We start from the raw sequence: 288,358 nt of genomic DNA on the forward strand, positions 1-288,358 counted from the left end.
ACAATTGACGGAGCTCGAGAAAGCTGCGGTGATGTTTGGGTTAACAGAGTAAGACTGGCTAGTGACTGTGCTAGCACTGACTGCTGGCGACGGTCGTGCCCAGTTTCCTGTTGCAACAGTGGTGTGAACCCCAGAAAACGCTCCGAACACTCGAGCATGCTCCCACTGCGACTGTACCCCCCCGGCCCCCGGGCTCACATCTCCCCATCAAAACGTCAGATGGCAAAATAGAAAGGCAGCTGTTTGCTCCCATCATCTAAAAGTGCATCTCCACTCTTGTCCAGCAAAGTCCGTCAGCCCACTGCTATCTCTGCCAGAGCTGTGGGAGTGGGCTACAGAGACCAGTGCTTGGATCAGCAAACATGTGGGTTTCAATTACTTCTTTTTTTTTACTACTTTGTATGATTGGTTGCATTTTTAAACTTTTTTTTTTTTTTAAATCTCACTAGACACAACATTTCCCCTCAGCTTTTAGAGAAGCCAGAGGAATGCTAATTCACGGGGCTGGCCTCAAGAAGGCCCATGACAGGTTGTTGGTAGTGATGCCTTCCTCCTGATTCTCTTCGGTGTCATGCTGATTCCTAAACACCTACAGCTGCCCCCGTGTCTCACTGGCGCCATTTTCTGTTTTCAAGGCCGGCGTTGCAACTGTACTGGTTGCCATGGTTTCACTGCAATATGAAACGATTTTGTTTGGATTTAATTGGCTGCGCGTCACTTTTCAGACAGAGATTGTTGCGCACACACACAGGACACACAAGAGTAAAAAGGGCAGAGTCATTTGAAGAAATACATTCATTCATGTGCTCCTTGTTCATTTTTGTTGAAGAGTAAAAGTATCTAGGGACATGAACTTACCTGAGAAACAGCATCATCATGTCAGGAAATGGACAAATATAATTGCAAGGCCAATATTCAACAGCATTACCATAGCAACAAGGATCGAGTTAGGACCCTGCAAAAAATAACATTATGACAAAGATCAGATATCACATAACAATCAACATCAAATGTTCTTCCTATGGTTATTACAACTATTTAAATTAAAGAAGTAAGCAGCACTGAAAAACACCTTTTCCTACCCTGACATTGACACTTACTGTATCTTCCGTGCTATCTGCAATCTCCATACTGGCTTTCTTTGTATCTGCGAGGCTCTTTGGCTTTAGGGAATCCTGCTTCCTGAGTTTCGGGTCGCTCTTGCTCTCCCGTAAGGAGGGTGGCTTAGGAGTGGGGGTACCGAACGACTTGGGCGGTTGTGGGGGCATACGTGCTAACTCCAGAACACTAGGCTCTTCCTCTGGATCTACCTCAGGGTCTGGGGGTGGAGGGGCTCTTGTAGGGGCCTTGACGTAGTAGCTGTGGTATTCAGTGTGGAGCTGGCCATTGACTGGAATTGCAGGAGGCTGAGGAGGAGTTGCAGACTGCTGAGCTTTAGCGGGTTTAGGTGGAGCCTCAATGTGCATTTGAGAACCTTTGGGCCCATCAGTGAAGGACAGCTTCTCCTCTTTACTCAGCTTCCTGCTAGACCTTTCTTCCTTGCTAGATTTATGACTTGACTTCTCTTCTTTGCTTATCTTGCGGGAAGGTTTTTCTTCTTTGCTGGTTTTGCGGCTGGTGCTGTTGGCAAGATGACCTTTCTTCTTGCTGGAGTGAGGCGAGGGGGGAGGTGAAGCTCCATGACTGGTCACAGGGGAGTGGGGAGGAGTGGTACCTTTGCGGTAAAAGTGGGGAGAATCTCTCGGGGATCTGTCCTTCTTTTCAACTGGGACCTCTTTAATCTCTACAGGCTCCTTTAATTGTTGTTTTAGGTAGTCAGGTCCTGCAGAGGTGAGAGAGGTGACACATTAACATTATAGACAATCCACAGATACACACACACACACCTGTACACCTGCCTCTCCCCAGTTTGTACCTCTCAAGTATAGTCATTACATAGATATTAGATAGATATTTCATTCCTTTTTTCTTGTTTGGTTTTGTTGCAGCTTAGGAAAAGGTTTAAATGATAATGATGATGATAATTTATGTACAGGTGAGTCTTTCACAATAAAAAACAGCCATATGTGTTTTCTAAAATAAATCAACAACTACTGTATTGGATGAATTGCCATGAAATTTGGTACTGAACTTAAGTGGTCCACAGAGAATGAGGCTGTTCTGAATTTGGTCATCCCCTGACCTTTCCTCTAGCACCACCATGAAGTTGACATTTTAGTTTTTTAGCAAAACAATACAAAAATCCTCTACAGAAAAAGAAAACAAAAAAAGTTGTCTTTTGTGATTTTAAATTGTCCAGTACTTTAGTTTATGACCAAATACCTGCGGAAATAATAACATATTCCCATCAGTCTCAGCTGTACTTTGTGTTTAGTGCTAATTAGCAAATGTTAGCATGCTAATATGCTAAAATAAAAAGGTGAACATGGACAACATTATACCTGCTAAACATCAGAATGTTACCTATGTCATTGTGAGCATGTTAGTATTATGATGTTACCATTTAACTCAAAGCACTGCTGGGCCTAACTAGAGTGTGTAAATGTATCCACTATAGCGCCCTCAATGTTATAGAAATACCGCAAAAAATAACTGTTATGTGACACTACAGCTGTCAGTATCTGTGCAAAATGGCTCAATCTCAGTTTCAGTAAACTACTGAATGTCTATCATATAGGGAGTAGTAAACGAGTGAATGAGTGAGTGATTTCGGGCACAGCCTTAGTCTTGTTCAAAAACACCAGGGATTTACCCTTCAGAAGAACCAGTTCTTAACTCTGCAACAAATGTAACATCATTAGAGCCGCAAACTGGGTCTAACACCTTCCTCGCTCACATACTGAGAGTATTACACACAGGCCCAACAACATTTAAATACCCCATTATCTGAGGTTCAGACATAGTTCAATGATGACTCAAGAGATTACCAACTCCAGTTCTATTCTGAAATTTCAGATCCAGTCACTGTCCAAGAACCCAGATTAAGAGAACAAAGCACTCTTATCTATCTACTCCTGCCTCATCAGAGAGCTTCACTGCGAGCTAGATTTAAACCAGAGCTGCCCCTAAGCACAGTTAAACTTTCAAATCAAATATTCATGAATCAACATTATATATGCAATCATTCTGAGGCAGAGAGAGAGACAGAGAGAAATAGACTCATTAATGCAGGGTCACAAACGCCATTTCACAAAGGAAGCCTCCTCTGCAGACTCATCTTTATCATCAGTCATTCTCTTTTATCAGCATGTTGTTTTCCTGGAAAGGCCCTTGTCACATTAATTCTCATCTAATCCAACCAACACGGCTGTATAGATAAAGAGACTCGACCCTAAGGTGCAATGATGCCTCTTTTTTCCATTTTGTGCTTTGATCCGCACAACAATTTGTGATACTGCAATCTACTTCCTTTCTCTGCACCAGGAGTTTATGGACTGAGGTCCTGGGTTAGTGGTAGCAGTACAATGACACTACTCTTTACCGCATTGAGACCGAGTGCGCACTCCTCTTTTGACTATATATGTGTTTTGGATTTTCATTACGGACATTATGTCCTTAAATGTGTGGACAATAAAACCTGAATCTGAATGTAAATGCCTTTTTGCACGTGGGAAAATTCACACTTTATCGGTCTCTTTTGTTCCGTACTGAATTAATATTTATTAGAGACATCAGGCTCTTTGTTTGCCTGTTTTTTTCTCTGTTTCGCCTAAATTAGACTGTGTCAGGGTGACTAAGACAGGGACAATGCTGCTTTGTTTGAAGAACATCAGATGGTATGAGCAGAAAAGGATCCTCCGCATCCCATATAGCCAATTTGATATAGCCAATACCAATTTGAAATGGAAAAAAAGAGATCTAGAAATAAGAGGTTTAATATATTATAGGTATATAGGAGGAATAATTATGAAGACAGCTTACTGAGCTTTAACCCTGAACTGTTTTGGTTGTTTTTGTTCAACCCTACCAGATCACTTGCTCATACTAAGACATTAAACCATAATTTATACTCAGAGAGTGTAAGGTGATCTGTTTCTAATGTGTTTCTTGATGGTGCATTCAGTATTGAGTCGTTAGGATGGAACAATTATGCTAACATCAAATCCAGAAGGAATCCCATATCAGCATAAATGGTCTTATTGTGGAATCTTTTAGGTCTCAGTACTCATAAGCCCAAAGTATTTTTCAGCTGCATGGCATTCCTAATTTGTTTCATAACTGCCACAACCAATAAGACCCACTACAAAGAGCCGGGGCACATTTGAACATCTGTAGGGCTTAATATATCTGCCGAGCTTAATTTCACACCATAACTCAATAAGAGTTAGGGCTTCGTGGGCGGGCCTGAGCAGTTTCTCGCTGTGTGGGGACAGATTCCTCTGAAGGGGGTTCCAGGCATTTTTTGAGTGGTTCTCGGCACTAAAATGACCCCAGCCTCACGCTTACTAGAAGTGCAGCACCTGCAGTCAGTAAAAACGACTTCCACTACACTTCTATAGCCATTTTAAATTTCACAAACCCCCAGAATTCATGAAGTCAATTAAGTCTTTGAGCATTTCAGCATGTTCTGCCATATTAGTTGATTTATCATGTGGTTAATTTGTGGATATTTTAGCATGTGTTGATCCTCTCTTGTGACGAGTGAGTGAAGATTTATTAGAAGTGCTCCACCAAGGAATCCTGCCAGGCCAGCAGAAACATGGGACTCAATTACCCAAATGGCTGTGGTGTTTCTTTCATCTGCAGATTGATCAACTGGACTGAGTCTGCAGCCTTCCAAAGAGGGTCATTAAAATAGGCCATGATATTACTCATGACCAATAAAAAAAAGTCAACAAAACTCAACCCCCCAACTGTAATACGTACAGTGTATTTTCTTTCTAACTTCATCATTGTCTCTTTGACGTTATTAGAATACAAGCTTTTGTTTAAGCTGTGGTTGCCAGTTCTGTTCATGTTAATCCACGGCACATTTTCTGCTCCAGTGCACTCTTGGCAAAACACACGCGCTGACACACACGCACACAATCGTTTACTCGCACAAAACACAACGGATCGGCTGCGTAAGACCCAGCCTAACCCCTGCTGACCTTAATATGAGATGAACAGCAGTAATGAGAGGAAGCCTCAGTGAGGCCTGGGTATGTGTATGTGCATGCATGGATTTATGTAGGCGTGTATAGGGGCGGAAAGGAGTACAGTACTGCATGTGTGGTTATGATTGGTTCAGCAGAAGATTCATAGGGGACAGTAGTTTATAATCTAGTGTTATAAACCAGAGAGTTGAAAGGGCATCCACCATTTCTGGCTGACAAGCAAAGACTGACTCAAGGCTGTTGCTGCAATATGAATTATGATAAGTCTTGCCTGCTTTTACATCCTCGTCAGATGCACAGAGCTGTCAACAAAGACGGAAATAAATATTTCCTAAGGCAACCTGTTTGCTTAAGTGGTTCATTGTGTGTATATGTCAAATATAATAACACGTCTTTCACCTGGTAGTGAAAGGCATTTTCCTTGTTTGTTTTCTTTGTTGTTGATGCATTTGGTTAGCTTTTGTTACTGAAATTACATTTTAACATTCTAATATTGATATACTGTATTATATATGTATTAGTCTGTTCTGTGGGCTGTGGTCTCAGCATGTTCTCTTCACTGTTATATTTAAGATTCATGACTCAATTTGTAGCTTTTTAGATTTTCTCTTTCTTCCTCCTACGCAACACTGGCAGATGGGCAGGGGGAGCTGTCATTGTGAGGCCAGATTACATCCACTACTGTTACATACACACACACACACACACACACACACACACACACACACACATATATTCATGCATGCACACATATACATTTGCTCCCACATGCAAATAAACAATTCTTCTTTGTCTGAGCTTCCTGGTTTTTGCTGTGCTTTGTTTGTAAGTGGCCACATGCAAAGGAGAACCTGGAAGAGCTCATGTTTATATGCACTGACATGTGATTGATGGAGAAGAGTGGACTTGAGTTACTTCTATCTTGAATATCAGTGATATATCATCACAATTATATAATGCTCTATCTACCTTTACTTACTCTTAAAAACATAAAAAATACTGCTATTTCCATGATGAGAAATGTTTTTGAAAATTCACCAAAGTTGCTTGAAAAAGGACTTTATATAGTTTATATGGTGTATCTTTGAAAGTCATAAGAAGTTGCAGAATAACTATAAACTTCAGTGGAACTACTGTCCTGAAACTTTCTCCAACTGCTGCTATGAATATAAAGCAGCACCTGCTCATGTCTAGTTTTCGGTCCTGACAGATCCAGGCTTTTATGGTTCCACCTGGTCTGAGTGTACCTTGACTGGGTCAAACAGGGCGGAGCGGGATCCCTGCTGGGCCCCCCAACCCCCATCAGTGACCATCTGAAGGAAGGGACAGCTGCTCTGCGTCAGCCCCGGAGTGGGGTGAGTGCGGGGCCGAGGTCCTCTCAGTGGATAAGGATTTCAGCTATGTCTCCATTAGACCCCAGTGAGCACACATCGGCGACAAATATAGCCCAATTAACGTCATGCCACGGGCCACGCCCAGCTAACCCTCGCTGCTCCCCTCCAGGGTGCTGTGTGTGAACCAATCATAAAGGTCAGGGTCCTGTTCCCTGTGACCCTCTCTTCCCTTTTGAAGTGCACACTCCCAATCTGGGTGATAATCTGCTATGAGTCTGAAATGCCAATTACAAACAACAAGGGGTTTAGACCCCTAGTTGTTACCCTAGAGGACGTATTAGAAGCTGAGAGATAAGGGTAAGTGAGAATATTTCCACTGTAAAGGTAGACATTGAGGAAGCAAAGCAGATTAGTTTGGGAAAGTCAAACAAGTTCCTTTTAATGCAGCAGACATTGCCTCATTTTTAAAAGCGTTGCCCTACTGTAACATTAGGAAGGAAAATGTCATCATGAAAGGAAATATGAATTCTACACTGACTTAGTACATTTGTCAACAGGACATAGCTTATTTTTTCTTTAAGGTTAACTCCAGTGTTGTTCATTTTGCCAGGAAGCTGTGAATGGGGGAGCTCGTTTACACTCAAACACGATATAACCTGCCAAAGGACAAACCGCGAACCAACAACAAACAAACCAGGCCATTCTTGATTCCTGAAACTACTCTGCTCTTGGAGAATGTGACTTATATAATACAAGACTAAGACTTTCATAAACGAATAATAAAACTAATATATGGAAAAAATGAGGTTTGGCTTTTTGCAGGTGCCTGTCTGGCTTTTGGCTGGACTTACCACACATGCTTACGTAACTGAATGTTTAAACGCTGCAGCTCAGATGTCGCTCTGCACTGCACATTATTATGACATCAGCCACTCTCTCATTCATGATCTGACTTATAAGGCAAGGACACTCTCAGCACAGACTTGTGAACCCGGAGATCATCCGGCCTGCCAAGCATGACCACCGGTTTCCACAACACAAACAAGCCGAAGGATGGCTCTGGCCCGAGTGGACCGTTTCTGTGGCTTAGTGAAGGGACATACTTGAATAGGTCCCATTGTCAATCTATTTGTCACCCACTATTTTGTGGTAGCTTCTGGCAAAGGCCCAAGGTCGGCTTGCTCATAGGCATAAAAATATTACACACAGTGGATGAGGCCAGCCTCGCTCTTATATGTTGTAAATAAAAATAAACACATGTAAATGGCTTTAATGCTTTTCAATATTCAAGCATTTTCAGGCAATATTAATAGAACCTGTGCATCCAAATGAGTTTGCTTTCTTACAAAATCTGCAATCTTATTTCTTCAAATGTTAAATGTAAAAAGTAAGTAAGCAAAGATGAAACAATGGTCTAAACCCATTCATCTAAAAAAAATACCAGAACTAACCCAGAATGGAAAAATAAGGCAATGCATAATTAAAAAATACTTTTAATAGATCCTTGTCTGATGTTGCCCTCTCTGTGGCCTTGTGTTCCACCTCTGACTCCACCTGAAGTACAAGCTCTTTGACAAAAAAGGATCTCTACCCCTCACTATTATTATATGTCCGGCGTTGCCTTGTAAAACTCAGCTTACCTTGTAAATGAACTAAACAGAGTTGAGTCGACACCCAACGCTGTGTGCTACTGTATAGTATGGCAGTATGCCTGTTAAACCACCTGGCAGAGGAAAGATGAGAACAGCTTGGTATTAACAGCAGGAGCCCTTTTTGTTTTCTTGACCAGCAGTCATATACCTGTAAGCCATCTCTACCCTCCGCTAAAGTATTAGTGTGATATTATCTGACAGGACACCATTAAAAGAACAGATCACATTCTGCTTTTCGCACTTTTTTTTTGGCAGAGTTTATGGCTGCAAATTTTAGCACGTATTTCCGAGCTGTTACAACAGGCCTTTGAGAGCAAAGACAAGGCTTCCATCCAGAATACAGTACCCTGCTTCTAGCTGGCTCTGCTTTGTCTAAGCACTCACACAGTCCTCCATTGTGGTGTTAGAAATCATCCTCAATACCTCTAGTCTTCGATTACAGTCCTGGAACACCGAACCCTACACTTTTGTGCGCCCAGAACAAGCTCATTACTGACTCAGACACAGCCTGTGTAAACAGCTCTAAAACTGTGCAAACACTATTATTCATACAAAGTACCCAACCTCTCACCAGTTACCCAATTCCCAAAGACACAGGAGGAATGGACAAATTTGTTTCTTGAGTATGGTGCTGAGGGGGGCTAGAATAGCTTGGCCGGGTGAACCACTCATGTGTTAAAGCCCCCTGTCAGACCCCTGCAAAAGTCTTAGAAAGGACTGCAACTCCATCATTAAGTAAGTCTTGTCTGAAATTTCTGAAAACCTTGTCTAAAAGCATGCTTACATGCATAGCTAGGAGCACATTCATGTAAATTTTGCCACTTGAAATAGTCCAAGTATTGTATTTCAGGTGGAATGAACACATCGGACCTCCTCAACCGTTCAGTGCACTTGTAGTCTTTCTCTTTCTCATACAGACAGTAGGAATGGATCTAGAGAGACTTGCATAGAGGGACACCAATCCCTGCTAAGGCTGTGTGATACCCACACTTCGCCACTAGGGCCATGCTTTACACATGTGTTGTGTATGGAAGTTTGCTCTTAAAAGTTACCTGGTTGGTAGAAGTTGGGGGAGAGCTCCCTGGCAACCGCCCTGGCAATTTCAGAGTCGTGCACAGCAGAGATGGCAGCTTGGTCTGCAGCCTCACTTTTTGTCCTGGCATGAGCCGTTCTGGAGAAACAAAGAGAAACATTAGTTTTGCACTGTAACTCAGATGTAAAGACATACAGTAAAGCATACAGCTGAAGGGTGGTTGATGCTTGTTGCTCCACACGTGTACAGTAGTGTAACTACATAGAAACACAAACACACATTTTACATTTTCATATTATAAATCAAAATCATTGGTCTGTGTCCATAACACTCCTCCTCACCATCAGGACTGACCCAACAGCTTCCCTATACTATCTTTTTCTCTATCTTGCATCTTGCTCCTCCTCGATGCCCATCCATCCCTCTGCTTCTTTCCTCATCTTTGAGCTGTATCACTCGGCTTGTCCCTCTTGGGGATAACATAACACCTCCCCTTGTGCTTCTATATCTCAAATCCAAATCCTGATTCTCCAAATGGAACTCAGCCACATCCAAGCAAGACCTTAATCCAGTCTGGAGCACTGCGCTGCCGCTGGACCACATGGGAGTGCTGCCCAAAGCGTCCCCCACTCACACACACACACACACACAAGTACATATGATATAATACATACTATATCATTTTCACAAAATTTCAAGCCTGTCTAAACCAAAATGTATGCATTCATGGTAGGTCTCACTTTTTAATTCTCCTCTATGAATGACCATCTACAGAGAGAATCAAAAAAAAAAGAAGAGAGAAAAATGCAGCCAAACAGCAGCAAAGTCTAAAGCTAAAACCATCACCTATTCCAGAGCATGCAAACATGAAGCATGCATCCACCTCTACTGTAGTGATGCTCAAAAACCAAAAGGCAGAAGAGTAATACGTTTCGGGATCAATGTGAGCTTAGCATTAGCACTCAGAGGTATTATGGGAGCGTACCATGGTGAGACAGACAGAGGCTGGGGGGTGACCTGCTTAACAAATCCCTTGAAAACTCGACTGAGAGAGTACACAAGAACAACACACGAATACTCAGAGCCATGACTGATGGAGAACATGTATGTATGCTCTGGGTAGAGAGGTCGTATCCCTCTGCTACCACTAGATTCCCTATAAAAAAAGACCTAATTATGCAACAACATGCAATGCATCAGTTAAAGCCGATGGATTAGTGACTTACTATATGAACAGATACTATATGAGTGGAACCCTCACAGTAAATGCTCACACAATACATGACAGTGCAATATGGAATGCGAGGATGCAGATGGGCTGTCCAAGTATCACTGTAAGTATTGACAGCTGTGCCTGCTGCCCTGCTTAACCCTACTCATCCATCTTCCTCTCCCTCTTTCTTTCACCATTCCATCTCTCTTTCAATCAATGCTCCTGCTTTTTTCGATCCTCCTTCATTCGTCTATTGATGCTGCATCCTGTCAACCCCCCGCATCCCTCCCTCCCTCCCTCTTCCCTCCCTCCCTGTCTTTCTGTCAGAGTGACCCCAACGGACAGATGTCTCTATTTCAGACTTCTTTTCTGTCCTTGGACTCTGGGCTGTCCTGTTTTTGACGGGCTAGGACAGTGAGATATTAAAATGCATGAGGAGCCATATGCTGGTGGGAGAGACGGTCCGTTTCCTCTCCAGAAATAAGTCCACGCATCACCCAGAGACAAAGGACACAGTGAGGGCTGTGTTTACGGACAGCACAGCCTCTGGAAACTATCCGCTGCAGCTGCAGATCGAAATATAAGAATTTCACAGCATCTCAGTCACACACAGTAGTATAACACGCAGTGATTTGCCTCTTGCTTCGAGTACAAACATGTAGGAATTGCACTGGTGTGGCTAAAAGCAGGTATCCTGTAGCTTCATGATCTTACTCAAGAGCACTTCACTGTTAAAAACTGACATTAAAGCATTCCGGTTACATCACACCACTGTCATGTATACTGTAGACATTCACTTGCCACAGATGCAACCGCAAGGACATGCACGCGTCTATTTCTGAAATGTGTGAAATGTGCAGTCAAGTGAAAGGAGGCATGAATGTGTCATGGATGTATACAGCACGCCCATGACATATCCTAAGGATCTTAACAGTTCCCTTTAGGTAGAGTGGGCATAAAGTCACGGGCAGACACAGGAAGCGATGCAGACTGTTCCCAGACAGGATGTCTGGTAGTGGGAGGTGACAGGCAGAGAATGATGGGAGTAGAGGTGTGATAGAGCAGTGGGACAAGAGGAGAGTGAAACGGAAGGCGAGAAAACATGGGCATGTGGAGCAGAGAGATGAAAAGGTGTTGGTTAGGATCTTATAGACATTTTTAATCTAATTAATGAACAACACCAACACCTTTCACAGTGCATGGACTGTTACACCTGCTCTCATTTATTTTTTTGTCCACCTGGGGGCAGTGAAACAAGCTGTAAACACAACACTGACATACTACCTCCTTTGATATGGTGAACACAGACACAGACCAACATTAGCATTCATTTGGAATCAGACAGAGTGTGTGTACACCTGATGAATGCAAGTCCAATATTCACTCTCCCTTAAATTCTGTCTTTGTTTTCACCGACTCCTCAGGGAAATATCTGGATCTTTAGCTGCTAAATGTTCCACTCTGTTCACCAGCTAGTTGCCAACTTTGTCTGTCTGCTGTTTGGTGCAGGACAGGTAGGGTACTGGGGGATTATCAGAGATGCTGATGAGGCTAATAAAGGCAATGAGACAGAACCAAAACAGTTAAGTTGGGCCCATAAAACCAAAACAATTAGTTGAAAAATGATAAAATGCTTCATAGAGCTATAAGAGAAAAAGCAGTTTTATAGGTTTGTCACAATGAACAACTCCTATGATGTATGACAAGCTGTTTGATTAATTGTCAATATAAAAATATTGGTTACAGCAGTTTTAAGTGTGATTGACCCCAGAATTTATCTTCCAAACACATTTTTTTTAGGACAAAGGCATTGTCTTTTTGAGCAAGGCAAAATGTCTGGGTAAACAACAGCATGCGTGCTCACAATTGACCTTTGGAAAAGTTTTAAGTTCTATAACTTGTCAGACAGTCTGCAGCCGCCCTACTTGAGGCCAATCTGCTTCTGAATATAAAGCAACACCTGTTCACGTCTAGTTTTGGGCTCTGCAGGCGCCACTGACTGCTTGTGCACCGGGGACGGGTCCAAGCAAATCAAGGTATTTGAATCCAACGTGCACCCAGGCATACACCATAAACAGTCATACTGCACACCTGCTGGCACAAATGCAAATATCACACAAACACATACACAGCAGTTTGTAGAAATGTGGACAAAGAGTATATGGAAGCAAAACTCTGAAGCAGCTCCTTTCAGACTGAAACACCATTTGAGAGATTTTATTGATGAAGGTCTGGCAAGAGCAATGGCTGTTTTATTACTGTGACAAATGAATTGTGTGAAAAGTGTTGAGTCAGTGTTGGCAGCTGCTGTGGTGGATGCTCTTTCTCTCTGTGTAATGTGTGTCTGTGAGCAAGTGTGTGTGTTTGAGATACAGAGAGGATGAGGGTGATAAAAAAAAAAAAAAAACAGAGAAAAGGAAAAGATATAGAAATGAAAAAAAAAATAGAGAAAGACAGTATCAGGGGAGTAAGAGAGTGAGACAGGGAGAGCGTGAGACAACACGACAGATATACAGATTGCCCCTCTAAAGACTTCTGGGAATTTAGAACTGCTGAGGTATGCATCTCAGCTTCTCTAATTTTACTGTAGGGTTAAGTTTCAGACCCGAGCTCCCATGCGGCACGGTACATCCTCCTTTAAGGTTTTACATACCTCAGTCTCCCACAGAATATGGTATGTGTGTATCTCTTATGCTTGTTCCTGTGGCCCCTGTATGTGTGAATGTATGCGTGATTGTGTGCACGTTCCCCTGAGTGAAGCTTCAGTCCATCACTCCCCAGGCTATGGCCTATTTGAGGAATCTATCTCACATATGCTGACACAGTTCTACCCCATCCCCTCTCGGCCCCCTCCACCCCCTTTTGCTTCTTTCTCTTTTCCTCATCTTCCTTCTCTCCATCACAGTCCCCCTCCCCACCCCGTTCCAAGCATGGTAACTGGAATGCTGACTGGTACAGTATATAATAAGATAGAGGATGAGTCTTGACCTTGCCCGTGGTAAACATCAGCACTCAAAAGTCTATCTTTAAACTCCATCACTCTCTTTCATCGCCAATGACTAAGAGAAAGCTACTACTATACAGCATGGGTCACATTTCAGGAGCCCTTTGGGAAGGGTAAACTCCTGCTTGGAGTTTACAAATGTGCTTATGAAAGGATATTGTACATCAAAAGAAAATATCTTGCCCAAACAGTCCCTAGGTCCAAAGCGGCGGCACATAACATAACAGAAAGTCTGAACAAATTAGCACTTTGCTTGCCCTGCACATATCTCTTACATCCGTGCAGTCCTGCTATTGAATTCCCGGCTGGTGCTAATTCAGGATTACTAAAGCATGACTAAGACCATTAGTGGTTAGCTAAAACCGACTGAAATTATTCAGGAATTATTCCTGGGCTGAGGTCTGGGCTCACATTACCAGGGGCTGCAGCGGTGGGGACAATGGCTATAGTAAATGAGGCTTTAAATGGGAGACGGAGTGGCTGTTATTATGAGATAAGCCAACTTTATCCTGAAGAGAGAGCTGTGGTGCTGTATAATGAGAATATTTGGGTGTGATCATGTCTACCAGATACCATGTACTGTACTTGAAGCATTTTAGATGTCAGGGCATCCTAATAGTTTGGCAGGCCGGGGCTTTGTGCTCATTTTCTCTCTTTCTCCTTTCTTTTCCGTTATTATTTTCAGTAGAAGTAGAGATATACTGTACATGCTCAAAACACAGCATTACTTTCTAAGATCAGCTAATCTAATATGCTCTCTGAATGCAGAAACTGAATGTTCTTTTCCTCATATTTCTCCTAAACATGCAAGATTTGAATGTATAAAAAAACTCAGCATAGCATAGTATGCAAATAAGAATACACAGGACACCGCAGGACAAGCAGCAGCATAAAATCACAATTCAATTCAATACAATACAATTCAAGTACAGGCCCTTGAATAAATGGAACATGGTGTGACAATATTAAAAAAACACTTGCAACAGTGAAAACATAAGGCAGGGAGCAGGGAGGTTGGACAATAAGGAGGGAAAAAAACACGACTATGTCTCATAATGAATAGAGCTGTCAGATAGAAGAAAAGAATACAATAGAAAGGATGGAGACAAACTGGTCATTAAGCCTATCTGTACAGAATCCTTGGGGAAAAACAAGCAGCTAACTAAATGTATGGCACTATGTATGGGAAATATATTTATATGCTTTCTTGCCAAGGGTAGGATGAGATGATTGATCAATCTTTGAGTCTCTTGGCAAGAATGTTCAATTATTTCTTTAAGAAATGCAGCGAACATAGTTATCAGGGTTATGTTATGTCCCTGAACAATCATAAAATTCTGTGCCCTCAAATAATGCATTTATCATGTTTAGGGCGGTAGAGACAGATTGAAAATCAGTTTCTACACACAGACTTCATTTCTGGGAAGAAGAATGAGTAGAATCACTTTTGATTAAACATGAAAAAAAAAAAAAAAAAATCCCCAAACGCTACTGACATTTTGGGCTGTGGATTAGAAACAGACCTAATCTCTCACTGGTGCTCTCTACTCTAGGAGCTCTGTGCTGAACCTTCCACTGAGACCTCACTTGGCCTTCATCCAAAAACACATGGTTACAGGTATGAGTTTGTGTGGATGTCTCGGCATCAGGATTTTAGCGTGTGATTCTGTTCTCACGAAGTACTGAACACATACTGAATTACTGTATTATGGTAAATACTGTGCGTCTACAGTAGGGTCCAAAAGTATGAGACTTCCCATTCTGGGAAAGTGGTCTATAGACTGGTCTATGCGTGCATGTGTTTGTGTGGTACATGCTCTGATACGCTCTCCTCTAAGTGCTGATATGAGTCTTCAAGGGTGTGTTGAGAGAGTGACACAGAATCCCTTGCTGAGATGATCTCTCTGGTTTTGGTGAAGGGCAATAGCAGGGATTCAGACCTCAGTTCTGTGCTTGTTGTGTCAACACTGCTAGTGAAACATGGCCACAGCTGATACAGTTAATGACATAGAGGGGGGAGGGGGTGGTGGTGGTAAACTATATACCGCAGAAAAAATTTGGATGTAACTTTTGGAGGTTGAATGTGATTTTAGTGTCACCCCAGTTTTTGTCAGTCAGTGTAGGCCAGGACAGATGAAGAAACAGCCATAAAACCATTAAAGCTGACACACCAGTCATACCAACAATACTAACAATTGTCATTATCAATTTTTTTTCTGATTTATCAAATAATATAAATATAAAATCTTGGGATGTCCCTACCGAGCCACCAGATCAGTGCTGATACTGACCTCATTACGCAGACTGTTGGATGTGACCAATCTACCTAAATGCAGTTTCTTTGTGAATGTAACTGCTTCAGTTTTTCAGTTACATTCATTCAGTCATGAAAAGCCGCTGACTCACTTTTTAGTGCAACATCATTTGCTGACCTTATGTTATCTCACCTTACAGAGTTATAGAGATTTTAAACTTGGGAAAAAGAGAGCACTGGTATTAGATTGGGCTTTGGTATTTGCAGACACCCTGAGTTGAGGTATTAATATTGGGAGAAAAAAAGTCTGATCGGTGCATCCCCATAAAATTTCCATCTTTTTACCAGAACCCAAAAGTTTTCAAATTTAAACCTAATATTTTTCATTTTTGCTGGGCGATTAAAAGCTCATCAAAATTGTTGTTTATTCATTTTCTGTCAAATGACTAATTGACAAACTGACTAATAGTTTTGGCTCTAAAATTAAATTAAGGAAGACATTAAGTATTAAAAAATATCACTTGAGTCAATATTCAGAATTCAAGATGATCGTCAGGATAGGATTTTGCATGGCTGACAGGTCATGTACAATCATACACACAAGACTCAGCAGATACAAATCATAGACATGCTGTCACATGCCGAACATTACACAACATACACATGCAAACTAAATATAGAGAGATGCAAATGCACATAGATAGATGCCAACGCGTTTGACCAACACCTTGGAAAAATGAGGTATCTCACATGCAAATGACTGCGTTAACTTTAATATAATCTCACACACACACACACACAGACACACACCCACACACACACACACACACACACACATCAAATCTACATGATAAGTTGAAAGGACTATTACTGAGACATGCCATAATGAGGCCTACTGGGGCTCAGGGAATAAGTGTGGAAAAAAGGACATCTATGACCTGTTTGCATTATTATATTGAGGCTATTTCATAGATTTGTGCCTATAATAAAAGCCCATGAATCTATTGTGCATCTACAACTGGAACCAGAAGTGTTGCACATGCCTTCAAAGATGAAAAAAAAGCCCCCACAATGTTAAATGAACAGCGCCTCTTCACTCTGCTACTTTATAAAGAAAATCAACAAATAGCTGACACGATGATGACGGCGGTGAGGCAGTATCCATGGTAACCACCAGAGACACTTGAGCAAGCTGTCCAACCAGACATCTGGCCTGTATTAATGAATTTGCAAATGAACAAACCCACACTACAGCCTACTGTATGGGTATAATCTTGCACGCCCTTGCAAACACATACACATGACACACACACACACGCTCACACACACACACACATGCAAACTAACTATCATATGGGCAAACAGAACCAATGTAACACAATATGGGGAACAATTTTGGATTTTGCAAATGTGATAAATACAAGTTAGCAAAGTGAAAATACTGTAAACTTGGCAAAAACAAGGCAACACAGACACAGAGACACACACGCGCACACACACACACACGCAAACACACACAGGCACACACACACACAGACACACACACCCACACGCACTCACACACACACCCACACACACAACAATCACTCCATGGTGTAACTCATTTAACTACAAGGCTCAACATCCGAAGCTGAACCTATGTGAGTAAAGGTCACATTGCCTGGCAACCACTTGAGCTTAAGGAATAGTTTTAATTATGGTCTGTGCTCTCTCCTCCAATCTTCTGCCACCATTCACCCCACTGTCTGCACACACACACACACACACACACACACACAATAATATACACACAACCATCAATTTCCTCTTCACTGCAAAGCCAAAAGAAGCATTAGGTTACATCTGCCCACAGCTGAAAAATTGTGATGCAATCCTTACACAATCTATGTTTTATGGCTATTTAAATGACTAAAAACAGCAATGATAGTGACATTAAAAATGCACCGTTCTTAAAAATTATTGTCATTATCTTGAAACAAACTGACTTCTTTTAAAACTTCAATGATATTTGGGTGTTGCATCACTGCAATAACTTAATCCAGATTATTATGAAAAAGTGACAGAGATAGATGGAATATTCTCACTGCAGGGTGTATTCATGTTTACAGTTAAACCGATTCAATTCTACCACATCCTAATGAACTTACATCACGAACACGGCTGCATACGCAGTACCGCCCATGTACGTGATTACAAGAGCGGTTGCATGCTTCATGGAGGGGTTCTATATGGAAAAGCAATACCCTGAATCAACAAGAGAAGTGATAATTCCATAATCCAATCCGTGAACATCTGGAGTGAAAGCGGCCTAGCTAGCCAATCAGAGTGGCTGAACAGATTTAGCAGGGCACAAGGCAAAACCCAGACAGATTGTAAGAGTTGCTTCAGATGACACATACTGAAATGACAGACTTTTATTTATTACAGCTAACCATCATGATGCTACCATTCTTTATTTGTGCATTTTAAATACATTGCAGGTATTGATTTTGTATCTGCTGTATGTAGGGTTAGGGTTATTGAATTTTAGGATTTTTGCATCAATGTGAGGAATTGCCTGGATTTGTTCTATTCAGTCCTGCAAAAACTCTAAAAATGTAGTTCATCACAATATAGTATAAAGGATAAAATATAGTGTATACATATACACACATAAACACACAATATAGCATAGATATGAAATTACAAATACTGTGATGGAAGATGTTATTCATAGCACCGGCCCCAATGTATAATATATATTCAAAAGTCTACATAGCTAACTTTTTGGCTATATGTTATCGTTCACTGACAATAAAATAATGATAAAATAATAATTGATTTTAAGGTTTAAAGCATGCTGTGGCTCTCTAGCACATTGTCACAGTCACAATCTACACACTGTTGACACTATTTTGAAGACTTAACAGTTAAATTTCCTACCAGTGATGATCCTCTGGAGCAGGTCAAGCACAGTATTTTGGGCTGTCAGCGAGAGCACATTGCTAACAATAACCTTCACTAAATCGACATCTTCCTGATCTTGAGTTGCAACACCTTAAGCAGAGCATTCAACTGAATTATCACATCATTGTCATACACTTATAAATCAATGACTTTTATCTGGATTTTCCTCACCAGCAGACTTCTGAAGCATTGATCATAGACTCTGCTGGTGAACAGGTGTGTAGAGTTAGACACGACTGCACATTGACAAACAGGATTTTTTTTATAAAAGATCTTGTCACGTTACAAGGAATTCTCAGGAGGACAGCACACACACACAAACACACACACACATACACACACACACACACAGAAATCCTTAGAGATCTAGCTCACTGAGCAGGAACACTGTTTGCTTGCACTCATTATTTCTAAGCATCTTTTATCATTTAACTCACTCCACTGACTCTGACTCTCATTAACCCCAGTTACATACACAATTAACACAGAGACAGGAAGTTACACTACAAGAGGGAAGCAATTCATCACATTAGCTGTTTAATAATGGAGAAGATACAATCTTGTGGCAAATTCTTCATAAACTAAGTCAAGGAAAGATTGTGGAGGAAATGGTAGAGTAGGCAAAACCATCTGTACAAGGAGTACTTTTAAATTTTTAATGAATGCAGGTGAACCATTACATGAGTTAACAACAGCCTTTCACTCCACATGACTCCCCCCTCCTCTGCCCACCTGCTTGGCCGCCCGCCTGCCTGGCTGACTCATCCCAGTATTTCTTGAGAAGCTGCAGAAATATGTGCCATTCTCAGAGAGATTACAAGCCACAGCCACACAGTGTAATGGCATGTTGCTGAAACCCAATCCTATCGGCACTGCTGTCGACACGGCCCAGCGCTCCACTCACATTTACACACACACACAGGCTATGCTCCTCTACTCCCCCAGGAGCAAAGCTTTCATACAGTGTAAGTCAGTAAATTTAGTCTATCCAAGACTTCTACTACATACAGTATATACAGTGTGTACTCAACATCTTTTTTTTTTCATGGATCCAGGATATATTGCAAACTCCTGTTTCTGGACCGAGAGGCTTTGTATTGATTTCTGCCAAAATTCTTCTTTTTCCACTTATCTTCCTACTGTCTCCCACCAGGGGGGAAAATATTAAGAAGGAAGTGGATTATTTATAGATTTTAACTCTCACTTTGAAAATGTATTCATCTTTTCTTTATCCAACTTATTTCTACATCATTCATTTACTGAAATACACTATGGTATCATACTGCATGTGTAATGTGCATTTACTGCTTGGTTGTTCTCAGTGATGTACTATAATATCTCATGCCCGTACAAGTCGTTTAAATGTTTCGCAATGAGGAATCAACTGGAACTACCTGTTTGGTACATGGTTGCTCCCTTCTGTTTGGTACATGCTCTAATAAATTGTTAGATCCAATCTTGTGTGTTTATGTTATCTGTTTTCAACTGTATTTGTGGTTCGTGAATGGTTACAGATAAGGCTGAGCAATAATTCGATATACATCATTTATCGACAGTGGAATCACATTACTGTGATATGATCTCATGATGCTGTTGTCCGAATTTATTTTGTCAAATTTAATGTTTCCAACCAAACTGTAATAAAAAAAACTACCAAATTAAATTATTAAAGTTTTTGTTTGGTCTTAGGTGATACATAACAATAGTGCACCACTCATTACTTTTAACATGAGTTTAAGGGGGTATTCTAATGATTTAGTATTGGACTTCTGTAAAGTTGAGAGACACAAGAGCAGAGTTAAGAAGAAACAGTTGAAATCGAAGCAGCAGAGATTATGTCATCCTGACTTTTGATTTCTAATATACGTATTATTTGTAATGCAGGCTTTCTGTTGTAAATCTTAAATCTCAAGTACAGTTTGAGATAATGGGTTCATGAGGATTATTTTTTCAGACTTTAGAAAACTCCCCTCAGACCTACTGAAGACATTATACTGCACAACTGTTTTCACAGACAGAGTAGCACTCCTCATGATGAGTATTATTAAAATAATTGGACTGCCCCTTTAGAAACATATCAACATTAGAAAATATCCTCATTCATTTTGAGATAACGATTCTGTCCAATGTTATCCAGCCAATAACAGGACATTAAAGACTCAGATGGATTGTAGATCTGCCTTCTCTTATACCACTTCTTTAAACTGTGTCCATGGTTTCTTTCATCATCGTCTTTCAGGCTGCTAACTAAGACTTTATATAATAATAATATGGTGAAGTACATAATAAGACTACAATACACGCTGTAATTTGATTGCACTATGGGTCATTTGAAAATTGCTGAACTAATTCATGATGCATGCGCCATTGCATCAGCTACATTATTTATAGCTCTTTCATATGTACTAACCGGCAATGACTCTGGTTATTAATGGTACTGACAGAGATAATATGAGGCACATGTGGCTGGTTATTTCGTGTGTGTGTGTGTGTGTGTGTGTGTGTGTGTGTGTGTAAGCATTTGATTCTGTCAGCAATAAATGTTGTGTTAGCTCACACCGTCACATCGCCATAAATATGAGATAGGCTGAGCAGTACATGTTGGGGGATAAATATACTGTATGATGTGGCTCGCTTTACTCTGACTCGTGATCCAGACGGCTGGCAGTACTTCCTACAGTTACTGTACGCTTCGTGCCTCATTGCTACTGTACAATTTGTCACTTCATAAAGGGGGAAATATGGCATGCTTTTGAAAGGTGTGTGGCGCCACTTAAGAGGTGGCACCTTCATTAAGATCAAAAACACACACACACACAAAATTAAGCCAATTGCACCTCTGCTCCTATTTGAAGCAGAAGAAGTCATCGCCACTGAGATGGAAAACATGATGTACTGAGTGTTGGGATTATTTTGTTCACATGTTGAAACACAGGCTGATCTATAACTCTCTCTAAAAAGGGCAGGTGGTGAGTGGCTGAGGTCATCACACAGCAGGTGATAAGCAAACACCCCTGGACATGAACGCAACACACTTACTGCACACACTTTCTCTGTTCCCTTGCCAAATGGTAGCGACCTTATCTCATCTCTCACATCCAAACAAACGGTTTTTCCCATTCTCTTTAAATCTTTCCCTCCCATTTATAAGGACGCACACACATGCACACACATTTGGGAGAGATGATAGTGTGAGTGAGATGGCGGGCTGCTATATCAGTGGTGGGACGGGTATATATTCCTGGCTGGTGCTGATAAGCCAACTGATGCCTTGCCTTATTTAGTCAGTACTCACTGCTGACACACTAGCAGAGTAGCACACACCGCATGCACTCTATGGGTTTTTATAACAGTGTGTGTGTGTGTGTGTGTGTGTGTGATAGTGTATGTGCGTGAGGTGTTTCTGACTGGAGAGAGGTGGGCACTGATTAAGTGAATGCATATATGTTGAGGTATGTGTGTGTGTGTGTGTGTGTGTGTGTGTGTGTGTGTGTATGTGTGTGTGTGTGTGAGAGAGAGAGGGAGAGAGAGAGAGACACGTGCACATGTATTTTTTTCTAATATGTACAGTTGTTAGATTCCTATATTGGGTAAAGAACTTAACAGCTTAATGTGTGTGTGAGAGTAGCACAACAATTTTTAGCACAACAAAAACACATTTTTGAATATAGAAAAACTGCAACCTGCACACCTACACTCAAATGTACAAAATCGCAGATCTGGATTGCCATCAATTTGACACAAATCCAAATCTGTCCAACAAATGTCTAATATATTAATAAAAGTGACAACAAAACGGGCAAAGAACAACTTCTTTGTCAGAGGTAAAAATGTGACTCTGGCAAAGGCTTAAATCATTCCAGGATATCATCAGTCTGAACATTTTGCTGATTGCTACTGCAGGAGGAAAAAAAAATAAGCCTCATATAAATATCCTTCCTTTTCTGGAGGACCTGCATATCAGGTGTTGGTTAAACTTTCACCAGAGTCTGCAGAGCAAACAGTGCTATCAAATGGAAACACACATTTGGCCTCCATGCATTGACTGGCTTTCAGTATGTTTGTTTTGGCGTTTTTTGAAAAAATTATTCTTAGCATTGTAGAGCCAGTGCGCTCAATCAGCTTAACCTGGGAAATAATAATCATCTCATAACACATCAAAAATAAACTAAAACATATAAAAATTCAAGTGATATGCAAGTACTATCGGTTGCAGCTTTAGCAAGTTTATTTTATCCCAATTCTGCTTTTATAAGATAAGAGCTAATGGGTAAGATTATGGGGTGTAATGGGAAAGTTTAGGTGGGGTTTGACGTGTACCACGGGTCATTACAGTATTATACATTGTATATGCTCACACACAACTGAGCCACCAGGATACCTGAACTGCTGGTCTGTAACAAAAAAGGCTTTGTGGAATAAGCACCATGAAGCTGAAAACATTTCAACACATTTTTCACTTATCTCACTTCACAGGCCTCTGACACAACCCCACCACACACACAAACACACACCCACTTAGACAAACGGACACACAAGAGTGTGTTGAATGTGATGTGTGTAGTAGTCCATTTTACATAGATAAGGGTGACAAAATAACTGAGAATGGGGGTCACAGACAGACACAGAACTCCACTCCACCGCATCACACTAGCTCTCTATCGATTGGCTTATGACGAGCATGAGGTCATCAGCTCCACCCTTCCCACCAGGCTGATGGGATAGCTCTTGTGTGGCTACTGTAATTCACAGGGGAGGGGTGGGTGTCTCCCCTCTGTGCCCGTTTTTTCCGCTCTCCTTTCATTTCTGTCCACTCAAGATTTCTCAGAAAGCTTTTGCTCAGCAAACCTGCCGCATCTCACTTCTTATTTAATCAACATTTATCCCCCAGCTCTCTCACTTCAATCCATTTTTACTCTGTCTTTTTGTCTCCCTCTGTCCCTGTGGATCCGCCGGGTACGCTCCACATTCAAAGACAGAGAGTCATGTGACTAGAGCTGGATCGATACGAGTGCATCTTTTGCCATGCACTGTATAATGAGACTTACATAACCTGCTTACAACCGTCACAGTCTGCCATTCTGGCTGTTTATAACACAGCTTCACTCTTAACTGAATGGACATAAAAATATTTTCTTGATTTCAGTCAGGAGAATACAAGATCTTGTTTTGAGGTTTTCATGAGCACATGATTGGGCGGCATGTACCAGGCAGTAATTTGATCACTTACTTCAGTACAGGGGACAGGGGAGCTTGTTTGCTGCCGTAAACACTTTGTATCAGCTTGAATGCTTTTACTGTTGTTGCTTTAGCGCTATGCATTAGGTCATGTGCTTCCTTCTACTGTAAATTGTTGCTCTAATGCACGGCTGTAGAGGAGATCAGATGGCTCTTTCAACACATTATCCATTTTTCTCTTTTTCCCCAGTAGGTTTCTAAACCTCCCTGACACAGACAAAGACTCATAATATCATGGCTCTTCTCTGTGAAGTAAAAAAACGAAAGCAGGAGTTTTAATATTAAGCATGTTAAATCCACCTTATGTAATCTTCATCTTATATCCTTGAAATCTGCAGAATAAAGCGTTTTCTCTCTGTGCTTGCCGGGGAGGACTTATTCTATTTTAAAAGAATGTCTGGATATTATAATAAAGCCTGCTAAGTCTGCTATTACTGTATTGCTGTAAATGGCTGGGCTCAGCACTAAGTCAAAATTCTCTTATGCATTATCTCTGATGTTTTATCATATTGAACGTGTATATTATTTTAACAGTTGAAACACAGTGTTTATCATTAATTAAACCTAAAAATTGTTGAAATAAATTACCAGATGCCTAAGTGATGATTTATCACAGTTAAGTTGGTGTAACAGCAGTCAAATAATCCTAAAAATGTTTTTTTTTTTTTTTTAGCCACGCTAGCAGCAAGTCTTTAGGGATGGTAATGACATTCTGTTGGTCAGTCCATCACTTTGGTCCAGACTGAAATTTCTCGACAACTATTGGATGTATTGATTGATTGAATGAGATTCAGTACAGATATCCATGGTGCCAAAAAGTGAATCATAAAGGTGATCCTCAATTCTTTCTGTAGCACCACCTGCCCTTATACAGTGAAATATCTCAATATCTGCTACATGCATTAGCATAAAACAATGAATACTAATGACTTTCCCCTGACATTTCCTCTAGGGATACCGGGAGGTCTAATTAATTAATTGATAATTTTTCAAAATTGTCAAAATTTGTCAAAAAACTAATGACATTCCCATCAACCACTTTATACATGTGGTAATTGTACCTTTAGTTCTAGTAAGTAAATGCTATCATGCTAAAATAGTGAACACAGTAAACATTATACCTGCTAAACATCAGCATGTTAGTTAGCATGGTCATGGTGAGCATGTTAGCAAGGTGACATTAGCATTTAGCTCAAACCACTGCTGTGCCTAAGTGCAGCTGTGCCCAGCAGTTTTACTTAATTAAGTGAAATTATAGTTCATTACATTTATTTAAATTATTTGATAGAACTACTGATGTTTATATGTGAGTATGTGTGTCCATTTTCATTGCGTTGAGTGTGTTTGTGTGTGTGAGACGCCTGTGATTTTGAGTATTGAGTTTTGTGTTTTCATACATGCAAATTTGAGTGCACTTCTTGAGACAGACGAAAAAAAGTCAAAACAAGCGTGATTGCTTGGAGACCTTTTTACAGCTTGTACACATCCACTCAGTCTTCAGCCTAATAGTTCCCTGATGCAATGAAACCAGAGGATGTTAAAGCGATGCTGCGTACCCTGAACTGTGTCCCAGTAGGGAGGAGACTTTAAATGAAAAGGTCAGATCTCATCCACCTGTTAAAGAGCAGATGCCACATCAGAGCAATACTTGGCAGGGGTAGCAGGTATCGTTGTTGGGCACACGACACGCACTTGGCACAGGTGCAGGTATGGCTATACTGCTCATGCACATAAACTCACAGACATACAAATCTCTCTCTCTCTCACACACACACACACACACAAGATGCCTGACCCCTCTCCCTGGGAATGAAAGATATGGGCAGAGAATAGAAACAGAACCTTTTCCAGGGATGATCACACTGGCTACACAAAAGCCTTGACTGTTGATGATGTATAAAGGTCGTGGTGTTGTCATGGGACTCCACTTACACCGGACTGAGCCTTCAATCAGACCAGGAGATATTTGTCAAACAGGCCACTGTCTCACTTAACCATGGGCTACAATAGACAATTAACTCCTGACGATGTTCACCACTTGTTAAGAGCCCTGTCTTTTTTGTGTTTACGAAGTACACACCCATATGCACATACAGAAGCATGAATGAACACACATACACACACTACCTGGAAGCTGCTATTTCCACTTTACTCCTGGCAATGGCTGCCGCCCTCTGTGCCCCCTCCACAGCCCGATCCACCTTCTCTTTCGTTTTGGGGTTCTTAAGAGGAATCAACTGCTTCCTTATTCCACGCACCAGCACGTTATTTTTGTACTTCCCTTCTTCTTTGGTGCCATCTGGGAAAACTGTGCACCCGTAACCGTGGCGCTTGTTGTTAAGCCATTCTCCCTCGTACTTCATCCCGTTGGATCTCTCTGAAACACCAAATCCATTGCGCTTGTCATTCTTCCATTCGCCCATGTAGCTTTCGGTGGTGGTGGCATCCACATGGTCCTCTAGAGGTAGGTCCTCATCTGGCAGCTCGCCGTCACCGATGGATATGGTAGAGTTGGCATCACTGGAGCTGATGCGGCTCATGGTGGCATCACTGCGTGCTGAGCTGCGCTTGCTGGATATTGAGGTCCGAGAGTCAGACTTGCGCAACTGCCGGAGGCTGCCGAAGAGTGAACCCCGGCGGAACAGGCCCTTCTTCTTGCCGGTGACAACCTCGCTGTCTGAGTGGAAGTTAAGGACGAAGCCGCCGCGGCTGCCTGTTGGTGTATCTGCAGGGGAGGAGAGGTCCTGGAGCACTGTGCCGTTGCTCTGCTCAGAACGCAGGGAGGCCAGAGATGTGCGGAGTGGAGAGCGGATAACGGTGGCCATACCATAAGGAACACTCTGACGCACGCCGTAGCCATGCCGCATTCCACCCATCCACTGGCCTTGATAGGTACCTGAGGAACAGGTAGACATGGGAAAATGAGTCATAATAGTCACAACTACTGTATACATCAGATCCTATAAAGCACTGGTTCCATTCGTTTGGGCTTATGACCCTTTAAAAAGAAATACTATCTACTTGTAACCCATCCTCACATGTTGCATTCCAATGAGCTGTGAGTGCCTCCACCAAAGAGAGATGATTTTTCTTTCTCAAATTGTTTCATTTGACCTGAAAGACTACAAGTATCCAGTTTTTCCCTCAAGAAACAAGCAGAAATACCAAAGTTGTTTTGTTTTCTTTGCTATCCTGTAAATCATCTTGAGACTCTCCAGGTTGAGAACCACTGCTATACAGGATGACACAGTGCCACACAGTATTCAAAACAGTCATCCCATCCCTTTTACAATTTCCCTAAATTGTAGATACTGTGCTTATCAGGTAAAAAGGTAAGTACGTTAGAGACATTAAAACTGCAAGTCAGAAAGGCAACAGTTACAAACAGCAAATATTTTCCCCCCAAAAAACCATGGCGCTTCAGATTAAAAGTTATACTATATTCTATTTTTAGATGCTTAAGATGGTGAAAATCCATGTTTAATAGTACTACTTGGGTGTACTGAATTAGGCTTCATTTTCTGAGAAACACTGGCCATCAGTTCCAGGAAGAGACAGTTAATACAGGCTGGTATGATAAAGCACAGTCAGATATGGTCTCATTATGCATATGATTTTTAAGAAGCAAATGTTAGTTAGTATTCTTAGTTACAGTTAGTTCATACTAATCAAATCTTTGGTTGATATTTATTCATTATTTTTATCATGATTTTGGTGTTACCATATCGTCTGTGAACCTTGAGTCTGTATATCTGCACTTAAAACAGAGTCCTTAAAACAGTATTACCCATGGGAGCAAAGAGGAGCCTTGCTGTAGGGGTGCCCAGTATGTCAGCTAATGAAATGTTTTCTCTCCTTCCCCTCAGATCTGGGACTGTGAGCATAACTAACTCAATCACAAAGATTTGATTAAGGTACTGATACCCCCACTGACAGTCGGCACATTCACCACCATCCACTTGTCTCTGACGACAGGGAATTGCTATGAGTCACATAATGAGAGGAATACTTCATTAATCCCATTTGGTGCTGCTGAGCCCAATCAGCATGTGCCGGCCTACTGTAGCTTCTTCCAAGCATCATATTACAATCCTGATCCTAATAATAAGAAAGGCCTGTTGATCCAGCACTCGCATTTCATTGACCAATACAATGAAATAAGCCATAATGGTCAGATTCTGAGGGGAAACGATATACTAGCCTGGGCAGGAATTTAGATGGATAAACAGTGTGAGATTAACAGGCTGGCTCTGCTCTGCAGTTCAATTCGGTGACCCTGCAGATCAAGTTATCAGCATGTTGCAGGGTCAGATGGCCAGATGTTCTGTAGATCCTCTAGGATCAGCTGATTTCCCAAGCCCGGCCCTCATATGTGAAGCATTTATTCTGCACCATAAGGCCTTGGTTAGTGGAGATGATGCTCACAAATCACCCTGCGACTTGTTTTATAATCAGAAAGAACTGCTTGCTGCTACTGTCGCTTGCAAACACTTGCATCTGTAGGATGTTCTCTGTCCCTGATCACACAGATCTCTAGACAAACTCAATCTGTGGACACAGCACTGATTAGTGACATCAAAGCTCTGACAGACGCCTTGCACTAACCTCTAACTTTCAGTAAGTCAAAAAGTGTGTCCTGTGTGTGAATGCATAGATATATTTGTGTGTATTTTCAGCACTTTAGAACTATTAATCTTAACTTCATAAAGTCATTTAGAAATTGGACAATGCACCCAGTGTGTAAATACATTTTCACTTGTTTCCATTGATATGCACCTTTTTTTCTAGAAAGTGTCAGTATATTGACACTTTGCAGAACTGTGACCAAAAGCAGAACTTTCCTATGAGTGTGTATTAAACAAGTTTATTTTCATTGTAAACAGTGACCCACACACTGACACTCTTAAAGAGATGTGTTAAAGCAGTGAAGGTTCAAATGTGAAAATGACAAGAGAAGAAGGTGATAGTCTGGCTATAATTGGCTCCAAACAGACTGATTTGCTCTGATTTCCAAATTCCTTCTAGGCAGGGCATGATGCCACTGAGCAGGCAACAGGAGTCACTCTTCTCCCACTGTCATATGAGAAGCAACCAGTAGTTATCAGATGAGATGCGCCTTGGAATAAGAGATGAAGCATTATTTTAAATTGCTTCCAAAAAGTTAACACTACCACGGTAATAAGTAATGATGATGCGCTTGACCACGGTGCGCAGTGCGCAATCTCAGCTCCAACTCAGATCATAACAGATGGAGATTCATGCACTGATGCTTTTCCATTAGCCTCCCTCAGTTTTAGTCTGAGCATCCTCTCTCTCTCTCTCTCTCTCTCGAACACACACACACTCACAGGCTACATAACACATCACTAGTCACAGCCGTTAAAGCGACACACACGTTAGAAACAAACCTTGGGCCATATTTATAACACAGGGTTTCTTACCGCCATCGCCATAGGTTTCGATCCCATATCCATCTTGCAGCCCGTTGCTCCAGGTACCGTCGTATCTAGCAGGTGTGTTGTGACTTTGCCGAATGCCGTACCGACCCTTAAAACCGTGACTCCACTCTCCGCGGTAGATCCACTTTCCTTTATTCTCCACACCGAGACCATGCCTCTTCCCCTGGGACCAGTAGCCCTTGTAGGTATTCCCGCTGGGCCAGGTGTACACCCCTACTATCTCAAAGCCGTGGGACCAGGACCCGGCGTACTCGCCCTGGCCCTTGGGTCCGGTGCAGATGCCGTGTCCGTGGGCTTTGCCATCCTCCCACCCCCCGCAGTACGTGCCACCGTCGTCGAAGTCAAACCTTCCGCCCGTCATTCAGATATAGGCTGGAAATAAAGCAGATCGTGCGCTGCTGCAGACTCAGGCGTCTCCAGGACCGAGGTTGTGGGATCCAGGACCGGTGGTGTGTTGAAAGGATGAGCCAACAAGAAGATGACTAGAGGAACAAAAAAATTGGAGGGTCAAGATAGTAGAGTGGTACTTCCAGGCATTGACATGTAATGCAAAAGGCATTTGTAATGGTAAGTGTAAAGGTATGAATGGTGGGCGTCATTTACCGGAGGCGCACGCCGGGTTCTCCGATGTGTGTTGCTCGTCTCCCCCCTCTCACCCACTGATCACAGAGGGAGAGAGAGAGGCGTCGAGTCCCTGCTGAAGAAAGACACTGGGCCAATCGCAACGTCACGCCAAAGGGACCTCCCACTCTGCCCCCCCCCATAAAGCGATGACAAACCACACTAAACATTTGAAAGACGCGCCTCACCTTTACACATGTGTAAATTCCCGCAATTGAGTGTTCTCATAATACCCAGAAGGATTTATAGTGTGACTGGTAAGTGAATTATACAATTACTATTAAACTATAATTTGTTTCAGCTATTATATTACATTGCTATCATATTCAATTCAATGCAATTCAATTCAATAATATATATAATAATATATAAGGTGATAGCATGAATATAGGTTAAGTTTAACTTTTTTTAAAAAAAATATTGATCATAAACATTTCATATTCATATGAGATACATATTACCTTTCTGTTGAAGGTACCTCATTTTCTGATTTTACACTCTAACAGTGATATTCCAATAAATACTTGTCGTTTTGCGTTTTTATTCTTGTAGTATTTTATGATTAAAACTACTTATGAGAGCTAAAGCACCGTTTTTTCTTAACAGTGGTTGCAAACATGATTCCATAGCTGTATAAGAAATCCCACTCTCGAATTTACAAAAATAAGAAGGAAATTAGTAATTAATTAGTAAGAATTAGTAACCTACTACGACGATGGTGGCCTTTAATACCAGGCTCTCATTTTTTGAATCAGTGCCGACTACAAAAACCTTGTGTGGACCACTAGTAGCCTGCACATCAGAGGAATAGATGATAGCGACCTCTGCTGCACAAATGTACTTATTGCATGACTAAATAATGGTAGCCTTTGTACGCTATAGTTTTGTAACTGTATTGTGTACAGTATATAGTGAAGTAATGTAAACCATTTGTGGTATTTTTTTTCTTACATTCTGAATTATTATATTTACATTGTAAACCTTGTGCAACCTGCTTTGACAATACTGTAATGATGCATATTAAGGAAATGTGAATGATGACTATGACTCTAATATACTGTACTACTACCACTACTACTAGGCTACTATTACTACTACAGCTACTACTACTACTATATGAAGAATAATAAGTGCAGGAACAACAACAGCACAAAAAAGAGCAGTTAGAGACTGTATGCAGTGCAAAATAAATCAGTATTTTTCTCTGAACAGTTTGTTCTGAAATTATGTCAGAATGAAGAGAGGCGTATCAACGTTACCCTCCGAGCCTGCAGGGGGTGTATTTTGCTGACTGTAATATGATGTGCTGCCCTCACTTGTCCCCTAAAACACTAACAGATAAAATGGCGTCTGAAAACATGTCTGAGTCCCAAGATGAGAAAGCAGCTCTTATAGAGACGGAATCTGTGCAAGATGAACACCAGCAGTGTGTTACAGTCGCAAAACAAAGCGAATCTAAACTGACGCTTTATCACTGGACGCAGTCTTTCAATTCACAGAAGGTGGGTGTCATTATGTTTCAGCACCACAGTGCAGTGGACAGCTCCTCGTCAGAGTTTCGATTAGAAATTTGGTTTAAGTTACTCTGGATGACGCTGCGGTTTTCGCTCAATAGCTCACTCACCATCTGTCCTGCATAAAAACACATATATACAATCCATTATCACTACAGTATTCGTTAAAGGGAATAGTTTGTTTACCTTTAAGCACTATAGTGGAAGACGAGTATCTTAGCGTTTCAGCACCACAGTTCAACGGACAGCTCCCCATTAGAGGTTTAATTAGAAATTTGTAAAATGTGTATGTTATTGTTGATGGTACTGTAGTTTTAGCTTCATGTCATATGTCTTAACTAAAATTACTAAAACTGATATACAACACATCATCACAGTATTTATTAAGGGAATAGAAGAGGAGTGTGCCAATTTTTCAGCATCATATTTCAGTGGACAGCTCTATTAAAATTCATCTGGTGTTAAAAGGCTTCTCAGGATTACAATAGATCTTCAAACATCCTTGTTACCACTGGACAGTACCTATACTTCTGTTGAACATTGGGGAAAAAACATCAATGTTGGCTTTTCTTTTTGAGAACTTTGCCCTGAAGATACAGAGTAAGTATTTTGGCCTTGTCCACGGTCTTACTAGTTTTGGTTCATTTTCTTATGAATATGTAGTGTTTGGTATTACTAGTAATTCTACCACTAAAGACAATGAGTCATTAAACATTAATTTGATTGTACTAGTAGGAAAGACACATTCATAAATCTAGGTACTCGAATCAACATAATTCTAAGTCTTTAAAACTGATACAAAGCAGTACATTAGAATAATTTTGTACTTTTAGATTAAGAAACTTTGTAAAACACGTGTATAATATTGATATACTGTATATTTTAATATTTGTATCCACTTTGTTGTATTCGTGATGGATGTGTGTTGTTGTTGTTACTTGTCCAATGTGGTTGGAATGTAACCTTGCAGAGTACACCTGCTCTTTGCCGTAATGTATGTGGTAAACACTAACATAGATGAAATATTTTCTTCTCCATGGGACAAAATTTTCTGGAGGGGGTTTAGGGTCCCTGACACAAAAATGTGTCTCTTGGTTTAAGCCAAGCTACCCAACGTTAAAGTGACAGTCGGTGTATTGTGAACTGATTAGCTGTGATGTTTAATAAACAAAAGCAGCAAATCCTCTGACATTAAATTCAAAAGCATCCGTATTTTGTGAAAGGGAAAAGTACAAAAGTGTTCAGATTGCATAGTTTCAAGAGAGCAAAACATGCAGACATGGTGCCCAAAAACCTGTAAGTTAATTACTATGATATCAGATGGCCTTAATCAAGTATTTATAGGCCCACCTAAACTTCTGTTGACAGTCATGGTTGTTGCTTTGCAGGTGCGCCTGGCTATTGCAGAGAAAGGTTTGCACTGTGAGGAGTATGACGTTAGCCTACCACTCAGTGAACACAATGAGCCTTGGTTCATGCGGCTGAATCCCGCTGGCGAGGTGCCGGTCTTAGTGCACAATGACAACGTCATCTGTGACCCAACACAGATCATGGACTACCTGGAGCAAAACTTCAATGATGGTGAGACTAAATAAAGACTGTCAGTGTTTCACAGACCTGCAGCCCAAAACTCTCGCTCACTGTTAAAATACACTATAGTAGGGTTGGATAGGTATAAGGTGGGCTCCATTTGACTAGTTTCCTTCTTGTTTTAGTACATTGTCTTCATCTTTCAGCATTTTTGGTTGACTTTTATGTTTGATGTAAATTTTGTGTAGTTCATTTTCAATCATTTATTTCTTTTTTTTTTTTAATTTTCCATTTTCTCTTGGTTTGCATTGATCCATTAGCTTTGTTCTAAGGGTCATCCAGATGGCTTAAAAGGAGAGAAAATTTGGTAAGCATGGAACTATCTAAGATATTGAAAAATAACATGTTTAAATAACCGATATTACACAACATAACTGTACTTTTCCTAACCCGAACTCTAGTGTATTGTCCCTAAGACAAACTTACATACAACACTTGTTCTTTTGCTAGTATTCTCTATTGTCTGTTTTACTTGTAAGGAGAAAAAGTGTAAGGAAACAAAGTGACACCTTGCACCATTGCGCCTTCCTTTACATGGATTGTTTGTCTCCAGAAGGCACTCCCAAGCTGATACCTGAAGAGGGCAGTACGTACTATCACAGAGTGCAGCACTACAGAGAGCTGTTGGACTCACTACAGATGGATGCCTACACCCACGGCTGCATCCTCCACCCTGAGATCACAGTGGATTCCCACATACCTGCATATGCTGCCACAAGCATACGAAGTAAGATACACTGAGATGCACTCCAGTAGTAGTATGTACATATACATTTACCAGGCGCATCTAGAAATGGATAGGACCCCCTTGTACCTACGCAACAACCATTTTGTAGGCACAGATTAAACAAAGTGTTGGAAACTTCCCACAGAGATCTCACTTGATGCCAAGATGGCACCATGAAGGCTGTGCAGAACACCCTGTTACACTTAAATCTTCCTCTACCTACTCAACTTTTCTATTCTATGGTGGTTTATTTGAGCCCTCCTGTGTATTTGATACCGTCAATTATTGTCAGTCCCTTATCTCATCGTGTGGGTGTCCATCCCACAATGCAGCCCAGTCTATAATTAAGTTAAACACCTCTCATTCTTATACTTACCGTTGATGTGAGACTGTCTGTTTGTAGGAGGGAGCCGTTCACATGACGGAAAGGTGACCCACACACAGACACATTCTTACATTAGTATCATGAAATGTATCTAAGTTTTGTTATACTGAAAACCACAGTGTCTTTGTTTGTCTTTAACATGCTGCTATGTTTTTGTGTGACAGCACAAATAGGAAACACTGAGTCAGAGCTGAAGAAATTGGCAGAGGAGAACCCGGAGCTGAAAGATGCTTACATTGCAAAACAGAGGCGCTTAAAAGTAAGTCATTCAAGTTAGCAGAGTGCTATATAAGCCAAACTGTTGTTCCTACATGATTTTGACTACTACTTCTATTTGTTCAAAACTTAGTAAAATATTTAAAATAAGTTATTATGTCATAGAAATATATAATTATAATATATAATATAATATATAATAAGCTGAGCAAAACTGAACACAGGTGAAAACTGAAGAAACTGAACTAACAGAACAAAGGATCCAACAAAACTGAACTGAAAACCAGGACTAAAATACAATCTGAACTGAGGGAATGGGAAACATCTGACCAATCTGAGAACAGGCAAGGAGCTGATAGGCTGAGGGAAACACAGGGAGCAGGGCAGGGCCGATGAGACTGATACAGGGCAGGTGTGAAGGTAACAGCAAGCTGGGGAAAAACACTGAGAGCAGGGCAGGGCTAATGAGGTGTGTAGGGAAAAACGGGCTGGGGAGAAGTGCAGGAACACAGAAGGGAAACACAGAGCACACAGAAAACCAAAACCTAGAAAACACAATCCTCTTAAAAACTAAGACTGAGAAAGCTGTCAGTACAAACTGAAATAAAAACAAAGACAGACTAACTAGTAAAGGCAACTAAAATAACAATGCCAGAATCTTTTAAAGACCCACCAAAACCAGAAGACAAAAAACATAAACAAATTAAACCAGAAGATCACATATCACAATATTAGATCTCTGTCTATTTACTTAAAGTGAATAACAGAACATAAGAAATGACTCTGCACACTGACTGGTATAACTTAACAAAATATACATGAAAATAACTTAAATACAGAAGTAACATTTCTCCCACTCAGTCCAGTCTTCACAAAACAGAGAGAAAAAGTCTGAGGGCATCTGGTGGACTGGTGGACAATGGCAGCTATAAGGAATATAGAGTCAGACTCTCTAGAGTCTCTAGAGTCAGTGACAGAACCATGACAGTAGGTCACTGTCACACCACAGAGAGACAGCCAATGCAAGAGAGCTATATCAAGTGTTAGCTAGCTAGCTAGCTAGTTAGTTTAATGTATTACATTGATTTAACTAAGTAAATAATAATAAGTATTTATAGTCGATGGATAGACAGACACTTAGTAAAACAGAAATATATTTAACCCCTATAAACAATGGTCTATAGATCAAGCTAGAGCACATTTTATTTGCAGATACTGAAGAGTGCAGTATTAGGTATTGTGTACATGGAAGTTATTTTTTTGCAAAATAATCTGCCTTAAAAGGCATAAAATTAAGGCATTACAACATCTTTATATGTTATGAAGTTTACCAATGAGCCTTAAACTTTAATTCATTTTTTTCCCCAAACTCACAGCTTCTGTAGTTACTGCTCTCGTCTTCTGTCGTGTGTAACAGAAGTACATTTGCAACTAACTAATGCATTTATATATGAAAATGTTTCTGCAGTCCAAGTTGTTTGACCATGACAACATGAAGTACCTGAAGAAGCTTCTGGATGAATTGGAGAGTGTGATGGACCAGGTAGAGACAGAGCTACAGAGGAGGGTGGAGGAAACACCAGGTAGCCATGGCAACTTGTCACCTAGCAACCGTTGTACCATTAATAGCATTAACACAGCAGTAGAAATAATTATATTACTTATTATAAGTCAGCCTACAATGTGCCAGTGGTGACTCTCACAATTAAATTATGATGACAGAAGCATCTTGAATTTATTTGTTATTCTGACATCCTCCATGTCTCCTCCTCTATCCTCTTCCTCTCGTAGAAGAAGGCAGTCAGTCCTGGCTGTGTGGGGAGTTCTTCAGCATGGCTGACGTATCACTGGCTGTCACCTTACACCGCCTCAAGTTCCTTGGCCTCTCCCGCCGCTACTGGGGCAACGGTAACCGTGTCAACCTGGAAACATACTACGAGCGAGTGGTGCAGCGCCCGGCCTTCAGGAGGGTTCTGGGCCATGTCAACAACATCCTGATCTCAGCTGTGCTTCCTGTGGCGTTTCGTGTGGCCAGGAAGAATGCACCGGTTATTTTTGGTACCACTCTGTTGATAGGCATTTTGGGGGGAGCGACTTACCTCGCGTTTCTTTACATGAAGAAGAGGCTGATTGTCTTCAGCTGAGGAAGCTGAGAAGTCGTTCAAGTGGTTTAGAACAGAATTGTGAGTGTGGGAGGTAGTCATGGATCAAAAATAAGAGAAATATTGCCTTCATCACAGCACATTTCAATTGTCTAAAATTAAAATACATGGGAGAATTTGATCATTCATTAGAAATCATTAATATGTAATTGAAACAATACTTAATTTGCTAAGCAATGTGCTATCTATGTTCTCTGTGTTGCTGGTTGCACAAATTGCACTTTAAGTCATCCTCACTATGTGACATCTGCATTACACACCAAAGGATTGACTTGAAAGGACCATATGGAAGTTTTTACATGATTTTCCCATTTTTTACAATTCAAAAATACCATATTTGGTTTGTTGTTAGAGCGCTATAAGTTAAGAGCCAGCTTTCAAACAACATTGTTCTGGCTATCTTCAAGCTGGGAAGTTTGTCTTTACAATCCCATAAATAGCACATGAATGCACCATTCCTCTCTGACAAAGCTGAAAATACATGTCCAAGAATCTACTGTATTATATAACTTTGACACAAACATAAACAAGTACTAGTAGATTTTCATACTGCACTTATATTAATGGAAAACAATCGCTGACTAGGAGAAGGAAGCAACATATTTATTAATTAATGAAAATGAAAATACTACAAGGTAAACCTGATTTATAGTAAATGGGCTAAAATGTGCAAAAATACCAGTATAGTCTTTAAATACATATTTATGTGTGCTTAAATCACCATATTAAGAGCCTAATAGCCTATGTTTTGCATAATGTGTGCTTTTTCCTTTGTTGTTTCATTGTTGTCAATATTTGCATGTAAGGAAATTAAAAACAAGTGTGCTAGAAGTCCACAGTCTGCTTTCTGTGACCAGGTCTGCCAGCATATGACATACTGATCCACCCAGCACTTAAGCCACATCAAGACTTGTTTCTATATTTGACAAAAATTCACAAAGACTAATTTGCTCTGTAGGTACCCCCATCATCACACCTGTGCACATGTTTTCCTGTATGACTTATGGCGCATTGTTTGATAGATTCTCTATGTAACAATAGTTGAATGAATGCTTTTCAGATCTCATTTACCTCTCCAGGCTATCATATCCAACATCTGTCTGGAATTAAAATGCTCCTAAACAATCTCCAGTGTTTCCTGTCAATTAAATGTAATTGAGAATGGCATTAAAATTCACAACTCAGCATAATTTGATAAGCTCATCGTATATCACAGGTATATATCAAACAATGAAAGTGTCTTAATCACATTTTCCAGGGTCTGGATGTAAATCAACATCTACAGTAATTTGTTTGCCCAGTCAAAACCTCCTGGCCAACACTGACATTTAACATATGCTCAGCTTTGATTTAAACTCCTCCTCACGTGAGCTCAGCCTCACATAAAACAGACACATGCATGGCCTTTCAAGCATGGCCTTTGTTTTCAGTGTCCAGGGGGACTGGGTAGTGTCACTGTCAAAGAAATACCTCACATGTGTTAAAGCCACATGTGAGCTGAGCTGTCAAAGGACCATAAGCTCATACTAGTGTGTTACCTCAGGAAAATCATACTCCTGCAAATGGAAACCAAAATGTCATCATTTTTTGCTACAGGGCTATATCACACAGGTGTAATTTTAAGGGATAAGGGTCAAAGTCATAAATAAAGTATAAATGCATACATTCTACTGAGACATACAGTATTTGGTCACCTAAATTAAAAGTATTTCTGCATCAGGCTATAAACAAAATATTTTTGGACTTTTGACAAAGTGCCATCTTGATAAATATTTAGATTCATATTTTAAAAATAAATAAATGAGAACCATGGTGTAACTGCATTACAGAGAAACTAATAACTTTGAGGGACACAATATGATAATATTTAGCTAACATGAACCAAAGCCTCTAAAAAGGCATATTAAGTTAATTTAAAAACCCAATAGCTATGTGTTGGACTTTTTCCAAGAGCAATAATTATCACTGACACTATACATTACACCATTGCAAAGGGGAAAATAACATCAATGCCATAAAATGATATCTTGAAAATGCATCTTTTCTGTGATGAGAGATGAATAACTTAACATGCATGCTTGTCCCCACGAGGGGGCAGTGTTTCCTCAAACAACACTCAACTGTTGTAGTGAGAATGCAATAACTCCAATAACTCATAGGGAATGGGGGCAGTTTCTATATGTTTCAAGCACTGGCATTTTGAGAAAATTTCTACTTATCACAAAATGGAAGGTTTTTTGCATGCCATTTAAGCAGTAAAGTCCTTTGGATTAATTAATTTTTCTGAGGAGTGCTCTATATTAGAACTGCGGTAGTGGCCAAAAGCAATTCATCCAGCTGACAAAATAATCCTCCTGCTGGAGCTGAACATGGTCACGAATTATTCAGATGATTGTTTCTGACATCTTGCTATTCAGTTGTTTAAAACCCAACAGGTGGTTCATAATAAGTGGACAAAGTTCTCCACTCAGACTACTAAACAATGGTGTTTTTCTGTCTCTGTTGCAGAGTCAATATCCTGTTGCAGTTTATTATATTGTGTTAAAACAAAAACATTAAACAGTTCTGCATCCCTGCACAAGACATTCAAAGGGCATGTTTCCAATACTGATAATAAATGTGCACTTCTTTTGTTTTTATTAATATGTAGATTTCAGACTTCACCAGTTCTATGAAATCCATAACTGTGAGACAGTTGATAGGTGGTATGACCCTACTTTAAGCTTGAATACAACGATAAAAAATGTGGCTAGTTGGCTCTACTGAAGATAGCTAAAAAGATATGCTGGGAACCAGAGAAAAGTCCCCACATTTGGATGCGTTGTCCGAACCTGTCTGGAGTCAAAAGTGTTTACACCTGTTCAGGCATTTCCACTTCAAGGAAAAGCCTGAAAAGTCTGTCTTCATAGCAGAGAGTGAGACAGGAAACATACAAACAAGGATAAAAGTTGTTGGAGCCCCCCCAGTTATGACATTGGAAAGGTTTTGCAGTGAGAGATTTCAGATGATGTTTGCAAAGCTGACAAGAACCTTGTGAGGAACAGTAATGTTTATAATTGTCTTATGGCCACCTTTTGGTAGGGGGCTGCAGGAAGTGAAAAATTGGTTGGAGTTGCAAGCTAGATCAGTTTGTGTACATGTTTAAAAGCTTTAACTAAGCCTCCAAAGTTGCCTGTTGGTACCTACATATGACTCAACCATACAAGTCATCACCCAAACAGTGTCATAGGTCTGTGATAAATGCTACGGCGTGAACAATGAGACACAGTACAGTTTTTGCTGACGTCTTTGATGATGTGGCGGTAGCGCTGAGTCACCTCTGTACCAATGCCTCTGTTGTGCTGCAACACGTAGGCCAACCGGTAGATTATTTGTACTCCCATTTAGAGCGTCTTTAAACCCCCCAGGTGCACGTTAGAGATGGTGTCTGGCATTGGGTCAGACCACTAACACAGAACTGCATGCAGTCTCTTTGCTGCCATTCAAATAAACAAAATCAACTGCGTCTAAGCCATCACAGACTCTCTCTCTTCCTTCCTTACTCTCTCTCTTTCCCTTTAACTCCCTTTTCTCTGAACACGGTTCTTTTCTTCTGTTTTTCCCAGTAGGGAGTGTCTACGTCAGAAGGGCTGGGTGGGGTAGTGCAGGTGTGTCGAAGTGTCTGTTTAGGGAAACTTGAAAGGGAGACTCGCATGGAAACCCCCAGCAGACATGCATGCCCACAGAAAAACAAACAGAAAGCGGAGCGAGTTTGAGGCCTGCGGTAGAGAGCGGCTGGGAGTGATGGATGGAAAAATGCTTGGGGATGCAAGCGAGAAGGGAGGGGTCAAAGGGTCAACTGACCTGAATGAGACACTGAAACAATTTCAATAAAAGGCTCAAACGAGGACCTTTACAATCCTAAGCAGATCCGTTGAGAAGAATAAGAAAAAAATCTTGCTGGATAGTAACTCTTTTCTTGTAGACAGCAAGGCAAGTGGACAGTGGAATGGTGATGTGTGAGCTGTGTTGGATGTCCACAGACAGGCAGGCTGGGTAAACAGAAACCCACGCAGCAATACCTGACAGCTAAGCCTACTTGATGTGGCTCTTGTCCTGGTGACTGGGTGAGTGGGAGCATGGAAACTTCCATAGACGCATCTTGCAATCAGAGGCTATGAGCTGGGGTGGTGGTAGATTTGGGGAAAGATGGGAGACGATGGAAAGATCGGAGGATACTGCAGGTGATGGCTTGAATGGAAGGGAAACTGTGATATAAACCAGAGACATAGTGAAGCAATGAGGAAAGAGGAATGATGTTTTAGTGATACATCATCTAATATCTTCCATCACATCTGCAAAACTAATAGTAGACAATTCGTTTTGCCCTCTGACTGGTCGAGAAAAATTTAAAAGATGTTGGAGAAGATGATGCGGTTCATTTGTTCCTGTGTCTACAGTGACATTATGTAAGGACATTGTAGACGTAGGAATGAAATGGCAAGATGAACTACCTCAGTGAATGGAGCAGCAGCTGTTTTGCTCTTTGTACAATGTCAATAGCAGCTTTGTCACTATTGTCCAATGAGCATTGTTCTTGCATCAGACCTCAACCCTATAGTCTTATATTTCACTCCTCTTGTGGTTACTTTGGACACACTAGAGATGTCCAAGATCAAGATGTCCAAAGCCTTTTGGCACTGTCAAAAGGTGTTCTGAGAAAACCACCGGGCCTTTCCAGAAAGCAGCCGTCACCGCCTTTCAGAGCATCTGCGATATACTGTTTGCTGAGTCGACAAGGGGTGGGATCTCATGATGTTGACACTACTGTTAAAATGACCCCCCGCCGACTCGCCCTTCACAGCTTTATGATGAAATCCTGTGCCACCATTCCTCCCCACATGTGCTTCTCAAATATTTAAACTCGGCCTACATAAACACTGCTGCACAGGAGAGATGATACCCAACGCCGTTTGGAGCGAACCTGCTGCATTATAAATCCCTGTTCAATTGGCCAGATGTGGCCAAGTCAAACACACCATCCACTTTTTATTGTGTTAATGAATTTTCTGTGTATGATGGGTTTGCCATTGCCATGCTAATTTAACCTCAGTGATCTCAGTGGGGATGTGAGGTGATGGGAGGAATTATTTTTCCAACTTCCTCAGCTCTTCTTTGTCTACATGGAAAGACTTCAAATTTGACGTGAAATGATTAAAGAGGAGATTTTGTACAAATTCAGGACAGCAGAGAGATGTTTCACTTGTCATCAGATTAACTGCAATTTAAAGTATAAAATTGAATTAAAAAATAAAATATTGAGTACGAGGACTACAGAGAAGAGACCATAAGTAAGATTGGTGTGTGTGAGTGTGTATCACTGCATGCGTCAGTTGGACACAGATTCATGTTGCTGTTGCTCTAATGTATCTTCTGTCTCGCCCTGAAGGTCAGTGAAGGTCGATCCACCTGCTGTGTATGTGACAGTGAACAAACTGTTGAGGGGGTTGGATGCTGCCAAGGCCCTATGAGCTCACTTTTTGCTTTGAAAAACTCCTTCCCCCGGACCTTCTCAGGCAATAAGGCCTGACTTTCTATGCAGTGAATCAAAAGCGTTATATAATACCAATCATAAGCTAAAACAAGGGGAAGCTCTAAAAATTATCCAGAGACATTGACAGAGGGTAAACTAAAAAAGTGATTTGATTATGAATGAACTGCACCTGTTCAAGTTTGATCACCTTTAAAGGTGCCATTAAAGGGGATGTATCATGCACATCATCTCATCACTCTGTATTTATATTCTGGGGCTCTACTGGTATATCTTTGCTTGATTTACAGATAAAATTTCTGTTTTAGCTCCTCACTCTTTAAGACCCCCTCCTGATAAGTCCACTCTGTTATGATTGGCCAGCTCCTGGAAGCTGCTGCCCCTGTCTGACAAACAGCAGTAGTCGCACTTCACTTCTTTTTCTTGTTCTTTTCTTGAAATGGAAATTTCTCAAATACATCTGTACATGTCCAAGCCCAAATTTGATTTGAAATGTGGAAGTGGACAACCTGTGGAACAACCTTAGCAGCAAAGGCTATGGAATGGACTGCTGTTTGTGGGCACGTGTGAACAATCTGATGTCATCACAAGGAGGAAGTAGAGGTAACTTTGCAAATGAAGCATTCAGAGCAGGCTGAAGCCATGGCTTTTGACTTTCATGGAGCATTTCTATATACGTTCACCTCAAGTTTTGGACCTTTGACAATGTTGGTAGTGGTATAAGAATAACAGAAAATCACAAAAAGCATCATAAGTCCCCTTTAAGTATTCATTCAAGGTATAGATGTGTACCCATTTAGCCTGAACAGTCAATCTAGCAGTCATCCATCATGTAGTAAGTATAGTAGTAGGCAAACTATTACTGATGACTTTGAGACTGTATCATGTATTGATAATCTGATCCAAGATACATTGCTACAAGTTACATTGCTGGTCAGCCCTGTTCAAACATTTGATGAAAAATCTGGGTTTTAGTCAAAACTTCATCAGAATCGATCATTAAAGTCAATTAATGTAGCTTTCTGACTGGAATACTTCACTGGTGAAGTTCAAGGAAAAGCACTTGGCCACCACTGCACAGACCTGGGTTCAATCAATCCCTGGATGTGGTGGATGGAAAGTCAGCGAGGGTCATGTTGTTGCCTTGCCACTACTGGTTGAGGCCTCTGTTTGGTACATACAGGCACATTATGCTGTTCTTCATCTAGTGGTGAGGTTGCAGATTGCAACCAAATGAATACACCTCGCCCCACCCTCCCCTTCAATCGTGTAGGAGAACCTACAGTGGCCACAAAACTCATGAAAAATGTGCAAGGCCCTCTCTAGAGCAAGTGATTGGTTTGTCCATTCTGGGCTACTGTAGAAACATGGCAGTGCAACATGGCGGAATCCGTGGAGGGGGAACCACTCCCTATGTAAATATAAAGGGCTCATTCTAAGGTAACGGAAACACAACAATTCTTATTTTCATGGGATTATACGCTGATTAAAGCATACTTATGAATATTATTATCATATTATTATTCCATTTCTGTCAAGTCCGTTCCCCTACATGCCACTAAGTCTTACACACTGGTCCTAATAAAATTTTTAGGTCCACTTTGTCCTACAGGTAGTGTAACTATTACATACTTGGCTTGCACCTTGGAACATTTTGAAAAAGCATTTCAAAGCAAACAGGAAGAGCAAAAGGAAGAAAGACGTAAAAGTTCTGTGGTGGCTTTTATGGAGATATCAAGTATAATGATCTAGCTTGTCCCTATGTTTGGTATGGGCTTAGTAGTAACGCAGGACATCAAGCAAGGCAGAAATGACTATCCCAGGTATTTTCTTTGATTGTGGGCAGACAGAAGAAACATCAACAATATGGTCCAACTTCCTGTGAGGTATCCAGGACCCTGAACTCTCAGTGAATGGTCTTTTTAAAGGATTCTTGCTTTATAGTTTGACTTTGTTACTACATGCCAGTAGCTTGCAATGACATGGACAGAATACCGTAATAGATTCAAATAGAGATTATTCAAATGAGAGCTTGGTTATTTTCTATGTTTTAAAAAATATTGCATACTACTGTGACAATACATTGCTACATACCCAGTTATGACTATATGATCACATTTTCTTGCTCAGAGTTTCAATACCAAAATAGCACTTATCATTGTGCAATCTGCCGCATCTGATATCCACAGTGATCACTGTCAGTAAAGTTACTGCTGACGATTCATTTTTGATGGAACCACATTGTGTTTTGGTTTTCATTTCTTAGAAAGAGGCTGTATTTCCCCACACTGGAGAAAAAATCCCACAAATATGGAGTGGTGTAATTGTAAGTGGTGTCCCAGTTTAAATCCTTTGTGGCCAATCTGATATGCTATTGCTGAATATGCAAGATGGACAGAAACATAGTAAAAATGACCAGTTGCTGATTTTGGTTCTACACAAAAGGCAGTTCTCCTCAATCACAGATAAATGAGCTAAAGCCAATCCTAACATTAGCAGGTATGGCTATACCTGCGCACTAGCATGAGCATGCATGCAGAACAGACTGTTCTGTTGCCGATTGGCCTTTGCCTGATCTCTGGTAAATGTGCTCCTTTTTGTTATAATACTATAATTGGATGTTATTATCTGTTTAAATTTTATTAGTGAATATGCACACAAAACCTTAGAAAAAAGTTAGAAATTAAAGATCAGGCTGGAAAAGAGAACTCATGTCAAGAACTGGATTAATCAAAATCAGCTGAGTCAGTGCTTCACCAAACAGTTTATCCTCTAAGACAGTGACCGAACAGAACAAAACAATGTTTCTTCTGTTATTTGCAAAAATGTTTTCCTGGGGGGAATTTTCTGTGACAATGTGAAGATTTGAAAATGAACTCTTTGAGAAATGATGTGCAGTTTCTGTGTGATTTGATTCTTGCCGTTATTGTTCTCCTGGCTGTTGTGCATGAGCAGATATCTTTAGTGTTTCGGGCCATTTTTTAGTCTGCAACATAGACCTGATGGAATAGTCCTTTAAAAGCCCACATATCTTCAAAGAGACATTCCATTTACAGAGATGGGTCAAAGCTTGAATACTCTCATCAGTATGTCACAAATTCCACATCTGTGTTACAAACCAACATGCTATTTTCAAGATGGCTGCCAGAAAATACGCTACACTGGGAGCACAGTATTTAACATAAAGGCTGAATACATTTCAAAACCAACTTCAAGCTCACAATGTGATTTTTTTAATCGCTAAAAATGAATGCACACCCTGCTGCTGTAGTTATTAATTGTGCAGAGTAAGAGGAGCTTTAATGGCTTTTTAAAAACATAAAATGTGATTAGTAGACTAATTCTAATACTACAGTAATTTATCTTATTACTGCTAATACAGTAAGGCCCTTTTCAGCATTTCTACCTGCTGTTCCATGCATGGCTCTTCTTGCTCCAAAGTGCAAAGTAAGGTCAGATGGTGCTACCAACAAATCGTAGAGGTCATTGGGGACGTGCCAAGGAGCTCAGAGGATTATGATCGGAATCTTACCTTTAAAGAACACCAAAAAGAGCACTTTAAAATCAGCATCGAAATTAAATTAACTGCATGAAACACTTTGATTCAAAGAATATCAGCCATAACACACTTCTAAAAACAAAGACGTGAAAACATGCTGACTGTGTGGATTATCTCAGTGAATTGAGCAGGATAGCAGGTGAAACTATATATGGTATTCTAAGCAGGCACTGGAAAGCAGATTTTACATTGGCAGGGTTTTTGTGGCCTCCTTGCCAAGCACAATACTCAACATAATGAGAAACACTTGTTTCAAAATGAGCAATCCACCAAACCACACAGCATTCAAAAGCAACCAAGGGAGCTCACATTTTACTGTATACCATTATCATTGATTATGTTTGGTGGCCTTGGCTCAGAGCCACTGAAATATTCCCTTACAATATTGCCCATAAAAATGTACAGTCCGTCTGCTTTGTAGATGCCTGAGAGGTGTAGATCATGACTGGAGAACAGGAGGTGTCCAGTACAGGATTTTAAGAAGAAAACAAAGCATTACAAAGAAAATGAAAAGGGAGACAACTGCAATATAAGTCACATTCAAAACTGCTTCCCAGAAATCTGGCTTTCTCTTTACTGCTGAATACTTTCTCTATTGTAGTCCATCAGACATACCCAAAATGACATACTGTTGCAGAAAGAAAATGAATAAATAATAATTTCCTGTGTGACCAAATATCGTCCAAGAAGAAATGAGACATGAATCAATAGGAATAGCAAAATCATATCATAACACTGTATCTCTCTGAGCATCTGAATATTGAATATGGTGGCAAGGCATTAGCAAAATCACTCAGTGAATGGGTTCGTGTGAAGCCAAAGGTCAATTCTATGCATACCATCTCTGAAACAGTTCTGTAATTACACACACTGGGCTTTCAAAGTTAATGCATCTATGGGAAAGAGAGGGGGAAAATTGCATGGTAATACCCCTTCGACCAGAAACAAAGAGATCCATACACAGCCCTTCTGTGTTTGTTTATTTGATGCCAATTTCAATTCTGTTGACTTGTAAAAAAAAAGCTAGAAATGCTGCCTCAACTGAAAATAAAATGGCCTTTTAAAGTTTCTCGTTTGGCTGTGCATCTCTGCAGTATTTCACTGTTACAAAGAGAGGTATTAAATGGCGGAGGGTTTTATTGACATGGCTGTATCCATGGAGGATTAGAGAGGTCTGCTTTCCCTGAGTAGCCTGAACCCATTAACACCAGCCAAGTGTAGAGAGACATTTTTTTCCACTGCTTGGAGCTCTCAATCTTGAGACTACAGCCAGAGAAATGAAGCGCTAACTATGACTCTATGAGGGCAAGGGAAGTACTAGTAATAATTTTGCGGTGAAATTCTTCCTGTAAGGTGCTTTCAGGCACATTGTGCATGTTAACCCCCAGCTCTTGTAGCTTTTTATAGCCACTCAGCCTCCTTGGATCTATGGACAAGTGATGAAAGCTATGAGTCTTCTCAGCAGTTTAACTTGAGAGAAACCACAAGTGATAGCAAGAAATTAACTTGGTTTTGGGATACATTCTGCAGGAACCTAATTATTGGGCCAAACTCCAGGGGAATGAGTGTAGGAGCCAAACTACATGGTTGTTTGGTCGGCACTACAGCATGTTGATTCTGATTTCAACCACAGAAACTGACATGTATTTATTTATTGCTTGTTTGCTAATAGATCACTCTAGATTGGAAACACTGCTGTAGCCTCAAGAGAGCAAGCATCTTTGAGCTGTTAAGTTAACATCATGACGTTCTCGTTTATAATGAATAGGTGACACGCTGACAAACATCACACTTGCTTCTCATTTTGCACATCCCCTCGCTCCAAAAAGACAGCGAGAGATTCTGAACTTAAGTAAATCCATACAGCAAGCTAATATTCTACAAACATGTTTTGATTACATGAATCCAGGGGTTTAATGGCCCATACCAAGTTGGCTACTTCAATTGCCTCCATATGCTGTGTCTCACAGCCACTGCCGCTGCTGCAACTGCTGCCAAATAAGCGGGCCAAACTACAATAACGAACTTCCTGTTGTTTTCTGAGCACCGGCATGCACCTGTCTCTTTCACCTCATGGAATATATTTGCCTCACGTTTCTCCCTCCGTGCTCCTCTTCAACTCTAACTTCACAGTTTGAAAACCTCTCCATTAAACCAAGAGGGGTTATATGAAGTTGGTTATCTTGAGGGGATAGGTGGAGCCCCTTCACCCAGCTTCCTGCGGGATCAAGTCTGAATCATAATCAACTGATATAAAAGTTAATGGGGTCACAGGGTGTGTAGAATTTTATTGCTGTAAATCTAGCACTGTCCCATAAATTTCCTTTTGCATTTTTATGATGGATGCAATAGAGAGAGACAGGACTAGTTGGAAGCAAAAAAACAATGATATGTGGCATAATCTATGTCCCAAGCAAGACTTAAAACCAGAATGTCAGAGTCATGTGGGACACACCTTATCCAGCAAAGACATTAGGGAAATCATCCCATTTCAATTCCATCATCCCAAAGTACTTTTAACTGTCCTATTCATCTGAAAGAGTGAAACACAACACTCTGACAACATTAACTGTGTTATAGATCTACCACTTTTTTATAAATCTCCTCTGTATTTCTCCAGAGAAAACAAACTGAGCTAAGCTTTGTCTCCTTTCCACTCCCACCTGCCAGAGAAGAGGCGTGGGATAATACAAGAGATGCATGGTGGTACAGTTACAAGGCTGTGAATGGGCACAAAATTGTATGTGTGACATGGCTTTTAAACCGAAAGAATATAGCAATAATGAGATATGTTTTGTGGGTTTTACCTCTGCCCTTGAAAGATTGGAAAGGTTGAGTGTTTCCAGTCATATTTCTCTCACAATGAGTCTGTTTAACTCACACTTCAGCAATAGTGAAAGAAGATTAAAATGTTAAAATGACAGTTTAATGTCTCAAAGAAATCAAAGGGACATGGTGCGTCTTGATGAATTAGTCATGTTTTCCTCTGTTGAATTACCATGGCATTCAAGGTGAGAAGTGCAAGGCCACATTGGGAGCTTTATGTTTTTGGAGGACTGGTGCGAGGGCTCCGTTTCTGGATGGCAGTACTGTACTAACAAACATTTGCACTGATATGGAATTGCACTCAAACTGTTAATGCTGTGTTTCAGTCCTGGGGTCCGTTTCACAAAGCAGGTTCAACAAACTCTAAGTCTAATCCTGAACTCTGAGTTGATCTACTCTGAGATAGGAAACTCTGAGTTTCCGGTTCCAGAACAGCTGATTTGAGTCAGTTTAATCAACTCGGAGTAGTTTCACCTGGAGTTAAGCGCGTGCACCATAACTATAAAAAGCCATCATCAATGGAGCCCCGATTCAACGAGTCACCATGGCAACGGGGAAGAGGAGGGCGGCGTTTTTCGCCTCACTAGAACTAGAAATCTTAATTCGCTCATACGGCGAGTTCAGAAAGAAGTGCAACACCGCTGCAGCTACAAAAGAGAGGGAGACGGCGTGGGAGAACATTGCTGCTTGGGTCAATGCCTAAGTTTAAATGTAGTCCTTTGTAAACACAATAATATCACAGAGGAAAACTGCTTGAATGGTCGCCTATTAATTTATTTCATTTAGGTGCAATGCCGTAGGGGAGAAGTGCACTTGGCAGCAGTTTAGGATGAAATATAAAAACATTGTTCAAACAAGTAAAACCTCGACATAATCTCATGGGGGTACCTCATTTTGATCATGTTTTACATTGTAAAGTAAATATTAAGTGGCTGTTTGACTGTGCAGTTGCTTTATCCCCAACATAATGCTGGTTTCACTCACATGAATGTCTTCTCATCTACATCATGTTCTGTTAAATAATTAAGCCTATTTAAACTAACACAGACTTCTACTCAGCCAACAGAAAGAAGGCAGATACCCGTAAAACGGGTGGTGGTCCAGCACCGCCACCTCTAACGGAGGCAGAGGAGCTGGCCATAAGCCAGAATTTAGGAAGGCCAGTGGCTGGCTCTGACATTGTACAAAAAACTTCCGTTTGCAAAGAAACGCAGCGCAACACACAATATCTGCTGGGATGTGAGAGCATGACTACGATTGGTAATGTTGCAAATAAGGATGGATTAGGTTGTGTATGTAGATGATGGACTGTGACGTGAAACGGTACCGCTCAAAAAGATAATTGTCTGGAAATGCTAGAACATCTATGCGTGGTCTGATAACCATCTCCCGACGAATATTTAATTCTCTGCGCAGTAATGCTGCACCTTCATCCATGGGATCGTTATCAAAAGAACATGCCATGTTAGTGAAAAAGTCACCACTTACTGTGCCTAATGGACTTCTAATATACTGACTCTGATTTTTTTTTAATGATTTTTTTAAATGACAGACGGCAGAACTAGGCTACGCCAAAACTCTCCTGCTGACTGAATGACTGAGGAAATCAAATGGAGTGTGTGGCTCTGAAAGAGGGCGGAGACTGAGAGAAACTCGAGGTTCATTGGAAAAACCTGGTCCCGGCCAGGTTAGGTTCATAGAGTCTGTTACTACGGTAACTGACCAAGAGCTTAAGTTACCTCTCTCTCTGAAACAGAGTTATCCCTCTTTCTCTGGTTTGAGTTACCTCCCTTTTTGAAATGGAAAACTCAGAGTTTCCCTCATTTCAGGGTTAACAGACTCTGAGTTTTCACTAAATCTGCTTTGTGAAACGGACCCCTGTGAGTCACACTTCTCGGAAAATAATACACCGCTGCTGTCTAAATAATTTCTCCAAATGTTGTGTAATTGTGTTTGTTAAATTATTTTCCTTTTACACACACAATGACTACAGAATTTATTATTTCTACCCAACTGGGTAACTAGCTTTATTCAACTTTGGCACGTGTTCACATACATACCCTTAGCCTGTTCCCTTTAGGTGCATCAACAACTCAGGTCCGTGCTGCAACAACACTTAGGTTCACAAATCTAGTGCAATATATCCCTAAACAATAGTTCCTATTGTTACATCCTTTCTGTTTTTTGATTTTTTTTTATCTCTTCAGAACAGTTATAAGATCCCAATGTTTGACTTGTATCTCATTTTAAATAATAAAACATAAAATCTTAATAGTAGCAACAAAAATCTTCATTATAAGCCACATTGTCAGCTAATGTGAACAAACGTGTTATACTTCCTCTTTCTGCTAGTATGTATCTGCACAGCTCACAGTTCAGCATTTCACAAACACTGGCTAAGTAAATATTCCAGAAAATTGTACATAACCATTTGAGCATGAACATATGCATAAATCAGCATTTCAGAAAACTTCAGTCCAAATTGTTTCAACTGATCTCCTTTTCCCCCAAAAGTCCATTAGTGTCATTTATTTGTTTAAAGTCACAAAGTCCTCGTAGCATTGTGGCTTCACCACTGTGTGACCAGCTCTGGTGGTTACAGGTGTGCCCCTGTCACCAGTATCTGTGGTTGTGTTTCTCTCAGAAACTGTACGGAAGGACAGTCTCTGAATGACTAGGGTCAATGATCTCAATGTCAGTGAGCTCACTGGGAGCCATTCCTTGAGCAAGTCTGAAGTGTCTCCAGAACACCATCAGAGTGTAATCAGACTTTGTAGGACCTAGTATCAATCGACTTCAGCATTCTGCTTATTCTCACACAGTCACCCGATTTCAGTGTGTGTAGGTCTCTAGCTGATCTGTCGTACAAGGCACGTTGAGATTGTTGATTGTTTTTCAGATCCTGCTGGGCCTGTTTGACTTTTGGCTGTAGAAGACTTGCTTTTGTGGGCAGTAGCATTCTGGTATGACAGCAGCATAGTCTCTGTGCTGAACTGGTGTCCAGGCCTTGTGAAGATGTGTTGTGGTGATTCTGCTTTGCCGTTGCTCTGAGGGTAGTCTGGTATTGAGGTCTTATGCTGGAATTCCTACAGTTGGCTGAATCTCTGGAACTCTCGGGAAGCATATTGTGGTCCATTGTCTGAAATGACAGTATGAGGGATACCTTGGCAAGCAAAATAGGCTTTCAGTTTGTTTATCACTGTAGTGGACTTTGTATCTGACAGATAGTCCATTTCCCAAACATTCGAATAGTAATCTACAGCAATGAGGTAGCTCTTGTTGTCAAACGGAAACAGATCTGTGCTCACCTCGCTTCACCCATGGTCTGCTTGGCATTTCATGTGAGAGTAATGTTTCTTTTTGTTGTTTATTGTCCACTGCCCTGCAGATGCAAAACTTGGCTACATAAGTCTTGATCTGGTCGTTCATACCCTGCCAATAGACACACTCTCTAGCCCTCCATAGGAATCCTTCCAAAACAAGATGAGATGAATGTAAAAGGTGTGTGATCTCTCTCCTCAGTGCATCAGAGATGACGGTACCCCTGAATAGGGTTGGGTATTGAGCTCGGTACTTTTAGGGGTACCGACTGAATTATGTTTTAACTACCGAGTACCTATTCGTGTTAGATCAGTTGGTGCCAACTTTTGGTACCTTGCAGGACTGAGAATGAACGCAGCCCCAAAATAAGTAGAAAAATTCTTTACTTTCATAAGGAGAGAAGCGCAACATCAATAGCCTTCCAGGATTAATCCATTATTTCCTGCGGCGGCAGGGACAAATTAACAAATTACCTGTGAAAATGGGGGTGTATTCAAAGAGTAAAGTAGCGGTACCAGTATTGGTTCAAGTGTGAACGATACCCAACCCTACCTCTAAACACTATTCCCTCTTGATAGCTCAGCTCCACCTGGAATGAAAAGTATGGCCTGATTTCACTTGGTGTCTTCATCTTGTTGTTTGGCCATCCCTGGCACATTGTTTTGATGAGAATCTACAGTGTTTTATCCTCTTTTGTTGAGACTGTCTTCAGAGATTGGTAAGTGTTGTACCATATTAACAGTCTCTGCATCGTCTGAGAAACAGCCTCAGCTTCTTCATGATCATGCTCAGATGCCTCTTGTGTCTCACCTTATCCTGTGATCAACACATCATCTGCTTTAATGTTCAGACCAGGCAGATCCTCCAACACTTATGTGAGTTTTTGCTGGAAGATCTCAGGAGCTGAACTTATTCCCATTGGCATGCTCAGCCACTGGTAGTGTCCAAATGGAGTGGGGAACATTGTCAGGTAACTGGACTCATCTTCTAGCTTGACATGCCATAAACCACTTTTGACGTCACACGCTGTAAATACTTTGGCTTTGGACAGGTCCTGGAGTGTGTTTTCATTGACTGGTAGCATACGCTTCCATTCTCCCATTCTGCTTTTGTACAACAACCATCACGCTGATGCGGTCTGTGCTGCATTCTACTGGTGTGATGATTCCTCTGTGCTGCAGGTCCTGCAGTTTGTCCTTCAGCAGCTCCATCATGGCGACTGGAACCCGTCTATTTAGCAGCTGTACAGGTTTCACCGTGTTGTCTACTTCAATTTTGTATTCTCCTTCAAGGCAGCCATCCCCAGTGAACACATCAGCATACTCTGCTTTTATTTGTCCTATTGTCCACTGTCCACTTGTGGGCTGCTCTGAGTAAACAATGCTGTCTATTGTCAGAATGTTCTCATAGTGCACCTTTATCAGTTTCATGGCCTCACTGGCTCTTTTACGAAGCAGTGGCACAGTATAGTCTTTGTTCACCACCTAGAACTCCAACTGGTACAGGTTTTGGTTTCTTAATTTTACTTAACATTTCCCTAGTGGCTTCGGTTTGCTTTTGTTTTACATTACTACTACACTCTTTGTGTCCTCAAGCTTTGTGTCAGGATTAAGCAGATTAATAGGGATGATAATGCAAGTTGCACAACAATCAATTTGGAATTTGGAACAGTTGGACCATCTTTGCCAAGGAGCATACCAGCAAAGAGTTTAGTGTTATTTACATTGTTAGTGTCGACTGCATTCACAATCTCCGTCTCCGCTGTAGTAACAGAGAATTTCTTTATACTCATCACTCTCACATCGTGCCACATTGTGCTTTTTTCTTTGTTCCAGGCTTGCTCTACATTTCACTGCAAAGTGGTTCTCTTTGCCACACTAGTTGCACTTCCTACCGTACACCAGGCATTTCTGTTTTCCCGCAACAGTTGCATTCCACTGTGTTGCACAGTGTTTGTCGCTGGTGTGCTGCTCCTTGCAGTGCATGCACCTCTTCCACCATCAGTCTGGAGATGGCGTTAATATTCTCCTGAGACAGCTCTGTGGCCCTGCACAGCTGTACACGTGTGTCGAGCATCATGTTCTTCATGCGGAGCAGTCTCCCTCTCATGCCAGTGTTTTTACTCCCACACACAATCAAATCACAAATGAGCAAGTGTCTCAAAGTTCCAAAGTTGCATGTTTTGGCCAACAATTTCAGTTCTGTGACATAACTGCCAACAGTTTCACTGGTGCCTTGGTTTTTGTAAAGAAATGATAATGTTCCACAGTCTCGTTAACACCAGAATTTATTATTTCTACCCAAATGGATAACTAGTTTTATTCAGCTTTGGCATGTGTTCACAATAGGGTTGGGTCCCAAACTCAGTACTTTTAAGGGTGCCGACTGATTCACGTCATCATGGTAGATCTATCGGTGCCAAAGTTCAGTACCTTGAGTGCGGGTTGTGTTTCCTGCTGCTGCTTCATATTAAAATATTCATATTTTATTCTTATTGTGAAGAATAAAATTATAATATAGGAAATTAAATGTGTTTATCGTTGAGTTAGCGGAGCTTTGTTAGCGATGCTATTCTTCAATAAAAACAAGTCAACACAACAAGATCTGAGATATTTGCTGGAGTTATTTGTTCAGCGGATCTGAGATATTTGCTGGAGCTATTTGTTCAGCAGATTTTTGATAAAGAGCTGCAGACAATGGGCTCTGTTTGGCATTGTTGGCAAACAGCTTAGTGCTTTTTCATAAAACAGCAAATCTCCAACAGGTAGCCTAAACAACTTTACAACTAACAACTTTATTAAATAGCTATAATTATTACCTTGTTTATTATTAATTTATTATTTATTATTGTTTGTTTTACCTTACACAACAAAATGTTCTAAACAAATAACAATGTTGGAACTGATAAGTTTAGACTTATCATTACAACTGAAATTACATTTTTATTATTACAGAGAGAGTAAAGTACCAACAAAAGTATTGTTGTATGGTCTGTATTGCAACAACACTTATGTTAGCAGATCTACTGCAACATATACCTAAACAATAGTTCCTGTTACACTGTTGAGAGTGTATTATTCTGTGTGCATCTGGCTAGATCAACTTGACCTAAACAATGATGGAAATTGACCCTTCCTCTGAGATGATATTTAGAAAATGCAATGCTCCCTGGGATTTCTGTGGTTAATAACCAGAACACAGCTGTTGAGAGTAAATGCGAGACAGGCATATTGTATTGTCCTTCAACAATACATGATTGAGCGTATGTAATGCTGCAATGTGTGTGTTCAAGTAGGAATGTGTGTGCTCATGTTCCCCAGTCTTCAAAAGTAACAGGATTAAGGTCAGATGGGACCAAACACAAACATTCTGTTGTTCTTCCCATCCATCATTCCTCTCTCTACACTCTCACCTTGGGACAGAGTAAAGGAGGAAAGGCAGAAAAAATGAAAAGTACTAAAAAAGTGCTGTCCTCTCCTTCATCAATCTCAGAAGCCATTTTATCTTGTGATCGCTCAAAATTAGAAAGGGAATGAGCCATGCCATTAGATAACACTCAAGTATAGTTGCACCCATACTCAAACCAAAACCTTTGCTTTTGTATGTTATTACATACAAAACTTGTATCAACAGTATTTGAAGGTATTTTAGGTCCAAGTCAGAAATCTGGGCCAATTGTTTTCGCCTTTCTCATGGAAAGTTGAATGCTCCCACACATTTTTATTTCTATTAATTTAACATCACAAAACCAGGACTTGCCTAATATTCACTCCAACCTTAAACCTGTTTTTAAGCCCCTCGGGGTCAGTGCAACAAGCTATAAAAACAACTGACTCATCACCTTGTAAAGCTGATATGGTGAATTTGTTAGCACACAGTTTAATTTAAACATCCATCAAACATGGAGCAACATTAGCATTCATTTGTGTTTCTGATAAACAAACAAATGTAAGTCCAATTTCACTCTCATTTTAGCTCTGTTTTGTTTTCCACCGACTCCCGCGGTAAATACTCAGCTGCTAAATGCTCCACTATGTTTGCAAGCTAGTTGCTAACTTTGTCTGCCATTTGGTGCTTGGCAGGTAGTGTACAGTGGTGATAATTTCACTGAAAACAGAGCAATGAGAATGAACCAAAACACTAAAGTTGTAAGCTGGAAAAACCCTAAAAAATTGTTAAAAAGCTACAAAGCATCTGAAGGGAACTACAGAGTCAGAGTGATAATTCTCTGAGATTTAATTTAATTTACAAGTGACTCCCATCACATCTAATAGGCACAGGATTCATTGTTAATGTAAAAATATTGATTATAGTCTCTGAAAAAAATTATGTTTATGCTCACAATATGCTATATACACATGCATATGTGTGTCTATGTGCGTGTTAATTGCATAATTAATGTCCACAACACATCATGTATATTTCGGACTGGCTTCTCATTTCATGAAAGAGACAATGCTGACTCCATCAGAGCTGTTGAATGGTCAAGTGAAGAAGGGCACTGCAGAGCAATAGCGTTGGTGAAAGACAGGGGGTGGAGCAAAAAAATATGGATTGTCAACTATGTTACCACTTTCACCAACACCTCACGGTCTAGCTTCTAAATTCAGTCATGCAGACAGATTCAGTTTTTGACTGCTGCATATCCCAGCCCTGACCTGCTTTTCCCATCTCTGGCAAATCCAGACTAGACTCAGCCCAACGTAGGCTGTGACCGCTGTGCCCCTGCCAGACACCACAGGTCCCATGTCCTGCAGCTCACCTAGACTTCAGCGACAGGCTAACCAACAGCAGAAGCTGTGCTCATTGCAGTGGGCCGGAGCGCAGGCCAAAGCAAAATAAATCCCACCATCAACTGAATGATGTGAAACTCCTTCCACATAAACAAAAGGAAACACCTAAACAGTTGGATAGTATATTTTGTCTAAGAGGGGGAATCCGCATCTTATGGAGGAAAGTAAAAGTGAACATCCAAGAGGTAGAATGACGTAAGAGAGGGATTGTATATCATGCAATTAAATTTATGTTTGGCTTTATTTGGCCTAAAATGTGGGCACCCATTATTTTGATTTTGGGTTGGATAATGTATTGTGCTGGATAATTGTATTTCCATTCCACTCAAGCATACTGGCTTAGTGAATGGATGATTACGGCACAAATATAACCATGTCCTCAGCAACAACCTGCTGTCCCCGAGTTTCACTTTCTCTCCAGGAAGAGTTTGCACCACCATGGGAGAGGTCAGTCAGGTCACCCTGTATAAAGAAACCAAATTGCTATTAAATAACATTTAAAATGGGTTTCAATGAAAATATTTCCCCTAACAGTAAATTACATAATGTGAATACTTTCACTTCTGGATTGCATTGCCTCCAAAATCCACAAATATGCAATAAAGTGCTTTGAACTGTGAACAGATTCATGATGTCTGTTGAATTTATTTCGGTTTATACACAGAAAAGACTTCTTTAAACAAGATGATGTGACTGAACCACTTCAAAAGATGTGTTATATAACATAAAGTGTATGTAAAAATGAAAAATGGGATTGTGGTTCCAGAAATAGTCACATCCTATATGGCTTTTTTGGTTATGTTTTTCTACTAGTATAATGGAGAATTACTGAAAAAACTTTATTATTAATTAAATTAAATTATTTGTTTTTCTCTTTTCAGAAATTCAGCATTTCATCCCCTCGTCAACTGTGACCTGAATAATTTAGGGTCCAAACAAGAAAGTAAGCAAACTTCATTTATATTGCTCTATTCACAACACAAGTCACAAAACACAAAGAAAATGGAAAGAGAGAGGTAACCACATTACAGCAAATCCATTAATCCACAATTGGTTACACTGATTCGTTATTTCCTTAACCTGAAGACTATTCTATACATGGACATGCCAATATGGGCATGTGTCCACACATTCACCCATCCATGTGACATGTAATTCATTTTTTGATTCTCCTTCTGCATGAGGGAGTTCTGCCAACAATCCCCACAGGCCCATTTAGCAATCTCTTTTTCTAACAGTAATATGCCCCTGTGTGTGTATGTGTGTATGTGTATGTGTGTGTGTTTTGCATGTTTTTTACTGCACCAGCCTTTGTGCCAAGCTGCGTCATTTCTCTAATGGGTCTTTGCAATAGTACTGGCAGGGTTACGTCAGTTTTGTTGAAGGGGAATCACAGAGTTTCAGGAAAAGAACCAGTCACTCACAAATTTGGGCTTAATAAAGCCCAATAACCAGACAATGTGAGGCAATTGATTTTGTTAACACCCACGCAAAGCAACGTTTTATCAGTTTTCAAAATGTTATTCTCATGAGAAACTGTCCAAATGATGGTCATGAGCATTAATCTTAGTCATGACTAATGAAACTAAGTGATGCAGTATACTGGAAAGAAACGTGACTGTGAGTGGCTGAAGTGAGCAGTTCTGCACCTGTGACGTCCATCCTGTTTAGTTTCTCTGAGCCATTTCCCTGAAGCAGATGCAGAAACATGAGAGCAGCCAACATATCTAGTACTGAGGACATTGAACAAAAAGGACACAAATCTTTGGTGCCAATGTTCATAACATGTCCACTAACCCAACATGTGTAAACTTTTTATTGCGAATCACAGGTACTTACAAATATTTTATGCTTAAAATGCCTACTGATATTTCCACTCTGCAAGGCTGTAATGAGAGGGAAAGCAGGGAAGAAGGGAATGTTGTTTTGGGGGTCTTAATAGTATGTTCTTTGAGTGTGTTTTACGTCACTACCACCCACTGCTTTCCTCCACATATGGTTGAGTTCCAGGAATGTGTTTCCTTAGCCTGTTCTTGATGACATGGGTCACCTCACTGACACTGCACATGCTGGGAAGAGATGGACCAACAACTCTAGCCTCAAAGAACTTGAAGGAAGGATATTGGCTTCAGTGTTTTTGGACAATAACCTTGAATTTCCAAAAAGTCTGGTTTCTATTTCTGATGATTCTGCACCTTGAAGCTACACTAACGTTGCTCAGGTTTTATGGTTTATGTAAAAAGTTAGAAGACATAATAAAAACAATGCAGAGGCAATAGATTACATGCAGTATTTGTAGCTAGTAGCTACATCATTTATATTGGCTGTTTCATGTGAGGAGAACTAGAGCTAATGCATAATATGTATAGCTACCTGGGCCAGAGATGCTTATCTTGTGGCAAGATGGCACAGCCATTTCAAGAGTATACATTTTGGCGAAATGCACATTTTCACTTTGTTGCTGAAAGTTAGATGAGGAGATCGATATCACCCTCACGATTGTCTGTTAAATATAATGCTACAGCCAGCTGCCAGTTAGCTTAGCTTAGCAGAAAGAATGGAAACAGGGGGAAACAGCTTGCCTGGCTCTGTCCCAAAGGAACAAAATCCACCTACCAGCACTTGTAAAGCCCCCTAATTAACACACTATATCTAATTTCTTCTTTTTCTTTCTAAGCTTTAATTTAAACTTTAAGAACGGAAGTGTAAAAAAACAAGTTGAGGTTTGATGTCTTGTCATAACTGAGAAGTTCCCAGGCAATCAGTGGAATGAGGTCACTGCTCACTGCCAAGAAACAGTCCAGCACACAACCCCCTGTAAAACCCCAACTTGATGTCTTTACACTTTAGTTTTTGTATGGATTAAACAAATGCAATAAAATGTGTTAATTAGTAAGCTTTATAGGTACTGCTGGACAGATTTTGTTACCTTTGGACAGAACCTGGTAGCTAGCTGTTTCCCCTGTTTCCAGTCTTTTTGCAAAGCTAAAGCTAATCCTCTTGTGGATCTTCATTTTTACGGTACAAATATGAGAGTGGTATCAATCTTCTCATCTAACTCTTGGTACGAAAGTGAATATTTCCCAAAATGTCAAACTATTCCCTTAAACTCACAATTCAAGCTGAAAAAAACATAGCAAAACTGGAATTCCATTAAAGTTTTCATCAGGGCAGTAATGTGAAAGTAGGAGATTAGTGGTTTTCCATGACAGTTGAATTAATGAGAATGACAGAAGAAGACCAGGCCAGGTCCCTCTTCTGCTGGCAAGGTGGCTGATTTTACTTTTGTTGGCAAGACACATAATTTTTCTTCACTCCATATGATGAATATGTTACACGGTGTAAAAATGACTGAAAGTCTCAGAATGAGGGACACTAAACCAATAAAACTCACAGATTTCAGAAAGTTGGAAATCCCCAATTTAGTGTACTTTAGACCAAACCCAAACATCAGCTTTTGTAAGACAGCATGTGACTCCTTAGCATTATCTCTGCATCTGAGAAAATCTTGGATAGACAGCATATGTAAAAGTAAAGAAATTCTGTATTAAATAATCCATTTCACACCCAGTGGTGCTTGGTGTAAAGGCTGCCTCTGTGTCCAGCTGGATGGGATTCGAGGCAAATCTGGAGCTCAAAGTCTTCCAGTTAAAACAGAGTGCAGCAGCTTGTGGATTCCCACTTAGATGCCACTTGGATGCAGCTGAATGCTAAATTGAGATATTTATGTAGAGTTGGCCTATGTTTACATACTGTGGTGTCTGCACTTTCCAGATTTTGCACCACATTTGTGGTATCAACTAATATGAGAAGCAAGTGTTCAAAAAAAAAAAGACTTCTTTCTGGTAACAAAAAGACGATTTGGAAAATGCTTGAACACTGATACAAAACTGTGAAAAATAATTGTAAGCAATAAAAGAATTAACCAGTCATTTATAGTGGTTTAGGAGAATTTTAAACTCTTCAGAACTGTAGGCCAGTGTTGTTCCTCAGTTCAGTAATTCCCATTTTTATCCGTGTTAGAAGCATGGCTCTAAGGTTGGCAATGTCGGTCTGTAGGTCTGTAGGTCTGTCGGTTGATCAGTTGATCTGTCCACCACTTTAATCCAGACTGAAATATCTCAGCAACTACTGGATGGATTACCATGAAATTTTGTACAGACATTTATGGTCCCCAGAGGATGAATTCGGATTACTTTGGCCATCCCCTTACCTTTCCTCTAGGGACAACAATTGGATTGTTTGCCATGAAATCTATCCTAATGGCGTAAGTGATACCCTGACTTTAATGTAGTGCCAACAGCAGGTCAGACATTTCACTTATCTAGTGAGACATCTCAGCATCCATGAATTGGCACAAAATTTACAGACATTTATGGTTTCCAGACAATGAATCCTTTGTTGATCCCCTGACTTTCCCTCTAACGCAACAGTGAGGCTAACATTAGTAGTTTTGAGTGGAATGTCTCAATAAGTAATGACTTGTCATAAAATCTGGCACAGACATTCATGTTCGCATCAGGATGAATTGGAATCACTTTGGTAATCCCCTGGTTTCTTATCTAGTGTCATCATCAGGGAAACTTTTGATTTGCCTAATACTCTGGTTTATGACCATATACCTACAAAGTAACATTCCCATCAACCTCTATTGCACTTTGTATTTAGTGCTAATTAGCAAATGTTAGCATGCCCACATGCTAAACTGATAGTGAACATGATAAACATTGTACCTGCTAAATATCAGCATGTTGGCATCACTATCGAAAGCATGTAAGCATGCTGACATTAACATTTAGCTAAAAGCATCACTGTTTGTAAGAACTATACAGCCTTAAAGAGTCTTGTTGGAATACATCTGCCATCACTAAATATTTGACAGTTTCCACATAATCCAGGTTCTGGTGATGTAAAGGTATCTCAATTGAATAAATTTTGCTTCTGCTTCACACTATATTGTCACTCCATCTCATCCCTCCTCTGTCACACTGCAAACTCAGCTCACAATATTTTTTTTAAAGCTAATTAACCTCCAATGCTCCACATTTTCTAACTTTAACCAAGAATTTAAGTTCATATTCAACCGTTTCAACCTTTACCTCAAATATATACCCAACCTAGCCCGCCCAGAAGAGAAAAGTAACACAGCTGGTGTTTGATTCATGGAAATGTTGGTGAGTCAGTCTCTTACCATGCATTAAGAAAAGTCATTGAAAAAAACAAGTACAGTATATTTTGCCAACTGATCTCACTGTAGAATTTTAAGAGCAGTTAATATTACATAATTTGTTGAGCATATGCGTCCTCAAAGCAGTTGACACCACCACCATCTCTGTCCAAGAAAGACCACCTTTTCCCTGTGATTTCTCCAGCCAAACATGGACACACACACTAACACACACACACACACAGAATGAGAGAAAGAGAAAGTGACCGCTCCAGATCGAATGATCCCGGTCGAGACTGTTATTTGTTTTTTATGGTGACTAACACTTTTTTGGAAATGTCTCTTCTTCCCGAAGGTCACCAGGGTTGGGACGACCTCTTTCTCCTGCTGACCGCAATCATGGCAGCTGAAGTGTATCCTGACATGTGAATGGAGCACGTTTGAGAGAGAGAGCAGCTGTTTTTCTTATTGATGGGTTTGTTTATATCATTAGCGTATCCACACTTGTTGGACTGGATTTTAAGGAAAGTTCACAGACTGTATTATTGGCACAGGGAAAATGTAACTGGGTGAGAAGTCATTTGATAGCATTGACTCGCTACCATTCCTTAAACACACTCTGCAATGCACATTGATTGGAATGAGTTTCACAGAAACTATAAAACTTTGAGAGAGAAAAGAAAAATTGTCTCTTTTACATGAAACACCTGGTACTGTTTTGGATAATGGACTTGATTGTCTGCAAGTCTGCACCAATCACAAGGGTCATAATGAAATATAGAAACCACATTTTTAATAAGAACTCTTAAAGGCAAGTTGGGGCATAACACTAAATAATCTGCATCCATACTCATCACTTCTACAGTTGCTGGTTTGACTAACCCTGGAATGTGATCGAAACCCCAAATTGTAATGATGATGCTCTAACAGCAACGCCTTTCCTACCACAGACTCCCTCCATCTGGAATCACTCTGCTACTGTGTGTCTGGGGACTGAGCTCTGTGGGTCAGAGGGCAGAGAAAGGTTTGTCATTACAACAGTGCTGAGAAATACCTCGGCAGGACACTGCTACTCTGCTGAACCGTGGTCCATCCAATAATAATATTAGACATAGAGGAAGAGGTGTAATGCAAGCTGATGGGAATGGCAGTCAATTGTGGACAATGTGCAAAAATAAAAACATGGCCTCACAAAAAAAGGTTTTCCACCATCAAAGCATTATGAGAAAGAGACAAAAACAGGTCTGACGCAGAATATTAGCTTAGTTCAGCTCCAGTTCAGTGGTGTCGATGTTGTTGCTGCTTTTTCTTATTCGACTAAATCCATTGTTAATCTTAGTTAGTTAGACGTTGGGTCTAACCTTTAGCAAAATTGCTTTAATAGCATAAACTTGATTGTTAACTTTGACCCGGTAAAAATTGCGTGATCTACTCATGCTATTGCCATTTTAGAAGAGTAAAATGCTTCTTCATGTCTACATTTGATCTGACTGAGCACATAAGGTAAAGAAGGTAAAAACATCTAGATAATAAAGAGATCCTGCATCCTCGGACAGCTGGAGGTGCTATAGAAGCTCTAAGTGGGGAATTGGCCATTGCAGCAAACAAACAGGAAGATGAAACAATTAGAAGTACAAAAAACAGCAGTCATATCATAATACAGCAGCACGATTAAATAAGCAAATTAGTAATTCAATTTAAAAAAAAAAAAAAAAAAAAAAATCCAAAGAATGATCAATTCTTTATATCATTCCAAGTCCAAGGTACCAGGTGGAGTAGGGGTTAGGGGGAGGGGTCTGTGGAGGATGTGTGCTGTGACGGACAACTTCAGGGCGGGGAGCTTAGTGGAGTAGGGGGCAGGGATACTTGAAAAACGGAGGAGGCCCTGCTCCTCCAGACACTGAATGAAGAACAACACAGAATCCTCCAACCTGAGGAGGAGGAGCCAGCAGGACACATGGCAAACAGCAGTGGACCAGCAGACCAGACTACAGGCAACAGCTGAACTTCACTATCCTGACACACACACTGTATGACAGGTGGCATTCTGATAGTGTATCATGGGAGGACAGGAAACACTGACGACCCCAGCAGCATAAATATAATGCTATGTGGACCCTAACTGCTGGATCTAAATGGAAGTATTGCTAACCAAGCGTCTGACAAGGCCTGACTTACATGACTACATTCCTGCATTATAGAGGCTGTGTTACAAAATTACAAAAAAATTAGTTGTAAAGTGTGTGTGTGTGTGTGTGTGTGAAGTGTGTGTGGCAGGGTGGGGTGGGAGAAGCTTAACAACAAACTCCTTGATGAACTGTGAGGACGGTTGTGGATATTTTGGCTTGAAGGAAAGGAAATCACTGTTTCACATCTGTCAACGAAATCACCATAATTTTTTTTCTTTTTTTCTTGTCAGTTTTGGATAAATATCAGCTTATAAAATGACAGACACAGTTTGATTTAGTGTGCTGAAAAATGAGCATGGCTTTGAATTCTTTGCCTTTTCATTTTTCATTGAATCCTACTGCTGTGAATTTGCTCTCATTGAACTGACAGCTGTAGGCTTTTCAATACATTCACACTTCTTTTCCAAAGACCACAAATTCTACGGTCTCCTTCCCAGAGAGCAAATATCTGCAGTTTCGGTTTGCTCTATTTTCATTCCATTTGTGATCTCAGTTTCAGTCTTATATTCTGAGATTATGCTCATCTGCTTAAAGGCAATAAAAACAGACAATAAAACGAGAAAAGACATGACAAAAGAAAAAGAAAAAAGATAAAAGACTAATACTTATTGTAACCATGTGCAGGTCATGGGAACAATGACCATTTTTGCAGCAGCAGTGTCTCTCGATAAGTCTCTATAACACTTCGATATTCAACAGGAAACAGGGACAGGAAATGTGCATTGGCTTGGGGATGCTGGGATACATTGTACGCACTCACCGTTGAACAAACCAGAGCAGAAGGCAGCAGCTGGTTGGATTTGTTTTGGCCTAGGGCTAACCAATCCAGGGCCTAGCAAGACCCAGACAAATTTCCTGGTTGATAACAAGCAATTTTTGTCCCAACAAGCAGTGCAGCTTTGGGAAGGTAGACTGTGAGTGCTATTTTGAGTGTTTGGTGCTGGGCAGGTTGCTACAGTGGGTGTATCAGGGTTTCAAAACAGCTGCCTGCTGCAGCTTGAAACAAGGTTGATAAGAGCAGTGAGACTGACCCAAAACTATTAAACCATTAACACCAAAATAATCAGCTGAAAGATGCTAAAATGCACCGTAGAGCTGAGGGGACCCACAGAGTTAGGTGACCATTCTCTGTCTATTCATCTTAGCAAGCAACAGCTTTCACATTACATTTAGTCATGTGATCCACTGTTGATAAAGAAATTGTTGATTGCAGCTTTAACAATCTGTATCTACATCTACAATAATGCTCATTCACCCTGGGCTGTCGCAGTGAATTCTGGGAAATTTGGGCAGCCAATAAGACAAGGCATGATAAAGGAATGTAGGTAGAACATAAATAATCAGCTACACCATTTGTTCACAAAATAACACCTGGAATAAATGGAACATCACGTACTGAGGACATTTAATAGTGTAGGATATCTGAGGCTGGGACTTTCCTTTAACTGTGATAACATTAAAAGGTTAAAACTATTGCCAAGCACATCAGAGGAGAAAACTGAGATACCTTAGGAATAACTGAACATGCTGCTCAGGTCAGGCACAGGGCTAAATCATATGAACGTTTGCAGTTATACAACAGTTAGGTGAAAAATAATGATGACCTTTGGATGGTACTCATTGAGACCTGGCTTAGTTTTCATCTTATCTGATATGACGAACGTTGGATGTTTGGTACTACTGCAGAGAGACAAGAGAATACCTGCCGCCAGACGAAGAAATAGGTCAAAAACTGGGAAGGCTTGATAGGAAGTGAAGTAATAATGTGTTGGTCTCTGGAAACTGAGTGATCATTTGCATACACCGCAGACTGCATGTCAGTGATAGGGTCAATCATCTGATAATCTATACATGTGCATGCATAGGATGATGTGAGATTGGCCCAGTGTTTCCAGCTGATTAAACCTTAGTCTGTAGTGTGTGAAACTATTTGGCAGATAGGATTAATGTGAGAACCAAGGCCAACAGAAAGAAATGAATGGGAAAGCTACCAAGCTGTAGAGAACAGTCAAAACACTTGCTGATGCAAAGCAGGTTAAAACCACCACAACAATCCACAACAGTCAGACACATACCCGCATATTTACGCCACATGGGTCAAAGGTTTATGGAAACAAAAAGAAAGTTTACTATGCGGAAAGGCTGAAAAGGATAGAATTACAAAACATTCCTGGTATGATGTAAGGTTTTGAATGAAAGTTTGACAGTGCTCATTAATATTTGAAATTTTAACCTGGGTTCAAGGAGATGTTGATTATATTCTACTCTAGTTCATATTCATGTAAACAGAAGAAATGAGACGAGGGAAAGAACCTATCAACACAAACATGACAAATGAAAGAGAAGGTTTTTTTTTTATAAGGAAGTGGAAATACAATACTTCTATAATCTATAACATAATACATAATACAATACCTCTCATTCTCTGCTCTCTTGTTGCAGGAGTAGCTGATTCTGTGTTATTGTCACACATAAAACACACCAATTAGCCATACCATTGCAATGGGTGACATGTTCCTTCAGTGCAATGAACATCAGAGTCCATCCTTCATACTGTACATTTTTCTATGTGCAGTAAATATTCAAATGTGTATTATTCATGGATGAAAATAAAGGCACAATTTAACCATCCCATCTGAGCAATGTTTGCTAAAACTAACAATGCCCGACTGTTTTAGGAAATCACTTAGCCCTTTTAAAAATGAAACTATAAATTTGAGGCCTGTTTTTAAAGCTGGTCCAGCTCTGCAGAGCTTTATAGAGTCTTTCATCTTGTTGCTTTGGTTTGACGGCCCACAACTTTACTGTTTTGGTTCACTCTCAATGCTCTTACAGCTTTTCAGATGCATGCAGGCAGCTGTTTTCAGCAAAAAAGCTGGCAGACGATGTTAACGACTAGTTGGTGAAAATAATGGAGCATTTAGCAGCTAAAAAGCCAAATAAATGAGTTAGCGGAGAACAAACAGAATGAGTGTAATTGTTGTCAAGTAGCCATTAACATGACCCCAAATGAATGCTAATTTTGCTCCATATCTGATTAATGTGTTAAGTTGTTGTTAAATTCTCAGGTATACTGTATGCCAGTTATGTGTTTACAGTGTGTTTCTGCTTCCCTTAAGTGACCAAAAGGTTTCAGTTATTGTGTGTTTTAAAGCAGAGAAATAGATAAACACATTGATAAATATAAAGCATTTTCATCAGCTCTTGTCCTCCATGAGCCTGAATTATGGTAGGGAGGACTTCCAGATGTTACAACCTATAGCTCTGTGAGAAAGGGTAAGTAAAGGTCAAGGCTGCAGTATGGATTTTCTTTAACACAGGGATAATTGTTTTATAGTTTAAATATTTGATGTGAGGATTGATTTTAGACTGTCTAAAAATATTCATTCAAAGGTTCAATCATCCAAGAATGGAATGATTATTTTAATGCAACAATGCAGAATGCAAGGTCCCATACTTTATTGAGTTGAAAAGAGTCAGCAATCATTGATTTTAACTTTAGTTTTGAAGAATGTCTTCATAATGTAGGTCGAAGGATAAATATGTAAATAGACACCATTCTTTTTCATGACATTATATAGTTAAAATGCATAAATCACCTCTTGGTATTACGTATCACATCAAACCTGACCTACTTGGAAAAGTATGGAATTTCTAAAAACATCTCATACCACAGGATAAATGAATACATGTTTCCCTGTCATGGTACAATCAAACTGCAGGAACCATGACCTCTCAGTATTTGCTCCATAAAACTGGTTTGTTTGCACTGAACCAGAAGAACCAAGCCGTAAATTCTTATGAGGGATGCCACCTGCCGCAGCGGGTTCAAGCCTCACAAAAGAGGGTGCAGTGCAAAACATCTGATGTCACCTTGTTTGGAGCAACACAGTCCAAGTGAGAGGAAGATTGAGAGTGAAGAAAGGGTAGCTAAATGTTTGTAAATGAAGATTCTATGACTTTGTGAATTTGATGAAATGCATGAGTTATATAGTTTAACTGTGGTGATAATCACTGTCTCAGAATATATGCAGTATGTAGGTGTAGACTACTCCATCTTATACCCCTTTATTTTCAACCACTTTGACTTTGATCAAATAAATATAAGAGAGACAAGAGCCTATAAGCTGCACAAGCAGGTCTGTGAGGCTGCACATATAGGCACAGTAGTCATTGCATGCTAACATGCTCACACTGACAATACTAACATGCTAATGTGAAACACGTATATTGTTTACCATTGTCACCATTTTAATTTAGCTTGTTAGCATGCTAACATTTGCTAATTATCACTAAACCAAAGTATTTAACACCATTTAATGTTTGACCTGATGGTGGCACTACATAAAAATTAAGAGGATCACCAAAGTTATTCCAGTTCATCCTGTTGAGGATGTGGATGTCTGTACAAAATTTCATGGTAATCCACCCAACAATTGTTGAGACATTTCTCTCAAAACCGCAAATGTCAATTGCATGGTGGCACTTAAGAAAAAGTCAAGTTCACCAAAGTCATTAGGATTTATTGTCCGGGAGCCACAGTCATGGCAATCCTTCCAATAGTAGTTGAGATATTTCAGTTTGGATCAAAGTGGCGGACTGACCAACCAACCGACCGACATTGTAATTTTTGCAAAAAACTGTGACGAGCATGTCCGCAGTCTTGAGCCAAAACAACAAGTGGGTTCTGGCCCACTTTTTAGGACATATTCAATTAAGTATGAGACTCTTTGACCAGTCTCACCAACTGCACTTGGGAGAACTTGGGAAACAGAAAGCCTACTGCAAGGATGACGAAAACAAGAGGCCAAAAAGGGACTCCTAGAAGTCCACAGAGACTTTGCTTCATCGTAACTTAAAATCCATCACTTCCATGGAACACAGAGCACTAGAAAGCTTGAGCTTTACTGATAAGCTGAATCCAAGAAATACACTGATGTCATCACAAATACGGCCTGGACAAGGGCCTGCCAGTGACAGATTGATGATTACTCATTCGACATCATTAACACGACGAGAAACTCAAATGAGATAAACACGCAAGAAGTCTATTTGATTCTTAACATCTTAAGTTTCTTTTATGATATAATATGACTCACAAATCAAATTTGAGACACTTAGAAGTGACAGTTTGAATTCCTGTGTTATAGCTCCTTTAGTAGACAGCCTTGTGAACTGTCCTTGGACTTTGAAGCTTGATATCCAGATTTCTGTCATCCTCAAGGCCAAAATCAAGAGCACACACTATGGGAGAACGGTAGAAACTAAGAAGAGAATCAGAATTTAACTATTTGTGTTTTTAATTCATTTGAGGTGTAATTGTATGTTCTCTAAGTTTATGAGCTAGAAACCAATCCTTCACAATGGACAGGCACATGTTGTAGAGATATTATGTTGGGAGAAAGAACATTTAATTTCAGATTACTCTGTACAGTATTTGAAAGCATGTCAAAGCTGGAAAATATCTCTAGGTTTGGCATGTCTTGTCTTTTTTCCCAACTTTTTGCAATAAGCTTTAGTGCCATTTTGTTGAATCTATTGCTAAATACATAGAGCAGGAATCATGTTTTTCTTAACAACTGTAAAATGAAGGTTTCTGTCTGCTTAGATCATGAAAGGAGAAACCAAGAGTGTAACAATGGTATCACTTGTGTTATTGTACTTTGTTGCATGGTTTTCTGGCAGGTAGCTGCTTGAACGGGCTCTAATAGGATCAAGGAAGAAAAGCTGACATAAAAATAATCCAACATAACAATTTGCATATTCTTTAACGATGAATGGTACAGTTCACCAGATGTCACCGCTGCCCTCTGGACACAAATTCTGCAAGTTGCAGCCTTTGCCTGTGCTTCCCAGCCACACAAAAGCTCCTACCAAGTGCCAAGTAAGCAAGGATCAAGTCTTAAACCACCCACGTAGGTAACTCAAGCTTTTCTTTCACTTTGTGATATTGTCCACCCTTTTAAGGAGTAGTGGGGAAAAATTTAGTGTAATCATAAATCCTGAACAATGTTATGATTATAGGGAAAACAGATCTGATTTCAGAACAGGGATCAGAAGGTATGGGTATGCATGTGGACATTGGATTCTGTCCTCATTTCTCTTCTATAAAACATAATCAAAACAACAACTTATTAGAATCACAAAAGCTAGGAAGTCTCCACCTCTGAAAAGTCCAGGATTATTTCTGTCAGGGACATGAGTCCCAGGGGCCTTGCTCTTCCTAAGAGAGCCCCAGCCACATGGCCTGTCTGCCAGGGCCCAGCCCATCGCTCATCTGCTGTCTAGACTGCCTCCAGGCCTACCCAGCCACAACCTGATCTAGCCAGCCAACCGGCCAGCATGCATCTAACCATTGCTTTTGCTCCCAACTGGCCGTTGCAGGTCACAAGAAATCCACCTTTATCAGAAGGTGCAAGTGAATCTGAATCCAGTAGACAAATCTCATTCTAAAAAGTTGTCCCATTTTATAGGGGAATATTTCAACCACTACACCTTGTAGCTCTGTTCCGAGGGGTGAAGGGGACTCGAAAAAGAGGGGTAAGGGTGAAAATAAAGAAATGGGATTGGCCCTAAGACTGCTAAATCTGTCCTTACACTTTGCTGGAGCAGACTACAGGACAACTTAAAGGAATACTTTACAAACGTATTTGCTTTTTTGTAGAGAGTTGGACACCACTCACATATCTGTATGCTAAATATAAAACTAGAGCCAGAAGACAGCTAAACTTAGCATTAATATCGAAAACTTGAGGAAACTGCTAGTCTAGACATATAACATATTTATAAGTGAGCTTTAGAGGTGCTGATAGGCTTTTTGTCTCCAGTCTTAATGCAAAGTTAAGTTAGCTGTATCTTGGTTCTAGCTTCATAATTAGCAAACAAATATGAGAGTGGTATTTTTATCTTTTCATCCAACACTTGGCAAGAAAGCGTAAAAGCATACTTCCCCAAAATATAGATCTATATTAAATATTAAGACAAAATGTCAAACTGTGAGGAAGGTTGTAAAAGACATAAAAGCTTGAACAAGCCAAAAATGAAAATGAATGCTGAAAATTCAGCATCTTTCTACAATATCTACAGACAGATAATGATAAGTTAATACAGCAAAAGCATATCACAGCTTTTTACAAAGCTCTGTATAGGTTTGTTTTGGTTTTGGCAGCTCACTCCTGAGTCCCAGGTGATAGTTTTTGTTACCTGCTGTCATGAAGATACATCATAAAATACCTAAGCTCTAACTTTGGGTCCTGCTGGATTTTTCATGTTTGCCTGTCTCGCTCTCAGCTGACATCTGAACCTGAGAAATGTCTGTGTGTAACCACAGTCCCGCCTCTGTCCAGTCTTACAAGGCGTAAGCATCAAAGATGGTTGTAAATGTCTTATAGATGGGTGAGAATATGTGGGGGGCAAAGGAATGTAACATGTCAAAAATAGATACACAAGCTGAGTGACTTATTCCTGAAGAAACCCCCCCCCCTCTAGTAATCCCTCTGGTTTTTCCCACACTCTAAACAGTGTTATGGGAAAAGGGGGGGTTAATTGTGTATGCTCTGCCGACAAAATGTTTGTTAAGATTGTTTGAAGCACTTTACAGGCCCTTGCATAAAGCTGATGGGGCAGCGACTTGCTGGTTTTTCTGTTGTCTGAGAGGTCTCTTATGTCATCTACTTCTAGGAATCATCCATCTCAACTGGAGGAAAATTATTTTACAAGTACTGCTGAATCTTAACTGATCCACCACCTCAATGGCTCTCATCTGCTGTTTACTTGGTATTTACAGCCTGTTTCCTTCCTGTGACCGAGGTCGGGCACAAAGTCACCCTAGATTCCACTGAGCAACCAAACAACAGCTAGACTTGTATCTAGACAACAACAGGGAAAAACATCCAGTCTGGAATAGATTCTCTACGGTCATGTTTGTGAAAGTAGCTATTCAGTAAATACTAGGCTATGTGGCTTTGGGTTATATTGGGAGATCTTTCAGCAATGAGAAGCCTACTGTAGTTACAGTACTATTTACCAACTAGTATAGTAGCCAGTCTCAGATGGATACTATGAAAAAAAGGCTACTTTATCAGTGATATTGTATTAGCACCTTGGTGTATACAGTCAAAACACAGCAGGAATTTCATTTTGAATCTAATTGAAGCCCTCTTTGATCAGAAGACTCAGATATTTATTGACTTAATTACTCTGCTTGTTACTCTTCAGACAAGGGAGGAGTATTAATCCACTCCTGAACTTCTGACGGGGACACAGGGTCGACGCTTTCTCACCCGTAAGTTTTTGGTTTTTTTTCACTGTCAACAAGCCTTTGCCCCGTTGTAACTTAACAGACTGTGTGAAACATACAGTATTTGCTATGTAACTGTATATTCCACTGATACAATGTTTAACAGCTGCGTGTGGAAGAAAGCAGCCTGGACAGCTTGAAGTTAGAGACTGGGCTTCTTACCAATGTAAACCACTCTTGAAATGTCACAATTTCTTTTCGAACCCCCTGGCCAACAAAAACCAACTCATGACATCACAACTTCCCAACCCCTAAGCTGCCCCAATACGATTGCCTTTCCAAAAGCCAATATATTAAACTTCTTTTTGTACAAGTCATAAGTACTCTCTCTTATCAAACTCCTTACATTTCCATTTTTTATATTTGGAATGTCTGCATTAAGTAATAGTATGGCGTTTTGGGATATACAGTTATTCACTTTTTTTGCTAAGAGTTAGATGAGAATATTGATACCACTCAGGTAAATTTGAAATGAGACTCAGCAGCTGGTTAGCTTAGCTTAGCACAAGTGGAAATGGGGGGAAACAGCTAGCTTGGCTCTACCCAAAAGTAAAGATAATCTGCCTAAAAGCATCTCTAATCCTTATTATTTGACACATTATATTTTGTTAGTCTAATTTGTACAAAACCTTAAGGGTAAAAACAACACTTCTGCAGTTTTACAAGGAGTTATGTTTCCGACTATTTCCTGGAGTCTTGTCATCAATGTGACGTTGCCAGGCAACCAGCGGAGACTCCAAAAAGTCACTGGCCATGATGTTGTCTGATACATAACCGAGCCAGACAGAAGCAGGCTAGCAGTTTCCTCCACTTTTCGGTCTTTGTGATAAGCTAAGCTAATTGGCGGCTGGCTGTAGCTTCATATATTTATTGTTCAGGCAGGAGATAGGTATCTAACTCTCAATTAGAAACCAAATAAGCGTATATTCCAAAATGCTGAATTCTTTTAGGTCGATTTATAAAATAATATAAATAAATGATCAACCAAACACAAAGCGTCATGACAGCCCTGTGAAACAACACGATCCTATAAACTAACTATCTCATCTTTCAAAATGCTCCTAAAAGTTTTGCTCTTTAAAGTCATATTAGACCTCTTTTTCATTCATCCATTCACATGCTGCCGATCTCTTAGTTGCTTTCCCATGCATGGTGGATTCTGCCAGCACAGTAACAATAGCCTTGGGTGGAGTGCACAGCTGAGCTGGAGTCATGTGCTGTGATTGCTGGAATAGCGGCCAGAGCAAGGAGCCATCCTTAGGAGATTTTATTACTTATTGAATTGTCCAAGTCAGTATGCTGTGCTCCAGACCCAGGTCAAAAACTGTCAAATAACACTTTTTTGCTATAGCTTGCTTGGAGAACTGATGACTGGTTGTTTTGGACATGCATTGCACAATTTTACTGTAAGTGATGCTTTATACTAGTCAAAACCATGGAAATTCTATTTACCCAGAATTTGTTTGCACTTGAGTTTTGAATTCTTCTGCCTTGATTGGATATCTAGAAACACAACCGGTGCAACACTTGTTGAGTCTGTGCCTGTCTGCAGTCTGTAGGCTATTCTTCTTTCTTGCTTTCCTCTTTTGCTCACTACTGTCTGCACCTCATTCTGTCTGCCGTACTGGCATCAACACTGGGCTTCAAGAGGCCTCCGGAGAGGGGGGGAAGCATGGGGAAACTTGGAACAATATGTTGTAGGTAAATAAATGCTCTGTCTGAAAAAGAATGCCTTTCCAAAACGGACCCAGGGCCCTCAGAGCAGCATGTGCCCCAAATAATGCCCCAATTATTCCTCTGATAATATGATAATAATGCTGCGTCCTCTGTAAAGTCACTGGGTTCACTGTGAAAACAAGTACCAGCGCTCAGAGACTGAGGGAATATCATCTGGGGCCTTGAGGAGACTGCATGTGAAGAAACTGTGTGTGTGTGTGTGTGTGTGTTTGTGTGTGGGGGAGAGAGAGGGAGAGAAGCATACTGTAGGAGCATAGTATTGTACTCTATCCCGGTTCCAGCTTTTCCACAGTGAAACTAAAATTTTGACTCCATTGTTTAGTCTTGGATGAGAAACCTATAGCCAAATAAACATTAAGATAGTGTGAAAAGCTGTGAAACAGGTGGACGTTAGCTAATCTGATGATATGGATTATAATATGGCTATAAACCTGGGGATAGGATCTCAGCACAGTGTCGATCAGAATCTTTGGCTGGCGGGCTGATGCTGGCTGCAGAGTGGCCTGACTATTGATTCCAGATGAGAGGATGAGTCAAAATACTGAGCAGATGTGATGGTGCAGAGTCATTATATTATAGAGAGAAAGAAAGAAAGCACATCTCAAAAGATATTGAATGGATTGCATAAAATTTATGTTGTTGGATATAATTCTGTGGAAATTGCTTTAAGGTATCTGCATAATGAAGCAAGTTGAGTTCATTCAGATGTAGCTGATGGTCTAAATTTTAGTTTAAAATTAAGGTTGAAATCCTACGCATCCTCTTGGTGTACCTGCTTTTCCTTTCTGGCCTGGTAGGTGTTAAGGGCAAAAATAAATAAAGCCAACATCACATCTCCAAACGTCCTGCTGACAATTACCTCTAAAAGTGTCTCCTGTTCAAAATCAAGACTCATCAGGAAAAAGACTGTTTAGTGTCTTGGCATTGAGGACACTACTGGATCTAGTTTAAGAAGTAGAAATATTTAACTAATCTGTCATGATTGATCCTCTAACTATACTGAAGAAGTGCAGCATTGGCAAGTAAGAAATGAAATGTATGGATGAAGTGAAATGGAGCAGAAAATCTTTGCTGTGCACCACTCATGAGTGATATATCCTCTTCCACCATTCCAGCACCTGAAAAGCACATCACTTCCAAGAAAATTTTTTTGGGGAAAAGAACAGTTGTCAGTAACAGAAGAGGAGGAGAGAAAGAGAGTGAAGAGAAAAAAAAGTGAGGGGGGGTGGAGGAAAATTGTTCCTGCGTCACGTTGCTTTAATTTGTTCAGCAGCTGCCAATGAAAATGATGACCTGCAGAAGGTTTTTTTTTTTCACTTGGCTCCGCATCTGCCCTGGCAAACCACACAGCTGGAGCCACACACTGAACAAGTGTAATCTTTATAGTATAATGAATATGACAAAAAAGACTGATAGGACATATGGACCCAGCTCTCACACTGATTTGACTAATAAAACTGCTGGCTTCCACCTATGAGTGGATGTTCTGACCGGTGACCAGTGGTGGGAAGTGCACTCTTTATCACCTGCATGTGGAACTGATGTGACAGTTTGATTGCAAAGAGCTATCAAACCTTTCAATAAACTTAATTCAACCAATTTAGCCAATTTACTTTAGATTGTGGGTCCATACTCAAAAAGATAACGTCTCAAATATTAATGTAAATCACACCAATATTACATTCAACATAGAACACATTAACAATACATGTTAAAGAGTTGTATCCCCAGCTGAGAACCCAGAAAGAGCCATTAATGGTCATTGAATGTGCTTCATCCTCCTTGATACACTCAGCTATTAATTTTCTAATCAAATATCCTTCCACGTTCTGCAGCTGCGCAAACCTAAAGCAGATGTCTTGATACAAGTCGACATGATTTACCAGGAATACGGGTTAGAAGAAACCAAACACAACGTCTCCAAATGATGCTGTGTTTCAGGTGACAAGGAGGGGCTGTGCGTCTACCTCCGAGGCAGGCGCACTTCCTGCATCGTCCACTGCAATATATAAACCCGCAAAGACAGACTTTTCCTGAAGCCCTCAAACAGTCAGCAAAGCGCAAAAACTCCTCACCAGCAGCCCTCCCTCCCTCTCCAACCCATTACTGAGCTTTTAGAGGTGATACATCCCTGGCAAGGCAGGCACCAAGGTACCGCTGCGCAAGAAAAAGGTAAGACAAAAGATTATGCGTGTGAGGGAATGTCACTGGAATTTCTGTACTTGCATTACAAAGCACGGGGGATTTGAAGATTGCTTTGTCGGAACTGTGATTTGCGCACAATACTTAAAGTGTGTCTTTTGCTTTGTTTTCAGATCAGTCCAAGGCGCGGGATATTCTGTCTACAGTTTCCCAAAACCAAACATGAAACGTCTGTTATTTGCCGTAGAGCTAATACTTCTTTGCATATCTTGCGGAGCAAGTGCATTGGCAACGAGTATTCCTACTGTGTCCACATCCTTGCCAGCCGCCAATTTCACCAATCTTGGCGCAGCGCACAGCTATGGAACAGACACCACGGCTATTTCTAAAACCAGAAGGAAGCGTTATATTAGTCAGAACGACATGCTTGCCATTCTTGATTACCATAACAAAGTGAGAGGGAAAGTGTTTCCTCCGGCATCCAATATGGAATACATGGTAAGTGAAAGCTTTCATTCAAACTTTGTTCTTTTTTTTTTTTTTATCAAGGCGCGTTACATTATCAACGAATGCATGATTTTTACTGGAGCCATATTTACTTATACTAAATTTGCTGAATCATTTGAAGATTCTGTTTGTGTCCAACCTGCATGAATCAATTAAAAATAGCTAAAGGAAATAATTTGTCATTGGGAGATGGAGAAACATCTGATTTTGGTACATGTGTTTGGTAGATGCTGAAATGACAAATATATTTAAGTTTCTTGGCACCTTCAGCTGTTGAGCAGATTGCCCTGCTGTAGACCACCAAAGTAGCCCCTTCCAAAAGGAAGAGGGGTCATGTGTGGTACCAGTACCCTGCTGGCAGAATGATATGGAGAGAACAATAGTGGTCAGTTGTCCCCTTATTGGGATTATGCCAGAAATGTTAAATGCTTGCAATTTCATATACATCATGTGTTTTCAGTTACAAAATAACAGTCAGATATTTTCTATAAACGTCAATAACATAGCATTCATTTAAGTTCCAAAATCAGTAGTAGCACTAATGCACTTCTTGAGCTGACAACAGCACCTGAGGCTGATGTTTAAATTTGAGAATGGGGGGCACAATATGAAGTCCCTGTAGTTGTAATAAGTAGTGGAAACCGTAGAATGAGTCATCAGAGGAAGAGTTTCCCCAGTACTTCAGTCATAATCCCAATGAAACCACGTGCACAAGGGTGCTGACAGGTTTGGAATTCTAACATTCTCTAAACCATCATGTTGTGAAGCTATCCAACTTTCTGTCATCATGGACAAGGTTTGTTGTATAAAAGTGTTACATGGATGGTGAAGCAACTGACTTTCCTCCTCTTATGTAACTGTTTTGATGGATGACTTGATGCTTCTTGCCATGGTAACACCTGTAGCACTGCCATGAACTCTAAAAGTGCCGACTCTTATCTCGCATCTTACTGCTGAATGAGGCATAGATGGAAAAGATCTTTAGTGTATATTTTCCATCAGTTATGTAATGGGTTTCCAAGTTCCCACTATGTCTGTCTGTGTGTGTGTGTTTTAGGTGTGGGACGACACTCTGGCTAAGACAGCTGAGGACTGGGCTCATGCCTGCCTGTGGGAGCATGGGCCACCTCACCTCCTCAGGTTCCTGGGTCAAAACCTCTCCGTCAGGACAGGACGGTGAGTGACCTTTGACTCCCCACCCCCTCCCCGACATCTGCTGCTCCTCTCAGGGATGACTCTCTCTCAGCAGTCATGGTCGTTGCCTTGCAGCCCCCTTCTTCTTTCTCCTAAAAGTTTTTGCACTGTGACCCGGTGACTGCTAAAGGAATGCTCCTGGGACACTTCAAATAAACAAAAGCTGTGTTTTCAGCCATGACCCATGAGGACAAAGACGCATCCCTTTAGTGGGTCTTGACTTTCCATTCGGAAACACAGCAACACACCTTCACGTGTTCCTACACTTTTAGATTTTATTGAGGCTCATGGGAATACAGCTTATTCTGACTGGTCTACTTACTTTCTGAAACCCCACTAAACCTAATCCTAGTATGTTCACTTGTACTGAAATTGAGCAAAAACAACACTCTTACAAAGACAGCATTTATTTAACAAGAAATACTTTATCTAGTCTCCCTTGAGGTTTAGGAAAACTTTTCCATTGGAGTTTACTTGTTGGAGTTCAGATGTTTGCATTATTATTCTGTGAAATGCTTGAATGCTTTAGGAAATTAATAACATTCAGTGTCACATCTGGATTTTTCAGAGGACTACTCCCATAATACAATGTTATAGTCGAAGTTTGACCCTGAATCCGACTAAGCAGGTGTGGAGAACATTATATATACATATTGTGTTTCCAATTATTCACATCATGGCCTTCAGAGCAATGTGCTTTACACATGAACATTTGATAGAACTCTGCATTTCATTTTTGAAGGCAAGGCAGCATTTCACAGTGCAGAGCATGTTGGGATAGCTCTCAAAAAAAAGGTAAACCTGGGGATTGCAAAAAGGATCCTGAGAATTTCATCATTTCTGGATCATCTTCAAAATGAAATCTTGAAATGTTTGTCAATACGGGACTGTTTCTTACAGTCAAGTATGTGGTTTTGATGCTGCAGATATAGTATTTTGTATTCCTGAACCTCAGATAATTTTATTGTTATTGTGGTCAGAGAAGCTTGAAAAATATAGCAGATGTTTCTAAACACCATAACAACCATTTGAGGCAACACAGTCTTTAATGGCTCAGCACACCCTGTGAAAATTTTTTTGATTGTTTGAAAAATCTTGTCTTTATCCGAGCTGCATGTCCAAGAAATTCCAGGAATCCAGGAAAATCAAAAAGTAAACATAAATCCATATGTAATATGAAAAGATGTTTGGGTTACAGTATGTACCCGACATCAACTGTGGGAGGAAACTGAACCTGGAGAAAATGCACATAAACATGGAAAGAACAGCTAAATTCAAATGCTACATACACTGGAAAAGAGCCAAGATTTGAAGCCAGGAGCTTCTTACAGTGAGTCATAGTAGAACTAGAAAAATAAAACTTTGAGCTAACATCAATAAACGAATTTTAAAAAAACAACTAATTTTAGTTTTTGTTTTTTTGTCGTGTTTCATGTCAGTGTCTTAAAGGTTTCTGTGTTAAAGACACAGAACCACCCAAAATGCACGACAGGCTCTCACTATTTTCTCTAAAATAAAATGATTATTGACACATCTGACACAGTTGGCACATCACTCTCAGTCTGGTTGGAGTTATTTGTTAGAGTTATAGCAGATGTTGCTCATCTTCATTTGTGACTTTAGCTTACTGAACATGTCTTCTGTTCGCAGCTATCGATCCATTCTTCAGCTGGTGAAGCCATGGTACGATGAGGTCAAGGATTACTCTTTTCCGTATCCCCGCGACTGCAATCCTCGATGCCCTCTCAGATGCTATGGACCCATGTGTACCCATTACACACAGGTAGATAGACGATTAGAATTACATGTAATGCCTATGAATCGCTGTAGCAATGTCATCAACTGACAGCTGATCTTTCTATATTTTTGCAGATGGTGTGGGCAACATCCAACAAAGTCGGCTGCGCTGTTCACACGTGCCACAATATGAATGTATGGGGTTCAGTGTGGAAACGGGCAACATATTTAGTTTGCAACTACTCACCTAAGTAAGTATTTTTGGCTGAGCCAGGCATTATTGTATAGATCAGTTTAGGCCATCTCATGTAGTGTTAATTACATGCTGTATGGAGGTCCGTTAATTCTAATGAACCTATTAACCTGATGACGATAGGGTGACGACAGGCTTAATCCCGACACAGACTGCTCTGTTCTGTGCTGAGTTATGAAATGCCACCCATGTTGCTGGGAGATTCAGATAACCCCAATACAAGCCTGTGAACAGGTACTGCATTACCAAAGCTCTTGAGACCCATAAAACAGAAGAAAAAGTAGCAAAAAAAATTCCAAGAATCAAAGCCCACTCGGACTTGTGACTGACTTGTGACCTAGGTTCTTTAATCCCATCAGTTTGAGACATATGTAAAAGTAACACACTCTGGACACTGATGACCTATTTTATTATAGAAAATGTGACCTCTGTTCAGATACAAGCTTCTGAGTGTAGATGTGACCCGGCCTTCTGCTCTGCAGAGGTCACAGTTCTGTGAATAACTTGAGGCTGCTTTAACGCCAGCTGGTTGGTGTCAAGATATACAGTAATTTACTTGTTTTATATTTATATCTTATAGCACAATGATACTGGACTGAAATCTGATTTCTTGTTTTCTACATACAGATTATAAATCACTTCCTTACGTAATATTTTCCTCTTGAAAAAACAATCTCACATCAAGATCCATCGTTGCTGTTCGGGAGCTTTCAGTTGTAATGCATGATCTTCATCTGCAGATAGAGTGTGCCCGGTTCACAAGGCATTGTAGATTTTTTCTCACCACTTCTGGGCAAACTGGATAAACTCACTGATGAAAACCATGTGATATGATCAAAAGCTCAAGAATTGCTACTAAATGGAACTTGAGTTGACATTGTTTGGTCAAGTGCTGTTTCCAATGTCAATAATTAATGTTTAACTTCAATATCTTCATCTTTGATATGACCAATAATCTGTTTCTTTCACTTATTCCCTTAAGCCTCTCTCAATATCTTATTAATTCATCTTGGCTGCTTTTACATTTTTAGACATAAGGATATTCTGATCTTGGATCTCTGGTCACTTCCGGATCCATTCACACTGCTCGTGTTTCTGTCTTCCAGGGGTAACTGGATTGGAGAGGCTCCCTACAAAGTAGGCGTGCCCTGCTCCGCCTGCCCTCCCAGCTACGGGGGCTCCTGCAGCAACAACATGTGCTTCCCTGCTCTGAAGACAAACTACCTGCACTGGTTCAAATAAACACAAGTTTCCTCTCTGCATAAGCTGACAACCGACAGTACCACAGAGACATTATTCTAATGCCGTAAGGATTTGCACAACAGTCGTGGACCACACTATTTTGTATATATGGCTTATTTAAAGACACAAACAAACATTTGAAGGCAGCAGACGATTTAGTGTTGATGACTTGTAAATATACTGTAAATTAATTTGTTACATTTTTACCAGTATTTTTTAATTGCCATGACTATTTTAATTGATGAACTATAATTTATGTGTAGAATGGGTCCTTAAACACAGTATACATATGGTGCTGCATATGCGTTTGTCTTTACTATACAGGACCACTTTACCGTTGACAATGTGGTAATTAAGGACATAACACCATCATAGCTGCTCATACCTGCTCACTATGGTGCTATGGGCATCACACCTTCATGTTGTGTGCTCTGTCTTCATAGGAATGTTGTGATATACAGATCAAAGCTTTGAACCTCAGAGGGAAAACCTACACTGGCGTTGTCAGCTCAGTAGCTGCTGTCAGTACTACAAGCTTCATACTCAGGCTCAGTTGTCATTCCCATTTGTGTCCGAGAAACAAATTGGCAAAAAGTTTGACAAAAGTGCACTTACTGTAAACTGAAACTATATAACACCATATAGTCTTCATTTTAACGCCTGACGTCAGCATAGACAACACCTATGTTGTCAGAAGTTTGTTACAGTATTAACATGGTGTGTTTGCAGTTTAAATCTGCACTGATTCATTTGTGTCATTACAGGCATTTCACCCTTTGGGGCATTTCATTCATATCTCATCTGATTTTTCTGCTAGACACAACAAATCTGACCCAGATGTCTGTTTTATAATCATATTTGTTATACTGTATATTGGTATATTATATACCAACTTATTGATATATTGGACAAATCCATTGTTTATATTTTGTTATGATCACTGATATATTTTGGTTTTAGGCACTCAAGTGCACCTTAATTGTTTGTACATTTCCAAAATACCAGGAAATTATTATTTTTTTGTACATGTAGATAATCATTATACCTTGACTATCCTTAAACTTCAAGTATTCAATAAGTTATTCATTTTTATATGGGAAAAATATTTAATTGATATTAATTTTTTAAGTGTTTTGTAAAAGGATTGTACATATAGCTAAACAATATGTAAACGGTACAGTGTATGGTTCATTTGCATGTCAACTTTTATAATGTTGAGAAACCTTAGCTATAATGTAAATGAACTTGGTAGATTTCTATGAACTAAGCACTAGCACAGTATTGGCAAGAAAATGCCTCAACCATTTCAAATTTGCAAATCTATCAGAATTCTTTTTCAACCCGGAACAGTTAAACATATCAGCAATGTAAACATATACAAAAATGCAAACAGTTGCCATTGATACAAACCTTTGTTGAAAATAATGCATCACAAAATAGGAAATTAACATTTTCCGCACTGACTGTATTTAAATCAACAACAAGCTATTTATGCAATGAACTGCGCATTTCCAGTTGTGTTTTGTATTTGTAATAAAATGGTCTATTTTGATTGTGTTATTTTTATTTTGGACAATTCCACCCATGTTGCCTCTGGCCTAAATAGTATCTTTGTCCATTGTTTGTGCTGCCTTGTCTAGGCTGTGTGAGCTCTTCCTTGTGTCTGATATTGATTAGAGGTTGTTGCCTAAAGTATCACTCTGGCTCTTTGATTCTCAGTTTTCTCTTTCGCTTTAACAGTGCCATTGCAAAGTCCTACATCCTGCGTATCAAAGGCTTAGAAAGAGCAAGGAAAACATGCCAGGGCTACAACTGAATCCTAATAAGAGATGGTTGACTTTGGCCCTGTCTGTCCATGTCTACACAAATGAACGGACAACTGATAGGGTTTCAGGGGACCCTCTTGTTTGAGTTTGTCCAATGAAACCGTTGACCTCACTGAGAGGGAGAGACAGGCAGCAGAATGGAATGCTTTAAGCAGAAAGAGGGAGAATGTGTGTCACCCCCAGACACAGAGACTAAATCAAAGAGTGGGCAAGGAGACAGACAGACAAATCTTAAAAAATATGACATTTTCCTGCAGCTTTTACAGCTTTAGGCCTTTGTGTAGACGATGATAGAGAAAGTAGCAGAAGCTTGGGAAAAGGCAGGGACGAACAAAGAGGAGGGGCTTTGGATGCAAAGCCATAAATGCTCTGATGTGTTGGGCAGATGCTACAGTCCTTTGCACTTTTCTCCAGCTGGGATAGTAGGATATGGTCCTGAGCCAGCCTGCACCAAACTTAGATACAGACTAGGTTTTATTTGTTAGCTAAACATCTGTGTTAGCTCAGCTGCAAACTGGGCTGCGGAACACATTTATCCAGGCTGAAATGGTTGCTGCTCTGCAATGTACTTTGGCAGGTTGGAATACAATACCTCACATTTTAATGCTAAACTTTGCATAGCGTGAGGGTTTCAAATCACTTCCTGCACTTTATTTATCAAGTCTCATCTACGTAGATCAGACCAGCTGAGCACAGCACACTCCCTGGAAACAACCAGCAGAGCGTTTTCGAGGAACACATTAGTATGCATGGGAAAAATCCCTGCGCCTGGACCTGGAGCCAAACAGATGATTGGTAGACGTTTAGAAGGCACATCAGCAGGATGAGGATCAGGATGCAATGATGAGTTAGACAACCTGCTGTTGACATTTAACTGGCTTATACATCAGTGACAGATGCAGAGAAAAGGTTAAGGGTACAGATTTGGGTCAGGATGAAAGTTAAGACCTACAAATGGAGTGCAATCCCTTCATTTGGCTTAATGTTGTTTTTTTGGTGATACTCTATTGGTATTTTATGACATATCTCCAGCCTCCAGTTGCAGCAGCAATAAATCCCATTCAGCCAGCTTATGCTATCAGCCAGTGCCAACTTCTTCTGAGGCTCACGATGACGCAACTGTGTGCTCATCTGAAGGTGCACCACTTTTCCTAACAACACACGTGAGTTACTGACCTGTCAGATAAATTGTTATTGCTGAAAGAGTTCATTTTACCTCAAGCGTGAAGGAGGCGAAACGTTTATTTGGAAAGAAGATGGAGACTTCATAGGGACCACGCCAGGGTGATAGATTATTAACAGGGTGTGGGTGAGGTTGGGGGTTTCCAAACGTGCGAGCAGCCATCCAACTCCAATAATGGTGAGAAGTATGAGAAAGAGTTTATACAACGGTTTGAGTGAGTACAATACTAAAAAAGGGTGATCAATCTTTTTGCGGATGGAGTTTGGTAATGGTTTATTGACGTTTGTTGTGCAGTTGCAGAAAAAGACTCCCCTCTCCTCTCCTGTCCTCTCCTGTCCTCTCCTGTCCTCTCTTCTCCTCTCCTGTCCTCTCCTCTCCTTTCCTCTCCTCTCCTCTCTTCTCCTCTCCTCTCCTCTCCTCTCCTCTTTTTCCTGACTGTACTCTACAACCTCTCTGCCCTCCCTGACTTCAAGCACTGAATGGTTGAAAACTTGGCTTCTCACTTCCTCGAGGGGGATATCGGGAGAGGCCTCTCTCTAATTCGTTGTATTTTTCTTTTTCTTCTGTCCCTGTTGGAAGAAAAACAACTATGTTTGTTCTGCTCCCCTAGCAGCTCAACCATCGGAAATGCAGCCTGTGCCCGGTCCAAGCCTCACTCTCTCTGCAAACCTCGCTAAAACCCATCACTGCCACAGCAGCACTGCCGCTTGAGGACATCAGAATAGAGTTGCTATTAGGACAGGAAAAGCTGGACTTAATGCTCAATGTAGGAAAACAAGACTGTAAACCTTGTCATGGACAATATCAATATTCACCTCGTTATTCAAGCATTCGACAGTTCAGCTGAAATTGACTGTAGATGGGCCTGCAGTGCAGAGGCAGAGTGAGTGCTTACATCTGGACAGAGTTTCAGGGAGGAAATAAAATAGATGAGACAGTCAACAGAGTTTGTTTATTGCCAAATAAACATCTCTCTTTGTCAGGAGCTCTGATGTTTAGATGCTTCAGTGTTGGGACTGATATGGTCATTATGTACCACACAAAACAACAAATTACCTTGATAAAACAAGCACAAGCCAAGGTTCACTTACTCACTTGTTCTGGAGCTTTTGATCAAATCACATGGTCTTCATCAGCAGTTGTCACGGAACTGTCAAACTTCCCATTATTCTGAGCACTTTTAAGACTCCTTAAAAGTTAAGCTTGACAGTTCATTCTTGGCCTTAGAAACAGCAATTGCAAAACCAACTTCAACTCAAGGTACACTTAATTGCTTGTTCCAGAGCTTTCAGCTGTATCACACAGCGCCACATGGACAAGAAGTCCTAAAAGCGCTCAAAATGATTGGAAGTTTGAACATCTTTAGTTTCATGACAACACAGCATATCCCATCTGCTAATGAAGACCCTGTGATACAGTTGAAAGCTTCACACTTCCAATTATTTTGAGCACTTCTTGTCCATGTGATACTGTGTACTGTGAAAGCTCAGGCGAATAAGTGGACATTGAGTTTAGGTTGTTTTGACAACTGACAACAGGGGATGCATATTTATATTTTTATATGTATATTGGCATATCACTGAATAGAAGACAATTACATAGAAAATGACAAAAGACATATATGTTACCTGCACTATAATCATCATTATGACCACTCTGACACATTTTTACATGCTGCACAGAAAGCTTCCACAGATTTTTATTATAACTTTTATACTGGAGCAAAGCGGCTGTTTTCATATCTCTAACATGTGCATAGGTCAGGTGGGAGCCTGTTGACATATGTGTTTCCCAGAGACTGATGTCAGCTACTTGAAGCATGTTTTGGGATCTCCTCAAATGTTGGCATGTACATGTTAAAACCCTTTTGCAACTATAAATCTCTCAGGGCAGCAGAGTTAACTGCAGGGCACGTTTTTGCACTCCTTCTTTTGAGTTGGATGCCCTTACTTCAAACAAGGAGTAAAAAATAACGTTTTTCACGTATACAAATCATTTGCGGTGTCTCAGGTGCCTATTTTGGGTCTGTGATGCTGTTTATTTAGGACATGTGTCCCTAACATGTGGGGAAATGTTTCATTTCTCCTAGGTTTTCATGGTTGAATTTACATGCACTCCCCTACATTAGCAACACGCAAGCAGGCAGTGCTGATGTTTCATGTAATCAGCCACAATGAAATAAGACACCATTTCAGTTTGAGCCTAAAAGCTTATGTTATGGTCACTTTTCTCGTCTAGTGACTTTTCCTTGGCAGAGTAAACTGCTCACATGGTCTAGTAAAATATAAATAAAGCATATCTGGCATACCTCAGTATAGATATTCTATTTTATGATGAAGTACATAAGCTAGTGTTATGTCACAAAACTGTGTAGTCTATATTCACCTCATAACAGTATATGAAATTAAAAGTAATCACATGTCCCAATATGTCAGACCCTGGCACTGTTACACTCCAACACAGTGGCTATAAGATTACAGTATGTTCAACCCTGAGAGAGTCTAGACTTGACCTCTTTGGTTCAGTCTAAGAACACAAACTGAGGCAAAGGTGGCCCGTGTTCTGTGTTTACCCTCCATATCCTACTGTAGTCTTTGTCTTGGACGGGGCCACTTTAGCCTCCTCGCAGGGCCTCGCAGGGACTTCAGACGAGCGACATCCTGCAGCTGCAAGATGCGGGCCAAAATCAATGTCCGCTCAGAAGCACAGCGCTGGGAAAGTGCTGCATAATCAGATGGGCTTTCCTCCTTCACTCTCAACTCTCTTTTACCCGAAGTCAACGAGCTCATTGCGGCTTTGATGCTTGTGCTGGTTTTAAGTACACTGGCCTCTTTGCCCTCATGATATCATTATTCAAAACAGAACTACAACCATCAGTTGTGCACACATTTTATTAGCTCAACTCATGAACGCTTTTATGAGTATTTATGAGTGTTTGACATCTTATGTGGCAAACTGACCCATACATCAAATCAAAGACAATGCATGATTGCTGCATTTTGTCCCATTATTTGAATATGATATTAGATTACATTAGACCAGACTGCATTTGGCATTATTGTGAAATTTCTTGGTTTCAATGTGTTTGCACCACAAGCAGCAACCCATAAAACATTCAGCACAGGGAAGCAAAATAAACCCCACTCTGAAACAGTGGAATAGGAGTTTCTGGTACAATGACTTAATTGTCAGCTAGCTTCATGAAATTTGACATAAAACAAAACAGTATTTGGGTACCCACAATTCCCCAGCTCCTAATGCCGCAACAGTATCAGTTTCCCAAAATTTTAGTCTTTAGGATCTTTCTGTGAAAGAGATGGATAAATGCCTCATAAGTGAACTGCAAGACTGAGTTCCCTTTGCAGTAGAAAAGTGGGAGAGCTGAAACATTTCAGCTTGAGATCATGAGCAATTTTTTTTGGTGCTTTTTTTCCAAACTGAGATGCACTAAAAGTCATTGCGTGTTGATTGTGTGTTGAAGGACACTGACACCTGGTGGTTATGTGAGCAGTGTGCTTTTCTAATAACAAAACAAGTTTCCTTTCAAAACTTTACTGTATATTATAGTGATATCACGTGGAAATCTATAAAGATAAAGCCGCCACTGCTCAGGAGGAAAATATATTCAATAGAATTCAATAAACTGCTATATGTCATATGACACTGGCGGATGCAGTCATTGCAGTCAGTGTCATCATGTTATTCATACACTGCATATATAAATATTGATGGCATAGATCTTTTCAGACTTATACCGTATGCACTGTTGCAATGATAAATTATTGATATTCCATAGATCACAAATTAAAGATCAAAGAACACTTTCTGATTAATGTTACATAGCAAATTTCAATTCAGGCTTATTTATACCACTGTATATAATTAACTATTCAATTCATATGCAACTCATGCTGCATGTTTATGTATATATAAAGCATATGGAGGAGCATATGGAACACATCAAGGAAGTTTTCTTCGACAGTGCAGTGGAAAACACAATAACACACACACACACACACACACACACACATGCAAGTACACAAGTATATAAAAATGATATATGTGAAATTTAGCTTTAAAATGATAAAGATTCATGAATGAATTAGAAGTGAATTAGGATTAAACCACAACATGGTTTCAACAGGTACAGTAATATGGGGCTGCATGAAGAGGATAGGGAAGAATGAAAAGGAGGTATAGAGGGAAATAAAACATAAAAGATGGAATTAATATACAAAATGATGCTCTGTGCTAAAGTTACATGGTGGTGAAAAGTGAGTACATCACAATAAATGCGAGCAAGCATAATTTCAGTGTGTTCCAATAAAAACATTTACACCATTCTCATTTCTTTCTGCCTTGTGTTTTATTTGGAGCCATCTATTAAAAATCATTATAATGGTGGATGTCTGCAATAACCAAATAATAACCAATAACCTGTGAACCAAACACAGAGCAACTTAGTTTGCTCACAGATGCACTGGCATCTCTTCACCACAAGGGGGTAGAGGCAGACAAACTAACCTAAACTGACCAGAAGTGGATATCTGAGACAGCCTTCTGCTGAACACTGCTGATAATGTCACAAAAGCAATGATGTTGCCAAATGACCTTGATGCTCTTTACTCCCATTCTCACCCCAATGCCGTTCCAACGCTCTGACCTCAATTCAGCTCAACCAGAACCATTAGGGAGCAATGTGCCAGATACTGTGTGGGCCAACAAAAGTGTTCTTCGAGAGTGTTTTGTGTGGTCTGCTGTTGTGTCCAGAGGCTACTATTGTGTGGACGCAGGGTCTGGCACAGCTGACGCATTCTGTTGGGTTCATGGGGTTTCTCGCAAGACCACATACTGAATGGAGGAGATACTGAACGGAGCATCTGGACCCGTGGCTTTACAATGACTATGTGGGTGAGATACAGTGGACAGAGCAAGGAAGGGACAGCAAGAAGAGAGAGAAAAGCATAGAAAGTGAATGTTTGTGTGTGTGAGAGAGAAACACAAAAAGGGAGGAAATGTGTGTGCGTACACATACCAGACAGAAACATAGGCCTACAGGTAGAGAGGGACTGAGTGACATCCTGCATCAGAGAACAAAAGAAACAGAAAGGAAAGTGTGAAATATTCAGACAAACAGCACAGCAGGAAGCAGTAGAAAATAATAGATGCAATAAAAAAAGAGAGGATGATGGAGAGAAATCACATGAAAGGCTGCTAACACAAGAAGCAGAAGCATGAAATCATTTATATTGCTCCACGGCTGGCGCAAATAGTGTATATTTACTGGCAGGCATTGTAATAAACATTAATCAGAGAATGTCTACTCTGTTACAGATGGCCTGACCTCAATTACCACACTGTAAATCATAAAAATCCCTGAGCAGTTGGTAAATATTTCCTTTATCCACACAATTTCATTTTCATAGCCTGAGTCAGAAACGTGCTCTTGTGACACTCTCACAGTCAGTCTTTGTGTATTTCAGCTCTAAACTTAATGTAATATAAGTCATTTCATATCCCGAGCCCATAAAACTTATTATGAGTGTTTAAAATATTACATGTTTTATGTATTGACTCATATATTTATGTTGTGAAGGCATGTGTAGCGACACACACACATTAACTCATCCTGTCAAATACACACACACACACACACACACACACACACACATGCAGTCTGTCACTCCTTTGCTGCCTCACCACCTCTCACTCTCTCACTGTCAGACACACACATATAAACTCTCCTCCTCTCTGTCACACACACACATACACACACACACACACACACACACACACACACACACACACACACACACAACATCTAAATGTAGAGCAGAATTAATTCTATAGCAGATGAATGAGTGTTTTCGGCGGTGCTTCCCTCCTGGGAGTTGTGAGCAAAGGGAGAGCGTTGCTATTTCAGCTGCGGTGTAAAGGAGGGGGGGGGCTGCTGGGTCTGACCGCAGAGAGAGGGCCGCTGCTGGGGCTGTGGACGAGGCCCCTGCTACTGACCCAAGGAGCAGACAGTAAACCCTGGGTTTATGGAAGTTCAGAATGCGGTGGGTCCCCAATGTGAGAGCTCTTGTATCACATTTTCAGAAGTAGGTTAGACAGCAGAGACGCCCTGGAAGGGAGGGTTTTATATATATCTATAGTGTTCAGTACACACTAATTTGGTAGCATCTTAATTAGGGGAATACACACTCTTTAAATTTAGACTGGAATATGCAATAACGAAGCTCAACTGATATCCTCCTAGCTTCCAAGTTGAATAATAAATCTGACACAAATTATGAATCTTACAAAGCTATTTGATAGTCAGACATATCCAGAGCGACAGAGCTGTCCACTCACCTGACTCACCTGACAGGAAAGGGCTCAAGAAAACATCAGGGAGTCATGGAAACAAGGGGATTTACTAACAAAGACAGAGCAAAATCACTGCCGGCACATGGTTGGCTTGGTCAGCGTTTGGTTTATTATGTTTGTCAGGTAAAATACAAGAAGATTGTGTCTCACCCCCACTGTGGAAAGTCTGTATAGGGGGCAAACACACTGAGGCCTGTTGATTAGCTACTGTTGCCACATGTGCCCCAGCTACCAGTGAAAATGACCAGATGACAAAAGACAAAAACCTGCCTGTTTCCATTATGGAATTTGCTCTGTGTTTGAGCGCGAGAGGGGAAACAGTGACGACAAGTTCAGGGTTTGGAATTAACAGAGAGTTGGTTTGTGTTTTAATCCCCCCAAGGAGTCACCTGTGAACAGTTAAGACTCCAGAGAAGGGGGCCGCTTTTGCTGCCAGGAGGCATATCTGGTTTAAATGAGTGCTTTTTTGAACAAAGTAAGTTGCCAGGTAAAATGGCAACAGTCACACAACAATCTTTTAGAGCATGTTATTGCTCTGAGGATGAACCATAATAAAGGAATAAGAGTAGTCCTATTCAGAAAGATGCTGTACAGACATCATAGAGAAAAATCTGCTTCTATTATAATATTATCTGAGATTATAAAATTCTTTTAGGGATTTATCGGAAGATCATAGAGATACACTTGAGATCCAGTGCCATAACTAATAAATAAATGCAACAGGATTACTATAAACCTACAGAAATCAATAAAAGTTGCTGCAGGAATATTATTAAAAATGTGTTTTTGCTAGGGAACATAAACTTTCTGTGAATTTTAGTATCATGAGGATTCAACTTTGAGTTTCTGAGCACATTTGGGAAGAAAAAAAACCCCATTCTGCTTATACTACACTGTATAGTACACACACGACCCTTGAGGTCTTGGTATAAACCAGTGGGCTGTTTCCAACCTTTGGAGAGGCGTGGTCAGGGGCGGCACTGTAGAGCGCAGCCAAGTTGAGGATAAAATGTGGATAAGTGATGCTTTAGCGGCTTTGGTGCAAGAATCCCGAAAGAAGAAAGGTCCACTCTCTCCCCCAAACTGATGAAAACGGAGTGAAGCGACCATATCATACCTTTGATCTATATCACATGGCAGCCAACGACAGTCATCACCGGTCCACCTGAACTCACTTTGAATCACTTTGAAGGCGGATTTTTTTTTTTTTCTCTCTTAAGTTTTTTTTTCACAGCCAGATCTCTGTCAGGATCTCAAGCAGGCAGCGGGCTCCACTCCAATTCATTAAAGGTAAATTATATCCCATGTCTACATTAAATCACACCACTCCATTTCTATTTCAATGAGCATTACTCTTTACATTTTCCATTAGGCATTGGCTCATTATATCAGACTCTGTCAGCATTGCAGCATGCAACTTAAAAGTCCATATGCACATACAGAATTGTTAATATTTTAGCTACAATGAAGCACCATTATGTGCATTTTATTTAATTCATTAGCTACAGCTATACAACTTATTGGGATTTGAAATGTAATCCTTATTTTCAACAGCTCTCCAGCTTTCTTTCTCTTTTAATTCAGAAAAAAGTTGTAAAAAGTTCAAAGAAGTTCAATACTACTAGTGATTTATTTAATCCACACTAGTCATCCCCAGCCTGCCAGATTAAACCCCAGTGAACCACATCAGGTTGCACCATACCAAGTGTTTGCAAGCCAGTAGCCCTGCGGTTCAATGTGTTGTCCTCACCAAGTTCAATATTGACCCAAGTTATCCAGAAAACTATTCCAAACACCAATTCCAAACTGTCGCAATTGATTCTTTTATTCTCTTCTCACTTCCTTACTAGCTCACATTGTAGAGGAGAGTCTTTCTGTGCTGGCTTGGTCCCCACTGCACCACAAATATCTCACCTGAGTTTGAAAAAGGTCATCAGTACTTACCAGGATGAGACGTGTGTTCCCGCACTGGCTGAGGGGCGTGTCCCTGCTGCTGCTGCTCCAGACGGCCATCTCCATGGTGATGCTTCCAAACTCCACCGGCTGGCAGCAGATTCTGGACAAGTATTTGGACGAGGACGGGGACTGGTGGGAGGCCAAGCAGAGAGGAAAGAGGGCAATCACCGACAGTGACGCTCAGCTCATCCTGGACCTTCACAATAAGCTGCGAGGCCAGGTCTACCCTTCCGCTTCCAACATGGAGTACATGGTAGGTGGATGGAGGATGAAGAGGAACTGTCTGTGAAGTAGTGCATTTATACATACAACAGTGTACAATGCACTTTCATGCAGTTTATTTGTGTTAAAACGCTTTGACCCCATTCTGAACTCCCTAAGAGTCTTGTACACTTGTGGACCATATAGCATTAGTAAAGTGACCCAGTCACCAGACCGGCTGGCACTTGATTCACTTGGCTCACTTACAAGCAGCATGCCAGCATCTAAGCACTTTCACACATGAACCCCCACACACATTAGTCCGCACGCATGTGACTTTGGTTGTTTTGCCAGAAGAGAATTCCTCCGACTTGCCAATGATCACATTACTACTGCATTTTTTTTTAGTTTTTTTTTTTTTACTCATGCTAAGAGATTTGTTTGACTTTATCCTTTGGCTATCACGTGTGTGTACAGCGCCAGATCACTTTTCACAGTGCAATTAGAATCAGAGCACGGCACCAAGGCTTGTTTTACCAGCTGTCTCACCCCCCACTGCAGACACACACACACACACACACACACACACACACACACACACACACACATGCACCACACACCTTCAGAAAGTCAGTGCTCCACAGTCAACCATCTGGAACTTTTCCTAATACACTACATGTGTAGGCATTGTTTGACCACTACAGTACGTTGCCACCAAGAGTACTTAGGAGTTTAAAAATCAATACAGTGTGCAGAAGGTAATGAGGTTTTATCATCCTTTCATCTCCACTTAAAGAGCTACAGAACAAAAGGCAGCATTATTCTGTGGCAAAGGCAAATAAACAGTTCCTGCTGGGGGCAATTGCTGGACTGTGTAATTGTATAATTGAGAGGTTGGATTTGAGGACCGCTTGTGTGTGTGTGTGTGTGTGTGTGTGTGTGTGTACATGTACGTGCGTGAAAGCACTGCTCTGCCTGGCAGGCCTCTGGTTGAGGCACACTCTAGTGGAGAAATGCTGAGCCAGCAGCACACAGCTCCTTTCTACTGTCTCCTGTTACAGTTTTCTTTTTTTTTTTTAGCTGCAGGGGCACCCAGGGGTGAAATATGGAGAGGCATGCAACAAGAGGATGTGAGGTGAGAGAAAAGAGAGTAAAAGTTAGCGAGGAATAGGTAAACAGAAATAGAGGCCTAAAGATGAGAAAGGAGATTTGCAAACAGAGAGGAGAGGCAATGAGAGACAGATGGATGGAGAGACGGAATAGCAAAACAGGTGTCAAAATAATTGAAAAGCAGATGAGAAGGTTGAATGAGAGACTGAGTGAGGCAAGAGGAAATGAAAAGAAAGATGGAGACATTTGGAAGGAGTGCAAAGTAAGAAGAGACAATGAGGATAAGTGCTGAAATGTTATTTGCGATTCTGCAGATGTCAATAATTTCCTATTAAGAAAAGAAACAGTTCAGGTCACAAGTAACTTGGATTTCAGTGGTTTTCTGCACATTTTTTTTGAAAGCGGGGCTCCATATTTCTCAGATTTTCCGTCTGTCTGTATTGAACTGCTGTCACCTTTCAGAAACCTCACAGCTTCAGTGTACTGGAAGACTTCATCGACATGCTCCTCTGCTCTCCCTACACATTCATGCATGCAGATGCACACTCACACCCAGAAACCCTTGCGCACATACACAGCCATTTGCCCATCAGCTCTGTTATTGTCTCCATTGTATTAAACCATAACCCGGCAGACCCTCTGTGGCAATCATCACAGAGACTGAGAGATAACATCAGTTCAAATCCCCCCCTTTTTCCTCCCCCTTCATCTGTTTCCTTTTCTTGCCCTCTCTCTCTGCCTCCCTCTCTCTTATCCCTGTGGCTCCGTTCCCATTCTGTCATTATCCAACACAGAGGCCCAAAAAAATTCCATTAAGCATTCACACTCCGTAGCGATCCACAAAGCTTCAATGCAGCTTTAGCAAGGGGACAGTGGTTCAGCCTCTTACTCAAATGTTGACCCACAGGTATAAACAGTAAAGTGTCAGTCTTTGAAGCGCTGTAAGACCAACAGATGGCATCATGGGAGAAAGCGGGCTGCACTCAGGTCTGGTCTGAGGTGGCGGTGATGTTAGCGGTTTAAGATAAAGCTGTACTGACATTTTTCTGTTCGGGATGAGTCAGAGTCATACTGCAGGCGTTTGTCATTTCAATTTATTGGTGGATAATGTGGCTGTTGCGATTCACAACCTGTGAAGGCCAATAAGACAATAATTAAAGTCTAGACTAATAAATTTGCCTTGAATTAACTATTCCCAAGATGTTTAATTACAGTAATGTGGACAAGGCTTTGAAATAGTATTTAGACAGCTTCAATGTTAAAAGGGTAATACCGTCATTTACTGCTGTACTTCGAAATAGTTGAAGGACTCACAAGACACAGATTAAAAAAGGAAGGGGAAGAGGTCACGCTTCAGTGAAGCCAAAAGGATAATTTTATCCAAAAATAGCAGAGATGCCACCCTAATATCACTGAACTGGACATTATTACACTGGTCGTATTCAGCTTTCACAGAATACTTCAGAGAGCAAGGTCATAAAACTGTCCAGACACGCAAAACACATGTAGATTAAATTAGCAAATTCGAATGACAAAACAAAACCTGCATCCTCTCACCTGATGCTTGAGAAGTGCTTGGAAAACACCTTCTGGTTCCTCTTTTTGAAAATGGGGTTGCTGCAGACATCTACATCAAATCAGAGTCTTAGAGTTCCTTCTCCTGTATAGCAGGAATGTCTTCCTGGCTTCCAGGCTTGGAAAGGCCTCCATTTTCAAATTCTAACTGCCGATGTCCAGCAGCAGGTTCATCTGAAAAGAAAACAAACAGACTGCTTTTAAGCAGCTTTAGCCTGGAGGAACTTTAAATTTATTTTGGTAGCTGATGATAAAATGTGTTAGTTATTTATTGTTGATAATGTTATCATTGATATTAATATATCTAGCATTTAAAGGCCAAAATCAGACCAAACCAAAATATCAGTCCAACCCTACCATTAACCGGTGCAGCTTCTTTTGATGCCTATTGACTGAGACAGTTCCCTTTGACAGTTAATATTTTTCTACAACTTTACAAATGTGATTTCCAATCCTAAAATGATTTGCTGTGCTGTGCTGTGCTGGTCAAACTATCTTCCATGATAATAGGGAGATAATGGGATTCACTGGTTGAAAAAGTTCAGACAATGGTCAGTCCCAGGACCTTTGATATGAGCTGTGAGCTGGAATGCACTGTATGAAAAATGGCATACCAACTAAGACTGTATCGCTGTGGGAATAACAGCAATGTTTTGGTTAGGGCAGGCAGATTAATATAGATTAACACATATGGCAAACCTGCTTTTCACTAATGTCATGTACAGTATTCTTTACGATGAATCACATGTCCGACCTTTAAGCTTTTTATTAAGTCTCCCATTTGTACCCTGTCTTCTCTCTCGCACATCTTATCGCCTTGTCCTCCTACATCTTCTGTCAAGTTTCTTATTTCACTTATTTACTTTCTCCAATTCCCATATCTTTTTGCCGCTTTCCAGTATTTCTCTGCATGCACAATTGATTATGAGCAGGAAACCCCAACTTGCAAAGGAAGTACCCCTCTGTAGCCTTTGAAATGCAACCAGATGACCAAGGACCGAAAAAAAACTAAATCCCTGGCCACGAATGAAGTGTTAAGTGAAATAAACAATGCAGTGTGCACAGCGCTGAGAGACTTTAGCAGGGGAGGTGTTTTTCTTTACGGGCCCCAGCAGAAGTGCGGTTGGGATGGAAGGGCGGGTGTGTGTGTGTGTGTGTGCGTGGGGTGGGGAGGGATGGGGGGGGGGGGTCTTGGTTACGAGGTCTCCCCTGCTGGGCTAACTGTGCAAACAACAGCAGCTTGACAAGCCGGCTGCACTCTGTACCAGATTCAGCAGCTGAAAAATATGTCTCAGCTGACATTTTCCAAGCCTGCTTTCTCTGCAAGTTCGAGGACGATAGAAGGAGTTCCTCAGCTGGAAGGGTGCTGCTTGTCACGAATATCACAAATCATGTCTTGTGATACATACCATAATCAGCAATGTTCCTCTCCAAGACACCGTAACCAGTATTTGCCACTGCTGGCAGGAGACCTACTGTACTTGTGGCTACAGTTAAATGCTTTCAGACCCCTTGTGTTGACCTCGATCAAGTACAGAGCATCCTGTGTGCTGTGGTTTGCAGATCGTATGGCAGTTACCACAACTCAATTCAATGTGTTTCAGTCTGCTTATCAGTGTAAACATTGATTATTTTCTCATGCGAGGAGGTCACTTGCTGAGAAAATCGAAGGAGAAAATGACATAGTTAGAAATCGAGGTCATGACTGAACAGCTTCCTTCAGCGTTCTTCTGCTACTGATGATGACCAGGCTTAAATCTCTCCATTAGCTATTATAGAGGCAAAACGGGACAACCAAGGATTACAACATGGATATGACCTACTGAAATTGATTTGCAGCTCACTGCTAACAGAAGTAATTTCTGAACCGAGATATAGTTGCTGGTAAACAAATTGTCTTTTTTAGTCCTGGTTCTGTCAGACATCATTTGGCCTCATTGTGCAAGACAGATGACAAGCTACAATCAATGAAGGTGTTACAACACTGGTACCTTCATCTATGCAGGTGTAGAGATGAGTGAAAAACATACTCCACACCTCCAATTGTTTATTTTTTCTACATGTCAGTTATTTAACTTTTCTACAAGTTTTGGCCCAAGAATTTGACATACCACACTGTTTAATCGAGGCTGCCAATAATACCTCGGTGTTGTTGATTTAAACAAACACATCCACTCAACAGCTAACAGGATTCCCAGAAAGAGCTGAAGAAACTGCTCAAAGTTAAGAGTTAATTTGCTGGGCTGCCAGACATCCTGTTGTTAGGTAGGTGTGTGTTTCGGGAGTAATGCAGAGAACAGCGGTTGTTTCTGGTGGGACTGAAAGTGGGTGACAGACGATGGAGGAGGAGGTGGTGCTGGAAACCGGGGAGTTATTTTAGTGTCTGTTATTGGATGAGATTTCACTGAGGGTAAGCTATGACTTCCAGGGCCCAATGTGTGATATGTGAAAACTTCTGACACCTCCACTGGTATACTAATGCATGTGCTCATGCACACACACACACACACACACGTAAACTAACTGACTTTCTCATAGGAACCCGTTATTTTAGACATCCCACACTGAAGGTGAAAGCGAAGGTGTGCAATTAAATGAACATACAGTGTCCTTCAAAGGAATTAGAGCTGGTGTTATTTTAGCATTTTTTATGGTAGAATGTAGGTCAGCAGAGAGGAAGGACACTCTTTGCATTCCCAGAAAACCCCAGAATGGGAATATGATCCCTTAGTATCCAACCAGAGCCAAACTTGACTGAGAGGGCAATTCAGGGAGAGGTAAAGTGAAACAAAAGCTTGCACCCAGACATCTCACCAGAGACATATGGAAAGTATTACTTAAGGAAAAACAGCTTTTGCATTTTTGGAATAACACCCAATCTTAAGGGAAAACCCATCCGGGGCAAGTCAGCTGAGCAGCAACAAGAAATGAGAGCTCTTTATACAGCAGCAGCAGAGATCAATGTATTATTTTTGTATATATTTTCGTGTAGCAGCTCATAGTCCTCATGGCACATGATGAGTAACACTGGTTTAGTGTGTGTTCTGATAACACTTCACATCACATTACTGACAGCTGAGCAAATAGTGTACAGCAGTGAATATCTCCAGTTACTCACTAGCCGTTCTATGACCTGACATCGTATCTTATAGTCCATTAGTAGCAATATCAGCAGCTTTGCATTACAATGGATCAGTTTATTTCTACTAATCATTAAATATAATCCGGAAAACTAGCTCATTTTGTTTTTCTGTTTCTGCACAGGTGTGGGACACAGAGTTGGAGCGGACGGCAGAAGAGTGGGCTGAGACCTGCCTTTGGGAACATGGTCCTGCCAGCTTGCTGCCACAGATCGGACAAAATCTGGGAGCCCACTGGGGAAGGTAAATAATAATCCAGTATGCACAGTTTAGGCATACTCCATGTTGACTTGTATATTATCAAAGGTTGAAGTTAAACATTGCCCTGGTGAAAACATTTAAGGTCTTTAAAGTCAGCATCTATATGTGTGTAACTTGATGTAACTGAGCTAAGCCAGACACCACTGAAACTGGCCTGTTAAGCAACCCCTTGACAACCCCTTGAGTGAAGGAATGATGGATGGGAGGCCTGTGTCACCATGGTCGGCTCAGACCCAGCACAGTCTGGCATATTTCTCAGGAACTGGCAAAGTTACACAGTAGAAATGATATAACAAATATAGCAACATGAAAATAAAGACCTGGATAGGAACAGAATATGTTGACTCAGACTTAGCACACTAAAAAAGAGAATTATTTTAGCACAATCGCTTGCTTGCTTGTTGCACTATTGCACTATTTCACTTTATGTGCAATTTAGCACTGTAAAATGCATTACATCCACTTGTTACCCTTCTTAGTAGCATTTCAACAACACTAATTATACAGGGGACACATTAATATGAATTCACTATATTTGTGCAAAGTGCTAAGCTAAACAACCTGCCTTGGGCATATTTCTCATGTACTGGCAAAGTTAACAGAGCTACCAGCTGCATTTACCTACTGAAAGAGAGTGTTGTGAGCCAACACTGCACATATGGCAAGTGGAATAAAGACTGTTACATGTGTTTGTTCATTTGATCACTCAGAGTATCTGAATACAGCACTGCTTCACATAAGAGATCCTTGTTTCACATCTAATCATATCACTCCACAGTCAAGATGGCCTCTTCATTCTATTAAGCAGCAACACCTGGTGAAAAATTATTGTTAGTCCTCAGTAACTACAATCTGTTCAGAGAGCACAAATGTTTGATTGCTAGGTAGAAGCTTAATGGCAGTCTTAACAGATGTGTTCACATCACTGCGGTTAATAATGAATGCTTACAACATATTTTTGTTGTGTAGCTGAGTGTAGTGCAAATTATTTTTCTTTTCATCCATATTATGTATCAAAGAATTTAAAGCACCCTGTCAGACATGTCTGCTGTATGTTATCTCTGCTACAGTAACACCTGTATCTTGGAACACATTTTGAAGAACAGCTTTTTGTCATTTTGGAAAGGATACATGTGAATTTTAATACATCAATTCTTAAAACATATTCTAACACTTAAAGTTCATATACAGTAGGGGTATGTAAAAATACTGTGCGATCAGCTTTGATGCATAATGCTAACTCCCACACCAATAGAGACACAAGACGATAGAAATGTTGTTTGGAACATTGTCATCAGAGGTACGCTTACTCATTCTCTCCAGGTACCGTCCACCTACGTTCCATGTGCAGGCCTGGTATGATGAAGTGAAAGACTATTCCTTCCCTTACCCTCAGGAGTGTAACCCCTACTGCCCCTTCAGATGCTCCGGCCCGGTTTGCACTCATTACACACAGGTAGCCAAGTCTGGATTGTACAATTTCTTTTCAGGATTTCAAAGACTTGATTTAACCTAAGGCTTTGTTATCAGTACTGCAATTTAGTTTTCCATGGTCTGTCTTTTATAGCTGGTGTGGGCCACCAGCAGTCGGATTGGCTGTGCCGTCAACTTGTGTTACAACATGAATGTGTGGGGACAGATTTGGGCCAAAGCTGTCTATCTTGTCTGCAATTATTCACCAAAGTAAGCACATTTGTTGTTGATGTTCTTTCACAGATGCATGACTGTTATACAGGCTAGAAGAGTGATAAAAATCTTAGATATGCTCTCGTGTCATTTTGATCTGACAGTATCTTTGGCTGCTGAATTTCAAATGTGTTTTCACTCATAGTTGAAGTTCAAAATAGTCACACAAAAAGGAGTTAGAAAGCAGTGAGTTATCAGATTTGTTTAAGTTGTGTGTGTTGTGTTCCATAAACATTACTTGTTATGTGACCTAAACAGGGGGAACTGGTGGGGCCATGCACCTTATAAACATGGGACACCATGCTCTGCCTGTCCTCCCAGTTATGGAGGAGGCTGCAAGGACAACCTCTGCTACAAAGGTATGTGTTGACAAAACAGAAAGACAGAGGAAGAGAAGCTGAGAAAATATTTGCTCATTACATTTTTGTGACTTTACTTGAAGATGACAATTCCAACCCTCCACAAGAGGAAACGGAAGAATACAACTTCATTGAGCCAGAGGCCCCCCGTACTCCGCAAAAGCCCCGGCCCCGGGTCTCAAAGCCCGAGCCTCCCAGTCTCCCCAACCCAGCCCCCACCAAGCCCCCCACAGTGGACCTGCAGAAGAATGAAGTGGTCAACACACAGCAGATGTGTAAGCTGCCATTTAACTGTTTATTCTGGATCTAGTTTCATCTCAAAATGGGGGGTGTAGGATCTGGTTTTGGGGATGGGAGGTGCACAGAGTGGTACGATGAACTGTATAGGACAAGATCTAAAGAAAAAGAACACTTTTTTTCAAAATTGAGTCAAAACCAAAGAATTTGTGAATAGCTGTCTGCTTAGTGAGCAATAATGTATAACGTGAGCAAAAAAAGGCCTTGACCGGAAATGTTTTTCTTGCAATTTATCTTAAATTGCCTTGATGTTCTGTAGCCTTTATCTGTCATCTCCCTGATTAACCCTGACAGTTTCTGAAGTGTACTTAATATTGCAAGTCACTCTTTGGAGAAGGGAGGGGAGCTCTATTTTAGCATGATCCCCTGAGTGTGTGTTTGCTTTTGGCCGGCTGAGAGGGGTTGAGGGGTGAGAGGGGCTCGCTGTGGTTTTTAAATGGCTTCCTCTCTGCAGTGCAAGGGGCCTGTGCTTGTAAGCTGAGACACTTCCTCCAGTATTGCTGACCACCCTGAACCTTGTTGCAGGAATTCGTCTCTTTTGGCTCTTGAAGCATCACGACAATACTCTTCACTTAGTGTAACTCACCTCAGGCTTTTAGCAGCAGCCAGCTGATGCATGTTGGTTCCTGTACGAGTATTGAAAGGCTTTTATGTTTATGTGTTTCAGCTCAGCTTGTGAAATGTGACACTAAGCTTCGTGATCAGTGTAAAGGAACGCCATGCAATAGGTACAGTTAAGATGAAATATGTTGAAAACTCATGAAACACAATGAATACTATAAAGTGCATTTTCACCTATTTTATTCTGTATTACTCCACAGATATGAGTGTCCAGCTGGATGCTTAGATGCTACAGGAAAAGTAGTTGGGACAGTTTACTATGAAATGGTGAGTGGGTCCTTGAGCAAGACATTGAAATGCTACTTGCTTACTACTGTGTCAGCAAAATGACATGCAAAGTAAATAATGGTCTGAATAATATGCTCTCTTTTTTGTAGCAATCCAGTGTTTGCAGAGCTGGTCTACATGCTGGTGTCATAGATAATGATGGAGGATGGATGGATGTAACAAGGCAAGGAAGAAAGGACTTTTTCATCAAATCCAACAAGAATGGAGTACCATCTCTAGGGTGAGACAGTAATATTTGGAATTTATACTGATAATATTTGATAGTGATATTGGTAAAAAAAAAAAAAAAAGTACTAAAAATAGGGGGAAATAATGTGGTCTAATGTCATGTTGTGTGTGTTTTCCCTTGACAGAAAATATCAGAGTGCTAATTCCTTCACAGTTTCCAGAGTAGCAGGTATGTGTGACATCTACTAACAACGATGTGACACTTTAATTATGATGTGTTACATTTCATATGAAATTACACATGATTAGCTGTGCTGGAAAACGCTGTATTTCTGTCTTGCAGTCATAGCCATCACATGTGAAACCACAGTGGCACAGCTGTGTCCATACCAAAAGCCTGCAAAACATTGCCCGAGGTACAAACCTGGCTGTATGTTTGACTGCACGTCAATCTCCTTATTAACTCAAGGTCCCCACCTTCATGTAAATTTATCCATATTCAACTGTTCCCTTTTTAGATTATTCTGCCCGAGAAACTGTTTAGAAGAGAACCCGCACATATCCAGAGTAATTGGCACCACAATATACTCTGATGTAAGTCTCTCTTTTTGAATTTAAATGAGTAAAACCTTTTCACCATTCAGGTCATCACAGAACTGAATCAGCCTTTCTCAGATATTATCTTTCTTCTTGCATTGCTCCTGCAGAAGTCCAGTGTATGCCGGGCAGCGGTCCATGCTGGAGTCATCAAGAACGATGTGGGTGGCTACATCGATGTGATGCCAGTGGACAAGCGGAAACACTACATTGCCTCATATCAAAATGGCATTGTCTCTGAAAGGTATGGGACGTCTCATGGCTAATCTCCTAAATACTAAGCTGACCTATATGTTTCAGGCTGGAATGTAAAACATGCTGATTTCCATTGCCGTGTGCATATTTAGTGTAACTTGGGTTTTTTTCTTTTTTGTTTTTTCTTAAAGGGACGTATCATGCACATTTCCAGGCCCATATTTATATTCTGGGGCTCTATTGGAATATCTTTGCATGATTTACTGTTAAAAAACTTATTTATCTTATACTCGCCCTTTATGCAGCCCTTCAGTTCAGCCTCTGTCTGAAACAGGCCGTTTTAGCTCCAGTCTCTTTAAGGCCCCCTCCTGATGAGCCCACTCTGTCCTGACTGGTTAGCTGTTGGAAGCTGCATCTTGGCAGACTCCTGGCGGTTTCCGATGCTACGTAATCAAACAAGAGCAGTTGGATTTCACCTATTTTTCTTGTTCTTTACTTGAAATGGAAACTACTCCCATAATCCAATCTGAAATATGTAAGTGGACAATGCAAACAACCCATGAAACAACCTTAGCAACAAAGGCTATGGAATGGACGGCAATATCTGGGCATGTGCAAACAGCAGAGGTCAAAACACAGTCCTATAAACAATAACACAAAATCCTCAAACAGAATAGTGTAAAAACACAAAATACATTTAACATCAGAAGGTTTCGGGTATACTGGAATTGAATTAACTTAGTGAGATTTATGGTCCTACATCAGTATTCTCTCTTAAATCTTGGGTAGAAAGTGAAGGGGTTAATTTGCTGGGGCATAGAGAGGAGGAGTGAGAAATCAATGGCTTTCAGGTAGAGAGAAATTTATCCACTCTGCCCTCCCTTGTGGACCTAATCTTTTCAAGATGCAGGCAGTTCATTACATCTCTCATGCAGTGCACAAGGGAGGGTGATTAGCATGCTTCTAGTTTAAAATAATTAATTGCTTGGCAATCAGAGTAGAGAAGATGAGTGCATCTTTACGTAATTCTGGGAGGGGTTTGTTTTTGTTTTTTTTGGTTGTGAGCCAAAAAGGGCAACAACCGGACAAAGGTCCGAAGCTTAATCTAGTGGCTCATATAAAGGAAATGCCAGGATGAATGCAGAGCAGGGAAAAGCCAAAACATATGCACTGAGGAAGCAGAATCCTACCAGCATCTATCACAAACCAGATCAATATTGGTTAAAATTGTAGACAGTTCTAGCTTAGTCCAACCAATATCATTGAAGAAATGAAGATGGATATAGACAAGAAGAAGGATTCTGGATGGAGTCTGCCTTAGACTCTTCCTTTTCTTTTTGTGAAAACACATACTTCAAATTAGTCCCCAACTGCTCTCACGTAACACATTGGAGAAGGAAGGGAAGTGAAAATTGGGTCATGCAGAAGAGAATAGAAACAACTTCTTATGCATGTACATTATAGTTCAGTGCTTTGTCTGGTTATGTTTAGGTGGATGTTAAATAAATTGTTTAAAAGGTGTACTTTTGTAAGACAAAAACTTGATTATGTGATATATCTGAAAATACATGCCTTAGGCATTTAAAAATGTGATTTTTGGTTACAGGTTTACCCTTGCACAACCAGATTTTTGATATTGATATACTATGATATTTAAGAATGGAAAAAGCTATTTGAGAACTCAGTCAATGCACATACCACACCTATCAGCAAAGTTTTAGATGATGGATAGTTAATAATAGTTTCAGATGACTTGCTGTCTCATCAAACTCTTGAACCTTGAAGTAAAAGGATGGAAAATAGGCTTTGGAAGGCTTTGAGTGTGTTCGTTCAGGCAGTACTTGTAACTTAAAATGTAAAACATCTGAGCTGTCACCATTTACGGAGTGTTTTATTGCTCTAATACAGTAAGAGAGGGCATCAATTATGGGGACCATAATGGGCTTTCCCCATCTGAACCCGTGCACAGGTCAAATCACTGAGGCCATACAGGTCACATCGACAATGTACAGTAAGATGCAGTTTATTAACTCCCATGTGTTGTTGATTTACAGGTAATTATACTTTACTTGATGCCATTTTAAAAAAAGGTACACAAAGCAGGACTTAGAGACACATTTACAGGGAACAGTCAACTCTTGCTTAACTGAGTTCATAATCAGAGACAGCAGCAAACTTAGAATAAAGGACCCGAAGCACGAGGTTTTCAAAGAGAGAGACGAGTCATCGGCATAGAGGTATATTTTTGGTAATATCGCCCCATCTTTTTTCTGTGTATGCTTCAAAGAGGAGGGGTGCGAATAGACAACCCTGTTCGGTGCCACGTGCGAACACAGAGTAGGAAATGAGAGATATCATTGGTTTGTACGGAGGCTGTTGGAATGTTAAGAAGCTTAACCCAGGCAATAAAGAATTCACCCAACCCAAATATATCCAGAGTGTAAAAAAGTCTTGCACTCTGCTTAGTCACATAGCTCCTCTGCCTTAAGAAAATGAAGTAGCCTTCATTCGACTTTTTGAGTTAGAAGATAAATTAATAATGTTGGATGACAGACTGATATTGAAGAACGCAGTATTTTAAATCAAGCCTTTGGTCGGTATGATTTGTTTTTGGCAGGATGTAATAAAACTTATGAGCCAAGATTTTAGTGACGACTTTGGCAATATTGGGGCAGAGACTAACCTATAACTGTCACGGTAAAGTAGATGTCTGTCACCATAATCATTCAAAAGTTCAAAATTATTCCTACATAATGAGTCCTCAGTGACTGAAAGGGACTGTTAACAAAGAGGGGAGCTTGTGATTGCCCAGGAAAAGACTTTGCTGATGCTAATACAGTGAGAGCATGTCTTGAATCCATGCTGTACCAGTACAACAGCATTAAGGTTACAGGTCAGTACCAGCCTCTGTTTAAAGCTAACGTGACCCATATACTGTATAGTCTGTTCCATTTATTTATAGACATTAAATTACACCAACTTTGGATTGTTCTATTGTCTACAGAATGACTGTTGTTAACATGACCTGTGCAGAGGACAGACACACACAGTCTCATTCATTATAGCCTGCCATCTCTCTTTCTGCCCTCTCTGTCTTTCCTTGTCTCTCTCCACTACATTTATCTTTGTCACAATGCTGAGAGGCTTGACGTCTGTTAGTATCTGCCCATCATTTATCTGTCTCTTTTTACTTCACAACATGTCTGTCTTTGTTGGATTAACACATGAAGTCCCTTGTGTTTGTGTAGAAATAGTGGTTTATCTGTTTTCTCAGGGAACTTCAGCCTCTATCTGTTTGTGTCCTATCTGTCATCAGAGTGTCAGACGACACACTGACGTGGACATTTCGCCGTAAAACCTGAAATCTATCTGTTTGTGTGTGTCTGTCATACATCTTTCTGCAAAAGGCCGGGACATATTCTGTATCTGACACATGCCGCACTCAGACTGACTCTCCCTCTTTTTTCTTTCTTTCCCCACAGTCTTCAAAATCCTCCTGGAGGGAAGGCGTTCCGGGTGTTTGCTGTGATTTGAGTGCCCCAGAGGGCGGCTTCACCAAACAGAAAGCGCACTTGGGCCTGTGAATAGGCAGTAATCAAGCCCTGTTGTCAAACTCAATGACTGAAATGTTTCTGGCTTTGCTACACTCCAGGGGTTAGAGGTCGTCTCCATGACAGCATAAACCGAGCAACAAAAACTTGACACATACACAATGAGAACCTGTCTGGACTCACTTGCATGGAGTTTTCAATTTGTCATCTTTAGTGGGAAATTTTATAAACTGTAAATATCTTGGAATGGTTCACTAATATTTTGTTTTGTACATATTTGTCAATAGTATTACGTTTGTTTTATCTTTGTGCCATGCCTGCCTTTTTAACAAATAGCTGTGTATGAATACTGATTATAAAAGTCCTATGATAAAACATTTTAATGGCACTTAAGGATGAATTTTGTTTTTATTGTCTGGCACATTTTTACTGGTGCTCTGGGAAGGGGTCATGTCATATTTTGTACTTTTTTAATGATTGGGGAACAAATTGTTGCATTTATTTTTATATGATTATGCTTATTATATATATCAATATGATGTATAAAGGATGCTGCTATATGTTTTTCTATTGTTATTGTAATTTCCAGTGTGATGGTTTTATTTGTTTGTCAGATAATGAGGTTTAGTTAAAACTCCCTGCAGGTCGGGAAGTAGTACACTCAACCTTCACAGTTATCATTCTCAAAACAAAACCTTTATGTCTGACTTCATCATGAATTCCATTTGGATGTCTGAACCCAAAGCTGTTTTAGGTAATGAATGGTCATCTCCCTGTAACATTGATGAACAGAAACAACAATATGCTACAGTTTTATTTTATACAGTATCAACAAATATACCAGCTCTCAGCTTTCTTTAATCTGCCATCATTATAATGGGCAATTAAATGTATTTTTGTTTCTGTTTCTCTGTGCATCATATATATTTTCCTACCCCGGGTTTTGTGGAAGTGTTCATTTTGCAATAAAATATTACGTCCACCACAATGCTTGTGTCGTTAATGCACTCACAAAGTCTATTTGATATTTCCAAGATTCATAGGCTGAAAGCATTTCACATTTTAACTATGTAAATTTTACAATATATTGTAACTGATTTATTATAAGGTTTTATTATCATAATTAATAATTAATGTTCTGCAATTCAACTTGCCTTTAAAACATCCATTGTGCTATATTACAATAAAGTACTCCAAGTACTTTCCCCAAAATTGTAATTCTATGAAATGTAACATCTATATTATGTTACCATTTGATTTCCTGCTGTAAATCTGCGGTGACGGGGTTGGTGCTGCACATTTATTCCTATTCTTGAGGATTTCTTTAGAAGTAACATGATCATAACTCAGATATATGTTTACTTGTAATGATTTATCCTAGCCTCTCAGACACCAAAGTGCCTTAGATTAATTTCACCCTGCACATACTCAAAGATCCGGGATGAAATGAAAAAGAACTTGTAAATAATATTTTTAAGTTGCAGACTTTGACAGGAAAAGCTCTCTTGATAGTCTACAAATGAAAAAGATACAAAAAACAAATCTTAAACTGGCTAAATATTGGCAGTCTGAAACTGGCAAACCATGTAGACAGATGGATGTCAGCGGTCCTTGAACAGTTCATCTGATATGGGTCATAATACCTTCATATTAAAACTGAAAATCTGCGCTAAAACCTCATAGCCAATGAGTCATTTCACATTTGCTCTAACCCAATGGATAAGCACTCTGAGCCAAGACACCAAAGATCAAAGTACCTCAGGGAGCTACTGAAGTGGTAGGTTTTGTGGGTTGGATGAAGAATAACTGCTTCTCAACTGAACCCAATCCCCTATACTTGCTCTACTTGTGGGAGAGGCCTGCACAACTTACATGAAAGTCTCTCAGGATGTGGCACCCCCTGCTAACTCTCAGTATCAATACTGGTTATTCATTCAAACCGTGGTGAGCGGAAGTGTTTCATTTTAAATGTCCCAGCTTTCCTCTTAGGCTCTGTCACCAGGGAGTGCAGTCACTCCTCATTTGCTTCTGAGCAGCAATGGAGCGAAATGACCAATCCATAATGGGTTCCACCATATCCATGTCTGACAGTGTTATGATGTCTGGAGGGCTGCAATGGGTTGTGACTTGAACTGCCAGTCTTTGTTATTAGCCAGACAAGTGCTACTAAATCTTACATGATGGGTCGAAATATACAGTTACTGGCCCGGTGACACTGATGTCACACAATATAAATGCAATCTTGTTAAATGAATTTTGTGGGGGAATTGTAATTACATATCTATCTGCATTAACAGATCTCATTGCACATGTGGGAAAACACATGCAACATGCACACTGACCCTCGCAACATAGGGAAAACATCTTAGTGAAGACAAATCAGGTTAAAAGGTGTGTGTGTGTGTGTATGAAGGTCTGAAGGAGGTTGACTACTAAAGAACACACTCATGTACAGTACGTGCCCGCACACATGCACACACTCATTCACGCTCTGACACATCATGTTTAGCTTAAACCCGACCACTTGTGATTGGCCGAGCTGTGCAGGAGAAAGGGCTGCGGAGTGATTGATAGGCCGTCCGTGTGCGCCAAAGTCCTGTGAGAGGAAAAAAGAGGCATACATCAGACAGGTGTCAAAATTCACAGCAGGGTGTGGTGATAGGTGGCATTCAGAGGCTCTGAAGAATGAAAGGCAAGAGGACAAGGAGGAGAGTGAAAGGGAGAAAATGGGGGACAGAAGAAAGGGCAGAGAGATAACCTGACAGCTGGAGAAAACAGCGTGATGTTTTGACTCTCAGACACCTTCATGAGCATTGGAATACCATCTGCAGAATTTCTCATTTTTTCCTAACTTCTTAAGTTCATGAAAACAATACGAAACTCGAGTTTTGCATGAACAGGTTTAGCTGAATCATGTGATTAAAAAAGACTGCTTGACTTCAAATAATTAAAGAAGACATATGATCTAATAGTGATAGATTGTTGTATGCTTTCATACGCTAACCATCCAGACAAGGGGTGCATTAAGAGCAAACTGACAGAGGCCCTGTTCACACCTAGCATTAACATAGTATTAGGTCATCCGATCACAAGTGGACAGCTCTAAGTACGTCACTTTACACCTAGCATTGGAATGCATCTCCACATGCGAGTGACCACTTGTGATCGGATCTCACTTCCCCGCTCTATATGCAATTAAACATGTACAGCATTTCTGTTTGCAAAGACCAAATGCGTTGTTTTTTTTAACCAGCAGGAGGCAGCAATGCTCTTCCCATGCCTAGTCTGCCAGAAATTAAAAGAAGAAAAAGTTTGCGAAGTTTGCCCAAATGTCAATCAGACAACGTGATTTGTGTGTACTCCATCCACAAGAATTTTGCCTGTTGTTTTGCACTTTAATATGATGCCGTTGGCACGCAAATGAGTACGTATTTCCGCTTATGCAGACGACGTCATTTGAGTAGGCCATCCTTCAGTGTGGCCCAGAACACATTTGTGTACACACTGCTAAAATAATGTGGCCATATGCAGCCCAGACCACCTCCGAATGTGTTCTAAGCAATCGGACCTCAATGCGTCCTCAATGTGTCTTGGGTGCATTCACACCTGTACTTAGAGCTGTCCACTTGTGATCGGATCACCCAAGACGCATTTTAATGTCAGATGTGAACAGGGCCAGAGCGACAGCCACAGGCCTATTAAGACCGAGGAGACTGAATGCCGTGAAGACAGATGGGATGAAAGACAAGCTCGCAGCTAGCAGGGTCTGCATGGTGCCACCAGTGTTTTCAGACTGTCGTTTAAAATAAGGAAGGCCATTAATAACCTCCTCACTGTGCTCTGCTCAGCTGCAGTCTGGCGCGTCTTGCAGAGCTAAATGTGGCGCTGCATGGCAGCCGACTGGCAGACTGTGTCAAAGAGACCATATATACCTGAGGAGAGGGAAAAAGAGAGGGAGGCAGGCAGACAGAGTTTGTATGTGGTTCTGCATTTGTCTGTGCTGTATATGTGTGCGTGTATGTGTGTGTGTGTGCAAGTGCTGTATGTTTGGGTTTAATTGTATTGCTCATGTTGGATGCTGCTCTTTTCGCTTACTCACCTGTTTGTTTATGTGCTATGTGCGTGCCGCCTGTCCTACTGTGGTTGGATGGGAATCAGATAGCAGTGATGCAGTCAAGGAAGCCGTCAGCACCGAGGTGAAAAGTTATGGTTGCCAGTGGTAATGACTGTGTTCCTTCTTGTCAAACCTTTACTTTGGCAGATGAACAAAACATAAAATTTGACAGGGAGTGGGTTTTTTCCCCCCATGATCCAAAAATATTACATGTATATAGCCACACTGTGAATGTGTTTTTGCAAAAGATGGAGTGGGTACTTTGGTGGAGAAAGAAATAAGCTTTTCCTGAGTGGGTGACTCATATAATTATTGAGTTATTTTAGGCCTGTAGGCTTTTAAAACAAACCTCTGACAAATCTTAGACATTTGATTTAACCATTCATTACCAACTGGCTCTCCTGTGACCAACCCACCCAACTACTTGACTGAAATTGAAAATCTTATAGCATGCATTTAAATTGCTGCTTCAGCTCGTTCAGTTGGGGAATTATAGTGGAATACCAGATATCCAAATTGATACTTGGAATGTGCCAGTCAGCGGGACAACACATGGGGCCATGCGTGCTTAAAGATTTGTTGAAGGTTTTTGTGCATGTTTTTTGACTATGCTCAATTATAGCATGATTCTTCTTTAAAACACTAATTATTCCACCTGAAAAAAAATGTCATCTTTAAACTTGTGTCCTACCTTAGAAACTGTTCAAGACCTTTCGAGACACAGAACAATATATGCCAAAGCTACATGGTTTCCTTACTGGACTATTTTACTGAGGTGCAACCAGTGTGACATGAATGCCTATGGTATGCAAATATAATCTGTAATGAGAACCTTGAGTGATGCGAATCCAGTCCTGAAACAAAATTGTGCTATTTGAGAAAGAAGTTAAAGCACTTACACGATGTCAACAGCTCAGACTTGGCCACTGCACTCTACCAGGTGAACTGCGGAATTGAGGAAGCTTTAACAGATCAAATAGTCCCTCTGCCTTCATGTCCAACTAGGGGCGGATCCGAATCCGAATCCGGTATTCGACAAAGCACAAATAGTGGGATTTACGAATATTTATTTCATACAAATATTTAAAAAATCATTTGTTTTCATGAAGAAGAAAAAAACACGTCAAATAGCTGATTTTCCTCATGTGAGTGCGGTGAGTATTTGTGCTCTTTCTGCTTGTGCTGACATGACACTGAATGGAGCTTGTGTGTGTGTGTGTGTAGCTGCTAATCTGAATATAATAAACAAAGAACATAAACAATATGGGATAATTTCAGAATACAAGACAGTCTCGAACTTGGAAGTATACCACAAGTCGACCCTCAGGAAAATCTTCCGGCAAAACTGCAAATGTGTCCGTGTTTGACAGTATTGTTGTCGGCTTGGTTAAAAAAACCAAACTATGAGTGTATTTCCCCTGAATGGCTGTCCAGAGCTAACGGTTGCTAATGTTTAGTTTGCTGCTAACTGAGATTGCTGCTAACTGACAATTTGTCTTGACATGTTGGCGCCAGCGATACGTTGGTGATTTAAACTTATTTTTCCATCACAATCTCAGTATGACACGTTTCCCAGTATGAGCTAATGCTGTTTTCTCTGTTTTGATAATGGGAATGCAGAGGAAATTGTGTTTTGTTCTGCTATTTAGCTAATTGTAGCTCATGGCAATATAGATTAGCTTGCACCTGTTTTTGAGCTTTAACAATAGATAGTGAGTGTATCCTTATAGCTGTCTTCTTTTCAAAACAGTAACGCTGTGTGTGTGTGTGTGTGTGTGTGTGTGTGTGTGTGTGTGTGTGTGTGTGTGTGTGTGTGAGTGTGTTTGTGTGTGGGTGTGTATGTGCATGTCACTGCGCACAGTAACGTTAAATGTTAGCCTATGCAATGCATATATTCACAATGTTCACAAAGGCATTTATTAGTTTAGAGTTTAGTTTATTGGTTTGAGTGTGGATTAGGAAATGAATGTTAGTTTTAAAATGATTTTCTTTTCAATGATGTTTATGGTTATATGTGTTTATTGCTGGGTTTATGAAAATATTACATTTAAGCATTCATAATTATTATAATGGATTATTGAAGAACACTTATCCTAAAATTAGAAATGCAATAAAAACAAAAACAGGATCACTGTGCCTGTTTCCACTTTTATTCGAATACAAATATAAATACAAATAATTTTGCTGCCTCAACAAATACAAATACAAATACAAATACTGGGCTCTCTGCACATCCCTATGTCCAACACAAATAAATGGAGCATTCAGAGAGAAAAGCTTCCTATGTTTGATAGAAAATTAAGAAACATTTGAGCTTTTGCTGCTGCAAGATTATTTTGTTTATGTATACTCAGATGAGTAGAAAGCTCAATTAAAAACATCTGGTAAATACTCCTTACAGGTTATGCTAAACACACTATTGTGCATCTACATTTTTAAATGTTAGCTGTTGTGCAATCTCTTAATGTCTTCTTGTCTTTTGTACAGACATTTCTGTATGCACACAATGATTTAATGATGAGCATACAATTATTTTACCTCGAAGGGCAACAGGCATAAAAATACTGCACATCAGAGAAATTATTGTCAGCGTTTTGCACACATTAGACACCAATACTGACATTTGTGTCTGTATAAATGGGTGCCAGTGAAGCAATTTTATGCTCAGGATGCAGATGTGGGCCACATGTAAAAGCCTTTCTAAAACAAGCACTGTGGAATAGGGAAAGTTGTGCTTACAGTACCTCTCCAGGAGGGGCTGGCTGCCTCCCAGACTGCTCTGCTGTTAGATCTGCCCCTCAGAATAAATAATGACAAGTCCTCATCATCTGGACACTTAAAGAAACTAAATCATATCTTTTCTCTGGAGGACTGTGTGTGATTTATTGAAGTATCTCTGGATGCTTCAGCGGATCAATGTTTTATAGCAGCCTCACTTTTACAGGGTATATTTCTACAAGTCAGCTGTCTAAATGGGCAGAGGCTGTGTGTTTATCCTCCAGATGTGGGTCAGTTGAGATTGTGTTAATAATAACAGGAAATTGACTGAGATTCAAAGAACCCTGCCTATCCAAGGCGCAATCAGACGACCTGCGTGTAAAACAAACACTTGTTTGCAAAGGAAAGGAAAATAAACGTTGGGAAAGATCTGGAACGTAGATGCTTGGCAGGACAACAAGGAACAGTCTGAAGAGCTACATACAGCTGAATATCATGGCCAGACAATGCATGGCAGATGGGCACACACACTCCTTTGCAGTCAGACATAATACAAGAAAAAGGAAGTGGGAGAGTCTTGGGCCAAGGCCTAGAGGGCCCAGGGGTAGTGGAAGAGGAGCACAGCATGAAAAATGAAAAAGGAAAACTCATGAAAAAACTACAGTTCATAGTAAGCTACATCAAAAGGAATCCCAAAATAAGTTTGTTTACAAGTTTTTGCGTGAGTCATCAAAAACTATTCCTTTTGTAGCTGACTGCAACACATAGTACAGTAGACAGACTTATAAGCAGTGGGCGATATACCAAACACAATTCAATGACAGAAGTGTACAACTGTATTTATATTGGGATCATGGTCAGGGAGCATAGAGTGCAAAATATAAAGAGCCTGCACGAATCAGGCGCCGGCGATGGGCCGCAAAATCATGGAGGAGGCTGCCCCTGGACTCTGACGTCATCAGTGACCTTTCGTGTATTTACAGAGGAGGTTTGATTTCCACTCTTTTTCCATGCTCACACATGAGCCGTTGTGAAGCGGGTCCTGGAGGTAAAAGAGTAGCTTTGTCCCGACCTGGATGGTGAGCACTGGAGTCATGTGCTTCTGCCAATCCCGAAGAAGGGCCCACAAGCCACGGCCATTGAGAAAAGCACAAGCATCACCTGTTTTATATTAAATCTGTCAGATTAAATAAGGAAGCCAATAACCTGCAGCACTCGAGGTGGCGTTTTAGCCAAATTTGAACCTCTCCTCTACTAATCACGCTTGTTAAAGCTGTTTTTAAACAGGGTAGAGGAACAGAGCAGACACACTTTGCAAAGAAATTCTCAAATCTGCACCTGACCAACTGATGTACTGTTATATTAAATGAGATGTGCAGTTATAAAAATGTCGTCTTCTGTATGAACAAACCACAAAGTATCTTAATTTGGAGTAATGCAACTTGTGTAGGTTTAAAATGAATATGACAACGCACTTGGTTTACAACAGTGATTTTTGCTCTGTCTGTTGTACAGCTTATATGTTGCACTTCGCCACTCATCGCCTTATGAAGATTTTGGCTATTGAAGTATTGTGATCTCATTATCATACAGAAGAAACATGAAGACATTAAATAGCCCTCTCAAACTGCTCCTTCTAACGCTGCAGACAATATTGCCCTCTACAGGGCATACATATTAGTCACGCTTGTCTGTCTCCTCTGAGGTTTTCTTTTTTTTCTTCTTTTGGGGAGGGGGGTGAGAAGAAGAGACACAGCGCCACATGTGATGAATGAGTAATGACAGTGTGGAGAGAGTGTGAGGATCAGGGGCTGCAGGGGTGGCACACTGAGGAGAGAGACTGTCCTGCAACCTTAAGACCTTGCTTCACACCTTCTTAACACATCCTTTAGCGACTAACTTCACGTGTGTTCTTCTGTTGTTGTTTCCAACCTTTGACCTCACTGTGGAGCACTTGTTAACGAAGCAGATAAAGATGGTGAGGAGATAAATCAATCTAATATCTGTAACAAACATTTCCAGTATTATAACTCAAATCAATGTGTTGACAACAAAAATGATAACTTTTAAATAACGTGAAATTTAATTTAAAATGATTAAGAAGACTAAACAGAACTCCAAAAGAGCTGATATGAATTAATTAAGGAACACAGGCTCTAATTTATCAAGTGTCTCAAAGCATGAAAGATGATTAAAATGAATGAGATGGCCGCATAAAGGACCTGGTCAGTGATCCAAGTCCAGCCACTCCTTCACTTAAAAAGTTGATGAATTCAGCCTGTGGTCTCCAAATTAGCTGTGTGGTGAGAAAAAAAAGAAGTGTAGAAAGATGAAGGAAAACAGGCGTCTCATCACTCTTGTGGGAGTGGAGAGAGGCACCTATTTTACTCCTCTATCTTCCAAGAGGAGATGAGTGTGATGAACTGTGGATTCAGCCTCCCCCGACTGCTTCTGTGAGAAATGCCACAGCAGCAGATCAGCTAAGTCTCCAGAGATCAGGCCCAGGGTTCAGCCTCGCTGTGACACAAGATGGACCCCAATTTAGGACACAAAGACTTGGTCAAACCAGCAGGAGGTATAGCCTTTCCCTGGGAATGATCTGTTCCTTTTCTATTCATTGTATCTATGCTCTTACCTCTCTTCTTCCTATTTTTGTAGTTTCCCCTTTGCTTCACCCTCATCTGTCTCTTTCCTCACTCACTTTCCTTAACAGCTTTGCACTCTCTTGCCTCAGTACCATCATTAGTATACCCACAGACTAAAGTTCTAAAGTTCAATTTCTGACTCATGCACTCATTTACAATTACAATTATGAGGCTTAGAATGCAAATATACACTTTTGTGCATATTTTCATTTTAGATGGCTGAAATTTAAAACGGACAATCGTGAAAGGTGTATCCGATGGATTACCTTGCAAAATTAATTTGCACAAGCAGACATGCTGCTGCATATTGAATCTTATCCTCAGCTCTTCTGATAAAACATTTTTTTTGGTTAATTTGGTAATGCGAGGAACCCTTGTAATAGGCTTATACGCTCCACTTAGAACACTCCCCTCATCTGTGATTGAAGTAAAGGACCCTCTCAAATCGCGCACTCTGACGATTCACCTTCTAGAGAAGGACAGAGGGGCCCTCCAACCACTTCTACTCTTAACTGTTATGGAGTAAATCACAAACATGTCATGGCTGGATCCTCTGGGACTACATACAACCTTAGCTGTCCTATATTGTGTGACTAACCAATGTCCTCATTGCATGGCCAAGGACCCACTGAGCCCAGAACAGCTCACATCTCTTATACTGAAAAATGGGGGATTTTTTTTCCCTTTCCACACTAGCTTTGCCCCTCCAGGCATTGACATTTAATCAAACCCAAATCCCATTGTGCCTATTAACATATCAGGCTGATACGGGTTGCTGTAAAAAGCTTGAGTACAGGAACCCCGAGCAGAACATTACCATAACTCTGCCTGTGTGATCTCTTTCTCTCTCCTCCGCCCACATGTAAAAATGCTTACCTGGCAAACAACTAAGCATGGAGAGTCATCGCTCCCTCTCACACTCTCCTCCTTCCACTCTTTCACCCCAGTTTATCTTTTTAGAACGTGTTAATTATTTAGCTGTTTGTGCTTGTGAATGTTTGCCAAATCGCACATCGAGACAAACTAAGCAACTAATGCAAAGGCAATTTTAATATTTCACCAGACCATCAAAACGATCTTGAGTTTGTTTTTTGTCCTGGCTGTGACTGAATAAGCAATTCAGGGTACTTTTTAGGAATGCTTAGTGCTAAAATGGATGGCTTGGTTTCTCTACGAGCAGCTCAGTCTTCCTAATATTAATCATTATAGATGTGAAGGGAGTTGGATAAGTGATGCAGAACGTCTGTGAAAAATGGTGATGATTATGAGGTCAATACCTGATAAATTGCCATATTGGATAAGAGTTGTTTCACACAGCTCAGCAGATATTGGCTGGTTTGCTCGTGACCTTGGAGAAGGTCTCGCTGCTCTTGAGCAAGTCTCCCCACATCTGACCTTGCTGGCAGCCGCTCATGTATGTCAGTGCCATATGTTGGTTTGTGTGGTGGCCTACACGCTGAGCGTGGAGCCTCTCTACCTGACACCAACTGAGGCCAAACTGGTTGTTAGTCTTGTATCACAGCAGGCAATTACTCCCTGAAAACTAGGACAGTTCTTGGTAATGACAGTCACCAGAGCACAATATTTAATGCAATGAAAAGACATTGCTGCTGTCAGCGTTGTTTTCTTAGAGTGAGCATGACAAGGCGATGGGAATGGAACAGGGCCATGTTGTACAAAGAGGATTATGAAGACAGAACAACATTGACAAGTCTGAAATTTGAGCACACTTCCAGAGAGATATGAAGACTATCAAAGTCAAGCTGTTTGTTGGAGGGATGGTAGCGTGCTGTTTTGTGAGCCCATGTGAGTGTGATGAACACGGCGGAAAATACACACTTAGAGGTAGACTGAGTTCTACCTCTGGACTCATAAGCTGACACTTGACAGAATAGCACTTCTCAAAGTGGCAGCCATCTATGCCACGCAGAACAAAGCCTCCCTCTTTCTCAGCCAGTGAAAACAGAAGATATTTCTTTCAGTGGAAAACAACTAATAAATAAATTAATGTGAGCAATAGGATAATTGCGAGCTACAAAAGACAGGCTGTGCCGGAACATGTGTCCTCTTTTATAAAAGGAAATCTGTTTTCTGATATTACCACATGAATCTAAGATGCTTTCTTAGACTGAAAAGTGTAAAATAAAGGAATCTGTGAGGCGGCACTCTGCTGATCTTCACTTAATCATATAGTTGTTTATATAACTCTGTTACATAAGCCATTTTTCTTCTCTACATTTTAATCAACATAAGTAATGGCAGCCTCTCATATCAATATACCTGAGCCATCTGCTGTCTAATACCAAGGATTTCACTCTCTGCGATTGCACAACCCCGAGCTGCGCCTCTCGCTACATCCCGATCAGGATTTGGCAGGGATCAAAATTTGTTTCTTTGCTTTTTATTGTCAGTGCTTTTTGATTTCCAATCCCCAGCATTGTATCTACACAAGCTGCAGGCAGTGGCCGTGTGCTTTATACAGTGTCGTTTCCTTAGAATTTTATTTGATCACTTTAATAGGGCACTGGACTATCTGGTTTTATTATTCAACAAATCAAGCAACATCAATTCAAGGCCACCTAATAATGACAAAACATGGTGCTCACACACTGGCAATCTAAAATTGTATTTCCTTATTAGCAGGCTGTCTGGTGAAAAATATGGAAATTATATTCATACTGAGACAGGTAATAACCAAAAGGGAAGGTACAAAGTGTGTTGCAAATTAAGCTCTGGTGTACATTTGCATATTTTCTTGAAACATATTGTTGGTTGGTGGTGGTGATGGGGAGTCTGGGAGTTGGGAATGGTTACTTCATATTTGAAAAGTTGCACAAAAGTTCACTGAACAAGTAGTCTTACTTGACATGTTGAGTGTTATAAATGGTTGACACAAAACCTGCTTATGTGTGATTTTAATGATCAAAAGGATGAATGACCACATGTGCCCATGCTGTGTGTTATAGTTCTTGCTTTTACTGTATAGGTTTTTAAAAAACCCTCAAATTATGCTGCTTTTGACAAGTTAGTGCTAATGTGTCCTATTAACCCTGTACTACCATGCAGAATAAAGTTATTATCTACTCATTATTGATCATTCACATTCAGTCTCGTGTCTAAAAGTATTAGGACTGCAACTAATGATTATTTAGTCTGCTGATGATGTTCTTGATCATGGCTGGAGCCACCAAATATATTGGCTTGATAAAATAATTTAAACATATAATTAATTATTAAAATAATTGTCAATTAATTAACTGCCACTCTGTTAATCAACAAATTGTTTGAGCTTGAAAAACATGAAAATAAGAGCTGAGAAAATATTACAAGGTCAAGAATAAAAAAGATTTAAAAAAAATACAATGATCATGTAGCTATATTCTTTCCTAATAAACAATGATCTAATAGCCAAATTCTTAGGTGACTGATAATCTTAGGGTCTCAAACAGCAAACAAATTATTTCTGTCGTTAAAGTGAGAGAGTTAAAGAGAGCCTATGTAACTCTGGCTGACCACTAATGCTAAAACATAGCGTCAGAGTAGCACAGGTAGAGGAGTCAACTTATGCGATGTCAGTAGAGCAATATCTAAAAATTGCTAACATTAGCAACATTAGCCACCGTAGGTCAACTGTCAAAAAGTAGACTAATGTAGAAACAAAGCCCATAGGGTATTTTCATTTGTAGAGGAGGAATATTATTTCTGTCACTTTTAATATAGACTATACAATAATGTATATATATATTAAAAATCCTCTCCAGACATGTATTAAGACATAGACATACTCTGCTTGGAACAATAATGCGTGCCTGATTTGTTTTTTCCACACAAAAAAAGGTATAATTACCACATCAAAATCCTTAAAGTGGCATCTACTTCATCTCCCTCATTAAAAATTCCAGAATTTATGAATATGTAAATATATTTAATTCAAGAAGTTGAACTGCTGGACACAAGGTATCTCCTAGTTTACCGTAAAGTCCATTTTCAGTGTTTGTGCACTGGAGGCCTCAAGTTTCCACATCACACTTGTTTAGGTTGCATACTGTGCCAGGATTGGTTTCCAAACAAATTGTGATGTCACAAATCCTGCTCATAGGCCCACTTCCTAAAAAAAATGGATTTTCTATGAACACAGAAAAACTTTCCCGTTTCACCAGATGAATGTGAAAACAGTCTTCCAATGTCAAACTATGCACATACATCATTCTTCACAGTGACACTCAAACATCTAACTGTAGTCACAAGAAGACAAAGTCTGTTTTTAAGTATATTTTAATTGGCTTGTTATTTAATTCAAGAGATGTGACGATGACTAAGTTTTCCATTGACTCTCTTTTTAGTCGTTTTCATTATCACCCCAGCTATAATAGGCTGTACATTTTAGAATCACAGTAAATGCTAAAAAAAAAAAAAAAAAGTGGCTATAAAGAATAAAAAGAGACAAACAACAAAATTCAAGTATGAGAATGTGTGTTTTAAGTGGTGTATTTTTGACGTGGAGGAAGAAAAAAAAGAAAAAGAAATCAAGCACCCCCGTTGATTTAATGACACCCCTCCCACCCTCAGCAGCAGTTATCCCCCACCCCCTCCCGGTTTCAGGGATGGTGTGGTCCAGGAAGCGCGCCTCTCCTCTGCTCTCCTCTCCTCTCTCCTCTCCGGCTCCACTCAATCAGCTGACGAATGGTATCTCCCTCCTCTCCCGGATGGATCGCGCCGCTGAAGCCGGGCAGCCTGAGCGCTGACACAGGAGCAGGTTGCCCACCGCCCGCTCTTCTCCCGCTGGATGTCTGACCGACCGAGCCTCAAGTAAAAGATTTCGCTTCACGTAAAAGAAAGAGAGAGCTTTCTTTACAGGAAGCTACCCGCCTCACCATGGCTTCCAACTTCAACGACATAGTCAAACAGGGATACGTGAGGATACGGAGTAAGAAACTGGGGGTGAGTAGTACTGTTGCACTTGCTGTCTAGCGCGGTGGAGGAGAAGGGGGAGGAAAAGAGGAGGAGGTGGTGGTGGTGGAAACAGTAGAAGGAGGAGGAGGAGGAGGAAGAGTTCCAGTTGTTTGCGGTCTTTTAGCATCAGCGGCGGCTGGATTAAGAAAGAGGCTTTAATTGCTCCATAGGCAGTCGTCCTGCTGCGAGCTCTTCAAGAGGAAAAACAGATTAGAGCAGCACGAGCAGCGGCCAAGTTTCACTCAGTGCATCGTGCAAAAAAATAAAAAAATACCTCCACACATAAACTACTGAGATGTTGGTATAAAGTTAAGACGACTGACAGCTGGTGTCATGTGGTTGTAAATCATATTTCAGTCTCTTTTTTTAGCCTGTAAGTCTTTTTTCTTGAAAAAGTGAAGCTGTTATCTAGTTTTATGACTGCGCTAGGATTGCGAAAATTATAGACAGGTGAGCAGCTCTGCAAATTTTACAGAAAAGATGAAAATACTAAATTCTGTCTGCTTATGAAGAGATAAATGTATACTATAAATTTACTAAAGAGCACTATTAACCTATAATCTCACTTTTTTACCCACACAGATGCTCCCTGTAAAAGTATTATGACACTTTAACCACACTGTAAAGTCTAAGAAGGTCACTTACCACTGAGCACCACAGGCTACAGTGCAAATGAACACTGGACTCTAGGTTGGATAACATAATAGCAACACTGGTAATGTTGTTAATCACTGCACAAATTATCATTAGCCTGTTATCTGTCAGCACAGACTTACTGTGCTTAAACTCTCTTTCAGTCGTGATGAATTACTCTCAGTATTGAAAAGTCTCATTGTAATCCGGCTGAATCTGTGCGATGGCAGCATCTTAATGCCTTGATAATGGATTTCCATTGAGATACAGCAAGGGGGAAAAAATAGCTTGACTGCTTAAATTGAAACGAATGATATACTGTATATTCAATTATGAGCGCCTTCTTGTCTGACTCATAAAGCCATCTGCTTTTGTTCGTTCTTCCAGCTCATTACGCTAACAGAGTGGGCACACTCCTCCTCTGATGAAGTGTGATGATGGAGGCTAATGATGGCTGCCTCCTCGTCACATCATCACCTGGCTTCATCAACGCTATTCTACTGTTGTATGCTGTCATTGAGGCTGTCTATGATTACTCTTTGTGACTAATTGTTCTGGAGTAGGAGTAGGGCTGTCGCCTAATAGTCGACCAAACCGTTAGTCGATGAGAAGAGTCTTAGTCGATACCCGGCAGAGGTAAGTGATGAAGTTACATCACTCAGCCGACCAATGGCGTAACTTCATCACTCAGTCAGTGACTCACTTCGCATTGACAGGACTTATCATCTGAAACGTGTAAGTAGCGTAACGTTAGCCACCTAGCACGGTGTTACAAGTTCATAAGTTGTGTGATGTTATACTGTGTTGACCCGACACATTCAGAATTATTACGGCTTTTGCTGTTAGCGCTGTTGTGAACAGGCGGCTCGCTTTGTGTGTGCACTTGTAAAATTGATATTTTAAAGACTCATTATTATGGTTTTGTATTTCTCTGTAATGCAGCACAGTTTTACATTCCTTCTCAGCTGTAGAGCTCAAACCATTTTCTGACGCCCCCAAAACAATATATTTAAATCATTAAATTAAAATCATAAACATGCAACAACTAGTCGACTAATGGCTTGAACTAATGACTGCTTGTCGACAAGGAAAATCTTTGGTTTGAAGCAGCCCTAAGCAGGAGAAACCTTTACTGCCCTTAAAGGACTTTCCCAACTCAAGCCTGATTTAACAAATGAAAGCAAAAGACATTTGTAAACATGCAAATCAGCTTGTTTGTAGTTGGCTCAGTTTATGTGCGTATGCTATTAGCTAGATGCATTCAGAGAAAGGGTGTGTGTGTGTGTGTGTGTGTTTGTGTGTGGAGTCTATGACTTTGCAAAGCAAGTGAGGACGCATGCTGTGTTGGCTGTGCTCGAGGTATGGATGCCATATCTCTGCCAGCTCCAGATCTCATCCTGCTGTTTGTGGAGAAAAACAGTTTGTGTCCTGATCGCCCACTCCCTCAGCCCTCCAGCCGCTCGCTGCTGTTTCATCATAGAAAAGCCATGCTGCGATAGCTAGTGGACCCCAGTGTGGGCAGACAGAAAGTATTTATCTGTCAACACTAGGGTTAGTTATATACCAGGCCAATTCTCATTTTGAATCTGATATGGGAAAAACAACAACAACAAAGGAATCTGTATGCCTGAATCAACAGGCATTGATGCACCCCTGTAATTATTCCTCTTGTTTGATTACTTTTTATGTGAGGGGAAAAAATTCCTCGTCGGTGCTAAATGTGTGACAGACACAGTACACACATGCATGTCATGACTCATGAGTGGAAAGATACACATCAGGGTGGAGGCGAATGATATTCATAGTTGGGTACAATCCAAAAAAAATAGTAATTTATGAGACCTATTTCAGCCTGAACCTCTTTTTTTTTTTTTACCCATATTGATGACTCGACAGCTCAATAATGTTTATGGCTGTGAAGAGAGACTTGAGGCATCATTATCCTGATGTGCCATACACATTCAAGGCAGAATGGATAACTGAGATGTAGTGACATGGACAGAGAGATGCACTGCCCTCTTTGATTCTCATGATTCCACATAAGTAAAATATGGCCAAAAGACCTCCATTCAATGATCCATCCTGTCACTGGGACTGGGTATCATTTGAAATGTGTCAATACCTATACCTCAGTTCTGGCACTGATACCAAAACAGTATTTCTTTTAATACCTTTGAAAAATATGAAGATTTTCTACAAAACATCAACAACATTTGTTGTATATTTTTCCTTAGGCAACAGGACCAAACATAAACCAAATTCCATTAATATATCAATTATTCTCTCTGTTGTTTTCTTAGTTTATCCATTAATCATTTGGTCTATGAAATATAACAAAATACTAAAAAGTGCCCATCTTTCCTGGTGTCCCCACAGCCCAAGGGGGCATTTTCAAATTGTTCTTGTTTTATCTGCACAAACAGTCCAAAGCTCAAAGATAATACATTTATTATAAAACATGGAAAATTGGCAAATCTTCACATTTAAAAAGCTTTTGATTAACTGACTAATTATTGCATCATTTAATATTAAATGTCTAAACCCATGCAGCCGTACAAGAATGCTGCCTGACAGTCTAAAACTGGGAAAATCTTTATATAAATCATGCGCTATCTGATCAAAGAATAGCTTTCTAAATAAATTACAATTCTGACCAGACATTCAGAGCCAGTTTTCAGTACAGTCAGTACCCCAAAAAAGGTATTGAGGTTTGATATCCAGCCCTAACTGTCACAACAACTGAATTCAGTACAAACTTTTATCTGCTCAGCTTTTTAGGCCAAAAAGGTCCTGTGTGTTTTCCTCCTCATGTGATGGTTATTTAATGTTATTTTTAGCGCTTTAAATGTCTCTCAAATATCACATATCAAGACATGGCATCACAGTTGACCTTCTAATGCTCCCACCTCGGTCTTTATTGTAATGCCGTGCCATTTAAAATGTTTTATACATTATTTTTTATTAGAAAGTAGTACAGTTGAATGGTTCTCTTTATGCGATATGTATTAAAGTTGCCACACCAACAGCTTTGGCTGAACTCATCAACATCACTCAGTTCGATTGGCTCATTTCCAAACCCCATCATGTGTGAAGGTTGAGGCCATGAGGTCAGGTCTGTGTTCTGCCGAGTGATCAAATTACCAAACAGGGCACTTTCTCTCCTGTTTTTTTTTTTTTCCTTTCTTTCTTTTACCCAGGACGTTTGTTTTCTTTTTCCACTGACATGAATGGCAACGATTTCCTACATTAGCCAACTTCTTTGTCTCTTTGTTGGCTTGAAGAGACAACGGTGCAGTGTTCTTGAATGCACAAGTAGTCTCTCTTTCCTTTCCTTTCTCACATTCTCCCCCCTCCTCTTCCTCACTTTCACCCATTCTCTCACCTCCTGTTCCCCCACGTCTCACCTGTACTCCCCACACTTCACAGTATTTCTCTCATCTCTTCTCCCCTATTTTATCGCTCTTCCTCTTTTCTTCCCCTTTATCTGGCTATCACCCCCCCATCTCTCTCTCTCTCTCTCTCTCTCTCTCTCTCTCTCTCTCTCTCTCTCTCTCTCTCTCTCTCACCTTTCTCTCCTTCACTGGTTTGCAGACAGCTGAGAGACTGAGCACAAAAGCATCCTATTCATCACCCCACACTGCACCCTCCATAACCCCAACAGGCTATTCCCCCTGACACAGTGCAAAGCCACGCACACACCACACACATACCCACGTACACAAATTGGCTTGGTTCAACATTGAAGAATTGGCACACACATACACCCGACAAACAAGTAAACAATCTGCTGCCAGAGAACAGTGTGTGGATTCTCAATTAATTTTAATCCTGTGGCTTTGTACCATACAGTATTTTTTTACAACATGAAGACAAACTAAATGCTCACAAGAGCCAAAAACAAGTAAAAGTGTCTCTGCGCAGAGAAAAGCATTACATCTGGCAGAGTCTGAGATACAGCAGTGGTGATACTGCCATCATCACTGTGGTCCTTTCTTTTTCCCTTTCAGTGAAAAACAGTTGATGCTATCAGTGGGATGGACTTCTCTTGAAAGGCTGAATAACATGACCTTTGAGTAATTTGTGTGTCAGTCTCAGTCCAGGTACACATTTCCCAGGTTTACGATCACTGTGGTAAATAGAAAAGGTCAGAATATTTTCCCCTGTCTGTCCAACCTTTTCTTCAAGCCTTAACAAAAACGGTCAATTTAAGTTTGCTGCGGGTGAGTCTGTCTGCCATTCAATCTCTCCATTCACAAACATGTTTTGACACTTCAAAGGATCTGTAGTTCAGATGCTGGCTCAGAGGTACTGTAGATGTGTAATATTTTAAGAGAACGCAGAGCACTTCAAACATAGGCTTCACACACAGATCGGCTTTTTTTAAATTATAAGTTCCTACCACAGTAACATCACAGTATTTTCACCAAAACAAGCAAACTCAACATTGACTTTTATATTCAAAGAAAAATGTGCTGTATGAATAAGACAAGAAGATTTTCGTTGTACTTCATACCAGACATTTAAAGCAGCTATAATCAATATTTTTATATTAGCAGTGGATCACAGTCATGAGCCCACAGAGAATTATTACCCGACTCTGCGGTTCCTCTCAGCTCTACATAGCTTTTTAGTGGCTTTAGTGTTTTTTTTTTAGTGGTTTTCCGGTCTGCAACTTGGCTGTTTTGGTTCACTCTCATGGCTCTCGAAGGGTTGTTTTTGGATGCAGAAGGTATCTAAAAACAACTGTGTCCAACGAAAAAGTTCTAAAAACCAATAGCTACCTGCCCAGCCACAAAATGACAGACAGCCAAAGTTAGCGTCTATAGATGGAGAAGAAAGTGGAGCATTGAGGAGCTAAATATTTTTCTCATAAGTAAGTAAAGACCAAATGCAAAGCTCAAGAGTGAATATTGGACTTATATTCATTTAGTGAACACAAACAACACTCCAAATAAATGCTAATATTGCTACGAAATAGGCAAATGTATGTTAACATGTTTGCCATATCACCTTTAAAGAACTTGTTAGCAAACACTTGTTAGCCTACAACATTAGAAGTCTTCTAGGGTCATATTTTTGTTCACCTACCGAATGTACTGTATGTAAGTCCAATATTCACTCTCCTTTTAGCTCTGCTTTTGGTCTCTGCTTACTGTTGAGAGCAGTATACCTCTTAAGCTGCTACTGTAAGTGCTCTACTACATTCACTAACAAACGCTTTTTGCTAACTTTGTCTGTCTGCCCTGCTGGTCAGTTACCGCACAGATGGGTTATCAACCTTTTTACCGCTAAAAACAGCAGTCTGTCGCGGCTGACAACAATGTCACAAGAGCAATGAGATCATAGCCATGGGAAATATGGGTGCTGGGAGTGCTGCACCCCCACCCCAGGGTGCAGCACCCCTGCCTTCAGGTGGCTGGCATCCTATAGGCCCATTTGTGTTGTTGCAATGATTATTTTTTTCTGTTGTGTGGGAGCTGGTCCGGCAAAAATAGACTCTGCGCGTAAAGATGGTGGAGTGAGGATGCTTTTTAAACATCATCGAGCATTGCAAGCTCTCCAGGTGATTTCTTTACTGTGTATTGTATTGATGTATGAGTGTTTTCCTTATCGATTTACTTTAAAAATTAAAGATGCTGCTTTTAGTAATTGTGAATGTTTCCATGCACACAGTAACGTCACTGCAGCAAATCTAAAAAACTGTAGTTATGAACATGACAGGACAAAGGAAACTCTCCAGGGGAAACCGAATTAAACTTTTAGTTTCTGAAATAACAATTTTTTGACAACTCTGATGGTGCTCAGGATTTATCAGGAGGACGGCTGCTTTTGACGATTTCACTGTATGAACCTGGACTGTGTGTTTGTAACAGCTGGCCTTTTGGATGTGTAGAAGAACACAGAACATTATTTAACATTAGATCCTGACCGCTCCTGTCGGCTTGTCTGGAGATTTAAATAATCAATGAAATTATGCTGCTGTGCCTCGTGCGTAAATGCGCACAGTGTCTCCCTGCAGGGGGATTGCTGCAGGTATTTAAATCATGTTCCTGCGGCTATGAATTAGATTGAACTAAAACATTAAAGTCGTGGGCCGGAAAACCAAAAGACACTCCACAGAGCTCAGAGGAAGTGCAGAATTGAGTGATAATTCTCTGTGGGTACGTGACAACTGGTGAGCATATTCACATTTCACATTTGATCAACTGATCATAGTCGTTTTAGAAATATGATCACAGGAATATTTTACAAGTCCACCTCACCTCACTCTCCCTGATTTTGTTTTGGTGCCCAGCAGTAGAACAAATTCCCCAATTCCCCTTCCAGCTCACTGTGGATGTTTTCAGACTTAACTATGAACAGTGTTGACTTTTCAAAACATCAACAGTGAGCTGGAAGAAAATTCTGAGATTCAGAGGTGCTATTGGGCATCTTAACCTCACTTAGTTTACCTGTATTATGCTGGGCTGCACAACTTGTCTCACTTGCGCTTGATCACATTGAAATTCAAGTCAAAATCAAATTAAAACTGAAAACTAACTTGGATCTAGAATGAAATATACACAAAATATGTACTACAATGTTTTCCTGTTATTCATAATAACAAGATTAAAACTGAAAGAGACAAAGTTGTACTTTACTGCCATCTAACTGTGGTTATGAAACCTCATTGGTCAAACCAGAACACTAAATGTCAAACAGAAAACACATTAAAAATGCATTATGTCTGGTCCAGAATGAGGAGGAGTGGAAATACAATCAACTAAAAGTGCAGATGCAAACAAATAATCAGTAAACCAATAATCAAGGCTGCAGATGGAGAGTTTAAGTTATTCATCATTCTAACACAAGGATATCATTTGCAAAACGATGGGTTACAGTCCTGTTTATACATTTACAAAAGAGATTTGGGGTCTTAAAATTGCTTTTTTTTGCGAGTGAACAATTTCACAATCCTGGGCGTGCATACAGTTTGTTTTGGGGTAATTTAATAAGGACTAAAAAAAAACAACAAAAAAACAAGTGACGAGTAGTGAGGCGCAGCACTTGTTAGATGCTTTCTTGGCCTTGTTTGGGGGTTTTAGTAGTTTCATGCGTGACAGAAGATTCAGTCAACAGTACAGATGTGACATCATCCCATGCTGATATACAACAGAGTTTTACAGTAAGAAATCGGTAATTGATTACATGGTGTGACACTGGTACCAGCTATACTGATTCAGTCGTTAGGCACTAATTATTAATGTTTACTTATGAGATAAATCCATGTATCTATGCATGCAAATACAACAGGTCAAATACAGTTGGAGCTTTCTAGTACAGTAAAGGTTGTTCTTGGCTGTTTTAAACTGTCCATGCAAAAACCTCCACACAAAATATTTAATATCAATTCCACCATAACTTCAGTTTGTCCACTTTCCATTAGTTTCAAGCAACACTGTAAACAACTTCCAGTACTTCTTATTTAGTTCTTAAAGATAATACGCCACTGCAAAAAGCCAATATTTCACAAAGTCCTTTTTCAGTAAGTGCGCCAACAATCTAGACTTGTAAGTGAAAAAAACATTCATCTATTACACCAGCCATTAAGTTTGATAACTCCAAACCTTGCATCTTCAGAAAGAGATAATAAAACTGTCAAAATGTTAGGTTATGGAGACCTTTGATACCCCAGCTTACAATGGACACTGATAACGACATTAACCATGCAAATAAAGCATTTTTTGTCCATTTGCTTATGAAATACAAAGACGAAATCAAGAGTTATTACTCTATAAGTACTTTGCTGGACCCACTTGTGCTCTCTTCTCAGCCCTGTCTACAGTAACCCTCCATTAGCACTTATCAACTGTTTTATCCCTCTTTTGTCTCTCTTGGCTGTTTTTGGCTTACAAGTGGGTATTTGTGTTCAGTGACCAGTGGCCTTTACGTGGACAGAGTGTACTGTAATGGTGTGGGTATGTCCCCCCTTTGTTGGCGCACAAGCACCCACCAAAGCAGAGGCAAAGAAACAGAGAATAATGTGTCTATTGTCCAAGATGGCACAGCCTTTTAAGATAGGATCTTGCCACCTCCATGCACTCACTATTAACAATGACAGGCCGTCCAGATTGGTGGATGTCAGGAGATTTTTCACCCCAGGAACTGTACTTGTCAGTGGAGCGTAGAAAAGACACAGTCAGCTATGTTAGACTTTGAGCAATTGAGACTCACTTTCCAAACAACACGGATAAATGAGACTAGGGTTGTGCAAAGAAATCAGATTATTTCTTAGATCCAGTGGCCACAATTAGCCGTGTTCTCCACTAAATATTTCTGATTGCCAAATGGAAATTGAAACCATAGCAGATAAAGGGTTTTTAACATTCTTAGGTTTTATTCGTGCCTTGTGGGTGCCCATAGCCCAGTTTCAGCTTCTGTGATAGATGTTTGTTGGACTGCATTAATTCACAGATATGCAGGGCTATACATTGTGTGGTCATTTCCTTTTAGTTTTCATCAGCTTCCTCCATCAGACAAAGACCTGAAGACAAATTACCAGCTCTTATTGGACCTGATGAATTGCATCTCTAGCAGGATATGGGAACAACAGCCCAACAGTCGTTATTCTTAGTGAAAAATGTGCCTCTATTATATAGTCGCTTTCATAAATAAATCTCTGCCCGGACCCCACTTGAACATTTCACATCATTGATTCCCGTTGTTCCTAATTATCAAAAAGGCTTTTTGTCGTAAACAGGGACAAATGTTGTTATTAGCAGTTAGTGATGTCCGCACCTTAGAAAACTGGTGGCTAATAAAAATGCTCTTTTGTCTCAACACTCATTTCTTGCCCTCACTCAACGTCATGCTCCCAAAATAACCGGATACAACTTTCAGACTCTACCACTTTCAGTTTTTTTCCTGTTGCCGTCTCCTCTGTCTTGCTGTTTATTTTTGTCTCCCCGCCCGAAATCCACCCGCAAACACATGTCACACCAAGCCAGAATTGTCCATAACAGCTTTGTGTTCCCAATGTTTTCTGATGAGCTGCTTTGTAAAGTGCAAAGTTCTCTAATCCCATTGGGGGAAAAGATTGGGGGAAAAGTCACAGCTCAGTAGTAGAGACTCTCTTCATGGCTATTTAATCTTTCCAATCCCAGCAGATCCTGCACCCTGACAACACACCAGATGCTCGATTCAACACCAGAAATTTAAGAAAAAGCAGAAAGAACAACCATATTATCCCAGCACTTGTTAACTTTTGTTCAATTTTTCTGTCTTTCATTTTATTTTGTATATTAAATGAAAAACAAAAAAGAAAACCGAACAGACCATATAATTTAAAGCATCAAATACATCAATATTTTTATTATATTTATGCATCATATTATGACTTATGTGAAAGGAATCCCTCATACTGTTGAACCCACAGATAATTATTACTGATTCTATAATTCCTCTTAGCGTTAAGGAGTTAGTGGTGACCAAAAACAGAGCTAAAAGGAGAGTGACTATTGGACTTAGATTTTCCTGGTGGGCAGAAACTCAACTCAAAAATGAATGCTAATGTTGCTGGATGTGTAAATAGGCAACTGTTTGTGAAGAAGTTCACCACATCAATTTAAAAGGTGTATTATAATCCGCAGAAAAAAGAACGGAGTAAGATAAATTATATTAAACTGTTCTGTTGTTCAGGTTCATCTGCATATTAACTGAAAATGAACAAAAATGAAAGGGCACATTGTGCCCATTTTTTCTTCATGAATGATTTGCCTATTTTAGCCAAAATTCATTTATTTTATCTTCCCAATTTCATTCAGTTCAGTGAATATTAAAGACCTTAAATTATCTCAATACTATCTGTATTGTGATGTCATTGAGAGATTTAACCTCCACAAGCTTCCCCGACATTGAACTGAGAACAGACTCCTGACTGAGAGAATTTATTCAAGTTGTTAATACTGTTAATAATTGTTGTTAAGAATACAAAGAAGTTAAACTTCAATGAGGTGCTAACAAATTGGATGTTCATGTAAATTCACTCTGAGTGCTGTCTCGGTTGTCAGAAAGTTGCTTAAGGATGTGTCTCTCACTGCCGTTTTACAAGATAATCTTTTATCGTTTTTTCAATAAAGTTGAAATAAATTCTATTTTGGATCGCATTTCCATCTTGTAGCTACAGTATCCTCATAATGTTCACTCACAGTTTAATTCATTTCCCTAATAATATAAGCTGTGTGAATTTGAAAGGTGAGTGTATTATTGTTCCATATCCAAGTCCATCTGATCCACATATTTCACCACCCACGCGGAGGCTCTGGCTTTACAGTTCTCTGTGGTACTGTATCGCTACATTGTGCAGATACACTGGAGACTCACCTATAAAACACCAGGCGTAGAGGAATCTATCATAGCTCCATTAACACTTCTGCTTCATCCTCCTCTCCTCGCCTTCCTCCCCTCATTAATCAACAGACCAGCCCTCGGGGCTCTACTCTGCAGCTAAGCTCACTTTCAGTTTGTGCGTCTCTTTGTGTGTGTGTGTGTGAATACAGTCTGTGGGCATTGTGTTTATGTGTATTTGCATGGGTGTTTTTATGTGTCTGTGTGCGCAGGTGTGTGTTAATGTCAAGGTCAGTTTTTCTTTCTGTATCAATGTGTCACATGAAATTTTGGACCAAAACCTGAGAGAAAAAAAAAAAAAGATTCCTCGAGGGAGTTCTCAGATGTCATTGTTTGTATGTATAGTCTCATGATAACAATCTGCCATCCCTCTCAAACTGCTTCCAAATTCAATTTAGCCATTATGTGATCCAGAGAAATTGTATTGTAACCGTCAAAGCTGATAATCACATTTGTATGTAGTCTATCAAAAGGGGACCTGGTGAAGTTATTCTTAGGCGAAAAAAAAGAACCTCCTACCTTTTATATTTGAATCACGATCCATAATGAGTTCTTCTCCTGCTGTTACCTTTCATCAGCCCGCTTGCCAAGCACATTCAGTACACTGTGCAGCCAAAGATAGCCTCAGCTGTGCGTGCGTGTCTATGTGTGTTAAGGTTCTTGTCTTTGTCTCTGTGTTCTTAATTTACCCAACGCGGTTCATCGGTAAACATTATTATGGTCTTGCTAAAAATAATAATTAAGCATTACACCTGAGCTGCTTTATATCCAAGCAAATAGCCTTGTTGAATAATGTAAATTTGCCCAAGCTGTTGACTAAACAAAGCTTTTTTTTTTATGTGGCGCTAATTGTAAGGCTCTGTATTATTAATGTGCTGTTAAAAAACCTTGACCTTGGAGTCTTGCGTAAGTCGGGGAGGAAAAAAAAAAAAGCAGCCAGTTCATATCACCCCCCCCCCTGTCTGTGTGGGAGCTCTGTTTGTTTCTGTTTGTTTGGAGATGAGTTTGTACACTCCACTCTCCTTCCCTCCCTCTTTCTCTCTCAGGGGAGTTCTTTTAATAGTAAGGAGGTGACAGTTTACTTCTCACTGAGTACTGGGGTGACAGTTTGGTACCTGCCCAGCTCGGCACACTGGCATGAAAACACTACAGCTGACTCTCTCACGTCGTATGCAAAGCTGCCCGTTTTTAAAAAATATAAAATAAAATCACTCCGTTCTAATGAGCCGAAATGACCTCAAGCGTAGGCCAAGGCAATCTGATCCCCTTTCTATTAAACAACTTTAATATTTCCACAAGAATTACTGTTCAGGGAATGAATTTTGGATCTTCCAATGGAAATGGTGCACACAATAGTAGCCTTGGCAATGGCACTTCGAGCAGATCATTTAAAGGTCATAATGGAGAGAATAATGGCTCTTAAGAGTCATAAAAACAATTGAAAACACGCAGTTATTGGACAAAGTTAATATGGCAAACTTTTGACCCATCATGAATTGTAGTGGAAGCCTTACATGCCAACAGATTAGGACTTGGCTAATTTAACAAAAGGAAGTTTGAAGTGCAGAACAGGCATTGGGATCAACAATAACCAGTGTTAGCCCCCACCCACCCACACACACACACACACACACACCTCCCTCCCTTTCACTCCCCTCTTATGTTCCCAGTTGTTCGCTCTCATTTCAAAGAAATGTCTTTTGGGCAAAGTGATAATTGCATTCCTCAATGATTTCATGCTGGGACACACAGTGACACTGAATCACAGCCCACTTATTCCAAGAGAGTGTGTTCTTTGGGAGGAAATGAGACAAAAACAATATGACAAACTCCATCGGACCCCGTTCTTTGACGTAAAAGTGCGCCGCCACATTTTCCCTCCTTTGCGCGCGCACACACACAAAAGTACGCACGCCTGTTTATTCCCCAGCGTCCTCTTTGATTTGCAGACCAAATGTGGCTGAGTCAAGTTAGTTCCAGCAAGCTCAAATCTCTGCTTTCTGGTTGTGAGGGAATAGTTGTTGCAGACACAGAGCCCGCTGCTTTCCCAGCTAACCGTATCAGAGAAGCAGCCCAAACATCAGTGAGCGAGTTCCTCTTTAGAATTAATCCTCAGGGAGGGTGTGTGTGTGTGTGTGTGTGGGGGGGGGGCGACTGCACCAATGCATGAGGATTACTGCTTTTAGGGCTTCTGATGAAATTCAAATAACAAACGCTCGCACAAAGTGTCCTGGAAAACACTCAGCGTTTCATAATATCCTGCTAAACATGCAAATATTTGCTGGAACACCGCACGGTGGTCCGCGCCTCATTCAATTTCACAGTCTTTATTTATATGATAATCAAGTGGTCAGCTAATGGTAATTAAGCTAGTCAATTGGTGGAGTTATATTATGGTTGTGGGCCAGTGTACCAAGAGCTCCTTTCATCCTCTTACTTTATATTCACTTCCCACTGAGGCTAGTCGGTCACTTCTGAGCCACTGTATTTGGTTTCCATGTAACAGCCCCCTCACCTGTTGGCCTAGATGCTAATTTCGTCTGGAAGCCTCTGGTGACGCGATCACCAACATACGAAAGTGAAAAATAAAGCTTTGCCTACATAACAGCTAAACCTAAATGAAGTTTTGCGCTTTTGTGCATTCAGAGCATGTTTTCGTCATTTATGGATTTAGTTCAGTTTAACATTCAGCGCGGCAAGAGGATACACAATGGTGGACAACTCATTCCAGTCCTATAAAGAAAATAACACTGCACCGTATTGTTGCTCTCTGTCTGTGGTGGTCTCAGGACGCTTGTCGGCGAGGGTATTCTGCCATAGTCAAATCCTCCTTTGTCTGCGTGTTATTGTCTGTGAACGCTTCAGCCTTGTACATGGATTAAATGGAAATTGCTGTGTGTGTGTGTGTGTGTGTGTGCGTGTGTGCAGAGGATTGCTGACTAAAGCTGTAATACATAAAGAGGTTTGGATGAGGGATGGTTTAAAGAGCAGGCAATTGTCATAATGATGACTTAAAGTAAAATTATCCCACCGTAAAAATGTTTTACACATGCATGCAGCCCGATACACTGTAGCCAACAGTATTGACAGTGGGCGCCTGCCAACCTGAGTATCGTTAGAATCAATAGCAGCTAAAATATATGATGGAATAACTTTACCACACTGAAGTAAGCGACATTATTAAACTTTATGGGTAGATTATGGTATTATGATTGCAGTGCAATCCTTTCTTCTCTTCTCCCCTGTAAAAAAAAACACTGTTTTGTTCCTCTTGCTCGTGTCAGTTTGAATCTGTCTGTGCTCAATAATCCAGGGCGGATGCTGGTGAAGCCATAGTCTAAGCTGACATGAGCCCTGTTTACACCATAAAAAATAATTTCCCCCAACTCCTCTTCGCTCCCTCACACCTGAGAGAGAAACTTCAATATTGACCTACATCTCCTTCAGAATAATTTGGCTGCTATTTTTGTGCTGTGCTTAAAAAATGCTCCGCGAGCCGTGATGGCTGGATCCTCGCAGTGTGTGACATTTTAAGTAATGTTTTGCTGCTTGAGGCTGCCCAGCATGGGTCGAACATCTTTCTGTGTTTCCCCCACTTTAATAAGAAACAAAAAACCTTTTTTTTTTTTTTTCTTTTGCATTCAACAATGTTATTTGCATGAGAATTGGAAGGAGTTTTGTGGCTTATAGCTGTCCAAGATTTAAAAAATAGTTGCATAAAGGTTGTTATGCCTGAAATTTGGGAGAAGAGGAAGAGAGAGATTCCTTTTAACTATACAGCAAAAGGTAGTCTGTATGCTGAATTCAATATCATGATCTATCCGCAAAGCTCTGACCACCAAGTCCTATTTAAAAGCATAATCTATCATGAATCTTAATGGAGGGCTGCAGCCAGTTGCCTCAATGGCTCTGGCCTATTCTGACACTCTACTTTTTCAACAGCTGCTCTCATCATCTCATGATCATTTTCTCCAAACTTTCTCTTAAGCAAACTTCTTTTCTTTTGACCCTCTTATGTCTGCTGCTTTCCTTTCATGCTCTCTTTTATTTTTCCTTCTCCTCTGCTTTTCTCTCAATCTCCCTCTTATTTCTGTCTGTTACATGGTCATTTTTATACCACCTGCCCTTGCAGTCTTTGTCACGCTGGCTAGCCAGACCCTTGGCTTTTGGGCAAGGAATCAGCTGGAACTTGTTGTCCATCATATTTCATGCCACATTGTGACCGGAATCCAGTTTTCACCTATGAATAATACCCTTTATGTAATGCCACACAGTCACAGCCAAGGCCTTAACAAATGAAATAAGGGTTACTAATACTATGATATTACATTTTGGGACCAGTTTGGCTCATGAATATTTGATGAGAATGCCCAATCATGCATATAGACACAAGAGAGAAATGAGGGATGGGAGAAGAGAAAGGGTAACGACAGAAGGGCAGGAGGAGACACAGACGAATCAGGTTTGGAGAGAAAGTGAGGAGGGGGAGTGTGTGTGTGCGTGTGTGTGTGTGTGTTTGGGATGGAGTGGGGGGCAGTGATTACTTGCTGCTGAGGTAGCACTGCATTACACATGAGGATTTGGAATGGCCCAGATAAAGTAATCTATGATTAACTGGGGCGCGGCTGGCTCGCCACCCTGCCAACAGCTGTAGTCAGGGGCGAATTACAAAATTATGGGATGTACAAACATTTTAGATGCAGCGGGAAATATATTTCGGTATTGGGGGAGAGGGAGGGGGGTTGGTTGGGATGAGAGTTATGTATGAAGTCAAAGGTGACAGCCGGCGGCTAGGGAAAAGAGTGACAGAGGAAGCGGCGGTGCAATTAAGACAAACTTTTGTAGTCGTCCCACTTGGCCAAGAATTGTTGAAATGGTGGAGCGGTCCTGGGAGGATTTGGGGTAGGGAGATGGAGGCTGGGGTCGCGGTTGACAGAGTGATCGCTGCAATGATTGCTGTAACAACTGTCCAACGGGATAACAAATCAAATTATAAAGATGGACACCACGGCACAGACCCTGCCGCCGTCTGAAATTGATTGCCAGCACCAAGAGCTGATATTGCCAGGCCTGGTCTGTCATAGTCCATCAGGCGTCATTATCACCAGGGGAAGACTAAACCTTATGCAGAGCTGAATGAGGAGGAAGACTTCATCCTCGCTACTGCTAGGAGTTTGACAGAAAAAGCAAACACAGACAGAAACTTTTAAGCAAGTATCTGATGTTTGGATTTTTAATGTTTTCCTTGTGAAGGTTAAAAACTGCTTTCTTTTGTTCCGAATCCTATTAAAAATAGCTCAATAGACTTCATGCTAAGTGCCAGCTAAATCCAGCCTGTTAACGTCATATCTGAGTGTTATAGGACTACCTTGATTGAAGTACTCTCATTCCTTGTATCATCAGTAAGTGCAGCAGCAATCATCTTTAAATCATAGTTTGTAGGACACATGAATCATCATGAGGTTACAAACCCTTCCCACATTTGTCCTTTTTAAAGAAATATATATCAGGAGAAGAATACATGCATTTTGTGCCTCGAAGGTATTGCAATTGTGTTTCAATATTCACCAGTGCTCTGGAGAATATCTAACAGACTGCTATTTTTATTCTGCTGTGTGATTAGTCATTTACCTGAACCAGGCTGTCATTGGAAATCATTTTCATCTCTTAGTTCTTCAGCTCATCCAAATGACGAGTGATTTGTCTGTCAGAGGGGGGAATACAGCCCATATTTTATTGAAAGGCGAGACAGTTCCTCAATAATGCCAGAAGTTTGATAATGTTCTGTGAAGTGAATGGACTTTGTGTTTTAGGCCACTTACAGAAAATGACTGAGAACTCAAAGATGGATCATTATTGAGGTCTGTGAGGTAAAGTTCTCCACTACACCTCAGTCATAGGTTTACACACTCCTCCATATGATATATTCTGACAATACTACCTGTCAGCAGCCCAAGTTGAGCTTTAAGGCATTTATTGGTCCAACCATAAACCATAAAGCAAGGTTATTTTATGTGTAAACAGGTCTGCCCTTAGCTTCCTTTTGAACCTTTTATAGCCCATCAAACAGTCCAGCTTCCATCTGTCTGTCTGTAATCATATTTTGGCTCCAGTCCCTCTTCCGGTCCCCTCATACAACATTCTCAGTTTGGTTGTCGTGGTAGAGCTGGTGTTGATGAACTCACTGCACCTTGCCAAGTGCCTCCTGAAGTGTTTTCCTCGCCACAGACAGACCTCCCTAAAAGTGAAAGGATTGCCCTTGAAATGTTCTCTCCGGCTCGCTGCTTTTGCTGATGCCTATTTTACACACTGCCTTGCTACATGTGGCGATGTACTCATTGTTTTTTGATAGTGAAGAGGATGCACTTCAGAACTGAAGAAGGTCTGTCTTATTCATATATAGTACAATGTTCTCAAGTATTTGTAGTGTTGCAGGTCAAATACTTAAAGGATTTCTTATTTCCTTTAATGATAGTCTATGCAAAATATAATATAATGACAAAATGAAAACAATCTCTTGGAAGTTGGGTATTTTTCCCATTCAAGTTTACACTTTTGCTCAAGTCAAATTGAATTGTAGACCAATTTGTAAACCAATTTTCAAGCAATTCCATCATACGTATTTTCATTGGATTTCAAATTTGGGGTGCACCACTTCACTGCCATTTCAGTGTTGTTTTCAGTGGATGCTGTAGCATGAAATTTTGCACTCATTAATAATTGGGGCACTACCTTCAACTGAGGGAAAAATTAATAAACCAAATGAATCAGTCTCATAATCAGAAGTTGTGAACTCTTGATACAGGGACCTCTGTCTTCTGCTTTAAAGAACACACAATGACTTGCTGATAAATGAGGACATTTATTTATAGCTAAATATCTATCAATAACTGAATACAAAAGGCATAAATATCATCAAGAAGTATGTGATTCAGAGCTACCAGAGAATGGTGGAGCGCTAGGGAAATAATCAAACTTCTCTAAGATGATTAGTTCTGTTCACATCAACTCTTATCACAGGAAGATGTGAAGTTTCCGCTACTTGTTGGAGCAGCATTGCAGAGCTTGTTTCCGCTGATTCTGAAGCTGTTGTGCTATGCTGGCTCTGTTCACGGGGCCTTCCAGTAGTAGTGGACGCCGAGCAACGAGGGCCAGACAGCAGGGCCTCCTAGCCAATCCAGCGGTCCCACCCCAGGGCCAATGGAGCAGTAGTCCAAGGTCAATGTGCTGCCGTTATGGTGTTCGCAAGGCAGTCAGATGTGGGCAGGCAACACAGTCTCTGTTGATTCCTGGTCTGCTGTGGCTGAAGTTGAATAGAAACTCTGCTACACTCACTTTTCTTAACCTCTTCCACTCCCTGAGGATGCCGGCGTCCACATGTGACATTACTGTCTTTCAGAGGCTGTAGTGGACTCAATTTTAAAGCTACAGTGAAGATTGCAGCTGGTATCACATGAAACCAGGTGACCTAAGGAATCCATTGGTACCATGTCATGATAGCTTGTCAGGAAGGGGGTAAATAACGTTCCAAAGTTAGGCTAAATTTTGGAGAGGGAAAAACTGGCACCCCCATTTTTAGAGGGGTCCCCTGACCTCTCACCTCAAGATATCTGAATGAAAATGTGTGGGGTACCCACGAGTCTCCCCTTCACAGACATGCCCACTGTATTCTAGTCCCATGCAGTTTTGGGCACAAACTATGCAGTTTTTTGCAGGCATTATAAATGTGTTTTGCCTATTCTAAAAATGATGTATTTGAATATTTCTGCATACTGTTGTCCCTAAACAGTTTTGGAATTGCATAAATTTGGTATGACTGGAAGGCTGAGATGCTTGTGGATTAAATGAGCCCAATTGTATTCATGTGTGATGATGTTAGTCCCCATAGTAACCATTTCATTGTAGTGAGACCATTTTGTGAAACTTGACCTCACTGTATAAAATGACCTATTGTGACCTCTAGGTAAAGTTTCATCACAGCCTCATGAAACTTTACATCCACAAACTAGAGATCTAGGACATTCAGAGGATGTATGGCTTTCCCAGATATATTGACAATAAGGGGGTTTCTGAACAATTTCCAGAACAGAAGTGCTTGTCATCCAATCTCTGAAAAATGCAATTCTTGAAGAAATCTCCAAATGTCAAGTTTTTGATACCAAATCACAGCATGACTTTTTCTATGGTGTTCCTCAAGGTCTTGGTGTCTTAACATGGTATTTTGGAGGGATTTTTGACTATTTTTTATCAGTCCTTGAGTGGTCAAAAATGGTTAAATTTTGCACCAAATCTATATAACAAATGGTATCAACCCAAAAATTCCCTTATGAGTGAACTTATGAGTCATAACTGAGCATGGGAATGGCCATCATATACTTCCATCATAATGTTCCAAGCTCTTATACACTCTAAACTTTCAAAATTTGAATAGGTGCCTAACCAAAACACGTAATAAACACAATGTTTATTACAGATTTATGAGTGGAACAACTTGACACACAGTGCTGAACTGCATCTCAAATAAATCTTCAGGTTCCCAGGTTTCAGATGATATATTCCACTTCTGTGTGGGGTATGCTATTGACCTGCTACTCTCCCCTAAAGATCCCCTCTCCCCAAAAAAATGGGTCTATGGTAGGGGGGGTGAGACTTGAAGAGGATAACTCGACTCGTTGAATAGTCTTGAAAGTAATGCAAAAGTCGCATACTTCAGCTCATCACTATAGTAAATCAACAGTGATTCTAACACAAATGATATGTAACAGTGTATTACATAAAATATTAAGAGAAGCATATGGTGTCAATAGGAATCATATTTAGGGATGGGTATTGAGAACTGGTACTAAATTGGTACCCGTTCCTGACTGGTCAGTACCGATATATTGATAAGCTCCTGGACAAACAGTGCTGCAATCGGTATTTAAATTATGTTAATTCATTCTAACATAGCTGGTGTAGGTGGCGATAATGCACCTTAACGCCGGTGTCTACCTGCTATTAAATGGAAAAAAGACGATTCAGACAGCCACTGACCAGCGTAATTCTGAGACAGAGGCAGGAGCAGGAGACCTGTCCGAGCTTGTCAGACTCCGAGATAATGTTATCTTCTGCCTTCTGTTTAGTAATGGTGAATTTACAGCTCACAGCAACTTAATATGATACAGTCTCTGGCTTTTGTTTGATACCTACTGTTGGCAAAAAATGTTGCCAACACTAGATATCACCAGCTAACCAGTAGTTAGCATGCGTTAGCTCGTAGGACTAACTTGGCTTGTTTACTATATTATGTGAACGTTGCTTTTCAATCGATTGTATTAAGAGTAGGTAGAATTTCAGTTGACCAACATTTTCTTTTGTTGACAGCCCTAATCATTATAAAAATAAGTCGAGGTATTCACTCAGGACACAGTTAGCATTGAGTTTAAGCACTTCTAATTTAACTGTTATGTTTGTAAATAAATAACTGTTGAATCTTTTCAAATCTTTTCATGTTATGTCTTTATTTTTTGCACCAAGTTATGGAGGGTAGTATCAATAAAAGTATCGCTAACTATCGGTATCGATCAGCAGTATCAGTATCGCTATCGGTAGGGGAGAACAGGGATGTCAATACCAGGTGCTATTTTGTACAAATGTGGAACAACTTCAGTATAATTTGACTTTGAACGGAGGTTGTGCATTTTTATGTCCTTTATCTGAACAAAAAATGATTAAATTTCATTTTCAGTTTCAATTTTTAACATTTTACAACAACAATATGAACAGTATAACTTTTAAAGAACATTTAACAGCATAACAGTGTAAAAATACCACATTTCATTTCCTGTATTACTAACATAAATTCTCTCTTTTTATTCATTGTCACAGTTGTGACAGATATAGTGCTCCGCGCCCTCAGTACATACCTCGTGGGACTAGTGCAGACAATAGAGACACTGCACCCACACTTCCCCAGGCAAGGATGAGCTGAATGTCTTCCTACACACAAGACATTCCTCATCCTTGTCCTGGGAAACTGTAGGTGCAGTGGTTTGATCAGAGTAGAGCCTGCTATAACACAAACAGTGCGACCGCACTAGTGGCGGGACGAAGGAAACAGCTGTTACAATCGTTTGGACAATGACTCCTCACAGTTAAACCTGACCTGCTTTTGTACTGAAAAGCTCTGACATGGCAAACTTCAGGATGTGTTGAAGTACTAAATAATCTGTTAAATGATCATGACTATGACACATGAAACAATAAACACAACTTGTCATTCGAAAAAATTTACTGCTTGAGTGAATTTACTTACTGTGGTCGAAAACTGGTTGAAAGATTTTCGGGTAAAACTCTGTGATAGTATGATGCATCCTAGGATTGTGTGATATGGCAATATATGTTGTGTGACAATAGAAAAAACGTCTATCACTTCATATTATGCTCTATCATTTATTTTGTTGTGTTGCAAATTACACTCTTTATGGCAGTATTTTTCGTCATTTGGAGTCTGTCCATCTGTTGTGTGGATTACATTAATAAATTATTCTTATTGGCTTTTTACTCGTGAAGCCTACAGTTACGTAACGAGTTTAGTTGTTGTCAACTTGAGTACTTCATCTGGTTCACTGACTCTCCTCAGCACAATTTAATAATTTTTATTAAAACATTTTATCCACAGTTTCACAGCCACAACAGCAGTGATGGAATAGGCTACAGTAGCCTATGATGTAAGCATGTGACGACAGTGTTTTTGTAATTATTCTCACTGCCAGAAGGGGGAGACCAAAGCTCCACACTCCAGCTTTAATGTTATAGAGAAAATACTAGATGTGAAACAAAGTTTTTAGGCTTTAAAATATTTGGAAATGTCTTGACTCTCATCATTATTAAGGAAGGTCACTGCCAAGCAGTTGAATATTTCTTTAGTAAATTTCAGGTTTTTACATTTAGTTGATATAAATATATTAATAAAACAGTTGAGACAAGATGTAGCTAGAAATACACTAGCTGCCTAACTAAAGGAAAAGTTGAGACAAACTGGCACATATTGTGTGCAAAAATAATCTTCACATTGCATTGTTCTATTCACATGTACAAATGTGCATACGCACCAACATATAGGCCGTGTTAAGCCAAAAAGAGGAGGCAAAGGGTGTTTATTTGTTTTCCCTTTTGGTCTGTTTTCCTATTCATGAATAGAATAGTGACACACACGCACACACACCAGGCACACTCATTCAACTTGTGTTGAAAAAATAATTTTCTTTAATAAATCATGCTAAGATTGTGTTAATGAAGTGTTAAATTTTAATGACCCAATCTCGTTTGGATTCCAATGGCCTGTGGGTTCATCCCACCTCCCAGAACTGAAATGAATACACAATAAAATGACTGCTTTAAATCTTGATGTAAGGCTTGTCATTTTTTATGATTATTGTGACCTGCTGAATTTTGCTGTTCACAGAAAGTACCATTTTGACAAGTGGACCACATGAATAATTTTGCCTTTAAGAGATGTAACTATTGTGGCTGTATTTGACCCGTCATTTTGCAGAAGTGCTTAGATGATGGTAATTATATGTGTGCGTTTCTACGCAGGTACGTGTTGAGTGAGGGGTGCATGTGCTTTTCTGACTGACAAGCCTTCCACTCATTAATCAGACTTTGAGATGGAGACCTGCCAATCAGGCATGAGAGAAAGGTGCAGACTTCAGAGTTCATATTTACCTGCTGAGAAGCTGCTGAAATCAGGCAGAAAAGGCATATGGTGATTGGACCTGTTGCTTACAGAGTCGAATGAATCGATTTAGAATTTGGTGAGTTCTCACTGCTGCGAGCAAAGACCTGTAGAGTCACCTTGACTTCAGGTTTGTTCATTTTGCTTGTGCCAACAAACTTTTAGGTGTGGTATTACTTGATCTGAGCACTGCTTTTGACACAGTTGATCACTAAACTCTTTTTAATAGAGTGAGGGAAATAGGGACTGAGGGACTGCCTCAGACAGTTCTTTGTTTTAATAGATGAGCATTTATCAAAACACTCAAGAATCACTTGTGGGGCTCCTGTTGTCCTATTTTAGGGACACTACTATTTAATCCATATATTTATTGCCCCTTTGGTAGAGTCATCAGGACGTTTCTGTTGCTACACTGATGACACACAGCTTTATGTGACCATGGGTACATCCCAAGTCTCTTATTTGATCTTTCCTCCATCCCTGCTTATTTCCCGAAGTGCTTATTTCTGCTTTGAGGAGCGAGGAGGGATCTCTGAGGAGCCATTAAAAATCTGTGTTAATTGTAGGTCTAACCAACAAAACAACCATAAACAACTTTCTTCATTTATTAGAAAGTTTTTTCTTTTCATGATCTGTTATTTTCCCATTAACTTTTATTATGGATAAAATTAAAGTCAGGGAGAGACTGTCTGTCAACAAGAAACACATTTTAAATACATTTATAATTTATATAATTTGTTGTTATTTCCATTCAGTCACATGTTAGGCTGACAATTCCTGAGCGTTGGGTTTGATATAAGTTACATCATTCCAGTTTTCCCTGAAACATTTAGATTAATAAATAATTTCCAGTGTTCAAAGACACCCTAACCATATCCTGAGATACTAAATAATGAATTCACAATCAGAATATCAATAAATACAGACACAAATAATGAATAAATAATACAAATGCATTCTGCCAGTAGAAATGGTTTGTGTGCCTCTGAGCAGGACAAAGTACACAGTTTAAATACAGAATGCAGGTTTTTATTCATGTGCAGGTGTTTGTCAAACAGGTAACAGAGGGAAAACACTGCTGCTCTGGCAGTGATAACACACAGTGCACATGTGTGCAGACACAACCTCCATCAAAAGTCTCCACAGCTGTTAAAACCAACTGACAGCTGATCCAGCTGTGATCAGCTGCTGCCATCATCAGAAACGTACATCGCTTCACATGGTGCTTCAGAGGAAAGGACATCTCATTTCTCTAAAAACATTTCCTCGTTCTCTCTCTCCTCGCATGGTTTCCTTGCATCTCTCCACGCATTCCCGGTTGGAGGGACTGAGATGCAAGAAAAAGATGCAAGTGAGGGAAATGTGGATGCAATTTAAGGGACTTGGGATGTACATCATGTCTCATAATGACAAAATGACAAACTGTTGTTCTCTTTAAATGTGTTTTACATATTAATGCCTGCATGTGAACAAAAAACAAACAAAAAAAAACGTTATTGGAGGCAAGAAACTTTGGTGTCATCTTTTACCCATGTGGGGAATCTCACCCAATCAGCTTATTTATGGTCTAAAAAAACCCCACCAATCATTCCTCTCCTTGAGCAATGCAAAGAGACAAATACACACTTTAATCTGTAACAGACTTGACCACTATAATGCTTTCCTATTGGGTTTAGCCTAAAAATTCAATACAAATGAAGCTTTTAGCATAAATGTAATCAGTCTATGTTGGTTTGCCACTCTGAATATACAGCAGGTAGATCCCCAACTGACTTCAGTTTTATTAGGTTGAAACCCTAAAAATTGATCTCTTTGACATGGTCAGCGTCAAAGACTCTTAATTAAATAAAGTATCTGCGTTCTTGAAGTATCTTTCCTGATTGAGATAGAGTTTGGTTGATTGCTTGTGAGCTATGGTGGGTCGCAGTCGTACTTATAAAATCAAGGCTGAAAATGAAATAACATGAAACTGTAACAAATGACATGGCATTGTCCGTAAGTTGCTGGTGCAATCAGGATGAAAGAAGTTTTGTGTACAAGTTTGGCTGGCCAGCCTCTGCGCTGCTGTCACTGCAGCATCCAAAGCCAAAGGCAGCGTTTCTTTTTGATCGCAAGCCTGCCATTTTGTCTCTGTAAACACGCCAAATTCGATTTTGTTTGTGGTAAGCTGGTGGCCTATATTGCATGGGCCATTTTTCCCAAGCTAATGAATGCCTACTTTGGGTAATTGACCGCAGGGATACAAGGTGGGTGGAGGTGGAACTGCTTCCACACAAAAGCAATCAGAGGACAGCTCAAATTAAAAACTAGGCTGATTTTATTTTCACCAGAGCTGTCCTCTTTATCATTACTTTGTTTTTTTTTTCTGGAGCTGGTGAATTGGTTTGCAGTGCCAAGCAGTGTATTCTACAGTGTGCTGGCATTAAATGAGTCACACCAAACCAGCAGAGAGTCTCATTCACATCTGTGTAATTACAATCAGTGTAAGAGTGTCTCTGAATAAGACCCAGCAGCAGCCTGAGAATAGGACTGCCTTGACAAAGCATTGACAACAGTGGAACAGGCAAAATTAAGCCCTCTCCATTCATACCCCCTAGTTCTTATTATGCACAAGCTATCTCACTGTGCTTGCTTTTGTGCTGGTATAATTACTCAATCTGAGCACTCCTAGGGTGAATTACTTTGTGTGCGGCAAGCAGGCAGCATTGCTTTGACTCAAGCTCCCAAAAGGGAATTGAGGCTAGCTTTAATTTTACTGTTTTAAAGTCACAGATGTGCTAATGGCCACTGTCAAAAGGGATTCACATCTATTCTTGTGTTTCTGTCAAAGTTGCAGTTGTGTTTTTTTATAGGCATTGTTATGGAAATATATACAGTATGTTCAATTTGGAGTAAGATTTTATTGCTGCTTTGTTTCCATATGTCTTAAAAGAATTTTATGGACAGTGCATGGAATGATCCTTAGTGCATTAGAGACTGTGTAGTGCACTTTTTTGTGTTGTTTGCTGTTTATAATGGGCCTAGGCAACACTTAACTGGAATGGAGGCCCATCAAGGCAGACTGATAAGGACCTAGGGATCCACTCAAGTCAATTACTGCAAAGTGCCAAGTTCAACTCAGTGGGCCTTTTATGAAGTAGACCAGCTGAGTAAACAAATTAATCGTACATCCATGGTTCCCCAACACAACCATGCGGCCCAAGGCAATCATACATCAGACAGAGTGATAGCAGCCTTCCCCACCAGGAAATAGAAGGGTCCTACTATTAAAGATAGGCAACCATCACACTTATTCTGGCTCTCAACTGCACTGTTCTGTCTATATTGGCTTTTTACACCTTGACACTGGCTGTGTAAAAAGGGAGGATAGGTTATGGAATTCTGTCTTTCTGTCACGAAAAATATGTAATTAAAGAGATAAACCATGGACATAATTATAAAAGATATAACAACAGGGATAGACTTATATGTTTGCACTTGTGTGTCCATGCATGTATGTTTTGTGTAAAGAAAATCAAACCTGCAAATAGAAAAGAAATTGTTTTTTATGTGTTTGCATGTGTGTGCTTGTGTGTATTTTTTCATAACTTGACCTTGAAGTAGTCTATGATGTACAACACTAAGTATTTGTGTCATCTTCAGCTGGCGGATGGAGCAGACTGTGGTTCAGTGATCAATACTATATACAATAATCTGCTGCACCAGAGAGAGAGAGAGAGATAGAGAGAGAGAGAGAGAGAGAGTGTGTGTGTGTGTGTGTGCGCATTGTGTGGTAAGAGAGGAACCAAGTGTGTGCTCCACAGTATTTAATAAATGGAAACACATTACTCCAAGTGTAAACCAAGTTATAAAGTTGTTAAGCTTGTACAGCAGAGTGCAGTTTGTTCTGAGCTCTTGGGAATTCAAGTCATTTGGTGAATTTGAAATGTTTTAAATGATCTAATTTCACTTATGTAACAATATTTGTTTGTGTAATTTCTGGCATTTTATTAAGTGCTTGCAGTTGCAACCCGTATCGGCCATATCGCTAATTAATAAGTAAATTAGTCACACTGAGAAATTGGGGGATAGATGAATAAATGAATCACTGAATCAATAAATTAACCAGAATTTTGGATATTAATTTATAAACAAAGGAAAAACAAATCAAATGTTTTTTTTTACTAACCTACTTTCCTAGTATCCATTTCCCTCATTATACTCCCTTCAGTTTTGGTGGACATAGCTTAGGAGTTAAGGTTGAGGACTCATTTACTCATCAATTTCAGGAAAGCATATTCTCAACCAACAACAGCTCCATGTGAAAAAGCAAAGAATTGGTTCTACTTTAGAGGAAGATAAGCTATTTAGTATTTGAGTGTTCAAATCATAATAAATAATACCTAAGGAAGTTTTTTTCTGAACTTTACTTTTGATTGTTGCTTACTAATTTATTAATATACAATGTTATAGAAGAATACTTAAGAGTTCAAACCAAGTTTTCAGGGGCTTTGAAGCTCATTGTAGTGACAGTGTAATGACATTTTGATGTGTTGAAATCATTTTAAAATGTAGTATTTTAAATTTTTGACATGGTTAGACTACTGTGTTTTAACTGCCATTTGTCTGTCTAAATCCATTATCATTACCATACAGCTATCTGGGTTGACGTATGTCTTTACTGTATGTGGTATGCCTCTCCATTAAAAGAAGTCAAAATATCCTCTACATGCCTTAGAAAAGGATTTTTCAAAATAGTAAGAACCCTGATGACTTCAACATAAACACACAACCAATTTAAGAATTTTCCTAATCCTACAACTCATCTAAATCACATTAGAGGACTGAGAATAACATATTTTTTAATGTACTGTGGTAGGTGAGCTGTCTGAATGGCTTGTGAGCACGTAACACTTCAGCATTACCAATTCATGGCATACAATCAAAGGAAGAGAAATTCGAATTGCCACTGACCAAAATGAAAGCGTTTACTCAAAGTGCAAAACCCCTGATAATCTGTCATAGCCAGATGAGTATATTATCTAAATGCACAAATAATGAGATTTTGATATTTGAATGAGATATATTCCAAAATATATATATATTTACAGAGGTTTGATTCATGAGGCATAATGGTTTAATTTCCTTTCCCTTCTATTTGGTGCATTTACTCTCACGAAAAATGACATTCCTTAAAAATCAGCTTGTTTAAGTACATAATCAGGTTAAGAATCACTATTATCCACTTAATGTCAGATATTTCCAAAAGTAAACTAGAGGAATGAACTCTCAGTCAATATTTTGACCAATGGCTAGCCTAGCCACTAGGTGCTAGAGGTCTGATAACTTGTGCTCTTTAGCCCCAACCAACAAGTTCCCCTTTGCATTTGAATTTTAGGACGAGCTTTATCTGGTGTTGGTTTCTCTGCACTCTGCTTTATGTATAGCAGGAGTTGTTCATTTGATGTCAGCTTGAGTTCACCTGGTCTGTTATTTTGTGGTTACCGGGGGTTGGCTTCTCTAGACAGTCAGATTGTGTTTCGCTGTAGTCTGTATTCCCAGGAACCATAACGCAGTGTATTTCTTTGCTCTGGGAGAGTTGTATTTCTGTAACAGGGCTGCCATCATTCTCTGTTGTCAGATCTTCCGGAGGTGTTGGCTGGTGTTCAAAAAGGCCTCCAGTAAAGGACCCCGACGGTTAGAGAAGTACCCAGACGAGAAGGCAGCCTATTTCCGGAGTTTCCATAAGGTAAACACACACAACTGAATCCCATTATAAATTTTATTCTGATTACTTGTTTTCATTCAATTTGTCTGAATCTATTGGTTTACCTTTTTGTACTGTACAGCATTATACAATAATATTACAGCTTTATCAATTAGTCAGTTCTTTAGTTGGTCAACAGAACATTAATCATTAACTATTTTGATAATCAATCTAGGACTGCAACTAGTAAGTATTTACATTATCATTTATATTTCCCAATTATTTTCTCCATTAATCAATTCATCTATCTATAAAATATAATAAAAAAATGAAAATTGCCCAACACATTTTCCCAAACCCCAAGTTGACATCTGATATTGCTTGGACAAACAGTCCAAAACTCAGAAATGTTCAATATATTGTCTGAAAGACTAAGAAAAGGATGGATATCTGCTTTGTGTGGTAGCTTCAAAAAGTTTTCAAATAAACATTTTTGTTGTTAGCGGTGAGGCCCAGGAATAGAGATGTCAGTCAATCAGCTGGTTAAGATTAAACAACATGTAGTGATCAGATTGCCATAAAATTTAGCATTGATATCTGTTATCCCCAGAGTTTGAGTGCTAAGGATTTGGTAACATTCAAGTAACCCAAGTCTATGATAATGTGAAAAACATAGAATTTTCTGTAGATATTCATCCCCAGAGAATCATGTGTCTAATAGTTTGTCTGTTCACTTTTTGTGTTACCAAAAGGAGATTAACCCTGGTGTTTCACTGCCTCGGGGAACCGTCTCTGGCCCAGTCTAAATGCTACTGATATTGGCATGCAGAGCACATTTACCAGACAACAGCCAAGACTTTCATTTTGCAATTTGGCCAACTGGTAGAATTAATTAGCTTCAGCTGATAAAATCTGACGCCGATGGTCGCCCACTAAATATAAAATGCCGGGAATTGCTTTTAGGCTTAAGATGTGTTCTCTTAAAACAGCAGGAACAAATGTTTCAATGCTATTGTGATACACATTAATATTATCTTTAAAAAAGTGATTTGATTTTTATTACACTTAATTTGAAATATAATACTTACTGTATGAGATTAAGTTACTCAAAGTGGGTGCTTTTTGCATTGCATAATAAACAAAGAATATTACACCTATGGAATAAACACTACCTGTAAGCTGCATTATACACTCTCACTAAGAACCTTTTCGTCTTCATATAGAAAGTTGGCCACAGGTGATGGAGTTAAGGATCCATTAAGACACATTTTGCAACTTTATCTTGTCCTCTGGGGCCCTTTTCCTCCCTTTTAAAAGTAATAATCCAGGATATAATATCTCTCTCCTCGCCTCTTAAACCCTTTGAAATACTCCAATTATGGCTCATTATCATGGTGAGGGGAGATGATGTTAAAGGAGTCGCACCGTGAACAGTGTTTTATAGTAATGAGACGAGATAACAGCAGATGATAGGGGACTGTGACACCAGGTTTCTTTCATGGCTGTGGTTTGAGAGCTGACTCAGTACCACATTGTGTGATTATGACTCAGGTGGGGGATTTCACACTTTGGCAAATTTGTGATTTTTGTAGTTTCCTCAATGTCCCAGAATGCATACAAGCACAAGCTAGGTAGGTGCTTTGATCCACTTTGTTAGCATCCCTCCTTGCTACAGTATCAGCCATGTATTGTGAATGTAGCATCTCTCTGCCCACTACATCATGCTGTCACATGGGGCGTCCTGTGTGGCTGTAACCACCCCCCCCACCCCCACCTCCCCAAAGGCATCTCATACACCCAGCGCTGGAGTGAGCGATGAGTGCACATATGCACCAGTGCACCTGGTAATGCATCGCCACAAAGATCAAGAAAGGTCCCGTCTGAGGGCTTCATTCAACGCTGCAGTGCTTTGGGAGGAAATAGGCTGCACTGGTGGCTGATTTACAGAATCAACACAAAGGGGATTGGCTTCTCTCCACCCACCTACCCCCCTCCACCACCCACACCCTCCCTTGCTTCTTTCCAAGTCTGATGAGCGCTGGTCCACAAAGTACAAATATTTTTAGCAATATTTTTTAGAAAACTTGTTTTCGTGTGCGCTACTTTTCTCGATCTCTCCTGAGTTCCTGACAGATGCAGCTACAGTGGAGAGATGGAACTCTATTTAAATGCCCAAAAAACAGTGTGTGCAGATGGATGTGTAAATAAACAGTAAAGCAAAGAGGAGTGATCTTTCCAATATGAGATTTAGCTTAACACCTTTGAATACAAAAGACAAAGGAGAGATGGGGAGGAAAGGAGAGCGGATGAGGAATAGGTCTCATCACAAGTGATTCACTTTGCTTGGACTCCAGCGCCTAAGGCTGGGAATGCACCCAAATCTCTCTTTTAGACACAACCAGACACACACTCACACATAAAGGGAGACTAAAACATGCAGAGTTGCACACTAAACACAAACAGAGAAAGAGATGAGAGGCTGGTGGAATTAATGGCTCAGAAATCTGCACTGTTGATGCATATGTATCTGAATCTTCACGGAAAAAAACACCTCATCTCATATAAAATACTTAGATGTTATCTTTAAGAGGGATAAGAAATAACAAATGAAAAATATCTCTATATCTATCAATATACATAGCTCCCTCTCCCTTTACTCCTCTTTTTGTATTTCCTTGTCGTTAATCTCTCTGTGTAACTTCAATGCTGAGCAGAGGATATCTGACGATGGAGGGGAAATTTACAATACCTAATGTGATCGAACAAAGAAATCTGTGGTCCACATATGTTGTCAGTGTTATTAGGTCTAGTCTTTTAACCTTTAACAGTCAAGCTTTACTATACGGGCAGTGAGCCCAGCTAATTCATTCCCAACAGTCTGGCAAAGGGCCCACAGTTAGCACACAATGGACTACAATAATGTAATGGGCCTTATCTCCCAGGCAGAGTGAACACAGAGAAGACTGTTGAACAAAATGGCCTGTAAATGCGGGTGATATTCAATTAAATGTAATCTTCTCTTTTTTTTCATTCACGATCAATCTCCTGGTAAAGTGATTTAGATGCTTTTGATCGCACTCCCCCCTATTGACTAGAAAAGCAGTTTCAAGGAGAGGCACTTGAACAGTGGATGCACAGTGTGTACTGTATGAGCATCGGGTCACATTTATTCATAAAGTGCTTTTAAAATAAATAGCAGTACATTACATACCACACGCTACACTGCAGCATGCTGAAGTGTGTATGATTTCTTACTTTTTGAATAGAGCTTTTTGTAATCAGCAGAAATAACTACTATTGTTTATTTATCCCTGAAGATCACCCACATTTCTATTTTACTTCGCCATTCTTTATGTGCTAAGCCTCTAACTGCTATTGCACTTTCAGCAAAGCAGTGCAAGATGGCAATTAAGCCTTGTTGCTGTTGCTGCTGCTGCTGGCTGTGTTCATTCAAGGTAATGTGTTCCTGCCATTCTCTCCGTCCTCCTTAGATCACTGAGCTCCATAATATCAAGAACATTACCCGGATGCCACGGGAGACAAAAAAGCATGCTGTGGTGATTATCTTCTGTGATGACACGTCCAAGACATTTGCTTGTGAATCAGGTAAGCGCCTTTTCCCTCCATTCAAATAAGACTTTTTCAGCTACAGTATAGCAGCAAGGGAAGGGAGGCAACTTTTTTTTTGTTTATTCTGTGTCAGAAGGTGTTGGATGAGGATTGGAGGGGTGGTTTGTGAAAAGTTTAGAGGAAGAGTCAGAAGTGTAAGGCAGAGTAAGTAAAAGAGAATGAGAGAGAGGTGAAAGAGGCAGAGGAGAACTGGAGTTTAGCGAAGTGATGCTCATTTGCCGCTATATTAAGAAATAGGAGGATCTGTTCCGAAATATTGATTTATCATATTGAAGGTATGATATTGGGCATCGTTTGCAGTGTGTTTCAACCCAATTACGGACTGTAACAATGGAGATTGCTTCATATACGTGGACAGGAAGCCAAGAAGCATCTGCACATGGTTTGGTTGAGATGCAAAAGTCCACTCTTTAGGTGCAAATAAACGCAGCTGGACGTGGAGAAAGGCAATGGCTTGATGAGGTGGATGCACCTTAATGTGCTGCTGCGAAACAGATACGGATGAACATCCTTACACTCTAGCCTTGTAAGTGTGTGCTAGTAGGTGCAAGTGTGTGCTGATCAAATACCTGTTGATGGAGAGATGTATCAGTAAACCTCGGGGCTAAGATTATTGAACTTAGAGTGGCTGGCTTTAGTCTGTTTCCCATGATCACTTACTCTTTCTCTCTCTCTCTCCTAATCTTGGCTCATTTCCATGCCCACAGCCTTCCCCCTCACACCACCATATGGATGTCTTTATCACCCTGTGTCCACTGACCTCTCATAGTCCTTCAATTCTTGGAACCCACCTAACATTTTCACCCCTCGCTTCCCATTTCTGTCGTTGTAGATTTACTTAAAATTCCACATATAGTAAGAAATACTTGATAATAGTGGTTTTGTGTTTTTAAATTTTCTTATTTGAATCAAATTTTCTAAGTGTCCATCAAAGTAGTAGAAGTAAAATAGGTCTTTTTCTGAGTTCTGTGTTGCTAATTTGGCATTCAGCCTTCCTACTACAGGGCAGTGCCAATGGGAGTTTGGATCTGCAAACTGAATCTGGCAATAGCAAAGCAAACTGCAAACTTCTATACAAATATGTCACAACAGTGTGAAGCGTTGACTTTTTTGTAAAACAAAAAAGTAATACGGTTTTATGAAGATCTCCTGATATTTCATATTTAAAATAAACTTTGATGCCTCCATCCAAGCGGTGCTATGTTGTTTAGTGTGCTGTCAATGAAACAAAGAACTGAACAAAAGAGTAACAGATCTTACTTTTTTGACAGTTATGTGCTTTGTGTGCATCTGTCAAATAGGCACCATAAAGAGATATGTGAGTGTGACCTGCAGATTGAACTGAGATGAGATATGAATAGTGCAAAGCTTGTTAACTCCTGACATTCCACATCTGGATCAGGTCCAAAGAAACTGTAAATAACACATTATTGTATAACCATAAGCTGCTGCTGAAATCAGTAGAGACAAACCATCCTAATTAATATCTCACACATTCTCTCACTCTATAACCTCATCCTGTTTTTTTTCTTGCATCTTCACACACTCTTAGCTAACACAAAACGCTACTCCATCACATTCCATCAAACACCTACACATCCACCCCCAGAAGCACATGCAGACATCCTCCTAACATATTTCTTCATGCATTGCACATAGACAGCCTCTATGCTAATGAAGTGTTTGTTTAGCCAATTTTCCACTCACTGGCCTTAAAAGTGTGGGAGTTTAGAGGCACTTACTCTGAATGAGAAAATCTGAATCTGGGGAGGCATGAGCAAGGGGCTAAAGTCCAAAGCTGCTGCCTATGAGTGCATGTGTGAGTGTGTGTGCATGTGTATTTTTGCTTTTTCTTGTGCGCGAATGAAGAGCTCCAGGCAGCAGCAGACCTTTCCTTCACCCTCCAAAGCTGTATAGATATGTCCCATTGGACACTGGAGTTGATCTGACAAACAGGCTGTCTTACTCTGCCAGCTACACACAAGTTAGTCTAACGTGAATGAAGTGAAAATACCTCAACACACACACATTACACCAGCATGTGATGACTTTTGATTAATAGACACAGAATCGCAGTGGTGTTCCCGCACCTCCACATGTGTCTCTGTACACATCACTGGCCATACTCACATATCCCAGAATTCCACAGGGCTTAGAGTTAAGGAGCTTCACAAAGATAAACAACTCCAGCGTTTGCCTCATTTCATACTTCAGTAACTCTCACCAAAAGCTCACATAAGACAATTGGAAATCTTCTCCATGGTAAACACTATTTTTTTTTTTTTTTTTTTTGGACTTAACAGGAAGGAAAATTGGTATTCACAAACAACAGACTGCCACGCAGACTTCCAGATTTGATTCATGAAATCATTTGTCTCTCTAATTAGCCTCCGATTAAAAAATTCAGTTTTACAATGAATGCCCTCCCGCCTTTAAGTGCCAGCTGTCACGTGTAGTAGACTTAACTTCCCACACAGAACTCAGTTTCTACACACAGACTGCTGCTTTAAAAAGAGTCAGTAATCACAATTGTCCTGATTTAGTCCGAAATTCCACAAAATGACTATTCCAATGAACCTTTAAGGGAATAGTTCACTATTTTGGGAAATACTTCGTCTTGACGCTAAATATGAAGCTATTACCAGTAGCTGGTAAACTAAGCTAACCCCTCATAAAACCCCAACGTGTCATTTTTATGCTTTAGTTTAAGTACGGATTAAACAAATGAGATAGAACATCTTAATTAGTGAGAGAGCTTTAAAGGTGCCGGTAGATGGATTTTGTTACCATCTGAAGGAGCCAGGCCAGCTGTTTCTCAATGTTTCCAGTCTTAATGCTAAGCTAAGCTAGCTGTCTGGTAGCTTCATATTTAAGACATGAGGGTGGTATTGATCCTCTCATCTAACTCTCAGCAAGAAAGCAAATAAGTGCACTTCCCAAAATGTCGAACTATTCCTTTAACCATCTCATTCTGTTGAAATATCCTGTAGCCTATTTTGTTTCCTACTTACATTTCCTTTCCAATTAACAAGCTAAAGCTAAAGCCTTCCTTCAATTTGGGAATTAACTTATTGATTGTGTGAATAGATGATCACCAGTTTGTGACAGAGCTACTTATATTGTACAGCCTTGGAACTGAGTATTGGCGTAGGAGGGAGGAAAAACTTAGCATTCATCTGTCGTTGGCTGTTGCTGAACTCACTGCCTCTTTTAATCTGCACCGAATCGATCAGATTGATTTTTCTCCCCCCTGGTTACTGTTAGCTGTACTCATGTCCTGTACATGCAGCGTTTTATTCGTAAATTCCTTTGGTGATTTACGTGCATGTGTATGTGGAAACACACTAAAGCAAGCATAGCTGCGGTAGTATAATCTGGACAGTATGTTTTATTGTGCCTGCAGTGTTGGATATGGAGGAAGTATGTGTGTGTTTGATGGTGCCTTAATGCTGTGCCGCTGTGTGGCTGTATGCAGAGCTGGATGCAGAGGAATGGTGTAAGCTGCTGTGTGTGGAGTGCCTGGGCAGCCGTCTCAACGACATCAGCCTGGGAGAACCAGACCTGTTAGCAGCGGGGGTGCAGCGGGAGCAGAACGGTGAGTGCCCAATTAGTCCCTGCTAACACAGACAGCCATTCAGGGTCAATCTCCCTCACTCAGCCCGCCACCAAGCAGTTAGCGGTTGCAGTCCAGGCCTGTATGTGTTAATGCAACTGAGCCCTCAGAGGGTTATGGGAGCAGAACAGCCACTGTCCAATTAGGCCTGGCTAATAAGGGCCATTTTTTGTCAATATCTGATCCAAAGTCCCCTGTAACCGTCTTTAGTTACATTAGCTCATGTTGGTTCAACTTCAGAAGTACGTTTGAATGTGTGTGTGTGTTGAAGGAAACCGGTGTGTGTGTGAGTTAGAGCACAGGTCACAGGCTGTGGTCGGGGCTCTGTTCCAGGCCTAATGAGAAGTGCTGTGCATCACTGGCTTCCCTCATAATGAAGCTTGTCACAGAGATGGATGAGATTATGGCTCCTAAAGCCATGTGAAATAAATGTGCTTCCCCACATATTCCACTCCCAGGAAATGGAAATGGAAAAGAGAGGAGACAACGGGGCGCTGCTATCACAGTGGAGCTCATTCTCTGTGTAATTTGTAAACTCGCGGAGGAAATCGAAAAGGCAACAGGCAAAGAAGAGCAGTTTAAAGTTGTAAAAGGGCGAGTAATTGAAAAGAATCTGCCGTCATTTCAACCCATTTCATTTCAGTGCAACCGTAAAGTGAAATTGTATTCTTCAACAACTTGGACTCATTTATTTAAGATATCAAAATACAAGTTTTTGACTGTGCTGCGGCGAACCAACTGAAGTGTAACAACACAATCCCTCTTCCTTTTCTTGTGGCAGGAGCCCTGCTGTTCAGTGCTCACGCAAAACTTACAGCGGAGTGCTCTGGAGATAACTAAGCCAGCGTCTCGCTGCTGCCGTTATGAGTGAATGAAACAAGAGGCTTGGGCCTTTCAATTAGTAGCCCTCCCCAAACAGCGGGGGCCGATAATTAGATCGGAGTTCATTTTCACTGTCCCTAAAAATACGCCACACTATGACATTGCCATTTTCTATCCACTGTAGACACATGGATTATTTTGAATCATTAAGCGTAATTAGTGAGAACTAATTTAGATTATGGAGAAGTCTCTCGTCCTCTCTCTGTCTGCCTCAGAGAGTTAGTTTAATGTGAATGGGCAGATTTGGCTCCTTGATCCCAGACCAGCTGACTTGATGCCTAGTTAGACCCACTGTAGGTGAAGGTAATGTGCTATTTAAAAAAAACTAGGATAAGAGGCCACAAAATAAAAAATGAGTAAGAGATAAGTACAGCGGGTGGAAGTCACTTTAGTGGTGTTGTTAGTAGTTACTGAAATTACATACAAAATTCCTATCCAGAAGGATGAAGCAAACCCCACACATTTGTTTCTGCGAGCACAAAGCTTAAATTATGTGAAAACTACCCTTCCCATCCCCCTAACACCCCATATATCTCAGACTCACACGCAGAGAGGGAAGAATAATCTATCTCCTGATAAGAACTAAGAACTTAATCAGGCTCTCATAAAACTCCTTTTAGGATTTAAACAAAGCCACACCTCAAACTACTTAGCTTAGATGGTTTAACTTCACTTTTTTATCCATAATTTGTTCATTACAAATACGAGGGAATGAAAATTCATGCTTGCACAAGCTGTTGAGAATGATACTTGTGTTTACCATTGTGGTTAGTGGATAACATCTGATAAATTACAGCTAGAACGACTTGAATCATTCAGGTGCGATAAGGTATCTAAGGATAAGGAAAAATAATCTGTTTGTGTTTAGTGTTGCTAACAGCAGACATTTTCTAATTCTCAATAATTATTTGGACGCCCTTGAGAATCAGGAATTCTGTTTATTTAAGGAATAGGAATAGTTCAACAAGTTGGGAAATATGCTTTTTTACTTTCTTGCCAAGAGTTAGATAAGAAAAGCTAAAAAGCTAAAAGGCTATAGCCTGGAGATGGTCAGTTTAGCTTAGCTGAGTTTAGCTTAGCATACTTTAGCAGAAGGTGTGCAGGTAAATGGATTTTTTCAGCTTTGGACAGGCTAGCTGATTTGCTCTGCTGAGCTAAGCTGCTAGCGGTAGCTTTATATTTACTTTACATGAGAATATCAATCTTGTATCTCATCTAATTCTTGGCAAGAAAGTTAATAACCATTTTCCAAAACAAACTATTGCTATAAAGAGTAAATTCATGCAAAGTAAATACATGTACAGTACCAGTCAAAAGTTTGGACACACCTACTCATTCAAGGGTTTTTCTTTATTTTTACTGTTTTCTAAATTGTAGATCAATACTGAAGACATCAGAACTATGAAATAATATATATGGAATTATGTGGCAAGCAAAAAAGCGTTAACTAAGCAAAATATGTTTGTTGTGTCATATTTTAGATTTCTCAAAGTAGGCACCTTTTGCTTTGACGACAGCTTTGCAAACTTGGTATTCTCTCACCTAGCTTCATGAGGTCGTCACCCTGAACGCTTTTCCAACAGTCTTGAAGGAGTTCCCACATATGCTGAGCACTTGTTGGCTGCTTTTCCATCACTCTGCGCTTCAACTCATCCCAAACCATTTCAGTTGGGTTGGGGTTGGGTGATTGTGGAGGCCAGGTCATCTGATGCAGCACTCCGTCACTCTCCTTCTTTGTCAAATAGCCCTTACATAGCCTGGAGGTGTGTTTTGGGTCATTGTCCTGTTGGAAAACAAATGATGGTTCCACTAATCCACAAACCAGATGGCATTTCACTGCAGAATGTTGTGGTAGCCATGCTGGTTAAGTGTGCCTTGAATTCTGAATAAAACAGTGTCACCAGCAAAGCATCACACCTCCTCCTCCATGCTTCACAGTGGGAACCACACATGCAGATACCCTCCATTCACCTTCTCTGTGTCTCACAAAGACACGCCAGTGGGAACCAAAAATCTCGAATTTGGACTCAACAGACCAAAGCACAGATTTCCACTGGTCTAACATCCTTTCCTAGTGTTTCTCTTCTTCTTATTGGTCTCCCTCAGTAGTGGTTTCTTTGCAGCAGTTAGATCCTGAAGGCCTGATTCACGCAGTCTCTTCTGAACAGCTGATGTTGAGATGTGTCTGCTACTTGAACTCTGGGAAGCATTGATTTGGGCTCTAATCTGAGATGCTGTTAATTGGTGATTTCTGAGGCTGGTAACTCTAATGAACTTCTCCTCTGCAGCAGAGGTAACTCTTGGTCCTCCTTTTCCGGGGAGGTCCTCATGAGAACCAGTTTCATCATAGTGTTTGATGGTTTTTGCGACTTCACCTGAAGAAATTTTCAAAGTTCTTGAGATCTTTCTGGATTGACTGTCCTTCATGTCTTAAAGTAATGATGGACTGTCATTTTTCTTTACTTAGTTCTTGCAGTTCTTGCCATAATATGGATTACTACATTAGTTGAATAGGGCTATTTGCTGTATACCAACACTACCTTGGCACAACACAACTGATGGTCTCAAACACATTAAGAAGACAAGGAATTCCACCAAATAACTTTTGATAAGGCACACCCGTTAATTGAAAACCATCCCATGTGACTACCTCATGAAACTGGTTAAGATATTGCCAATAGTGTGCAAAGCTGTCATCAAGGCAAATGACAAGGCAATGACAAATAAAACTGAGACTATCCGAATGGTGAGATACCACTATAAGTGAGAAAATATGTTATCCCATAATATAAATGAACCAAGTCTACGACACTGGGTGTAAATAAAATGTTAATGGTCAAACTAACAGTATGCCATGCCATAGTTCTCCAGTTTGTGATGCAAGTTTTTGTGAATCTTTTCAGAACGCTTTAACGTGTACCTGATGCCTACCCCTAACCTGGACATCTACGGGGAGTGCACCATGCAGATCACCCATGAAAACATCTACCTTTGGGACATTCACAACGCTCGCCTCAAACTCGTCATGTGGCCTCTTAGCTCCCTCCGCAGATACGGTCGAGACTCCACCTGGTTCACTTTTGAGTCAGGAAGGTGTGTGTGCATGCAAATATGTGCTTATGTTGTGTGTGTGTGTGTGTGTGTGTGTGTGTGTGTGTGTGTGTGTGTGTGTGTGTGATTGAAATGTTGGCGCTGGGAGGAGGAAAAAAAAAAACTTTGGAAATGTCATCAAAACTTTAACAAAGCAACTTTGGATATCCAAAACATCCCAGGATATCAACATTTGCCGCAGAGCCCTTCAGGCGATGATGTGACAGGTGGCCTCTGTGAATGTGTCTCTGTTTATGTGCTGTATCTACTCACGCATGTGTGTGTGTGTGTGTGTGTGTGTTTGTGACTTCAGTGGGCTATTATATCAATGTGCCTCTCTGTAAGTGCACATCCAACCATGCATTTTTGTAAATCAGCAATCCAAGAGTGAGTGCGATCAAGGTGTGTGTACTTCTCTCTCTCTCTCTTTCTCTCTCTCTCTCTCTGTGTGTGTGTTCCTGGCGCAGGATGTGTGACACAGGAGAGGGTTTGTTCACGTTCCAGACGCGGGAGGGCGAGATGATCTACCAGCGGGTCCACTCAGCCACGCTGGCCATTGCCCAGCAGCATGAGAGGATGATGGAGGAGATGGAGAAGAGCTCCCAGGTAGAGTTTTACAGTTTTTTTTTTTACATTTTGGTTGTTTATCTGATACCCACAGTTTTATTCTTGTACTGCCAACATTGCAAACAGCTAATAATGAGTGTCAACATACAATTGTTCCTGGAATAATTATTAAGTGCGTACATAGTGTGCGTCACTTTTATGTCATTGGAAAGAAACAAGGAGCAAGAAGCATTTTTACAAAGACTGCAGTGAACATGCATCTATACACACACACAAAAAACTGATATTTAATTTTTAAAAAAGCCTATTGTCTCTACTGTTTCAATGGTTTCTACGCTGCCTGTTTGATTTAGGCTGATCAAACAAGCATTTCATTGAAGCTGTTCACAGAATTATTTTTAGAAACCAATAAATGAGCACAAAAGCAACATCATGATTTTCACACATACTCAAGAACACACAATTCTCTGTAGGTATGTGCTGCCTGATCTTTCTTCAAAAGTGCCACCTTGGACCCAGAGCCCTCTGCCAGCCCATGGTCTTGGCCTCCGCTCCCTCCTTCCATCACAACACCCATCCATCCCTTCCTCCTTCCTTCCTTCCTGCCTCCCCTCCTCCCTGCTATCATCTGTATTCTTTATTTATGTAGGCCTGCCTAGTGTTTGATGAGCCTTGACCATATGGCCATGCTCTTGGACCCCACCATTTGGGAACATCTCCAAATGCAGCATTTACCCTCAGCTCTATAAATCATGCAGATAGCTACACAAAACTGACCGTACGCAATTGCAGTATGTGTAGGAAGTAGTATGTTTATCACTGCAGATTTCTATCGCACTTTCCCAATGAAGTAATGACATATTTCATAGTTTCTATAACATGCAGAACTGCAGTCTGGCTCTAAGATGCATTGCAAAATCCATCCAGTGGCACAACAACAACATCATGATCCCAAATGAATCCTCATCTCACAGCTATTCCAAACAGAGGCACGCATTTCAACCAGCAATATACGGCTTTGTTTACTGACATAAGTGGAGCATTTTCCCCCTGTTGTGAGTGAGTGACAGAAAGCGAGAGACACTGTAAGCTCTCTCTGTCTGTTTCAGATCCACTCCAGAGAGATGCTAACCAAGTCCATCTCCCTGCCACGCAGCGCCTACTGGCAGCACATCACGCGTCAGAACAGCGTGGGAGATCTCTACAGTTACCAAGGTACAGGCATGGAGTTACTAATTATCATACACACAGTGTTGCTATTTCTTTACCTACTCGTGTCAGTGGTAATGTGTGGACCGCAGCGGATGTGAAGGAAAGACAGGTGGAGAAACAGAAAGATATGCTGGGGGAGAATATTTCTTTCCTGCAATGGAGGAATTATACGAGTAAACCTTACAAATCTACAAATATCACTACATTTATTAACCTCAGGAACATTTATTATCTGTGCAGAACAAATGGTTTGGTTGTTGATAGGAACTCTGAAATTAATTAAATCATGAAATTATATTTTCTCCATCTTTTTTTCAATATACAGTATATAGACCATACAAAAATCTACTCACAAGCAACAAATACAAGATGGTGACACAACATAACATAACATAAACATAGACTTTCACCCTCATCTAGCTTATTTGAACTTCTTTTCTTTCTATTTCTATTTTTCATTTTTATTCTGTGAACCTTGACATACATTTTGTGTCTTGTTTTAAGGTTTTCTTTTATCATTAATTTGCCCCAGGTGTTTGGATTTGTCACCCCTTTTGATTGGCTGTTGCAGCCTGTGGCTCTAGTATGTATAAAGATGTTGTTTCATCTTGTGAATTTGGTGCAAAAGTCTATAACTGAAACATTGTATTGCTATTAAACTCAGTGCTGACAGTATGTGAGAATTTAAAAATGTTCTTATTTATGTTTGGCCTCCAAAAAAGGTCAAAAATATTATTACGCTCTATTGCAATAAAGCCTGGCCTCATTAATCCTGGTAAAATTCACAGATCAGTTTGGAACTTGAAAATCTAAACATATCAACCCTCTAAACATGGACTGTCATTTATATAAAAGTAACTTGGAAACTTCCTCATTTCAAATAACATGTGTTTAGTTCTGAAGTCTAGTCTTAAGTCATGATAGTTCAGTATAGATTTGTATACAGCTCATCATAATGTTTTAACTGTAGTCAAAGCTGTATTATTTTACTGTTTTGAACACTATTCTTCTATCTTCTATTCTGAACATTATTTCTCTTTTGATCAACAACAAAGACACACAGATAAAATATTATTTGTGTGTGATGTTGCAAGTAAATGCACTCATGTCTGTGTGTATGTGTGTGTGTGCATGTGAGTGAAGGAGAGAGAGATTAATGTCACAACAAATACACAGATATTCCAGCAGATGCCCTACTACATTCAGTCTCAGCACTGTATGTCCTTCATGTGCACTTAATGTACACACACACACACACACACATAAAAAAGAGAGTGTGTGTTTGTGTGTTAATGTCTAGATATAGACCAGAGGCAGAAAGGTGATTAGTGAGCTGATGAGATTACGCTGTGTCCATGGTATTAGTTGATTAGTAGACTTATCTGAGGATTATGGGCCTTTTGGCTTTCACTGATAGAGCAAAACAGAAAGCCAGGCAAAGATGAAAGTCGCTCTGACGTCATCATTTTCTTTTAGAAGCTAAGGCTGGATTTCTTTTTTCATTATCATTTAATTGTGGCCTGATAAGCTTTAAAGCAAAATGGGAGTCTTCCATTCCAAACATCAACATGTTCTTATATACATATACAGTCAATAGAAAAGCTTGAGCATGCCAGGGTCATTATTTATAGGCCCAGTCTCTGTAAACTCTCCTTTTAAACTCTTCCTTTTAAACTCTGGTGAGCAGAGGAGCTTCTCCCTCATCCATCACCCTGGCATCCTCACTGCTCCTCCCACACTTTCTCTGTGTGTCTGTCCGAATCGGAACAACCCTCCACCTTCTTTTTTCCGCTGCTCATACGCATTCAGCGCTACCATTATCTCTCCTCTTTCCCCCATGAATAAATTGAATGCATCAGTGTGTTTGAGGACGCAGTGAAAGGTCTCGTCAGACAAGGAGGAAGAGTAGGTGATTCCAGGAAGTGACAGGAGTTTAACTCCTGCTGTGACACCGGTTGTTTGGACTGTGAAAGGCATGACAGGAGAAGCTCACACATGTCAGGTGCTGTTGTTGCTTTTAACACGGCTGCAAGGAGTCCTTAGACGAGCAAAGCCATACACAGTTATTGCACTGATTCCTCATTGGCAGAAGATTTTTACATCTCCTGTTTTATAATCACACCTTCGTACACAGCTGTGTACATATTTTGACATGTATACAGTGGCCAAAGCCATAAGTAAAGTTCTTACATTAGCCAAAGGTTGTTAGCAAATCCTCAAGGAAATACTTAAATGTGCAACAGGCCCATTTCCTAGAAATTTTCTGAGTACTTTGCAGGTATTTAATGGTTAAGTTTTAGGACATTTTACGGAAAGGGTGCTACAGATGATAAGAAAAGATAGAAAAAGTGTTATATTGGTTTCTACTCATTATGTTTGGGTTCATACATAGTTGTTAGTCTGCAAAAAATCTTAATTAATTAGACTTTTCTTTAAAACACTTAGTTTTCAGTGTAGTTTTGTTTGTCAAACTTCATATTAGCATATTATATTCTTTCTTAAAAATTCATTAGTATATATACATATACATATACATATATACTACTATAAACAACTATATGTATTACTGAATTATATAACCCTTTCAAAGAAAAGAATTTCCAGTCACACAGCAGCTACTTTTAGGAAATTATTGAAAAAAATTCTTGAAATTTCCAGGACATTAGTATAAGTGTTTACCAGTGTTTCCAGTTTATAGTAGTGGGTATTTGCTTTGACTGGAATTCAGAAATGTATACATCATTTTATTTTTCAGTAATAATATTAATATTACTCACTGAAATAATGATTTGGGTATGAATAGAGGTAAGAAATCAGGTTTTTGGACCATGATGGTTGGCTGTTTTTTTGCTCCTTGGCTGTATCACCGTGTGCATGATGAATATCCAATCAGCACAGTCAATTTGCTGAGTCATGCACGGGTTGCTTTCAAATACCCTGCGGGTCCGGGGGAATAATTAAGGAACACAGATTCCTGTCCCGTTGAGGTTTATTCACCTATTTGTTTATTTCTCATCCTGAGTTAACGGGGGACCTGGCAAGTGAAGAACTGTACCACCTTTATTTTAATACACTGTATTTCACATCTGCTTTTTATTTAGCTGGAAATTTCTCAAAAATGCTTCCCAGAAGCCTTGTTTTCCATAATTGAAATTAATAATTGTCAAATGTATTTTATTTAAAAGAAACTGAGAGATGTGCTGTGGTAAAACCTAATATAATTTCTTTAATCTGCAGAAACTCGACACTTAAGACAATGGATCTACTTTCTACTGCCTTCCACCTCCACTTCCCCTAATGTTACTCACCCTTTTGCATTTCACTGAAACTGCTGTGTTCTCCGAGTTTGCTGATGCAAAGAAATAAGTGCACTTTAAAGTTTCTGAGTTAAAAGAGCAAGACGCCATGCCTGTCAGAAATGGTTCAATTACTAACTCTAATATTGGAATAGAAAAGGGACAAGAATGCTTGTATTTTTTCATGGACTCATTTTTATGTAATTTTTGTGCCTTTTCACACACACACACACACACACACACACACACACACACACACTCTCTCTCTCTCTCTGTCTTCCTGCATTTCATTGTGCTCCACAGTTTAGTGCCGTAGCATTAGCAATTCTAATGGAATGGAGCGCTGTTCTTAGTTTGATCGGCTGGGAGTGATACGAGGGGATTTTACAGAGAGGGAGCAAGTATCAAAGGCGTGGGGACAAGATGATAGGAGGAAAGGATGATAACAGTGTCTTATCTGCAACAGGCGACATGGAACATAGTAGATGTAGATGCAAAAACTGAATCCCATGAAAAATTCATTACAGCCAGGTAAAACTTAGGTCAACTGTTTCGGTCTCTTTCCGGCGGATGCATGGAGCCGCCAGGGAAAGTTTTAAATCTCAGTCATCAGCGTCCAATATTTGAATCCAGATTTAAATGAACTGACCCAATCTTTAGGGTGAGCTGGATTGATCTTTTTTTTTTCTCCGTTTCATTGTGGCTGTTTTACCACACAAAAGACACAAAGCTGGATGTCAGCAGTCTTGCATAATCTGGAGTTTGTGGTACAGGCAGCTTCTCTTTCTCTGGTTACAGCTGTTACTAGGATGCCACCTGGGTTATCGTGCTGTGAGGAAGGAAGGTGCAGACAGGTGTGTGTGCCTACATGAATGCATGAATAGCCGCTTGTGTGTGTCTGGGCCCGCCATTGTATCTGTCAGTGTGTGTGTGTGTGTGTGTGTGAGTGCCCTCCCTGCCTGTCTTGCCTGCTCCGGCCCAGCAGCTGCCACCCCAGGCCAGATAGGATGACATGACCTTCCCTGGTAATGAAAAGGCACTGACAAATCACTGTCTGCTTCTCATAGGGATAAGAGAAGAGGAGGCATGCTGACACCATCTCTCTCTCTCTTTTTTTATTTTTTATTTTTTTGTGTGTACATTCGAGTGTCCTGTCCAAAAACGTGGCTCTCGTCAGGGGTCTGGCATCACACAACAGACACTGCTGTTTATAACAGAGAAGCTGATGAGATCTGTTTCGCCCTCTCTGTCTGCGCTGGGCTCCCTGCCTCTTCTTTTTTTTTTGCAGCCCAAATTGGCCTTGGTTGAGGAGAGGGATTGTCTTGGCAAAGATGTGAAAAGGATATGCCTGGTTGCGCACCAGTCGTTTCAGCAATCTATTAAGTACAACGGAGAAGGGGAGAGAAAGTGTCCCCCCCTTTTTTTTAACCCGCACAGTCGCAGTGTTTTTTTCTAGAAAACGGGCCGAGCTGCATTTAAAACCTTAAGCTGGAGCCTTATCTCGTTTTTCTTTATTTCAGGGAGTGGTGGAAAGGCAAGACTTGAGGACAGAGGTGTATATGTGTGTGTGTGTGTGTGTGTGTGTATGACTCACCTGTTATGGCTGGTACTGTTTTGGTCTCATCCTCACACCCACACTAGCCTCCTCTCTGCCTCCTCCTGCAAGCTGTTTCCTTAACTCACACAGGAAAATGCTTTTTCTTTGTTTTTCCTCCTCACTGTCTTCACACACACACACTTCTTTTTCTTTTTTTTTTTTCTAAACTAGACTCGTTCTGCTCTCTGTGGCTCTGACACACACTCACACAACCACTTGACATTGATTGCCAAGCTGACTGGGTCATGTTTTATATTCCATGTCGTGGTGAGTTGGCAGTGCGTCTTGCGGTCTGCGCCCGATTCCCTTTGGTGGCATCATGACTAGTGCTGCCAGCACCACACAGGAGAGGCAGTGTGTGTGTGTGTCTTTGCTTTATTATGAATGATTTGCACAGCTTAAAATCATATTTGCTAATAAGCACTTCAGCACCGAGAGCAGAAGAGAAAATGATCCCTTTGTCAATTTCATCAATGTGGCCCCAGAAGAAACCAGCTTATAGAAAATTAAAGACTAATTCAATTTCTTAATCAAATTTCAATTAACCTCTGGAGGTGAATGGATTTGAAACATATGAAATGTATTGATGTGCATCACCATCTCTCAGCCAGCTGTATTAGTAGCTACATACATGCTATAGGTCGGAGGGTTGCTGGTTAGAGTTGATGACAGTGTTGTATTAGGTTTTGCACCTCCTGAAATATTGATCAGCGGCTATTTCCTCCTTGTTCGGTGCATGATCAGCATCCTGCCATCCACTTTATCCTCAACCTACCTCAGCGTGCACATCTCCAAACAGCATTCTAATATATTATTAATGGTCTCATGGTTGCACAGAACAGCCCTCCACCCACAAGTATCCATTACTCCCTCTCGGTGCAGTTAACCAATATGAACTGCAGAACAAATTGGACCAATTAATTTAAATTAAGGTGGAGAGGGAGAGAGCGGGGGAGAGAGAGAGAGAAGACACCAGCAGGCAGTCCGAGAAGATGAGACAGCACAGATCACTCTGAAATTAAGTTGTTTATCTGAGGTGAAAGGTGGATTTTCCATCACATTTGTTATTGTGTTAAAGTTTGTTTTTGCATTTTCTGTGAACCACCTACACCAGAAGGCTTCCCGAAGGATCGTTTGACCTAAATAAAGAATGTCAGGATTATTCTTGCATTCTTTGTTGTAGATATCAGTGTGGACAGTAGCTAAGCAACAGTTGGCGTATAATGTATCTATTGTCTTAGAAATATCCCATATTGTTTTCTTGTGAGGGCCAGTTAACTGAATCAGATGAACTTATTTCATCCCTTTAAAGATATTCAATTGAGTCTTTCTCCACTTTCTCCCCTCCCTCCCCCACAGGAACCAGCATGACAATGACTTATATCCCCCGAGCACAGACGTTCCCCAGCTTTCTGTCAGACGAGCATGAACAGGAGGAGAGGCCGCACCAGGAAGAGGCACCGTCGCCCTCTAGTGGCCGTGAATCCAGTTGCAGCCTGAGACCCCTTCAATGACAAGAATTGCTCCACCAAAACTGGACACTTTAACCACCACTGTAGAGAGGTTGTAGAAATATGTATAGTGACATGTGTAATATATCATTTCTTGGTGATACTGAAACAATAGTGTCAACTGTAGGGAGAGTGGTACATGAAAAGGTCTCCTGCAAAGGGACGATGTCCTTTTTTTTGGTATGTCATGTGACAGCAGCAGTAGCGTTGAAGATTGCACCAAAAATCCTTTAAATGTAGTTTTAAAGTGTTTTATGTTGCCATTATGCTGTTACAGCCAGCATGACCCCTTTTTTTAAAAGCACTACACCTTATAAGAAGTTAAAGGTACTAACACACCAAGGTCCGCAGTAAAACAATGTTAAGACAGGCTTTCGGTCTAAAAATTGATGAAATTACATTGGGTTCGTTCCAATAATGTCCAGCTTCAGATACCATTTAAGGAGAAACTCCACCATTTTTGACACATAATCCTCCCACACTTACTGTACTTTGCTTCCTTTCAAGAATGTGAAATTGATCAATGCCTTACACAAAAACCGACTTTGATGGCAGTGATGAATCAGCTAAAGCCCTTAATCAGTTACAGCCTGCACAGAAAAAGTCATTCAGGAATGTGCGTTGATATACCAGGAAATTACTGTCATGTCAGAAATTATACAATGCAACCTTCTCGGAGCCTCTACTTTAAATTGCCAACCTTACATTATACTAGCAGCGCAATTTGATTTTAATAGCTTCTCTGCTCTATCTGATAACTGGTTTATTAGCAAAAAGGAAAGAAGTGATGTTTGTGACCTGTGAAATATTGCCATCATGGGACGGTTGTGGCAATAAAAAAAATCATAGTAGTTTTCACCCAGCTGCTGTTATGTTCATACAAGATTTAAATTCTGAAAAAGTACCATGAATATACAGTACCAGTCAAAAATTTGGACACACTTTCACATTCGCTTGAATGAGAAAAGTGTTCTTCATAAGTGTTGGGGGACCTCTTCAGGCTTTCTCTTTTCCATACACCTTTGACTGTCATTTAAGGAATAGTTTTACATTTTGGGAATACAGCTTTCAAGCTGATAGTTAAATAAGAATACCAGTAGCAGGTTAGCTTAGCTTAGCACAAATTAGAAACAGGGATACAGCTACACTAGCTCTGTCTAAAGGTAACAAAATCTGCCCACCAGCACCTGTAAAATCACAGTTTTACAGGTTGTTTCTACGCTTTTTTGTATGGATTAAACAAACAAAATGTTATGTGTTAATTAGAGAGTTTTAGAGGTGCTGGTAGGTGGATTTTGTTACCTTTGGACAGAGCCAACCAAGCTGTTTCCTCCTTTTTCTAGTTTTTGTGCTAAGCTAAGCTAACCTGCTGCTGGTGGTAGCTTCATATTTATTATCCATCTTCTCTTAACTCTCGGCAATAAAGCATAAATCCCAAAATGTTAAAAACTAAAATTTCCAATCATAAGCATACACAATGAGATTAAAAACACACTAGATTCTGACGCAGATACCATCTTGTTTTTCATCAATTAGCAACAGTATGAACTAGAAGGGAATACCATTAGTGGTCATTGTCATTAAAAATAGTCAAAATCAGCAGAAAACCCACAAAATATTTTCAGTGAATCCTATCTGTAGCATGTAAGTGAAATTTGTCACTGAATACACAACTGCTGTGATGATAATGTTCTCTGCATTATCCTCCTAGAGTAAGAAGTGCCTTCCGACACAGACCGCAGAGTGTGAGACTGTAATCAAAGCATCATCTTTTGCCTTTGAGTTTACCATTGTGACAAAATAGTGAGCTTTGTACCTTCAAAACAGTTTGAAAAGTCTTAAAATAGACCCAGTTGTGACATACCATGTCATACACATAATTCTAAGCAACACCTTAACCAGAGATCATATAGAAAGTAACACATCGCCCACTGTTGGCTGACACCAGAGACTGAATCATCTCTTTTACTGTATTTGTGTTGCAAATCCAGAAATTACAGCATCGACACTAAAATCTGACTCCAGTGACAATCAGTTTGAGGCAGCAAAGCAGTCCTTCAATGTCAAACTTAATCACTTTTTTTCACTTAGTTTTTTTTGTTGTTGTTGTTCTGTCTTGAGTTTAATGTCTAGAAATACAGTAGATACTAGATTCCTGTAGAACTGGATATAAGTAAAAGCACTTATCTTGTGTTCAAATTAAGTTTGTCACTTTATTGTGTATATTGTATTTAAGAGAACACAAACTTCATATTAATTTGAGCCTCAAAGTGCCCATCTACAAAAGGTCACACGTATTGTAGAAAGACAGTCAACATATCTGGCCAGATTTCTGCCCTAGATGAGTCTTAGCTCAAGTGTGGTTAATAAATGTATGTATAACAGTTCTATTACATCTGGAGCATCAAAGCCGAACTCACTGAGATAACTGGAGAAAGTTCTAGTTGACTTTATCATTTGTTTTTGTAGCCATTCACAGTACATCTTGTTTGTAGGTTTGATGTGTCATCATGATTTTTTTTGTCCTTGCAATTATATGATTGTGTTTGTGTCCAAAATGTTTTGTGTTTTTGTCAGAATATATGTTTATAGCACTTTCAATACATTGAGAGTAGGACTACAGTTTTCACTAAATGTACATATGTAATGTTTTTGATGATAAAAAGGTAATAAACTGAATGTTCTATCATGTATCAGCATTTTTTCCTTTTGTCAACAGGAGTGTTGAATGCAAGGTAAGTAAAATTCAGTTATAGGAATAGTTTGACATTTTGGGAAATTTGCATAGTTGCTTTCTTGCCAAGAGACAGGTGAGAAGATTGATCCCACTCATCTGTCTTTACAGTAAATATAAATATAACAATCTTCTCAACTTTTCTTTTAGGAATTCAAGCATTTATTCAGAGACACGGGGTCTTCCATTTTACAGAAACTAGTTTGGTTTCCTTGAACAAGCTTTATCACACCCTCACACCACAAGAAATCAATGACGTAGTGGCTATGACATTTTATTTTAACCACATTGAGTCGTTTACAGGCATGCTCATCACTTTCAGTATTGTGGGTCACACACACACAGTATAACAGTCAGCAGGATGAGAAGGCAATAAACCTTTGATTCAAAGCCACATTGTCCATTTATGCTCTGTATTTCCACCTTGTCCACATTTTGTCCTGTTTCCTAGTGGAACAGTCCACATTTCCATTACTCCCTCTGCCACTGCCTCCATTTCTATGGAGATAAATTGATCAGAGTACACATAAACAACACACAGCATAAAAGCACTACCATAAGCCTGAGACATTAATCTACAAGAACATATAGTTAAGCTCGGAAATAATTAAAAACAATGAATATGACTGTGGAAAACAGCTTATCATACCATGTTATAAAGCAGAGTAAAAAAACAACCCATACATTCAGTATACAGCAGATAGACAGTAAATGATTGAGGAGCAATAAACTGAAGCACAGGATTAGCTAATTAGAGTTTAGCTTTCATAATAAGACCGTGCTGTAACTAGAATGCAGCCATCCTAGACGGAGAGCCCTTTGGGGAATGCAACAGTCTCAAGTGATGGTACAGTGCTGAGTGACTGCTTTTCTCTTCCGTTAGATGATTAGACACCATTGTCAAGCATTGAATGGAAACCAGGAGGGATGAAAGTAAAAGGAGAGCAACAATTACACAGGCTTTTGTCAATCGTTTTACTCGAGGGTTAGGGAAGTGAAAAGAATGATTATACAGGCTTTTGTCTGCTCTTTCTGCCTGATAGTTACAGTCAAATATTGTTTTGCCCAAAACAAATATTTCCTCGATGGTAATTTTACGCAGTACATACTACATCTAATTAGTGGGAGCAGGGCTGGACTCAAACAAACCTGTCAGCCTTCTAAGACTTACATGAGCACCAGCTTGTTAAGTCATTTCAAACCACAGTATGAATAATTAATCACTGTCAATGTGATCCTGGCATCTTATTTAAAAAAAAAAAACAACAACCCTCAAATATAAATAATTATAATCTGCGCCTGTCAATATAAGTTTACTTTTACTCATATATACATGAATAAATGTGCTTTGTTAGCTGAGGGCACACTGGCAGCTGTGAAAGATGAAACCTACACATTCACATTATGTAGTACATCATGTTTATGTTTGTTCATTTATTTATTATGAGGCTGATGTCTGGTCTTGTATGATTGCATAGTGTGCAGGTTGACATACACTGGGCAAGTTTTTATCTGCCTGGACTTCTTTGTGATCTTGGGACACACAGGGATGTTCTCGTAGAAGTTTGGCTGTGAGGACGTGGTAGATTTGTATTAGTATTTGAGGTATTAGACAAAAACATGTGGCAGGGGATAATGTAATGACTGATAGTACAACAGCTTGGCAAAAAGTCATAAAATGTCTCTCGAAATAGGATCAAAAACCTTTAAATCTGAAATATGCTTTAAGAGCACAAAAATTACATTAAACAGCTTTTCTTACATCATAAACAGTATATTTTTATTTTTATAACAGAATGGCCAATTGACATCATCAGTTAATACTATTATTATTACATCATTAGACTGAGATTACTCCACATATGAGAAAATAATCACTATTACTACATTATCAAGGACTTATAAGATACAATGTTACATTTTCAATCATCTTTTGCTACATTTTGACAAGCTGTTGTATAGCATTATCTAAAGCTATTACAGTGTCAGTTATATTAAGGCATAGCTGGTTACATGATGATAGAATTTGCTGTATTAAATAAGATTAATAGGCAAGTGTAATGGTACTGTAATTAAACACAATGTCTGAAGAGAAGGTAAGGGAGTGACTCAAAAGTGTCTACTGTCAAGACAAGCGTAGATGTGATGAATAACGTAAGGCTCACCTGTCTCTGAGATGGGTGCAGCCTGACTCTGTATGCCTCCCTCCTGTTCTTCTTCCTGTGGTAATTATCAGACAAAAATCAACAAATAGAATTGTAGGTGCTAAAAACATACCAAAAATATAGGATTTTTCATCAGCAGTTGTTTCAATGGGGCAATATCAGATGTAACCTCCCACATTATTAATGATAATTACTTATGAGTACATTTCTTCTGAAAGAAGAATAGGGTCAAATAGTCGTGTTAGCAGTGTGGCCAGCAGTGTGGCCAGTCGGTCCACCACTTTGGTCCAGACTGATCAATCTCAACAACTATTGGATGGATTGCCATGAAATTTGGTACAGACATTCTTGGTCCCCAGAGGAACGATCATAGTGACTCTAGTGATCCCCTAACTTTTCATCTGGTGTAACCATAAGGTTGATAGATCAGAGTCAAATTATCCACAACTACTGGATGTACTGCCATGAAATCAGGTCACCTTTTGGATTAATTTTAATAACTTTGGTGATCCCCTGACCTTTCTTCTATTGCCATCATTGGGCCAAAATTTCAATATGTCCAACAGATTGGTTGGTGACCAACTACCTGCAAAAGTAATGACATTCCCATCAGATGGTGAACATGGTATCATGGAAAGTTATAACTGCTAAACATCAGCATGTTAACATTGTCATTGTGAACATCTTAGCATGCTGATATTAGCATTTAGCTCAAAGCAGAGCCGCTTGAATGGCTGTACACTCACTCAAATACACCCAATTTGATTTTGCCAGTATCACTCACTTGTTTCGAACAACAAAGAAACAAGCACTTGATGTTTTTTTAAAGAAGCAGGATCTTACCTGTGCCTCACCACTACTATGAGGATGATAATGAGTAAAATCAGTCCAGCAGCTCCAGCTGCGACATAAATATACATCATGTACATAGACAGGCTGAAGTAACCTGATAATAAAAGGAGAGAAGAAAGAATGAGAGGGACCAAAACGGCCTTAAAACAATGGTTTTCTATACAATGAGATTACAAAACATATCTATTTATTAGTATTTCTGATGACTGACATATTTGTCTGAGCCTCACTGTTTTCTCATGACTCACAACATCACATTAAGGTGTATATGTAGTACTTGCAGTGTGCAAACACTATCACACCATCACCTACAAAAGCAGCCCCCCGGTACTAGAGAAGTACCACAGGATGTTGTGGTTTGAGCAGTACATCTGCATGTGCAGATCAATGCTGTTGAAATATGTGAGACTAAAATCACAAGCATGTAGGTTTGATGTGTCATTCATTGTATTCATTGTTTCAATAATCACTGCTCTCTGTAAGACATATTTACATCCATGAACCATTTTAAGAATGAGAAACAATTTATCATCCTGTCACATGTATGTTAACTACATCATGCTATACTTAACATGATGATGATGTTACGTTTTTTCTTTTTTCTACATGCTTTTATGTTCTTTTATATTGTGTCAACGTAATTTTTGTTATAAAGCACTTTGAGCTGCATTTCTTGTATGAAAGGTGCTATACAAATAAAGTTATTATTATTATTATTATTATTATTACTATGATGTCTGGTTTTGTACCTGGAGGGGGCACAGTGAGCAGCATAGTGGTGGTCTGCATGCCGACATCTGTGCTAAAGGTACAGCGGTAGAAACCACCATCTTCCTGCACCACACCTGTCAGGTGCAGACTGACATCCAGGCTGTCTGCACAGCTGATCCTGCCCCTGTCGCTGTAGTCCTCACTCACCAGGCCCCCTTCCACCTTCTTACACACTCCAATGATGCCCCAGGGTTGGCCATGTGCCATTCTCTCCACAATGACCTGGTTAACGGTACCGTTGTGCTTGTGGTTACAGCTGAGGGTCAGGTTGTTGTTCTGCTCTCCTACAAACTCTGTGTCTGCCTCGATCACCTCTGGCGTGGGAGGCTCTGTGCTTTCTTCTTCCTCTGGTGGCTCATCTGTAAACCCAGTAAGCAGGGGGACACACAGGAAACAGTTTATCAAAAAAAAAGTACAAAGATTTCCCAGAAATCTGTATGTGTAACGGAAACGACAGAATGGTAATTTACATTGTTTCACTTCTAACATCAGTCGTTTTAGTCATTCATTGGGGGCATAGTGAACTAGAATTTGCACCTCTGTTTTTTCTGCCATGTCGTTTACCTAAATCCTCCACCTGAATGTTCCTGGTCCAGGGGCCTTGAGGGAACGTCTGAACAGAGCAGTGGTACAGCCCGATATCTTGATGTGTGACGTTCTTCATGGATATACTTCCATCCATAGGAGTGGTCCTCAGGAAGTCTATCCTCTCTCGGTAATGGTGAGAGAAGGCCATTCCAAACTCTGGATGGAAAACAGCTATCGGATGCTTGTCTGGTACTTTGGTCCAGGACACCATGCTGAGGTTGCCGTCCCAGGGGCACAAACAGTCGAGAACCATCCCTTCCTCCAGATGAACTGTAACAACAGCCTGATTCTGTAGGACGGCAACTGGACAGAGTGCATTCGATTGTTTATTCAACTTATCAGAATCTTGAAATCATGACTTCTATAAGAAAGTGCAAACTTGTACTTTCATGTTCAGATGAAATTAAAGCAAATCAGTAAATCTAAACTAGATACAACAAATCAATTGTTTGTAGAATTTGTCGAAATTGTTAAATATTTTACATTTTCCGGTTAGAAAATAAAACTTCCAATTAATTATGTGTACACCTAAATCTTACCCTACATCTCCTCTACTTGAAGATTATGACAGACTTTCACAGCTTTGAGCCCATCCCTTGAGTAATGGTAATTAGGCTAATTTGAGCCAGTACACGTAAACACAACTGACAATAGTCGGTGATCAAGCTTCCAACTTTTCAAAGCCTTTTATCTGAGCTGAATGACATCTGATTTCAAGTCCTGGGATGCCCTTGGGAGAGTTCTGGCAGTTTTACAATAATAATTTCTTACAGTATTGAAGAATTTACAATAACAAGCTTTTCTACCATCTTCCCAAAGAATTTAACTAAAAGGGAACAGAATGAAGGAATTTTATAATGTATTACAGACAATCAAAGGTGATAAAATTAAACTATATCAATACATTAATAAATTAGATTCACATTTTTCAGAATATCCTAAAGATCAACAGCCACTTTCAACTGTCAATAAGTGTTGTAATTGCCATTCATGAAAGAATAATCTACTAAAAACTGAAAAAAATATAAATCAACTCCTTACCTTTAAGAAAAGGGATGAAGATGAGTACCACGAAGTACCAGTGGTCCTTTTGTACAACTTCCATCTTGCTCCACCGAGGGAGAATGAAAGCTGCATTGATGAGATGAGTGGAGAGGCACCCGAGCTGCACTTCCTGCTAGCTCTATGGCTACAGAGAAACCCTTGAGCTACTGGGTCACACTTCATGGTAGCCCACTGTTAGCTCATTCCACACAGAGGGGGCACTTTATCACCAGGGCTGGGAATGGGTGGCAAGCTTGTGGGCATAATGCTGCATGGTTGGATCCATGCTCAAGTGTTTTTTAAATTGTAATAGTGTTTCCCTCAGCTCTTTGAAATTTAATTTTGCCAAACTATAAATGGTTTTGATCTTGTTTACAACAATTCTAACTTGGACTTTTGACTTTTGGACTTTTTCATGATTGCAGATTGTAAATCATGAATTCAAATAAAGTGAAAGTGATTGAAAGCATTTCCCGGAAACATGAGGTTTGCATGTCTGTGAATGTTTCGTGGGTTAAGTTCTGCTTGCTATCACCAACTAAACCATGGTGGTATGGTCTGGAACAATAGCATCACAAAACCTCAACCACAGCAGCTGTGTGTAACCCCACACCTTGTATACTTAAAAAATGGCAATGTACTCCACAAAGTAAAGTGAATTATTACAGTATGTACACTTTGACTCTCAGGCCACACAAAACACAAGTTAAAAACTGCCACTTGGCACTTTAATATAAAAATGAATGAATATGTAATGTGTATAAAACATGATACAAAACAAACACTATAAATAACATCATCGTAACATCAGTTATTCAGCAGCTGGGAGAGGTTTTCAAGGCACTTCAATAGGTAGGTGCTCATAGGCTCCTGCTTGCTCTCTGCATCTGTAGTTTAGAGAAAAACCAAAGCACAGCTGTAAACAATTGGACATGCAAAACATAATGTTCAGATTCAGCGCCGGGACAGACGCTGATATGCCTTCATCAAAGTGAATAAATGCATACCCTTCTTAGAGATGGTATGTGCCTCCTCGATTCTCAATCGAACAGAAGGACACTTCAAAGTAGTCTTGGCCTTTGATGGGAAATTAGAAAGACAGATTAGGAAGACTTGTGTTGATAAGTCTGAAACCAAGAGAGAATATTTTTTTCATAATGAGGAGTTTATAATAAGGAGATAAAAAGGGTTGGTCAGCTGTACGCGAAAGGACAATGAAGCTTTCAAGCGGATTTATTTATATTTTACAGGCCTAGAACCAGACAGAATGAAGACACCCTGGGATTTCATTTTTTAATTGCCAATAAACTTCAGTGCTAACCAATAAATGCAGTCACTACATAATATTTTAGTACTTTGGTGCATGTGTGTATTTGTGTGTGTGTACCCTTTGATTGTTATGGAGCAATGCCCAAAGTGCAGAAGCTCCCATACAGCGTGTCTCCATTTCTTTACTTTCCAGACAGCATAGTAATACTTTCATTGCTTTGTCTGAAAGAAAAACATGCAGCTAATTAGAGACATTCATCAATGGTAAGATACACATCAATTTGCTGGAAAAAGGCTCATTTAATTAAAAATGACGAGAGCAGTGCCCTTTAAAAGAATTGCAGTTATCACAGATAATTATTAGCATATAGAAAACACAACATATTGATATTTTTAGTTGGAAATAATTGAACTAAACAGTATATCAGCAACACGAGTTTCACATTTTTAACTATTCATGTGGAAATTTGACAATGGCAATGTCAAAGACAAATCATGCATTTCTTGTAAGACTGATTGAGACACATATGCAGGAAACGTCTTTCCACAGGAAACATGCAGTTATTGTCACATGACAGATTTCACCCACCGTGTCCCCACAACTCCCACCTGCAGCTTGCACTGCATGTGCAGTACAGAGGGACACGTCTTCCTTTCCTCTCTAAATCTACGTCTTAGAATTATTGATCTCCGTACATCGTTTGCATTCTTCCTAAAGTACTTCTACAGAAAGCTGCTGCATAAGGGTTAAAAAATGACCACTTTACCTCTTTTTAAAAGCTGTGTTAACTGATTGTTACACAATGTGAGGACCAAAGACAACTACACAGTTTGATATGTGTAAAAACTGTGTACATTATGTTATATTCTTTTGGGTAATCATATAAGCAAATAATTTCCTTAGCTTGTTAGATGCTCAACCTTCTTCATTCCTCTATGGGCAGGTAGCATACAGCCGGCTTGTCTAAGCTGGCAGGGATGGTGAGAGCTATTGGGAGGCCACCACAAAGTTTATTTTTGGACCAGAGAACCAAAATGAGGTGAAAGTGACTACATGAAGGTAAAAATTGGACATCTGGCTGTTGATTTTCAGTGGGTTTGGCAGTCCTGGCAATATATAAATATAAATAATTTGTTTCAGTGTTGACAATAGGTATTATAAAGTTATTTTTTGTCTTCAACTTTGTAGTGACTGTTACCTGCTGGGGTTTTTGAAAATCTGAAATACTGATATATTCTTCTACACTAATTTCAAGTGATGTACAGCAGCTTGTTTTATTCTGTCTTTCAGCAACAATAACATTTCTGGACATATTTTCCCTTCATACCTTTCTGAGTGATAACAGAGCAGCTTGAACGATCAGACACTGTCAACCGAAAAAAATGCAATCCCAGTTGGTGCTGAAGCCACCAATTTGTCTAAACTTTAACCCCTGCTTCCCTTCCATACCGTTAGCGATGACATGAGGCTTGTTGGCAGGGCAGAAGCAGAGGTTGTGCAGGGTGAGCAGCGCGTGGCGACGGTGCAGCGCCAAGTCTGCCAGCAGTTCCAGGGCTCCGGTCACTCTGAGGATACTCTGCTGACCGTCCTCTGCGAACGAGAGACTGACCAGCAGCCTCAACCACTGGCCTAGTAGGCTCCCACCACCACAACCTACAGACGTGGCCTTAACACCACTTCCTTTGGGCATTGGCACTGACAGGAAGGCTTGCAGGAAATTATTCTGAGAGCGACAAAAAAAGTAAGGCGACAAGAGAGATTTAGAGTTTTAATATCACATCGATAGATCATTAGGAGTTGCTCCCCAGTTTAGAAAATATTTCCTCAGCCAGCATACTGTGAGTGTGAAAGTGAGATTTCGACATGCTAAGAGTGAGAGAAACTTATGCCATGATTAGCCAGTGCCAATACCTTTTTTTAAATTCTGTAACACTGCATATCTCACTTAAGTTAAATTTGCTTAACATGTAAATTTTGGTAAAAAATAAACTTAAGAAAACTATTAAATTGGCTCATCTAAACAGGCTTATTCTACAATAAGATCTATCTTTTAGGAAAAAACTTGATGCTTATGAATTCTGAATAAAAGCCCTTATATCTCACTCTGACAAAAAATAATCACTAATGCTTGTATTACTTGTTTTGTCTGATTTCACTTTGTCCACTAGGTTATGTACACTTTGTCTGTTTGTGTACGCTGTGTACCAGGCTTGTACCTTTTGTAGGAAGCCCCTGCAGTCACGGGACATGGCCAGGTTTGCCAAGAGGGAGAAGGCAAGCTTCTGGATGGGGCTGTTATCTGGGGCGATCCCTGAGGCCAGCTTCATGACAGAGTTCATCAGAGAGCTACTAGAGGTACCTTTTGATCCTGGTGCAATACCAGGGCCACCGCCACAAAGAGAACTGCATGCTGGGAAAGTGGGGGAAAAAAAGCAAAACAACTATGAGAACTAAACTGATATAACTGTCTTTTTAAAAATCAAATGAATGTGTTGATGTCATTTAGCAACCCTGATCTTTGACAGACCACTGGACACACATGTACATACTAGCCGTGCACATACTGTACATACCTAGTTGTAAAATGTGTGTAGGCTGGAGCACATCATCCGCAGTAAATACACAGCACAGCAGTTCAAAGGGGGAGGTTTATTTTAAGGGAATACTATTTCCTATACTATTCTCCTACCTTAACCCCATGTCTTCAGTGTTAAGACTGATACTAAAAACATGCTGTCACTGTAAAGTAACACTTCATGCAACCATTTTCCAATTTCTTCCAAATAAATGTTAAAAAAAAAATTGCATGTACCCTAGTGTTACAATTACCAACAACAAAACAGTGGCTTCCATCTGTTTAGTTGGGAAGTGTCAAAACAGAAAATCATATAATTCCTCTGGTAGCTATGTACTGTACCATGCTTCTACATACAGTTAGCGGCTATGTTAGCGCCTTTTTGCACCAAGAAAAGTCTAATACAAATATTATGGAGCACTCAGCGTAATGCTCTCTTCTTCTTGTTCTTGGAACAGGTTGCTTCTTTCTGTTTATCTTAAAGCTGGCTAGCTGGCCGGCCTGCAGCACCAGTAGCCGCAAAAATAAAAACTGACCCGTCAGGCTGCACGGCTGTCTGCCCACTACACCAAAACATCTCTGCATGGCTGCATGCACAGCTTGTTTTGCTGTAAAAGCTGTCTAGCCAAATGACAAAAATGATGAAGAAGAGTGGAGTTCTTGTACAAAGACAAAATACACTGTGCCTTTGTGGGAACAATAAGGATGTAGCTGCTGAGAGGGAAAAGAGTAGCCAACAGAAACTCACTTCTGTGAGAACAGTGTTCCCTACGAGTTTTGAAGCAATGAAATCTTACATGTAGAGTATATAGCTTTAAATTACTCAGAATGTTTTTCATCTTTTAATCTTAATTCACCATGAAAGCACTTAGACTGTTGATGACCACCACCCTCTCCTGACTCGGGGTGATGGGAATTTATTTAGCCCTAGGCTATGGCTACAATGTATTCTACTACAAGGCCATTCAGAAATGTAAACACAAATAGATAACATACAAATAAGTGATGTAAATAAAACATCTCTCTTTTTGCACCATATTCACATCACTAACTGAGATAACTAATTGCTGCGTCTGTGGATTACATGCAAAATTCAGAAATTAACATGCTTAAAACAGAGAGCACTGACGAGAAATAATCTGACACTGATTGATGTTGCTGATTGGAAAACATGACAGCTTGTTGGTTATGCTAATCCTTGAATAGTAACATACAGCAGCAGGCATATGCTGATGTTAGCCTGAGGTTATCTCAATACCTGTCAAGAAAGCTGGTGATCACAGAATTGACAAGGGAGGTCTGCTTTATAATGGATCTACTTGTGTTCCCACTGCTGCCTCAAATCTGATTAATTTTTTGCAACCATGTAACATATAGGACTGATTATTCTATACAAATGTAGGCAAAAAAAAAGTATTGTCTTTCATTTTTTTTACTTTCTGTGCATCTGTGGGAGCTAGTTTTTGGGGTTGCTACAAAAATATCTATGAAAATATGTGTGGCACAGATAAAAAAAAACAATCCGACTTGAACTAGCACTGCAAACAAAGCCTTGGATGAAGGAGGTAGACTTGAGATGAAACATTCAGTAGAAATGTAGCAGTCTCAGGAGACAAAATGGTAGCCTGAGGGTGGATGGTGTAATACTAAGACTGGCTGCATGCAGCCTGAACACAACCTGCTGTTCAGTTAACCTTTAGGGAAATACTGTGCCAGACTTCACTGATTTCTGGTGCTTCACAGCTTCAGCTTATGGGGGGTCTAAAGCGAGTGAGTTTAGATCAGAGCACAGGCACCCACTGAGGAACCGGTGCCAATCAAATAGAAATACACATACAGATACACACACACACACACAGAAATGTTCATAAGTGTTGCACATAAAACTTCCTTTCCCTTACTGATGAAACTGATTTCCATTGCACAACTCCACCAGTCACACAAGCATGCAGGCACATACACAAACAGATCAAAGCGACCATGAGCCGTTTATCAAAGTAAAATTTTCCCTACTGTTTCCTCCCCATGAATCTTGCCTTTCCTCCTCTCAGAAAGCTTTTTCTACGAGTCTTTTGGTGTTCTGATTTCCACATACACAGCTCTTACATTTGCATGATAGAATACTAATAACTCTGGCAACACAGAGATGCTCTGTGATTCTCCACATCATCTCCCACTGGTCTGAAACCGTTTGCCATACATGCATCTACACGGCCATGCAGCTTGATCTTGCTTGGATCCTGACACTGTGTCCATTGTAACTTGCAGGCAAGCAGGCGCTGGTCTTATACAGTGAGACACAATGTTGTTCAGTAGTCATTGGGAAGGACAATGGGGCTCTTAGTGCGAAGCGTGTGTGACTCAGTCAGATTGCTAACCACAGACAGAGGCAATGGGCAGGCACGGGCCAGGCACAGTGCCTGCACAAACACATAGACATACAGACAGACAAAACAGACACACACATACAGACCTGCGGTGCAGTTGGCTGTATAGACGCACAAAAGCTCCAGCACCGCCTCCATGGTGGGGTCATCCAATACGAACCAAGGCCAAAGAGCATAGAGCACCAGTGTCAGGCGAGCATCTGTGGCCACCACCTACAAATTATACCCACACACAGCACATGTACTTGCATAAGAAAAGGCCCAAGTACAAGCGTGTACATGATTACAGATCCACACTTGGTTAAAGTAATAACATGCATTAGAGAAACCCTGATTTATACAAGAGGAAAAACACAGATGGCAAAAATCAACATAAAACGCCTCAGTATTTTTGTGAGTGTGCAGAAAAAAACACATGGGGCAGAGAATAATGGCAGGGTAAACACTGCAGTAGAGCCTCCCTGGCTATTTAGTCCAAGGTAACCACTAGCGACTGAAAGGCCACTAGAAAATGAAAACCAGCTAATATGCTCCATAAGTAATGCTATTACTGGCTTCAAGAAGCTAAACTTGCTGAGATGTAGCAGGGCCATGCACATTTAAGCAAATCTCATTTACAGGCACAGCATTGGTACTCTGAGGTTCCATTAAAAAACAATTAGCAGTGGGAAATTAAAAAGGCAGACATAGAGGCTCACTTTGCATTCATCGTTGCGGTAAAGAGCACTCCGCAGGATCTCCACAGTCAGCTTGACTTCCCTTAAATAGCCTTCTTCCTGATAATATAGAAAGACAAAACAAAAACCAATATGTTTAACAGTCACAAGTTAAAATCAACCTTTACTGCTCACAAACAGTAAATGGGCTGACTGCTGAGAACTGTATTGCTGTGACTGCTGTTCATAATATTTATCCGAAAACTCACTCATGATGCCATTCTATCACCATGGAAAAAACACAAGCAGCACAGAATAGCTGAGGCTGGAAATTTCCAGCCAGTCTCTGCTCACCTTTTTGCGGTGAGGAACCTTGCCGGGTCGGACTGACTCCAGGTGGAGCTGGGATTGTGTCTGCTTCATTTGCTCCACACAGCTGTCAATTAAACCAGCTGGAGCAAAAAGACAGACAGAGGTTCAGAATAGGATGAAATTACACTTTTTTTCATATTGTTAACTTCACAGTATTTGAAGCGTAACAACAAGATATCCACTATAATTGGCAAAAAATTGCTCTCAATATAACAGTGGTAAACTAAACCCATGGTGGACAGCTTCTGGCAGTAGTCGTTTTCCAAAATAGTGTTTTGGAAACTTTTCCAATCAAGGACTGGTTTTACAAAATGTAGGTTAACATGAATAATTCTCTGCATGTATCTTGTGGGAAACCACCAGACAACAGGCTAGTGACCCACTTTAAGTTTTCAGAGAATAAAAAAGAGAAACAGGTGATAGACTAACTCCTACTCTAGCATCAGGTGGGGGGATTACCTTTAGCCGCATGGTTCTGAGCTGTGGGGCTGCAGGCTAGCAGTGTCATAAGAGCTCTGGCTGTCTGCTTCTTTAAAGGATCCTGAGGAGTTCTCCTCTCAAAACTCTGACATCAACAGACAGACAGTGAAGACAGTAATCATTTCAAATAACCATACACTCAGAAAAGACACAATACATTTTTTTGAATTGTTGAAACCAGGTCATGAGCATATACAGCATGGTATATAAACATACAGTCAGGCTTAGTCATTTCTTACTCTCAGTGTGACAAGGTCTAGAGAGAGACTGCCACATGCCTCCACCCCCTCTCTTACCTGCAGTAACAGTTCACATAGCCGGCTAGCTGAGGGACCGTTCAGGATGTCAGACAAAGCAGTGGCATGTTTACAGCTCGAGGTTGTGACCTCTACACCACGTCTTTTTGTCTCCTCTGTGAAAATTGTACGGAGGAACTGCAGGGCCACTGTGTGGAGGAGAGGGTCCACAAACTTCTCATTCACACACACCGATAATGTTCCTGTAGAATACACACACACACACACACACACACACATAGAGAAGGAAAATAAAAAGTTGTGAGTTGGTAGGAGAATAGTTTTCTTTTAATGAATGACACTGCAACACACATTGATTGATAGGGAGACATAAAAGGAAATCCATTGTTTAAATCCCTTGACAGCTCAATATTTGTTCATGACCGAGACAGTATGCACTGGTGGGGAACACACTAATCATTTAAATGTGTACGCAGACACCCAGATACCATAAACATGTACACACAGCCATAAATACACGCACAAAGGCTCAGCTTTCATCTTTTACTGGACTCATCAGATTTCCCTGCTGCACCATTAATCACAGAGGAAGATGAGTAGGTGGAGTAGAGGTAGAATAAGGACAGGAAGCAATTATCCTATCCTAGCATCTGTTCAGGAAAGTTAATACACACAGTAATGATGCAACAAATGTGCTAAAATGATAGAACTGATTTTTTTTTTCTGTATCAGAATTAAGGCTGCAAAATTATATGTGAAAATGCTAATCCTGATTATTTAGTGAGTTACAGCAATTAGTATAATTACCCTAATCATGATCATCATGCTTTGTGAATTGAGGAAAAAAATGATTTTACAGCAGAAATTCATGATGTGTCAAGATCTTGACTCTTCAAACCACAGTTGGCAATTTAAATCAAATTCAGCACCTAAATGTTACCAACAGGACAATGATCTATTATTGTGAACTCTGACAAGTAATCTATAAAACATGATTATACAACTAATTCTGCAGCTTTTACCAGTATAATTAATTTTGTCACTTTTACTCACCCATTATAATATATGCACACACACACACACACATGCACACACACACACACACACACACACACAGAGCAGAGTATCTTTGTACCTGCAAATGTCCTCCAGCGTCTCCCCAGCGCAGCAGAGACAGATGGGTACGCTGCTGAGCTGTCCCTCCTCACCAGAGTAGCCAGGAGCATAAACACGTCTGCCCAGCACACACAAACCGTGTCACGGGTACCTGCATCTGAAGAGGGAAAAAGTGAGTCACAAATTTTATGACACGAGGCATCCACAAACCCACACACAGATCACACTGTAGGACATACTGCAGTTGAGGATTTTCAAAACAGATAAAGGATAAAGGGGACACACAAAACATTATATATGAGGATATGGGATATATATCATTCCGTTTGAATTTAATATAAGGCTTTAACCTAATCCTTTGGTGTCCAGCATGAGGACTACCACCAAAGTAGTCGACAGCTGTTTCAGGAAGTCCATCTGCCCAATCAGCTCCTGGCTCACAGTGACACATGACTGCAGCAGTTTGGAGAAGCTGGACAGGAACTGAAGTAGAGTGACAAACTAGACACACGCACAAACACGCAGGAAGAAATTGACACAAATTAATCCTGCGTGCATGCAATCAAACATGAAAAAAAACGATTAAGCAGGTAAGATTGGAGAAAAGCTGAAAACGAATTTATGATAAGAAAAACTCATTCTTTTTTAAAAGTTAATTTTCCCAGCTGAAAAAAACAATGGTGTGCTCTTTAGTATAATCTTGTTAAGTATTCCACCCACACTTAAATCTGCAGGTGCCCTCAGACAGTCTAGTGCTGCACTGAAACTAGCACTGTACTGTACCCACCCACATTTTTCTGTGCTAAGTCATAATAACAAAAACAGTTTAACTCTTCAGAGCTGTCTATCACAGATTTTCTCACCTGGCTCTTGATGTCTTGTCTCTCTCCTGGTAGGATGTTAGGTGTCTTCAGCTCTGATAGACATTTCTCGATAGGCCCGATATCCACTAAGCTGTGGAAGAAAAGAAACATGATGGAAAAAGTTTGTTTACAAGAAATAGCTAGAATAGTTGAGGGCTACAATAAACATTAATTCTGTATTTATCTGTATTATTTTTAAACTCTTTACTATAATAATAATAATAATCTTAACTATAAATAACTTTTCTGTCCATCAATTAATTAAGTCAACCATAAACATTTCAGCACTAGACCAGATACAACTTCAAATTGTATGTACGTTTTAATATTTTCAAAAAGAAGATCACAAAGAAACTATCTCTCCCATTCTGAGTTCATTATTTACAGCATATATTAGAGGGGAGGGTGTGTTCAGTCAGCCCTCGTTATTGATGTGGACTGAGCATGTGGACTCTTACCTGGCCAGCGCTTGGAGGAGCTGGTTGTGTCGGATAGCAGTGAGGGTAAAATCTGGCAGGATGGCCAGCAGGTTAGTCAGCAGGCCACAGTGGGCCGTCAGGAGGTCAGGAGTTACCATGACAACAGGTTCCATGGCCGAGGGCTCGCCCTGTCGGGAGTCTTGGGAGGTAACTGAGTCACTGGTGTCCGTGTCACTCTGGCCTATGAAACACATCAATAGACAGCTAATAGAGACGCTTCCTCAGTGCCTTGCCTCAAACACTGTGTGAATCACATCTCTGTCTATGACTTCAGATATTCTGACTACATAAAAACATCAAACCAACTTAAAACACTACAGAACAATGTTCTCCTTTTTGGATTGTATATGTATGACAGAAACATAAATACACTGATGTTGAAATTGACAACAATGAGGTTCACTGCTATTAAAGGAAAATAATGTGAAGGTTTATATGCTATGAAGAACCAAACCGTGCTGTGTTACTATGACTGTGAATGCACGTGTGCACACACACAGACATTCTCTCTCTCTGTAGTACCTTGAGCCATTAGCCTGCTGGCAGGGGTATCTTCTGTGGTGCTCAATGGGGACGGAGCCCTAGGGGTGTGAGGCCCTGAACCTCTTATCTATAATGGACAACATGAAGAAGTGAGCATCCATTTGAATTAATCTCTTTATTTGCCAAATGTTAGTGTGTCTACATATCAGAGTGTAAAAGAGCAAGCTGACCACAGTGCTAGAGGTGGAGAGGGAACTGGAAGGTCGGCTAGAGTTGATAGTCAGTGCTGGTTGGGCGCATCTCCAAAACCACAGAGAGTTCTCAGAATCTAGACAAGCATATACACAAAGTGATATATCAACTTGTGCTAAAAATATTATAAAAGAATTTGTCCTTATGAGGATGGTAAATTAACATAGATAATTATAAAACAGAGAAGTAAACTCTACCTAATGAAGTGCTCTCCTGAGGACTAGGTCCGCTGGCGGCACCAGCACAAGGCTGTAGGTGGAAAGTGTACCTGCCTCGGTAACAAGTGGAGGCAGAAAGGGCCACATGCTGGAAATACTGACAGTGGTAAAGCAGAGCCTGGAGAGCTGGAAGACCCACCAAAGACACACCAGACACCTCATCATGGACACAGGGATGCTGGAAGAGGGGATTGTGAATGTGTAGAGGGTGCAGAGAGATGAGTAAACATCAAATTGTTCTATGACTCTCACAAACCTTTCACTGATAAAATCAGAGCAAAGGAAACAGGGGTGACGTGGCATTTCACATCGACATGTTTGTTTTAACCCCCACATGGCAATCGCCAAGTCCTACTTTTGTGTTCATGCTTTAAATGTCAAGTTTTGTTTCCTTACTTTTAACATAGTTTGATTTGTCCTTTGCATTTCTGTCTTCATAAACTTTTTTGGCATTTACAACAAGATAAGATTTTGTGAACATCCATGTCTTTTAAAAGATAAGAATGAACAGTATTCATCTTTTTTTCACCCCTAGTCCCTCTACATGTAATAACATCCCAAATTAAGATGCTGTTGCTGTTTTAACAGAGTTTTAAATTTAATTGTGAGTGCTGGAGGCCTGAGCCCCAGTAGAACTTCAATTCTAGCAGCACCCCTGGTCTGAACCCCGCAGGGCTCAACAACAGAAGAGGGGGAAAGTTAAAAGTAAGAGGATGAGGGTGAGGGTAGAAAGAGAGAGAAACAGAAAGAGAGAGAGAGAAAACAGTTCATGGTCTATAAAAGCTAGCTGGCAGTGCTGCTGACCTGCCAGTGGGAGTCCTTGGCCTCCTCTGCGTTGGCGGGCATGGGCATCACCAGCAAGTTCTGCAGGATAAATGCGGCCTGGACACACAAACCAAAACAAAAAGACATGTACACACACTGGGTCAAGTTAAACTGCATCAGCAACAGTGCCATCTGCCTGTACTTGGATGGTAATACATAAAAGTTCAGCCACATTTTTTGACCGCAGATGAAGTCAAAGTGAAATTTGCCTTACTCATTATTTTTGATATGTGTGGACTAGTGTTAAAAAATCACAAAGCACAAAGCAAAACAAGCAGTTTTGACAGTTGTAATAGGTGGGTTACCTGGGGTCAATCATCTCTGTAAATAAGAAAACACACAGTCTAGTGTTCTATATTTTGGCCCAGGATTCCCCAGAGAGAGTTATTCATTTCCTGTGTAGCAATAAGGATAAAAATGATTTTAGGTTGTAGAGACAGTAGAGCAGTGTTGCAGTTCTAACATCGTACCTCTCTGCGGACCATGCTGCTCTCCTGCTGATCGAGGAGGATGTTGAGCAATGTGCCCCACAGACCTCCGCTGATGTTCTGACAGCTGGCACACAGAGCCTGGCATCCGCTGGGCACTGAGGACAAAGCTGCGCCTAAACCCAAACTGGCAAACCTCACCTGGGATGACAGGGGAGACACAAATTTGGGTGGATGTTTCGGGAAGGAGAAGTAGATAGAAAGAGAAAGGTGGAGGGCAATAAGCTCCGAGGTGTATATACGTACATCCACGGTTGAAAAAGTGATGGATCAGAAATGGCACACAAAACGTATCTATAGCGATTTAAACAAGAATGAGTTTGGCCCTGCTGGTGATTCCTAAGACTAGTCTAGACAGTGGCAAAGACAGTGTCTACCTTGTCAAGGGAGCCTCTTAGATTGACTTGTGTGGGAACTTATTTTTGGAGACAGAGAGAGAATATGGTACGACTAGCTGTCATGTGCTTCTCTTTGTTTGACTTCTTGTGTGCCTCTTATGGGTTTCATTTTGTCCCAAAAGTCAAGCATCTAGAAACATTTTCATGACAGAAAGAGTTTATGAAGTGGAGCTGAAAAATGAATAGTGAACAGCTGAATATTAAAGACTGTAGTGTCCTATATAGGACATGTGTTTAAAGTGTTAAAAGGAATGTATGTTTAAATTACTGTTAATTCAAGAAAATGAGAAGCAAGATTGTCCGTACCTCTTGATCTCTGTCCACCCATAGAGGGATAAGCCAGGCCAAACCGAGCTGAGAGGCACTGGCCTCTTCTGCAGCTGCCTCATTCCCCAAAGACCACTGGGAGATGAAGTCCTGATGCAGACAAAATGGACGGGAAAGAAATAGTTGTGGTTACATTACAAAATGTTTTAATACTGTGTAGTCACTGTTTGTCAATGGTGCAGACGGTCAGTGCTTACTGTGCTGTATATGGTTATGACTGAATCTAATTCAACATTTAATCTAACAAGCACCCTCACAGTAGTATAAGTACCACTGACACTTGCCTTGTCTTTGTTTTCGGCAATCATCTCATGGGACAGGTGAAGCAAGCAGATGACAGCATTCTTGGTGACGCCTTTCCCCATGAAAGACATGGAGTTGCCTCCCCACTCTACGTAAAATGATGAGATCACCTGTGCAAATGACAAAGATTACCATTGGGACTATTAGATTACAGTGCACAGCAGTGCAATCATGTGTTTCATTGTTTCCAGTTCAAAATTTCTAACCCTGCACAAAACATAGCTGGCAGAACTGCATGTTATTTTGATTTGGTAAGTCGTGTTTTCACATCTTGCTCCCAGTTTCTGTTTGTTTGTCATTTCAACACCAAAGGCAAAGACAGGAGAATGAACAGAGAATACTTTCTTTCTGAGTTAGTGATTACAATATGCTTGTCATGCAACTCACTGCTTCCATAGGAAATCTAAATACAGCTGAGACTAATTATTTTGCTTTGATGTGCCATCAGGATGTGGGACTGCACTGAAGAGCAGATGAAGAGAAAGGTGCCCAAGGTCTGATGAGCTTTAGGGCCCTTCAGTGCCAGGAGTATTGGGTGAAAAGGTGGGTCAGAGACTTGAGAGGGAGGGGTGAAAGAGTTAGATATCTGATTGTTATTAGAGAGATGGAAGTAGTCACGGGAGATCTTGACTGAAAAGGAAATTAACCTTCAATCTTCATGTTATCTTGATTCCTGTGCATGAAAGCTGCCTATTAAAACAAACTGAACAGGGATAGGTGTTGTGTAAACACGATAGTTTATTCCACAGGGGTCGTCATTCCGAAAGCAAAAATAAAAGTTTGGACACCTCTGTGCTGACGACTGCTGTGCAAGCTGGTCTACACTGTGTTACGCTATTGTTTCGTGGACTGTTGAACAACTGAACAGATGGAATAGGCAAGGTTGATTAATCTCATCAGCATCTTCACAGTGTGGCATATCTAATCAATGAGATTTTTACCTATTGCAATTCATGTCCCATAACCATATTTTGCTTAATTTTAATTAATTCCTCAGAAAGTACCTTGCTTTTTTCTCTCATTCATTTCTGTAGGCATTCTTATCTCTGATGAGAGTTGCATATGTCCATGCAACACATAAACATATGTGCACATACTGTGCAGACACAGAACTTCCCATATACAAATGCACACTCCCATACCTCTAATAGCCCACTGAGATACTTGGAGCAGAGGGAGATGGGCTCCAGATCAGGGCAGTGCAAGCTCCAGCCAGGCTGGGCTGTCAGGCTGACCATGCCCTGCAGTGTCCTCTCCAGGCTGGGAAGGCCGTAGTAACGTGGGGCATCAGACACCCGCAGGCTCTGAAGCAAACGGACTGCCAGCTGGCTCTTGAAGGGGCCTGCTAATGCCAAACATAGCCTGAACACACAGGAAAGGACAGAGTGAGAAAGAGCGAGACACAAGCAAACCAGACAGACAGGAGAGTAGACAAGAGGCAGAAAAGAGAGTAAAAGAGAGAAGATAATGTTGACAATTAGTTTACCGATTCTTTAATATAAACCTGTGACTTTTTAATCATTTCTGCATACATTTGCATGTTCTAAATGGCTATGCGAGTAGGATTTCCATAACAAATCAACTTAAATAAACACTTTCCCTTTCAGTTAAGGAACAGTATACTATTAATCAATTTTCTAACCCCACAGGAAGGCTGAACAGCATTACATGTGAGTACATTCAACTTTCCCATATGCAGAAACAGTAACTGCAGTTCTTTAATTCATTTTTCATGAATAAAAAAAGTATTTCATTACAAATGTAGAAAATATTCTGGCATAATCGCTAGTAGAAAAAGGGTCCTTGACATTCAACTGTGGCCTTCAGCTATAGTCAATGCAGAATTCAGTACTTTATGTTTGATAAGCAGATAAAAAAAACAAATTCTTACAAATTCTAGCATAAAAAGGAAAGTAACCATGTTATATTTCAGAATTATAAAATAAGTTGTTTCGTTTAAAACTTTACAGCCAATATTCTGAATTGCAATAAAACCCATGAAGACCTGCAGGTGAAAGACTTTTTCTTATTGCCTGATGTTATTGCCTGTCTACTGATAAGTCACAAGCTCAGGTGTGCCGTCATCCTACCTGTCAGCAGTGTGTGTGAGGTGGAGGAGTAAGGTGTTGAAGAAGCTGGTGAGTTCTCTCTGCAGTCTCTGGCTAACATGGTTTTTCAGCTCCTCTGACTCCACTGGGCTCTGAGTTGAGCTCTGCGTCTCCACACCAAGCAGCAAATTGAGGAGGGACACGGTTTCCTGGAAGATTGATGGATGAATGGACATCAAGAGATATCTTTTGTTTTTTATTTTATGCACCGAATTGAATTTTATGCACTAAGCAACTGTTTTGGATTTCCTCCATTTTTGTCTCTTTTTTACTTTTTTGTTTTGAACATACAGTTTCAAGAACTTATGTATATGTTTCTTGTGTTTCATATCATCTTGATACTACTATTTTCCTTTTCATGCCTTCCTGTCCTCTGTTAAATCTTTAAATTTATGGGTGCTGCATACACAACTTGTATATTGTAAACAACAAGACTAAGACGAAAATGATCACCAAAGGTATTACAATTCATCCTAAGGGGCACATGAACATGTGTACTGAATTTTATGACCATCAATCCAGTAGTTGTCGAACCATTTAACTCAAAACCACAAAAGTCAACCTCCTGGTAGTATTAGAGAAAAAGTCAGGGGATCTCAAAAGTCATTAGGAAACATGGTCAGGAAACCATAAATGTTATGCCAGTCCATCTGGTAGATTTCACAGAATAAGTAAAAACTTTGACCTGCTGGTGGCACTAGATAAAAAGTCAAGAGATCACCAAGATCGGTAGGATTCAACTTCTGGGTACCATTGAAATATTCAGTCAAGACCAAAGTAGTGGACTGAATGACAGAGTGACATTGCCATCCATAAAGCATGTCTAAAAATTGCATCCACTTGTTCATAAAGGGAATTCACTTGACTAAAATTTATAGTATGAATAGTTGAAAAATGGTCTGTTCTGTGATTTATCTGCCGACCTTTCTAAATTCAAACAAACTGACCCATGGGGGGGGAAGACGTGGAAAGTGACAAGTGTGTCACTGTGAAACGCAGATCTAGGAGCACAAAGCATGCAGAATTTCTTATTGAGCAGTACACACAGAGGTAGGTAGTTAATGCAAGTGCAGAGAGCGACAGATGTTCCTGAAACAGCTCAGTAATTACAGAAAAGTTGGAGCAGAGCAGAGCTGCTCACCCCTACCAGGCATTCAATGTGAGTCTGCTTTAGCTGCCAGGGGAGGGCTTATTGTTTACACACACATTAATGAGAAAGCGAAGGTGAGACTGATTAAATCCTAAAAGTAGCTCTCCCCGCTAAAACAGTGTGGTGATTCTTTTCCTCGGGCAAAAATGAATCCAACTTTATTTTAAGAGCTCAGGAAATAATCTTTGCCGCAGATCTGAGGTGCTACACTGTGATACTGTTTTTCTGTCGTTATGAAGGAGTAAGTAGTTTGGTTTGTCTGACAGTGTGTGATTTATTCATGCTTTGATTACAGGTATATAACCCTCTGTGTTGGTGAGGACAGGGTCTAACCAGATCCACACACACACATAGTTTACAGGCACATATACACACACTAAAGGCAGGCTAAAGTAGTACACATTCATAAACTAAGATGCAGTACATATTGCTGGCTTGCTGGGATATCTTATCAGATGTGCTTATAAGATAAGATATCTTGTCTTATAAGCATCTAGACAAAAAACATAGCGTGAGTTATACTACTTTTTGTGTTTAAAAAAAACTCTGTACCTTGTTGAGAAGCAGCTCCAGTATCCAGCGCAAGTCCTTGGCCTCTGGGTCAGATGCAGCCTCCGTGTGCATCTGTTTGAAGTAGGCATTCAAAAATGCAACAATGCCCACCAGCAACCTCTCGTCTTCCACACAGGCTGGATGCACCTGGAGAAACCTGCAGGGAGGAAGAAACGGAGACCATGACAACAAGAAGGAGAGAAAGTGGTTGAATGGAAAATACTAAGTAATAACTTACTATTCATTATTTTTCTAATTACCAAAGTACACAGCTTACTAAAGAAGTTCTGCACTCACAATTTCAATATTTTTCTTCTTTGTTGTATTCTTATTCTTATCAATTAGAGAAGAAATACAAAAGAAATATACAGACTTATCATGGGTCCAAAATCGAATTTGCTGAAACTTTTGTCAAAAATAGTACAAGTTCTTCATACGCCATTTACCACTGTCTCCACGCATTTAATGCCATTAATTGATGTCAATTCTTCGAAATATGAAAAGACAAAGCAATTGTACTTACTGAGCCATGGAAAAACATTTCACAGCAAGTACTTTTCTTCACTGTTCTACAGAGTTGCAGCAGCAGTAATAAATCAGTCATAAAATCCTCTCATGATCTGTTTAATTCATAAACCTAAACAAAGCATATTCACTGACTTGGTTATTAGCCTGCAAACCTAGAGTACACAAATCTTTAGTTGAATTTGTATGCGGTGTACCTGGTCATAGCAGCCTGCCAACTGAGAGAGTGAAGAGTGTCTCTGCAGCTGTGGGTGGGGATGTGAGGGAGGGCCAGTCTGTCAATCAGCAAGTAGAGGTTGAGCCTGGAGAGGGCAGAGGTCACCGAACTGTGTCCTCCTGCCGTAACGATGGCCTTGATGCAGTCCTGCAGTGCAGTGGGAAGGTGTACTGCCCGGAGCGACAGAATCTGTGCTTTTGATAGCTGTAGGTCAGCATGAAATCTAGGAGGGGGGGGGGTAACAAAGGGTTAAAAAAAAAAAAAAAAAAAAATTCAAAATCAGATTATATGACTACTGATGTGCAGACAACTGTGTTGCACGAGTGGCGTCCTCAGGAGCATACTAATGACTGCATTAACAAACATATTTGATCACCAATCTGGAGGGATGAGACATTTATGAGTCATCTGAAGAGAGATGTTTTCTGAGAATGACTTGCAACTGAATCAAGCAGAGGTAGCAATGATCATACCAAATACCAATCAAAAAAACTGTCAAATGTATGTCATGGCATTATGAAAAAAGGATTTTGTACTATTTTGAATTTTGTAATTAGTAATAAGTTGTACGTAACACAAAATACCAAGTCCTAGGAAGATACCTCTCAATTTTTCATTGACTGATCCATTTTAAACAAGTGTTCTTCTCCCAATAATACAATTGTATGAAATTTAGTTTCAGGTGGATTGATCCATCTATGTGCTTTAAATGTCTTTGCTGTAATCAAGCTGGTTAAAGCCGTGTGAGAGACATTCTCATCTGTTTTAATTAGGTCACATTAGAAGAAAATGAAGACAGATGAAACACAAGATGCCAAGCCTCTGAAACTAACGTTTCACTACAATTCTCTACAAGAGGGAACATTGAGAAAGAGTGATGCTAAGTAGGATTTTTCTTTGGTTGCTACAGAGGGAAATGGTAATTATAAGTTTCTTCAACATCTAACATTTATTCAACCCAAATCAAAATGCACAGTTGTATAAAAACAATGCAAAAATCAGTTACACTAAAATGAAAAAAAACTGAGCAAGTATTTAACAATATTATTCTTTACTATGGTGAAGGACAATGTATTTTATATTGATGCAAAATCTTTGTTCTACTTTGGTTTTCAATCTTCCATCATATTTTTACACAAAAACAAAGGGCAATAGTCTCTCTGGTAATAATTTAGGACTATGTCGACATCTCACATAAGAGCAAAGAACATTAAGGTTTTTACTCAGTAACATTTGTGGAGTCATGCAGCTCCTCAAGGAGGTTGTCTATCCCACAATGCCATGCAGTGTTCCAGGCCACCTGCAGGGCTTGGTGGGTGGGGGCCAGGGTTAGGAGGTCAGAAGAAGGAGCCAGAACACAGCAGTACGGGCTGACAGCGTGATGACTCGATGCCTGGAATGGGATGTTGTACCTGGAAGAAAAGAAGGAAAGAGTAAAATTATGTGTGCAAAGTGCTGTTAATGAGGAAAAGACCTTTAAGAGAATGTTAACTTTTGACTTTACAGATCAGTTTACCTGCGTATTACTGTCAGTGGTAAGGAGAATGTTGCGAGTGTCACATCTGTGTTGGATTTGTCCGACCTGATATGACACAAAAATTGAGTAGTAATATCAAAGTAGTGAATGGATGCACACATTGATATAAGAGGCATGTTAAGAAACTCACCATATTTCAATGCTGGCAATTTCATCAAATAGCAGTAAACTCATCAGGACAGCAATCTCACTTCCATTGCCTTTGTTCTCCTTCAATATCAAGGATGCTATAATGAAAACACAAACAATTTACATAATGACCACACCCAAAACTTAATCAGTCTATTTCATGAATACATTCAAAAAATTAGAAGTTCTGTCACAGTGACAAACACTGAACGGCTCAGTCTATAATTGCAGTCGGGTATCCCCCACTGAGAGACTGTCATCCCACTACTGGGTTTGTTTTCAATATGACAGCTCAGATATTTAGTTTCTCAGGTCTTAATGCAACTGCTGAGTGCTTTAAAATAAGTTGTAAAAACGTTATATTTGTAATGTTTAAAAATCCAGCATATATATTTTTGCATACAAAAAAATGCATGTTCTGTTCAAAAGTGCAATAACATAATAAATATACAGGTAGTCACAATTAACATGTTATAATTTAAATGTATTCTATCCTAATTTAAAACAAGTAATTGTGAATTAACCTAAAAATCTTGCAGCAATTTTTTTTTGTTGCTGTATATCATACCAAATACAGCATTGCGGACAAAGCTCTAAACAATGTGCTGGTGTTGAGCTCCATAGCAACAAGTTGCATCATACTAATATGCTATTCTACAGTGTGACAACATGGTTAAAAGCTATGCATCAATGGCTGACTTGTTGTCTTTTTTTTGAGGACGTGCCCCCGAGCTACACAACATAACGTCTATAGTTGTTACTTAATGAGATGGCTTGTGAATGTACCCCTGAGCAGCGTGAGGAGCAGGAGGTTGCGCTGTGCCAGGCTGCGCCTCAGAGATGGATCAGCATACACCAGCTTCCTCAGGATACATACGCAAGGCTCCAGCAGGCAATCCGAGCTCTGGGGAGAATAGCAACACGCGCACTTGCTGTTTAATTGCAGGGAAAACACAAACACACATAGTATTTCTGTCTCCTCCTGCTCCGTGTCTCTCACATACACATACACACGATCTCTCTACTGTCACTCCATTTCAGCTGAATCCAAATGTAGTGATTGCGCTGGTTGCAGGCAATGAAGGGTTCAGGACAAATACAACCTGCAGGAATTCCTCTTACACACATACACTTGTTAGCTGAGACAAGTCATTCTCTGTGGCCCTGTTCCTCCACCTCGATGTAGCCAGACATGCTGGATGATTAACCCTGTTAGCAGCTTCTGATTCAAGGCCTGGAAATGATCAGCAGACTGCAGTAACTAGAGGGCAAAAATCACTGCTGACCAGGGCCTGTCTGACACTATTAATATAGACCATTTCATCCTTCCATCATGCATGCCTCAGTGGGTATCCTCCACATCCGCTGGCAACACATGTACTCAGATGCGTACAGTACAGACAAATGAGGACATCCACACAAGCGCGAGCACATGCAGGAGCACATTTTTGATTTGCTTTTGTTTTATTTGGCTTCGACAGCAATTCCTACAGTACACATCTATTTATCGATTTGCCAAAACGGGTTTGTTTTTACCTTGTTGCCGTTTACACTCTCAATAATGAAAGAAATGACTTTGTCTGTAATTCCAAGATTCTTCAGCACCGGGTGCATTGTTGTGTCTGCGGGGAGGTAAGAGAACAATTCAATATACTGACAATAAACATTTGCATAATCTTCAACCATTTGCTTTTCCTGCTTGGCTAAAACATATGGTGGTGGGAGTGCACACACTCTACTGCACTAGCTGCAAATTGTAGTTTTCACAAGGGGAGGGCTCTCACTCATCAGATAAACAAAACTTGTTTTTTTTTTAATTTTATCAAGTGGATAAAATTTCATCCAGAATTCTGATCAGGCATTTCAAATCCCTTTCAAAGCCACTCTACTGCATCATAGAATATCTAGCTCAAGATCAACTATTAGAGGGACGTGAATTGTTAGCACTACACTCTGCTACATACAAGATTGCAGGTACTAGTGGAGTACAACTGTCAAAAACAGAAAGGACATTTTGTGCAACCAATTTAAAAATATAGGAGTAAGAGGAGGCCCGAAGTTTAACCAGTCAGTGTGAGGACTCAAGCCATATAGAGAGAAATGCAGAGGTAGACAAGGAGGGTGTTTTAAAAGTAACAGCCTGCCAAATCCATCCTATTAAAATAATACAATAGATGAGTTTCTAAGAAATACTCTACATTACCATTACTAGGTTTTACAGATACCTCACCTTGAAGAACAACAGACAATTGCTCGGCAGCCGATCTTCTCAGGGAGATGTCAACAGTGTCTGAGGACAGGATACAAAACAGCTTCTCCACAGACTCCACCTAGTCACCATTAAACACATAAATATGCGCACACACTCAAGACAGAGATGACAGAATATGACACAGAAGAGCACTTCATATGATTAGGTATTTTGTGTGCTGCGTGATGTCATTTTTATCATTTCTATTACTTCTTCCTGTGCTAAACTGAATCTGAATGTACTGTTGTGTCTGTGTATGTAGATTTATACCTTGAGGACGGACTTGTTGCTGGTGTCAAGTGTGATGTCTAAAGGGTTTCTGAGGCAGTAGAGATTGGGGAGTGAGGAGATCACGGTTTGGTCCAGGTCTGGTCTGGCTATGTTGACTCCATCATCACTGGTTAGGTGAGGCAGGATTTGTTGCACTGCTGCTATTCTCACACTGTTTATTATGAACAAAATTTAGGCAACATTTAGTAGAAAAATCACAGTAGAGAATTATCCTCTCCTCTAAACACACATTTAAAGCAACTACATCAATCAACTTTATTTAGTGTCAACCCAAGCCTTTCATCTTCATTTAAAACATGATACAAACAGCTAAAGGATGCAAAAATGTACTCGCCTTTCATAATTTTTTAAACACTACATCTAACTGACGACTGGTTGTCAAAAAAGTGTCTGGCGGGGCGGACAAATCTATTAGCTGTTGCCAAAATTTACCAGAGCTCATCTCCGGGCCAGTGTCTGATGTTAATTTCCATCTCTATCAATATTCATAGTCTGGGACAGAATGGCCGTTTTACACAGACCTCACAGACCGTTTAGATGACTTGATGAGCACATCACCTGACAGCAACAGACAGCGATAGTATGTCCATCACAAATGTTGTGGAGCAAAAATATTCAGACTCTCAGCAGTTTGTCTACTTTACCAACCGACTCATCAAACAACTTTACATAAGCAAAAGACAGAGATGAAACGTACCATCAGAGACATATACACAAACACACGCATCTGATATGCGCACACACATAAGACACAAACAGAGAGACACAAATACAAACACTGACAAAAGAGCAAGAGCCCAGACTCACGTGGGCTGTTTAGTGAAAAGGAGTCGGAGAGCTGCTTTTAGCTTGGCTGTGCTTGGAAACACGTTGTCTCTTGACATGTCCGACATGTCACTTATCAGCAGGACACAGTTTCCCAGTGACTCCTCGGTGCCGGTGTAACCCTGCCACACACACACAAACACACACACACATATATACAAACACAATTCTCAGACTGCCTTGGCAGACAATGCAGCAAACAATGGGGAATTCCAGCTAAGCAGCACAACAGTAAATAAAATATGCATCACTTTGATTACGGGTGGTTTCATTTCGTCTCTTGTTGACATGGTGGGCCCATCTCTGAATGGCCTCCTTGAATTGAATCACACTTGACAGCCTAGTCAAAATCTCATGTATATTCATGAAGAATTTCCCGGCTTTCTGTTGCCTGAAACTGAACAATTAATAAAAGCTTGTTTTTTTCAACCCAAAAAGGAAACAATATAACAGAATATGTAAATGAGAGAATAACAAAATTTTTCTCACTGGCAGCTCAATTGTGGTCCAAGAGCGCTAAACTTGCACTTCTGATCATAGTTGTTTTGATTATAAAGAACATACAACACTTCCCCCAGCTCCATAAATAAAATATAATAAGTTCCAAACATGATGCCGTTTTATGAGTTCTGCAGTACAAATACAATGCACCATTTTCAGAGAGAACAACACCTGTAATACGGGGATGACCGGGTAAAGTGCCTCATTGAATCTGTCCCAGGTTGATGCTGTCATCATCAATCGTCCCTTGAGCAGAAATAGCAGGATATCCTTGGCAGCAGCGTTCACCTATAGATCACAGGTAAACTGCTGAATTCACATAAAGCCCTGCTAATAAAACATTAGATAGCAGGTAGTGTAAGTGAGAGACTTTAATATGTTTAATACTGCATAATACTGCTTTACTATGGCCTTAAAGTAATATTCAAATGCTTTAAAGAAATCCTTGACAGACTGGCCAAACTGACTTCACATAAATGACCTTGCTTCAAAGATCTTTAAGTCGTATTGGTGCTAATTTAAGTAAAAGAGGTAAACAAGTGTTTGCCCACCTTTTCTGCAGAATCCTGGAGGCCAAAAGCACTTATTTCATAGAGCACCCTGTGGTGTAGAAGGAAGTTGACTCCACTGCAGGCTCCTGGTTCTTGTCGTGACACATTCTGGATGCCAAGGCAGTCCTAGGGGTGTATGTAATCACACCAAAGCACGTCATAAATTATCGCTATCCTCTCATTTGTGCTCGCGTATAAGAGTCCCAATTCACTTTAAATGTAGCCATGTTCTCTAGACAGTGGTTGGTAAAATGAAAGGATGTCTGATTTCAAATGTCAAGTGGGGTTTTTTTTTTTTATAGCATACTGCCAAAGAACTGTGCTTCATCTATCTTCATCCTACTAATTTACATACGGGTGCCCTGCCAAACAGACCCACATTAAGGCCCCGGTACATTTTAGCCATGAACTTGTACTCTCATTTAAACACTGACTGCCTGTATAAGATGGCTTGCTCTGACCTTGACCAGGTCTAACGTGCATGTGTATGTTTCCGTCTTGACAGGCAGTAAAGGATGGGACAGCAGCTTGAGGAGGAGTTTTTGACTCTCTGTTTGGAGGAGCGGACTGGGCTGATCAAACTTCCACCTAATGACGGAAACAAGGATGTAAACTATACTTAATATTTCAATGCAGCAGAACAAGTGATGAATTACCATGTATGTATGTACAGTACTATCTATATATTTGTATCTTACAGGTAAGAGCAGATGTGAACACATTCCTTGACGATGGGTAAGTGTTGGTGAAACGGGAGGCCATCTATTGCTTGGTCTGCCAGCTCCAGTAATTCCAACCAGTTCTTTTCTCCCTAGATGAAAAAATAAATGAACTGATGAAATGCCAGTCTGGGTGACAGGGTAAACATATTTTACTGAGGGCCACCAGTAGCGACAGTTACATACAATCAGACTGGATTGTATGTCTGTAAAAGATAACTAACATCTCTCTGCAGAGTGCAGAGCTACCTGTGCATCAGCTTACTGTAATTATGTGACATGTAGTTCATACCTCAGCTTGTGCTTCCTTGAGGAAGCTGCAAGTGGATTCCATCCAGAGGGTAGCGCGGGTCACCCTCCTGTAGAGGTCATGGCTGTCTGAGTTTACCTGCTCCAAGTAGGCCACTGCTGTCTCTTGCATGCTGGGTAATAAACTTCCCAATGACGTGTCCAGGCATAAGTGGAAAATAGCAGTTGCGGTGTTCTCTGGGAGACAGTCACTAGCCTGTGTGAGGTTAAGAGGTTTCAATTTCTATTGTTTTTGGAGTTGTAATACAGTAATAACAGAAAATAATCAATATAGTAATGTGATTTGGTTACACGAGCACACACACACACACACCTTCTCAGGAGGGAGGATAGTTTGTAGAAGTTTAATGGTAAATATGGCAGTGGCTGTGTAGGCAATTCTGTGGTGAACTTGAGAACTGTGGGGACTGTCTGCTGAATCGCTCTGATGGTAGCTCAGGATATCCCCTAATAGTTCCATGCAGGCTTGCAGCTTCTCCTTCTAAAATACACACAGACATAAATGTAGACAAAAGCACACTTTCTTCACAAACACACCGATGCACGCACACGTTCTCACATCACGTGCATGTTCACGTACACAGACACACACCGACGCACAGTTAACTGGAAGGGAGCCAAGAGAAAAATTGTTTGTTCCAGGGGTTAGGAATTGAATGTAATCAGATTTCAGGGTTATTTTGGGATGAGATACAGATCCACCCTATCTCAGTATGAATAAATTGGAGCAATCTATTCTCAGCCACTTTGTTTTGGGAGGAGAAATTGAACAATAGAAGATATATACCAGCAGGGGGCAGTAGATGCCCTGTGCATTGCTTGGCTGGCATAAACAGTTTGGCCCATTCCCATAGGAAAAACCTAGAGGTCTGGCACACAAAAGCTGCTCTCCACATAAAGATGACAAAACAGTTCTCGGGCTGCAAGGCTCAGGGCATGTATTAAACAGCAGAGGGCCAGAGGGGCCTGGGCTTGACAAGTGTATAAGTCCCCCTGCAGAGGAACACACTCTTTAAACAGTCAGGGAGGATAACAAATGATTCTGCATGGTAAAAAAAACACCAGTTTAACACAATCCATTGTGTGGACTTTATACACATAATAAATGAAGACATTTACTAACTCAACAGTTCTGTGCTTAGATAAACCCAGGGGAAGAGATGAAATGTATGTATGTATATGTGAAAGGCAGAAAGCCTTTGTAACCTTATATAATTAATTCAGCTCAATCACATGCCTACAGTTCTCCTTGACAGTTGAGTACCGTATGCCTGTGTGTCTGTGGCAAATTGTCTGGTGGCCAACCCAGTTCCCCCTTTCAGTGAAGTGTATCCATTCATCTACATAAGAGGCTGTCATGAGTTGTGTTTTGACTTGCCAGCTCCATCCCCACCAGGCTGCGATCATCCCAGACCAGCTCACAAACACTGTCCCCAAGCAGGAGGACGGCGTCGCACAGCAACTCCAGAACACGATGGAACACATGCGAACCCTCTGAGAAACAAGACAGAAACAGAGAGCAAGAGCAGGGGAGACTTTTTGAAGATCAAATACCTGGTAGAATATTTGGACAGTTAATGTAATGAAATAGGTGTGGGGATTTTTGCAACATCTCATCTTTATTCAATCTAAAACAGCAGGAGAGGAGAAAGAGAAACAGACAATGATAATTGATTTTTTTCTTTTTAATGTTACAATGACTCCTACCTGTCTTAAGCAGTGGTATGGCATTCTCCATGGTGGCAACAGTGAATTGAGCCAAAGTGAGCTGCTGTAACTGTAGCGCCGGGACATCCTCTACACCCAAGTCAGGGAGATCCAAATGGGCCACATCTGCAGGTGACTGGGGCTGGACTGCTGCTCCACCTTGGTGCGAGCTGCCACTGGATGAATCACAGACGAGAAAGGAAGACAACTGAAAATTCATGATCTGTGCTTGGACCGCTCAAACACGAGGAGTGACGTATGAGGTGTATAGGGATGGATCATAAAAACTGAATATGCCATCATGGGAGTCAGTGCTGACTTATAAACACTACAGACCAGACGCTAGGGGGCTCTCGGTGTTATTCAAATTCAACAGGAAGAATAAAATCCTCCAGTCTTTCTCACGTCGTTTTATCTTCTTGTGCAGTTTGCTAGTGTCACTGGCAATTTTGTCATCATCAAAGCCACATAAAATCTTACTGTGCACAAATTACCAAAAGTATAAGACTCTCTTGTTGATGTAATGTATGATGAGCAGAATTGACTACAATGCTGACTCAAATCAAAACGTTCTTTCTACAAGCCAGAAGATTAGAGACTCCAGACAGACAATACCAAGACAGCAGTATCAGATGACATGACAGTGATGCAGTCCTTTTCATCTGTAATCTCATTTAGACTTAATTTAAAATGCACAGGTACACATTCATGTTGTCTAGACACACCTGTTGGAAGCTGCATCTCCATCTTGGCCATCTCCCCTGGCTCTCTGGCCCGTGCGTCCCACTACAGAGGGCCGGGGAGAGCACTCTGCTCCTGGGGAGGAGGCCTGAGAACGCTGGGTCCCCCGAACCTCTTGGGAGTAAGAAAAGGACGAGTTCTGGGAAACTGGATCTACACACAGCCACAAAAAGAGGAAAAAGGCACATACTTACACACATGTTGCACATTGAGTCTTTATGATGAAACAGAGACGAGATTAGAGACAGAGAATAAAAACATAGTTCAGATTTTTAGTCTATACTTGAAAAATTTTAAATTGCCTCTTTACAACCACATAATGTGTTAAACGAGGTACTTTCTAAATTAAGGAACATACATAAATTAACAGAATAAGGATGAAAAACACTTTATCACCAGCTAAAACCCCAAATATCAGCATTTAAAATGCCTGTAAACACATCTGTACATCAGGCTAACTTGTGAGGTGCACTACCTTGCTTTGTAGAGTAGAAGCTTGGATCTTGATGAAAGCGCAGTCTCCTCCTTAGCACAACACAAAGCTGCCGCAGGCAGGAGAGAGCCTGCATGTGGAGGTAGCTTGCCTCACCTTTACCTGAACCCAGCTTCAACAAGGACAGAAGGTTCTGAAAACAGAAGAAGATATTAAAGGAGTAATTTTACACTGGGTTATTAAAAGGTTTGTACAGACAAGACATATCAATAATGAGAAAATATTATTGTAATTTTGTGAGTATTTAGGGTTCTTTGGCTTTATTTGTTTATGAAAGGAAAGAAAAAGAGCCCAAGCTGAGACAAACAATGTACCATTACTGTTTAAAAACATGGCCTAAGTTCAGACAGTGATAGAAAAGTCGTAATAAAGTTCAGTAAATAAAAAGGGCAAATGGAATTGAATTATTGAAGCAGCAATTTGTTCCAAGTTCAAATTCCCTGCCCTCTGTAGCTAATGATGTCATGTCTCTAAATCAAAGTCTTTTAATTTGGCTTAATAGCTCTAGTAATGCAAAGGAGGGGCAAGTGAAGCCACAAGAAGAAAAGTACTCTCCCATAATGATTTCTTTTTGATGATGACACTGCTGGGTGACAGTATGTTAATACTGCCCTGAGACTAATGTAATATAATGCACCGCTTTATTATCAAAATACTAATGTTCACAGTGGCTCATCAGGGCAAAAATAATGTCCCCTGCAACACTCTGTCTGTGCCAATGAAATGAAGGGCTCAGACAGCAGATGCACTTGAGTGCTAAGAGGATACTGGTATATACATCACAAAGTGCAGCCCACTTCCTCAAAAAAAGGGGGTAGACTTTGGGGTTATAACTGAGACTGTGTATCAGCTGGGCCCATACGAATTCAGTGTACATGCTAACTTGACAGAAGCACTGTGGCAAGACCAGGATGAGGACAGTTCTAAAACCAGTGGACAACTGCAACAAATTTTACTGAATCTGATATCCTTGAAGGCCTTAGAGGAAAGAAAGAAAATGTTCCACCAAGGACTTTCACACCCTGCAAGAGGTACATCACGACCAAACTATATCCTCACAGCAATCTAGTACCTGCTCAAGCAAAGTAAGCCTCCAGAGGCCTCCACAACCTCCTATGAGATCAGGGACACAGAATTATAAATTGGCGTTTTGTTCAAGGACACTATTTGACAGGTTATTATTTTGACAGTGGCTACGGTGGCCATCCCATAAATTCCATTGTGGGACGGTCGCACTAACCACTCAAACCAATATGCTTCATCTGATCAAAGTCATTGAACAAGACTACTAGTATCCTGAACAACAGCTGGCCAGGAACCAGAATTATCACGGCTTCTGACCTCTTTAATTTTGCCTCTTTGGATATCCATATTGTATCCAGGGTTGGAAGATTTTGGGGTGAAAAGGTGCACTCAGCAACGAGCCACCATTTACAAGACAAGAGAATGCAAATTTTCCATCAAATACAAAGATTTGTGCGTCTTTGTAGAGAATTGTACCTGAGGGCTGCCTGAGTTTAGACAAACAAAACGCACAAAGTAAAAATGATGCCACTGACATCTTTTATTATGCTTTAGTACAAAACAAGGCCATGGTGCAGACGCTATTAGTTTTTCTCCACATATTTCTGTTGAGTACACCCTTGCAGTTGACATTAAGTGTGCTGTCACACCTAACCAGCTTGGTTCACATTTGGGCTGGTGTGAGAGCTGTCAATCAAACTGTGGTGTGGACTAAACAACCAGACCAAGGCAGGTCTCTCTTTGCTTCCAAGCGGACTCTGGTGCATTTTGTTTGTGGTCTGAAAGCAAACGGACCAACCACAGGATTTTGTGATTATAGATACTCTGTGACCTTTAGTATGCATTCAAAAGCTAAATATCTAGGCTATTAAATCCATGTGCTGGTCATGAACTGCTAAGGAGGCAATCTTATAATAAGAGCAATTTTATGCAAATAATTTGGTAACCATGGTAACTCATATGCATTTCAGCACGAGTGCAGGGATTTATCTTGATCAATCACACAATCAAAAGCTGTTAAAATTGCAGTGTGTTGTTGTGCATGTATCCTACTCCATGTCAATTAGAGTGTGATATATAGCAACATCCGCAACATCATCCCCTTGTAATATTAATGTAAAAGACACCTCTTCTTGGTTGTTTATCTGCTTTTCATTACTCATGACATGTATATGTATGTATGTACACCTCTTTGTGACACCAGAGAACATAAATATACACATAAGGGGCATTTAAGTACCTCACTTGGGTCCATGTAGCCTTGATGAATATGATAAATAGTAATAAATAAGTTACCTGTCAGTCTGTATAACTTAATATTTTCAGCTTCTGAAGCAGTTTCTTTGTAATAAGTCAGAACAAACCAGACCAAAACTAAAAGGCAACAATGTATATTTTTTTATCCTTGGTCTGGTCAAAGGACACCGACCTAAAGGTGTGAAAGAGCCCTGAAACATTCAAAGAAGGCATTCAAATTAAATTAAAAATGATAAGGAGATGGCACTCATTCCAACATGACTTGTTACAGTGTGAGATCAAACCTATGACCAACAGCACACTTTCTATCTGATGCAGTTTTTGATTTCCCTCTGCTCATATCTTTAAGATAAACCAGCCAGATAAATATTTAGGTATCCATATTAACAATACTATGGTCAGCGCTTTATTCACCCAGGGCAAATCTTCTTATGAACACAGAAATGTAATAGTACCTTTACAATACTGGGCCTCTGCAGGAAGATCTCCGCAGGGAAGTCCTGCATAATGACATCACACAGAAGTTCGCATGTGGTCCGCACTAAGTTGGGGTTGCTGCTCCTTAAGGAACTGTTTCAAAAGAATTTGAGAACACAAACATGCTTAATACACAATAAACATCACTACACATTACCATGAATATGACTAAAGCCTAAATCCATAATAAAAAAAGCCTACTACTAAATAAATCTACACTATACTTTATTTTTCAAGCTTGGGCACTGTCAAGTACCAAAAAGTTGGCATTGCATTCTTTGGCAGATTCTTAGTTTGTGTACTTGTTCTTTGATAAAATATGAACTGAATTAATTCATAAACGTGTTAATTTTATATAGCATTTTAATTAGGCATATAACAATAGGCAAATACATAAATTGTCTCTCACCTCTCATTGGATGACAGTATGTGTCTGTCTGTGTTTGTCAAAGTAAGCCACGGAAACACAGAAAACTTCAAGCATCGCACAGACTCATGCACTGTACAACACAGGAAGATAAAAGATGTAAAATAGTGAGGAATTAACTGAAAAAATATGATGCACAACTTTTAGATGAAGTCGAGGCAATAAAAAAAACTGAAACCCAACATACCAGGAAATCTGAAATAATGCATTAAAAGTACCTGCTATTTTCTGAGGAGGCAAATCTGCAGGGCTTGGTATGCTCTTGTAGAAATACCCCATTTTAGGAAAATGTTCTTCAGGTGGAACAACTGTAGGCACTACAACAGAGACACCACATTTGTTGTTGAGCTCTATTTTGTAGGCGACAAACTGTAAACACAAAATATTCGGTTTAAGTTGCAACACCTGTTGGAGATGTAGTACGCTGTCTGTGTGAGTAGACCATCGTATGACTAGGGAGTAGCTCAGGTAGCTGGAACAGCTGGTCCAGGGTACCATCGATGACAGCTCGCAGTCTGGGTTCCACATTAGGAGACAGTTGGGTGAGGAAGTCCACCGCCCCAACGTCTCTCAGCATCTGTGCTGCACTGGGATGCTTTGAAGACAAAAAGTAAATAGTCATAAAATGAAAACTATTAATTTACACAAAAAATTACAGTGTCATGTTCGGTGTAGCAGTTTAAAAGTACTTAACATGGTTCTGTTGCTATCAAAATGTAACCAAGCAAACCTCCCTACATCCATGCCTCTGCTAATATTGCATCTAAATCCTTTGATTGAGTCTTTGATTGATTGTCTGATAAGCTTTTAAAAGATACAGGCTCAAGTCAAGGTAAAATACATTTACTGTATATCATTTTCTTTTTCTATAGGATCAGCTCCTAAAATAAACAATAAACCTCTAGCCACTGTCCTTCACATCAATCTTCTAGTAAGATATTTAAAATGTAAGATACCTTTGATAAAGTTGAGAGCAACTCAAGAGCCTCCTCCTTCATTGGCACCTCGGGGAAATTGAACCACTCCAGGAGATACACAAACAGCATCCTCTCTTGGACAATGTCAGACACGGAAATCAGGGAATGGTCCAGCTTACAGATGATGCTCTTCAATGCTCGGACTCGTATCTCCACCAAAGAGTGGCCTATAGTTGATTTTAGAAAGTATTCAGTTGAGAAGACACATTAACGTACATTAGCGAAGTTGAGTTTTTAGCTAATCAACTGTTTAGGGAAGTCTTACTGACTTGGATTTCTTCGCTAACTTTAGCGATGAAATAAATTCTGTATACTAGGATACGTTTTACGTAACGTAAAAACAGCTGCAGATAAAAGTACAGGCAACCTGAAGAGATTTGTTATCGTTAGCTAGCATGCAAGTGGCTAAAATTAGGTAGCGTTAAGTGAGTGGGTTTTGTCATAGTAAGTTCAGGTAAAGTCAGCATTCAAAACTACATTTGCCTACCTATTTTCTTTATAAGTGGAGATAACTCCATGTCCAGTGTATGTTGCGTCTCTCTGTGTATAAACCAGGTTGAAAAGGCTTCAGAAACGGTACAGGTTTGTCAGTTTAGTGAGGGGTTGTCTGCCAGTGTCATGTCAACAACGTCTGCCCGGGTCTGTTTTCAACAAACGCGCCAGCGTCACTACACTTCCTGTAGAGGACCAGGGTGCGTTCAGGAGCCTCAACTGTGTAGGAGAAACTGAAAGGTACACAACAGCTACAGCTGTATACATAAAGATCCCCTCCAGATATGTTTTAAGATGTATATAAAACACTCTACTTTGAATAATAATTTGTGTATAATATGTTTTTCCACCTTAAAAAGTTAAATTATCTATTGAAATTCTTAAAATGACATCTACTCCCCCCCCTCATTAAAAAACAATTAACTGATTGACACAAGAAGTCTCCTAGTTCACTTAAAAGTCCATTCTCTGTGTATATGTACTGGAGGTTTCACATTTCTGCACCACACTTGTGTAAGCTGCATACTGGACCACGTCTGTCTCCCAACTAGTTGTGATGTCACAAATCCTGCTCATTAGATACACCCCTTAAACTCAGAACTTTCCTCCTTCAGCAGACAAATGTGAAAACAGCCTTCTAACTCTGCACAGTAAAGCTCAAATACTCAAGTGAAGTAACAAGAAGAAAAAATAATTTTTGAGTGGAGGGGGGCTTTAATTTTAATTATAAATACTGCAGCATTTTACAGGGATCTGAACAACAGACATGCAACAATAAAGGTCCAAATTGACCACAAATCATCTGTGCCCAAATTGAAGCTGCATAGGTAAAACAAAATAACTGTCAAACACATGCCAGAAAACTGCATGGACAAATATGAACAGCGGTTAGAAAACTAGCCAAAAGCGATGTGATTGATATAAGAGGTTGACAAATACTGATTTGTGGCATATCTATCTCACCTAATCTTTTGAAATGTTATGTAAACACACTGAAGTGATTTTTCTTGCTGGGAAAATCAGTGTTTCAAGGCATGCCTTCAAAATTATTGACGGCTTTTGCATTGCTGACATATTGAGTGAAGTTTTGACAGCAGCCACATTATCCTGTCATTAAATTAATCTTCTCAAACACTGATGTCCTCAAAAATCAAAGTTGATGTGCACTGCCTCTCCACACGAGTGTAGGCATAAATTCTTTTCATACTCTGTGTGTAAGTTAATCCAATTGCACGTGATCTCACACTTGAGATGTGATGTGGATATGATCAACCGACAGGGTGATAATTAACAAACCTAGCAAATGATAATTTGATAAGATAATAATATAATCACACAGCATGTGAGAATTCTGGAGGGATTTAAGCCCATAATTAATTTGGCCGCATACTGTATGTTCTAATGTCACACAGATTCTTAAACTGTTTGAGCTGTAGAAGGAAAATGACAATTTTTGCTTTCATAATGTGTTTTATGTGGGTCTTATAGCACACATACTGTGTAGGTACATTTATCCAATTTTCCTCCCCCAACTCCCCCTCAAGTAGCTTCAAAGTTAACTCAGTATTTTATTCACAGTCATTTCTATCACATACTGTATGCACTTGTTCCAGAGCTTCATATATCATGTTTACTGCACAGAGCCAAATATTCAAATACTGGGTGCTGTTTTTTATGGCTGTACCATTCCACAAAATAGAAAATCATCTTATCCATGTGTCCCTGTAATTATGTGTGACGTTTTCTTTGGAAACCTTTGCATTTAGACCAGTGTTTGAAATAGTTTTGTGAGTTGGAACACAGCTTCTCTGCACAAAAACCATACTGATGAACCTGTCAAAGGGTCCATTTTGACCTGAAGAGGTTAAAAGATTTATTCCAGTCCTCCCAACCTCTGATAGAGTGTACAGGACTGAGTTTTATGAATGTTTTTGACATTCCACAGATGTACAATGAGAATACATTGCAGCCTCTTTCTGACACCCTACATTTCAGTTCAGACAACAGCCCCTCTTGTGAGGGAGAGCTCCTACATCTGAACATCTGAAGAGGTCTTCTTTACTCACTGAAAAATACATTGCCATGGGTCAGACTAGGAGTTCTCAATATTAGCTGAGTCTGCTCCAAACAGTAGATCACATCATTTCTGTTTGACAAGCACTGTATGTCTTGAATCATTTGTTAGCACCGGCTGCAGACAGGAAGCAAAACTTCACTTTAAATAAATGAAAACATGGGATAAGGTGTATGTCATTCACACCTGTATGTTTGTCCATCAGACGATGCTTTGCCACCAGATGTGTTTTGTATAATATTACCTCATGTCCTAAAAACTGCAGTCATCCCTTCAGTCATATTCCTCTTAAACATTTTTGTCACTCCAAGCTATATAAGTACGTATTTGGCTTGAAGGCCTACTTTGTGTTTTGTACACTAACCTTTTAATTGCCCGAGTTTTCAAATGCAATTTAATGAGTTTTAACATTGTAAATTATACGCAAAATCTGTCAGTCGTTTTACATCAGGCTAAATTACTCATATGCCAGAAACCACCTCAGGCTGTTCATGAATGTAAGCCTGATCTCTGAGAGGAAACCATGCCAATTTAAATACTTTGAAGCCAGATTTACTCTCCTCAGTCTGGTGGAAGCATCTCTGTCTCTGGACTCTCATCTTGGTTAAAGCCGATCATAAACCATCATGTAGCAGACTAAAGCAGAGACTAAATATTGTATCTAGCAATAAAGGTAGTAATAAAAATAGAGTTTTTAAAAGACAAGCCTCAAACATACAGTAGAGCAAAATCATAACATATTGCTGTATCTGCATAGGACTTCATAGAAATAGAAATAGAAATGTGAGGATGCAGATGTAACATAAACATGTAAGTCTATTATCAAACGCTTTGCAAGAGCTGTCGCATATGCAATAGCATTGGTTGTGACCTATATAGCTTTTCATGCATAAAGCAAGGTTAAATCAGCTAATTAATCATATCATTATTGTAATTTTCCAAAATTCAGCACCCCATATGGCAACAAAATACAAGGAGCTACTACCAGAATTAATAATGTGAAATCAAGGGTGACGTTTTAACAGACCCAAAGAACATATGCGTGCATAGACAATGCATTCATTGTGTTAACCATGCAGCCAACTGGCCTGAGATCAAGTCTCTGTAGCTGAGTCATTACATTGTATGTGGACACAGTTGGTGCAACAGTAATTAAAGCCATCTAAGGAGGGAAAAGGGGATAAGAAGGACAGGTTTAGCCATGGGTCACTCATTGAATTTTAAATATTGCAAAACAGAAATCTGCTGAAATCAGTGAGGCACCAAAACAAGGAGGCAGAGGTGTGGGCATTATTCTCACCATAAATGCTCAGACTGTATTTTGAGGCAAACCCTTCCTATGTTATTCCACATTCATCCCTGAAACAAAACCCAAGTGGTCCCACTGGCCCTGTCACTGTTTGACATGCCTGCTGTACCCGTCTTCCGCTCCACTGCAAGTGGTGAGGATATGAGGGTAGGCACTGAGGGGCCCCCGACAATCCCCGATCGACAAAGGGAGTCAAGTCAAACGACTGAGTCAAACTGAAGCAAGCGCAGACATATTGAGCAAATAATTTATGGCTGATACAGCATTCATTTGAAATTAAGATGAAACACAGGGAGCTTCCCCACATGTATAGGTATCTCATTAAACAGTGTGGCCTATACCTCATGTGTACAATGTTCCACATTGACTTGAGATTCAATGTTTTGAGTCATGCTTATACATACATCCAAATTCTTTTGGAAATATTGATTTTTAGAGAAAGAGAGAGAGAGAGAGAGAGAGAGAGAGAGAGGTGCTCTGGAGGCTCTCATATGTTTTGCACTGCAGTGTCAGGCAACATCATGCAGATGCTTAATTCCAATCAAACTATTACAGCAAGATTTAATTTACATAAAAACTAAACAGACTGCTATTAGTAAGCTAACTTTTGATATGTTTATCCTGTCGTGAGAATCAGACTGGGGTGTGCCCGCAGCTGAATATTTACTTGTTTTTACTGTCTGGCAACAAATATCAACCAGACTAAAAGTTTGTTTGTCAGGTCTAATTTAGCATGTAGAAACATTGCATCCTTGCTTTCCAGTGTCCTTGGTGCTATATCTAAGAGCTGCCACTCCTCTTCCCCCCCACACCCCCACCACCACCACCACCCTCCCCTCCTGTGCCAACACATCAAGAGAAGGCAGCCAGATCAACCCTAATAGGGCCTGGTAATTAGAGTCTTTGCATAGAGCCTGTCTACACACAGTTGCCCTAAGCAGGTTGGGGAAGGACTGCCATACACTTGACAGTGTGGAAAAAACAATGTAATGTTCAGCATATGAACCAAATTAGCCTGGCAGTGGTAAACACAATTTACTTTAAAACAATACTGACACTAATTAGGCAACCAATGTATCATTTCAGAGTTCAAGTTTTAGTTGCTATATCAAATACTTGAAAATACTTGGAGAGTCTTGAATACAAATTAGAGAGACCTCTATGCATAACGGCTAAGCACAGCCAACATTAGGGGGAAAAAAAGAGTAGTGGTTGATATTTCAGTACAGTAACTATCTGTAGTGGAAAATGGAATCCTGATTATTGCACTGAGAGAAAGATTTTTCACTCCAAACTGATCAAGTTGTGAGTCAGGACGCCATAGTAAAAGAGTGTTATCCCACAAGCATACTAATTTTTTTATAACCTAAACCACACATAAAAGAAAAGTTAATTGTGACATATTTTTAACTGAGTGTCTTCATATACAGCTGGTTACACACACTCCTCCTGCCAGTGCAATCATAGTTAGACTGAGCAGAATGTGGTTGAACAAAACAAAGAATATTTGAAATCAATGAGTTGTGAGAAATGTTTCAATGTCACATTTCTCTTCATGATACAATAAAGACTGTCTATAAAAGACTGATCTACATATTAGCGGTTTTGAATAAAAATTTCACTAAAATTTATAATCTCACTAAATCTTCCTGTGCTGCAGTTGTCCAAGTAACATGGCTCATGCATTTAAAAACACAGTCTGAGGGAGTGCAGCAGCACCTTAACAAAAATAATCATTTGTACAAATAAATTCAAATTTATTTCAGAGACTATAGTTAATAATTTCATGTTGCACAAGGATTCATGTCTCTGCTGTAATGAGTGAGGTGAATAGGTAACTTTCTGCAGCAACCAGTCCCTATTCCAGCAAATTCCCTTGTTCGGTCTTTTTTAAGTGGTGGGTTATTTAAGAAGGGGCAAGTGTTAGTTATACATTTCCCTGCCCAGACGTTTTGTGCTTTGAGTCCCCATCTCAAACATTTTACGCCACACCAATTGTTCCTTTTATTAAATGGGGGAAAATCCTATCACTCATGTCTGCAATGGATATTATTAATTAACATGTAAAAATATGCCACATTTTTGTTATTTGCAATGGCACAAAACATTCCAATGTCTATATTACGATTTTTTTCCTTTTTTTCTACCAGTCATTAATTTGCTGAGCAGGTCAAATCATTTTACATACTTGCTATGTTAAAATATACATTTTTTATTTATTGATTTCTTGATTTAATGAAAATATGTAGATGATGTGTAGGTGTCACGGTTGCACAGAATTTTATTTAGTGATTTCTTGATTTAATGAAAATATGCAGATGATGTGTAGGTGTCACGGTTGCACAGGGGCTCTGGCTCTGGGATGTAGAAACTTGATGGAGCTGCTGTGGGTCTGAATCTGCTCCCACAATTCAACAGGCAACAAAGGAAGAAAGGAAGAGGCCGTGAGCTACTAAGTGTTAGCCAACCTAGACAGAAAGGTGCCACCTTATTGTGTCATTCTAGTCGCAATGTATAACCGCACGTTTAGAGAAGTATACAATCCGGCCACATAAACGCTTTACTCTTTTGTTTGGACGCAGGAGGCGACTAAAGGGAAGGTAACGTTGTATGTTTTCGACAGCTAGCTGATTGGCTTAGGTAACGTTAGTAAAGCTAACATTAGCCAACAATCGTCAAGGAGCGAACCTTTCATGAACGTCTTGTACAAAACAAATGCCAACACCACTGGGTTGTTTCACCCAGTAAGAGGAGCAGAAGTGACCGGGTAAGAGACTTCTAAATGTGCATATTTGATGAATGTTTATATATGACGAATTTGCTTTGAAAGCAAATATGCTAGCAAATCACTTAGCCTACTAGCAAGCTAACATCTGTTAGGTTGGCAGGCTATATTGAATAACGGTGCTTTGTGTTTTATGCTCTTTATATCTAAACCATACTAAGTGAATCGTTGAAGCACTGTTTCAGAATTTCGACACTAAAGCCTTAAGCTAACACACGTAGCTTAGCTAAAGGCATGGCGTTGTGTGTGCGTAATGTTAGGCCTTGCCAGGTCAGGACAAACCTTGCTAACGTTGCTGTTACAGATAAGTTATCCTAACTGATGATATAGTTACATGTTAAGGATTTTTTTCCACCGTAAATACATATGTAACATTCAATCAGAAGAATAGAACTTTTATAATGAGCTGCCTTTTTGTTTTTCATAGTATCAAATGAAAGGTGGTGGAAGTGGAACTTGACCCATCCAACTGAGTCACCATTTTCCTGCACATAATGGTGAGTAATCAGATTGCAGCTGTCTTGATTTATCAAGCTGCTTTATTTGGGTGCCTTAAGTGGCACATGTCTCTAGATACATGTTAAGTCTGGCTTTTGCAGAGCTGTCATAGTTTTTTTTCTTCTTCTGTCAGATGAAAAGACATTGATTGATATTAATTTCATAAAATCATGACTGTCACTCCTCAGTATGGTCACTGTGTATTTAAGCAATGACACATTTTATGCTGTTTGATTTTGTAGATAAGCACATCAAATTTGACATGATATAATGACTGAAGTTAAAGTGCTGTAGTGTGAGGGTTTTCACATCTATGTTGCATGAGCAATGTAGGAATTGCAGCTTTTTTTTAATACATCATAATGAACAATGCAGCAGGGCAGTAATCCTAAACATACATGCTAAGCAACCAGAGAGTTTTTAGGAACAAATAGTGGAAGTTGCATATGCCTGGCAGGGAAAACACCAAACATCTGTACATAAACATGCACAGATGCTTGGTGTTTACAAAACTCATAGTTCAGATTGTATCATGATTTTGAGTCACAGATCAGATCATTTTTCGGATCAGTAAAAAAAAAAAGGGGGGGGGACAAATATAACTTTGATTTTCATTTATTCTCTAAAACACTTAAAGCAAGGAACTTTTGCCCATGATCTTAAATGAAAACAACATTCAAGATGTCCAGTGTTTTAAATAAAATCTTAAACTATATAAAATATTCAATATTCAATTGTTAAGTTAAAGTGCAATATGAGACATGATACCTTCTTCCTTTAAATATGGTAGTGAATGAAAAAATAGCCTGTCTCCACATTATCAAAACTTGATAACATACAAACATGAACACATGTCTTGTCCTGCAGCTTAGCTTGTTGAACAAGCCACCAAACATACATTCACTGGGGAAAAGTGCACTGCTAACATTGGTTAGCAGCTTGATAGCTAAACAGCATGTAAACATATCTACAAATGTCACTTTGGACCTGTTATATGCTGGTTTGGTTCTTACTCTTCAAAATCCCTGTTAGTGACTCGCCGTCTGTCCATGACTTGTAGCTACAGCAGTTTGTTTACTTTGTCTCCAATGAGACATTGAATTTTGCAAGTAATCTGCGGTTCACATGTGTGCTGAACCGTGAGGGGCGATCCATACGGATCAACTCCGTTCAGTTACACCACTATGTTTATGGGTCATAGACTTGATAAAAAGTTAGTAATGAATTGCAACCAAATCTCAAATATGATGACTTTATTTAGTATGTCATTTGTCTCATGCATTTTATTTTTTTCTACAAATGTGGGTATATAGATTGTGTATAAAAGCAGCTGATATTCCTAGCCTGTTCACCCATGAGTGTAAAAACTTCCATATTAAAGCTGATGGTTAGCACTTAACCTCAGAATCGCTGCCACTGTCTGAAAACCAACAGACTGAAATTAATAGATCTGTTGTCATTACTTCTGTTCTGTGTGATAAGCTCTGTAGTTTGCGTTATGTTGTTAATGGGCATAGGTCGTTTTTGTTATGAACATGATTTGTGAAAAACTCAAAATATTCTGTTTTGTTTGTTTTTCTTTCTGCAGGGTTCGGTGGCTCCACTGTATGCATGACTTGTTTTGTGTGGCCTGATGGGAGGATACTGTGGATAGTACTTTCATCAGGATACAAGGAGAGCCATCCCATGCCCCCACTTTGGAGGGCCTTTCAGAATGAAGAAGATAAGCCTTAAGACCATCCGCAAGTCCCTCAGCATAAAGGGCAAGGAGGAGGGGGACTTTGTCATGCTCCCGCAGCCCTCAGTGACCACAGAGTTTTCTAAGGAGGAGTCACTTTTTGGGGGCTGCTACACCAAAGACCTTTCAGGCTGTGATCTTGGTGGGGAAGAGGACAAAAGTGGCCAGAATAAGGGCCGGTCCAAGAGTGAGAGCCTGATGGGATCACTAAAGAGAAGGCTGTCTGCCAAGCAGAAGGCAAAGGTGAAAGGTGGCTCCTCTGCCATAGGCTCAGTGGACGATGAAGACACCTTCTCATCCTCTTCTGTGCCCATTAGCTTCAATGAGGTGAAAGCCCAGAGACCTCTAAGATCTGCATCACTACGAAGTCACCATTATAGCCCCTCACCATGGCCTCTGCGGTCAGTCAACTCTGATGAGGCGTGTATCAAAATGGAGGTAAAAGTCAAAGCCATGGTTCACTCTCCTAGCCCTAGTCCCAATTTAAATGGTGTCAGGAAAGAATTTCATGATTTCCAGATGGAAGGGCTCTTTCAGGACCAAGCTGAATCATTAAAGAATCTCCAGCAGCCACAAAACGGCGAGCTGCATCTAAATATCGATGAAAATGATGTGCCTGTGGTGCTGGGGTTGACGCCCCAGGACTACATCCAGTACACAATGCCTTTAGATGAGGGAATGTACCCGGAAGGGTCCCACTCCTTCTGCCTGGACAGCTCCTCTCCTATGGAGGTGGTGGCTGAGGCAGACAATGGGTCCCTCCACACAGACCAGGGACAGGAGGAACATGAACTAGTAAGTGGGATGCCACCAGATCTTTTCATGGAAACCTCAGTTAATGGTCTTCTCATCGGTTCTGCTGGTGTGATGCTCCAAAGCTCAAGAGTAGAGGTCCCACCTCCCCTCTCTCCTCTCCTGCCGCCCATGATGAGTAATGGACATATTCCCAGGACTTTTTCGGGGTTCAGCTCTTCAGACAGCCAGGTAGCTGAGAGGGTAAGACACCATCTCAACTTTGACCCAAATTCTGCTCCTGGAGTCAGTCGGGTTTATGACTCAGTCCAGAGCAGTGGGCCCATGGTCGTGACCAGCCTAACAGAGGAGCTGAAGAAGCTGGCGAGACAGGGCTGGTACTGGGGCCCAATTACACGCTGGGAGGCAGAGGAAAAGCTGGTCAACTTAGCTGATGGTTCATTCCTGGTCAGAGACAGCTCAGATGACAGGTACCTGCTCAGCCTGAGTTTCAGGTCACAGGGCAAAACTCTCCACACCCGCATTGAACACTCCAATGGACGCTTCAGCTTCTATGAGCAGCCTGATGTGGAGGGACACACGTCCATTGTTGACTTAATCGAACACTCTATCAAAGACTCAGAGAATGGAGCTTTTTGCTATTCCAGGTCTCGCTTACCAGGGTCTGCAACCTACCCTGTCAGACTAACCAACCCAGTATCTCGGTTTATGCAAGTGCGTTCCCTGCAGTACCTTTGTCGCTTTGTCATTAGACAATACACAAGGATAGACCTAATTCAGAAACTGCCCTTACCTAACAAGATGAAAGATTACCTGCAGGAGAAGCACTACTGAGGACACAGACAGGACAGTGGTAGCAATTTGCACTTTTGTGTTCAGTTAAGAGATTTAAACAAGGTTTACAGACAACCATAGTTTTGAGATGATTGGTTCTGGTGGCTCTTGATTTGTGTCCAGGTGACTCCGTCACTGTTTAGTCCTCCATTCCACTGTTCTGGGGTTTTAAGCTGGTTTTAGGAGGCTCTGTTTGCAGAGACAAAGGCCAACAGATAATCTATTGCAAAAAATATAGAAGAGGTGTACAGTCAAGTTATCTTAGTTGCATACATAAAGTGCAGACATAAGGCATGCATTGAAATGTATGGTAAAGTGTAATATCCAGCTGTGCAAGAAGAGCAGGTTTTAAATCTTCATTGGGCCTGTGAAAAAATACATTTTCATTCCAAATTTCACATTAGCTGGTATTGGTGAACTTGAGAATTCATTTAATTTTCCACTAAATTGTACATTTCGAAGATGATTTAAAGAATTAAATAGCATTGCTAAAATTAGATTTGTCCATTTTAAAAGAGTACTCCACTGATTTTGCATTGCACCCCTATAAAACAAGGTTTAAAATCAGTGCCACAGAACCAGAAACCTTTTTTTTTTTTTTTTTTTTTTTTTTTTCCCTCCACACATTCTTCCTCCTTCTCATAACCTGGTGCCTACATTCCTCACAATCCAACTCGACCACTGACAGTTCTGTTGGAGACTCGGGTGTGCTATGCTTTTTTTTCGAATTCCGCACACCTATATTTTATTTTTTTAATTTTTCAAATTTGTAGTCTTCAGAGTGAGGACAACAAGTGACATCACTTGAAGCAAAATTCATCAAACTTTGTGCAGCTCCCCCTGGAGCTACTTTCTTTCACATATGCAGTACTAGCCCCTGTTACCTGTAAACAGAGTTTAATGTGTAAAATCGGTGGAGTTCCCCTTTTAGCTCTTTGCAGACTGACCAATTTTGATCATCTTTTGCATTTTATTGCTTGTCAGATTATGTGCCATTACCACCTCTCTCAACCTGTTTAAAATGCATACTATGTCATTAGTCAAATAGCAAGCCAACCTGTGATTTTCATGTCAAACTGAAGAAAAACCTCATTTTCACCGGAAACTGCATTCATGTTGTAACCAGATTATTTTCAAACTTAACTATCTATTCAGTGGATGCAGTTTTTTTTTCATACAGTATCCTCAGACACAGATCTGGATTTCGCTTAAAAGTTGTAACACTCACCAAAACACTATATTAAAAGAATCTTGTAAAACTTGATAAAATCTGTTTCAGAGTCACAAGGGTGACCCAGGTCCATGGTATTAACATTTTGTAGCAAAAGCTGTCCAAAATTCACCAGTCTGTCAGAGGTTTTAAACAGTTTGGTCAGAGAAGAAGCTTTAAATTGTATGGCTGCATGTAGCCATTGTATAATACGCAAGCCTAAAGGTACTGATAATGCTGGATTTTCATGTCGTGCTGTTTGTAGAAACAGCATTAAGTTGATGTATAGACCTTTTTGAAAATAAGTTAACATTAAAGTAAATCTTTCTGCATTAGGAATGTTACAAAAACTGCACTGCAGCTCAGGCCTAACAACTTTGTCACTATCTGTAATGCTTGTATCCGCATGTAGTAAAGGCTTTAAGACTGTCCATTAAGGGCACTTGACTTGATCTAAATGAGAGAAGATGTCACACAGTAAAATGCTAAAGATTTTGGCTGTGTTGTTTAAGTGCAACTCTGAGTAAATGGTTGTTTAATGCACAATTGCATTTAACTTAGGCAGTTTATATGTAAAGAAAATTACCCTCAATTACACTACAACTTAAACGGACCACCAGTCAATTGACCTGAATCTGTATGTAGGTATGGCTGTTTCTTAGTCTCTTGATGTCAGCAAAGAGCTGGACCCAGATCAAAGGAATCACAAAAATGAGTGGTGGTGTGAGCTTAGGTAAAAGGATTTGGGAAAGCCAGAGGTTAAGTCCTCCTTGCCATCTTGGAGTGATGCCAAGGTTTCAGCATACAACAAAAGTTCCATCACAGCTGCATGGCATCATTAATGTCATATGGGTTTGAGGGACTTTTTTTTTTTTTTTTTTAAATAACAAAAAAAAAAAAGCATAAATTTTTGCCATCGTCCCTACAGAGCTCCACCACCCCACAGATTGTCTCTCTACTGGGCTGTTCGTACCAGAGTAAAGGGAAGAGCACACAGTATGCTACGCAAGTGCTTTATATGGATACTTTGACAGGGAATTGTGTTTTCACATTATGAATGAGCATCTTTTTTGACATCAGTGTCCTTAAAAGTATTTGGAAATGGTCTCTCGGACAACTTTGGTAGGTCGTTAGCGCATAGTTCTAGTTTTTAGTTAGCTGGAAATGTTGGTGTCTGTTACCATGAATCTAGCACAGCAGAAATTAGATAGGAACTTTGACTGGTGTTGCATGTTTAAAGTCTTAGCATTTTAAAAGCTTTGAGTTGTATAGGAATGAAGGGTCTAGGTTGTGTTTGGCTGTGTAGAGGGATGTTTTTTTTCTGTCACAAACATTGGCTGGACATTTTGTGTACAAGAAATGTATTTTTCTTTTAGAATCCTTTTAGTGAGTTGTTTTTTTTTGTGACATTTGCCATCTGGGGGATGGGGCTGTACAAAAGGAATGTACGCTTGTTTGAGGTATCCATTTTATCTGCCTGCAGACCAGTTTTCAGAAAGCATGAGAATCATAAAAACATTGAACCGTTTTTTTGCACTTGAATATTCTCCATTGACATGCTTGGATCCTCTCCTACCTATAGTTGTCCTTCAGATGGCGGATTTAAAAAAAAAAAAAGAAAAAAAGAAAGAAATAAAGTCACACATTTGTCCTTATCTGCTCATATAACTGTTTAGATGAAATCAAGATTGTTTTGTTTTTGTCATATCTGTGGGATATAAAGGGTAAGGCACCAGCATCATATCAAAGCCTCTGCTTATGCTCATGGGCTGTCAAGGAATGGGATCATGGCAAGAATGTGGATGTAAATTTGATTTTACTCTTTCTTTTTGGGTGTATGTGTTGAAATGTGAAAGTAAAATGTTAGTCTTTTTTTAATACAATGTTCTTTTAATTGTATTTCCATTTTAATTTGCAATTTGTCATCACATTTTGACAAGCAGGAACCAGTTTCATATGGTGTTGCTGCTGTGACTTTTCTAAATACTTTATTGTTTATTATTAAGCATTATTGCCTTCATTGTGTGATTCCAGAGGTTGATGCTTGTTCAGACTGCTGAAGCATTTTGAATTGATAACAGCTGTTAAGCACTTAACAAGCTCCAACATTTTTTTTTTTTTTTTTTTGGTGCATCTCGGTGAGTGAAGGTGATTGTTTACAGCATTATGTTTGGAAATGCCCCTCCCTTCCCTTCCCCGTTTGTTTACCTTCTCTCACATGAACATCTTGGTACAATTTGAAGACTCTTTATTTCATTTTAATGTGTTATACACATTTGTGCTGCTTATGGATATGATTGCCTTTCTTGTATTTAACAATGGGGAAATAGAATGTCACCAATTTTAGATGTATGTACACATAATGACTTTGGTTATCATCTTGGGAGAGCAAAGCAGATTTGCAATTTGTTAACAACTGTGTAGTCAGTTAAAAGAGCATTAGTAGCGATTAGTAAAACCCTCTGTAGAATTACCAGTTCACTCCAGTTTACATTGGTTGTCAACTGTCAACTTTCCAAAGTAGATGGTCTTTTTGTATTTTTTTTTTTTTTTTTCTTTTTGAAAAAAATCAACAGTGATTTATTGCACATTTTGGATACAGTTCAAGAGTTTTTTGTATCTGCCAATTATAAATTATAAATAAAAACTATATTCTAAAAAAAATTTTTTTGTGGTTTCCAGAATTTCAGTTTGTGTGGAATGATAAAAAGGCAACAAGCATTACAATCATCACTCATACATAAAATTGCAGTGTTCGTATTGGACTCTAGCTTGGACCTGGTGATGTACTCAACTGGAGCTTGATCATGCTTGCAGCTGTGTTAATAGATAAAATCATGGAGGTCATAAGGGGTTTCTTTTCACAGTGGGGACGAATTGGCAGCTAATCCCAGTGCTCTTGTTGCTTAATTTACAGAGACAGTCCAGGCGGTCTTTAAATACACCCGAGTGAAACGCAGACTCTGGGGAAAGATTAGCAGCATTGCTACTATCCTAGCTTTAACTTCATTTTAAGTTGACTCTGGAGAAACACTAAGTGAGTTCTTGTGTTGCAGAGTCGGAGGAGAAGATGGGGGCAGGGTAATAGTGTCAGGTTTGGACTTGGATCTGCTAAAACACGGTCTGCATGATGATGAGGTAGTCTTTGTTAACTGCTGTGTCTGACAGGGCTCTCCAGGCAGCTGAGGTGAAGATACACAACTGTTTACTCTCTCTGCCCGGCTACGGATGATTTATTCATGGCACACACTGGTGGTCGCATGTCATATGGAGATGCCTCCATCATAAAAGGACTCATCTCTGCCTTCCACTGTTACTTTTTTTGTAATTTGCAGATTTTCAAACTGTTTATATTCAGAATTTAGTGGGAGAGGTTTTTTACTTTGCTGGGAGAGTACAACTTGTCATGACGTGACACACAGCATCTCACCGGTTTTGGGTTTGTGCGCAAACATTGTGATGTTCACCCTGTTGATTTCACCACCTCATACCCAGGATGTTGCCAACTTACCCAGAGTTCTTTTCTTGTGTTTGAAGGGAAGCTGTCAGTTGGCAAAATGTCAAATCTGTTGCTGTTTCAGTTAACATTGAAAATGATGCAAGTGAAAAAAATCTTGACAAATCAACATACATTTTAGCATATTTTGTCCCCCTCAGTTTAAATCTAGTTAAAATTTCATGTGGACTATTAACAACAAATATATATAAATAAATGTAGAAATGACAGGTTGTGGGTTTATAGGGTGACAGCAAGACTTAACAAGGTTATTGCTGGGAAATGTTACAGCACAAAACCACAACTTGTCATTTTTGCACATTGTTTTTGTGTGTGTGGATGAAACAAACATGATAAAATGTGTTAATAAGTGAGCTTTAGAGGTGCAGGTAGTCAGATTTTGTTACTTTTGTACAGAACCAGACAAGTGGTTTCTCCTGTTTCCAGTCTTTATGCCAAACAAGCAAAAAAAAAGCGCATTTCTCAAAATGTCAGACTATTCCTTTAAGACCTTGTTACAGGAGACATCTGGCCTGTTTGTCGTCTAGTGTTAGTCCTTATATTAAAACAGTCAATTTAGGGGTTATAGCAGATTCTAATCCTGCGTTTTGAGTTTTGGTGTATGCTGGTGGAGGATTGCTATTTATTTCCATTTGGATCATAGATTGTTTCTTTAAAACATGAATAGTCAGAGACAATGTTTGCAGTCCTTTCAGTGCATAATGCCGACACAAAAGTGCTCATTTGTGAGCAAATTTCTTCTCAGTGTGGTTCTTAGTTTGAAACTGTTTACTCTGGAGAATCCATCCATCACATGTCTGCTGTTTCAGATTGATGATCCATTCCTGCCATCTGGTGCGCCGCGTGGTGCAGCCATTTTTCACCTACAAACAGGGATGATGTTGACAGCTTGAATTAACCAGCAAACATATATATCGCTGTAAATAGTCATGCCAGGAAAACATTGGTGGGTCTAGCTGGTAATGATAAAGCCGAGATTACCTGCTGGCAACAGATGTCTTTCAGCCCAGAGTGAAAGGTTCAGCTCTATTAATGCTTGTGATCTCATGCCAGCAGTGCCATACACCACTGAGACCCTCTCCTTCTCTATCTATCATGCATTAGATGCCTCTGAACCTCAATTAGCCCTGTTAGAGAAGGGACTGCCTTCATCATTATCAGGTCCCCACTGAAACAACAGCTCATCGTGGTATTCATTGTGATCATTTCTCACAGTTGCCTATGTATTCGTGGAGAGCGTGTTTGTTGAAGTTCAGCTTGGTAGTTACCACTTTGTGTGTCTCACACTGTCGTGCTGTATACCTCCAGATCAAAATGCCTTTCATCACGGTCCTCTTCCAAAAAACCAATATCTCTCTCCCACACCAAGCAAAGATAGAATTTAGCAAACAAAGTGGATCTCACTGTGAACACAGAGGTACTAGCCTCAGCTACTCTCTCTGGAAAGAGCAAGTACTCCAGATCCTTGAGAAGTGAGCACGGTTAATGACCAGAAAATGGCGAATCCAGATGGCCTCAGCTACAGGGTGTCAGGGAAGAAGAAGCTGGCCAGTTTGATGTTTGATTGATAATCTGTCAAGATAATCATTCTTTTTGTGAGGGTCATTGCTGCTTGGCATTTTATATGATTAAGATGTGATTTATTTCAACTACTATGCTGTTCTTCGTAGTATTATTTGACAGCCGAAGGAAATGTAAATTAGCTTCCTGAGCTGTGAATAAACTATCTTTCAGAAAGATGTCTTTATAATTATAAATGGCAAAGGCATACAGGCTTTTTAATAATAATATGCAAGAATTGTGTGTTTATGTGCAGTGTGCATAGCTTCCAGTGCAGACTGAAGGCCAAGGGGAGTCGTGAGACAGTTATAATTATGTCATTAAAAGGAGTGACATCTGGAACTTGGGGGCCATCGAGTAACACAGAGTACCCACCTCCTTTCCTCCTTTGCCCCCAGTGACAGTGACAATCCACCACATCATCCCCCAGCAATCTGCCCATCCCTCACGTGGGAGTGAGGTGTGTGCGGATGTGGCTTGGTGGTAGGAAGGTGGGGTGGGAGTGGAGGGGGGGTTGAACAGGTGGCAGCCATCAGGAAATGGATGGGGAATGTTTTGAATGGGAAACTTGCCTCCATTCCTCACGAAGTACCTGGGTGTCTGCCCTTCACCAGTGGTCCAAGAGGCACAGCGAGGACGGGAGAGATGAAATGAGAACAGGTGGTGGTTTGTCGTTTAACGAGGAATGGAGTTCCCCTGTAGATCTGCGAAAGCACAGCCAACAGAGCAGTATGGACTGCGCCTTCACAACATGATCCTACCCTACTGCTCACAAGTCTCAATGGGCTTCATGTTGTATCCAAAACAAGAGAGCTTTACAAATAAAGCTCAACACGTCACACTGTACAACACTGGTTTAAATGGTTTTGGCAGTTGTAAAGGGAAAATTTACACAGGCAAAAAATGCACTGTAGTAATTAATGACATACCTGCCTCTAATCTATTTTTGGTCAAGGGCCAAACTGCCACCATTTTGTACTTTAATTGAATTGCAGTCACACTCCCCCACTCTTTGAACTGCCACTGTCCCACAAATGTACTCCGTGTACGGATACACGAAGTATGAGGGGTCCTCAAATGAGATGTAGCAAGGCTGTATGTGTGAATCCCAAGTTTACAGCAACGAATCAAATCTACAAGTAGAAATCAAACCTTCAAACCAAAGTACTTTTGTCTCACATTTGACGCTTCCTCCTGAATAGCCAATGGGGATGCTCAGATTAACATATCATTTGACTATCCAATCAGGAATGTCATCTCACTATCCACACACAGAGCCGGGGGGCAAGCCTTCTTTGCTGTGAGTCTGTGGCTGCAACCAAATTTTACCTTGTTAAAAATTATTGCTCTCTTACAAGAACAACAACAAACAAAATTACTTGTACTTGTATGTTTGATTTGCACTCGTAGATTTAATCCATAGCTTTAAACTTGGGATTCACACATACAGTTGAGTTCTGTGTGAATGTTTTTCCCCCACAAACAGATACTGCAAACCTCTGTGCAAATCTTCTTTATGCACTCACACATTCATTGGAAAATATTTGTGCAAATCTTTTTCCTTTGTTCACAAAATGTCATACACAACTACAGATGTCCTTACAGATTCAAAAATTAAATCTATTTGTTCAGATATTTTTTTACACATTCAAACATTTGAATTCATTTAATCAAAACATTTTTACACATTCACACATTTGAATGTATTCATGCAAAATGTTTTCACACATTCAGATATGGTGATACACAGCTACAATGCTTATGACCCTATTTTGTTTCCATAGGTACATGGCACCTGTCTGCCTTACAGCAAGTGCAGTGATGCATTTTGTGACTTTAAAATTGATCCTCGGTCTGTTGCTTGCAATAGCTGTAACAAAGGCACTCTACTTCAGCTCTTTGCATATACTGCCATCAGTTTTTTATTTGATAACATTTACCAGACAATTAAGCCACAGTTGTAATTTCTCTTCCTAGATATATTTTCTCAAGCAAAATGGATATCCATCATTTTTTACCCTGCATGACAGAGAAGCTCATGGATTTCATCTCCTTAGTCACAGCTCCAGGGCGGCTGCATTTGATCTAATCACTGAGATGTATGCTAATTGTGCTGCTTTACATCAGTGACTGATATTCATCAAAAGATGAAAGGCAAAATAAATATTTAGAGCCTAGCTGTTTCTTGGGAAAAACTAAAGCATCAGTGTGTATTTATTGGTGCCTAAAACTTTTTCATTGTTACCTATTCATTAGAACATCCTCTGGTTATTGTATGCTGTCCTAAATTGTTCAAAATCTATATATCATTGTATATACAGTATGTGAAAGTATAGATTTTCTTATCCTTTATTGTCTGATGCCCTCCTGTCTTGCTTCTCATTTAGGCATCCTCAGGACATGAGAGCTTTTGTCACACCTTGCCGAATACTAAAGATTGTGAAATTTTGACAAGCTTGTCTACCTTAAAACTTGATTACATTATTTTCAGGACCATACATATCAGGATAGGAGTACATCTAGAAATAGTAAACGACTGACTTAATTGAGAAACTGATTTGTTGTGGCAGTATTGTGGGATCCCTCTGCAGTTCTGCACCCTACTAATATAGAACGATTTTTTTTTAACCATTCTCAAAATGCCTGTGGCACCAACACAGGTGGTTTGCAGTTTCACACAGGATGTTCTTGATGTTCTAGTGTCGCTTTTATAAAGCATGAAATGATACTGAAAACATGCATGATGCATATCTTCAAGGAGATACTACCTCTCCTTCATTATATACATCTAAAAAAAAGTATAATTCATTATCTACATCTGTAAAAGTATAAAACCAAAACTATGTTCATATTACTAGGGGTTAAATCAGGAAACATGCTTGTTTTTGCTATGCTTGTCGCGATGTTTTGTGATTTGGGTGCACCAGCCCTTTAAAATATAGTGTTTATCCTGTGTATACACACTTTCTCCCCCTCTGATGGGGAAGATCAGAGGAGCAGGCTCTATCTCTAACATTGATGTAAATCTGAACCAGCACACACGGGTAGCCGGCTTGAAAGTAGGCCTGCAGGGAAGTGTTTTAAAATTAGATCCAAACTGAAGGAATTGTGAGGAATATTGGCCAGTGCCTACCACTTGTAGATATACTGCAAAAATAGTATCTCTTCACCAGCTGAAGTGCTGTTATTCCTCGTACATGTTTGGTTATTAATTAGCACTTCAACACCAGATATCAGCATGATAAAAAAGGTTTTTCCAGGTCGAACAAAAGCTACCATGTGGTTTTGCTTTACATCTGTACAATATTGAATTTATGGTGCTAGGTGGAGATTACCTGGATATTAACTATGATTGAGGTCATTTGAGTTGGGTTGACTGAGTCTCTTCACTGGTTGTATCAGCTAATCTTACTGACGTTGTCTCCAGCCAGCCATATATCGAGTCCGTCTGTCTGTCAACCCATCCCTTCCTCTTTGAGCTCCCTGCAGTCATAGACTCTGCTTGAAATCCTTCAATCCCATTAGGCTATGTAAGTATTTCTTTGCCCATGTCTACCCAGAACAAGTCAAATAGAGAATTCTTGTCCTGAATCTGTCCTCTTCCCTTCTTCCCAAAACAAACAGCAGCCCGAGAGAAGGGTAAGTCCCTTAAATACACCGTCACCATATAAAGGTGGTTAATGTAACATGGCATAGTAAATGAAATACTCATTCATAATTCAGGATTAGGTTTTTAATGGGTGACTCCCAGTCCTGTAATACAGTGCTCCCTCAATTGTTTCCAGTTTGTAAATAATGTAATGCAGTCTTAATGAGTAAAAGTGGCCATGGGCCATGCAATAGTAATGAAGACTGGGAGCGGGCTCAGGCAGAACTGAAATAATTCTGTTTGAGGAGGACGGTTAAATATCCACAGCTGTCATTAGACAGATCTACGGGGATGTGCTCGGATAAAAGAATGTGTTCCTTTATTTATTCATCTCACAAACTGTCAAGTGCTCTGAAGACTTGGTAGTTTGTTTAACGTCTGTGCGCAAATGAAGAGAAAATGCTTTGAGTGAGGTCTGATAGGAAACATCATTTGCTAATGGCATGCTCACAGAAATCTTTACTTGAGTATGTACATAATTGTGCAAAAAGGGAAAACTGAGTGAGTGTTTTTTTTTTTTTTTGCATTCATCAGTCAGGACTTACAAACCTAAAATCCTTTTATTACAATGTGCATACAGTTAGATTTAAAAATTAGAGAGCAAATTATTTCCACAGCCCAAAAGCAAATAGTTGAACCTTTTCATTCAACATTTAATATTGTTATCTTTAGAAGCTCTTCATCTTCCTTTGCTCAGGTCTCAAAGGTCAAAGCAGCCTCTTGAATCAAAATCAAAACCAATAAACGTTGTACTGATTGAGCATGATGAGGAAAATGAGTGTTCCTGAAAAGGGCGCCTCAGTGTTTCCTGTTTGAGTGAGAACCTTAAGAGACGTGAAGTGGTCTTTGTGGTGTGTGATGTAATTTCTGAGTAGAGAATGAAAAAAACAAAGAAAAACAAAACAGAAGCACACACATATTCATCACCGATTTTGGATGTGTTCTGTGATACATCCCTGAATTAAGTGAACAATTACTTTCATGCCACATTTATGCAACTTAACTCCATGAAAGACATCAAAACGGATCAAAAACCTTTTTCAGTGTGTCACTTTGACTAAGTAGCTTTAGCCCATGCGTGTCTCCTCCTCCTACTGAAGTGTGCCATTCAATTTAAGTATAAAAATCCTTCCAAATCCCCTGGAGAAAAACAGCAGCTTTAGTAAGGTTAATGTTCACTATCCTATCCTTCCTCCACTCTGTGTAAGATTATATTGGAGGATGTGAATTGTTTCTATCATACAATCTGTGAGCCATATAAGGACATGAATGTAAGGGACAACAGAATGTGACCCGTATGCATGTAACTGAAAAGTTTTTTTTTTCCACAGGTATTTTTCTCTGAAATGTATTTTTATTCATATTGCATACATTTTTTGCACCTGCAATTTCTTTACTAAAGCATTTGTGTTTTTTTTTCTTAAAAAACATACATTGATATGAAATTATGTAGGTAAAATTGCAATGCTCTTTTAGTCTATCAAGCACAGAAAATGGTCTGTCATGATTTTTGCATTATCATATATGACCCATAGATGTCCTTGTTCAGCAAGTGATTCTGCTCCTATCCTGTTCTAAAAATAAGTTATCTCTGTTACAGAGAATAAAATTGAAATAATATACCCATTTTCTATAGTAAGAAACTCTACTGACATAATAAAACGTGCTTGTCTGACATAAAGGCTTCAAGGTGGTTACCAGCATGTGTTTTTCTCTTTGTGTCGTTTCTTTCTTCAAAACTAAAGATTATTTGTAATTGTAGCTGAACATGATTTGTGTGCCTTCGTTGGCATGTCTACCATGAACTTTATAGCTTTTTTTCCTGTGTTGTGTGGATTTCGTGCGCTTCTGAATGAGGATGTGTTGCAGAGGGAAGCCTTTTGAAAGCTGCAGTGCCGACTCATCTCCTCTGTAGCCTCTACAGAGGTTTCTGTGGTTCAGCATCTGAGACACAAGTTTATCCAAGAAAGCACAAGGAGTGTCTCACTCTGATTCACACATTATAAAAACAAAACAATGTTTAATCATAATCCCTGTTTTTTTTTTTTTCCTGTTTTTAATGAATCAGCCCTTGACTGCCTGTAGCGGATGTAACTTGCAGGTATGATTAGCTGTCATGATTATTCACTATTTTTACTGTAGCTCAGCAGATTGCTGTTGAGATTTTTAATAGAACTTTGGTCACAGTTGAAAACTTTTTGAGCTACTTCTTTTTAACTGCTCAAAGTCATTATGAAAAGACCCCAAAAATAGCCTGTAAAGACCAAACCAAATGACCAAATGGATTTTTAAAGTTCCTCTTTTTGTAACTGATCACAAAATCACAGCCTTTGGCAACAATTTGTCATCAATGTTTTTGTTTATTTCAGAAATCCAGAAGTAATTTTTCACATTTTTTGCACATTTTATACATATAAATTCTTCTATCAGGGCTGAAATGTCTAAAAACCCACATTTAGAGGAGTAAATATGCAGTATGTAAGGCTTTTGGATCTATGAATCACAAAGGTAAAAGACTGTCAGCTCCGGTGCTGCAGTGCCTAGATCTTAACGAGTGAGGAGACAAGGGGAATGTGGAGCAGACGTGGGTGGTATTTAAAACTACATATAAATAAATAAAAGGTACAAATAAATAAATAAATCCTACCTACATCACTGAGCTGATAGCTATCTTTTGTGAGATGAATCCAAATGGAGTAAATGGAGGACAAGTTGCTTAATTTCTTGGTTTAGCCTTGACTCTTTGTATGCCTCTACACAGCACTGATATATTTTTTATTCCACACATTTATATGTTTTTTACCCAGGTACAATTATCACTACATTGAGTGTGATTTCACCTGTGACTCGTCTTGGGGCATGTTTATGTACAGTGTGTCTCATCCATGCAAAGAGCAGCGGTTATAAGTGATATCAAGTTCATAGACATACATTTCCTTTCCTTCATCACTTTAGTGAATGAATACTATGGATGCCAACAGTAAAAGAGCACTTTTAAGCTTATTATTCAAATTGAGCTTTCAAAAATATAAAAGGACCTCAAAACTATGGATTTGCAAAGCCGCTATTGCCTGCCACTCCTACAAGAGCAGGCAAAAGACTTTTCATTGTTCATTGTGCGGCGATTACATAGACTTTCTTCCTAAGTGGTGGATAACATAACCCACTTCACCTGTGCAGTTCAAGTGAATAGGCTGTACTGAAAGGCAGTAGTTACAGGAATCAAAGGCGCCCAAAGTCGGGGGTTCAAGGGGCCATCAACCCCCCCCCCCCCCCCCCCCCCACCTACTTTAGCCTCCTCCCACATTCTTTTATATTGCAACACTTACAGTAAAAATTCACTCTAACACATTAGGTAAAATAAAGCTGGCGAACATAAAACAGGAAAATTAGTGTTACTCAATTGGATGCTTACGTCTATAGGCAAAACCTACTTGGCACGTGCAGGCAACCAGCCCATCGACACATGTTTTGAAAGTTCACATGAATTTGTTAATTCATGATATCGCATCGAAATGATTGAGTAAAGGCAATCAAGGTGTTCCCAAAGTTTATTTAGGCTGTTGTAGGCTATGAATGACATTTTCACAACAGCATGGAATGTTGATGATTTGCGAAGGTGAAGCGGTAGGAATGTAATGTTTTTTTTCTGATTTATCGTTAAATATGGATTTGGGGCATGGCTGCTTACAACACAAGGACAACATTAACATTCCTATTGCCTGCTTGCTGTTACTCAGCCGCAGACGTCTTACTGTTCTGTAAACTTGTAGTTTTGGGTAATTGAACAAAAAAGCTCGTATCTAACCCCACAAGCACTAGTTAGCTGCTTTGTGTTTGGAATTATACCGCCATCCCGTGGTGCAGGCAAGCTATAGTTACTCCACAAACGTTTAGTGAGAGTCTCCAATCTACCCACACACACACACACACACACACACACACACACACACACACACACACACTTTTTGGCCCCCGCACTTCTGAAATTAATCTGGTGCCCCTGACAGAAACTGGTGAAAGAATGGTATCCTCCACATCACTCAGGTAAGAGAGCAGGTTTTATATGAACAAGTGTCAAATTAGCACAATGCATAGCAACAATAAGAGTAATTTCATATCTTAATACTCCCCAAACTGCTATCTGAGCAGGAAAAATATAACTGGTCCAATGAAGTTACTCTGTAGCTGATGGTGACTGTGACTATTCTCTACTGGTTAACTCCCAGTTCTGAATAAGATAGGGCCAGTATAAAGTATAAAATGTCAGGGTAATAGCTAAAATGACATGAAATGGGAGGAAAAAGTTAGAAGTGTAAGTTCAAGAGGTAATGTTTCTCTGTCTGCCTCTCATCAGCTATCCCTCCCCGCACCGCAGACATTCGCATCCATCCAAAATCTGTCCTGTCCTGCCCCAGGTTCTTAGATCTCCTTTCATCAACCATCACTCTCCACCCCTCCCTTCTGTTTCAACCAATTCACTCAGCACACCATCGCGTCTCTCAATTTCACCCACATCCTTCACCGACTCTCCAATAAATTTTTTACCCTACTGGACGAGGTGTGGTCTTAGATATGGGAGAAAACGGGGGAGGTTGTATGTTTGGCTGTAAGTTTTCTGTGCAGATCTCTTAAATTTTTGATGGTATCTAATTGTCTATTGCAATTAGTAGTCTTTTAAACACTGAGAAAGTTGTTACAGTAGCTGATGAATGCTGTAGCAATATGAGAATTCACTGAATTAAGGTCACCACTCTCTTAATGAAATTATTTCTTTTTGTGTGTGGCACACAAAGATGCCAGAACTCTGCCTTGGAGCTCCAGAAGAAAGTAAATTATTGCCCATGGAACTGGCAGATATTCAAAGTTTTGCTCAGGGACACTACAGCAGCACTTGGGCCACACTGGAGAATGAACCTTGGTTCTCCACCCTAAAGACAGTCTCTCTGTTCACTATGTCACGATGCCACAGTAGTGCTAGCTTGCTAATGTCAATGCTATGTTAGGGAATAAGGGGGTAACAATCTGCGAACCTAAAAAGTGTTTATATTATAGGTATTTGGTACTAACAGGTACCAATTCAAATATTATGGGCTACAGTATGACCTACTGATCAACAATCTGGTGTTTTGGAGGAATATCCAAAGAGATCTTAAACTGTAAGTGTTTTTAACTACTGGATATGTATTCATATGTTTATCTCCAAAATATGTATGGGTGCGTATCTGTACTGTTACACTGTAAGTATGAATTTACAGTGTAAATTGGGAAGAATTTTGCTGTACATTGCGGGCCTTAATCTTAAGTTTTACCAAAACTTGTTGCTGAATTCATGTTTGTCCCCCAAATACTTTATATCATAACTTTCTTCAGTAACTAATGCAATGATTTTGGTGTATTAAAACAAAGTAAGAACTCTTTTCAAGAAAATCATTGCTCTCAGTTATTCCTCAGCAGATATAACCTTGTAATTTGAAAAACTTTTTATTTATTTGAGTATTTGAAGATTCTATCTGCAAAACACTTTGGCATTGAAGACCATACACGTGAGAAGTGCACAGCATAATGAAATTCTGTTTACTCCTGGCTAAATAACAACAGAGATAAAAGCACATACACATACATTCATGTTGATTATTGCACAAGTGTAGCAGCATTTACAATGCAAACGCCAGAAATTAATTTAAGAATGTGATAGGATTACATTTGAGGGCCTATATAGGGTTAGGATTATGGGTTAGGGTTAGGTAAAATAGAACTTTATAATTCCAAGGACACAGTATGGAAACATTTGAAAAATATAGTGCTGAAAAAACTTTAATGATCCAGGCATTATTGCTTCCCCAGAATTCCAGTTTGGACCAGTCGTGGTGACATGGTATGAATTTACAATTTCAATGGATTTTTCAGAATCAATTCAATTTTTAAACTGGGGCTTAAGGAGAATCCTGGCCAACTGACTGCTTCTTCGTGCCAGTATAAGTTTCCCAGCAGGAGTGATACAGAGCTGGTCCCTTATTTGTTCAGGTGTGATGATAGACATCCAGTGAGAAGAGAGCAGAAGAGGGAAATAATAAGCCATATTCATCCAACTGACACTGGGCTCCTTGGGGACAGGAAATGGTAACCTAATTATAGGAGATATAGCATGTCACGCTGTTGTTATGTGTGAGTTTATTGAATCATGATTCAGACATGAGGACACTTATATATATTTGGTTATAGAAAGGCATATATAGGACACAGCTCTTCCACGTAAGTGCAAAAACATGTTTTTTAATGGTCACATGCAGCTTGTTTACCTTCGATTTTGTAGTGAAAATACCTCCTTAAATATGTTTAAATTCAATTATACTTTCCATCTCAAGAAAAGAAAGCAGTAAGAAGTTAATTTCCTCAGTCAGATATGGCAGTTGTTTTCAGGGTGCTGTGTCATACAGTAAGAAAGAAGCTAAAAACACCTCAAATAAAAGCAGCCACTCTCTACCTTCCTCTTCCTTCCTGTTACTCATCTTTGTCACTAACAAACCTGCTAATCCATTGACCTGTGCAGAGCTGCGTCAGTTGCTGTGCTGCAGGAATCCAAGGTATTCTCCATGGTACCAGCTGGTGCACCACTTGTGCCTGTTTGATCCTTTGGCAGACTCCCCATCCGGGTTAAAGTGTATTTTTAGGATATTAGAAAATGTAGAAGTGATGTTGCCCACAGTAATGTTGGGTAGATGTGTCATCTTGCTTCTGCTAGTTGTCATGTCACTTCTCATTAGCTTCTCCCAAAATGTTTGCGGAGTCAAACACATGCTTTGGGCTCGAGGAAAGGATTTGCCTGGTCAAGCTGTGTTGTTTGTTTGTGTGTGGCATGTTTCTGGTTACACCTTAGTGGGTGGCCAATATTAAGAAGCTACAGGCTGAATATGCAAATTTATTTTCACCTGACTTGAGATTCTCGTGATTTACAATTGTCATAATTGTGTGTTCAGAATATACTTGAAGGAATAGTTTGACATTTATGATGCTTTCTTGCTGAGAGTTAGATGAAAATCTGTCCATTAATACAGTATAGGTTAAGCCTACAGCTAGCAACTGGTTAGCTTAGCGTAGTATTGAGACCGGAAACTGGGAAACAGCTGGCTTGCTCTGTCCGAAGGTATAAAAAAATCAGCCTATTACCAACTAAGGCTCACTAATTAACATATATATCTCATTTGTTTAATCTGGATTTTGTTACAAAGCCAGGCTAGCTGTGTCCAATCTTTATGCCAAGCTAAGCTAACCAGGACGGATGGAGAGTGCTATCAATCTTCTTACTCAATTTTCAGCAGGAAAGCTGAACGCAGTCCCCAATATATCAAACTATTCTTTTAAGTTTCAGATGAGTGATATTTCTTATAATTATTTACAACAGATTCAGTTGAAAGGGCATTTTAGTGAACTGACTATATGGCATTCATGTGAAATTTCCATGCTGTTATGTTTTCCTCAATATATCCAGGAGCATGTGAATGCAAAGTAGATTCTCACAGTCATGATCCTGAGGAATAGCATATTCCTGACTGGCTGACAACACCACCCTCTCTAATTCAAATGAAGAGGTGCGTCAGTTGAAATGCTGCAAACCTGCCTGGGTGGAAGGATTTTAACCATTATCTAGCGAGGTGAGTCAGTCAAGGAGAAACGCAGCTGTGATGCATCAAATGGAGATGAAACGTGTTCAATAGACTTAAATAAAATCCATTAATGTGAGCTACCTTCAAATCAGCCCTAATAGTCATAGTTTGGAAGCCAATCCTGGTCCAATATTCAACTTACACAAGTGAGATATGGAAACCTGAAGCCTCCAGTGCACATACACTGAGAATGGACTTTTCATAGAAGTAGTAGACATATTGTATCCATCAGACCAACCTCTGAGGTGAAACATATTTGCATATTCATAGATTTAGAATATTATAATGAGGGAGAAGGAGGAAATGCCACTTTAAGGATTTTACCATGGTAATTATACTTTTTTGTGGAAAAACAATATCAGACACACATTATTGTTCCAAGCAGTATTTTTATGTCTTGAGACATGGAGGGGGGCTTTAACTTCGGCATCCAGCAACAGCAACCATTATTCAACACAAATGATCTGATCTGCATGCATTAAAACATGACTGCAAAACACCTGGCAATCTTCCAACCAGGATGTTTACCTTTTTCTATGTTCAAAATTTATACAGTATTGCAGAACACATGGCCACCCATGCACTCTTTTTGTACTCTGTTAGGAGGGATTTGGCAATGAAGATTGATAGGGAAGTAAAATCACCGCCGTCTTTTACTTTCTCTCTCTTCTTCTTTTTCCTCTGTGTTTCTTCTTCTTTATCTTCTTCTCCTCCTCCTCTGTGCCTTGCTCTATCTCTCTCAGACTTGCTGCTTTGGAATTCTTCCTGTGTTCCCGCTGTGGTATTGTGGCACCTCATTCACGTTACCTGGTGTCACAGTCTTGACTTCCCTTCCCTTTGTTAATCGGCAGTAAACAACATTGCTGTCTGGGGACTCTGCATGGTGTAGGGACATATTTTTACCCCTGCAAAAAAAAAACAACAAAAAAAACAAAACAAAACAAAAAAAAAAAACAACCAAAAACCCAAGAACAACACATGATTAAAGATAATGCCTCTCACACTCCACACTGTGCATGATAAAAGGTGCTCAGATATCCCAGTGACAGGTCAAAGCAACGCATACAGCTAATTGATGCTGCCTCAGAATCTCACCGCAGTATCAGAAACATTTGGCAGTTTCACGTCGTTAGTGTGCATATTTATTCTTTTGGGTGTAACGTAGAATTCATTTCACTTATAATACTTTTAGTCAGACAATCACTTCCATTTAGTACCTGCCTTAAAACAATGAAAAAGAGGTCATGTAGTATGTGTTAATTTCCAGTTGATATTGTCATGTCTGATTCATACTTTTCACTTAATTAAACAAATACTTAATTTTGGAAAAGGCAGTATGTGCTGTCTAAATCAGGCCCCTATTTTCAAAGCCTGCTCTCTGATTTCATAAGATTTTTACATTTGTACTATGAGATTCTGGGTCCATTCAGGGGCAACATCATTTATAAACCCACAGAGATCCAACATATTGCAGGCAGATTAACAACTAGAGGGAAAAAGTTATTGGTAGGAGAGAATCTAATGGTCTCTCTAATAATTCAAGAAAATTGCAGGGTCATTCAATACTAAGTGCTGAGGCAGAATCCATGTAACACTGCTAACGGAGAATAGATCCATGATTGCCTTGCCAGAGTAAAAATGAACATTCACAATCCTTCCAAATATCCTTTCCGTGCGGTGCATATTGCATAAAATATGTTTACATGAAATTAGGAAAAGCTGCTTAGACAAAAATAAACAAAACTCCTAACAGCTGACAAAATCACAAAATCGCAGCATCATAAACCCTAATCACAATATAAACATTTTTCTTGCAAGCAAACCTACAGCAGATCAGTCACGTGCAGCTGACTTACCGGTGTAATGTGTGTGTCTTTGTGCAACAGTGTGTGCATGTGTGTGTTTTTGCACAGTGTCTGTGTGTTGTGAGAGCCCTTTCAGCTGATTAAATATGTGAATATTTAAAAATGACAATTCTCAGCACAGCTGCAGATAGTCGGCAGGTCTGTTCCTGAGGGAACCGCCAAGCTGTTCCTCCTGCATTCAGCACCACGCGCCGTGCTACACGAGGAGACTCCAGCGCCATTGGAGGGGACTTCATGTCATTTGTAGAATCTGATTTTTCCCCATAAATACAGAGCACTCGGCACGTTGCATGTACAAAAAAGACGATCCCAAAGGGCCGTGGAGTGTTTGGCTTTCAATTAGCTTTTCCTCCCTCCCCTGGCTCTACCATTTGCCTCAGTTTGATTGTGGCGATCATGGTGAAGCGTCCTTGGCTAGCTCTGCTGTGATCATCTGTCAGGGAAGGCAAACTGGTGACAGAGTAAGTCTACATGCAAACATGTAGTTGTTATCAGATCTGTTTGAGTGGGTGCAAAAAATAGTAGCTGTTAGAGCAAAGTAGAAAAAATACCAAAGTGAGAGGTCATCCTCTTTTTTCTCATGGTGCACTTGCACATTTAGTAGAAAATGTAAACATGACTCTATAAATTGGAAACAATTTATGTTTTATGTAAACCTTCTGACACCTTTAAGCTTACATAACAATTTTTTTTCCATTTAAGTGCTCCCCTCTTGCCTTTTTTACCATTTATTTGCTTGAGCCTTTGCATATATGAGGCATCATGCCAAGTTTACCTTTGCTGTCTCTTACTATTACTAGTAGAAAAGATGGGGACCTGGCCCTAGTGCTTCATTTGTATCTCCAAAGACAGGAAACAGACAGATGTCATTTACATTACAGCAAATCCACTGTGGATGTTTTCCTGGTTGGGGCTGGCACGGAGAGAGGCTAACCATGTCAGAGCATACATTTTCCACTTCTCCACACTGATGTTACCCCACATGTAAACAAAGTGGTAAGTACACATATTGATGCATGCAAAAAAACAAAACAAAACATGGAAGTGCACTATAGGAGCAACAGATGGTTAAATAATAATCCATGATCCTTAATCCAAGAACTGTCAAATTTTAAGAGTTATTCAACACTAAGAACATCAAAGAGTTATCCAATCTCACATGGTTTGTTAATATAATTACTTCACTCAAGTAACTATTGTATATTTATTTATTCACTGAATTATTCTCTTTCACTTTTGACTCTATCCTTTGTTTTTTATGCGTAATTATATACATATTATATATATATATGTATATGTATATATATATACTTCCAAATAAGGAGTGCAGGGCACTGTCTTTCATGCTCTGGAAACAATGCCCCACTACCTCGGACCGATGTGAACTGGAACAGTTGAGCGATTAGTAATTGAGACCATTATGACTTGTTGACACTTTTTGAAAGGAAGTCAATTGGAGCCAGATGGAGCCAGCATCTAGCGGCCATCAATGGCACTTAAAGGTACTTCTGCATAGGCTTCAGCCTTAAGCTGTGGTTGTTGCTGCTTGATTTGCATCTATATATTTACAAAGAGAATGGTTGTCTTGAAATTCACAGTCCTATTACTGTATGTATTTTGGACATCACCCTGAGGTTGTTGTTTTTACACTTAAGTTTTTGTATTGATTAAACTATTTATATCTATACGCGTTAATTAGTGAGCTTTAGAGGTGCTGGGAGATGGATTTTGATACCCTCAGACAGAGCCAGTCTAGCTGTTTCCTTCATTTTCCAGTCTTTATACTAAGCTAAGCTAACTGACTGCTAGCTGTAGCTTCATATTTACCAGACAAATACAACAGTTTTATTGATCTTATCATCATTCTCAGCAAGAAAGCCAATAAGTGAATTTCCCAAAAATTCAAACTATTCCTTTAAGACATTGACAAAGACATATTCACCCATGCTCTCACATTATGTCGGCCCGATACCCCCTATCAGCCGCTCACTGAAGCTCATTTGCACATTGAGCACTGATATTTCAGCTAGTGAGTGGGCCCCCTACCTTTGAGGCTCATTGGGGTCGTGCTTCAGAGTCCTCAGCTCTCCCACCGCTCACACACACTCCCCTGCTGAGCCCATCTGCAAGCTGAGCCCCCACCCCACTCATCGACCCCTCCGCTTGCATCAGGCGTGCCCCTGAAAGTGCCCCACTCACTCTCTTCTTGAGTGTATCTCAGAGCTTTGCCAACCCCCTGCATCACACTTCAAACGCACACAACCACGCTGCCTTACCCACATACACAAACACACACACACACACACACAGAGGAGACGAGAGAGAGGAAAGAGGTCAATGGGTCTCCTCAAACACAAAGGACCTCTCGAGGAGCACTGACTAGTTTACACTGCACTCAATTACCTGTATTTGATTATTGGCTTCTCTGGCGATTGGCTTGTGCAAGTGTTGCTGGTGAAGAGTGTTAAGATACTGTATATCCTCAGACTCTTTTTCTGTCAGCTCACCCATGCATCCTCCTCTTTACCTTGGCCACTATCCATATTATTCCATATCAGTCTAGGTTTGTCTCATCTTTTCCTCTTTTTCATCTTTTAGCGTGTCATTATTACCTAGCAACAACCATTTATTTTTTCATCTCTCCAGCTCTTCTTCCTGTCAAGTTTTCTTTTCTAACAGTTTACACTTTCTATTTTTCTCCCTCTTTTACCACCTCTAATATCTGGCACACGCTCAAGGAGCTAGCGCTATGTAGAAATATGAAAATAAACTACATCATATGTAAGACATAACTGTTCTCTGAAATATGTCTTTCTCTGTGCACACTGTAATTATTAATATTACACAGTATTGTAAAAAATAAGTAAGCCCTTCTTAAACTACACTCATCAAAATGTCTGAATGAACCTTTTAAGCTTAGGGTTTTATTCAACGAGCTACATAACTTCATAATGACTGGGCTGAGCAGTGTTTAGTCTATAGCTAAATTGCTATTCTCTTGAGTTTACCTTGGATTTCCATGGTTGACAGATTTGTAGTTGTCAGCCCATGAATAAATGGTTAAAAATTTGCATTGAAGAGAACATGATGGTGCTATATCTTTATAAAAGCCCTTGATGCTTTACCAGCTGCCAGTACCTAATGTACTGTAAACCCTAGCTGGCCCGATTTTGTGACTTAAATAAACTTCAAATCTGCACAAACACGATGGCGCTGTAAGGCTGCTTTTATAAAATTTTAATTTGAAGGTGACATTTCATAGAAAGACGTCGCTATTGCACATCAAGGTTACCGAACTTCAAAGTTACCATTCACTTTTTTTCCCCAGAAAACTTAAAACATTCTAAATTATATGATAAAATTCCAGTTATTGAAAGACAATATATTGAAAACACCACAATATATCCATGTTGCAGACATAATAAATGATTGACAACCCCAGTCAGACATAAATATAATTGAAAATGGAACCCAGAGGCTCATTCACAACGATTCTTGAAAATTTCATTCCTCTTAATGTGCTATTCTAAAAGTAAGGGGCAGGCAAAGTGTGGCACATCTTCTTGCTCATGAATTATAATCTATCTGACAGCTACACAGTAACGGAGACGATGTTGTGAATCTGCCAGGTCCTCCGAATTTTTTCATACCAATTGCCAAACTGTATTGCTGAAGCATTAGATGGCAGTTGGTCCATGCTTTATTAAAATCCGTAAAATGGTGGTTAAAAAAAAAAAAAAAAAGTATCGTGCATCTTGCAGAGGAAGAAGTGAAGCTACATTTCACCACGCAGCAAATGTTTATTTAAATTATTTCTACAGTTGTTTTCCCATCCGTCCATACCTCTCTGTCTATGCATCCTTCCTAAATTCAGTCTGATGCTATATTTTGTTACCTGTGCACATCACTGTGCGTACATGTAGTTTTACCTCACCTCAGTGAGGAGCAAAGTTCATCTAATTAGCTTCAAACCCAGCTGAGCTCCCCTCAGACAGGGGTGTGGCACCATCACTGACACAATATTATCCTCACTATATTCTGTGAGGAAAAAAGGAGCCACTATCACACATCGCATGCCTGACAGACTAGGTGCCCATAGGCTTCCACTCCCACCCCCCATTTTTTTCTTGTCTTCTCCACCCTCTGTATGTCTCTGTGTCAGTCACTCTGTCGCTTCCTTTCTCTCCTCCAAACACCCTTCTTCCTCCCTTTCCTCCCTCTCTTCATGTCACCTGCTTTCACCACCTACACAGCAATCGGCTTTACATAGCAGCACCAAGATAACACCGGGGCCTGGACAGTCAGACACCTCATTTATCAGCTCATACTCATAGTTATTCGCTGTAAAGCCACAGCATGCCAGCAACAAGCTTTTAACAACAGGGCTATTTGATCAGCTTGCACAAATTAGGATATGGAATCTGTTGTAGAAAGACATTACAACTCATCACAAAAATGTTTTGGCTTTTAAAAAAACAGAAAGGAACAGAGATATTTTCATACCCTTCCACGTACATGTGACTCACCTGCAAGATATATGTTTTAAAGAAAAGACAGACAATATGCTGTTGTTTGAAGTCTATGACTGTGTATCAGTATTCAAAGTGATTCACCAGTGCATCACATCCATAGTATTAAATTGAAGAAATGTTAATGCATCGCTTCACTTTTAATATTCTCATTTAAAAGCTAGAGGAATAGTGGAAAACATGGATGGAAAACAAAGGATGTTGAAAAAATCAAATAATCTAATTTCTGCCATCTCCCCTCCCAATATTCTCTTGATATTCAAATAAAGCCACTTATTAGGGAGATTTTACCATCTAGTCTTCACTAGTGGTGACTGCGCTGCACTCTATCATTATGCAAATCTCTCAGTTCAGAGGACCCATGGTGTCATTACTGTAACCTCTCATGTAGAGAGTGTTACCTGTGTGAGGAACTGACAGTTGCTTGATATTCCTCTTTCTATGGAATAATGAAGTGTGGTAACAATACAATTACTGGCAATAACATGTGTAGGGATAGAATATTCTGTGAAAATAAACTGCTCTAATTTGTGGCTAAATTGACGCAGAGATAAATTAATACAACTTGGTCTTAACTGAAAGTTTTGCTGCACTCGCTGTCTTCAAATTGCCTTTGTGTCTGCAGTGGAATGGATGCCAGACTACATTTGTCTTTTATGATAAGCTGAGTTTGTGTCTCATGATCTATCTTAAGAAAAGCCTTTATAAGAGATTACTTGAATAGTCATAATTAATTAATCAAGTTCCACTACATCTGCTATGGCTATATTCTACTTGCAAGACTGGCATTGTTTTTTTTATTGTGAGTGATATCACTCACATGAACAAAAAAAAGGCCTCTTTTACTCTGGGTATTAATGTTTCTAATTTCAATTTCTGTTAGGACCTTTCTGGATGCTGTTTCCTTTATAGCATACACTAAAGGGTCAATTTACCCAAATTACAAAATTGCTGATAGCTTTGGTTTTATGTGCTGAGGTATTTTCTGCTGCCATCCCAATACAAAGGTGGTGAATGTTATTGTATTTCTTTTTAAGTAGTTCCAATTACAACGGTTCACAGCAAGGTCTGGGCAAGGTTATGCACAATAACAGGGACACTGTTTCTGGACAGACACCCCCATTGTACCGGAGTAAAAACTGGAAAGAAAAGTTTGGCACATAAAACTAGAGCCAGATATATCTGTATTAGCATATATGTTGACCAATAAATAACATGAAATTGTGTTTAAGTAATATTGTGAGGGCTCTACATTAAACCACCCAGAAATCTGCATGGCTTTTTTAGAATTTGGGTGAACTGACTCTTTAAAAAGAGATTAATGCACATCACGTACTCTGTTGATTCTCCTGACAGTGAATATTAATCATCTGTTTTGCTTTTTCATCTGCATAAATGTGTACAATACTTTTTTTTCAATGAGCATTTAATTCTTCATTTCACCAGAAAGCTTAAAAATCACACGTTATGGAGACACAAGGTTTTCAGTTGACAGTTGTTTCTTACGGTACGCACTTAGTTTTATTTATGTGAATCTATATGAATCTTTGGTTCAGTTCAGAACTAATGTGAATGTCAGGTGTAACTGTGTTAAATAGACCTTTTATGCAGCTACGGTGCCTGGCCAGCCTCAAACTGAAGATTGGCTAATCAAGGCAGAACACATTTAGTCGTCAAGGTTAGGCGACAGATTGGTTAAACAGAAGGAAACTGAGCCTACCACAGCCTCAGGGTGGTTCTGCAGCGCCACCCCAGCATCCTCAGTCATCTGAGTTGACTTCTCCCGCATTCCCAGTCCCACCCTCTGCTCCACCGCCTTGTCCATCCATCCATCTGATTGACAGGTTATGAGCCAATCCCTGCATAAATGACTCTGACACACTAGGATTCCAGACCAGCTGGGTTCAATCAGTCTCACTTAAACTATTCTCCATTGCAGCCACGCTCTCTAATACTGAGACAGCAGAGAGGGCAGTTCCACAGTAATGTTATCAAATCTCTTCTGGAGGGATGTGGGTGATCACTCTCCTGCAGAATAAAACGGAAGAGGATTTGTATGTAAAGGGAAAAGAAAAAGGTGATTTTACTTTTATATTTTTGTGTTTGGATTGTGAAAGCAATCGTGAACAAGTTGTGAAAAAAAGGGAAGGGAAGGACCATACAGGTAAAGTGTCAGGCATCAACTCACAACAGCAGCCATGATTCTGTTAATAGGGGTGATAAAACTAAACAGACATAGCTATCTGTGTTTGGGTCAAAAAATATGGCACTGTGAAACCCCTAAGACTTATGTTCTAACAAACACTGTGAGGACAAACACTTGTGAAGAATCACTCAGACTGTATTGGCATTGCTTCCTTCTAAAGAAGGTTTGCTTCCTTTGTTCCAGGTCTGGTGTCATGGGGAAAGTAAATTTACCCGCATACCCTCAGTGGTGAACAAGTGAACTTTCATTATTGCCGATTCTGTTGACCCACAAATAACTTCACACAAGAGACAGAATGATTGATACTCTTCATCATCTCTGCCTCCCTCCCCAACCCCCCTAATTCAATTCCAAATAACTGTGAAGCTGTGTCACCCATACCAAGGAACTCAACAATGGAGCAACGCTATTGATCCACAAACAACTCAGAACCTTATGCATTTTTCCAGACCGAATGAAAGAGAAAAAACAACAGACCTCCATGGTAGCAATCTTTTCTCAAAAAAAAAGAGGAGAAAAGGATTGGAAGAGCAAGGAAATTGAATAATGAATGAACGCAATGTTACACCTAAGAAGGGAACGGGGTGTGAATGAGGACACATGTTACCTGTATTTCACATTTCACATCATCTCAGATAAATGGTCTTAATTTTAGCCTCTCATTATAATGAATCTGACCCCCCCCCTTGACAGCACACACACACAAAGCTTCCCAGCCTTCATTTCACTGTCCTTTTCCTGAGGTTACTACCAGTCAGCATCCTTCTTTACTCCTGAATAGTCATCATTTTTCTAGCCACAGCGGTATAATCGGCCCCGATCAGGAAGCCCCCGGACTCTGAACGAAGCACTTTTATGCAGCCTAACAGCTAGTCTCATCTTTCTGTTTTTTCAGGAGGGGTGGGGCGGGGGGGCTGGGAGCGGGAGGGTGCTACACCCGTGTAGCACAACAGCATTGATGGTTGCTCGCAGACCCTCAAGTCTGTGTACATTTCAGTAGGGCTTCAAATTTATCACATCAAAGACACAGCAAATTGCTACATAATTCAGTTTAGGAAAATTCTGTCAAGACTGCACAAAAAAGGTGGTGGTGGTGGTGGGGGGGGGATACTGTCTTAATTTCACAAGAAAATGAAGCATTTATTGCTCAAGATTTTTCAAGGCGGTTTTGTTCATGAGAACAAAAGTTTTGTCTGAGCTGTGTTTAAGGCAAATTTCTGATTCAGTTTTGCTTCCCCCTCTGTGTGATGACCACCTGATTTCGTCTGCTGCTCAGCGGAGGTGACAGTTCCCACAACGCTTTGCTCAAACAGCTTAGCTCAGCAACCAGGAAAAAACCAAGCCAAGACTCCAAAGACACACCCAGGAATATAACATCTGGCTTAGTTTCAGTCTCCTTATCTGTCCCATTGTATTCATCTACACAGACATTCACCCCGCAATTTAGACTTTGTTTTTGAATTCCATCTCCCCTGACATTAGGTTACAAACTTAGTTTATGATGGAGTCTTGTGTGATTTAATATTACCGGATGGCATAATGTATTTAACAATGCACCCGGGTAAATATTATCAGTGAGGGATGGCTCATAAAGTGTCATCAGTCTGCGGTAGGGATGCACAAGTGTGAGATTAGGTGACGTCAGAGATGAGTAACTGACCTGATTAGACCACTTTGATAAACACACCCTCACCTCCTCTCTCTACCTCGCATTGCCTTGCTCGTTAGCTGCCTGAATGGCACTGCATGAGAGCATTTGCTTATATTTGAAATCATCTCCCCCTCCACATAAATTGAATTAGTGCCCAAAGAAGAAAATATCCTGATAGAAACAACAGATGCACTGCATTTTTATACAGTCCTTCTGGAATCATCTAATTTCTAACCCCTATGTTTGTACATCCCACCAGCGCTTAATGCCCCTAACATACTGTAGGATGAGGGTGAATGTAAATGAAAAATACATAATTCATATTCCCACAAAGCCATCTAGGAGTGTGGTTGCTGTGCCAGGATGCCTTACCCCGTGCACAGAAAGGCAAAGGAAGACAAAGCACGCCTACACAATTTCTTATCAGTTTTATTGATTTTTTTTTCTGTTTTTTGAAGGGGGGGTGGGGTGCTGGATGTCTGCAACTACATTGTACCCAGAATCTATTTTTTCCGCTTCCAAAATAAGTTATGTATAGAGAGTCAAAAGCCAGACTTAGGCAGCCAATGTTTTCCCACACTTTCTTTTAAAGGATGCACTTGAATAACAATGAGGAAGAAATGACGACAGCAAGGATTGAAATTTAAAAATGTAGTTCCCCCCCCAGAAAAAAAACAAAAGAAAAAAACAAAACATTACCTGCGTCTTCATATGATTTATGAGTCACCAAGAGAATTACATGTAATGATTCAGCAAGTTGATCAAGGGTTTGTACGACAGAGTGTGATCCAGAAATATTGCAGTGAAACCAAGAATAGACAGCAATGCAGATCAATTACTCCTCTGCTCCACATTGTGCATTCTGGCATTCTACCTGCGGCTACGGCCTCTACCTTCACTACATCACAGCAAAATCACCCCGTCACTCTCTGCAACATGCAATTCTAGTTGGATACACTTTACTCACTCCTATTGTCTTAAAAAAAAAAAAAAAATCAGTGCGTTTTTTCAAAGACATCTCAAAGGGGTTTTCAAATTCTGTCATATTTAATCGCTGTGCAATACATAGGAAAGGCCCACCAGGAAGACATATAAATAATTAAGTAGTGACTTGGTCACAAGGTGCTGTATCTACAAAATGAGCAATTACTTTCCTCCTCCTGGGACAGGAGGCCGTTTATGGTATTGGGTCAAAGGGGAAGACGAGCTCCACAGGGCAAACTAGCATCAAATCCCTCCATTACTGATTTATCATATACAACGTGGGCTGATATGAGATGTGGAAACCTTTGTATGGACAGTGCGATGTTATTACCCATAGCCACTGGCATCCATCATAAGACTGTAGACAGACAAGTCCATAGAGAGCTAATGTTCTTCATAATATATCCAAGTATTATTTGCTGGTTATGGACCTCAAAATTTCATTGATCCTTGAAAAGTCAAGTAATCTTTAATTTTTTCATTTTTTGAAGGCAGTTACACTTTTAAGAGGGGCTGGTCAGCCACGTGCGTCCCAATACTGCTCCCCTCCCTTGTTTTCTTTACACCCAGTGTTTCATTTTGACACTCAACGTAGCTGATTATATGTAGGAGCTGGAAAAGGTCACATGTTTATATCTGGTGAGCGGAGTCGATGGAGAGGAATGACATTTACATTTGAACTGGTCAGATGAACAGAGGTGAGACTGAGTTTGGAACACTAAAACTTCCATTCTCTCATTAACAAGTGTTTTCAGTGGATAATTTTGAGATCATGATCTCTGCACATGAACATGAACGGATTATGTTCTTTGTTTTTGTGTGCCATATACAGTGAGGATAGAGTTCAAAATAATTCTTACTTAGGTTCCAGTGTTACCAAACAAGCTAAGACAGCAGAGATCCTGATTGTCAGTGGGTTAGAACTGGAAATGCATGTTAGATAAATGTTTGCACGAATTCAGCGTCTAAAATGGGAGGAAAGTAATCCAGACATATGGCGCTATTTAATCCATCTTGTTACAGCAAACCTTGTAAAATCTGGCATCTGTTTCTTTAATAGGCTTAAGGAGGAAAGACCTTGCCCCAACCATATCCACCCACCTTCCTCCACTAACCTCAGGTGTTTTGTGCATGTCAATGTGTCTGCAGCGACAACGATCTGCTCGCTTAATCAGAAGCAAATCTCGTTTTCAATAATTAGCTGACAGACAAAAAGGAGAGAAACCTCATTTTCCTACGAGACTCAAGATCAATATAATGAATGTCTAATGGCAAGCCTGTTTGGCTCCACCAGGAAGACATTAATGTAGAATTTAAAACATGTCAGACCTATCTCATGTTCTTGCCACCCACCCCCCACTTTAAATCCATATCAGCTGTCAAGATTCTCACTAATTAACGCACTCTGCGGAGGTGTTAAGTGATGTACTGTAAACAATTCAGAGACGAGTTTTATGAATTCCCTTCCATGTAAATATTTTGTTAACCTTATATGTCATTTCATACAAATGTCAATGCAAAGTGATGCATAAAGACACCGTATCAGGCTAGGTGAAAATATTTGGCTTTGGGTTAATTGAGCTTTACAGTGCCTGCACTGCCATTTCAGCCTACACGATGCCTCTAATAGTCTTTAGCCCACCATAAAAACTTTCAGTGACTTTATTTGACATTCAATTCTTCTGCTATTCTGTGCTTGTTCTCCCACTGTTGTTCTCTGTGTCTTTATTCCATTCAGCTCCACAGTATCTACTGCACTTTTGCCCGAGATGACAATGCTGAGTGTAGATAACCCACGGTGACAGAAACCCCTGGAATCCAGTGTGTGAGACAGATCGTAAATGCTTATGCATCTTTGGGGGATATCAGCTCCTGATTAATGCAGTCGTCTCACAGCATGCTGACAGGAGTATATTGGGCCCGGAGTCGACATCCAGGAAAAGCAGTAGTGATAAAGAACTAATTAAAGATGGTAAAAGGTGAATATGATTTTGGGGATCTGTCAGTAATTGGGCACATGAAAGATACTGGCAGGGTGCAGAAGCCGCCGCTGCTCTTCCTTATTAGGCTCTAATGTGAAAGTTAATGTATTTCAAGCTGGTGCCCAGGCGCCTGGAGGAGGCTGTGGCATGCCCTCCTGTGCCCCTCAAAGGGTGGGAGCCCCATAGGGCTGGTTGTAAGTGGGAGGAACATCGTTTCCTCTCCCCAGTTTTAATTCAGAGCAACAGCTCAGAGAGACAAAGACCAAGTTCACAGGAAATCGACTCGAGTGAAGTGTTCTGCAACAAAGAGCTGGAAAGACAAAGGAGTATTTTTTTTTTGGGAAATACACTTATTTTCTTTCTTGCAGAGAGTTGGATGAGAACATCGATACCACTCTTGTGTTTGCACTAAATATAAAGCTAGAGCCATCAGACAGTTAGCCTATCTTAGCATAAAGCCTTGAATTAGAGGAACCAGCTAGCATGGATCGTTCCAAAGGTAGAAAAAAAAAGAGTTTGCCTACCCATATCTCTAAACCTTTTTTTATAACAAAAACTAAACCAAAATGTGAAAAAACATGTGGTTTTACATGGACTTACATGCTGCAACTTGTTTATTTACATTAGATATTATATTTATATACTATATATTATTATAGACATATTTATATCATATATTCATATAATTGGCAAGCATTCAAACTGTCAGGCCTTTTCATAGGCCAGCTGTGCAATTTTCTAAAATGAAGTCTATTTTACTGACTGTTTAAGTCTTAAAAATACTTTTCGAGTTTGAGTTTCAAAACTCAAAGAGGCACAAATTATGACATCATCATCAAGATATAATAAATACTGAGAGTTATGATGTTAGGTTCTGTTATAATGTGCTGTGACTCCAGTGATTGACAGGCCAAATATCGCATCTGTTTCTGCCTTATTGTGCTGATGAAAATCCCATGTAACAGAATCAGTCATATTTAAGTGCACATGGTGTACAATGACTTGATATGCAAAGCGTGCAGGAACAGACAGTAGAAGCTTCTAAAGTGACATCTTCCATCACATTTCCACTGGGAGAACATATATGTGGAGGTACCATGAGGTTTGGTGTAAGGCTTCTGTAAATAGTGCAGATGCTGTAGCCTCACAGTTTGCCAATTGTATTAAAAGAGCTGCATTGTAGCTGATTAAAATTCACCAGTGATAGCAGAATATTTGTGCATCATGCTGCAGCAGCATGAAAGTCTCTAATATAAAAATCTATTGCCTAATTAACTGTCGTGCTTGAATTAATGAAGTGAGCTGAAAAATATCTTTAAAGAGGCATTGCAGCATTCAGAGTTGAAAGGGATATGATATGTACGATAAATTCTTCTCACTGTTGGTGGAAACATACTTCGTACCTATATTTATGTATTGGTCCTCAGGTCAGTCAGGGAAACAGATCTTAGCAGCTTTGTTGATGCTTCAAGAGTGGACTATTATGATCTGTTGAGCTCCAGTAAAACCTCTTAACCTCCTAATAAGTTCTGCAGTGACTGTCTTTTCTTAGTAAAACAGCTGAATTGTAGCCTGGAAAAATGTTGAATAAAATCCTTTTTTTTTTTTTTTTAACTAAACATGACTGGTTTTGCCTTAATTGAAGTTCAGACTATTAAGGTTAATGGCAGCTTTTATGGGTTCTTGAAATGCCCTCAAGTCTTATTAGCTTTTCTTCAATGTTTCTTTTTCACCATCATGTGGTTTATTTTTACTCTTCACTTACCAAGACACAGATAGTAAGTTTACAAAGTTTCAGAGGATTCATTTATTGTTTAATCGCTCCCTGAGGAGACAGGTGTCAGCCTGAATCTTATCGGCTCTTGCATAATGAGTAAAAATGATGGAGCTGGGCTGGATCCTGCAAAGGTCACACTATCACACCCTTTTACAGAAACAAATGGAATTAATGAAAGCAGTTTGTCTGGACCCCCTCGATTCCCTCTCCCCCTCCTCTATGCTGCACTCCCTTAGCCCCTCATTATTCCCTCTCCCTCTCTGTCTTTGTGACACGCTGCATTCACTGTCAGCGTCTCTCTTCACTAGATCATCTAACTGTGCAACTTTAAGATCACAGCAAGCATATTGCCATATTTATAAGCTGTTTCAGCAGTGTCTCTGTCCCTCTTCCCCAGATGAGTTTCATAAAATCATTTCAATAAAGCCAGACATCATTGTGGAAGAAAGAAAAATGAAATTAATGGGTTTTGTATACAAGGAAACAAAAGATAACAATAAAACGTATCACGGAAATGGAACATGATTGGATTATTTCCTGTAAATGTATTCTCAGAGTGGGGTAAGATATTGCAGCCTCTAATATAAACAAGAATTCAGCAAAGTTTGAACTACTGGGTGTTTCACTGCAGATGGAAAAGAACAAAGGTAGCAAACAGCTTTGAGGCAGTGGAGAGTCATGACAGCTCAAACATTGTATTTCCTGCCCAAAGTTTTTTATCTAATGTACTGCATTCTTAAAGGTGTAGAAAACAAGACTCGGGGAAGTGTCTGACATGGATAGTGAGCACATCAGGGTCGGAGCAGCACAGAGACTCACAATTCAGTGCTTATCGAATTTCCCTCTGGTCCGGCATGAAGGGTACGTACACCTAGCGTAGCGTGAGTTTTTCTTAGCATGTGGTAGCCTTCCTCCACAGATCAAAAGATAGTCTCCAAACCAGGACAGAGGGACAGAGGGAAGCCTTGGGGCCATGCCACCCTCAAGCTGTTTGCTAGATGGGAATCAGATACTGTGGTTTTCTCAATGGACTCTGCACTGTTATCATCCATGCACAATGAATATGTGCTGTCATAGGGAGGATTATTTCAACAGAGAAAGGGAGGATATCTGAGTGAAGCTTTTTCACAGGGTGTTTACAAAAGATACGGAAAAAAAGAGAAAGCCTAACGACTCTAAAGAGTTGAATCATCCAGTTGATATTCTGGGATTTCACCTGGGGGGTCCTCCGCCATTGTGTTTTGCACTACTGACTCACAGTATGTGTATGGAACACTGCTAAGTTTAGACTTGTGTATGTTTTCTCCACAAACGAATCTAGTTCGTAATTGGCAGATGCAAGGGGTGAAATATTGACTGTGTGTGCGTGTGTGTGTGTGTGCAAGTGTGTTTTGCGTGTGAGTGTCTGTGTGCGTGTGTGTTTGTTTTTGGCTGCCATCCTGGTTTCATCTCAGTGTGCTACCAAGGAGACATAAGCCACTTCCATCTGCCTTGTGTTCCAAGTTTCTTTGTGCTCCTAATAAAAGACAGGAAGTTGAATTTAAATCAAATTTTTATCAGCACACCGGTCTCTAATTAAAGGCTAAAGACTAAAGAATTAGGAGAGAACCCTTTTTTTCCCCCAACTTCACTGACTGACATAAATCATGCCAGAACAGTGTAACACTAATAGAGAAACTGAACATATGCTCTGACCGTATAAGCTTCTTCCTTTTAATATATATGTGTGTTGTGCTATATTTCTTGACTTGGTGTGTTTTGTAATCTGATGCTTGGCTTTCAGATTTTGTACCAAATTGTAGTCAAATTGATAGACAGTGTGGTAGTGTCAGGTCTGTCCAATGGGGATTGATCATTTACCCTAAATGGCACAGGAATGAATAACTGGTGGTTTGATTCCTACAACTCAAATACCTTCAGTTCTGTAAAGTGAGTTTGCCACTTAATGGCAAACTCAAGTGCCTGTAGGTGGAGCTGGTAAAGTGTGAGATGTTGTTAAGTCAAACTATGCAATCACTATTTTGCTGTTATTCTCCTTTCAAAGGGCTGACATGACAGCTCAGGTCACTGGACAGATAAGCAAACAACAACAAATGGTTAGGGTTTAGGCCTGAGATGAGTCTGTCCAATTAAGATCCATGTGGGCGTGATGGAGTGCAACAAGAGCATTGAAAAAAATAACCTTGTTGGAAAACAATATGTGCAAGTAAGTGACATCTGCTCTTTGGTTCAGTTGGTATCACTGCATGCTGTATAACTGGCCAAACATGACATGATATTATGTTTACCTCCATGTTAATAGAGTCTGGAACAATTTTCATTTAACTAAAACATTATTGGTGCCAGCGACAGAGGAGCCAGAGCCTCTTTCTTTGCTCACATTTCTCATCAATATTCAATAACAAGAGAGGGAGAAAGAGACAGAGACCGCTTTCTCCTCCAATAGCCTCAGTTGACCAGAATATGATTTAACATGCAGTGTTTTTTTTTTGTAAGGCCTGGGACTCTTGTTTTCTCAACAGTAAGAACTCTCACGCTGCTCGCTCTTTCCACAAACACATGTAACTAACAGCTGGATGCAACAGGTTCAATCACACCTTGTGCTTGTTTATGGCCAGACGTGGGAAGTTAAAAGCGGGAAGCACATCATTACCGTCCTCAATGCATTCAGGCAACCAAGGTGGCAAAAACATGGCTGCATTTTGTTTTTTTGGCTGCAACAGAAACTTTTAATTGAAGTGATTTTTACCATACTTTGTAACTGTATTGATATGTTAAAATGACACTGTTGTAATATTAAATCATATTTAGTAACTGTTGGCCACATGGATAAACATTTGCTGTTTGAGAATACAGTATGTGATCAAGATCCCACTTTTATTGTTCCTAGCAGCCAAAAAAGCTCAGGCTTATGGCCAAAATCCCTGTTTTCTGTGAAGGTAAGTGCATTTTTGTAAAAGTAGGAATAAGTAAATGGAAGTAATAGAAGCAGGTTGTGAGAAAGTGGGACATACACAAATTACAAAAATTAATCAAATGAGAAGTTTATCACTGACTGTCAGAGTGATATTTAACAGTGTCTTTCAGGATGGAATATTGGAATAAGGGACAAATATTTATGAAATGTAGCTACAAGCAGTAACAAAAAGGGTTTAAGGCTGTTGGGGGACAAGGACCATTTATAGTGTTGATACATTTTTTCAAAAATTGATGGACAGAGTTTTGGACGCTTATAGATCATTGCAAACTATATAAATACTTGGCTGACTGTTTTTCTGGCCTGGTATCACGTGGCAAGTATGGTGCATATTGGTTATAAAAAAAATAACTGTATTAATTGGACTTGAGACCGTCTCAAATGTGGCCTTTGAAATTTACAATTTACAATTTCATTTAGCAGGCACTTTTATCCAAAGCGATGTACATCAGAGAGTTAATACAACACAAGCAGGGATCCAGTCAGGAGGGAACAACATGAGTACGTGCCATAAAGCTAAGTTTGAGTCTGATAGGATGTAGGTTGCAACAGGCAGTGCACAGAGGCAATGAATAGAGTGTATAGAATGCATAGAAGCAGATTTTTTTTTTTCAGTCCATCAAGTGCGGAGGCGTTCGCAAAAGAGCTGGGTCTTTAGTCTTTTCTTAAAGATTGAGAGGGAAATGGAAATGTCACCACAGTGCTGCTCTCAGTCCAAATTCTATAAAATTCGGCAGACGTGTTTGAAATGCCTTCCAAGAGACAATTGCTATGTTTGGTGAGGATTAAAAAATGAATGTTGTTGTGATGATGTTGCTGCAGGATCACTCAATTGTTTCACCCTATCTGAGCTTTATGTTGATTCAACAAAAGGTCACATTTGTTTTGACTGCAATCAAGCAGAATACTGGTGCTTTTCCTTTTTTAGGAAATGTATCTTTATTGCAACTGTATATTACAAATTCCAGTTTTCTAGTGATGTCAAACAAAACATCAAATATGCCCCCAAGTGGCCAGTGGTGGTGCCCAAACCCATGGGGCAAATGATTGGACAGTGAGAATACAAACTGGAATTGTAGAAAAGTGCTACATGCCAATAATAGAACAATGCCATGACAGACCTGCAGCTGCAGATGAAATGGTGCCATTTGAAAAATTGCCAATTTTCCCTGTTGGTGGTGTTATTCAGCATAACCAAACGTGGCCTGGCAGATTTAGAAGGCCAGAAGGACTTTTGTTGTCTCAGTGAGGCCTGTAGGGGTGTGACCTCTCACAGTGCTGGTAATCACTCATGTGAATCTTTCGAAAATTGGCTGATCACATGTGATGAGTATACTTTACCACATGATGGTCCGGTTGGTTGACTAGCAACCCAACTTTGAGTCCAGTCTTGGAGAAATGGTGCTTTTGAGGTTTGGATGTTCTGATATTCAGGTACCTTTGTTTGTATCTGTGCCTTGGAGTTTTTTGTGGGGCCAAATGGTGCAAATGTCAAATTTCTGACACATTCACCACCAAGACACACTTTATAAGAATATTATCTGATGAAACATCATTAGAAACTTACAATGAAACTCAGAACTTTGGTAAGATACCAAAATTCCCAAAGATACCAAATATATCATGTTGACCTACAGAAAAATGTATGAAAAGTAAGCACAATATATCTGATTTGGTAAAACCTTGAACATTTTATCTAATTTTGAAGTTTCTTTAGGAGAAAGTTAGGTTAAAATAAAAATGTACTGTGACATAAAGTAATACTCAAACTTGGAAAAAGAACAGCTCTTCTATGGAGGACTTGTAATAATCTGAAATTAAATATATGGCAAAGGAGGCCCAACTGGTTCATATAAAATAATTAAGCAACATAGTAAAGACAAGAGACATTTCACTTTGCACTTCAACATAGTTAATGCTATTATGGGGGAGTAGCTTTATCACAGATCCCATAACACCACAGGGAGTGTTTCCATGTTTTAATCAGGTGCTAAGTGGCTACAGCTCAACAGTGCATGCCTGTACCTGAAAAGAGCCTTGGCTGCTGTCTAATGAGGAATCACATTTAACTTTGCCTCCAAGTGTGAATATCAAATGCATCTCAAAATATTTCTCTCTCTTCTCCTTCTTCTTCTTTTCATCACCCTTTCCTTGTTTAAGCCTGAAGGTTTTCATTTCTGATGAAGGTACTGTGAGAAGATCGACAGAAATGGAGCCCTAGTGAAGGACTTGTGTATGTGTGTGTGTGTGTGTGTATATATAACAGCTTTAGCAACATCTATGTTCATCATGTTAATGTTGCGATTAGCTCCAACATGTTTGCGGTTGTTTTGACAGTTTGAAAATGAAAGTAGCAAGCAAACGATTATTCCATCCTTGTGTTGGTGATATGAAATTAAATTGGTGTTAAAAAGTGTTTTTCCCCCTCAGCAAGTACAGTTTATATAACTCCTTACATTAATCATCATTAATCATGGATATCAACACAGTCCATTTACAAGTCTGTATTTTATGGGGGACAAGTATGGACATTAGGAACAAAACTAGTTTGATGCAAATAGAATTTAAGTTGACAAGATGAATTGGAGCTGATAAATAGGTAGGCAGGAAGGTAAAATTCACATTTTGTGGTTTCTTATTTCAATAAATTTGAAACAGATGGACCCAAGTTTAAAAAAATATAATAAATAAATCATAAGTAAGTCCAATCGATGTTAAAAGCTGTTAAAAACATAAAATTTAAAAATATACATCACTTAAAAACAAGGTGAATTTATGTACTTTGACTACTGTATTATTAAAGATCATTCGTGTGATATCTCAATTTCAGAGCCTTGTTTTCTCTACATGTGTTGCAACAGATAATTGTGCAGATTCTGGATAACCTTTGCTAAACAGCAATGTGTTCAGTAATGATGATGTCGACACAATAACCTCTGCTGATATGCAGTCCAGATGGCCAGCCAAGTTGCCCTTTCAGAACCCTGCTATGCTCAGTGAGGGATGGTGACAGCCCGTGTGTGTGTGTGTGTGTGTGTGTGTGTTTGTGTGTGTATTTACATGTGCAATTGCATGTGTGTGCGTTACTCTAACACACGAGGTGGAATAATTTTTTTTTACACTTAAAGCCAAATAATGCAACGCTACATCACATCACAATTTAAAGGATAAATCTGGCTTTTCTATGTTTTCCTTATTTTCAACAATATCTTAGTTTGTCTTTAAATACAAGACTTCACTATTTGTCAACTTCAAACCTACTGGTTTCTACTGAATATATAAATCTTTAAAAATGGTCACATCCTGATAGTTCTATTCTCTAAAAAGGTCAAATAGTTCACTAAAACAGCTGGGCAGTGTAGTTTTTTTTATTACCAAACTTTACTCAAACAGGAATAAATAGTATATTTGTTGGGGACTATTTCCAGCAGCAGATTAATACACAGTGCTGTGCTATTGAGTGTCTGCAGCATTGGGACATAGTATATGGGACTGAGTAAAAATAACAGTGCCCATGTTCACAGTAATGAAATAATATGTCACCCAATGCAACGGTGTGACTAATTGTTGTGTTTTTAATAGTTTTTAAACAACAGTGAGAGTCGATGGCATATAGAAGAATAAATTATATCAGGCTTTAGATACATAGACAATACCTGTTCATACGATCATTTGTTTTGGTCTTTTTGTTGGATTTCTTGGACAACAAAGAAAATATAGAATGTAGCCAGCCATATCCTTTTTTAACACCGTCACGGTTAGGATTTTCATTTTTAATTCGGATGTATTGGAATGATCCATTTTAGTGGTGAATCCACAATATAAAGCATTAAAAAGAGACATAGAGAGAGTGGATAAAATCCTCAATTTCTGGAGGATTGAGAAGAAATATCCAGGCTGTGTGAGCAGGTAAGGCGAGCTCTGGAAAGCTCATTGGGTTCTTAACTTGTCAGAGTAATCCAGGTCCACCCATAAGGGGGAGCTGGCTACTGGCATTTTCCCTGCAATTTGTTATAAGAGTGAGTTTACATTTTGATTTAATAAGGCCCATAGGCATAGCCCCAAACAAGAATCAATCATCAGGCTGGAGCAAGCGAGGCTCTGGCCAGCGAAGAACAAGCTGACTGGCTGGGATCAGTGCAGCCAGAACTAACTCACTCGCTCTCCTTACCCTTCTCTCTCTTCCCTCCTCCTCGCTTTCTTCTTTCACTCACACACACACACACACACACACACACACACACACACACACACACACGCCCACCCACGCACCCACACTCACACACACACACAGACATACGCTCACACACACACACAGTTAATCTGCGGTACAATTGTGCCAGTCCATATTGGTCATAAAAGAGACGGTTTTCATCTAACCAAGAATCAAAGGCTTTGTCTACCCGCATGATTGTTAGAGGCACATGAAGGAAGCCGTTTCACTTTAATAAAATATGGCCTTCTTGCGAATTGAATGAATGCAAATGTATTTAACCCACTGAATCACATGCTGCCTGGAGACATCAGAGCCTGCAGGGCCATACTTCTCTGTGTTCCATTTCTCATTACCTGGCTCCCTTGATATGGCCCCAAAGCCTCCTGATGGAACATTCATAATTGATTCTGATTTGAGTCCCTCATTACCAACAAGTGACTCTGTATCGGTGTGTGCACATTCAGCTCCAGAGGGCAAGTCCTTTGGAGTGTGAGTTTTAGCTTCACTTTCACCCTCATCTGTCTGTGTGTCTCTCTCTCCGTGAACACACACACACACACACACACACACAAGGAGAGAGAGTGTGAGAAAGTGAGGGAGGGTTGATGTCCTTTGGAGTGTGAATCTTAGTTTCCTTTTTACCCTCCACTCTGTCTTATTTCCTTTGTTGCACAAGCACACACACACACAGAGACACCTGTCTTAGACTCTTTTCCTTTTGTGTACGTCCTTTTTTCTGCATCTCACACAAAACAGAAGCAGCAGGATGGTCTGTTTTGCAGATGGAGGGAAAACAGAAGTAATATCAAAACTGCCAGGGTGACATTTACACAGGCAAAGTATTTGCACTCTTACAAAAGATACGATTATACAACATCCAAAAAATAGGGATTAATGTCCCTAATACACAATGTTTTCCTGCGTAATATTCTCCCATTGGAAGTGTAATGATTAAGACAGAACATCTGCTCAGGAGTGGTCCCTCTTGAAAATTGTTATCATTCCTTTAGCAGGTGAAGGGGCCAGGGACTAGTGCACTCGGCACTGAAAACACTACACCCACGTGATGAGATAACAAGCTTAGTGGCCCTGACCTTGCCTAATGGCACCTCCGTCATATTTACCAAATGGTATTTGGAGCAATCACCACTGTTGCAAAGAGATGGATAGATTGACAACAAAGCAATCAGATACACAAGGGTGTGTGCTTCTACAGCGGCTTATCCTGACTACAAACTGTTCATAATGCAGGGCAAACAAGAAGGATTTCATCACTGACACACCGTGCTCCCCCCTCCTTTGTCAGGGCAAGGGCACCATCAGTGCTTTGTTCTTCTCTCTGATTTCACCACACGTGATCAAGTCAGAGAGTGAATGTTTAAACAACAGGTTGCACCCTCTCCACCTTTTTCTCTTTCCTCTTCCTTCCTCCGCCTCCCGCCTCCCCTCCCCTTCCTTGCTTTTGTTAAATGCATGAATGCTTGAATGTGAATGAAGTCTTTGGGCAACATTTTCATCTCCATCTCTGATGTTTTCCCCTCCCAAGCTGGAGAGCCAGGACAGGAGGGGGCGGCAGCAGCAAGGAGGCCCCATCAAAATTCTGGAGGAATCGTCCAGGACAGTCTCTCATGGACTGCCCTCCTTGGAGGACGGCCTGGAAATGGCTCCTGGTCTTGTCAGCCATGGTAATACAGTGCAAGACACTGCAGGGATAAATACCTGGGTGACAAATAAATGTGTTGTAAAAGGGGCATTAATCGCCAGCGTTGTGAGACGTGTGTCCTTATGACAAAGGAGGGAGACATTTGTCAGTCTGTTCCACAGATGGCCCCACAGAGCCCTTGATGAATCACCTCCACCTTGCTTTAACTGGCCGCAGAGGCAGCAGCTCCGCAGTCGCTCAATCTGCGGCCGCCTGGCATCCAATCTACTACAGTGATTGCTTAAAAATACACACACACCCACACTCACACCCATCCACACACACACACACCCACACACACACACACACACACACACCCACAGACATGCACGCACACACTGCTCACACAGTCATTCTGCCTTTTTTCTTAAAGGATAATTCCAATTAATTACAACTTGGTGTTTATTTTTCGTAATATTAACTATCATTTCTATCAGTTATGATGATATGATATAGAAAACAATCCCTCAAAACTTTGGGATAAAAGCCAAATTTAACATCGACCACTGGTATTATGATCAGTGTTTACAACAAGCAGTCTGAGTAATAATTTGACCATTCACTTTTGATTTCTCTTGCAGTTTGACTAACCTGTTTGGGGGCCTGGAGAAAATTTTGCTTTTGGGCCCCTGTTGATTTGCATGCACAATGCAAACAGCACACAACACACTATAGATGACAACTTCATTATATTTTGCACAGAGTCCCATAAACAATTCAATACTCCTATACTGGAATGCTGCCTGGCCCTAGGTTGTCTGCATGTCAGTTACAAAGCTTTATTTAGGAAAAACAACTGTGTGTGCCGTATAAACTAAAACAATAAAGTTGTTAGAACCAGATTTTGGACAATACATCTATAATACATAATAACGTAGAGCCCAGTTGAAATAGTTCTTTAGTGGTGCAAATAAACATAAAAATGTGCAAGTATTGTAATCAAATGACCAAAAAGCAAGCAAGCAAGACACAATGTAAAACTGGGGCCCCTGGAGGTATGGGGCCCTGGAGTTTTTGGGCCACTGACCTCTTTTTCAGCCACATTCCCAGCCATGAATGTGGTGAATACAATGTTATTATTACAGACTTGACCTATGGCTTAAAGTTCAAAAATATAAAGTTATGATAAACCAAAATTATGCTTTAATGACCTTCAGGAAATATTGTTGATTATTCACGTCCGGTTCCTTGCCAAGTGTTTTGGCCCAAACTAATTAAGCCTCAAATGATGCCCATTGGTTTGCTGGCATATAAAATTTTTATTTTTAACCAAAGTGAGTATACATTGTTAGAAAACCTCATTGTGTGATATGTTTTATTTTTTAACCTAATGTGTTGCCCTGAAGGAAACGTTCCATCTGAGCAACCCTGACTCTGTCTCCTCTCACTCCTCCTGCTCTGTCACGGGTCACAAGCTCTATTTTCTCCAACAGAACGAGCCACAGTCTGACAATAACTCCACCTGATGTTTTTTGTAGTCCGAGACATTTCGGTGACGGACCCGGGAAGTGAACCACGTTCACATTTACCGAGCACAGTAGCCCTGGCTGCCTCAATTGGTCATGCAGTTCACAGTGGATGTGATTAATCACTGGCCAATTAGCCACTGGCACCTGTGCCAACACTGGAGGAGGCTGGGAGTGCATGCAACTCAAGTAAGAGTCAGTACCACTCTGCTCACTACTTCTCTAAAACTGTTTTAATGACTTTCCCACTTCATGTTTTATTTTTATTTCTCCAGTGCTCAGCGTATACTGCAAAGGACTCCCTGCAAGCGAAAACGATCAATTATGCATGCCATTAAATATGTATATCTGTGCCTTTGTTTATTCGATTGGAGTACACTGATATTTCTTTTTCTCCTCCCAATGATTTAAAAAGAAAATTGAATCGGGCTCTGTCTTACTTGTAACTACGTCTGATAGTGTTGAGCTTTGACAATGTTGACGAATATGACCCACAGATGACTTCCTGTGTGACATCACTGCAAATCTCCTTTCTGCTTCTGCCTGTCAACCAATCAATACCGTCTGCCTCCTCCTACCAAGCCTACGGGGACACTTCCTTTGGCACCTCAGAGTACCTAAATCCTTTTACAGTGAAGCCTTCTGGCCCGTCTCACAGCTGACTGATGATCCTGTATTACACGTTGAACTGACACAGAGAATAGGCACTTGGTGGAAATCCTCCATCCAGAGAGAGGGAGTAGGAGAGAAAGAGAGGAAAGTCTAAATGCTTTCTTGGGACGAATGCCTAGTCTACTCATGACTCAAAGACATGTGTTGGGGCTGGAGGTTGGAAGGATTAGAGTGCATAATAGATTTCAGAGCAAGGGAGCACTGATGTAGCCCCAATTCAAACACTGCCTGGGGCCTGTAAGCTTTCCTTACCAAAGATTGCAGGAGAAATAATGGTACGTTCTTTTTTGCTGGTGGGGAGGCACTAATAGCCTCTTAAGAAAATCCCAGACTAGTGTCAGACATCCCAGCTTCGTTGCAACGGAAAACTGCACTGAAACGTTCAAAGGGCTCTCCTCGACCATCATAGCCTTCCCAGCATCTCATTTTTCAGATCTCGAAGAGCTCCCTCTTGAAGACCACTGTGTGAGAGAGAGTCAAGTGTTTTTCCTCACTTCTTGCCATGTGCAGCATTAAAAAAAAGACACCCATCTGTTCTGAGCATAGACTAAAAGTAAAATCATAGATAACAGGTGCACTGTTACTTTTTAATGATGCAAATTAAAGTGATTCAATGTTGTTGTTGCTCTTCTTGTTTAAAACAGCTTTTGTTTATCTCGATGTCGAGGATCTGTGGTCTGTTAATGTGATCTGAGCAGAAAGATTAGGCCCTGACCACTGACCCTAAACACCGCTAAGCCACATGGAGACAGATAGGGCTATTAAAGTACCATAATGGAAGGAGAAAAGTGACACCAATTAGATTAAATGTGCTAGATATTCACCAAGCCTTTTTCCCTTCTAATTTCTCCTGGCAGAGAACCAGAGAGCAACTCAGACTGGATAACATAAGATAATGATCTCATTACAGTACACACTTTCTCTAGTCCATGTATAACCTGAGAGAGGGTGGCATCGGCCATGACTTACACACAAACACACACACACATTGGTCAATCAGAACAGTCAGTTGAGGTAACAAAGTAGTCCTCCTCCACAGCCTGCGTGATATCTGAATGAATATTTAATCCGAGGCCAGACAGACTATCTGAGGAAAACCAGAATATGCTACTGCAAAAGCATTTTAAAATCCCCATCCCTAAAAGTTCCCACTGCATTAATTAAAGTAGTTCAGTTGGAGAAGCCATGTAACATCCCCCTAGATGAAGGTAGACAAGGTACATTGCACTCAGTACATTACTGTGTACTCTTGTCTGCATTCTTGAATATGAGGGAAAAATACTGTTAGCAGGACTAAGTAAAATAGTATCACCCTGTTGTTAAAGTCACAAACTGTCAGGTATAGCCATTAGTGTGAGAAGCTCAGGAAGTTTTCAAATCTGCATTGTTTAGTCCATTTGAATCAGACTCTGGTTCATTTTCCCCCTTGGTGTGATTTGTTTGGGTAGATCTGATCAAAGCAATAGAACTCAGGTGTGGACCAAAACAATCGTACTGAGACCCTTTGAGGATGTGATCTCAGTCCGGTCCCAGACAAATTCTGAAGTGGTTCATTTTTCGGTGGGAATATGATTCGACCTCAATCTGACCCAACTACTGGGCGCACTCGTATCGTTATTAAGATCCGACCTGGACTAGCACAACAGAGTATGTTGAATTCTTATTTGGCCAGAAGACCCTCTTCAAGACCCTCTTCCTGTGTTCATGTTCTTCCTCCTGTTCAAGACACAACTAACCAATGAGTGGAGTGAATGTGACTTTTAGTAATGCATTTTGGTTTGCTTGAGTTTTTTTTGTGTGTGTGAAAAGAAACCGAACCAAGGGTAAAATGCAACAAGTTTACAAACTTGTCCATTGATTTGAACCAGAGCAAATGAACTATAGGTTTGAAAATGCCCCAACACAGTGATTTTTATTGCATTTTAGCAGAGCAATCTTGTAAATTCGAAATAGGTCTACACAGAAAATATGTGTGTGCCTCCTTGTGGAGAACGGTGTTGGGCAAGTTACTTGGAAATGTAAGTAATTACTCATTTCTCATTGAAAAAGTAATGTCGCATGTAGCAGCACAGAAGTCCTCACCTTGAAGTAAAGGTTTTACAAACGCTTCCAACTAAACCAGGTGATTTCTGAATTTAGGCTTACCAGTGGCTAATGTTATCAAGGCAGCTAAAAAGACACAATGTGTAGAGTAGACAACTTCAGTTAGAAGACCTTCTCCTCACAACTCCAGCACATCAAGGTAACATGTCCCACAGCAGTCTCTTCACTGAACAAAGAGAGACAAAACTGATACTAATCCTCCTTTAAACTCCTGTTAAGACAGTAAGCAAGCTCAACCGTATACTTTGTGTGTTTTGGGTGTCACTGAGATTAGTGAGAGTAATATAATTACTGAATTTGGAATTGTAATCCCTTCCACTACTTTTTACTGAAAAAAATAATCACACTACTGCAATAGGTTACTAAGTAATGTGTTACTGCACTGCTGAGCAATAATAATCTTGAAAAAAAGGCACAACTCAGCAATCATGAGACATTCTGTCTCGACTAGCAGCCATTTGGCCTGACATAATGTGTAAACTACTCCAGCCTTTTATGGAAATTCCATCTTGGAAAGCAAAATGTTTAACTTTCTGGGTCAGAAACAAAGGTGGGACTCTTGTTCCAAACTTTAAATGGTTCAGCCTTCGAAGCAGATGCCACAAAGCAGAAGTCATGAGTCACATTGAGTCTGATAGGGCAATGTACTGTAGGTCCATCTGCTCTCATAGGACTATGGCACTATGGTTGCCAGCCTCTCAGTCCCACTTGGAGTGTTGTTTAGTGTGCACTCATTAGGGTTGAGATGAGCACATAAAAATAATTCAAGACAATCTTCAGCAATGAAATTCACTCTTTCCATTTCAGCTAACTCAGTTTGGATATCATGATCATCACGGAATAAGTACATCGTTTATGTCACAGGGGAACAGTTCATGCCGCAGATATATGGATATATGTGTGCGGTTAATGGTTTTATACTGAAATTAGACTTAAACCAGACAGAGAGGATATGGACGAAATACTGTATTCTAGCAGAAAACAGCTTCAATTGTGGTATATCACACAGCGGCAAAGATAAATAGATTTATAGAAATCCCTGAGTTAGCTTTTTGTTTGTTTTTCTTGCTGAACACAAGTTTAATAAGAAATGTTCTATCAAATTCTTAATACTTGGGTCTGGCTGGAATATAACATAAACTTACAATGCTGGCAAGTGATTGGCTGAATTTGAACAATGCTGCATATAGAAACAGACAAGTCATGCAGCTCCTTCTATACAATATGGAAGATATTTTTATACTTTCGTTTGATGATATCTGTTAACATTCAACTGACCGCCTCTATAAGAGTGAGTATTTTTTTCTTGTTTTTTTAGCCGAACTTTAACTTCAGTCGCTACAATTATGTATTTTAGTCAAGGTGGAAAGGTGGCTCTAAATTTCTGAAAGCTCAGAGGTAACTGATCCCATTGAAGGCCCTATTTTCCCCTTTTGTCTTGAACATGATTGACAGAATTAGACAGAATTTGTGCACCTTCTTTTTTTCCTTTAAAAGCACTGTTTGCAAACCGTTACCACAAAGTAATCCTGTCAAGTCTTTAGGTGTGCAGGCACACATCTGCACATGAATTAATTGCCTCACAGCTTGTAAAATTAAGCTTGCAAGCTTGGAATTGAATGCACAAAACAGTATTTATGGGCAGGGACCTAAATGTACAAAATTAAAAAATGAAGCTTAGAAGTAGAAATGCCAATTAACAAGCACAACTTTTTGACAGATTTAAAGTCACATTCGAGAGACATTACAGTTGAAGCCAGGGATTTGCCTTCAACTGAGAATAAAAGATTCTAAAGAAAACATCTTTGATTTCACTGTTTCACTATAAAATATCATCATTAGAACTCATTTTTACGACCAGAAGCTTGCTTTGTCACTAAAAATTGTAGATATATTCGACTCTACAATTCCTTCTGATGTCAGGTCTTAGATGAGCGCAGGCGTCCACATAAAACACAAAGGCATGACTTTGATTGACACATCAGTGGGAAGCAAAGTGCAGATACAAAGTTCTCATATCTTTCATTGACTCAATTCTTGGAAATGCTGCTATCATTTCTCTTTCCTCCTTTCAATCACATAAAGTGGCCCTATCATTAGGAAGTCACTCCTTTATTCATTTGCTTTAGACTTTCTCACTCTCGCTACCTTTTTTCCTTTCTTCTGCGCTCACTCGCTACTTTCTCTTTCTCTTGCTCTGCCCTCAGATTGGCAGTGAGAAAGGGGATAAGTGCAAGGCTGCAGTTGGGTTTAGTGCTCCAACATCATGCTAATCATGGCAAGGGAAAAATGATGGTAGGGGGAAAAAATATGATTCAGACCTAATCTTGCGAGTTGCTGTGGCAGCTTACCCGTGAGTTATTGTGCCCCAAGGGCAGATTTGGCTTCCAGTTCTTTCCCTCTCCTTCATCTTCATCACAGTCTACAGTGTGTGTGTTAAAGTGTTTTGTTATGTGTGTGTATTGGGCTTGCTCTTGTGCGATCATATTGACACCAGTGTCAGTGTGTCAGTCACATCTTTTCACTTATGTGCATGTGGTTGTGTATGCTAACGTCTGTTTATTCACACAGCTATGACCGTCCTTCCATTCTCAGCTTCTTGCCTACACAAATAACTGCTTAATAAGATTTTTAGCAAGATTTTGTTGACATTCATGTTTGGAAAGGAGGTCAGCTTCAAACTGTGGCCCTCCATGACAATAAAAACACATTTTCCCAACATCAAGAAATCTGAGAGCTATCACTCCACGGTTAGCTTTGATAAAAGATGACACATACCCTCAAGAATGATTCATGCTACAAATTTAAGAGAATTTTTGGCACTTTCACCATTGGTTCAATGGTAACATTTTTACAGGCTGAATCATCTAAATTTTAAAGATATTGAATGATAAACCCCATGTAATCGGAGCACTTCATCTGTCGATGCCCTTGCCACGGGGAATGGAGGGAATGCAATTGCCACAGATAATAATGACTTTCTCTAACAATGACTGAAGGGGCACAAAGAAAAAAAAAGAAACACTGGCTTTCCCAGGCTATAATCGAAGAAGAAAAAATAACCCTGTGTTCCACCAAACTATTAGGTCCCCACATCATGTGCAATGGGAAGGAGGGCAGAAGGAGTGTCTACATGCAATAACAGTTCTTGGGGTTTGTTTCTCAGGGAGGGCCAGATGGCATCAACCTCCTCGGCTCTTGTCTGTGTGTAAACAACTGTTCACAGCATGGTCCTGCTAACTGAAACTCAATTCTGTCGAGCAATAGCGGGAGTGCAAAGATTCCTGTAATCACATCTTTTTCCCCTGCATTTGAAACACACAAGGGCAAAGGGCAATGCAGGATTGAACTGGGGAATAAGGAACTAGATTGTCATGGGGCATTTGTGCAATTTGAAACGTCTCTGTAAGTATTTGGGTTCTGCAACGTCATCTTTTTGCTGTGCTTTTTCTTAGCTACATTATGTTTAAAACAGCTTGTAATCCCGAGGAAATGGGGCTCATCAACACAAACAAAGGTCACACAGTAGATCCAGAGTTACTCAAGTCAATCAGAATCACTCTCAGCACCCTATCTACTCTTTTTTTTTGTTTGTTTGTTTTCAGCGTCTTTATCTCCAGACGCCAGCTTTCCAAATGGAAAAAGGGGCCTTAGTCTCCAAGTTGAAGCCAAATATCAAGGGAAGGTAAAATAGAGTTAAAGCATATTACTGTGAAGTGTTCCATGGATACATAAAAAAAGGGGGAAAAAAATCATCCATCTCATTTCCCTGTTGAGGGCCACTATGAATTTTCTGAATGATGCTGGAAGCAGATTCACTCCCTTCAATCCTCCCACTGTGAATGTGCTCCGAATAGGACAATAATAAGAGGGGCGGGATCTGAAAGCCATCAAATCCTCTGGAGTGCATTGATAAGGAGCTGACTCGATGTGTGTGTGTGTGTGTGTGTGTGTGTGTGTGTGTGTGTGTGTGTGCGCGTGTGTGTACTGAAGGATTGGTCAGTGCATGTTTTCATATATGTATGTGTTCATGGGGATGTGACTGTCCCAGCAGAGAACAAATAAAATAAAGTCACTACCACCTTGAAATTTACATTCTCTCAACTCTTTTCTTCATTTTTTTGTGCGATACAATCACACACACTTGCCATCAGCCAATCGCAAATTAGCAGAAACCCACACAAAAAACTTAATTGCCTTTACCATCCGCATTGATTTGATGAAGAGTATACAGTATTATCAAACAGGGAAAAAAAGCCTTATAGTTCAGAAATACATTTTGTTCTTTGTCTTTCTTCTCACAAACAATATATATATATATATATATATATATATATTCAACTCCTTACAGCCATAAAAGTTTGAAGTGCACTTTGTGATATGCAGCTCTTACTCATATTTCAAAAATGATGACTATCAGATAAAGTCTACAGTAATCAGACAAGAACTACACTGTAAATCTAATAAAACAAAAACACAATTAATCACTTCAGACTGCTTGTATCAGAACGAAGCTTTACCTCTATATTGACAGAACATAGGCTTATTGCATATCTCAAAATCCTCTGGGATCATTATTCAGCTCTTATTTCATTTGTTTTGTCTGATGATGTATGACTGTGTCCTTGGGTATCTTTTACTTTTCAGTCTGTTTTACACACACATTTCCGCAGTGGTATCGGATGAAAGAAAAGTAAACTGTATTGACAGAGAACACTGTTGTAACCCTGTGACTTAGTAAAGCTTTTGATTATCACTTTACCCCTGACTAGAATTGTACTTAAGCTATTTATGTTTCCACAAATATTTTTGCTTGAGGTATAACAGTCACTCATTTCAATTCTGCTACTTTGCGGGCCTTGAATGCGCCTTGAGGCATCTTTAAATTACTTCTTCTGCAAGGATTCAGAGTAGACTTCTGAACAGACCGGAGCAATAGCATCTATAATATACTATGCAATGTCTTTGGGGATACTGTGGATTTATCTATAATTCAGAAATAAAGCTTGGACCTGTGTTTGCCTGTGTGAAATAAGCTACTAAAGTCTATTTTAAGAATAATTTGTTTTTACCATAATACATTAGCTGACTGCTTATTCCTCTTTCTCAATAATTATTAATAAGGCAGCGATTGTTATATTTCCCTCACAAATCATTCATATCCATTAGATGTGTCGAGTATAATTAATGGTTTTTAATAAAGAAAAAGAGATTCCTCATAAGGCAGCAGGGGCAGGAAAAGGTGCAGTGCAACACTGTATTAAAACATATTGCAATGCTGAGAAAGGGGAAAATAGTCATTCATCATGCCATGGTAATGTCCATGCTTCAGTATCCACCAATTCACAGCTATTGCCTGTGTGTGTGTCTGTGTGTGTGTGGTTTTGTCTATGTGTGTGCGTGTGTGCGCACATAGACGTGTTCATGTGCTTTTTGTGCTATCTGAGTCACTGGTGAGTGGTTATCTATGATGTAGCTCCTCATTACCACATAATTGGCCTGGTGATAAAATGATCATGGTTTGGCTAAATCACTCAGTCCATACGTACCAAGATAGACTCTGCTCTGTGAAGCTATTACCATCATGCTGCAGGCTCTTCATGCAGAAAAATACACAAACTGAAGTCCTGCATGTGGTGCTTGTTCGAGGAACGTGTGAAAAGAGATTACATCCAGGATGGAGAGCTGTCACTTTGATTTTCATACCTTTTACCGCTTCAAATTATGCTATTTGCCATAAACGTGTTAATAAAGAGATCCTAATCTCTAAATCTTTATTCTCATATTCATTGAAAAAAAGTTCTGGTACCATCTGGCAACTAAACAAAATGAGAATAGATCTAGATAGAGTCTCTAGTCTAAATCAATAAACCTTCATTGAAGCTATGTTATGAAACTTTTTGCCTTGACAAAGAAAGTGTTTTTCTAGTCTTAGCCTCCTACTCTCTCTCTCTCTCTCTCTCTCTCTCTCTCTTCCTCTCTTGTTTCCTGACCAAACACTTGACATTTGTCTTGATGAGCAGCAACACATCTACCATGTGGCTGTAAAGCTGGCAACAAGCACTGATCAAGCAGACGCTGAATGCAGCGACTCTGCAACAGAAAAAGTAATTGTTCTGCTCATTGTCTGTCACTTTTTCTTCTCACACGTTACTGTTTTGTTTCTGACACATTAAGGTCATTGTTGATTTTTTCTGAACTTGTAGCTCAAACTTACAGGCCACACACAGATAGTATCTGCCAAATGTTTTTTTTAAGGCAAGCCTATGTACCTTTTTCTAAACAGAAGCCACTGTAGACTCAATGACAATGATGAGATAATGGTAAGTGCTAAAACATAGAGAAATAGTGACTATGCTTATGCCAGTAACTCAGTAATGGCAATTACACTAATGTTTGCACAACATTTGCTAGCACATATATCACATTTAGCAACATTAACTCCAGCCTACAGCCATACCTACATAATATTAAAGGAAGGAGGGCAAAAAAGGGAAACTGAACTTTGTAAAATGGTACATGTTAAAGGATAAGGCTGTGATTTTCTATGTTTTTATATGTCAACAAATCTCATGTGCAGAGCCAAACCAACAATGAACTGATCCTACTAAAAAATATTGTGTGTGTATTCAAAGCCTGAAATATGTTATTCCTCTGTCCTGTAGACCTCTTCCAAAAACTATTAAAAACATGTCAGTGAGCCACACCACTGCAGTGTGTGACATTTTCCTTTGCCATGAAGAATTTTGGGCATTGTTTGTTTAGAAATGGTGGAAAAGACAGTACAGCTTTGTGCTGATGTTCTTTGAGAAATTTATAATGTAGTACAAAGTGAAGAAGTTGTGATATGTAACACAAAAAGTGCTGCCAAAGTGCTGCAAAGTCCAAAGTCAAGGTTCCTGTGCATGTGCAGTGGCACCTGCCTTACATGAACTACTCTCAATCAACTGAAAACATGATTGCTGTTATTACTCTTTGGAGCCTTTTCTAAACAAACTACTGTGCCCAAAACTTTTCATGGCGAATGAACGTGTCACCCAGTGCAGCCGTGTGAGTTTTTAATAGTTTTTGGACAACAACGCAGGTACGGTACAGAGGAATATTGTATATCAGACTGTGGATGCACCCACAATACTTTTAAGTAGGATCAATTCATTGTTGGTTTGGCTCTGCATATGAGATTTGTTGATGATTAGAAAAAAAATATAGAAAATTGCCAGCCTTATCCTTTAATAGGGATTTTAAAAATAGAGCAGAAAAGGTTGTCAGAGCTTAATAAACTTTCTGGTTGAGCCAAGAGTAGTGTGCTTCGTTCATTTTAGTTGTGCCATTCAATTCAAATTTTCATTTGTGTTATATCTTCTCTCAAAAACTTTCATAGATTTAAAATTCAGAAAAGCACACACATGTGTGTATGGGTAATGGGGTAGTGGTGCATGGATATTTCTTCTGCTTGAAGGAGGGAGAAGAAAGATTACTAACAGTATTTGTGGTTTTGGAAAATAAAAGTCTAATCTTGTATCTAGATTTTATTTTCTGGTGTACATGGACAAATCCTCAAATATGGAAACATCATGGGCAAACAGTGTTTGCTCTATAGATGCTCCTGCTCCTTTTAAATGGCCTCATATTCCTTCGCTGTTGTATGTCCTTGCATATGTGTCATCAAACCTAATGAGTACAACAAGATGAACACCATTATGGATCTTTCTCCATGTTTACCAGTGGGCTGGAGCATTCTGTCTATAAGGATGTACACAGGCTTTGCATACAAGCAGTTTCTGTATGGCAACCATACATCTGCCTCAAAGTCCAACTCTGTGGAGCTGACAATCTACAATTTAGGGTGACAGAGATGCTAATTAAATGTTTCGACAATCTTTTTCTGAAGCTGTACATTTGTAGGAATTAATGTTTTGATTCCTGTCACTGATCTTCAGGGGTGTACTTTTGGGGGGGGGTGGGGGTGGGGTGGGGGGTTGACAGGCACACAGTGATGGCCGATTAAGAGACAGCCAGGGCCAGTAAAAACAGATTTTTTTTGATGGATGAGCTACTGGCCAAAAAGCAGATGCGGCGGCCTACTGGGATTTGTCCCAGTATGCCTGATGGCCTTCATCTTGTTCTTTTTTTGCTTCTGTTTGTCTGTGTTTGCCATTATGTCATAATTTTTAGGACTGCCAAAAAAGCAAACTGTTTTAAAATTGTGTCCTTTGACTTATTTTTGTTAAAGTGAAATTGCTGTAATCATGCTACATTACCAATGAATGTGAGAGATAAGACATTACAGACTCAATATGCAGTGGGAAATTAGTATTTTTTCCACCAAACTGAGCTCAAAACATTAAAAATGTTGAAAAAGAATTATTGGCAGGATCCATTATTCTAATTTGTTTATTAACTTAGATTACCAAAGTTTATTACCTTTTTTAGGCCCCTTTGAGGTTAAACTATGCCAACTGCCCTCACATCCCTTAGACCTCATTTATGCAGCTATGATAATAATGAAATAATGAAATTCATGCACAATGGCAGTCTACACACAGTGAAGTGGCCTTCATGAGATTGTAATTCAGACACAGTCGGTTTGTGTTGCCGGTCAACTTATCCTTCCCTGTCCCTCAATAGGCCTCCCCTTGGTGTTGAACCCCTTACGAAAGAGCAGACTCCATCTGCAGCAGGTGCAGGTCTAATGATGCTTTGATGCCATATGTCAAATCTCATCACTTGCTGAGTCGCCTGACATTTCCGTTGATGGCTCCTAGCAACAGCATTACAAGTGGTTGATGTTCCCTTCGTCTGCGAAGGAAGAAGCTAAGTGCTAACAACAACGGCAACAAAAAAACCCCCAATTTTATTCAGAAACACTTTCAGGTTTGCACACATGTGACAACACTTCCATTTTCAGTTCCACAACATGTGTTTTAAGATATAAATCATTCTGAAATGACACTAGGTCACTTGAGAACATATGGTGGTACACAAATCTTTTTCAAAGTCCGCTGGCGTGTTTTACTATCTTTGTCTCGTTGATTATACATGTGAATTTGTGTATGTGCATTCTGTGTACCTTCACTCATGTCTGTCATCTCATGTTGTCAGTAGACAACTTCTGATTATTGCATCAACAGCAGACGTGTCTTTAATGTTCCCCTAAATTGTGCTTTTTTTGGTCAAATCATAGCTCCACAGCCTACACTTGGCTGGCTGAGTAACTAGTAATCATTCCACTTCTGTTTGATGTGTGGTGTGCTGTCTAGTCACAGGCAGCCCATCAGAGTCAAGTGGTATGGAGTGATTGCCTACATTGTGTCAGTGATGGAGATAGAAGACACTGTTTGTCCTTGTGCAGTGTGTATAAAAGGCAACAACAACAAAGACAATGAAAAAAACACAGCAGAGTCATGTGTTTGTGTGTGTTCATGAGTATCCAAGGCCTTATTTGTCCTGTGTCGTGATATGTTTGCCAGAAAAAAACACATGGTGGAACCACCGCTGCAGAAAAGTCAGTCTCACTTTCACCTTTATAAAATTACAATGACAAATTCAAGAGACACTCATTTTGAATAAATTCAGAAAGAGAACTGGCAACTTATTATTTAGGTGAGATGTATTTATGTTTTTCAGATTCAACTCACCTCAAAGAGTACCTTGAAGGCATCACTACCAAGCCCCCAGGAAAATTGAAGCCACTTTGGAATAGTGGCCAAATTGTGTAATTACAACTTCTTTGTCTGTTAAATGATGTACACTGGCCCAAAAAATATTTTTCCCATAGACTTCCATTGTGAACGAGACTGTAAATCAGAGGATAAATTTTGATCCATTTGGTCCAATAACATTTGGAAAGTCAAGAAGAGACGCACAATTTAATTATTTTAACCCCATGCAAGTTAGCGTAGGGCTAAACCAGAAATTAGCCTTGCTCCGCCAATGGAAGTATCTGCTCTATGGGCCCCGCAATCCTGGAAGATCTGAATAATTTTATACCCGGAAGTTGAACTTTTTTGGCTCAATGCGCTGCTGAGCAACTTTCATAGGAGCCCCGAATCCAACGTTGTATCCAGTTATCTTTATACATCCATGATCTCTACTGCACTTCACCATGTCTCAAAAAAGAATCTCTGATTTCTTTAATAATGGCCCCAAAGCCAAACAGCAAAAACCCTTACCCTGCCAGAACACAGTCCACTCCCTGCTGGCGTAAGTTACGTTATTTCTTGTTTCTGTCACAGATCTGGTAGTGCGACATGCTTCAAATGAGAGCAAGAGGACATCTCTGAAGTGTAGAGTTGTGTTTTGGAGTGCTTCAGTTAATTCAGAGTTATTATTCATGTTTTTGGTTGCTCTCTCTCTCTCTCTCTCCCTCTCTCTCTTTCTCTCTGTGTTTGTGTGTGTGACTGAAAGAAAGGGAGAGAGTGAGAGGTTTTGGAGTGCGATCTTCAATGAAAGCCTGTTTGTAAAGCACTGCCTATGGCCTGTGCAGAGTTACTCGTTAATGTTTTCGGTTGCTGTGTGTGTGTGTGTGTGTGTGTGTGTGTTGTAAAGTTCAAGTGCCTTGTTCTATTGCTACCCGTGTAGCGTGGCTGCGACTCAGTCAAAAAGAAATCGTCTTCTGATTAGGAATAAACCTGCATTCTGTCTGTGAATTGTCCATAGCTGAATATGGTACTATGCTGCTTTGACATACAGCATGATTTTTTAAGCAGCCTGGTTCCTCATCTTTTCATGTTGAAACAACTCAAATATATATATATATATATATATATATATTTACAGTGCAGAGACTATTTAGTTTTCCACAAGTGTTACATTGATCTTTGTTTATTTGCTTGTAATTCATAATTGGGACTGTCAAGATGAGGTGCCCTTTATCAAAGGCAGGAGAAATTTGTACTATCAAAGGAGCAAGAGGGTAACAATATTTTCTAAAATATTGCTGTATAATTGACTGCTAAAGTGCTTCACTCAAACAAATACAGTGATCTACATGGCCTATAGCTCAGATATATGCTAATAAAGCTCCCTTCTGAGCTACAGCATCAATGTTGTTAAAGGTGTATTCTCTCCCCTGATGGCCTCTAATCAGCTCTGCTCAGCCCAGCTTACTCCACCTGGAGGACTGGCTACTGATTTTCTGTCAGAAGGAAAAGCAAGCCATAATTATGCTGCCATTTGAAATTCCATCACTCTCCTTTTGCAACAAAAATGAGATGCATCTCATTGAAATGTATGTGGAATGCTGCAGGGATATATTCTCGGGTAAACCTTGTCTTTTTAATTAAACACACGGTGGCCTTGGTGGATTGCTTGTGACACAGGGAATGATCGGGGCACTTAGAGGGCTGCAGTTCAGGTAAATATGCCTTTTATGTCCCAGAGGGCAGCTACAGGGGCATGACTTGGCATGTTAATGGAACTTTTGATTTTGGAAAGCATATTTAAAACATACAGAGTACAATAAAAATGGTAACCTTTTCACCCTGAAGTTAAACTACACAAACACAACTAAATGAAAAATAAGCGCTGTTAAAAGCCTGTGCTGATATTTTTCTTGGCATGCGTTTCTTCACCGGGAATATCTTGTCTATAAAATGGACTGCATGAGGCTGCTCACACATATCCATCACATATTAAACCTGTGGGTAGATGATGAGACCCATTCTCTATGATATATGCAGATTATGAAGAATGATACAGGATCACGTTCTCCTAGGTCCCATTACTGGCATCCCACCAGCATTTACAAATCCCAAACAAAGCCCGTTTCCAACAAACTCTGCTTCCAGACATGAGTCTGCTGTTTGTATGTCTGTCTCAAAGCCACTCTGACTCGTGGATGAACAATACACACGCATCCATCTAGATTATCTCATTAATCTTTGCTTTTTATGATTAAAAAAGAAAAAAAAATGGGCACAGTTTTTCACATGCGGAGGGAAAAAGATGACACCCAGATCAATAATTCCAGAAAGACAAAGTCAAATGACCTTGACATTTTACTTCGCCGAAATGCCAGTAGATTATTCAGTCAAGTGAAGAATGAGAGAGACAGACAGGAAGGAGAGAGGAAAAACAAAAATAGAATTATTCTGAGGGGAAACAGGCTTTTGAATTCTCAGTGATATGCCAAATATATTTTTAGCTGGATTTACTGACAAGTTTTTGTTGCCATAGCTGGGAGAAGCTACACTATGTGATTCACTTTATAATTAGTTTTCATTGTGCGTCTTATAGTAATAAGTGACTGACTACAATTCTGGGTCAAAACTTACTGCTTACATACATGCGTGATTACAGTATGTGTAAGTTTGTATTTGCTGGAGGGATGTGAGGAGGTGAGGAGAGGGGTGGATGCTTTGGGCTCTCTGAGTCAACCGTTATCCCCTCGCTCCCCTCTCGCTTCACTGCCTCTCACCTCTCACCTGCCCTGTGGCCCTCTGCCTGCAGACAGGCGCTGGCTAATCCCTCCTTCCTCCTCTCTCCCTCTCTTTTTTTTTTATCTCTTTTTCCTTCACTCTCTCCTCAGTAGCCTCTCGCAACCAGGACAACTGACCACATCTGACCACATCGTTCACCTTAGAGACCAGTTTTTTTTTCCTCTCATGTAGTAACTAAATGTCAGACAATGCCATTATTTAACCTTGACCACATGTCAAAACATGACTTTGCAAACACCTTAAAATATAGATTTCTGGTCATTTTCATTATACATGAGGCAGAAAATGAGACAAGCACATTCTCACTTGTGATTTCACACTACACGGACAGGGATCAAGTAACATTGCATGCTGTATATTGTATTTCAGTGTTGTGGGTGCCATGTTGCCATGTTAAACTGATCCCCACTCATTGTGGTCCGTGTCCCTGTCTTGTTTAATAAATGCAGCGCGCAAGTCGGCTCCCCTCCTGTCCACATTGTTTTGCCAGCAGTGCTATGTCACTCTAACTCGTCTCTCTGAAATGTGCATCTGCATCACCTGTCAGTCACAGGGAGGCATGCCACGCGCCGCTTGATTGACGTTTGGATCCGCTCGTGGAGAAGGGACCGTCTCTCACACGGTTCTGTGCGCCAAAATATGTGTGAACAGAAATGAGGACATTTAGGCAGAGTAAGAAACTGTGAAGAGGAAGAAAAAATAATGATAAAATTACATGTGCGTGTTTAAGACGAATTCTGGTCCCCTGTGTGTATTGTGTGTTTATTTGACAGAGCGAGTGGCTGTGTCTTTGTGTGTACTCCTGGGTGTATTCCTGTATGCATAGCTGTGTGTAAAGGCGAGACTGTGAGATCTTTCTCTTTTGTGCCTCATCTAATGTTTCCCAGCCAAGCCGAGCTCCCCGGCAGGAAATGACAGGTACACAGGTGTGGTTTGACAGGGCTCATCTGCAGGCCGTACATGCTGTACAGGACCATAGGGTGCATTTACACCCTAAGGTCAGCGCTGAGACACGCGCACAGGTCTTCTCTCTATAATCTTAGTATGTGTTAGTCTTTGATGTTTTTCAATCCTTCAGTGTCCTCTCTGGTCACATTTAACTTCATGCAGGGCAATGGCTCTTAAAGCAGGACACAAATCAAAGCCCTGTGTGCCCTACTGATGTCAGCGAAGGTCAGCACAGCAATCCCTTTTTTTAAAAATCGAATTTTGGGCAAGTGGATGGTGAGAAGGATCTTGTGTTGCATTTAGAATGAATGAGAAAATAAAGTTTTCTATGATCTAACCCACAAAGGAAAAGTTCCACCTGATGTGAGCTTAAATGTTATTCCAACACCATCAATCAGAATGGTTCATTCTGGTTCAGTTTGGAACCAACAAAGAAAGCAATTTTTTGTTTTAGAAACTACAGTTTACTGTGTTAATTCTTAGATTTTCAATCATTTAACAGTAAGATTCTGCAGTGTAAGTCATAGAAAGCTTTGTTGGGAGCCAACTGGCAAGTTAACAACAGCTCAGCTGCTTATGTGTTTTTATTTATTCAACAATCGACACGTTGGCATTCTTCAACACAGTGAAGCTGTGTGTTTTGACAAAAGGATTCACAAACCGGCTGAATTCACCAAAAAATGAAAGGTTCACCTTTGAAAGAAGCAATGTGCCGTTTGAAAATGTGTCTCTGACAGTTGCAGAACACCCCCCACAAGATTTTTGAAAGAGTGGAAACTTGACAGCTTTGTGACTGTCTCCATGGAAACGGTGAGAGGGTCTCATTAGGGTAGTACCAGAAAAATCTGTTTTTTGAGGAACAAAACCCCTGACAAAAAAGCTGAGACCGGCATGATTTTAAAAGAACCTAAACGACGATGCATTTTGCTTGGAAATCAGAAAAAAAGTCAAACTTCAAAAACAGAGGACAGCAGAGGACTGTGATTATTAAACATATTTGCAGAGCCGTGGATTCAAAATGGTTCTTGACACAGGCTATGAGTTTACTGTTGCATCAGACAAAGCTGGTTTTCAAGGGCAATCTCTCTTACATATCTGATGGGGTTTGCCAACTATTTCACTGGCATCACCGGCATTTACAGTATTGTCTATGCGTCTCTCCTTCAATGTATTTCTCACACTTAAATTTTTACACCTTGTAATATTTTGACGCCCACATACAGATGTATCTGGCATAGACATTTTTATAAGACACTTATTTTTTTTTTGTACGGAGAGCATCTAATGGAGCAATATCTCTGAGCTGCACTTTCCCTGGAAGAAATTGTTTGGCAATTCATATTCTTCTCAGCTGTCTGCTGACACATTAAAGTCTTCCATATTTTGCTTAAACATTTAAAAGACATCCAGCGACAGCATGATGTAAGCTGCGTTGTCCATGGCAATATTTAATGCAGAACATGCAGAATAAATTCACCACTAGCCTATTCTGGGATTCAGCCCCGTCATTTATTCTCAGATAATAAAGAGACAAAATCAGAGGGAATGAATGTCTGTATTTTCAATACATCTAAACAATAAAATAATAATTAATTTCCTTATGATGCTTATCTGCAATGCAATCTTATGCAAATCATGTTTTTTATATTTCTATCATTATCACAGCAGACCGTACAATAATAAGTATTTTAATTCAGGAGTCAATGTTACTAAATAATGAACTAATATTCAACTTGCATTGCATATTTCTTTTTTATCTCCATAAAGTGCCCCCAGGACGTAGCATAATGTAAAACAATGACAAAGCTATGCCAGAGGAGGATGTGTGGGGCCACGCAGAACAACTTAGACTCATCATTAGTTATGAAATATTCACTTGTTTCATTTATGAAAGTCAGGGGCAACTTTTCACCCAGTCTGAGTTTGAGTGGAGCAGATAGTTGTAATGAGGTGACACTGAACTAATGTATCAGAAGTTATTTGTCATGACAACTACTCTATGTGCTGTAATAGTGGTGAATACGGCCCCATTCAAGATGAAAAGACTGTAAGATTATACCTTGTTTGTGAAGGAGATGAATAAAAAATAAAGAAGGTCCAGATGACTATTGGGACCGCTGTGTTTATTTCCTGGGAGCACAAAAAAAAAAAAAAAAAAGCAGGATGCTGAGATGCTTCCTGTGTCTCTTTGGAGGTCTCCAGCCTTGTATGCAAATGACCACTGTGTTTGTATTTTGTGCTGGTATCACTTTTATTTGCTAATGGAGATATAAACAGTGTTAACATTTATAACCATTACCATGTTTATCACATACCATAAAACTGTGATTATCAATAATACGAAAATGACTGCGCTGTTGCCTTTTCTTAACTATTTTTAATGAACACACAAAGGCCATTTTTGAGCACTCATTAAAGATTACTCTCCACACATCTTTCATCTTCATGCCTCTATGTAGAACAACATCATTAATGTTAAATTGAAAGTAAATGAAAGGGTGAAACGTTTGCATTTTTCGCATCCGGCTCAGGAAGCTTACTACAGCTAAGCACAGAGCCGGCGAAAGGGCCAAAGCATGCCTTGTGGAAAGCTGGGAATTAAGATGTATTATGCCAGGAAGAGAGGACTTTATTTATGGGAGCATCCGGAATAAGCAGAAGGAAATATGGTAGCAATACCTGGGGACAATGCTAAATAGTGTGAGACCATTCCCAGGACAGGAATACTGCAGAAAAACCAGGGGAAGAGATGGATGTGGTTAATGAGAGCAGTGCTGAATCCAACGCACAGGGACGTCATGCAAAGGCAGCAAAACAAGCGACGAAAATAAAATAAAAAAGTTGATTGCTAAAGTCGGCTCTGTCACATCACGATACACCTTTAAGCTGCGTGTTTACATGTCAGCTGGCAAAATGTGTGTACCACTACACCTCTTACCTCAGATACGATATTAATTACAGTTAACACCAAAGCAGTCAAGCTTGCATCTCATTATCAACCCACACTACATAAACCACGGCTCACCGCAGGAGCCCCGGCGACAGAAAGGAAGGTGAATATATCTACATGCATGTGTGTACCTGCCTTTTGTGTTGTTTTTTTTTTTTTTTTGTGTACATGTTAATACGTGTCTTGTATTTAAGAGTGTGTGCATAAATGTGACTATTTCTGGAATGGGATGATGCAGTGTGAATGTTTGGCAGGTATCCACTCATTTAACAAGAGAAGAAGAGAGGGAAGAGTGAGAGCTGAGAGCCAAGAGTGTGGAGAGAGGGTGGGTGACAGGAGGGGTGCCGCACAGTAAAGGCAAAAGCAGGGAAAGACGATGTGAGATGAATCCAAGAAAGCGAGAACCCTACCCCAATTTGGCAACCCGCGCCTGTTATTTCTTTTTTTTTCTTTTTTTTGCCTTTTGACGTGGCCTTCACCCCTGTGTGTTGGCCCTGATGGCCTGCAGGGTGTTGGGAGGAGGCGAGCTTGATCTTCCCACCCAGCCTCAGCTTTAGCCTCTCCTGAGAACACATGACAAAGAGCATCGGGCAAAGCAACTACTCTTTCCTGAGCCAAATTCCCCAGCCTGCCAGGCCTCACCAAACCATCTCCCTGCTACTGTACCCTTTCCACTGTCTGCTCCACACTATTTATAATCGGCAGAAAGACAGACAAAATATTTACTAATCTTCACAGCAGAACTGTAAGGGGGGGGATGGGGTGGGGGGTGTTGGGGGGAAGTGGGGGGGTAGTATAGTATGAGGCTTGACAGCAAATTAGTGCCCTTCCATGACACATGCGGTGGTGTGGCTCGACAGGTCCCCTCTTTTTCCATTTTTATTATCATCCATGCTTGAATTATTCAGTGGCTTCCATTAGCATAACAGCAGCCATTTTATATTTAGCTCCCCCTATGTTGACTGCATCAACATTTCACTCCAAATATTCCGCTAACATCCCTGACAAGAGGAAAGAGGCAGCGACTCAGAACCAAGAGCAATTAGTGACCAAGAAGAAGAGAAAAAGCTTATTTCTTTCTTTTTTTTTTTTTTTTTTTTTTTTTTGTTCTGGTCTTTGGATTCTGAAATCACAAGACTAATGTCTTTTCAGTTCCTAACTGGAAAAAAGAAACAGTCTATAATTTTGATTAGCATGGCAAACTGGCAGATTCTAATGGCATTTGCCAAAAGAGAAACTGCCACACATTTATAGATGTGCTGTAGCTATCACCCAGTCTCATTTGTCACTATTAGCTGTAATATGAAAGATCCCTCATCTCATCTTGGAGGTCTAATTTGTTGGCTTGCAATGGGAGCTGGACTGAGCAGACTGGAGCTACAATGATGAAAGCACTCAATACTCTTCTCCCTTACTGAGTGTGAAATTAAAACCTTTGCATAGCAGTTAAGGTTGATCTGTATGAGTCACTCTTTAATTGAATAGCATTTAATTTCTGGGTATGATATATGCAGGAAGAGGCTCATATAGACACCAAGAAGATACACAATTATTAATGTGTGTGCAAGTGTGAAAGTGAATGACTGTTTGTGTAAGTGTTTGTCCGCAATACGCTTGTGACTGGCATGTGATTCCATCTCTCCGCTGTGTTTTGTGCTTTCCTCATCCCCACCAGCTGTACACTTTGACCTCCCACTCATCTTTGATCCACTGTCAAAGAGCTCGCTCTCTGCCGTCGCTCAGCTTCACTCTGCAAACCTTCACTTCTTGCTCCAGATTTGGGCCTGGAGTCACTCAGTGTGAGCTTCTGACAGTCTGTTTGAGGCAGCTCCCTGGTTAAGCCCTTAGAAGAGAGAAGATCTATTTGTAATTCACCCAAACCAGAAACCAGCTCATACAGCCAAGGCATCACAATATATGCAGTTTGTTAACTTAATTAAACTGCAAAATGTTATGGAATCAGGGGACATAAAGCTGTCAATTCCCCGCACATCTGGTTTGACAGAATTGGAGCCCAAGTTGATGATTTTTCTTATATCTTTTCAAACAGTGTGGTATGTACACTGTTTGTAGAAGCTGCAGCTGTTTTCTCTATAAACTAGAGAAAGTACTTCTGACAACTGAGCATGCTCAGAATATGTGGTAAAAGAAATAAATAAAAAAACATAGAATGAATGTTATTTATGTGCTATTTAAATGCAGCTCATAATTTATCATGTATGCTGACCCTCTTGATTTCATATTAATTATGGTGAGATGGCGTGAGCAGTCGGCTCCAGATATTAGCCCGACAGAGGAGAAACAACAGCAGATAACAGCTGAAATAGTATCTTCTGTTGGTAACATACAAATCTGAGAAAATACAGTTTTTTAGACACGTTTAAAGATTTTTTTAAACTTAATTTTTAGTGAGAAACGAAGGTACTCTGCCCAGCTGACCAGAATATCTGAGGACATTAAAGTAAAATACACATGGACCTGATTTTATGCTTTTTCCATTCAAATGGACACTGAAGAAGCTAAGATACACTGCAGTGTAATATTATGTTTTTATATTAACTGTTTGGGAAACAAAATATGTGTGTTCAGCATTTCATTTTTTTTTTACAAGATCAAAAACCTTTCAATTTTAATGGGCGATTTCCCATTAACTCAACAGAATGTAATGTTTTCATAAATACTTATTGTTTTAAAAAAGCCTTGTAATCATCAAGGGCTGCTGCAGTTGAACTGAAATACTCACTGATGCTTTGCATGATTTAAGAGGGTGGGTGGAGGAGCTGTTCAGGTCCATTATTGTTACTGTTTGATGTGTCAAAATGTTTTCTTGAAAATCGTCCAAAAGAATTCTTTAAAAAAAAAAAAAAAAAAAGCCCACCATGATGCACACGAGCCCTGCTCTGTGGTATTGCACATCTAAGAGCAAATTTGTAAAACGTGGATAAACTAAGAGCTTTATGCACTGCAATATGCATTTAACCTCTGTCAGCAAATCTTCCATTTGGATGCTTACAGCATAAAAACTGCTTGTCTCTAACATAACTTTAAACAAACAATAAAATCAAACCCTCCTTCTCCTCCTCAGTGCAAGCAGGAATTCAGTGGTGACTGTCGCATCGAGGCCTCTGTGCAAATTTGGACAGCGCCGATATCCACTGATCTCACACTGATCCCCTGGTATATGAGTGAATATTTTTCCTTCTCCCTGTGACAAGGCTATGTTTTTCTATCTTTCTTTGAACTTTCTGAATTTGATTTACAGCGCACTCAATAGTGGTGCAGGGCCCACTTTTCAAGGCTTCCTTTCTCTCTGTATCAGCATCGGTGTTGGGGGTAACACAAAGTAACGTGTTAGTGTACTCAAATTACTTTCTTGTTGTAATGAGTAACATAACATGTTAGTTTTGCAATTCAAGTCATCAGTTATTTAGTTACTTCTAAAATATTGTAGCAGGATGGGGTTTGGCTGTGGTAAAAACTCATACAGAGAGATGATCTCATGAGAAACAGCGTGATTTAATCATTTGCAACAGGGGTACCATCAACACTGCAACACCCTTAAGCAACCATACTGGAGGGAAGGTACTAACCATGCACATAACTTCACTCATGGCACAAAATGGATTCTTTCACAACAGCAAACTGTAAACTACTAGAAACATTGTAGAAACAATGTGAAGAACAGTAACACTAATGACCACCGACCAAGTAACATCTGTGATGATTTAGAACACAATTTAACTGAAACTTATGTTCATAAACACATTGCCTCAGAGCATGCTGGGAAGATCCACCCACCTACACCCAACACGCTACAATATTATCGTTTGCGATATTTTTTTTCCTAAGATGGCGAAGTCATGACTTGCTCTACTCTGCCTCTTACCCTGATATCCTTACCTTAACCCTAACCAATCTCACTCCTCATGCCTAAACCTAAGCAACCCACCGAACGAAGGCAATGAGTACTAGCCAATCAGAGGCAGAGTAGAGCGGATCATGACTTTGCCATCCTAGGAAACAACAACAACAACAACAAAAAGAAAATACAAGATGCATTCACACTGTTTCTTTTCTGTTTATACACCTTTTCCTACTTCTTGGCGGGCAGCTGCATACTATAGTGGAAGGTATCCAATCCTGCTCAGCTATCGAGATGGCAGAGAGGACAACCTTTATGCCGTGAAAGTATTTGCATTATCTTGAATTTTTGGTAACGCCAAAGTACTCTTAACGAGTTACTTTTCTCGGTAGGTAAGGCTGTAACGAGCTACTTTTAATGGCAGTAATATTGTAATGTCACAAGTTACTTTTAAAAGTAACGTTACCCAACACTCATTAGCATAGGAAAGTGTTACTGAACACTAAGAAGTTTAAAAAAAGTGAACACCTTAAACTTTTTAACACTTGTCTTACACTGTTAGAGGGTAGTTGTTTTCTGATTGTCCGATATAAGTTCGCAGCAGATTGTATGCAGGGCACATGCTGTATTTGTGTATTGTAAAATAAACAGAACATGCAGCTTAACATTGACACATCACTGAATATAGTCTGATGAAATCTCGGCTGCGGTGAAGATTGAGGAGATGCGCGTCACTGTTCCTCAGGCTGTGACACATGTCTTGTTGGGCCAGCAAAGCTCCTCTCTGTCTCCACCCTCTCATTTTATCTCGCAGCGCGGGAGAGGAACATGCTCTCTTTCTATGCGCTCCACAGCCCCCTTGTTCTCTCCTCTCACTGTAACACTGCAGTATTTCAGCATACCAATAACTGGGACTGTGGGGGATCTTCTCCTCCTCACTATGCTGCCAGCCACCCAGGTGTGACTACATGTCAGGGAACAGTCTCACTACGGCCACAATTACATTTCCTCCTGACTTTGTTATGCCAACCCTTCTTATTAATCCATGACCCAAAGAAACTGCTGTTGTACATATGTATGCATTTGCTGTTATGTAAATGTACAGTAGATATGGATGTACCTTCACTTATAGAACAACTTATATGCACATGGGCTCATTTAAGTGTGGCATTTTTTTTGTCTCTTTTGAAGTGCTGGGGTCAGGTAATTGCAGCTGTAGTGACACAAAGAGGGATTATGTGTGGGTGTGAAATTGAGGACAGGTTTAATGGACAGAAAAGAATAGGTTTAAATGAGGATTTTTGGTGTCATTTACAGTTATAGCCCATTTGGTACAGCTTGTGCCTCGTTTACGCTTCAATCAGTTTTGCAACACTTTCAATGTGTAATTAAATTTTTCAGCATTTCCTTGTTTCTTTGTCACTTTTAATATACAAACTTTACACTGTCAAATCCATCCTCAAATCACCTGCTAACAAAGACATTCATAATGTCTCTGATAATAAAGTTTTTGAGAGGAAATGTCTTTTTTAAGGGATTATTTCCTGGTGAAGACTTCCATTTCCTTCCTGTGGGCGTCAGGTGATTGACAGTAAGCTAGTAGAGTGTAATGTAATGTGTGCGCTGACATGAAAACACTCAACTCAGCCAAAATAGAGTAACAATCAAACAGAGATGAAATTAAATTATGACTTCATACAGACTGTGATGGATTATCTTGCTCGGGAAAGTCTGTTGATTTTTTTCACAATATACCAAAAATGAATGGCAGTAATGGCAGCTTCTAAATTTTTTTCTGAGTGTGGGTAACCCAGATAATTAGCTTGGTATAAACTTAACACACACACACACACACACACACACACACACACACACACAGACACACACACACACACACAAACTATTTTGTACTAAAATAAAACAATTTTCATAATCAAATAAATTACATTAACATTATTCAAGTTTCATGAAACTTTAACTCAGTATCACATCATCATCAGGTAACATCGCTGTGTCCCAATAACACATACTAATTATATACAGCACAAATCCTACTTACAATCAGAGTGTAGCATGGAATTGTCAATAGTCTGTCATTAGTCTGTCAATAGTGACCTGTGCTTGACCTACCTGCACAAGCCCCTCCCTCTTTACCCACGGTGCATTTCTATCAGGCCAGAGGCACTGCCATCACTCTCAAACTGAGTATCACAGACCAGCTGAGCACTGTAGGTCAGGTACAGTGTCAAGTGAGCACAGGTTTATTTTTACCTGATATCAGTGCATAGTGCTAAAAGAATGGGAAATTTATTTTTATTATTTTTTTAAATCCTCCTTTTTGGCTCCTCAAGGCACCCTAGGGCTATTTAAAGTTGGACTAAAATTTGAACTCTCCTCTTTTTGCAAGGAAATATAAACTGTAATGATAATACAGCTATTATGCAGACTTTCCCATATTTCAAAAGAGGATAAAACAGCTAAACATACTGTATCTGTCCAAGCTCCAGGCCTCTGGAGAGGCGTTTCCTATGGCAGCTGTTGACTGACATTTGAGTGAAGGAGTTGCTGAGAGATGCGCTGAGCAAGTGACTGGAGCCATCATAGCCCTGTATAGCATACAAACGTTGAAGCAACATTGCATTGGTTGTGTACTGTTAGTGATTTAAGCTGTCTGGCCCTGACATTTAACATTTCAGA

The 288,358-nt window shown here is 40.1% G+C and overlaps 8 protein-coding genes across 17 annotated transcripts; 5 read left to right on the forward strand and 3 right to left on the reverse strand.

The window, feature by feature from the left end:
- Nucleotides 1–404: 404 nt before the first annotated feature.
- Nucleotides 405–29,940, reverse strand: LOC121888350 (junctophilin-1-like). Its single transcript, XM_042399811.1, has 7 exons — nt 29,833–29,940; nt 29,212–29,711; nt 25,898–26,666; nt 9,135–9,253; nt 1,101–1,822; nt 859–955; nt 405–671 (listed from the first exon to the last, which is right to left on the reverse strand). Exons 2-6 carry the CDS (start codon nt 29,588–29,590, stop codon nt 875–877), a joined length of 2,070 nt encoding a protein of 689 aa, XP_042255745.1. The 5' UTR covers nt 29,591–29,711; nt 29,833–29,940; the 3' UTR covers nt 405–671; nt 859–874.
- gdap1 (ganglioside induced differentiation associated protein 1) lies at nt 29,731–37,275 on the forward strand. 4 transcript variants are annotated; one of them, XM_042399814.1, is made up of 6 exons: nt 29,731–29,796; nt 32,753–32,945; nt 33,508–33,681; nt 34,231–34,325; nt 35,751–35,865; nt 36,074–37,275. In XM_042399814.1, exons 1-6 carry the CDS (start codon nt 29,776–29,778, stop codon nt 36,424–36,426), a joined length of 951 nt encoding a protein of 316 aa, XP_042255748.1. In that variant the 5' UTR covers nt 29,731–29,775; the 3' UTR covers nt 36,427–37,275. The 4 variants fall into 4 exon arrangements, with proteins under 4 accessions (XP_042255748.1, XP_042255749.1, XP_042255747.1 ...); XM_042399815.1 differs by lacking the exon at nt 29,731–29,796 and adding an exon at nt 30,018–30,107; XM_042399813.1 differs by lacking the exon at nt 29,731–29,796 and adding an exon at nt 31,009–31,352.
- Nucleotides 37,276–72,095: 34,820 nt separating this feature from the next.
- On the forward strand, nt 72,096–82,474 carry pi15a (peptidase inhibitor 15a). Of its 2 annotated transcripts, XM_042399706.1 has the most exons (7): nt 72,096–72,113; nt 75,807–76,037; nt 76,181–76,505; nt 77,572–77,690; nt 79,359–79,491; nt 79,581–79,696; nt 80,805–82,474. In XM_042399706.1, exons 3-7 carry the CDS (start codon nt 76,230–76,232, stop codon nt 80,938–80,940), a joined length of 780 nt encoding a protein of 259 aa, XP_042255640.1. In that variant the 5' UTR covers nt 72,096–72,113; nt 75,807–76,037; nt 76,181–76,229; the 3' UTR covers nt 80,941–82,474. The 2 variants fall into 2 exon arrangements, with proteins under 2 accessions (XP_042255640.1, XP_042255639.1); XM_042399705.1 differs by lacking the exon at nt 72,096–72,113 and having other exon boundaries at nt 75,698–76,037.
- An 8,864-nt stretch (nt 82,475–91,338) lies between these two features.
- On the forward strand, nt 91,339–107,353 carry crispld1a (cysteine-rich secretory protein LCCL domain containing 1a). Its single transcript, XM_042399538.1, has 15 exons — nt 91,339–91,608; nt 92,169–92,527; nt 98,425–98,543; nt 99,885–100,017; nt 100,129–100,244; nt 100,506–100,606; nt 100,690–100,881; nt 101,571–101,631; nt 101,725–101,791; nt 101,902–102,032; nt 102,166–102,209; nt 102,324–102,396; nt 102,499–102,574; nt 102,688–102,821; nt 106,255–107,353. The coding sequence occupies exons 2-15, from the start codon at nt 92,267–92,269 to the stop codon at nt 106,304–106,306; spliced, it is 1,560 nt and encodes a 519-aa protein (XP_042255472.1). The 5' UTR covers nt 91,339–91,608; nt 92,169–92,266; the 3' UTR covers nt 106,307–107,353.
- Nucleotides 107,354–120,428: 13,075 nt separating this feature from the next.
- dok6 (docking protein 6) lies at nt 120,429–169,865 on the forward strand. The gene is made up of 8 exons (XM_042398606.1): nt 120,429–120,741; nt 149,112–149,219; nt 152,669–152,783; nt 156,283–156,402; nt 160,206–160,395; nt 160,860–160,998; nt 162,069–162,174; nt 168,424–169,865. The coding sequence occupies exons 1-8, from the start codon at nt 120,676–120,678 to the stop codon at nt 168,576–168,578; spliced, it is 999 nt and encodes a 332-aa protein (XP_042254540.1). The 5' UTR covers nt 120,429–120,675; the 3' UTR covers nt 168,579–169,865.
- A 1,625-nt stretch (nt 169,866–171,490) lies between these two features.
- Nucleotides 171,491–177,216, reverse strand: cd226 (CD226 molecule). 5 transcript variants are annotated; one of them, XM_042399238.1, is made up of 7 exons: nt 176,727–177,216; nt 175,635–175,955; nt 175,076–175,456; nt 174,318–174,420; nt 173,475–173,529; nt 172,805–172,878; nt 171,491–171,807 (listed from the first exon to the last, which is right to left on the reverse strand). In XM_042399238.1, the coding sequence occupies exons 1-7, from the start codon at nt 176,788–176,790 to the stop codon at nt 171,714–171,716; spliced, it is 1,092 nt and encodes a 363-aa protein (XP_042255172.1). In that variant the 5' UTR covers nt 176,791–177,216; the 3' UTR covers nt 171,491–171,713. The 5 variants fall into 5 exon arrangements, with proteins under 5 accessions (XP_042255172.1, XP_042255170.1, XP_042255171.1 ...); XM_042399236.1 differs by having other exon boundaries at nt 175,635–175,988; XM_042399237.1 differs by having other exon boundaries at nt 175,662–175,988; nt 176,727–177,214.
- Nucleotides 177,217–177,425: 209 nt separating this feature from the next.
- Nucleotides 177,426–209,889, reverse strand: rttn (rotatin). 2 transcript variants are annotated; one of them, XM_042399235.1, is made up of 49 exons: nt 209,733–209,889; nt 209,225–209,412; nt 208,674–208,863; nt 208,487–208,585; nt 208,251–208,341; nt 207,820–207,934; nt 205,067–205,217; nt 204,576–204,744; nt 203,851–204,020; nt 203,522–203,637; nt 202,457–202,624; nt 202,127–202,339; nt 201,814–201,926; nt 201,577–201,703; nt 201,116–201,241; nt 200,736–200,852; nt 200,046–200,185; nt 199,218–199,389; nt 198,927–199,026; nt 198,233–198,318; nt 197,483–197,600; nt 196,698–196,794; nt 196,547–196,612; nt 196,254–196,442; nt 195,011–195,253; nt 194,289–194,445; nt 192,569–192,735; nt 191,621–191,840; nt 190,460–190,588; nt 190,155–190,265; nt 189,433–189,591; nt 188,942–189,019; nt 188,117–188,315; nt 187,898–187,995; nt 187,707–187,794; nt 187,164–187,365; nt 186,706–186,796; nt 186,193–186,343; nt 185,862–185,999; nt 184,766–184,968; nt 184,449–184,554; nt 183,972–184,069; nt 183,660–183,737; nt 183,048–183,174; nt 180,216–180,409; nt 179,449–179,722; nt 178,117–178,220; nt 177,737–177,806; nt 177,426–177,616 (listed from the first exon to the last, which is right to left on the reverse strand). In XM_042399235.1, the coding sequence occupies exons 1-49, from the start codon at nt 209,761–209,763 to the stop codon at nt 177,537–177,539; spliced, it is 6,717 nt and encodes a 2,238-aa protein (XP_042255169.1). In that variant the 5' UTR covers nt 209,764–209,889; the 3' UTR covers nt 177,426–177,536. The 2 variants fall into 2 exon arrangements, with proteins under 2 accessions (XP_042255169.1, XP_042255168.1); XM_042399234.1 differs by having other exon boundaries at nt 203,851–204,026.
- Nucleotides 209,890–215,470: 5,581 nt separating this feature from the next.
- Nucleotides 215,471–223,499, forward strand: LOC121888455 (suppressor of cytokine signaling 6). Its single transcript, XM_042399960.1, has 3 exons — nt 215,471–215,887; nt 216,333–216,402; nt 217,992–223,499. Exon 3 carries the CDS (start codon nt 218,118–218,120, stop codon nt 219,726–219,728), a length of 1,611 nt encoding a protein of 536 aa, XP_042255894.1. The 5' UTR covers nt 215,471–215,887; nt 216,333–216,402; nt 217,992–218,117; the 3' UTR covers nt 219,729–223,499.
- Nucleotides 223,500–288,358: the final 64,859 nt, after the last annotated feature.

This window comes from Thunnus maccoyii, chromosome 21, assembly GCF_910596095.1.
Source record: "Thunnus maccoyii chromosome 21, fThuMac1.1, whole genome shotgun sequence".
Taxonomy (NCBI): Eukaryota; Metazoa; Chordata; class Actinopteri; order Scombriformes; family Scombridae; genus Thunnus; species Thunnus maccoyii.

Excerpts from the sequence above, each read along its gene's own strand:
- LOC121888350 (XM_042399811.1), bottom strand. The coding sequence starts at position 29,590 with ATGACGGGCGGAAGGTTTGACTTCGACGACGGTGGCACGTACTGCGGG. Across the intron at positions 1,823-9,134 it reads CCCCAACTTCTACCAACCAG|GACCTGACTACCTAAAACAA; the intron begins GTAACTTTTAAG and ends TCACCTCTGCAG. Across the intron at positions 956-1,100 it reads CAGATAGCACGGAAGATACA|GGTCCTAACTCGATCCTTGT; the intron begins GTAAGTGTCAAT and ends TATTTTTTGCAG.
- rttn (XM_042399234.1), bottom strand. The coding sequence starts at position 209,763 with ATGGAGTTATCTCCACTTATAAAGAAAATAG. Across the intron at positions 200,186-200,735 it reads CGGTCATCCCCGTATTACAG|GGTTACACCGGCACCGAGGA; the intron begins GTGTTGTTCTCT and ends TGTGTGTGGCAG. Across the intron at positions 187,366-187,706 it reads CAGCAGGCTAATGGCTCAAG|GCCAGAGTGACACGGACACC; the intron begins GTACTACAGAGA and ends TGTGTTTCATAG.
- cd226 (XM_042399236.1), bottom strand. The coding sequence starts at position 176,790 with ATGGAAGTTGTACAAAAGGACCACTGGTACTTCGTGGTACTCATCTTC. Across the intron at positions 175,457-175,634 it reads ACATGGCAGAAAAAACAGAG|ATGAGCCACCAGAGGAAGAA; the intron begins GTGCAAATTCTA and ends CTGGGTTTACAG. Across the intron at positions 172,879-173,474 it reads TGCACCCATCTCAGAGACAG|CCAAACTTCTACGAGAACAT; the intron begins GTGAGCCTTACG and ends ACGTCCTCACAG.
- dok6 (XM_042398606.1), top strand. The coding sequence starts at position 120,676 with ATGGCTTCCAACTTCAACGACATAGTCAAACAGGGATACGTGAGGATA. Across the intron at positions 152,784-156,282 it reads GACATTTGCTTGTGAATCAG|AGCTGGATGCAGAGGAATGG; the intron begins GTAAGCGCCTTT and ends GGCTGTATGCAG. Across the intron at positions 162,175-168,423 it reads AGATCTCTACAGTTACCAAG|GAACCAGCATGACAATGACT; the intron begins GTACAGGCATGG and ends CCTCCCCCACAG.
- LOC121888455 (XM_042399960.1), top strand. The coding sequence starts at position 218,118 with ATGAAGAAGATAAGCCTTAAGACCATCCGCAAGTCCCTCAGCATAAAG.
- gdap1 (XM_042399813.1), top strand. The coding sequence starts at position 31,149 with ATGATGTGCTGCCCTCACTTGTCCCCTAAAACACTAACAGATAAAATG. Across the intron at positions 31,353-32,752 it reads AGTCTTTCAATTCACAGAAG|GTGCGCCTGGCTATTGCAGA; the intron begins GTGGGTGTCATT and ends GTTGCTTTGCAG. Across the intron at positions 32,946-33,507 it reads GGAGCAAAACTTCAATGATG|AAGGCACTCCCAAGCTGATA; the intron begins GTGAGACTAAAT and ends GTTTGTCTCCAG.
- crispld1a (XM_042399538.1), top strand. The coding sequence starts at position 92,267 with ATGAGACGTGTGTTCCCGCACTGGCTGAGGGGCGTGTCCCTGCTGCTG. Across the intron at positions 102,033-102,165 it reads AATGGAGTACCATCTCTAGG|AAAATATCAGAGTGCTAATT; the intron begins GTGAGACAGTAA and ends TTCCCTTGACAG. Across the intron at positions 102,210-102,323 it reads CACAGTTTCCAGAGTAGCAG|TCATAGCCATCACATGTGAA; the intron begins GTATGTGTGACA and ends TCTGTCTTGCAG.
- pi15a (XM_042399706.1), top strand. The coding sequence starts at position 76,230 with ATGAAACGTCTGTTATTTGCCGTAGAGCTAATACTTCTTTGCATATCT. Across the intron at positions 79,492-79,580 it reads TGTGTACCCATTACACACAG|ATGGTGTGGGCAACATCCAA; the intron begins GTAGATAGACGA and ends ATATTTTTGCAG. Across the intron at positions 79,697-80,804 it reads GTTTGCAACTACTCACCTAA|GGGTAACTGGATTGGAGAGG; the intron begins GTAAGTATTTTT and ends TCTGTCTTCCAG.